The 282038-nt window shown below is 40.7% G+C and overlaps 1 protein-coding gene across 1 annotated transcript; it reads right to left on the bottom strand.

Annotated features, from left to right (window-relative positions):
* Positions 1-82138: 82138 nt before the first annotated feature.
* Positions 82139-259511, bottom strand: LOC128643048 (extracellular matrix protein 2-like). Its single transcript, XM_053695976.1, has 10 exons — positions 258852-259511; positions 197947-198138; positions 193872-194258; positions 180762-181049; positions 155636-155751; positions 151703-151835; positions 147240-147397; positions 88134-88273; positions 84625-84951; positions 82139-83466 (listed from the first exon to the last, which is right to left on the bottom strand). Exons 1-10 carry the CDS (start codon positions 259138-259140, stop codon positions 83286-83288), a joined length of 2211 nt encoding a protein of 736 aa, XP_053551951.1. The 5' UTR covers positions 259141-259511; the 3' UTR covers positions 82139-83285.
* Between the last annotated feature and the right edge of the window lie 22527 nt (positions 259512-282038).

Raw genomic sequence — 282038 nt, 5'->3', positions numbered from 1 at the left:
TACTGCGCCCTTAGATCATCACAAAATACTGTACATTGTACCACACCTGCAGAATACTGCGCCCTTAGATCATCACAGAATACTGTACATTGTACCACACCTGCAGAATACTGCGCCCTTAGATCATCACAGAATACTGTACATTGTACCACACCTGCAGAATACTGCGACTTAGATCATCACAAAATACTGTACATTGTACCACACCTGCAGAATACTGCGCCCTTAGATCATCACAAAATACTGTACATTGTACCACACCTACAGAATACTGCGCCCTTAGATCATCACAAAATACTGTACATTGTACCACACCTGCAGAATACTGCGCCCTTAGATCATCACAAAATACTGTACATTGTACCACACCTAGCAGAATACTGCGCCCTTAGATCATCACAGAATACTGTACATTGTACCACACCTACAGAATACTGCGCCCTTAGATCATCACAAAATACTGTACATTGTACCACACCTGCAGAATACTGCGCCCTTAGATCATCACAGAATACTGTACATTGTACCACACCTGCAGAATACTGCGCCCTTAGATCATCACAGAAAACTGTACATTGTACCACACCTGCAGAATACTGCGCCCTTAGATCATCACAAAATACTGTACATTGTACCACACCTACAGAATACTGCGCCCTTAGATCATCACAGAATACTGTACATTGTACCACACCTGCAGAATACTGCGCCCTTAGATCATCACAGAATACTGTACATTGTACCACACCTGCAGAATACTGCGCCCTTAGATCATCACAAAATACTGTACATTGTACCACACCTGCAGAATACTATCGCCCTTAGATCATCACAGAATACTGTACATTGTACCACACCTGCAGAATACTGCGCCCTTAGATCTTCACAGAATACTGTACATTGTACCACACCTGCAGAATACTGCGCCCTTAGATCATCACAGAATACTGTACATTGTACCACACCTGCAGAATACTGCGCCCTTAGATCATCACAGAATACTGTACATTGTACCACACCTGCAGAATACTGCGCCCTTAAATCATCACAGAATACTGTACATTGTACCACACCTGCAGAATACTGCGCCCTTAGATAATCACAAAATACTGTACATTGTACCACACCTACAGAATACTGCTCCCTTATATCATCACAGAATACTGTACATTGTACCACACCTGCAGAATACTGCGCCCTTAGATCATCACAAAATACTGTACATTGTACCACACCTGCAGAATACTGCGCCCTTAGATCATCACAGAATACTGTACATTGTACCACACCTGCAGAATACTGCGCCCCTTAGATCATCATAGAATACTGTACATTGTACCACACCTGCAGAATACTGCGCCCTTAGATCATCACAGAATACTGTACATTGTACCACACCTACAGAATACTGCGCCCTTAGATAATCACAGAATACTGTACATTGTACCACACCTGCAGAATACTGCGCCCTTAGATCATCACAGAATACTGTACATTGTACCACACCTGCAGAATACTGCGCCCTTAGATCATCACAGAATACTGTACATTGTACCACACCTGCAGAATACTGCGCCCTTAGATCATCACAAAATACTGTACATTGTACCACACCTACAGAATACTGCACCCTTAGATCATCACAGAATACTGTACATTGTACCACACCTGCAGAATACTGCGCCCTTAGATCATCACAAAATACTGTACATTGTACCACACCTGCAGAATACTGCGCCCTTAGAGCATCACAAAATACTGTACATTGTACCACACCTACAGAATACTGCACCCTTAGATCATCACAGAATACTGTACATTGTACCACACCTGCAGAATACTGCGCCCTTAGATCATCACAAAATACTGTACATTGTACCACACCTGCAGAATACTGCGCCCTTAGATCATCACAAAATACTGTACATTGTACCACACCTGCAGAATACTGCGCCCTTAGATCATCACAGAATACTGTACATTGTACCACACCTGCAGAATACTGCGCCCTTAGATCATCACAAAATACTGTACATTGTACCACACCTGCAGAATACTGCGCCCTTAGATCATCACAGAATACTGTACATTGTACCACACCTACAGAATACTGCTCCCTTAGATCATCACAAAATACTGTACATTGTACCACACCTGCAGAATACTGCGCCCTTAGATCATCACAGAATACTGTACATTGTACCACACCTGCAGAATACTGCGCCCTTAGATCATCACAGAATACTGTACATTGTACCACACCTGCAGAATACTGCGCCCTTAGATCATCACAGAATACTGTACATTGTACCACACCTGCAGAATACTGCGCCCTTAGATCATCACAAAATACTGTACATTGTACCACACCTACAGAATACTGCGCCCTTAGATCATCACAGAATACTGTACATTGTACCACACCTGCAGAATACTGCGCCCTTAGATCATCACAGAATACTGTACATTGTACCACACCTGCAGAATACTGCGCCCTTAGATCATCACAGAATACTGTACATTGTACCACACCTGCAGAATACTGCGCCCTTAGATCATCACAGAATACTGTACATTGTACCACACCTGCAGAATACTGCGCCCTTAGATCATCACAGAATACTGTACATTGTACCACACCTGCAGAATACTGCGCCCTTAGATCATCACAGAATACTGTACATTGTACCACACCTGCAGAATACTGCGCCCTTAGATCATCACAGAATACTGTACATTGTACCACACCTGCAGAATACTGCGCCCTTAGATCATCACAGAATACTGTACATTGTACCCACACCTGCAGAATACTGCGCCCTTAGATCATCACAAAATACTGTACATTGTACCACACCTGCAGAATACTGCGCCCTTAGATCATCACAGAATACTGTACATTGTACCACACCTGCAGAATACTGCGCCCTTAGATCATCACAAAATACTGTACATTGTACCACACCTACAGAATACTGCGCCCTTAGATCATCACAGAATACTGTACATTGTACCACACCTAGCAGAATACTGCGCCCTTAGATCATCACAGAAATACTGTACATTGTACCACACCTGCAGAATACTGCGCCCTTAGATCATCACAGAATACTGTACATTGTACCACACCTGCAGAATACTGCGCCCTTAGATCATCACAGAATACTGTACATTGTACCACACCTGCAGAATACTGCGCCCTTAGATCATCACAAAATACTGTACATTGTACCACACCTGCAGAATACTGCGCCCTTAGATCATCACAGAAATACTGTACATTGTACCACACCTGCAGAATACTGCGCCCTTAGATCATCACAAAATACTGTACATTGTACCACACCTGCAGAATACTGCGCCCTTAGATCATCACAGAATACTGTACATTGTACCACACCTGCAGAATACTGCGCCCTTAGATCATCACAAATACTGTACATTGTACCACACCTGCAGAATACTGCGCCCTTAGATCATCACAAGAATACTGTACATTGTACCACACCTTCAGAATACTGCGCCCTTAGATCATCACAGAATACTGTACATTGTACCACACCTGTCAGAATACTGCGCCCTTAGATCATCACAGAATACTGTACATTGTACCACACCTGCAGAATACTGCGCCCTTAGATCATCACAGAATACTGTACATTGTACCACACCTACAGAATACTGCGCCCTTAGATCATCACAGAATACTGTACATTGTACCACATCTGCAGAATACTGCGCCCTTAGATCATCACAGAATACTGTACATTGTACCACACCTGCAGAATACTGCGCCCTTAGATCATCACAGAATACTGTACATTGTACCACACCTGCAGAATACTGCGCCCTTAGATCATCACAGAATACTGTACATTGTACCACACCTGCAGAATACTGCGCCCTTAGATCATCACAGAATACTGTACATTGTACCACACCTGCAGAATACTGCGCCCTTAGATCATCACAGAATACTGTACATTGTACCACACCTGCAGAATACTGCGCCCTTAGATCATCACAGAGTACTGTACATTGTACCACACCTACAGAATACTGCGCCCTTAGATCATCACAAAATACTGTACATTGTACCACACCTGCAGAATACTGCGCCCTTAGATCATCACAAAATACTGTACATTGTACCACACCTGCAGAATACTGCGCCCTTAGATCATCACAGAATACTGTACATTGTACCACACCCTGCAGAATACTGTAGCCCTTAGATCATCACAGAATACTGTACATTGTACCACACCTGCAGAATACTGCACCCTTAGATCATCACAAAATACTGTACATTGTACCACACCTGCAGAATACTGCGCCCTTAGATCATCACAGAATACTGTACATTGTACCACACCTGCAGAATACTGCGCCCTTAGATCATCACAGAATACTGTACATTGTACCACACCTGCAGAATACTGCGCCCTTAGATCATCACAGAATACTGTACATTGTACCACACCTGCAGAATACTGCGCCCTTAGATCATCACAGAATACTGTACATTGTACCACACCTGCAGAATACTGCGCCCTTAGATCATCACAGAATACTGTACATTGTACCACACCTGCAGAATACTGCGCCCTTAGATAATCACAAAATACTGTACATTGTACCACACCTACAGAATACTGCTCCCTTATATCATCACAGAATACTGTACATTGTACCACACCTGCAGAATACTGCACCCTTAGAGCATCACAAAATACTGTACATTGTACCACACCTGCAGAATACTGCGCCCTTAGATCATCACAGAATACTGTACATTGTACCACACCTGCAGAATACTGCGCCCCTTAGATCATCATAGAATACTGTACATTGTACCACACCTGCAGAATACTGCGCCCTTAGATCATCACAGAATACTGTACATTGTACCACACCTACAGAATACTGCGCCCTTAGATAATCACAGAATACTGTACATTGTACCACACCTGCAGAATACTGCGCCCTTAGATCATCACAGAATACTGTACATTGTACCACACCTGCAGAATACTGCGCCCTTAGATCATCACAGAATACTGTACATTGTACCACACCTGCAGAATACTGCGCCCTTAGATCATCACAAAATACTGTACATTGTACCACACCTGCAGAATACTGCGCCCTTAGATCATCACAAAATACTGTACATTGTACCACACCTGCAGAATACTGCGCCCTTAGATCATCACAGAATACTGTACATTGTACCACACCTGCAGAATACTGCGCCCTTAGATCATCATAAATACTGTACATTGTACCACACCTGCAGAATACTGCGCCCTTAGATCATCACAGAATACTGTACATTGTACCACACCTACAGAATACTGCGCCCTTAGATCATCATATAATACTGTACATTGTACACACCTGCAGAATACTGCGCCCTTAGATCATCACAGAATACTGTACATTGTACCACACCTACAGAATACTGCGCCCTTAGATCATCACAAAATACTGTACATTGTACCACACCTGCAGAATACTGCGCCCTTAGATCATCACAGAATACTGTACATTGTACCACACCTGCAGAATACTGCGCCCTTAGATCATCACAAAATACTGTACATTGTACCACACCTACAGAATACTGCGCCCTTAGATCATCACAAAATACTGTACATTGTACCACACCTGCAGAATACTGCGCCCTTAGAGCATCACAAAATACTGTACATTGTACCACACCTACAGAATACTGCACCCTTAGATCATCACAGAATACTGTACATTGTACCACACCTGCAGAATACTGCGCCCTTAGATCATCACAAAATACTGTACATTGTACCACACCTGCAGAATACTGCGCCCCTTAGATCATCACAAAATACTGTACATTGTACCACACCTGCAGAATACTGCGCCCTTAGATCATCACAAAATACTGTACATTGTACCACACCTGCAGAATACTGCGCCCTTAGATCATCACAAAATACTGTACATTGTACCACACCTGCAGAATACTGCGCCCTTAGATCATCACAGAATACTGTACATTGTACCACACCTGCAGAATACTGCGCCCTTAGATCATCACAGAATACTGTACATTGTACCACACCTGCAAAATACTGCGCCCTTAGATCATCACAGAATACTGTACATTGTACCACACCTACAGAATACTGCGCCCTTAGATCATCACAAAATACTGTACATTGTACCACACCTGCAGAATACTGCGCCCTTAGATCATCACAGAATACTGTACATTGTACCACACCTGCAGAATACTGCGCCCTTAGATCATCACAAAATACTGTACATTGTACCACACCTGCAGAATACTGCGCCCTTAGATCATCACAGAATACTGTACATTGTACCACACCTACAGAATACTGCACCCTTAGATCATCACAAAATACTGTACATTGTACCACACCTGCAGAATACTGCGCCCTTAGATCATCACAGAATACTGTACATTGTACCACACCTACAGAATACTGCACCCTTAGATCATCACAAAATACTGTATATTGTACCACACCTGCAGAATACTGCGCCCTTAGATCATCACAGAATACTGTACATTGTACCACACCTGCAGAATACTGCGCCCTTAGATCATCACAAAATACTGTACATTGTACCACACCTACAGAATACTGCGCCCTTAGATCATCACAGAATACTGTACATTGTACCACACCTGCAGAATACTGCGCCCTTAGATCATCACAGAATACTGTACATTGTACCACACCTGCAGAATACTGCGCCCTTAGATCATCACAAAATACTGTACATTATACCACACCTGCAGAATACTGCGCCCTTAGATCATCACAAAATACTGTACATTGTACCACACCTGCAGAATACTGCGCCCTTAAATCATCACAGAATACTGTACATTGTACCACACCTGCAGAATACTGCGCCCTTAGATCATCATAGAATACTGTACATTGTACCACACCTGCAGAATACTACACCCTTAGATCATCACAAAATACTGTACATTGTACCACACCTGCAGAATACTGCGCCCTTAGATCATCACAAAATACTGTACATTGTACCACACCTGCAGAATACTGCGCCCTTAGATCATCATAGAATACTGTACATTGTACCACACCTGCAGAATACTGCACCCTTAGATCATCACAGAATACTTTACATTGTACCACACCTGCAGAATACTGCGCCCTTAGATCATCATAGAATACTGTACATTGTACCACACCTACAGAATACTGCGCCCTTAGATCATCATAGAATACTGTACATTGTACCACACCTGCAGAATACTGCGCCCTTAGAGCATCACAGAATACTGTACATTGTACCACACCTGCAGAATACTGCTCCCTTAGATCATCACAAAATACTGTACATTGTACCACACCTGCAGAATACTGCGCCCTTAGATCATCACAGAATACTGTACATTGTACCACATCTGCAGAATACTGCGCCCTTAGATCATCACAAAATACTGTACATTGTACCACACCTGCAGAATACTGCGCCCTTAGATCATCACAAAATACTGTACCACACCTACAGAATATTGCGCCGTTAGATCATCACAAAATACTGTACATTGTACCACACCTACAGAATACTGCGCCCTTAAATCATCATAGAATACTGTACATTGTACCACACCTGCAGAATACTGCGCCCTTAGAGCATCACAGAATACTGTACATTGTACCACACCTGCAGAATACTGCGCCCTTAGATCATCACAAAATACTGTACATTGTACCACACCTGCAGAATACTGCGCCCTTAGATCATCACAGAATACTGTACATTGTACCACACCTGCAGAATACTGCGCCCTTAGACCATCATAGAATACTGTACATTGTACCACATCTGCAGAATACTGCGCCCTTAGATCATCACAGAATACTGTACATTGTACCACACCTGCAGAATACTGCGCCCTTAGATCATCACAGAATACTGTACATTGTACCACACCTGCAGAATACTGCGCCCTTAGATCATCACAGAATACTGTACATTGTACCACACCTACAGAATACTGCGCCCTTAGATCATCATAGAATACTGTACATTGTACCACACCTGCAGAATACTGCTCCCTTAGATCATCACAAAATACTGTACATTGTACCACACCTGCAGAATACTGCGCCCTTAGATCATCACAAAATACTGTACATTGTACCACACCTACAGAATACTGCGCCCTTAGATCATCACAAAATACTGTACATTGTACCACACCTGCAGAATACTGCGCCCTTAGATCATCACAAAATACTGTACATTGTACCACACCTACAGAATTCTGCGCCCTTAGATCATCACAGAATACTGTACATTGTACCACACCTACAGAATACTGCGCCCTTAGATCATCACAAAATACTGTACATTGTACCACACCTGCAGAATACTGCGCCCTTAGATCATCACAGAATACTGTACATTGTACCACACCTGCAGAATACTGCGCCCTTAGATCATCACAGAATACTGTACATTGTACCACACCTACAGAATACTGCCCCCTTAGATCATCACAAAATACTGTACATTGTACCACATCTGCAGAATACTGCGCCCTTAGATCATCACAAAATACTGTACATTGTACCACACCTACAGAATACTGCGCCCTTAGATCATCACAGAATACTGTACATTGTACCACACCTGCAGAATACTGTGCCCTTAGATCATCACAGAATACTGTACATTGTACCACACCTTCAGAATACTGCGCCCTTAGATCATCACAGAATACTGTACATTGTACCACACCTACAGAATACTGCGCCCTTAGATCATCACAAAATACTGTACATTGTACCACACCTGCAGAATACTGCGCCCTTAGATCATCACAGAATACTGTACATTGTACCACACCTACAGAATACTGCGCCCTTAGATCATCACAGAATACTGTACATTGTACCACACCTGCAGAATACTGCGCCCTTAGATCATCACAAAATACTGTACATTGTACCACACCTACAGAATACTGCGCCCTTAGATCATCACAGAATACTGTACATTGTACCACACCTGCAGAATACTGCACCCTTAGATCATCACAGAATACTGTACATTGTACCACACCTGCAGAATACTGCACCCTTAGATCATCACAAAATACTGTACATTGTACCACACCTGCAGAATACTGTGCCCTTAGATCATCACAGAATACTGTACATTGTACCACACCTGCAGAATACTACGCCCTTAGATCTTCACAGAATACTGTACATTGTACCACACCTGCAGAATACTACGCCCTTAGATCATCACAGAATACTGTACATTGTACCACACCTGCAGAATACTGCGCCCTTAGATCATCACAGAATACTGTACATTTGTACCACACCTGCAGAATACTGCGCCCTTAAATCATCACAGAATACTGTACATTGTACCACACCTGCAGAATACTGCGCCCTTAGATAATCACAAAATACTGTACATTGTACCACACCTACAGAATACTGCTCCCTTATATCATCACAGAATACTGTACATTGTACCACACCTGCAGAATACTGCACCCTTAGAGCATCACAAAATACTGTACATTGTACCACACCTGCAGAATACTGCGCCCTTAGATCATCACAGAATACTGTACATTGTACCACACCTGCAGAATACTGCGCCCTTAGATCATCATAGAATACTGTACATTGTACCACACCTGCAGAATACTGCGCCCTTAGATCATCACAGAATACTGTACATTGTACCACACCTACAGAATACTGCGCCCTTAGATAATCACAGAATACTGTACATTGTACCACACCTGCAGAATACTGCGCCCCTTAGATCATCACAGAATACTGTACATTGTACCACACCTGCAGAATACTGCGCCCTTAGATCATCACAGAATACTGTACATTGTACCACACCTGCAGAATACTGCGCCCTTAGATCATCACAAAATACTGTACATTGTACCACACCTACAGAATACTGCACCCTTAGATCATCACAGAATACTGTACATTGTACCACACCTGCAGAATACTGCGCCCTTAGATCATCACAAAATACTGTACATTGTACCACACCTGCAGAATACTGCGCCCTTAGAGCATCACAAAATACTGTACATTGTACCACACCTACAGAATACTGCACCCTTAGATCATCACAGAATACTGTACATTGTACCACACCTGCAGAATACTGCGCCCTTAGATCATCACAAAATACTGTACATTGTACCACACCTGCAGAATACTGCGCCCTTAGATCATCACAAAATACTGTACATTGTACCACACCTGCAGAATACTGCGCCCTTAGATCATCACAGAATACTGTACATTGTACCACACCTGCAGAATACTGCGCCCTTAGATCATCACAAAATACTGTACATTGTACCACACCTGCAGAATACTGCGCCCTTAGATCATCACAGAATACTGTACATTGTACCACACCTACAGATTACTGCTCCCTTAGATCATCACAAAATACTGTACATTGTACCACACCTACAGAATACTGCGCCCTTAGATCATCACAGAATACTGTACATTGTACCACACCTACAGAATACTGCGCCCTTAGATCATCACAGAATACTGTACATTGTACCACACCTGCAGAATACTGCGCCCTTAGATCATCACAGAATACTGTACATTGTACCACACCTGCAGAATACTGCGCCCTTAGATCATCACAAAATACTGTACATTGTACCACACCTACAGAATACTGCGCCCTTAGATCATCACAGAATACTGTACATTGTACCACACCTGCAGAATACTGCGCCCTTAGATCATCACAGAATACTGTACATTGTACCACACCTGCAGAATACTGCGCCCTTAGATCATCACAGAATACTGTACATTGTACCACACCTGCAGAATACTGCGCCCTTAGATCATCACAGAATACTGTACATTGTACCACACCTGCAGAATACTGCGCCCTTAGATCATCACAGAATACTGTACATTGTACCACACCTGCAGAATACTGCGCCCTTAGATCATCACAGAATACTGTACATTGTACCACACCTGCAGAATACTGCGCCCTTAGATCATCACAGAATACTGTACATTGTACCACACCTGCAGAATACTGCGCCCTTAGATCATCACAGAATACTGTACATTGTACCACACCTGCAGAATACTGCGCCCTTAGATCATCACAAAATACTGTACATTGTACCACACCTGCAGAATACTGCGCCCTTAGATCATCACAGAATACTGTACATTGTACCACACCTGCAGAATACTGCGCCCTTAGATCATCACAGAATACTGTACATTGTACCACACCTACAGAATACTGCGCCCTTAGATCATCACAGAATACTGTACATTGTACCACACCTGCAGAATACTGCGCCCTTAGATCATCACAAAATACTGTACATTGTACCACACCTGCAGAATACTGCGCCCTTAGATCATCACAGAATACTGTACATTGTACCACACCTGCAGAATACTGCGCCCTTAGATCATCACAGAATACTGTACATTGTACCACACCTGCAGAATACTGCGCCCTTAGATCATCACAAAATACTGTACATTGTACCACACCTGCAGAATACTGCGCCCTTAGATCATCACAGAATACTGTACATTGTACCACACCTGCAGAATACTGCGCCCTTAGATCATCACAGAATACTGTACATTGTACCACACCTACAGAATACTGCGCCCTTAGATCATCACAGAATACTGTACATTGTACCACACCTGCAGAATACTGCGCCCTTAGATCATCACAAAATACTGTACATTGTACCACACCTGCAGAATACTGCGCCCTTAGATCATCACAGAATACTGTACATTGTACCACACCTGCAGAATACTGCGCCCTTAGATCATCACAGAATACTGTACATTGTACCACACCTACAGAATACTGCGCCCTTAGATCATCACAGAATACTGTACATTGTACCACACCTGCAGAATACTGCGCCCTTAGATCATCACAGAATACTGTACATTGTACCACACCTACAGAATACTGCGCCCTTAAATCATCACAGAATACTGTACATTGTACCACATCTGCAGAATACTGCGCCCTTAGATCATCACAGAATACTGTACATTGTACCACACCTGCAGAATACTGCGCCCTTAGATCATCACAGAATACTGTACATTGTACCACACCTGCAGAATACTGCGCCCTTAGATCATCACAGAATACTGTACATTGTACCACACCTGCAGAATACTGCGCCCTTAGATCATCACAGAATACTGTACATTGTACCACACCTGCAGAATACTGCGCCCTTAGATCATCACAGAATACTGTACATTGTACCACACCTACAGAATACTGCGCCCTTAGATCATCACAGAGTACTGTACATTGTACCACACCTACAGAATACTGCGCCCTTAGATCATCACAAAATACTGTACATTATACCACACCTGCAGAATACTGCGCCCTTAGATCATCACAAAATACTTTACATTGTACCACACCTACAGAATACTGCGCCCTTAGATCATCACAGAATACTGTACATTGTACCACACCTGCAGAATACTGCACCCTTAGATCATCACAGAATACTGTACATTGTACCACACCTGCAGAATACTGCACCCTTAGATCATCACAAAATACTGTACATTGTACCACACCTGCAGAATACTGTGCCCTTAGTTCATCACAGAATACTGTACATTGTACCACACCTGCAGAATACTACGCCCTTAGATCATCACAGAATACTGTACATTGTACCACACCTGCAGAATACTACGCCCTTAGATCATCACAGAATACTGTACATTGTACCACACCTGCAGAATACTGCGCCCTTAGATCATCACAGAATACTGTACATTGTACCACACCTGCAGAATACTGCGCCCTTAAATCATCACAGAATACTGTACATTGTACCACACCTGCAGAATACTGCGCCCTTAGATAATCACAAAATACTGTACATTGTACCACACCTACAGAATACTGCTCCCTTATATCATCACAGAATACTGTACATTGTACCACACCTGCAGAATACTGCACCCTTAGAGCATCACAAAATACTGTACATTGTACCACACCTGCAGAATACTGCGCCCTTAGATCATCACAGAATACTGTACATTGTACCACACCTGCAGAATACTGCGCCCTTAGATCATCATAGAATACTGTACATTGTACCACACCTGCAGAATACTGCGCCCTTAGATCATCACAGAATACTGTACATTGTACCACACCTACAGAATACTGCGCCCTTAGATAATCACAGAATACTGTACATTGTACCACACCTGCAGAATACTGCGCCCTTAGATCATCACAGAATACTGTACATTGTACCACACCTGCAGAATACTGCGCCCTTAGATCATCACAGAATACTGTACATTGTACCACACCTGCAGAATACTGCGCCCTTAGATCATCACAAAATACTGTACATTGTACCACACCTGCAGAATACTGCGCCCTTAGATCATCACAAAATACTGTACATTGTACCACACCTGCAGAATACTGCGCCCTTAGATCATCACAGAATACTGTACATTGTACCACACCTGCAGAATACTGCGCCCTTAGATCATCATAGAATACTGTACATTGTACCACACCTGCAGAATACTGCGCCCTTAGATCATCACAGAATACTGTACATTGTACCACACCTACAGAATACTGCGCCCTTAGATCATCATATAATACTGTACATTGTACCACACCTGCAGAATACTGCGCCCTTAGATCATCACAGAATACTGTACATTGTACCACACCTACAGAATACTGCGCCCTTAGATCATCACAGAATACTGTACATTGTACCACACCTACAGAATACTGCTCCCTTATATCATCACAGAATACTGTACATTGTACCACACCTGCAGAATACTGCGCCCTTAGATCATCACAGAATACTGTACATTGTACCACACCTACAGAATACTGCGCCCTTAGATCATCACAAAATACTGTACATTGTACCACACCCTGCAGAATACTGCGCCCTTAGATCATCACAGAATACTGTACATTGTACCACACCTACAGAATACTGCGCCCTTAGATCATCACAGAATACTGTACATTGTACCACACCTGCAGAATACTGCGCCCTTAGATCATCACAAAATACTGTACATTGTACCACACCTGCAGAATACTGCGCCCTTAGATCATCACAGAATACTGTACATTGTACCACACCTGCAGAATACTGCGCCCTTAGATCATCACAGAATACTGTACATTGTACCACACCTACAGAATACTGCGCCCTTAGATCATCACAAAATACTGTACATTGTACCACACCTGCAGAATACTGCACCCTTAGATCATCACAGAATACTGTACATTGTACCACACCTACAGAATACTGCGCCCTTAAATCATCACAGAATACTGTACATTGTACCACACCTGCAGAATACTGCGCCCTTAGATCATCACAAAATACTGTGCATTGTACCACACCTGCAGAATACTACGCCCTTAGATCATCATAGAATACTGTACATTGTACCACACCTGCAGAATACTGCGCCCTTAGATCATCACAGAATACTGTACATTGTACCACACCTGCAGAATACTGCGCCCTTAGATCATCACAGAATACTGTACATTGTACCACACCTACAGAATACTGCGCCCTTAGAGCATCACAAAATACTGTACATTGTACCACACCTACAGAATACTGCGCCCTTAAATCATCACAAAATACTGTACATTGTACCACACCTACAGAATACTGCGCCCTTAAATCATCACAAAATACTGTACATTGTACCACACCTGCAGAATACACTGCCCTTAGATCATCACAAAATACTGTACCACACCTACAGAATATTGCGCCCTTAGATCATCACAGAATACTGTACATTGTACCACACCTACAGAATACTGCGCCCTTAAATCATCACAGAATACTGTACATTGTACCACACCTGCAGAATACTGCGCCCTTAGATCATCACAGAATACTGTACATTGTACCACACCTACAGAATACTGCACCCTTAGATCATCACAAAATACTGTACATTGTACCACACCTGCAGAATACTGCGCCCTTAGATCATCACAGAATACTGTACATTGTACCACACCTACAGAATACTGCGCCCTTAGATCATCACAGAATACTGTACATTGTACCACACCTGCAGAATACTGCGCCCTTAGATCATCATAGAATACTGTACATTGTACCACACCTGCAGAATACTGCGCCCTTAGATCATCACAGAATACTGTACATTGTACCACACCTGCAGAATACTGCGCCCTTAGATCATCACAAAATACTGTACATTGTACCACACCTGCAGAATACTGCGCCCTTAGATCATCACAAAATACTGTACATTGTACCACATCTGCAGAATACTGCGCCCTTAGATCATCACAGAATACTGTACATTGTACCACACCTGCAGAATACTGCGCCCTTAGATCATCACAAAATACTGTACATTGTACCACACCTGCAGAATACTGCGCCCTTAGATCATCACAAAATACTGTACATTGTACCACACCTGCAGAATACTGCGCCCTTAGATCATCACAAAATACTGTGCATTGTACCACACCTGCAGAATACTACGCCCTTAGATCATCATAGAATACTGTACATTGTACCACACCTGCAGAATACTGCGCCCTTAGATCATCACAGAATACTGTACATTGTACCACACCTGCAGAATACTGCGCCCTTAGATCATCACAGAATACTGTACATTGTACCACACCTACAGAATACTGCGCCCTTAGAGCATCACAAAATACTGTACATTGTACCACACCTACAGAATACTGCGCCCTTAAATCATCACAAAATACTGTACATTGTACCACACCTACAGAATACTGCGCCCTTAAATCATCACAAAATACTGTACATTGTACCACACCTGCAGAATACACTGCCCTTAGATCATCACAAAATACTGTACCACACCTACAGAATATTGCGCCCTTAGATCATCACAGAATACTGTACATTGTACCACACCTACAGAATACTGCGCCCTTAAATCATCACAGAATACTGTACATTGTACCACACCTGCAGAATACTGCGCCCTTAGAGCATCACAGAATACTGTACATTGTACCACACCTACAGAATACTGCACCCTTAGATCATCACAAAATACTGTACATTGTACCACACCTGCAGAATACTGCGCCCTTAGATCATCACAGAATACTGTACATTGTACCACACCTACAGAATACTGCGCCCTTAGATCATCACAGAATACTGTACATTGTACCACACCTGCAGAATACTGCGCCCTTAGATCATCATAGAATACTGTACATTGTACCACACCTGCAGAATACTGCGCCCTTAGATCATCACAGAATACTGTACATTGTACCACACCTGCAGAATACTGCGCCCTTAGATCATCACAGAATACTGTACATTGTACCACACCTACAGAATACTGCACCCTTAGATCATCACAAAATACTGTACATTGTACCACACCTGCAGAATACTGCGCCCTTAGATCATCACAGAATACTGTACATTGTACCACACCTACAGAATACTGCGCCCTTAGATCATCACAGAATACTGTACATTGTACCACACCTGCAGAATACTGCGCCCTTAGATCATCATAGAATACTGTACATTGTACCACACCTGCAGAATACTGCGCCCTTAGATCATCACAGAATACTGTACATTGTACCACACCTGCAGAATACTGCGCCCTTAGATCATCACAAAATACTGTACATTGTACCACACCTGCAGAATACTGCGCCCTTAGATCATCACAAAATACTGTACATTGTACCACATCTGCAGAATACTGCGCCCTTAGATCATCACAGAATACTGTACATTGTACCACACCTGCAGAATACTGCGCCCTTAGATCATCACAAAATACTGTACATTGTACCACACCTGCAGAATACTGCGCCCTTAGATCATCATAAAATACTGTACATTGTACCACACCTACAGAATACTGCGCCCTTAGATCATCACAGAATACTGTACATTGTACCACACCTACAGAATACTGCGCCCTTAGATCATCACAAAATACTGTACATTGTACCACACCTACAGAATACTGCGCCCTTAGATCATCACAAAATACTGTACATTGTACCACACCTGCAGAATACTGCGCCCTTAGATCATCATAGAATACTGTACATTGTACCACACCTGCAGAATACTGCGCCCTTAGATCATCATAGAATACTGTACATTGTACCACACCTGCAGAATACTGCGCCCTTAGATCATCATAGAATACTGTACATTGTACCACACCTGCAGAATACTGCGCCCTTACATCATCATAGAATACTGTACATTGTACCACACCTACCGAATACTGCGCCCTTAGATCATCACAAAATACTGTACATTGTACCACACCTGCAGAATACTGCGCCCTTAGATCATCACAGAATACTGTACATTGTACCACACCTACAGAATACTGCGCCCTTAGATCATCACAAAATACTGTACATTGTACCACACCTACAGAATACTGCGCCCTTAGATCATCACAGAATACTGTACATTGTACCACACCTACAGAATACTGCGCCCTTAGATCATCACAAAATACTGTACATTGTACCACACCTACAGAATACTGCGCCCTTAGATCATCACAGAATACTGTACATTGTACTACACCTACAGAATACTGCGCCCTTAGATCATCACAGAATACTGTACATTGTACCACACCTGCAGAATACTGCACCCTTAGATCATCACAAAATACTGTACATTGTACCACACCTGCAGAATACTGCGCCCTTAGATCATCACAGAATACTGTACATTGTACCACACCTGCAGAATACTGCGCCCTTAGATCATCACAGAATACTGTACATTGTACCACACCTACAGAATACTGCGTCCTTAGATCATCACAGAATACTGTACATTGTACCACACCTACAGAATACTGCGCCCTTAGATAATCACAGAATACTGTACATTGTACCACACCTGCAGAATACTGCGCCCTTAGATCATCAGAAAATACTGTACCACACCTGCAGAATACTGCGCCCTTAGATCATCACAGAATACTGTACATTGTACCACATCTGCAGAATACTGCGCCCTTAGATCATCACAAAATACTGTACATTGTACCACACCTGCAGAATACTGCGCCCTTAGATCATCACAGAATACTGTACATTGTACCACACCTACAGAATACTGCGCCCTTAGATCATCACAGAATACTGTACATTGTACCACACCTGCAGAATACTGCGCCCTTAGATCATCACAGAATACTGTACATTGTACCACACCTGCAGAATACTGCGCCCTTAGATCATCACAGAATACTGTACATTGTACCAAACCTGCAGAATACTGCGCCCTTAGATCATCACAGAATACTGTACATTGTACCACACCTGCAGAATACTGCGCCCTTAGATCATCACAAAATACTGTACATTGTACCACACCTGCAGAATACTGCGCCCTTAGATCATCACAAAATACTGTACATTGTACCACACCTGCAGAATACTGCGCCCTTAGATCATCACAAAATACTGTACATTGTACCACACCTGCAGAATACTGCGCCCTTAGATCATCACAGAATACTGTACATTGTACCACACCTGCAGAATACTGCGCCCTTAGATCATCACAGAATACTGTACATTGTACCACACCTACAGAATACTGCGCCCTTAGATCATCACAGAATACTGTACATTGTACCACACCTGCAGAATACTGCGCCCTTAGATCATCACAAAATACTGTACATTGTACCACACCTACAGAATACTGCGCCCTTAGATCATCACAAAATACTGTACATTGTACCACACCTGCAGAATACTGCGCCCTTAGATCATCACAAAATACTGTACATTGTACCACACCTGCAGAATACTGCGCCCTTAGATCATCACAAAATACTGTACATTGTACCACACCTGCAGAATACTGCGCCCTTAGATCATCACAAAATACTGTACATTGTACCACACCTGCAGAATACTGCGCCCTTAGATCATCACAAAATACTGTACATTGTACCACACCTGCAGAATACTGCGCCCTTAGATCATCACAGAATACTGTACATTGTACCACACCTGCAGAATACTGCGCCCTTAGATCATCACAGAAATACTGTACATTGTACCACACCTGCAGAATACTGCGCCCTTAGATCATCATAGAATACTGTACATTGTACCACACCTGCAGAATACTGCGCCCTTAGATCATCACAGAATACTGTACATTGTACCACACCTGCAGAATACTGCGCCCTTAGATCATCACAAAATACTGTACATTGTACCACACCTGCAGAATACTGCGCCCTTAGATCATCACAGAATACTGTACATTGTACCACACCTGCAGAATACTGCGCCCTTAGATCATCACAAAATACTGTACATTGTACCACACCTGCAGAATACTGCGCCCTTAGATCATCACAAAATACTGTACATTGTACCACACCTGCAGAATACTGCGCCCTTAGATCATCACAGAATACTGTACATTGTACCACACCTGCAGAATACTGCGCCCTTAGATCATCACAAAATACTGTACATTGTACCACACCTGCAGAATACTGCGCCCTTAGATCATCACAAAATACTGTACATTGTACCACACCTGCAGAATACTGCGCCCTTAGATCATCACAAAATACTGTACATTGTACCACACCTGCAGAATACTGCGCCCTTAGATCATCACAAAATACTGTACATTGTACCACACCTGCAGAATACTGCGCCCTTAGATCATCACAGAATACTGTACATTGTACCACACCTGCAGAATACTGCGCCCTTAGATCATCACAGAATACTGTACATTGTACCACACCTGCAGAATACTGCGCCCTTAGATCATCACAGAATACTGTACATTGTACCACACCTGCAGAATACTGCGCCCTTAGATCATCACAGAATACTGTACATTGTACCACACCTGCAGAATACTGCGCCCTTAGATCATCACAGAATACTGTACATTGTACCACACCTGCAGAATACTGCGCCCTTAGATCATCACAAAATACTGTACATTGTACCACACCTACAGAATACTGCGCCCTTAGATCATCACAGAATACTGTACATTGTACCACACCTGCAGAATACTGCGCCCTTAGATCATCACAGAATACTGTACATTGTACCACACCTGCAGAATACTGCGCCCTTAGATCATCACAGAATACTGTACATTGTACCACACCTGCAGAATACTTCGCCCTTAGATCATCACAAAATACTGTACATTGTACCACACCTGCAGAATACTGCGCCCTTAGATCATCACAAAATACTGTACATTGTACCACACCTGCAGAATACTGCGCCCTTAGATCATCACAAAATACTGTACATTGTACCACACCTGCAGAATACTGCGCCCTTAGATCATCACAGAATACTGTACATTGTACCACACCTGCAGAATACTGCGCCCTTAGATCATCACAGAGTACTGTACATTGTACCACACCTGCAGAATACTGCGCCCTTAGATCATCACAGAATACTGTACATTGTACCACACCTGCAGAATACTGCGCCCTTAGATCATCACAAAATACTGTACATTGTACCACACCTACAGAATACTGCACCCTTAGATCATCACAGAATACTGTACATTGTACCACACCTGCAGAATACTGCGCCCTTAGATCATCACAGAATACTGTACATTGTACCACACCTGCAGAATACTGCGCCCTTAGATCATCACAAAATACTGTACATTGTACCACACCTGCAGAATACTGCGCCCTTAGAGCATCACAAAATACTGTACATTGTACCACACCTGCAGAATACTGCGCCCTTAGAGCATCACAAAATACTGTACATTGTACCACACCTGCAGAATACTGCACCGTTAGATCATCACAGAATACTGTACATTGTACCACACCTGCAGAATACTGCGCCCTTAGATCATCATAGAATACTGTACATTGTACCACACCTGCAGAATACTGCGCCCTTAGATCATCACAGAATACTGTACATTGTACCACACCTGCAGAATACTGCGCCCTTAGATCATCACAGAATACTGTACATTGTACCACACCTGCAGAATACTGCGCCCTTAGATCATCACAAAATACTGTACATTGTACCACACCTGCAGAATACTGCGCCCTTAGATCATCACAGAATACTGTACATTGTACCACACCTGCAGAATACTGCGCCCTTAGATCATCACAGAATACTGTACATTGTACCACACCTGCAGAATACTGCGCCCTTAGATCATCACAAAATACTGTACATTGTACCACACCTGCAGAATACTGCGCCCTTAGATCATCACAAAATACTGTACATTGTACCACACCTACAGAATACTGCGCCCTTAGATCATCACAAAATACTGTACATTGTACCACACCTGCAGAATACTGCGCCCTTAGATCATCACAGAATACTGTACATTGTACCACACCTGCAGAATACTGCGCCCTTAGATCATCACAGAATACTGTACATTGTACCACACCTGCAGAATACTGCGCCCTTAGATCATCACAGAATACTGTACATTGTACCACACCTGCAGAATACTGCGCCCTTAGATCATCACAGAGTACTGTACATTGTACCACACCTGCAGAATACTGCGCCCTTAGATCATCACAGAATACTGTACATTGTACCACACCTGCAGAATACTGCGCCCTTAGATCATCACAGAATACTGTACATTGTACCACACCTGCAGAATACTGCTCCCTTAGATCATCACAGAGTACTGTACATTGTACCACACCTGCAGAATACTGCGCCCTTAGATCATCACAGAATACTGTACATTGTACCACACCTGCAGAATACTGCGCCCTTAGATCATCACAGAATACTGTACATTGTACCACACCTACAGAATACTGCGCCCTTAGATCATCACAGAATACTGTACATTGTACCACACCTGCAGAATACTTATGTTTGTAAATATTTTTTTATTTTCTGTAACTTAGTTCTTTTTTATTTTTTGTACTTTAGTTAGTTTATGTAATTGTATTTATTTGTAGGAATTGTATTTAATTTATTTATTGATAGTGTAGTGTTAGGTTTTATTGTAGGTAATTGTAGGTATTGTATTTAATTAATTTATTGATAGGGTAGTGTTAGGTTTAATTATAACTTAGGTTAGGATTTATTTTACAGGTAATTTTGTTATTATTTTAACTAGGTAACTATTAAATAGTTCTTAACTATTTAATAGCTATTGTACCTGGTTAAAATAATTACAAAGTTGCCTGTAAAATAAATATTAATCCTAAAATAGCTACAATGTAATTATAATTTATATTGTAGCTATATTAGGATTTATTTAACAGGTAAGTATTTAGCTTTAAATAGGAATAATTTATTTAATAAGAGTTAATTAATTTCGTTAGATGTAAATTATATTTAAGTTAGGGGGGTGTTAGTGTTAGGGTTAGACTTAGCTTTAGGGGTTAATCCATTTATTATAGTAGCGGTGAGCTCCGGTCGTCAGATTAGGGGTTAATAATTGAAGTTAGGTGTCGGCGATGTTAGGGAGGGCAGATTAGGGGTTAATACTATTTATGATAGGGTTAGTGAGGCGGATTAGGGGTTAATAAGTGTAGGCAGGTGTCGGCGACGTTGAGGGGGGCAGATTATGGGTTAATAAATATAATATAGGGGTCGGCGGTGTTAGGGGCAGCAGATTAGGGGTACATAAGGATAACGTAGGTGGCGGCGCTTTGCGGTCGGCAGATTAGGGGTTAATTATTGTAAGTAGCTGGCGGCGACGTTGTGGGGGGCAGGTTAGGGGTTAATAAATATAATATAGGGGTCGGCGGTGTTAGGGGCAGCAGATTAGGGGTACATAGGGATAATGTAGGTGGCGGGGGTGTACAGAGCGGCAGATTAGGGGTTAAAAATAATATGCAGGGGTCAGCGATAGCGGGGGCGGCAGATTAGGGGTTAATAATATAATGCAGGGGTCAGCGATAGCGGGGTCGGCAGATTAGGGGTTAATAAGTGTAAGGTTAGGGGTGTTTAGACTCGGGGTACATGTTAGAGTGTTAGGTGCAGACGTAGGAAGTGTTTCCCCATAGGAAACAATGGGGCTGCGTTAGGAGCTGAACGCTGCTTTTTTGCAGGTGTTAGGTTTTTTTTCAGCTCAAACAGCCCCATTGTTTCCTATGGGAGAATCGTGCACGAGCACGTTTTTGAGGCTGGCCGCGTCCGTAAGCAACTCTGGTATCGAGAGTTGCATTTGCGGTAAAAATGCTCTACGCTCCTTTTTTGGAGCCTAACGCAGCATTTTTTTGGACTCTCAATACCAGAGTTAATTTTATGGTGCGGCCAGAAAAAAGCCTGCGTAGCGTTAACAACCCATCTTCCGCCAAACTCCAAATCTAGGCCTAAGTTTCTATAATTCCGATAGCGTATGTAAATTTAAGACACTTTTACATTCACATCTATAATCAAATTGACCTTGTTCTCTACTTCTTTATTCTGCTGAAAAGCATATGTACATACAGGGCCACTCTTAGTCATTTTGGGGCCCTGGACAAGACAAATAATTTAAGGTCTCCCAGCCTAGCCATCTTTTTTCTCACCCCCTGTATGTCCCGATCCGGTATAGCCCACCCCTATATTAAAGGGACAGGAAAGTCAAATTTAAACTTGCATGATTCAGATTGAGCATGGAATTTTAAGACACTTTTAAATTAACTTCTATTTTCAAATGTGCTTTGTTCTCTTGGTAACCCTTGTTAAAAAAGAATATGCACATACCCTACGCTAGTGGGAGCTAGTTGCTGATTGGTGCCTGCACACATTTTTCTCTTGTGATTGGCTGACTAGATGTGTTCTGCTCGCTGCCAGTTGTGCAATGTTGTTTCTTCAGCAAAAGATATCAAGAGAATGAAGCAAATTTGATAATATAAGTAAATTGGAAAGTTATTTCAAATTGTATGTTCTATCCAAATCATGAAAGAAAATTTGGGGGTTTCCTATCCCTTTAACATTCAGTGTGTTCTATACAAAGAATAACACTTTATATTATACCTACTGTACTGACGACACTTCTCTTAAAGGGACATTGTACTCTAGATTTTTCTTTGTATAAATGTTTTGTAGATGAGCCATATTGCCCATCTGGGTGTGTTTTTGTAAAAATCTATAGTTTTGCTTATTTTTTAAGAACACTGTGCTGATTTTCAGACTCCTAACCAAGCCCCATAGTTTTAGATTTATACTGATGTCTACAGATTCCTGTGGCCCCTGTTTGTGTAATCTGTCTTTTCATATACAGGGAAGGGTGGAGCGGAGGAGTGTCTGCACTTTTTGTTTACCCAGCCCCTTTCAGTGGTTATCCCAGCCTAACCTCATCAACAGAGCTAAACTGTGAGCTTTTAAGTAAGCTTTTAAAAGGTTTTATACTGGATTTTTAGATCAATATCTGTGCATATTCTTCTTTATTGTAGTGTCTATTACAGGCAGTTATATGAAAATTGGTGTGTACTGTCCATTTAAATAAAATACAGCGATGACCACAAGTTTGAATTATAATCTTCTTCTTATTTATTTGTTTGTTCAAGTTTAAAAAAAAAAGAGAAAAATGTTAAAAGTATACTTTAGAATGTTGTGGACTGTGATGGAACTTTTTGACCCAGGAGATGGACTTTTTTGATATTATTAACTAGGGATATTCTCAAGAACTGTCCAACTGGACTTCATTCTACTCACGGAAAGATATGTTTTTCCTATGCTAATCATACAAGCGTTATGTAAGACTTTCTGAATATGTACGTTATGTGAATATTTGTTCTGTTACAGTCATGACAATATGATGTTAATAATAAGGGGTCAATTTATTAATGTGCGAGCAGACATGATATGATGTAGCGTATCATGTCCGCTGCACATCGATAAATGCGGACAGCATACGCTGTCGGCATTTATCATTGCACCAGCAGTTCTTTTGAACTGCTGGTTCAATGTCGCCCCCTGCAGATTCGCAGACAATCGGCCGCTAGCAGGGGGTGTCAATCAACCCGATCGTATTCGATCGGGTTGATTTCTGTCCGCCTCCTCAGAGCAGGCGGACAGGTTATGGAGCAGCGGCCTTTAGACCGCTGCTTCATAACTTCTGTTTCTGCAAACACAGGGCTCGCCGGAGACATGAGGCTGAAGGCTCGCCGGAAATACAGGGCATCAAGCTCCGTACGGAGCTTGATAAATTGACCCCTATAAATCATTTCAACTAAATAAAATACAGGATGTACATTACACCTTCTAATAACCTAGATATAGAGTGATCTTGTAGTACCTCCTTATACCCTATATATAAGAGTCTCCTATCTATCATACCCCTTTTACAGTGTGACTCCCTCTCCCTGCCCAAAGAGCGATCCTGTGTACCTATGCTTAGCACAAGCAATGCACTACTGTGAGCTAGCAGGTGAATAGTGGCTACACACATATGCCTCTCGTCTGTTTTCTGCCTCACAATGCTCATGTTTCAACATTGGAACAATCACAATGCAAACAATAAGACCATTATTATATTTGAAAAACATTGGATTGGTTATTGCAGACATCCTCAAACTTGGCCCTCCAGAGGTTTTGGAACTACATTTCCCATGATGCACAGCCAGTTGATATGCTGGCTGAGCATAATGGGAAATATAGTTCCAAAACCTCTGGAGGGTCAAGTTTGAGGATGTCTGGGTTATTGGAATAGTCACACCCGGATAGCATTGACCTCAGCTATCACTAGCTATTTGACCACAAGGTATTATCTGAATATGGACAACAAAATAGAGACATCGAATTTAATAGAGAAAGACACTTGACAAATGCTCCACAACCCTAGATTGAACAATAACTCACATTGGATAAGCAATAAGAATATCAGTATCCTATCTGTGCACTGCCCATGCCAACAATGGCTCTTTTTGATGATGGTGAACTTGTGCCAAATAACAAACGATACAGAAAATATCATCACCATCAGTTAAATGTAAAACACTTCTATGTGAAATCTATCTGAAAATGGAGGAGTTGCAGCACTGTTTTATAGTGTGCAACAATGTTTTGGGTCATAATGTTGATGTTTACAAAAACATAACATCCAATAACTTATTAAAGTATTTTCCTTTTGCAGTTTTCTCCTATTTTCTATTTACATTAAAAACGTAACCGTGGGCTGAATAAGACAGACCTAAAAAAATGGCACTAGAGCAAAAGATTGCATTAGTGAGTCATTGGTATGGGTATATTGTGGGCACTGCAGTGTTAGGGATAATTATCCTGTGCTGTATTTAGTTGTAAGCATATTATATTCTTTCCAATATCGTGCTGCTTTATTATGCAGTTGGTCTTATACAGTGGTGTCTCTAGACATAACATAAGGGGGGGGGGGGGGGCACATACATACCTCCCAACAGTTCCCAGTGGCACACTGAAGGATCAATGGTGTTTTGTTGGCGAGCCGCGATGAGATGAGCAGAACCAAGTGTGTCATGGGTGAGATTGGAGTGTGTCATGAGTGGATATGGGAAAGCGGTGGGCAAGGTTGGGTGGTCATGGGCAGGGTTAAATGGAGTCAAGGCATGTACTAGGTATGGGAAAAGTGTAAACATCGAGAAAAGAACAACGAAGCCACCCGACACTTTAAAAGCGGTAATCCTTTATTTGAGTTAAAAAGTCACACATCTTGCACAATAGTAGGCTGTGGCTGTGAGATATGCTGACGCGTTTCGGCTGTTAGGCCAAAGTCATAGCTGGGAAAACTGTAGTAGGAAAAATTATCACAGTTTGAGGACCACATGCAGCCATTTTGCTGGGAGAGCAAGTGACCCCTGTGCCTCCCCCCCTTGGTGAGGCCACTGGCCTTACATCATTTGTGGTTTTCGTCTGTTATCTATCCAAAACAAAAGAAAATGGAATACAGGTTTACTAGTGCACACTAACTTAAGACAGAAAACTTGTTTCCCTTAACTAAATAGGTGTAAAAATTCTAAACTGAAAAATACCAGCTGTCTGGAGTGGGTGCTCAGTCTGCAGAAATCAAGGCAACTGACCAAAAAAGAAAAGAAAAGCAATGCAATTCAGCCTATAAACTGGAAATGCTCAAACTAAAATATGTATTATTCAGTTTAATGTTCCTCACATTATTCTCTTACATGGAAACACAAATTATGACCGCAGGTAAGAACCACAAGGTCCATTGAGTCTGCCCATGTTCCATTCTAAAGTGTAAGTTTAATTAGATCTTGGACATCCTAATGCATATCCCAGGATTCTTGTATTATCTTATATTATTTTTTCTTACCTCATCTACTGGAAGTCTGTTCCTTGTCAAAAATAACCTTCCTATTTATGCAAATTACCTCTGACCCTACTACCCTCCAGTTTGAGTTGATGACCCCTTCTTCTAGTGTTGCTTTCTTGTTGCAAAAGCTTCATCCTTAGCTTTATTAAATTGCTTAATATATATGAAGATTTGTATCATATCCCATCTCTCCCTTCTCTCCTCTAAGCTATACATGTTAAGGTCATGATGGCTTTCTTTCTATTTTATATGGTGTAGCCATTCATCAGAGTTTAGTAGCCACCTGTGTATAGTGTCTGGTTTAATTATATGTTTGAGGAGATACGGTTAGGTCAGGGTTAGGGTTTTCTGCTAGTAACGTCTCTCCCTATACAACCAGAATTCTACAACTGTCCTGAAACATCAATTTGTTTACAATTATTAATATCATCTGCAAAAAAGACACAGCTTCACCTGGAGCCCACTACCAATATCATTGATGAATATGTTAAACAAAACAGGCCCTTGCAATGAGCCATAAGGCACACCACTAGCAACTGCCTTACTTTAGCACCATTCCACCCACTTAACAATTATAGAATCTAGTCCTAGGTAACATAGTTCATGAATTAGTTTGTTGTGTGGGACAGTGGCAAATGCTTTGCTAAACTCTACATAACCTACATCTACTGCTCCACCCTGGTCTATCACTTTACTTACATAGGGGTCGATTCCAATCTTTCTGATCTTGTTCATTCAGAGTTCAGCTTCTGATCTAAGTATTAACACCATTTCCATATTAGGAAATGTTTGGATTGGATCAGAGCATATAACAGGAAAATCACTCATGCGATGCATGGACAACAATGGCTTCAGTGATCACAATCCCCTCGTCCATGTTCTTTATTTTGCAAATTAAATGGACACATTGAATTTAACACACAAAGGGGTAGATTTATTAAGTGTCGGGCAGAAATGATCCGCTGTCGGCATTTATCATTGCACAAGCATTTCTGGTGAAATGCTTGTGCAATGCCGCCCCCCTGCACATTCGCGGCCAATCGCCCGCTAGCAAGGGGTGTCAATCATCTTGATCGTATCCGATCGGGATGATTGCAGTCCGCCACCTCAGAGGTGGCAGATGAGTTAAGGAGCAGCGGTCGGGTGTAGATTGCAGCACCCACTGCTTGATAAATCTACCCCAAAGGGTAGTATTTCAAGACAATATGGAATGATTCTATGATCATACGCATTTTGTAATACATTGTGAAACTGCCCCATATGCCATTTTAGATGTATATATCAATATATGGTCTAGATTCCTTAAACCTACATTCAGCACTATTGTATAATCTTTTGGTAGTGGGCAGGACAGACATTTACCTATGTATATGTACTTAATAGCCATATACGTGATATCCTGTACAGCTAACGAGATCTGCAGGAAACATGAGGAAACGGAAATTACATCTGCGACATCTAGTAATGGCATTTAGCAATCATGCTCTTAAAATCTTTGTTTTAATTAATACTTGCATTTTCATGATTCTAAGTTACAGTAATTTTATCTTCATAAGTGGGATTTCTATCAGTAATCACGTATTCGTGGTTAAAATGAAGGTCAATTTTGACAAATTAGTGCCCGGTTTTTAATAATCCTATTAAAAACAAGGGCACTTTAATTAATCAAAATTGACATTTCAAGCGTTTTCTTCAAAAACTTACCTTTTAATCCTCAGAGCCGATGCAGCGCTTCCTCCGCCCGTTGCAAGTCCTCTTTGCGGGTCCAAAATGACGAATCTGGCTTCATCCAATCACGGCGTTCCCTCAGGCCATGATCCCCCCGGGGAGAACGCTGTGATTTGAGGAAGCCGGTTTCGTCATTTCTGACATAAGTAGAGGCTTCCGACGGCCGGGGGAATCGACGGAGCAGCTTACAGGATTAAAAGGTACGTTTTTGAAGAAAACGCTTGAAATGTCAATTTTGATGAATTAAAGTGCCCTTGTTTTTAGTATTATTATTAAAAACCGGGCACTTATTTGTCAAAATTGACCTTCACTTTAAGATTTAACAAATTGCAGTTCTGTCCTGTTTATGGAAAACCAAGATCAGGTGCACAGGTTTTTGCATTAAACAAAAGCCCCAAGTATTGTGGGTTGAAAAATCACGATTAATCGTTTCTAGAACCTCTCGTAGCCATCTTTTTACAGTAATGAATATTTGGCAAAGGCAAGCCTTGTTCTGTACAGTGTGGCTTAGGACTTTTGGTGATATTTTAAACCTTGTCATAGTTTTACGATTTACAGCGTTAAACTGGGAGCTAGCTGCTGATTGGTGGCTGCATATATACAGGGAGTGCAGAATTATTAGGCAAATGAGTATTTTGACCACATCATCCTCTTTATGCATGTTGTCTTACTCCAAGCTGTATAGGCTCGAAAGCCTACTACCAATTAAGCATATTAGGTGATGTGCATCTCTGTAATGAGAAGGGGTGTGGTCTAATGACATCAACACCCTATATCAGTTGTGCATAATTATTAGGCAACTTCCTTTCCTTTGGCAAAATGGGTCAAAAGAAGGACTTGACAGGCTCAGAAAAGTTAAAAATAGTGAGATATGGGGGGGGGGGGGCGGAGCTAACAGCCGAAGCAGCCAGACGTGCCTTAACTGAGCTCCTAATGTTTGATCACTAATATATATATTTCAGGCACGTTTGGCATTAATTTATTCCTTTATCTTGCTCCTAATATACAATAGAATAAGAGGCTACATGTGCTGAGACATTGATACAGGTCAACCCCTGCAATAACTGTCCAAAGGCCTACTAATTACTGAGACCGCACCACGAAGTAGGCCAACATCCCTGGGGATATCCACGCACTCTCTCTCCTGTCAGAGATACAACTCCTTCACTACTACTATCACCTTAATCTCTAAATGGAGGAACAAGTAATCTCAGCGCTGCAAACACTTATGCGCTCTCTAGACTCGCATCAGCAAGGGCTGGTCGCAGAATTGAGGGCTGCTATGAGCCCACTTCAACCTGCAGTGCTGTCAGAGGAGGTAGCCGGCTTGGGGGAACCGGACTCGTCGCAGCATACAGAAGATCCACCCCGAGCCTCAGAAGAGAATCGTCAGACAGGCCTGATAGATACAGGAAGCCCCAGCTTGGAAATGGCAGAGCAGACAGGCATTGGTAAACGGAATAATGCCTCACAACCTTTCTACACATTCTCAGGATCAGAGCGGCACCCGGCAAGACACCTAGAGGGGTCGCAGATACAGCACTGCGGCTCACAGAAAGTATATAGCTTACGGCTGATGGCCAGCGATCCCCTCTACAGTGTGTCTGTTGGAGCTCTATGCATTACGGCAGTGGAACCTGGCGATAAGTGGAGCGCAACATATTTGGGACATATCACAGTTCACAAGGCTACGTACAGCAAGTTCTTTGGAGAAAGCACCTCAGCGCAAATCACCCCTCACTGTGTTAAGAACTGGTGCGACATACCTCAGCAGCCCGCCAAAGTTACCATCTGGTACGGGAGACTTCACCAGGCACATAGTTTTCATCCCAAGGCCCTGCCTGCAAAAAAGTCGATCCTTTCTCCCCTATCTGTGCCAATGATCTGGGACCCAGGGAGTAATATGGAAGCTGATCACTGAACTGGCCTTGCCTAGGCGGGAGATGGAATACAGGTCAGCAGACCATTTTAATCAGGACTCTGCCACCTACCCAGAGACACAGACATAGGCTCTAGCTGTATTATAGAACCATATTATCACTCTGACACTATTCTCAATTGCTTGTTCAATACCTAGAATGGGTTAAACGCCATCATCTATACTTATAAAACTCTAGGCCTTAGTTAGTTCGTTAATGACTGTTTCCTGTTTATATGTTTCATCCTCGTAGGCTGTGGGCTCAGCAACTTGAGAATGTATGCATAGTTGTGATTCTTTGCTAGGCTTTGTATTATCTTGTATACAGTAACATTGTTGGGATACACTATTACTGCACTATTAGCTTACTCCTAGTTCATATGGGATAGAGATGTCTTAGTTTTATAGATAGGATTTTTATGCCCATCTCATATTAACTGCAACGTATTGTTAAACTGAAATATTGTACTTTAATTGAAAAGCAACTTGAATTTTGGATGTAAAAACAGTGTTAAATGGAACCTATACTATGTTTATAGACACTATATTATGATGACTATGACTTTACCCTGGTCATTGAAGCTATGGTACTTAAACAAATTAACATGAGGAAACTAACTATTATTCTGCAGACTAGGATTTGCTTTAGAATTCCTCTCATGTTCACTACATAAGCTTTCTCCTTAGTTGTTCCCTACTTCTGAGCTAATCATAAAAAAAAAAAAAAAAAAAAGTATATCTTAATAAAAAAGCTCCACCACTCACCCTATATTAGAGAGCCCCCTGACACTGACTATAGCCCCCATATTAGATATTAGACATCCCCCAGAGTTGCTTGTAGCATAGATTAACAAGATGCTAATTCGTGCTCTAGTATTATTTAATAACTAATAATTACACTTAGCTAACCCCCACTCAGATAATACAGATATCCTTAGCCCCAGACCCAGCACAAACCATTTGTCTTCATAATATCTCTCCTGGCTGAGTTTCACTAACCCCTTACTTCTCTATAAGTTCCCTTAGCCACAGATAACATGTATTTCTAAATAGGAGCCCAACCTCCCCCCCCCCCCCCCATTCCTCCTGTTCTTTCCTTTTTCTCATCTTCTCTTCTCCCCTTCCTTCTCATCTCTTTAAAGCAGCGCTGGCCTGCTGACTTTTCCCACCTCACTTTCCTAAGTACTAGGTCCAAAAGTGACCACTCTTCATACTAATTTCCTCTACCAGTGTTTATCAGCTCCGTTGGGTTCAAAAGTAACCCTTTGTTTTCATGGAGGAATTCATTCCAGAATTTAAACTAATATAAAATAGAGGTTCAAGACGTCTAACCATTTATATTCAATGTATTGCTCTTGATGTGATAATTTTATATCTGTTTGTTGTACAAGAAGATATCTATATCTCATGGTATCTCGCTTCTGTTGTATCACCTTCAAAACCTCAATAAAAAAAAATTATTTAAAAAAAAAAAAATAGTGAGATATCTTGCAGAGGGATGCAGCACTCTTAAAATTGCAAAGCTTCTGAAGCGTGATCATCGGACAATCAAGCGTTTCATTCAAAATAGTCAACAGGGTCGCAAGAAGCGTGTGGAAAAACCAAGGCGCAAAATAACTGCCCATGAACTGAGAAAAGTCAAGCGTGCAGCTGCCAAGATGCCACTTGCCACCAGTTTGGCCATATTTCAGAGCTGCAACATCACTGGAGTGCCCAAAAGCACAAGGTGTGCAATACTCAGAGACATGGCCAAGGTAAGAAAGGCTGAAAGACGACCACCACTGAACAAGACACACAAGCTGAAACGTCAAGACTGGGCCAAGAAATATCTCAAGACTGATTTTTCTAAGGTTTTATGGACTGATGAAATGAGAGTGAGTCTTGATGGGCCAGATGGATGGGCCCGTGGCTGGATTGGTAAAGGGCAGAGAGCTCCAGTCCGACTCAGACGCCAGCAAGGTGGAGGTGGAGTACTGGTTTGGGCTGGTATCATCAAAGATGAGCTTGTGGGGCCTTTTCGGGTTGAGGATGGAGTCAAGCTCAACTCCCAGTCCTACTGCCAGTTTCTGGAAGACACCTTCTTCAAGCAGTGGTACAGGAAGAAGTCTGCATCCTTCAAGAAAAACATGATTTTCATGCAGGACAATGCTTCATCACACGCGTCCAAGTACTCCACAGCATGGCTGGCAAGAAAGGGTATAAAAGAAGAAAATCTAATGACATGGCCTCCTTGTTCACCTGATCTGAACCCCATTGAGAACCTGTGGTCCATCATCAAATGTGAGATTTACAAGGAGGGAAAACAGTACACCTCTCTGAACAGTGTCTGGGAGGCTGTGGTTGCTGCTGCATGCAATGTTGATGGTGAACAGATCAAAACACTGACAGAATCCATGGATGGCAGGCTTTTGAGTGTCCTTGCAAAGAAAGGTGGCTATATTGGTCACTGATTTGTTTTTGTTTTGTTTTTGAATGTCAGAAATGTATATTTGTGAATGTTGAGATGTTATATTGGTTTCACTGGTAAAAATAAATAATTGAAATGGGTATATATTTGTTTTTTGTTAAGTTGCCTAATAATTATGCACAGTAATAGTCACCTGCACACACAGATATCCCCCTAAAATAGCTATAACTAAAAACAAACTAAAAACTACTTCCAAAACTATTCAGCTTTGATATTAATGAGTTTTTTGGGTTCATTGAGAACATGGTTGTTGTTCAATAATAAAATTAATCCTCAAAAATACAACTTGCCTAATAATTCTGCACTCCCTGTATATATATATATATATATATATATATATATATATATATATATATATATATATATATATATATATATATATATATATATATATATATATATACAGGGAGTGCAGAATTATTAGGCAAGTTGTATTTTTGAGGATTAATTTTATTATTGAACAACAACCATGTTCTCAATGAACCCAAAAAACTAATTAATATCAAAGCTGAATAGTTTTGGAAGTAGTTTTTAGTTTGTTTTTAGTTATAGCTATTTTAGGGGGATATTTGTGTGTGCAGGTGACTATTACTGTGCATAATTATTAGGCAACTTAACAAAAAACAAATATATACCCATTTCAATTATTTATTTTTACCAGTGAAACTAATATAACATCTCAACATTCACAAATATACATTTCTGACATTCAAAAACAAAACAAAAACAAATCAGTGACCAATATAGCCACCTTTCTTTGCAAGGACACTCAAAAGCCTGCCATCCATGGATTCTGTCAGTGTTTTGATCTGTTCACCATCAACATTGCGTGCAGCAGCAACCACAGCCTCCCAGACACTGTTCAGAGAGGTGTACTGTTTTCCCTCCTTGTAAATCTCACATTTGATGATGGACCACAGGTTCTCAATGGGGTTCAGATCAGGTGAACAAGGAGGCCATGTCATTAGATTTTCTTCTTTTATACCCTTTCTTGCCAGCCATGCTGTGGAGTACTTGGACGTGTGTGATGGAGCATTGTCCTGCATGAAAATCATGTTTTTCTTGAAGGATGCAGACTTCTTCCTGTACCACTGCTTGAAGAAGGTGTCTTCCAGAAACTGGCAGTAGGACTGGGAGTTAAGCTTGACTCCATCCTCAACCCGAAAAGGCCCCACAAGCTCATCTTTGATGATACCAGCCCAAACCAGTACTCCACCTCCACCTTGCTGGCGTCTGAGTCGGACTGGAGCTCTCTGCCCTTTACCAATCCAGCCACGGGCCCATCCATCTGGCCCATCAAGACTCACTCTCATTTCATCAGTCCATAAAACCTTAGAAAAATCAGTCTTGAGATATTTCTTGGCCCAGTCTTGACGTTTCAGCTTGTGTGTCTTGTTCAGTGGTGGTCGTCTTTCAGCCTTTCTTACCTTGGCCATGTCTCTGAGTATTGCACACCTTGTGCTTTGGGGCACTCCAGTGATGTTGCAGCTCTGAAATATGGCCAAACTGGTGGCAAGTGGCATCTTGGCAGCTGCACGCTTGACTTTTCTCAGTTCATGGGCAGTTATTTTGCGCCTTGGTTTTTCCACACGCTTCTTGCGACCCTGTTGACTATTTTGAATGAAACGCTTGATTGTTCGATGATCACGCTTCAGAAGCTTTGCAATTTTAAGAGTGCTGCATCCCTCTGCAAGATATCTCACTATTTTTTACTTTTCTGAGCCTGTCAAGTCCTTCTTTTGACACATTTTGCCAAAGGAAAGGAAGTTGCCTAATAATTATGCACACCTGATATAGGGTGTTGATGTCATTAGACCACACCCCTTCTCATTACAGAGATGCACATCACCTAATATGCTTAATTGGTAGTAGGCTTTCGAGTCTATACAGCTTGGAGTAAGACAACATGCATAAAGAGGATGATGTGGTCAAAATACTCATTTGCATAATAATTATGCACTCCCTGTATACCTCTTGTCATTGGCTTACCAATGTGTTCATCTAGTTCCCAGTAGCACACTGCTCCTTCATTCAAGGATACCAAGAGAATGAAGCAAAATGGATAACCAAAGTATATTGGAAAGTTGTTTAAAAATGCATGTTCTATCTGAATCATGAAATAACATTTCTTCTACAAGATACGACGAGTCCACAGATTCATCCTTTACTTGTGGGACATTATCCTCCTGCTAACAGGAAGTGGCAAAGAGCACCACAGCAGAGCTGTCTATATAGCTATTATAGTTATTTGCACATCGAGGATGATGGACGGGGCCTAATTTTGCGCTTCAGTGCGCAGTTAGAGCTTGGAGAGAACAGCAGCCATTAGCTCCGGTTGGGACCAGACTGTGAGGCTGTTTTTCTGAGTGAGACCGGACCGTTTTCCCAGTCCTTTGGGGCAGGTAGGCGCCACAGTGCAGGGGCGATTATAACAATATTTTTCTGCATAACGCTTTTTGTGGGCTAAACACTCGAATTGAAAGATTAACTCTCCTGTTTACTTGTGGTGCAATATCCGATTGCACATTAGGTTCACACATATTCAAAATGAATCATTTTGCATAACGTTTTAGCAATTTAAAAAAAAAAAGCAAAAAACAAACAAACAGTGTACTCTTTTTATTCTTAAAGGCGCAGTACTCGTTTTTTGTTTTTTTTGCTGAATATTTTTCCTATGTAATCAAGGTTGTTAACGACTTGTGCTGTTATTACTAGTCTGTTCAACATGTCTGACGTTGAAGAAAGTCAGTGTTCTATGTGTTTAGAAGACATTGTGGAACCCCCACTTCAAATGTGTCCCTCATGTACTGAAAGGGCCTTACATTGCAAAGAACATATTTTAGCAGATAATTCTCAGATGATTCTCAGTCAGAATTCTCAGATGATTCTCAGTCAGAAGAGAATCAGGTTATGCCATCTGCTTCTCCCCAAGTGTCACAACCTTTAACGCCCGCCCAAGCGACGCCTAGTACTTCTAGCGCGTCTAAATCTTTCACCCTGCAAGATATGGCTGCAGTGATGTCTACTACCCTTACAGAGGTATTATCTAAACTGCCAGGTTTACAGGGTAAGCGCAGCAGGTCCGGTATTAGAGTAAATGCTGAGCCCTCTGATGCTTTATTGGCCATCTCCGATGTACCCTCACAGTGTTCTGAATTGGGGGTGGGGGAATTGCTGTCTGAGGGAGAGCTTTCAGATTCAGGAAAGATGTTCTCTCAAACAGACTCAGATGTGACGGCCTTCAAGTTTAAGCTTGAACACCTCCGCTTGTTACTCAGGGAGGTTTTAGCGACTCTGAATGATTGTGACCCTATTCTCATCCCACCAGAGAAATTGTGTAAAATGGATAAATATCTAGAGGTCCCTACTTACACTAATGTTTTTCCAGTCCCTAGAAGAATTTTGGACATTGTTACTAAGGAATGGGATAGACCAGGCATTCCGTTCTCTCCCCCTCCTACTTTTAAGAAAATGTTTCCCATATCTGACACCATTCGGGATTCGTGGCAGACGGTCCCTAAGGTGGAGGGAGCTATTTCTACCCTGGCTAAACGTACAACTATACCTATTGAGGACAGTTGTGCTTTCAAAGATCCTATGGATAAAAAATTAGAGGGTCTTCTAAAGAAATTGTTTATTCATCAGGGTTTTCTTCTACAACCTATAGCGTGCATTGTTCCAGTAACTACTGCAACAGCTTTTTGGTTTGAGGCTCTAGAGGAGTCTCTAAAGGTTGAGACCCCATTAGATGATATTTTGGATAGAATTAAGGCTCTCAAGCTAGCTAATTCTTTTATTACAGATGCCGCTTTCCAAATGGCTAAATTAGCGGCTAAGAATGCAGGCTTTGCCACTTTAGCGCGTAGAGCGTTATGGCTTATGTCTTGGTCTGCTGATGTGTCATCAAAATCTAAGCTTTTAGCTATTCCTTTTAAGGGTAAGACCTTATTCGGGCCTGAACTAAAGGAGATCATTTCCGACATTACTGGAGGTAAAGGGCATGCCCTTCCTCAGGACAAGAAGCTTACAATGAGGACCAAACAGAATAATTTTCGTTCCTTTCGAAACTTTAAGGGTGGTCCCTCTTCTTCCTCCTCTGCCACCAAGCAGGAGGGAAATTTTGCACAATCCAAGTCAGTCTGGAGACCTAACCAGACCTGGAATAAAGGTAAACAGGCCAAGAAGCCTGCTGCTGCTACCAAGACAGCATGAAGGGGCAGCCCCCGATCCGGGATCGGATCTAGTAGGGGGCAGATTTTCTCTCTTTGCTCAGGCTTGGGCAAGAGACGTTCAGGATTCCTGGGCATTAGAAATTGTGACCCAGGGGTATTGTCTAGAATTCAAGGATTATCTCCCAAGAGGGAGATTTCATCTTTCACGTTTGTCTGTAAACCAGACAAAAAGAGAGGCGTTCTTACGCTGTGTAAAAGACCTATATACTATGGGTGTAATCTGCCCAGTTCCAAAACTAGAACAGGCAGGGGTTTTACTCCAATCTGTTCGTGGTTCCCAAAAAAGAGGGAACCTTCAGACCGATTTTAGATTTCAAAAGTCTAAACAAATTTCCCATCGTTCAAGATGGAGACCATACAAACAATTTTACCAATGATCCAGGAGGGTCAATATATGACCACCGTGGATTTGAAGGATGCGTATCTTCACATTCCTATCCACAAAGATCATCACCAGTTCCTCAGATTCACCTTCCTGGACAGACATTACCAGTTTGTGGCTCTTCCTTTCAGGTTGGCCACAGCTCCCAGAATTTTCACAAAGGTGCTAGGGTCCCTTTTGGCGGTTCTAAGGCCGCGGGGCATAGCAGTGGCGCCCTATCTGGACGATATTTTGATTCAGGCATCAACTTATCATCTAGCCAAATCTCACACGGACATCGTGTTGGCTTTTCTAAGAACTCACGGGTGGAAGGTGAACATAAAAAAGAGTTCACTAGTTCCTCTGACAAGAGTTCCATTCCTAGGAACTCTGATAGACTCGGTAGACATGAAGATTTTTCTGACGAAGGTCAGAAAATCAAAGATCTTAACTACTTTCCGAGCACTTCAGTCCATTCCTCGGCCATCAGTGGCGTAGTGTATGGAGGTCATTGGGTTAATGGTAGCGGCAATGGACATAGTTCCGTTTGCTCGCTTACATCTCAGACCACTGCCACCGTGGAAACTGCCACTGAGAAAGGACCTTCTCATTCAGGGTCCGTTCCAACATCAAAATCTAATTTCTCTGCAACTGACTGCCTGGAGATTGAACGCTTGATTTTATCTAAGTCGGTCATTGATACCTTGATTCAGGCTCGAAAGCCTGTAACTAGGAAAATTTACCATAAGATATGGCGTAAATATCTTTATTGGTGCGAATCCAAAGGCTACTCATGGAGTAAGATCAGGATTCCTAGGATTTTGTCCTTTCTCCAAGAAGGATTGGAGAAGGGGTTATCAGCTAGTTCCTTAAAGGGACAGATTTCTGCTTTGTCAATCTTACTACACAAGCGTCTGGCAGATGTCCCAGACATTCAGTCATTTTGTCAGGCTTTGGTCAGAATTAAGCCTGTGTTTAAACCTGTTGCTCCGCCATTGAGTTTGAATTTAGTTCTTAAGGTTCTTCAAGGGGTTCCGTTTGAACCCATGCATTCCATAGATATTAAACTTCTATCTTGGAAAGTTCTGTTTTTAGTTGCTATCTCTTCGTCTCGAAGAGGTTCTGAGCTATCTGCGTTACAATGTGACTCGCCTTATCTTATATTCCATTTTGATAAGGTGGTTTTGCGTACCAAACCTGGATTTCTTCCTAAGGTTGTTTCAAATAAGAATATTAATCAGGAAATTGTTGTTCCTTCTCTGTGTCCTAATCCTTCTTCTAAGAAGGAGCGTCTGTTACATAACTTGGACGTGGTTCGTGCCTTGAAGTTTTACTTGCAAGCGGCCAGAGATTTCCGTCAAACATCTTCTCTATTTGTTGTCTATTCTGGAAAGCGTAGGGGTCAAAAAGCTACGGCTACCTCTCTTTCTTTTTGGCTGAAAAGCATCATCCGTTTGGCATACGAGACTGCTGGACAGCAGCCTCCTGAAAAAAATTACAGCTCATTCTACTAGAGCGGTGGCTTCCACATGGGCTTTTAAAAACGATGCTTCTGTTGAACAGATTTGTAAGGCTGCGACATGGTCTTCCCTTCATACCTTTTCCAAATTTTACAAATTTTATACTTTTGCTTCTTCTGAGGCTGTTTTTGGGAGAAAAGTTCTTCAAGCAGTGGTGCCTTCTGTTTAGGTATCTGTCTTGTCCCTCCCGTTCATCCGTGTCCTGTAGCTTTGGTATTGTATCCCACAAGTAAAGGATGAATCCGTGGACTCGTCGTATCTTGTAGAAGAAAAGAAAATGTATGCTTACCTGATAAATTGATTTATTATAAGATACAACGAGTCCACGGCCCTCCCTGTCAATTTTGGACAGATTATATTTTTTTTGTTTAAAACTTCAGTCACCTCTGCACCTTTTAGTTTTTCCTTTTTCTTCCTATACCTTCGGGCGAATGACTGGGGGGTGGAGTCAAGGGAGGAGCTATAGAGACAGCTCTGCTGTGGTGCTCTTTGCCACTTCCTGCTAGCAGGAGGATAATATCCCACAAGTAAAGGATGAATCTGTGGACTCGTCGTATCGTAGAAGAAATCAATTTATCAGGTAAGCATAAATTTTCTTTTTTGGGTTTCATGTCCCTTTAACTGGCTCACTTGGTGGCCCATTTGATGAAAATCTACAGGTAATGGAAGGCGTTTTAATTACCAGCCCAATGCAACCCAGTAATGGGTTGCGAAACTTGCGACCCGTAGTTTGAAGAACCCTGCAGTACACTGTCCCTTTAAAGTGTTTATCTTGTCTGTATAGAAACCTCACATGAACAATAAGATCTGTCCCTACTTGCACATGCAGAAACACAAATAGTTCATGCTTGCTGAGTAAATAGGGGGTATTTTGCAGATGGGGAGATGTAGGTGAGTAGTGTGTGATAGTAAACTAAATACTAGATTAAAACAAGAGAGACTACAGAATCAGGGCGGGGGGGGGGGGTCTGATGTTCATCCTTATTGTTGTATTTATTATTATCATTATTAAAGGGTCATTAAACCCAGGCTTTTTCCTTTATGATGCAGATAGAGCATAATTTAATAAACGTTCTTCATTCTCATTGTACTCTATGTTGAGAAGCATACCTAGGTAGGTAGCATGTACTTGCCTGGTGAACTGTATGTCAGCAGCTCTGCGCAATTTATAACATTGATAAAATCATTCTTGAAAAACTGCTGCCATAAAGTGATCCAGAGTCTACCTAGGTATGCTTTTCAACAAAGGATACGGAAAGAACAAAGTACATTTGCTAATAGACGTTAATTAAAAGTCTCTTAAAACTGCATGCTGTGCCTGAATTATGGAAGTTTAATTGTTATTTTCTTGTCTCTTTATTTATACCAGAACCAACAGCTGCTGTTTACACTCAAAGAACAGACGCAACGAACCCAACAAATAATCACACTAACTTTTTTATTTTATTTAGCAGAATCATTTTGTTACTTCTCATCAGCTTGGGATATTAAAGGGACAGTCTACACCAGAATGTTTATTGTTTATAAGATAGATAATCCCTTTATTACCCATTCCCCAGTTTTGCAGAACCAACACAGTTATATTAATAAACTTTTTTCCTCTATGATTATCTTGTATCTAAGCCTCTGCAGACTGCCCCCTTATTTCAGTTCATTTGGCAGACTTGCATTTTAGCCAATCAGTGCTCACTCCTAGGTAACTCCACGTGCATGAGCCCAATGTTATCCATATAGCACACATGAACTAACACCTCTAGTTGTGAAAAACTGTCAAAATGCATTCAGATTAGAGGTGGCCTTCAAGGTCTAAGAAATTACTATATGAGCCTACCTTTGTTTAGCTTTCAACTAAGAATACCAAGAGAACAAAGCAAATTTGATGATAAAAGTAAATTGGAAGGTTGTTTAAAATGACATGCCCTATCTGAATCATGAAAGTTTATTTTTGACTAGACTGTCCCTTTAAGTAATAATAGGATGGCTATATCACTACCAGTTGAGCTGTCTGCACCACATGGTCACTTTAATAGCTTTGTGGGATAGATTAAGGCTTCTGTTTGCTGGGCCTGGCCGTAGGAAAAGGTTTAAACTGTGCCTCTGGGTTTGTTGGTCTGGAAGAAAATTCACCATCAGGAAACCATCATAGCAAGAACAGCTAATACCGTGCTTGGCTTGGGTGCTGCGCCCCATAATCTCTTCTGCTCTGGGATCATAACAAAAGCACTTCCTGTTATGGTAAGTCAAAGGGCAGCAGCATGTGCTAAACTTGGCAGCAGCCATGTGGGACTCTTCAAGTCATTCTGCTTGTTTATTTAATTTTTTTAAAATTTGCATCCAAATGAAAACCATCTTGGGCCACAGTAGCTTCATAATCAGGCGGAGGGGGGGGGGGGGTATTCAAGAAAATGGCATTTTTAACATTTACAAACTAGTAAAGCTTTAAGGAACGATCGGCCACCGCAGGGCCGTCTTTAATATTGACAGGACCATGGGCAAATATTTTCTTGGGCACCCCCGCACATGCAATTTTGCTCTCCACCCCAACATCCCAATAAAAAACTAAATCAATTTATTTTCTAAAAATGTTTAAACGATTAGCCCAGCAGTGGATCATCCACTGTTGGGCTAATCATTTTTACAAAAAATATGAAATATTTACTAATTAATTAATTAATTAATTAATTAAATGTTGGTTTTTAATTTATTTATATATTTTTTTAAGTACATAAATATTTAATGCAATGCACGGCATCACATAGTTAAAATCAGTGGTGGACCTAATGTCTACTGGGCCCGGTGCAATAATTTATTTTGGGGCCCCCTAAAAGCATCTCACCAGTTTTGGGATATTCACTACATATTTATTGTTTACACAGCCACTGTACGGCAACATTACCACTTTCATGAATACCAAGGGAAGGCCTAACATAACAAACTCCCCTAACCCATATACACTCACACGCTCCAGAGCATACACATACACATGTACACACTAACACACACTCTCCAGAGCATACACATACACATGTACACACAAACACACACTCTCCAGAGCATACACATACACATGTACACACAAACACACACTCTCCAGAGCATACACATGTACACACAAGCACACACTACAGTGCATACACATATACATGTACACACAAACACACTCTCCAGAGCATACACATACACAAGTACACACAAACACACACTACAGAGCATACACATATACATGTACACACAAACACACACTACAGAGCATACACATATACATGTACACACAAACACACACTCTCCAGAGCATACACATGTACACACAAACACACACTCTCCAGAGCATATACATACACATGTACACACAAACACACACTACAGTGCATACACATATACATGTACACAAAAACACACACTACAGTGCATACACATATACATGTACACACAATCACACTCTCCAGAGCATACACATATACATGTACACACAAACACACACTCTCCAGAGCATACACATACACATGTACACACAAACACACACTCTCCAGAGCATACACATATACATGTACACACAAACACACACTCTCCAGAGCATACACATGTACACACAAACACACACTCTCCAGAGCATATACATACACATGTACACACAAACACACACTACAGTGCATACACATATACATGTACACAAAAACACACACTACAGTGCATACACATATACATGTACACACAAACACACTCTCCAGAGCATACACATATACATGTACACACAAACACACACTCTCCAGAGCATACACATACACATGTACACACAAACACACACTCTCCAGAGCATACACATACACATGTACACACAAACACACACTCTCCAGAGCATACACATACACATGTACACACAAACACACACTCTCCAGAGCATACACATACACATGTACACACAAACACACACTCTCCAGAGCATATACATACACAAGTACACACAAACACACACTCTCCAGAGCATACACATGTACATGTACACACAAACACACACTCTCCAGAGCATACACATGTACGCACAAACACACACTTTCCAGAGCATACACATACACATGTACACATAAACAAACACTCTCCAGAGCATACACATACACATGTACACACAAACACACAAACACACACTCTCCAGAGCATACACATGTACACACAAACACACACTTTCCAGAGCATACACATACACATGTACACACAAACACACACTTTCCAGAGCATACACATACACATGTACACACAAACACACACTCTCCAGAGCATACACATGTACACACAAACACACACTCTCCAGAGCATACACATGTACACACAAACACACACTCTCCAGAGCATACACATACACAAGTACACACACACACTCTCCAGAGCATACACATGTACACACAAACACACACTCTCCAGAGCATAGATATACACAAGTACACACACTATCCAGAGCATACACATGTACACACAAACACACACTCTCCAGAGCATACACATACACATAAACACACACTCTCCAGAGCATACACATACACATGTACACACAAACACACCCTCTCCAGAGCATACACATATACATGTACACACAAACACACACTCTCCAGAGCATACACATGTACACACAAACACACACTTTCCAGAGCATACACATACACATGTACACACAAACACACACTCTCCAGAGCATACACATACACAAGTACACAGAAACACACACTCTCCAGAGCATACACATGTACATGTACATGTACACACAAACACACACTCTCCAGAGCATACACATACACATGTACACACAAACACACACTCTCCAGAGCATACACATACACATGTACACACAAACACACACTCTCCAGAGCATACACATGTACACACAAACACACACTACAGTGCATACACATATACATGTACACAAAAACACACACTACAGTGCATACACATATACATGTACACACAAACACACTCTTCAGAGCATACACATACACAAGTACACACAAACACACACTACAGAGCATACACATATACATGTACACACAAACACACACTCTCCAGAGCATACACATACACAAGTACACAGAAACACACACTCTCCAGAGCATACACATGTACACACAAACACACACTCTCCAGAGCATACACATACACATGTACACACAAACACACACTCTCCAGAGCATACACATACACATGTACACACAAACACGCACTCTCCAGAGCATACACATACACATGTACACACAAACACGCACTCTCCAGAGCATACACATATACATGTACACACAAACACACTCTCCAGAGCATACACATACACAAGTACACACAAACACACACTACAGAGCATACACATATACATGTACACACAAACACACACTCTCCAGAGCATACACATACACATGTACACACAAACACACACTCTCCAGAGCATACACATGTACACACAAACACACACTCTCCAGAGCATATACATACACATGTACACACAAACACACACTACAGTGCATACACATATACATGTACACAAAAACACACACTACAGTGCATACACATATACATGTACACACAAACACACTCTCCAGAGCATACACATATACATGTACACACAAACACACACTCTCCAGAGCATACACATACACATGTACACACAAACACACACTCTCCAGAGCATACACATACACATGTACACACAAACACACACTCTCCAGAGCATATACATACACATGTACACACAAACACACACTCTCCAGAGCATACACATACACATGTACACACAAACACACACTTTCCAGAGCATATACATACACATGTACACACAAACACACACTCTCCAGAGCATACACATACACATGTACACACAAACACACACTCTCCAGAGCATACACAAGTACACACAAACACACACTCTCCAGAGCATACACATGTACATGTACATGTACACACAAACACACACTCTCCAGAGCATACACATACACATGTAAGCACAAACACACACTCTCCAGAGCATACACATATGCATGTACACACAAACACACACTCTCCAGAGCATACACATACGCATGTACGCACAAACACACACTTTCCAGAGCATACACATGTTCACACAAACACACACTACAGTGCATACACATATACATGTACACACAAATACACACTCTCCAGAGCATACACATACACATGTACACACAAACACACACTACAGTGCATACACATATACATGTACACAAAAACACACACTACAGTGCATACACATATACATGTACACACAAACATACACTCTCCAGAGCATACACATACACAAGTACACACAAACACACAGTCTCCAGAGCATACGCATGTACACACAAACACACACTCTCCAGAGCATACACATACACATGTACACACAAACACACACTCTCCAGAGCATACACATACACATGTACACACAAACACACACTCTCCAGAGCATATACATACACATGTACACACAAACACACACTACAGTGCATACACATATACATGTACACAAAAACACACACTACAGTGCATACACATATACATGTACACACAAACACACTCTCCAGAGCATACACATATACATGTACACACAAACACACACTCTCCAGAGCATACACATATACATGTACACACAAACACACACTCTCCAGAGCATACACATACACATGTACACACAAACACACACTTTCCAGAGCATACACATATACATGTACACACAAACACACACTCTCCAGAGCATACACATACACATGTACACACAAACACACACTCTCCAGAGCATACACATATACATGTACACACAAACACACACTCTCCAGAGCATACACATATACATGTACACACAAACACACACTCTCCAGAGCATACACATACGCATGTACACACAAACACACACTCTCCAGAGCTTACACATGTACGCACAAACACACACTTTCCAGAGCATACACATACACATGTACACACAAACACACACTCTCCAGAGCATACACATATACATGTACACACAAACACACACTCTCCAGAGCATACACATGTACACACAAACACACACTCTCCAGAGCTTACACATGTACGCACAAACACACACTTTCCAGAGCATACACATACACATGTACACACAAACACACACTCTCCAGAGCATACACATATACATGTACACACAAACACACACTTTCCAGAGCATACACATGTTCACACAAACACACACTACAGTGCATACACATATACATGTACACACAAATACACACTCTCCAGAGCATACACATACACATGTACACACAAACACACACTACAGTGCATACACATATACATGTACACAAAAACACACACTACAGTGCATACACATATACATGTACACACAAACATACACTCTCCAGAGCATACACATACACAAGTACGCACAAACACACAGTCTCCAGAGCATACGCATGTACACACAAACACACACTCTCCAGAGCATACACATACACATGTACACACAAACACACACTCTCCAGAGCATACACATACACATGTACACACAAACACACACTCTCCAGAGCATATACATACACATGTACACACAAACACACACTACAGTGCATACACATATACATGTACACAAAAACACACACTACAGTGCATACACATATACATGTACACACAAACACACTCTCCAGAGCATACACATATACATGTACACACAAACACACACTCTCCAGAGCATACACATATACATGTACACACAAACACACACTCTCCAGAGCATACACATGTACACACAAACACACACTCTCCAGAGCTTACACATGTACGCACAAACACACACTTTCCAGAGCATACACATACACATGTACACACAAACACACACTCTCCAGAGCATACACATACACATGTACACACAAACACACACTTTCCAGAGCATACACATATACATGTACACACAAACACACACTCTCCAGAGCATACACATACACATGTACACACAAACACACACTCTCCAGAGCATACACATATACATGTACACACAAACACACACTCTCCAGAGCATACACATACGCATGTACACACAAACACACACTCTCCAGAGCTTACACATGTACGCACAAACACACACTTTCCAGAGCATACACATACGCATGTACACACAAACACACACTCTCCAGAGCTTACACATGTACACACAAACACACACTCTCCAGAGCATATACATACACATGTACACACAAACACACACTCTCCAGAGCTTACACATGTACGCACAAACACACACTTTCCAGAGCATACACATACGCATGTACACACAAACACACACTCTCCAGAGCTTACACATGTACACACAAACACACACTCTCCAGAGCATATACATACACAAGTACACACAAACACACACTCTCCAGAGCATATACATACACATGTACGCACAAACACACACTTTCCAGAGCATACACATATACATGTACACACAAACACACACTCTCCAGAGCTTACACATGTACACACAAACACACACTCTCCAGAGCATACACATGTTCACACAAACACACACTACAGAGCACACACACATTTATGTACACACTCTCTATAATCCAATATTAAAAATACAACGTATGCGTACACTGTGCAGTATACTGATGTGTGTCTGACCTGTAAGGGGGAATCCTAACATTTGGGGAGTACAAGATCATGCTATGGATCAAGTAATCAATCGAGCTGATGTTTTTCCATGGTATTTCTTGTGTGAGATTAGCTGGTTATATAGATTTAGGGTTGGTTAAAGAGATTTAGGGCAGCCAACAGGTGCAAAGCAAGGTTAAAGACTGAGGAGGAAGCATGGAGGTGCAGACAAATATAAGTTTACTGACTGGGACAGCAGAACTACTATGGGAAGCTGTAAAATCTGAGACAGAGAGAAAAAAATCTGAACCTTACCTTAAAGTGATGGTAAACTCTCCCCTTTTTAAAATCAGATCTGGAATGTAAGCGCTATTTTAGATGGAGTTTAATTCATTAGCTGTAATGAAGATGCAGTATAACTTAGTTATTAATATAGATATCCAAATACCCCACGTTACACCACCCACTTCAAAAGTTTTCCTGTCAGCTAAATGATTGAATTACTCTCCAATCAATGCTCTAGCTACAACAAAAGTGCCATATGGGGAGAGCGCTGATTGGACAAAAATTCAATCTGTTAGCTCACAGAAAACTTTACTTTTGAAGTGGGCGGAGGAGCATGCAGTATTTGAATTTCATATCTATATTAAAAAGCATGTTATACTGCATCTTCATTACAGCTAATGAATTAAACTCCATCTAAAATAGCGCTTACATTCCAGATCTGATTTTATAAAGGGGAGAGTTTACCATCACTTTAAGGTAAGGTTCAGATTTTTTTCATTAGAAGTCTCTGGCATCTTAAGGGTGTTTTGTCGATATTGTAGGAGTTGATTAGAGGGACTAGCGGTTTATGGTCAGTCTCAAGACTAAATTTCTCTAAACCCACTAGCTAACGCTGAAAGCGCTCACAGGCCCAAACTGCAGCCAGGCACTCTTTCTCAATTTGAGCGTATTTTGACTCAGCAGCCATCAGTGTGCGGGAACAGTAGGCGATGGGCTGTAGTTTATTTTCATTTAACTGCAGGAGGGCTGCCCCTAACCCATAACTGCTCGCATCAGCACTAACCACAGTCTTTTTGGAAGGGTCGTAGAACCCCAGCACTGGGGCAGACCCCAGCAGGTACTTGGCCTGCATAAAAGATTCTTCCTGTGAAGGTCCCCAGACCCAGGCAACATCTTTCTTTAGCAACTCTGTGATAGGGTGTAGTACTGTGAATAAATCTGGAAGGAACCTGCCCACATAATTTACAAGGCCCAATATTTGTCTCAGCTCATGTACGTCGGAAGGACTTTTCATCTGTTTAATAGCACAAATTTTCTCGGGGTCTGGCTTGATGCCATCCCCATTGATGTTATGCCCAAAGTAACATAATTCAGCTTTTCTAAAATGGCATTTTTCTTAATTTAGCTTCAGCCCAGACTCTCTTATAGTCTGCAACACACAGCTCAATCTCTGATCGTGTTCCTCCAAAGTAGACCCATACACTAAGATGTCGTCCAGTGTCGGCAGCACAAATCTCTCTCTCTTCACTGCCTCATTCAACCTTTTCAAGTCTACACAGATGCGCACCTTCCTGTTTTTCTTTGCAACAGGTACAATGGGGGCACACCAGTCAGTTGCTTCATCAACCTCTTCAATAACCCCCATATTCTTCATGCGCATAAGCTCCTTCTCCACTTGAGGCATGAGCGGGAACGGAATTCTACGGGGAGTAGAAATACTGTATGGGACTGCGTCACCTTTCAGTGCTATACGGACTGGCTTGCAATTCAGTAGGCCCAATTCACCAAACATATCTTCAGAAATCTCATTCACTCTGGCTACTAGGCCTAAACCACAGGCTGCTTTTCTGCTCAATAAATTGTTAACACACTGACCTCGGATCACATGCACCCACATGGTGAATTTCCTTTGCTTGTACTCGCAGCTGGCAAGAAATTTCCCTGCACAATCAATGCGGCCACCAGGACTATGGACATTTGTAGTAACCTTTGCCAGCTGGGGCTGTCGAGGCAGTTTTATGAATGCTGCAAGGGACATTACAGTGATGTCTGCTCCTGTGTCAATCTTAAAGGCAACTTTGGCTCACATTACAGTAAAAGTAACCTTCCAATCTTCTTCTGAACCCGGCCGTTCAACAACAGACCCTACAAAGGACACTTCTTGACCCTCCTGGTCGCTATCCACCTGCATCTCCTTAATATATTCAGTTTTACACACCACTTCAAAATGGCCCATCCTGTTACATTTTCTGCATCTTTTGTCTTTAACAGGGCATATGACACTCTGATTATGGGCACAATAGCACCGTGTGCATCGGGCATGCTGCGCTCTCCTGAACTGCTGCACTTCATCCACAATACTCTCAGACCTCAGATCAGCACTCTGCTTTTTCACCAGTTCACTCTGGCGGGCCATCCTAATAGCCCCATCTAATGTTAAATCAGGCTCTAACTGCAGCTTCAGTGAGACTTCAGCATCTGCAATTCCAATAACTATTCTGTCTCTGATTTGCGCTTCTTTAGCAACATCAAACTCACAGAATTTAGCTAGTTCATACAGGCTGCGCACAAATGACTCCACAGATTCTCCCACACGCTGATTACGTTTGTGAAAACAAGCTCTCTCATGAATCACATTTCTTTTGGGCACAAAGTGGGCACTGAGTTTATCCATAACTATATCAAAGTTAACTTCTTCCCCTTCTTGGAAAGTAAAAGCATTGAACACTGGCTCCACATCTTTCCCCATAGAGTATAAAAGAGAATTAACTTGTACATCACCACTCTCCTTGTTCAGTTTGGAAGCAATTCTGAAGCGCTGAAACCGCTGACGCCATGTGGGCCAAGCTGCAGGCTGAGAGAAGTCAAAAGGCTCAGGTGGGGAAAACTTTGACATCGTCATCGATCAGGAACAGAAGCGCAGGCCAGAACTTCTGACACCATGTCATGAGATGCAGGACATAGCAAGGATGGTACAACTCTATTTTATTTCAGAGCTTGGAAATATACATCTGGTATGGTTGATCTCACTAACTAACTGCGACACAGACAAACGGACCTAAGACCCACCCCCAATTTAGTGATGTCACTTCCTGCTCTCATCACATGAGCGTTGAATGAATCTTAACACCTTTAAACCCACAGAATACTGTGAGCTCAGGTAGGACTATGTGATTGTGGTGCTAATGTACACACATGGTCCTAGGGAAGCCCTGTGCCAGAACCCACATCTGTATGTGTGAGGACTACACTAAAACACCCAGAAGTCCGACAGACCCCAGCACAACTAAGCCCCACCCTAATACAGGATGATCTCCCTTAAGGGATTAAATGCCATACACTCCTCTGTGGGAAACTTAACCAGTAACTTTAACTATATACATAATTCAATGTTTAATGTAAACCTTATAATTTCTAATGTAGAAATAAATAGACTACAACTTCTTGTGGTTATAAAACCCACAGGTCATGTTTATTGTGGCAACACAAGAAACTCACTGAAACAGCACAAATAACATGGACCCGGGGGCGGCAATCAGGTACTAGATAATACGTAGTAACCCCTGCTAGCAAGCTGGACAGTACCAGGGAAGCAGGAAAATAAGCAGAGCGTAGCTCAATACTAAGATGGCTTAGAGAGTTTTCGACTTTGGATCGCACAAACAGGGGACCCCCCAGACACATATCTGAGGACTTCACTCCTGCCTTGAATAACCGTCACTCTACCTCGATCACATCCTGCAACCCTGTCACGGCCCAACTGCCACGAGATTACCCAAATATATAGGGCATCTCTCGCCGCCACCAACAACTCACACAAATAGGAGTAATGCCTGCCTCAAATCCTCTATGAACAGGTCCATGGCATGGTCAGTCAAGTGTACCCCGTTGCCGCTGTAGAGGCTTTGGTCAGCTGCTGTGATGTTCTTGTGCTCCACAACAAACCCTCCTAGCTCGAACATCAACCTCCTTATGTCCCTTTTCAGTTTTTTTCTGTCCTGGAAAGCTGCTCTGTCGTTGGTCATATGCCTCCACGTTAATCTCAGGATAATATTGACCACCCGATTCTCACACCAGGCAACTAAGCCTTAAACGATCTGAGATCATTTCCCCCCAAATGGAGGATTAAGACGAGGGTTTTCTCCCAGCGCCTCATAGCATCCTGCAATAATCCAGGCAGACCAGCCCAGCAAAGGCCTCTCCTCCCTAACCACCTAATCACCACCCTTGAGGAAGAAAAGCCAATCTGCTGTCCTCCTGGTCTTGTTGACAGCAAGATGGCTGCCCAGTGCACGAACGAGTGGCCAACTATCCAAACTCGCAGCGGACCTCTGGTAGGCCCTGTAAAAGAAACAACTGTTAAAAACCACACAAAAAACAGTGAAACATCCCAACTATTAATACAAAACTAAATTAGCAGTGGGATAAAAGGGGTTTCACATAGATTTGGTATCTTTTTGACTTCCACCTCCCCATTGCTTTTATTCAATAAGTGGACCAGCCTAAGAATACCGTTGTCGTAGCTACTCCTACCCTAAAAGAATGGGGTGAAGTGGTATTGGGATTCAAACCGGCCTTCTCCACAGCCCATCCCAAGACCCTGTGGAATTTAAATCTCGTAAGAGGGTACCATCCTGGTGAATAATAAATATGTGAAAACTCACTGGACGCACATCCAATAAAGTCTTCAGCAAAGTATAAGGGCAACTAGGATCCCTTATGGGTGGGCAGTGACAACCACGCTCTCGTACCTTCTTGATCCACTTTGGACAGAGGACTAAACAGCAAAACACCCTCCTCAGCAAATCTAACATGATCGTACAGTACATCCCCAACCTTGGTATTTTTTAATTGGGGCACAAGCCCGCCTACTCTAAAGGCACAGTGAAAGGCCATAGCAAAAAGAAAGCAGCAGAAAACAGGCAAACTTCAAATTCCAAGGAGCAAACTTCGGGCAGAACTCTGAGTAGTGCTACTAACCTAACTGCGGTTATCGGTTCACGTACATCTTGCCATTGCACCTCCGACCTCCCCCAGCACTGTAGAATTTGGAGAACCAAAAACGTCTTGGAGGAGTCTGTCAGGGTAAACAACTTGCAGAAAAACTAAACCCCTGCTAGCCTCGCCGTAACAGCCTCTCTCTTTGCCTGCCTGCCTGCCTGCCCGTAGCTCAGTGAGCCAGCTCAACAGCCAGTCTTGCTCACCTGCACAGGATGGGAAACCTTGCACTTCACAGAAGAAAACCCATTCCTCCCAGTACCTTACATAGGACTTGCAGGTGATGCCTTCAGCAATGCTGTCAGTGACTGTCATTAGCGCTACCTGCCAAAGAGAAGGAGGACATGGAACACCATGAGTTGCAGCGCTTGGTGCAGCAGCCCTGAAAGTGTGTCATTGAAAGCATGAGAGTGCTTCGGCTATGATATTATTAACACCAGGGACATGCCTTTCCTGAAACTCCATGTTCAGTTGAAGACATCTCAAGACCAGAAGCCTAAGTACCTTACCACCGCTAGGGGCGATGAAGATAGCCTATTGACGGCGAAAACAACACTCATGCTTTCCATCCAGAAGACCACTGATCTGTTCCTCAGCCTGTCTCCCTATATCTCTAAAGCAACCAATATGGGGAAGAAATCCAGGAGGCAAAGGTTCCTAGTGAGCCCTCTTTCTTTCAAGGTTCTGTGCTCCAACTCCCATTAAGGTAAGCCCCGTACCTGAAAGAACCCGCAGCGTCCGTGAATAAGTGGATGGACTGATTAGAAGTTGGTGATTTTCCCCAAATGCAAATGCCATTAAATTCCCTAAGAAAATGGTCCCAAACCTAGAGATCTTCCCTTATCTTGATATTGACAGGAATCCTAGCCTTCGGGGAGGATACCCCGGTAACAAACGTTCCATCCTCTTGAGGAAAATTCTCCCCATTGGGCTAACTCACCCTGCGAAATTCAGTAGGCCCAGTAGAGATTGCAACTCTTTGAGAGAGCAGTAAGCAAAGGAAGCAAGTCTTCTAACCTCTGCAAGCATCTTTTGAATTTTATCTGTTGGGAGTCTACATTCTTCCGCCACAGAGTCAATTTCATTCCCAAGGAACGTAAGGCAGGTGCATGGACCCTCATTTTCTTCTTCGGCCAGTGGAACCCCAAATTTTTTCATCAATAGCCTCATGGAATTTAATAGCAGCTTGCATTCCCTGGAACTCAGTCTACCTGCTAGTAAGAAATTGTCAAGGTAATAGGCAATCCGGTCCTCCCCCGCCACTTCGGCCAAAGCTCAATGTAAGAATGTGCTAAAGGCCTCAAAATAAGTGCAATATATCGAACAACCCATCGGGAGACAACGAGTAGGAACCGTTGAGAAAATATGAGGTAAAAGGAAGTTGGGTGAATCGGCAATAGTCAGAATGCTGATTCCACGTCCATCCAGCTTTGCTAGTAGAGCACCCCATGAGTGCTTCATAAAAGGATTGGTAATGCACTGTGTTCAGCTCTGCCGGAATGGTATCATTAACCAACTTACCCTTGGGGGATGGAGAGGTGATGTACCATCTGAAATTTCCCCAGATCCTTTTTGGGCACCACTCCCAATGGGAAATAACTAACCCTGGAATTGGCTTCTCCCTAAAGGGAGCTGCCATGCGACCCAGCAAAATTTCCTTACCCAACTTTTCCTTGCGCGTTCTGCAGCCTGTAACCTTACCTTTGACAGGAATGATAAAGCCCCTATGAAGACCTTCCCGCAGAAAGACAGCCGCCTCCCTGTCTGGGTACAAGGCGAGCCATGATTTAATTGCGGCCACCTTCAGTGGTGTGTCAGCCCTTACCTGGACCAGTGCCTCTTGGTCCTATCCTGTCTTTCGGTCTTCTTAATGCAGTCAGCGGCTGGGTGAGGCCCCCTGCAGCTGCGGCATGCGTGCTAAAAGGAACAAGACGCTCCCAAGGCGCATTCCCTGTCATGGAATTTCCAGTATACTCCAGTTGCGCCCCTCTGAAACCTGGGCAGTGGACGCACCTGTGTAGTGTCAACGGGAGGTGCCCAGAGCTGCATCTCCACGCAGACAAAATCTAACAGCGGGTTACCTACCATTTTCCTCTGAAAGACCATGTCGTAGTTGCGCCACGCTCCTTCGTGATAATTCTCCTCTATGATCTCCATATTATCCATATATTTTATTATGGCTAAAGCCTGGTCGGGTCTCTTTTGCAGATAGCAAGATGAGAATACCCGAAAGCATTTCCTCCACTCACGGAACAAATCCAGGCATTGGAATTTCTTGGGCCCTGTCCCATCTTCCGCCATCTCTGTTGGCTTCAACAGAGAGCTCAAAAATATTTACATATTTCCTCCTCTAAATACGTCTCACGGTTTTAGATTTTAAGCGTTCGTGTAGATCATAGGCGGCCATGAGTGAGTATCCCCATGCAGTGCAACCTTGCTCAAGGATGAGTAAGGCTGGCCCAAGGTTGAGGTGCCCTCGTTGACACTTCTGAGTTAACAGGCTCAGATAACCTTTGTAACCCTGTACCCAACGCTCCCTTATCTTTCACTAACCATCTAAGCATCCTGTACATTTGTTTCGGCCGTTTAGCCTCTAAACACAGATATTTGTCATTTTCGGACCCCGAGTCATCAGATGATGATGTGAAACCCCTAAGCCCCACTGAAACTAAGGACTCACCAGCCTGGGTTGCCGTCCTCGTTGGCAAAGATGTACCAGCAGATGTCGATGAACGCTCATCTTCCGACATCATGGAATCAGCACCACTATCGGTCCTCCTCTCCTGGCCACTTCCTGAATCACTATATATATATATATACAGGGAGTGCAAAATTATTAGGCAAGTTGTATTTTTGAGGATTAATTTTATTATTGAACAACAACCATGTTCTCAATGAACCCAAAAAACTCATTAATATCAAAGCTGAATAGTTTTGGAAGTAGTTTTTAGTTTGTTTTTAGTTATAGCTATTTTAGGGGGATATCTGTGTGTGCAGGTGACTATTACTGTGCATAATTATTAGGCAACTTAACAAAAAACAAATATATACCCATTTCAATTATTTATTTTTACCAGTGAAACCAATATAACATCTCAACATTCACAAATATACATTTCTGACATTCAAAAACAAAACAAAAACAAATCAGTGACAATATAGCCACCTTTCTTTGCAAGGACACTCAAAAGCCTGCCATCCATGGATTCTGTCAGTGTTTTGATCTGTTCACCATCAACATTGCGTGCATCAGCAACCACAGCCTCCCAGACACTGTTCAGAGAGGTGTACTGTTTTCCCTCCTTGTAAATCTCACATTTGATGATGGACCACAGGTTCTCAATGGGGTTCAGATCAGGTGAACAAGGAGGCCATGTCATTAGATTTTCTTCTTTTATACCCTTTCTTGCCAGCCATGCTGTGGAGTACTTGGACGCGTGTGATGGAGCATTGTCCTGCATGAAAATCATGTTTTTCTTGAAGGATGCAGACTTCTTCCTGTACCACTGCTTGAAGAAGGTGTCTTCCAGAAACTGGCAGTAGGACTGGGAGTTGAGCTTGACTCCATCCTCAACCCGAAAAGGCCCCACAAGCTCATCTTTGATGATACCAGCCCAAACCAGTACTCCACCTCCACCTTGCTGGCGTCTGAGTCGGACTGGAGCTCTCTGCCCTTTACCAATCCAGCCACGGGCCCATCCATCTGGCCCATCAAGACTCACTCTCATTTCATCAGTCCATAAAACCTTAGAAAAATCAGTCTTGAGATATTTCTTGGCCCAGTCTTGACGTTTCAGCTTGTGTGTCTTGTTCAGTGGTGGTCGTCTTTCAGCCTTTCTTACCTTGGCCATGTCTCTGAGTATTGCACACCTTGTGCTTTTGGGCACTCCAGTGATGTTGCAGCTCTGAAATATGGCCAAACTGGTGGCAAGTGGCATCTTGGCAGCTGCACGCTTGACTTTTCTCAGTTCATGGGCAGTTATTTTGTGCCTTGGTTTTTCCACACGCTTCTTGCGACCCTGTTGACTATTTTGAATGAAACGCTTGATTGTTCGATGATCCCGCTTCAGAAGCTTTGCAATTTTAAGAGTGCTGCATCCCTCTGCAAGATATCTCACTATTTTTGACTTTTCTGAGCCTGTCAAGTCCTTCTTTTGACCCATTTTGCCAAAGGAAAGGAAGTTGCCTAATAATTATGCACACCTGATAAAGGGTGTTGATGTCATTAGACCACACCCCTTCTCATTACAGAGATGCACATCACCTAATATGCTTAATTGGTAGCAGGCTTTCGAGCCTATACAGCTTGGAGTAAGACAACATGCATAAAGAGGATGATGTGGTCAAAATACTCATTTGCCTAATAATTCTGCACACAGTGTATATATAAGAGAGAGAGAGAGAGATACATATTTTACTTGAACAATATCACATATTTATAGAAATATATATTTAATTTTAAAAAGTACATTAACTTATAGGGACATTATACACTCATTTTGTTCTTTGCATAAATGTTTTGTAGATTATATATTTATATAGCCCATACAGTTTTTTTTTGTTTGTTTTTTAATGTATAGTTTTGCTTATTTTTTAATAACATTGCTCTGATTTTCTGACTCCTAACCAAGCCCCACAGTTTTATGTGAATACCGTCAGCTACCTTCTCCAGCTTGCTTCTGTTTGTGTAAAGGGTCTTTTCATATGCAAAAGAAGGGGGGGGTGTCTTATTTCCCACTTGCAGTGGGCTTTTCAGCAACCTTTTCAACAGAGCTTCTAAGTAAGTTTTTAAACAGTTTTATACTGGATTTTTATATCAGTATCTGTGCATCTTATTCTTTATAGTAGTGCCTATTACATGCAGTTATATGAAAATGAGTGTATACTGTCACTTTAAGTTTCTGGCGAGCCGGAAACTTCGGGGTTAGATTGCAGCATCCTCTGCTTAGTAAATCTACCCCTATATATATATATAAAGCATTGTGGAATGCTTCGCAGTTACACTCCATACACACAGCTTAGGCAAATAAATGTTCACCTTGACATTGGTTCTATAACTTAAATATGCATTACATTTCATATAGTGTTATGCAACTTTTCTTTAGAACTATAAATGTCTATAGTTCTATATAGTTTATTGAATATTTACATATTTATTTAGAACAGGCAGATGTGGATATAATTTGATATTTCAATTAAACAGATTGCATAGTGTCTAATCGTATATGACAGGAAGTCCTGCCATAAATCAAGGGTGGACTAAGAAATCAGCCTGACCCTGAAAATTTTTGAAGACCGGCCAGCCAACTCACCCACTGGTCCAGCTTCAACCACCCCTTGGCCCCCACCCCAACCCCCCATTACGTTTTTGCTTCCAGAAACAGAGCAACCTTGAATAGATGCCCTATGATGAGCACAAGGCTTGTTCCGTGTCCTGGCTGGGAGGCTCCCTCTGCACTTATGTCCAGGATGTGCCCCTGGTGGAAAATTCCCGGCATCCTGGTTAGCCAATCCAATTTACTTCTGTTATCAAATATGTTTAATTTGCATGTTTTTTTTTGTTGATGAAGAGATACCTAGGTACGTGTCTAGTGTAAAAGGATAACATTCTTTCAAAACTGCTGCCATATATTTGATAATAGAAGTAAATTAGAAAGTTGTTTAAATTTGCATGTTCTATCTAAAATTTTTGTTTTTATGTTTCTTTAAATTCAAGGAATATATTAATTCTGCTATCTCTGAGTTGATGGCTGCTATGCCTCCCTTAGCTAAATGTAGACACTTGCATGTAGCAGAAGATGAACCTTCACAGCCCCTTAGGGCTAGATTTATCAATGCTGAGGCGTATACGTGCCCCTGTAAGCCTCGGCTCGTCTGTGGCGGGGTGAAATTACCCGCAGGTAATTAACATTGCACACGAGCGCAGTTTGCACTCGTGTGCAATCCCGCCCCTTGCCCGCGCACAGTCAATCACGCGCGGGCAGGAGCTGTCAATCTCCTCGGTCGGACTCGACCGAGGAGATTGAATTTCGCCACAATAGAGGTGGCGAAGATGTTAGGGAAGCAGCGGTCTAGTGACCGCTGCTTGATAAATCACGGCGAGCAAGTTCTTGAGAGAACTTGCAGCCGTAGAGGCTTGATAAATCGAGCCCTTAGCTTTCCAGGGTCTTCTCTAGAGAGTGACCTGTCTAGCTCACCTGTAGTTAAAAGTGATACATTTGAGTCAAATGATTTCTCTTCTGAGGATGGGGACTCCCCCCTTCCTGGATGCTGTGGGGATGGTGTGTCCTTTAATTTCACGTGCAAAATGCTTAGTGAATGTAAATTGTGATGCTAAAGTGCCCGTTTTTTAAAAATTCGATTAAAAACAGGGGCACCTTAATTCATAAAAATTTACATTTCACTCCTGTTGGGGGAAAAAACAACTTACCTTTTAATCTTCATAGCAGCTCCAGCTTCCTCCACCAGTTGCAAAGCCTCTTCCTGGGTCTAAAATGAGGAATCCGGCTTTCTCCAATCACAGCGTTGAATCAGACACTGACTCCCCCGGGGGGGGGAAGCCGTGATTGGAGGATGACCTATCCATCTTTTCTGACATCAGAAATGGCTTGTGACGACTGGAGGAAGCTGGAGCTGCTGTCAAGATTAAAAGGTAAGTATTTCTTCACAACGAGTGAAATGTAAATTTAGTTGAATTAAAGTGCCCCTGTTTTTAATCAAATTTTTAAAAACCGGGCACTTTAGCATCAAAATTTACATTCACTTTAATAAGGACAGTGCCACGTTTACTGGTCTCCGTGTTTCCTTTTTGTTATGTACTATCTACAAAGCTTTGAATAAATATTTTACTTCTTGCATGATAGTCAGGCTGTGTGGTCCAGTGCTCTGGCTTGCTTACTTGTTTGTCTAGTCTCCTTTAAAGGGACAGGAAACCCCAAAATTTGGATAGAACATAAAATTTTAAACAACTTTCCAATTGACTTCTATTACCAAATTTGCTTCATTCTCTTGTTATCCTTTGCTAAAGGAACATCATTACACTAATGGTAGTTAGATAAACACATCAAATTAGCCAATCACAAGAGAAAAATGTGTACAGGCACCAATCAGCAGCTAGCTCCGACTCCAGTGGGATATGTGCGTATTATTTTTCAACAAAGGATACCAAGACAACAAAGCACATTTGAAAATAGAAGTGAATTTAAAAGTGTCTTAAAATGGCATGTTCTATTTGATTCTTGCAAGTTAAATTTTGACTTTCCTATCAAGTTAGAGCATAAGGGGAGTGTTACATGCTTTGGAAATGGATGAGTCTCCTACTCCTGATAAGTCAGCCACTACGAGGATTGATAAATTATTTGTCTGATTCCAATCAGCCCCCTGCCTAAGTCTCTGAACTTTTGTCCAAAGCATGGGAAAAGCCTATATTGCCTTTAGGTAAGGGTATCATTAAACCTGGAAACCAAACTCTCTCTCAAAGTTGCTTAAATCAGTAACCATCAATGCAAAAAAAAAAATAATGATTATTATGAGACAAACTAAGAGGTAGTGTATATAACAAATTACATGAAAGGACCTCTATATACAATATAATTGAATAATTGTCAAATGCACATTGAATTAAGTAGTAAAAGGTTTTCTGTCAAATTTCAAAGTTGCCCTTCCCCTGTATCATGTGACAACCATCAGCCAATCACAAAATGCATATACGTATGTACTGTACCCTTCTGTTCATGCTCAGTAGGAGCTGGGGCGTCAGAAATTGTGCTTATAAAAAACAAAATTGCCATGTTTTGATAACGGAAGTATATTGGAAAGTTGTTTTTGATTTTGTCTTTAATTGCTGCTTTTTCTAAAACATGAAACTTAAATTTTGACTTTAGTGTCCCTTTAAAGTAAGTTTGGTTACATAATCCAGACAAATGCAATACTGCTCAAAGTAATCTATTGCAGGTAACATAAGAGGAACACTGGAACTTAAAGGGACATTAAACACTTTGAGATGGTAATATAAAATGATAAATTGTATATAATAAAACAACTCTGCAATATACTTTCATTATTTATTTTGTCCTCTTTACCTGTAATTCCATTCTGAAATTGTGAGCTTTTCAGTTCCTGTTAGAAATGGAAGTGCAGAACACTGTTAAATCCAGCACAACCATTGGCTGCACACTCTAGTGACCTATTTATAACTGACCCTAATTGGCCACAGCAGAGAAGGTAGCACAAGTTACAACATGGCAGCTCCCAGTGTTTTATAGACACTAAAACTTTACACTTATTTTGTCACTTTTTAAACAACTAATGAAACTTTAAAAAATACATCTACATGTTAGTCATGGACTAATCTTTTCATTGAATGCATCATTCTATCTAGCATGTATTTAGTGTTTAATGTCCCTTAAATGCAGCAAGCTGGAGTAATATAACAGGGATGTAATTGGCAGGGACGTACAGGCAGGGAAGTAGATGATACATTGTCAAACAGTCAAGGTCATAACAGCTCAGACAAATACAATATAAATCCAAATTTTCAGAGTAATGTCTCAAGGAAAACCTAGTTAAAGGCATATGAAACCCAAATGTTTTCTTTTGTGATTCAGATAGAGCATGCAATTTTAAGCAACTTTCTAATTTACTCCTATTATCAATTTTTCTTCGTTTTCTTGGTATCTTTATTTAAAAAATTCAGGAATGTAAGCTTAGGTGCTGGCCCATTATTATTTTTTGTTCAGCACCCTAGGTAGCGCTTGCTGATTGGTGGCTACTGAGTCTTGATTGGTAAATTAGGATGGCTGTACTCAGTCTTGTAAGGCTCCTTTTTTTTTTTTAATCAAGATAAGGCAGTTAATACTTTCTTCCTATGGTGGTATCCTGAAATGCTTCTAACTAGAAAATTGTGGTCACTTTTTTGTGTCCGGCTTCTAAGTATTCTAAGGAGCGTCTTCTTCACAACCTTGATGTCACAGCTTTCACATTTTATGTGAAAGCCATTAGTTTTCAGGCTTTCCTCATCCTTGTTTGTCCACCTCTTCAGCCATTGCAATGCTATTGCAGTCTCTTTGGTTGCTTGACTAAAGGCCTTGATTAGAAGAGTTTTTGATTACAGAGAAGACTACCCCTGAGTGCATTACTGCTCATTCCACTAGAGCAGTATCTACTACTTGGATCTTCTTGAATGAGGCCTTTATGTATCAGATCTGTAATGCGGCTACTTGGTGCTTTTTACATACCTATGCTTAATTTTACCATTTTGATGTGTATGCCTCTGCTAAGACTGCCTTTTTCAGGTAACTATTGCCGGCTGTTGTGATCTGTAACCCACCTGCTGTACCTGTATTGTCCCCTACTATTTCATGGTGGTCACAAAGACTTCACTGCTTGAGTATATGATCCCACATGTGATGAGCTTGTGGACCCTCAACTTATTATGAAAAAAGCAAAATTCCTTTCATGATTCTGAGAGTCCACAATCCATTGTTATTCACTGGTGGCAGGACTTGATTTTACATGTTATTTGTCTGCTTTCTTAGTTTTCCTTCTCTACTCAGCCGTATGTATGACTGACATATTACTGGAAGAGTAGGTAGGACAGTAGCTCTGGGATGTAGGGGTGTTTTTGGCTCATTCTAATGGACTTGATTGTAATCCCACATGTGATGATCTTGTGGAATCTCACCATCATGAAAGAAATTCATTTATCAGGTAAGCATCCTTTTTTTTTTTTACCAGAATATTAACTCTTTGCCTGCCATAAGGGCTGTAGTGTGTTGTATAACTGGCACTATTGGCAGCACAGGGTTATGTGTATTAATCTTATTATATAGTTGTGTTAAGGCACATTGAAGTTATTGATCAAAAGGAGTTAAACAAACCTTGTTAAATTTACAGAGAGGCGCTCAGGGCATTGATGGAGAGAGACAGACAGTCATGGTAAACAAGAGAATGTCATGGTTGCAGCTAATGCAAGGAAGGACCAGCTGGAGAAGATGTTCTGAATTACTGCTAAGTCAACGGAAAGGGAACAGAGAGATGACCGTGACAATGTGCCGTTATATAAACAGTACCGAAATCTTACCAAATCTTTGTGAAGACAATGATTATTTGCTTCTATTGCTATAAACACATGTGCTGTCACCCAGTGGTATTTAAAGGGAGGCCAGAGACATCACTTGATTACTGTAGTACTAAACCTCAGTGATATCAGTTCCCTGAATGGACTAGCTAGTGCTGTATATAGATGCCCAGTGTCCCATGCAGGACAAAGAGTGAGGGATGCCAAGCATACCATTATGGTCCTACAAGATGCAGCCACGTGGTCACCAGTACAAAGGATGTGACTGTAACTACACATGAAAAACACATTATGGCCGTGGCACACATAGAGAATCACAGGAGCAGAAAATATAACATGAGAACACACAATGTGCTTTAAAAGTGAAGACGCTACAAGCTTTGGGACAGCTGTGAACGTTCTGCTCTGAGATTGTGAGATTCACAACTCCAGGACTGTGTAGACAATGGAACGGTAACAGATGTATTTATTGCAGCAAGAACAAATAAATCCCTATCTGGGTAATCACGTTACAGGGCACGAAGAGTCGGACAGCGTGTCTCTCTGGAAAACAAACATACAGAGACTGTGTCCTTTGGGTGTGGGAAATAAAGTCCATATGCTATTTTACTGTGTGCAGTTTGACTAATGAGCCTGATTTTGGGGCCAGGCAGGGTTCAGTCTTACATGCAGCAATTACCTCCTGAAAGCAAATGTGTTTGGGGGGGTTGAACTTTACCACAAAAAGAGTTTTGCTTAGTTAACTGTTGTCATTCCAGGGGAAGGGCCTAGCTCCCAGCACATCTGGCATTGACAGCAAACACAATATTTGGAAACAAGTAGAAAATTTTGCCCTGTATATTTCATAAATAATATTTACCAACTGTCCTGATTTTCATGGGACAGCCCCAGATTTTAGACCACTGCTTTGTGGTATTTATGGTATTTGGTCTAAGAGTCTGTCCCCATTGTAAAACATTTGTTCTGAGTTGTAGGGTTTGCATGGATGTCCGTAGCTGTGGGAATCAGGCATAATGTATATAATTGTTTGCATATTGTGGGATCTGAGTTTGACCTGTCATCTATGATTCTCCTGCAGTTGTCTCTGTTATGAAATGATGGATTTCTTAAATCACTGATCTTTGTTTTTAAAACTTTTTTTTTTCTTGACCCATGTGTTTTTACCTTTTATTTTTTATAGTGTTGTAGATAGAGAAGGTCATTTGGTAATGGACCTGCTATATTGAAGGCGCAGGGGTAACTACCAAGGGTGTAAGTAGTGTGGGCACGAACAGCCTCAGATCTCTGGGGGCTATAAGGGTATCCCAATTAAATTTCCAAAACTAGAGTCTTGGATGGGTTCATTACATTCCCTGCTGCTCAACAGAAATGGTCAGTTCAGACTTTTGAGTGGACTTAACAGCTATGCAGCTTTTTTTATAGAACAGACAAATACCAACAGTACTGCCAATGAGTCCTTTATTAATGTATATATAGGGCTAGATTACAAGTGGAGCGCTATTTAGTGCTGACGCTCATGAGTTAATATAACTAGACAGAGAATTTTTGCGTGCATCGGGTTTTGCTTGTATTACGAGATAAAAGTAAACATTTTGTGCACGAGCAAAAGCCAACCTGCACAAAAAGATAGACTTTGTGAAGTCACCGATATTCGCACGTTAACCCAATCGTGTTTATTCAAGTGTGCTAAACCTGACGTGAATTATTAATATTTTACATTCCAACGTACAGAACAATGTACTTTTTATTGTAAATACATATTTCTAAATATACCTGTATCTATTCATATATAAATATAGGTATAGCTATGTATTTTACATGAACATTATCATATATATATATATATATATTTATTTAAAATGTGTCCTAAATTGCAAACCCTGATGCGCATTACACATAATTTATATTCCTTTGTACTTCACATTAAAAATAATGTACTTTATTATTACGGTAAATATATATTTCTATATATACTGTATATATCTGATACTGTTAATGTAAAGTCAAGAAATTGGAATGTGAAGTATGTACAGTACATATACAGTAAACTCATACATATTGAAATACATATGTACACACATATATACATATATGCATACATACACATATTTGACACGTGTATAAATGCATATATATATATACAGTATATATATATATATATATATATATATATATATATTTAAAGCCCGTTGCAGCCATTTTTTTTGTCAAACACCTTATATCATAAAATTCTTAAGAAATTTGTGCATGCGTAGTTCCCAAACAATGGAAACTTTGCATGTGGCTGCCATGATTGTTCTACCCAAGTAGAACAACCTTAAAGGGACAGTCAACCCCAGAATTTTTGTTGTTTAAAAAGATAGATAATCCCTTTATTACCCATTCCCCAGTTTTGCATAACCAACACAGTTATAATAATACACTTTTTACCTCTGTGATTACCTTGTACCTAAGCCTCTGCAAATTGTCCCCTTATTTCAGTTCTTTTGACAGATTTGCATTTAAGCCAATCAGTGCTCACTCTTAGGTAACTTCACGTGCGTGAGCTCAATGTTATCTATCTGAAACACATTACCTAACGCCCTCTAGTGGTAAAAAACTTTTAGATTAGAGGCAGCCTTCAAGGTCTAAGAAATGAACATACGAACCTCCTAGGTTTAGTTTTCAACTAAGAATACCAAGAGAACAAAGCAAAATTGGAATTAAAAGTAAATTGGAAAGTTGTTTAAAATTACATGCCCTTTCTGAATCATGAAATTTTATTTTGGACTTGACTGTCCCTTTAAAGGCCGTGCATAATGAGGTAACTGAAGGGTTTGGCAGCAATAAGAATTTTATCAATAAAATACAGGTTAAAAAAAAATGCATATTATAAGTGTTATACAATGTTTTTAAAGGTGGCTTTTTTGGGGGGAGGGTAGGTTCCTATCCCTTTAATATAAGTATAAATAATATATTATATTTAACATTATCCCAAACTGTTACTGTGAAAAATTAGTCTTTTTAGGAGTGTAACCTTAATCAAAGAATTATGGTTTATAGATGTGGAATTTGGTTCCTACAGAACAAAAAAAAAGAACATTAAATGACTGGATACGTTAATTTTTCACAAACCCACCCTATCCATTTACAAACTTACATTTATTTCACAAGATTTAGGTCATGGAAAATACTGTCTTGACTTTAAGTCATTCAGTCATACAGGAAAGGGAGGAGGGCTCTGTCTGCCTGGGCATCCCTCATCTTCTCCCTCAAAGGGACACGTTTTTAGTGTTTGCTTACACTTGGGATCATGCCTAATTGGCCAAGGAATCAAAGGTTTCATAGATTTTATGGTCACTACAGTCACCTGCTACAAACATTGCTAAAATGTTCCGTAAACAATGAGATGCTCTGCCAGGTAGAGAAACAAGCACCAGATGTGTCCCAGGTGCTTTGGCTGGTGACTTCTTCTGGTTTACAGTGAGATGTATTGGAGAGGAATTTGTGAGCATTGTTCTGTGATGTTGACTCATCTGCTTGCTTGGATAACACAACTATGGACCCAAATATGAGATAATAAAGGTCCTTTTAAAATGTGGAGGCTGGTGTTGATGTTGTTTGGAATTATTGGATAACAGACCCGCCATGTGAAATCTTTACCAAGCTTTGGGAGGCCCTGCACTGTCAGGGGTCGGGGTATGAGAAAATGCAATGACAATCTTGTATTTAGTTTACAAATAAGTGTTTATGGTATCAGGAGGTGTAATATTTAGGGGCCGAATTATCAAGCTTGATGCCCCTGTTTCTGCGCAAGCCTTCAGGCTCCCCGGAAACAGCAGTTATGAAGCAGCGGTCTAAAGACCGCTGTTCCATAACTGATCCGCCTGCTCTGAGGCTGCGGACATCAATCCGCCAGATCCTATACGATCGGGCTGATTGACACCCCCTGCTAGCAGCCGATTGGCCGCGAATCTGGCGGCATTGCACATGCAGTTCACCAGAACTGCTTGTGCAATGATAAATGCCGACAGCGTATGCTGTCGGCATTTATTGATGTGCGGCGGACATGATACGCTACATTGTATCATGTCCGCTCGCACATTAATAAATCGGCCCCATAGTCTTGTTCTTTATATAGGACACACTGAATGTTAGGACAGGGACGGGCCATAAGGGGGCATGACATACAGGGGAAGGGAATAAGCGTGCTGGGCTAAGGGACCGCACAAATTTGCCTTGTCCAAGGTCCAACAGATGCTAAGGGTGGCCCTGTACTCATGTATAGAGCTACAAAATAATATCGGGCTTTATAAAGAAATGTTACATTTGTGTTGTATCTGTTGCTTGTTATTGTAGTTGTAACTTCTTCCCACATACTTTAATGATCATTTTGTTAAATGGTTTTCACCTAAAATTGATTTCAGCAGGAAATAAATGACAGTAGAACTGCATAATTGACAATGACATAATAAAAAGACAATTCCATTGCACTTACTTTGAATTTCAATTGAGTATTAGATTTTTATGGCCAATTCAAAAGTAAATTCCATTTCCTCTCTCCCTGTATCATGTGACAGCCATCAACCTATCACAAAATGCAGATATATATTTACTGTACGCTCTTGGATATGCTCAATAGGAGAACATTAGAAAGCTTTTTAAGCTGTATTCTATTTAAATCATGAATGTTTAATATTGACTTTAGTATCCTTTTAATCTTGCCCACTGTTCATGCTTAGCTGAAAGCAGAAATCTCTAGCAGTTAATGCTGGAATCAGCTCAAAGCACATATTGCAGGATGTGGGCACTAGGTACCCTAGTTGTCATGATCTATCTTATCTTGGATCTTCCGTTTCAATTTTTAAACATTTCCTTTACATGGTTTGAAAACTCTGTCCGTAGCAATGCTGACAGCCCATCACTCAATTAACCTTTAGTCTTATGATAACATTATAGTCTGTAGGTAAAATTAACATCAATATCACAGTTATACTGCATATCTTTACATTTGGCCCTAGAACCAGTAACTGCCTTGTGGTCCTCTTATCCTACATGACCACGTATCAATCTTTTACCTATGTGTTTTTCCAAACTACTTTTTATTATCTTGTATAGACCTAGACTCTCCCTTCTAATATATTTCTTGAAAGATGTATTTTTCTAGCAACTGTGTATTTTTACAGTATCATTCAAACCTTACTTTCAATAAAGAAAATGTGCAGCACATATACGGGATAGAGCTATCTGGAATGCCTGTAATACTTATTTGACTTGGATTGTATGTATCTGCTGCACCTCTCTGTGAGACTCTTCACTGACTCTCCATTCACAACAGAATTAAATTCAAAATTCTCACCCTCACCTAGGCCTTACCCACACTGCTCCCCACTACCTGCCCTCACTCATCAACAAATATACTCCAGCCCGCCCCCTAAGATCCAACAAAGACCAATCCCATACCTAACCCTAGTCAAAAACCTCTTTTATATCACCCTGCCTCTCCGTGATCAGTAAGTATAGACCAAACCCTCTTGCAGATCATCCACCATCTCCCTGATCAATAATCATAGACAAAAGCAGACTATCCTTTTATTCACTGATCAGTAAGCATTGACCAGGACCTATTACAGACCATCCACCCTTTCCATGATTATTATCCATAGATCAGGACCTCTTACAGACCACCCACCCTCTCCATGATCAGTAACCATAGACCAGGACCTCTTACAGACCATGCACCCTCTCCATGATCAATAACCATAGACCAGGACCTCTTACAGACCATCCACCCTTTCCATGATCAGTAACCATAGACCAGGACCTCTTACAGACCATCCACCCTTTCCATGATCAGTAACCATAGACCAGGACCTCTTACAGACCATCCACCCTCTCCATGATTAGTAACCATAGACCAGGACCTCTTACAGACCATCCACCCTCTCCATGATTAGTAACCATAGACCAGGACCTCTTACAGACCATCCACCCTTTCCATGATCAGTAACCATAGACCAGGACCTCTTACAGACCATCCACCCTTTTCCTGATCAGTAACCATAGACCAGGACCTCTTACAGACCATCCACCCTCTCCATGATTAGTAACCATAGACCAGGACCTCTTACAGACCATCCACCCTTTCCATGATCAGTAACCATAGACCAGGACCTCTTACAGACCATCCACCCTTTCCATGATCAGTAACCGTAGACTAGTACCTCTTTTAGACCATCCACCCTCTCTATGACTAGTAAACATAGACCAGGACCTCTTACAGACCATCCACCCTTTCCATGATCAGTAATCATAGACTAGGACCTCCTACAGACCATACACCCTCTCCATGATTAGTAACCATAGATCAGGACCTCTTACAGACCATCCACCCTTTCCTTGATCAGTAACTATAGACCAGGACCTCTTACAGACCACCCATTCTCTCCAACCAGACCAGAATCTCTTGAAGATCATCTTCTCTCTCAATAATAGCCATTATAGGCTTCATACTCATGTAGTGTCTACATTCAGATCAACATTCATAGTTCCTATGCCCTCATAAATTATTAATTTATACCCAATCATATTGTCTCATTGATCAGTCTCTACATGGACCATCAGCTCTTGCAGATCATTCACAGTTTACCCGATCACTCTTCCAAAACAATATTTTGTCCTCTATTCCATATCCCCCCTCTCTTTTTCTCTCTAATCATCATTATGAAAAATGTTATTTTACATGACACAGGGCCAGATTACAAGTGGTGCGCTAATTAACACTACAGCTTGAGCGTTATCTGCGCTAGAAGTAAGCTTTTTGCGATACTCGGGTTGCGCTCGAATATGAGTTGAAAGTAAACTGTTTTCAATTGTGCACTAACACGAAGAGTGCAAAAAGCCGAAGTTAGAATATCGCATGCGTGTTCATGTATTCCCCATAGAAGTCAACAGAGAAAAAAAAGCTTTTACTTTCAACTCGTAATACGAGTGGTAAGCCCGAATAGCGCAAACGTTTGCACTCCACTGTGGCCCACAGTGTTTGAGAAATTTTGCTACAAACTGCAACTGTAAATGGTCATTTTAATAAAAGCTTTATATTTTCAGCTGAATAATATAATATTAAGTAAAGAGTAAAGCCTTTGTGCTTAGTCTTTATCCTAGTAAATTATAAAAAATAAAGCAACACAGACTTCTTGTAAACTTCAAGTTGATTATTGGGAGAAATAGCAACGGTTTACAGTTCCCAGTGCTTATGCTGTTGTAAGTTTGCATTACAGAACATTGCACAAATCTGGGGAGAGTTTAAACATTTGGAATGACAGGAAATACCTCACTATTAGCTTTCTCTATGTATCTGTCAGTTCTCATTTTTATTGTCTGTGGCAAAGTCCAGCTTACTGGCAAATTATTCAGCCATTATTATACTTAAATTGCACATAAATAGAACAGATCCCTAATTATGTACAAACTTGTTTTTATGTTTCTATTCATCCAGAGTCTTGTAAATTGCATTCTATGTGTGTCATTTTCCTGTAGCGCTAGACAATAAGTTATAACAGTCTTTCCCTTTATTGACTTGTATGTTTTTCAGACTCATCTGGGGTTAATCGTTTCTATTCCTTTCTAGGTTTTTATAACTTATTAATTTCATTTTAATATAGAAAATGTAACACCAAGAAACACCTTTTTGAATCCATGATTCAGGGGCATCTGTTGACTTGGAACATCACATTGGACATAAAAGAGCAAAAAGAAAATGCTTTAATATGTTAACTGCTCTTACCTAAGTGCCACAATAGCTATGTGACTGATTCTTACCTAAGTGCCACAAGAGCTATGTGACTGATTCTTACCTAAGTGCCACAAGAGCTTTGTGACTGATTCTTACCTAAGTGCCACAATAGCTATGTGACTGATTCTTACCTAAGTGCCACAATAGCTATGCGACTGATTCTTACCTAAGTGCCACAAGAGCTTTGTGACTGATTCTTACCTAAGTGCCACAAGAGCTTTGTGACTGATTCTTACCTAAGTGCCACAAGAGCTATGTGACTGATTCTTACCTAAGTGCCACAAGAGCTATTTGACTGATTCTTACCTAAGTGCCACAAGAGCTATTTGACTGATTCTTATCTAAGTGACACAAGAGCTATGTGACTGATTGTTACCTAAGTGCCACAAGAGCTATGTGACTGATTCTTACCTAAGTGCCGCAAGAGCTATGTGACTGATTCTTATCTAAGTGCCACAAGAGCTATGTGACTGATTTTTACCTAATTGCCACAGGAGCTATGTGACTGATTGTTACCTAAGTGCCACAAGAGCTATGTGACTGATTCTTACCTAAGTGCCACAAGTGCTATGTGACTGGTTCTTACCTAAGTGCCACAAGAGCTATGTGACTGATTCTTACCTAAGTGCCACAAGAGCTATGTGACTGATTCTTACCTAAGTGCCACAAGAGCTATGTGACTGATTCTTATCTAAGTGCCACAAGAGCTATGTGACTGATTGTTAACTAAGTGCCACAGGAGCTATGTGACTGATTGTTACCTAAGTGCCACAAGAGCTATGTGACTGATTCTTACCTAAGTGCCACAAGTGCTATGTGACTGGTTCTTACCTAAGTGCCACAAGAGCTATGTGACTGATTCTTACCTAAGTGCCACAAGAGCTATGTGACTGATTCTTACCTAAGTGCCACAAGAACTATGTGACTGACTCTTACCTAAGTGCCACAAGAGCTATGTGACTGATTGTTACCTAAGTGCCACAAGAGATTTGAGACTGGTTATTGTCTAACTCTTACAAGAACTAAGTGAATATTTTATATTTAATGCCACAAGAGATATGTGACTGCCTCTTACCCATTTACCACAAGAGCTATGTGACTTCCTCTTGCTTAAGTGCGACACAAGCAACGTGACTGCTTCTTGCCTTAGTACCACAGGAACTATATGACTGCCACTTGCTGCATAAATGCCACAAGACCATTGCTTCTTGCCTAAGTGCCACAATTGCTTTGTGAATGCCTCTTGCTTAACTACCACAAGAGCTATCTTACTGCTAGTTACACTAGAGCCACAAGATATATGTGACTGGCTCTTACCTATGTGCCACAAGAGCTATGTGACTGCTTCTTATTTAACCACTCTAGGAGGTAGAAGAGAAGTACCAGTCACGTAACTCTTGTGGGACATAGGCAAGAGGCAGTCAGATATATCTTGTGGCTCTTTGGTAAGTGGCAGTAGGATTGCTCTTGTAGTACTACGATAAGAAGTATTTACATAGCTCTTGTGGCACTTGAGTAATTAGCAGTCATATAGCTCTTGTAGCACTAAGATAAGAAATATTCACATAGCTCTTGTGGCACTTAGGCTGAATACATGTCAGGTAAATATACCACCACTGTGATAAGCCTCCCCCACTTGTAATTACTCTGCACATTCAGAGCAGTGGATTCAAATTGGTTGTGCTTTGTTTGTCATTATTTGAGGTTACTGTCACATAACATTCTATACACATGTACTACAGTATATAAACAACGATACATACGTGTTATTGTTATTATTATTATCGGTTATTTGTAGAGCGCCAACAGAGTCCGGTAACATTTATAGGGATCAAACGGGTAGAGGGCCCTGCTGAGAGTCGCACTGTTGTAGTCATCCCTAAAGAAGGTGAAGGTCTCTACTCTCATTCTATCACTGTTTTCCTGTCTCTACTCTCTCATTCTAACACTCTCTTTCTGTCTCTACTCTCTCATTCTAACACTCTCTTCACTGTCTCTACCCTCTCATTCTAACACTCTCTTCCTGTCTCTACTCTCTCATTCTAACACTCTCTCCCTGTCTTTACTTTCATTCTATCACTATTTTTTTCTGTCTTTACTCTCATTCTAACACCCTCTTCCTGTCTTCTCTCATTCTAACATTGTTTTACTGTCTCTACTCTCTCGTTCTAACACTGTTTTCCTGTCTCCACTCTCACTTTAACACCCTCTCTCTGTCTCTACTCTCATTCTAACACACTCTCTGTGTCTCTACTCTCATTCTAACGCTCTCTTTGTGTCTCTACTCTCTCATTCTAACGCTCTCTTTGTGTCTCTACTCTCTCATTTTAACACTTTCTCTCTGTCAGGGTTTTTTCCCTGTTTTGTTTGCCATGTGCTGCTGGCAGCCATTTTACTCACCTCTCTTCCTGACTATGGTGCATTGTGGGGGATGCTGCTCATTTCCTGCACTTCCTTTTATGGCCAGACTGGTGTGCATCATCTGTGTGAGACAGGATGCAGTCTCAGAATTGTGGTGTCATCACTTATTATTTAAAGGGCCTCTGTTCAGTATGCTTTGCCTTTGCGTTGTCTCAGACCTGTTTGTGAGAGTTCCTGTGTATTACCTGGCTGCCTGGCTTCCTTCCTGGTTCCTGATCCCTGGCTTGTTCCTGACTCTGCTGTTTTCTTTGGCTCCTGACTCGGCTCGTCTGACTACCAGCTCTGGCTTTGACTCCTGGCTTGTTATTTGACTTGTGGACTTTTTATTATTTTTTTGTTAATAAAAGTGTGATTATTTTTGCACTTCTTGTCTCAGTCTGATTCCTGGCACCCTGACACTCTCTGTCTCCACTCTAATTCTAACACTCGCTGTCTCTCCTCTCACACTCTCTCCATGCCTTTCATTCTAACACTCACTCTCTGCCTCTACTGTCTCATTCTAAGACTCTCTCTGTCTCTACTCTCATTCTAACACTCCCACTCCTCTCATACGCTATCCTTATTTCACATTCTCAAACTTCTGCCTGCCTCTCATTGCAACACTCTCTTCCTGTCTCTCCTCTAACATATTCTCTCTGTCTCTAATTATAACACTCTCCACCTGTCTCCCATTCTCACACTCTCTCACTGTCTCTCTTACTAACACTCTCTTATTGTCTGTCCCCTCACACATTCTCTCTGTCTCTAATTATAACACTCTCTCCCTGTCTCTCTTCTCTCACTCTCTCCCTCATTATAGCACTCTCCCCCGTCTCTCCTTCTCACACTCTCTTTCTGTCTCTCCTCATGCATTCTCCCTGTCTCTCTTTCTCATTCTCTTCCTCTGTCTCAGTGTAACACTCTTTCCCTGACTCTCCTCTCACTGGGGTCAATTTATAAAGCTCCGTACGGAGCTTGATGCCCGTGTTTTCGGCGAGCCTTCAGGTTCGCCAGAAACAGAAGTTATGAAGCAGCGGTCTAAAGACCGATGCTTCATAACCTGTCCGCCTGCTCTGAGACCGTGGACAGAAGTCAACCCGATCGGATACGGGTTGATTGACACCCCCTGCTAGAGGCCGATTGGTCGCAAATCTGCAGGGGGCGGTATTGCACCAGCAGTTCACAAGAACTGCTGGTGCAATGATAAATGCTGACAGTGTATGCTGTCTGCATTTATCGATGTGCAGCGGACATGATACGCTACATCATATCATGTCCGCTCGCACATTAGTAAATTGACCCCACTTGTCACACTCTCTCCCTATCTTTCCTCTCACTGTCTCTTGTCACACTCTATCCCTGACTTTCCTCTTACCCTCTCACTATCTCTTGTCACACTCTCTCCCTAACTCTCCTCTCACTGTCTCTTGTCACACTCTCTCCCTATCTTTCCTCTCACTGTCTCTTGTCACACTCTCTCCCTATCTTTCCTCTCACTGTCTCTTGTCACACTCTATCCCTGACTTTCCTCTCACTGTCTCTTGTCACACTCTCTCCCTATCTTTCCTCTCACTGTCTCTTGTCACACTCTATCCCTGACTTTCCTCTCACTGTCTCTTGTCACACTCTCTCCCTATCTTTCCTCTCACTGTCTCTTGTCACACTCTCTCCCTATCTTTCCTCTCACTGTCTCTTGTCACACTCTCTCCCTATCTTTCCTCTCACTGTCTCTTGTCACACTCTATCCCTGACTTTCCTCTTACCCTCTCACTATCTCTTGTCACACTCTCTCCCTAACTCTCCTCTCACTGTCTCTTGTCACACTCTCTCCCTATCTTTCCTCTCACTGTCTCTTGTCACACTCTCTCCCTATCTTTCCTCTCACTGTCTCTTGTCACACTCTATCCCTGACTTTCCTCTTACCCTCTCACTATCTCTTGTCACACTCTCTCCCTGACTCTCCTCTCACTGTCTCTTGTCACACTCTTTCCCTAACTCTTCTCTCACTCTCACTATCTCTTGTCACACTCTCTCCCTGACTCTCCTCTCACTGTTTCTTGTCACATTATCTCCCTATATTTCCTCTCACTCTCTCACTATCTCTTGTCACACTCTCTCCCCAACTCTTCTCTTCCTGACTCTCCTCTCAATGTCTCTTGTCACACTCTCTCCCTGACTCTCCTCTCACTGTCTCTTGTCACACTCTCTCCCTGACTCTCCTCTCACTGTCTCTTGTCACACTCTCTCCCTGACTCTCCTCTCACTGTCTCTTGTCACACTCTCTCCCTGACTCTCCTCTCACTCTCTTGTCACACTTGCACCCTGACTCTCCTCTCACTGTTTCTTGTCACATTATCTCCCTATATTTCCTCTCACTCTCTCACTATCTCTTGTCACACTCTCTCCCCAACTCTTCTCTTCCTGACTCTCCTCTCAATGTCTCTTGTCACACTCTCTCCCTGACTCTCCTCTCACTGTCTCTTGTCACACTCTCTCCCTGACTCTCCTCTCACTGTCTCTTGTCACACTCTCTCCCTGACTCTCCTCTCACTCTCTTGTCACACTTGCACCCTGACTCTCCTCTCACTGTCTCTTGTTACACTCTCACCCTGACTCTCCTCTCACGCTCTCACTGTCTCTTGTCACACTCTCCCCCTGACTTTCCTTTCACTGTCTCTTGTCACACTCTCATCCTGACTCTCCTCTCACTATCTCTTGTCACACTCTCTCCCTGACTCTCCTCTCACTGAGGCCTATTTATTAAAGGTCTGTCGGACCTGATCCGTACTCGATCGGGTTGAATTCCGGCGATTCCTGTCCACCTCATCAGAGCAGGCGGACAGGGTTATGGAGTAGTGGTCTTTAGACCGCTGCTTCATAACTGGTGTTTCTGGCGAGCCTGCAGGCTCGCCAGAAACACGGGGCCTCAAGCTCCATTCAGAGCTTGATAGATATGCCCATAGTCTCTTGTCACACTCTCTCCCTGACTCTCCTCTCACTCTCTTGTCACACTCTCACCCTAACTACTCTCATCCTGACTCTCCTCTCACTCACTCACAGTCTCTTGTCACACTCTCACTGTCTCATGTTACACTCTAAAGACCATTACTCTATAACGCTGTCCGCCTGCTCTGAGCAGGGGGACAGAGATCGCCAGAATTCAACCCGATCGAATACGATCGGCTTGATTGACACCCCCTGCTGGCAGCTGACAGAACTTTGATAACTATCCCCCACTGTCTCTTGTCACCTTCTCTCCCTGACTTTCCTCTTACTGTCTCTTTTCACACTCTCCCTGACTCTCCTCTGACTGTCTCTTGTCACACTCTCTCCCTGACTCTCCTCTGACTGTCTCTTGTCACACTCTCTCCCTGACTCTCCTCTCACTGTCTCTTGTCACACTCTCTCCCTGACTCTCATCTCACTGTCTCACTATCTCTTGTCACACTCTCTCCCTGAATCTCCTCTCACTGTCTCTTGTCACACTCTCTCCCTGACTCTCCTCTCACTCTCTCACTATCTCTTGTCACACTCTCTCCCTGACTTTCCTCTCACTCTATCAATGTCTCTTGTCACACTCTCTCCCTGACTCTCTTCTCACTATCTCTTGTCGCACTCTCTCCCTGACTCTCCTCTCCCTGTCTCTTGTCACACTCTCTCCCTGACTCTCCTCTCATTGTCTCTTGTCACACTCTCTCCCTGACTCTCTTCTCACTATCTCTTGTCACACTCTCTCCCTGACTCTCCTCTCCCTGTCTCTTGTCACACTCTCTCCCTGACTCTCCTCTTACTGTCTCTTGTCACATTCTCTCCCTGACTCTCCTCTCACTTTCTCTTGTCACACTCTCCCTGACTCTCCTCTTACTGTCTCTTTTCAGACTCTCTCCCTGACTCTCCTCTCACTGTCTCTTGTCACACTATCTCCCTGACTCTCTTCTCACTATCTCTTGTCACACTCTCTCCCTGTCTCTTGTCACGCTCTCTCCCTGACTCTCCTCTCACTGTCTCTTGTCACGCTCTCATACTGACTCTCCTCTCACTGTCTCTTGTCACACTCTCCCTGACTCTTCTCTCACTGTCTCTTGTTAGACTCTCTCCCTGACTCACCTTTCACTGTTTCTTGTCAGACTCTCTCCCTGACTCTCCTCTCACTGTCTCTTGTCACACTCTCACCCTGACTCTTCTCTCACTGTCTCTTGTCACACTCTCTCCTTGACTCTCCTCTCACTGTCTCTTTTCAGACTCTCTCCCTTACTCTCCTCTCCCTGTCTCTTGTCACACACTCCCTGACTCTCTTCTCACTGTCTCCTGTCACACTCTCTCCTTGACTCTCCTCTCACTATCTCTTGTCACACTCTCTCCCTGATTCACCTTTCACTGTTTCTTGTCAGACTCTCTCCCTGACTCTCCTCTCACTGTCTCTTGTCGCATTCTCTCCCTGACTCTCCTCTCACTGTCTCTTGTCACACTCTCCCTGACTCTCCTCTCACTGTCTCTTTTCAGACTCTCTCCCTGACTCTCCTCTCACTGTCTCTTGTCATATTCTCTCACTGACTCTCCTCTCACTGTCTCTTGTCACACTCTCCCTGACTCTCCTCTCACTGTCTCTTTTCAGACTCTCTCCCTGACTCTCCTCTCACTATCTCTTGTCACACACTCTCCCTGACTCTCCTCTCACTGTCTCGTCACACACTCTCTCCCTGACTCTCCTATCACTGTCTCCTGTCACACTCTCTCCTTGACTCTCCTCTCACTGTCTCTTTTCAGACTCTCTCCCTGACTCTCCTCTCACTGTCTCTTTTCAGACTCTCTCCCTGACTCTCCTCTCACTGTCTCTTTTCAGACTCTCACCCGGACTCTCCTCTCACTCTCTCACTATCTCTTGTCACACTCTCTCCTCTAACTCAGGCCCATTTATCAAGCTCCGGACGGAGCTTGAGGGCCCGTGTTTCTGGCGAGTCTTCAGGCTCGCCATAAACAGCAGTTATGAAGCAGCGGTCTAAAGACCGTTGCTCTATAACGCTGTCTGCCTGCTCTGAGCAGGCGGACAGAGATTGCCAGAATTCAACCTGATTGAATATGATCGGGTTGATTGACCCCCCTGCTGGCAGCCGACAGAACTTTGATAAATATCCCCCCACTGTCTCTTGTCACACTCTCTCCCTGACTCTCCTCTGACTGTCTCTTGTCACACTCTCTCCCTGACTCTCCTCTCACTGTCTCACTATCTTTTGTCACACTCTCTCCCTGACTCTCCTCTCACTGTCTCTTGTCACACTCTCTCCCTGACTCTCCTCTCTCTGTCTCTTGTCACGCTCTCTCCCTGACTCTCCTCTCACTCTCTCACTATCTCTTGTTACACTCTCTCCCTGACTTTCCTCTCACTCTATCACTGTCTCTTGTCACACTCTCTCCCTGACTCTCTTCTCACTATCTCTTGTCACGCTCTCTCCCTTACTCTCCTCTCACTGTCTCTCGTCACACTCTCTCCCTTACTCTCCTCTCACTGTCTCTTGTCACACTCTCCCTGACTCTACTCTCACTATCTCTTGTTATACTCTCTCCCTGACTCTCCTCTCGCTGTCTCGTCACACTCTCTCCTTGACTATCCTCTCACTGTCTCTTTTCAGACTATCTCCCTGACTCTCCTCTCACTGTCTCTTGTCAGACTCTCTCCCTGACTCTCTTCTCACTGTCTCTTGTCACACTCTCCCTGACTTTCATCTCACTATCTCTTGTCACACTCTCTCCCTGATTCACCTTTCACTGTCTCTTGTTAGACTCTCTCCCTGACTCTCCTCTCACTCTCTCTTGTCACATTCTCTCCCTGACTCTCCTCTCACTGTCTCTTGTCACACTCTCCCTGACTCTCCTCTCACTGTCTCTTTTCAGACTCTCTCCCTGACTCTCCTCTCACTGTCTCTTGTCACACTCTCCCTGACTCTCCTCTCACTGTCTCTTTTCAGACTCTCTCCCTGACTCTCCTCTCACTGTCTCTTCTCAGAGTCTCTCCCTGACTCTCCTCTCACTGTCTCTTGTCACACTCTCCCTGAATCTCCTCTCACTGTCTCTTTTCAGACTCTCTCCCTGACTCTCCTCTCACTGTCTCTTGTCAGACTCTCTCCCTGACTCTCCTCTCACTGTCTCTTGTCACACTCTCTCCCTGACTTTCCTCTCACTATCTCTTGTCACACTCTCTCCCTGATTCATCTTTCACTGTCTCTTGTCAGACTCCCTTACTCTCCTCTCACTCTCTCTTGTCACACTCTCTCCCTGACTCTCCTCTCACTGTCTCTTGTCACACTCTCTCACTGACTCTCCTCTCACTGTCTCTTGTCACACTCTCTCCCTGACTCTCCTCTCACTATCTCTTGTCACACACTCTTCCTGACTCTCCTTTCACTGTCTCTTGTCAGACTCTCTCCCTGACTCTCCTCTCACTGTCTCTTGTCACACACTCTCTCCCCGACTCTCCTCTCACTGTCTCTTGTCACACTCTCCCTGACTCTCCTCTCTCCTTTCACTGTCTCTTTTCACACTCTCTTCCTGACTCTCCTCTCACTGTCTCTTGTCAGACTCTCTCCCTAACTCTCCTCTCAGTGTCTCTTGTCACACTCTCTCACTGACTTTCCTCTCACTATCTCTTGTCACACTCTCTCCCTGACTCTCCTCTCACTCTCTCACTCTCTCTTGTCACACTCTCTCCCTGACTTTCCTCTCACTCTACAACTATCTCTTGTCACACACTCTTCCTGACTTTCCTCTCACTCTATCAATGTCTCTTGTCACACTCTCTCCCTGACTCTCTTCTCACTATCTATTGTCACACTCTCTCCCTGACTCTCCTCTCCCTGTCTCTTGTCACACTCTCTCCCTGACTCTCCTCTCATTGTCTCTTGTCACACTCTCTCCCTGACTCTCCTCTCACTGTCTCTTGCCACACTCTCACGCTGACTCTCCTCTCACTGTCTCTTGTCACACTCTCTCCCTGGCTCTCCTCTCACTGTCTCTTTTCAGATTTTCTCCCTGACTCTCCTCTCACTGTCTCTTGTCACACTCTCTCCCTGACTCTCCTCTCACTGTCTCTTTTCAGACTTTCTCCCTGACTCTCCTCTCACTGTCTCTTGTCACTCTCTCTCCCTGACTTTCCTCTCACTATCTCTTGTCACACTCTCTCCCTGACTTTCCTCTCACTATCTCTTGTCACATTCTCTCCCTGACTCTCCTCTCACTGTCTCTTGTCAGACTCTCTCCCTGACTCTCCTCTCACTATCTCTTGTCACACTCTCTCCCTGACTCTCCTTTCACTGTATCTTGTCACACTCTCTCCCTGACTCTCCTCTCACTGTCTTTTGTCACACTCTCCTTGACTCTCTTCTCACTGTCTCTTGTCAGTCTCTCTCCCTGACTCTCCTCTCACTGTCTCAATAAGAATTTCTGTAGCTCTCATCCTATTAGCTGATTTGAACAGCCAATGATCCGCACCAGAGGTCTTCAAGGATGGACCAGCAGAGCAGAGGAGCCGCGTGACAGCGGCAGAATAAGGGTCAATAACTTTATTATAGTGTGGGCGATATCTGGGAGTCGGCAGAATAGGGTTTAATAACTTTATTTAGGTGGTGGCGATGTTGGGAACGGCAGATTAGAGGTTAATAGCTTTATTTAGGTGGCAGCGATGTCGGGGGCGGGAGATTAGGGATGTTTAGACTTGGGGTTTATGTTAGGGTGTTTTTTTTCCTCCATAGACATCAATTGGGTTGCGTTACGGCGATCGTCATTCCACACTTCAGGTGTTAGGTTTTTTTCTAACACCATCTCCCCATTGATATCTTTGGAGGAAAGCGTGCACGAGCACATCAAAGCAGCCCTTGGATTTTGTGCGGTATGGAGCTTATCGCCACCATATCGCACGCACAAGGAGGCTTTTTAAAAACTTGTAATGGCAGTGCTATATAGGGTGAAATAACGCAACTTTTGTTGCGTTCGTTTCGCACCCTCTATAGAGCAAAATTTGTAATCTAGGTGATAATGAGTCTTATTTACTAAACAGATAATCTAATCCCCTCTAATGAGTCTGTATAGGGCACACAAAGGGATAGATTGCATTTCATTGTGCTGTGTGCTAAAGTTAGGTCTCTTAAGTAATTTTGCTGTTCTAAAGCGCCACAATCTGATTGTTAGGGGCCGAATTATCAAGCTCCGAATGGAGCTTGCGGAAACAGCAGTTATGAAGCAGGGGTCTTAATACCGCTGCTCCGTAACTTGTCCGCTGCCTCTGAGGCTGCGGTCTGCAATCCGCCCGATCCTATACGATCAGGCTGATTGACACCCCCTGCTAGCGGCCAATCTACTAGCAAATCTGCAGGTGGCGGCATTGCATAAGCAGTTCACCAGAACTGCTTGTGCAATGATACGCTGTCTGCATTCATTGATGTCTGTTGGGCCATGTTAACTCACTAGTTACTTAGCACCAAGTTGTCTCTCAACCCCCTTACAGCTTTCTCTCAGAAAAACCTAATGTGCACAGGTTTCCTGCACAGTTTTCTAACGTTTGAAGTTGTTGGCAACACCTTTTTCACATTGTATAACTCTGGAATGATTAAAGGGACATAAAAGTGCAAAAAACAAGAATATTTTATTATTGCAAAGGGGTTAAACACATATTTAAAGTCAGCTATAGAGCACAAATGTATTACTGGGAGCTAGCTGAACATATGTGTGTAGCTACCAATCAGCAGCTAGCTCACAGCAGTGCATTGCTGCTCTTGAGCCTATGGTGTTAAGTTTTTTTCATGCTCCATTGACTTCTATGGAGAAATACATTAACGCGGTCGCAATATTCTTCTGCTCTTTGTGCACGTTGGGTTAGCGTTCGTGTGAAAACTTTTTAATTTTAACTTGTAATACGCATGCTACCTTATGTGCGCAGAAAGCTTACTTCAAGGGACATGATATTCAAATGTTAAATCACTAAAGTGATAGCTATAAAAAGCTGACTAGAAAATATCACCTGAACATCTCTATGTAAAAAGGAAGATATTTTACATTAAAATTTCCTCAGTAGCCACATCCCATTGTAAAGGGATTTTCTGCAGCCAATCAAGATGCTAGTCCTGGGACTTGCAAGGGAGCATACATCTGACATCTGCAGGCACAGTCATGTTATTTACCTATTCAGTTAAAGGAAGTTTACTATGAAATCTAGTAAAATCTCATGAGATGACATTAAAGCAAAGCATGACCTCAGCACTGCAGATGCTGATTGGCTATTGTTTGTTTTTTTCAGCCTGCAGCTGGGCAGTAGCTGAAGTATAACTTCACAGAGCACTTACTATTGTGAGATGAAGAGATTTTGAGGTAAAATATCTCTTTTACATAGAGATGTTCAGGTGATATTTTCTTTTCAGCTTTTTACAGTTATACTGAAACGCTTTCAAGTGATTTAGCATATAAGTAGCATGTCCCTCTAAAATCAAAGTTCTTACAGTGAGCACAAAAAGAGGATATTTCCCATGGTGCTCTCTGATACACAGTAACAGCCAGCAGTTACTTCTTTCCTGTCACAGTGTCACCTTAATTTTTACATGGACATATACAGGTGACATTTACACACAGGCATTAGAAACACATGGTGGCTTCAATAATGTGTCTTTTCTTCAAGATAAAAACACTTATATGTCACACAAAGATGAGTTCTGTAATGAGACTTTCTTTCTTGTCACTGTGTGATTAAGTCATATGGGTTCCGTTAGTGTTCAGTAAATTAATAGTCATCATAATCTCCGTTCTGGGGGCGCAGGATGACACTGTGGTAGGATTTTATGCAGGAGAACGCAGTGGGTGGGATCAGACGCCTGTTAATGAAGTTGCTCTCCAGGTGTATGGATACAAGGTTGGAGTCGACAGATATTCTGGTGTCACAGATTGAGTTCAGGGGCACATACCTGTAGAGGAATACACGGGAGGTCACTGGTACATATCTAATAATAATATGGAGTAAGACTTAAAAGGACAGTAAAGTCAAAATAAAACTTAAAGGGACATAATACTCATATGCTAAATCACTTGAAAGTGATGCAGTATAACTGTAAAAAACTGACAAGGAAATATCACATGAACATCTCTATGTAAAGAAGGAAGATATTTTACCTAACAATTTGTTCAGCTCACCAGAGTAAGTGCTGTGTAAACAGTTATACTTCAGCTGCTTTCCAGCTGCAAGTTGGAAAACAAACAAACAATAGCCAATCAGCATCAGCTGTGCTGAGGTAATGCTTTGCCTGCTGTGATCTCATGAGATTTCACTGAAATCTCATGACATTTCATAGAACTTACTTAAACTGTAAAGGAAAATAACATGACCGTGCCTGCACATAACAGATGCGCACTCCCTGGCAAGTCCTGGGACAAGCATCCTGACTGGCTGCTTAAAGTCTCTTTACAGTGGGATGTGAATACTTAGGACATTTTAGGTAAAATATCTTCCTTTTTTACATAGAGATGTTCAGGTGATATTTTCTAGTCAGCTTTTTACAGCTATGCTGCATCAATTTCAAGTTCTTCAACATTTGGGTATCATGTCCCTTTAAATGTATCACATAGAGCATGGAATTTGAAACAACTTTGTCAGCTTTGCTTAGTTCTCTTGGTATCCTTTGTTAACGAGTTATACTAGGAGAATTTAGGAGTGTGCACGTGTCTTTAGCCTTCCAGCAGTGGTGTTTGCAACAATGTTTATAGCAATAATAATTGGATACTGGTATAGCGCACCACCTCAAACTTAATCGACTTGCGGCACTGATAACAGGTATTATTATATTATGTATATTATTGTTATACATCATTGCAAACGCTGCTTCCATAGAATACTAAAAACATGTGGATGCTCCTGAGCTCCTATCAGCCTACCTAGGTTTACGTTTCAACAAACGAAAGCAAAAGAACTAAGCAAAATTGATAATAGAAGAACAGTATGTTCTATCTGAATCTCAGTTCTCAAACATCTGCAATTAGTTCCTTTTCTTTCTCCATTTTACTGTTCAGCCTTATGCTTCACTTCCCTGAACACTTAAGTTGCACTAAAGTAGAACTTATTAACCCACCTAATTTTATTGAAACTGAGACGAAGGACCTGCAATGATCTCAAATTCAAGATACCACGAGGGATGGATTGAAAGAGGTTATTGTCCAGCAAAAGCTCATTGAGAGACTTGTAGAGACCAAAAAACGACACGGCGTGGATCCCATCATCTCTCAGATGGTTGTGCGAAAGATGGAGGAACTCTAATCCCGGCTTCAGATGTGCGAATACGTAACCCGGGATCCGTTCTATCTGGTTGTGGTGCAGAATTAGCTGCTTTAGCCCCCGAGGTAAAAAAGATGGAACATGCACCATGCGGTTATATGACAAATCCAAGGATTCCACGTGCCTGCAGAAAGACAAAATACAAGGTTGTGGGACAGTAAACTCCTTAAGATTTTTAGATTACAAGTGGAGCTCTAAATTATCGAGCACCCGCAAACGGGCAGCATCTTTATTTTTTAATAAAATAACTGCACTAGGCAGTATTTTGGGCTTAAAGTTGGCAAAAGTGGGGTGTTGGGAAAAGAAAACGCACTGAAAAGTACCTTTACATCGTGGTCTAGGGGAACTGTGTGTACCCAGTAAATATATATGTATATGCTATGTGTACACATATTAACACATAAATATAAATGTATATAATCATATATTTATATTGGCTGCCATCGCTGTGCTACTTACCCCCTTCGCTGCGCTTAGGTTCTGCTGCCCTCTCGTGAACGCAATTCTTCCCAGCAATGCGTACATGAACTCGCGTTCGCATTGCTGACAACTTGTAATACCAGCCCACATTAGCGTGAGCTGGTATTACACAGTGGAGTGCAAATATCGCTTTCATGAAAGCAATATTTAGCGTTTCACGTGTAATCTGGACTAAAATGTTTAATTATGCATAATAAAACAACTTTTCAATATATTTTCTTTACATATTTCATCCCTTTTTCATGTTATATAGCACTGAGAATTCGACATTTTCTAATTCTCAGAACATGAAATGCACCCTGCTGACTTCTCAAGGCTAAACATGCTACATGTGTCCCTATGTTGCTTTATTAGATAAAAACTGCAAAACAATTAGTTTTACACTAACTTTATGACAGTAGCTTGTCTAGTTGTCTGTGGACTAAAGCCCCAATTGGCTCCTCTAGTTAAGGCAAACAGTGGGTGAAGTATGTCTAGTTATAACTAATGTAAGTAAAAAGGATATTAATTTGTTTTAAAAACGTTAAAACTTGGCTAAGTTATTCTATAGCAACGCAACAGAAATATGCTGTAAAATCACAAGATGTTTACCGTCCCTTTAAGATGGTAAGCAGTGATGTGTTTTTTGTTGGAGCTGAAGACGTTCACATTATGGGCTTAATGATCTAACACCATCTGCCAATACTACAAGGTCCACTACAGGATGATCTAAAGTCACATTTTACACTCTGAACTGTGTTTTTGGATAAGGGCGTAACCTACATTTCTGTATGTGATGGAAAGATACGTCCATATAGGATAGTGCTCAATAAATGTACCGTACATTGTTAACAAAACAAAAATCAGAATTATATTACACATACAAACTGGCATAAACAGGACGCATCCAAATCGGTTTTAAAAACTTGCTGCAAAATGCAAATTTATATTATGCTATACAGACTGTCCTTAAAGGGACACTAAACCCAATTTTTTTTTCAGGATTCATATAGAGCATGCAATTTTAAGCAACTTTCTAATTTACTCCTATTATAAATTTTTCTTGGTATCTTTATTTGAAAAAGCAGGAATGTAAGCTTAGGGGCCGGCCCATTTTAGGTTCAACAAGCTGGATAGCACTTGCTTATTGGTGGCTACATTTAGCTACCCAGGTGCTGAACCAAAAATGGTCCAGCTCCTAAGCTCACATTCAAATAAAGATACCAAGAGAACAAAGAAAATTTGGTAATAGAAGTAAATTAGAAAGTTGCTTAAAATTGCATGCTTTATCTGAATCACAAAAGTTTAATTTTGACTAGACTATCCCTTTAAGGTACATGGTATTTCATGAAAATAAAGTTGAAATTGTAAACAAGATGTAAAAACTGAGTAGGTTCCATATATTTCAGTGCATGTTTATAGGTACCAGTCACTGTGTGCCCTGACCTATTACACATCCCCTGCCCCTCACTGTGGGCCAGTGAAAACATCTACGTGTCCTGTAGAAACAGAAAAGCAATATTATGTTCCGTCTTCGTTGTTTGCTTTTGGCAAATGCATTGCTGTGAAAAATCAATGGCACATACAGATTTGACAACCCTACAAACCTCATGCAAATGCTTCTCACTGTTTTTTTAATAGCTGGAAATTTTCTATATTGTCATGTGTGAAGACTTATGCGCTTATGGGCTCCGGGACCGGGGTATGTGTATATCTATTTTCTATGATGGTGCGTCTACACTTTGTGTGCTACAGACCTTATAAATATGCTGAGTGCAACATAATTAATAGAGTAGACTGCTCTATAGCCGAAACGCGTAGGACCTGTCTGTTACCCTGTTACCTGTCGATTTGACTCCTTTTGTGCGTTTGCTCGTTATAATCATTTTGCATTCAAAATAATAATAATTAATATAGGCTCTCGCAGTGCATAGTGAATGTTTAGAAATATATTTTAATCATTGTTCTTTGGCTATGAATCTGACAAAGTGTATTAAATACATTGGTCTAATGACTGAGGGGGTGAAAGGCCGCAGCCCAAATTTATTAGAAATATTTGAATACAATATATAACAAATTTACATAACCATAAAACCCAGGGTACCTGCCCACCTAAAACAACGTGCCGGCAAGCTCTGCCAAGCAAGCCCACAAACCACACCTCTCCCACTCTTCCCAGCAGGAGGTACCAGCAACAACTTTACAGCCCCCCAATATTATGCAAACACGCGCCACCCCAAATCTGCGACATGAACTTCCAAAAAACACATGGGAGGGAGATTCCTGCTCCTCCAGGTTCTTTTCCAAAACTGCTGCCACTTCCTGCTCTCACCCCTTTATCACACCACCTAGTCTCCACCCTCGTCACCTACACTTGACCCCTTATTTTTGCAGGCCTAGATGTGGGGTCGCCCACCCCTCCTTCCCTTTTGTCATGCAGGGTGCCTTTATGTGATCAGCCTAATACCCACCACTTACCTAATCAGCCCTGTAGACCCTGTCCCATACCTCCCAACATGTGACCTAGGAATAAGGGAATCAGGAGATTGATGAAGCTGTCGCCATTTTGTGGGTGGGGCTATACTAGTAGGTGATGGGTGTTTAGTGGGTGTGTCTGGGCTGTCTATGGGAGGGGTTAAGGGAAATTCTGAAAATTAAGACATATGTCTGTCTCAGAGGGACAGCAGGACAGATCTCAGAATTAGGGACTATCCCTCTCAAATAGGGACAGTTGGGAGCCATCAGTTAAGTGGTGTCCAGTCTTTTACATATATTTTACTTGACAGCCATCTGAAATACTGGACTTTTCAGTTAAAAACAGGACACCTGGTAACCTTAAGCACTTACATCAGATGGATCCATGCCCGCGGGGCAATACGGTCTTCTTGAAGTCTGTTGTTGTTTAGCGCAATGACACTCAGATTCAGCGTCTTGTTCAGAATTCCTTCAGGCACAACCTCAATGTGATTGTTATCCAAATGCAGCTCCTATACAAGAAGAAGTGACATTTGTAAGTAATGGGCCCTGGGACGTGATCAGACGTGGTTCTGAGATAGAGGACCTGCCCATTATAAAGACACAATATGCTGTGATTATCAGCTGCCTATACTGTGTATCTCAGACAGTATAGGACAAATAAGATGTCATCGCACAATCTACTTGATTTATATGGTATCTGTAAGACCCACTTTACTGTAGATAAATATGTAGCAATTAAATATGACAAAATTATTGTTCTACTAAATAAAGAGGAGCTTGTCTGTGCACTAGATGTTCTGCAGTATAAATGCTCAAAGGCTCACAGTGATGATAAACACAGATATATTGGTGGCAGGGACAAGCCTAAATAAAGTATATATAGCAGATACCTAATTTAGGGTTAACACATAAGTACAGTGTCCCTTAAACCTCCTTTGACAAAATTGCTCCGAGGCCAGACATTAAAGGGACAGTCAACACCAGAATTTTTGTTGTTTAAAAAGAAAGATAATCCCTTTATTACCCATTCCCTAGTTTTGCATAACCAACAATGTTATAGAAATACACTTTTTACTTCTGTGATTACCTTGTATCTAAGCCTCTGCAAACTGACCCCTTATTTCTGTTCTTTTGACAGACTGGCATTTTAGCCAATCAGTGCTATCTCCAGTTTAACTTCACGTGCATGAGCTCAAAGTTATCTATATGAAACACATGAACTAATGCCCTCTAGTGGTCAAAATGCATTCAGATTAGAGGCAGTCTTCAAGGTATAAGAAATGAGCATATGAACCTCCTAGGTTTAGCCTTCAACTAAGAATACCAAGAGAACAAAGCAAAATTGGTGATAAAAGTAAATTGGAAAGTTGTTTAAAATTACATTCCCTATTTAAATCATGAACTTTTTTTTGGACTTGACGATTCATTTAAAGGGACAGGAAAGTCATAATTAGGCATTCATGATTTAGACAGAGCATGCAATTTTAAACAACTTTCCAATTTACTTCTATTATTTAATTTGCTTCCTTCTCTTTTTATCCTTTGCTGAAAGGCTTATCAAAGAAAGCTCAGGAGCAGCACATAACCTAGGTTCTAGCTGCTGATTGGTGGCTACATTGTCATTGGCTCACCCATGTGTTCAGTTAGAAACCAGTAGTGCATTGCTGCTCCTTCAACAAATGATACCAAGAGAATGAAGCAAATTAGATGATAGAAGTAAACTGGAAAGTTGTTTAAAATCACATGCTCCATCTAAATAAAATAAATAGAGTTTCATATCCCTTTAGTTCGGTGGGGTGTGAAGCTGCCCCCTGCAGCGGCTCAGATCTCACCTTCGCAGAGCTTCCCTGCCAAGAAGCAATTTTGTGATCCGCTACCCTTATAGTTCCCCATAATCCATTAATCTGGTGAAGTGGTCTCATCTGATACCCATTAGCCGAGCTATGCATTCAGGCACTTGTCCAACTAGGTGGAATTTATGGTTTGAGTTTGTCAATGGAGCTGCTATATAATTATCTAATAGACAGGAACATCACTGTCTGCAGATTCAATTCAGATATTGGTGGGGGACAGAGAAGTGGGCAGAAAAATGCATCTTTATTCTTAGTTCTGCGGAAGTTGCTTCTCATGTGCTGGATCTTTTATTCCCCTTTTATTTAGTTATTGCACAATTTTTATTGCACTCAACAGATTCTCTTTATTCCCAAGCCAAATTGTACATTTGATTGTGAAATATATCTAGAACATCCCACAATCGCATCTGGTTTTACTCTTAAATGAGCACTGACAGCTACCAGTGTACGCTCATCTGCAGAAAGTCATTTATAAAATCTACACAGTATGTTATTTCCTTCAGCTATGTCTCTGCGCTTCAGCTTGTAATCGTTGCCTAACATCTAACCAATCAGATGACCCACGTGCAGTGTGCCACACTCCTTTAATGGCGCAGTAACAACCCTGTACAATATCACAGCACTATTACAATCCATCATAAAACACTTAGGGGCGGATTTAATAGGCAGCGGATGTCGCTATCTTCGCCCGTAGCTTCCGGCTTGCTCATAAGACCGCTGCTCCTTAAAGGGACACTGAACCCAAATTTTTTTCTTTTGTGATTCAGATAGAACATGCAATTTTAAGCAACTTTCTAATTTACTCCTATTATCATTTTTTCTTCGTTCTCTTGCTATCTTTAATTGAAAAAGAAGACGTCTAAGCTTTTTTCTTAGTTCAGCACTCTGGACAGCACTTTTTTATTGGTGGATGAATTTATCCACCAATCAGCAAGGACAACACAGGTTGTTCACCAAAAATGGGCCGGCATCTAAACTTACATTCTTGCATTTCAAATAAAGATACCAAGAGAATGAAGAAAATTTGATAATAGGAGTAAATTAGAAAGTTGCTTAAAATGTCATACTCTATCTGAATCATGAAAGAAAAAATTTGGGTTCAGTGTCCCTTTAACTTGTCCGCCACCTCTGAGGCGGCGGGCAGCAATCAGTCCAATCGGATACGATCGGGTGGATTGACACCCCCTGCTAGCAGCCGATTGGCCGCAAATGTGCAGGGGGCGGCATTGCACAAGCATTTCACTAGAAATGCTTGTGCAATGATAAATCCTGACAGCGTATACTGTCGGCATTTATTAATGTCCGCCCGCACATTGAAAAATCTACCCCTTAGGGTTAGATTGCAAGTGACTAGCTAATGATAGCGTGGGTCACGATAAGCAGTATCACTGGACGCGCTAACATTAGTGAGCAACTTAATAATACAAGTTCATGGTAAATCCCATTTACTAGAGAAGAGTTAGCGCAGCCTGACATGGCTCTATCGCACCCTGTACTTTCAATGGATATCGCAACCGCTCTAAATAGCTCTCATATTCACCTAGATTACGAGTTTTGCGCTATACCAGGTAAAGAACGCAAAAAAATAAGCGGTATCGCACTTTCCATAGCGCTGCCATTAAGAGTTACTGAAAAACCTCCTTGTGCTGTGCGTTATTGTGCATTAAGCTCCATACAGCACAAAAAGCCAAGGGCTGAGTTTATGTGATCGTGCACGCTTTCCCCCATAGACATCAATGGGGAGAAAGTGTTAGAACAAAACTAACACCTGCGATCGCGGAATGGCAAATCGATGTAACGCAACCCCATTGATGTCTATGGGGAAAAGAAAGTTACGTTTAAACCTAACACCCTAACATAAACCAATAGTCTAGAGTCTAGACACCCATAATCCGCTGCTCCCCGACATCCCTGACACTAAATAAAGTTATTAACCCCTAATCCGACTGACGCTAAATAAACCTATTAACCCCTAAACCGCCGCCCCCCCACATCGCAACTAATAAATAAACCTATTAACCACTAATCTGCCGCCCACCCACATAGATACTTCTATAATAAACCTATTAACCCCTAAACCGCCGCCCCCCCCCATTGCCAACACTATAATAAAGTATTAACCCCTAAACCGCCAGCCCCCCACATCGCAACTATTAAACTTAACCTATTAACCCCTAAACCGCCAGCCCCCCACATCGCAAAACACTAAATTAAACTATTAACCCCTAAACCTAACACACCCTGACTTTAAATTAAAAGTTACAATATAACTATCTTAAATAAAATAAAAACTTACCTGTGAAATAAAAAAAACCTAAGATTAAACTATAAATTAACCTAACATAACTATTCTAATAAAATAAACTACCAATTAAAAAATCCTAAATTACAAATTTAAATAAACCTAATACTACAAAAAATTAAAAAATCTAACATTACAAAAAAAAACTAAAATTAGGAAAAATAAAAAAACACTAAGATTACAAAAAATTAAAAATTAAATTATCCAAAATAATAAAAATTACACCTAATCTAATAGCCCTATAAAAACAAAAATGACCCCCAAAATAAAAACACCCCCTAACTAACAATAAACTAGCAATAGCCCTTAAAAGGGCCTTTTGTAAGGCATTGTCATAAGTTAAATAGCTCTTTTACATTAAAAAATTACAAAGATCCCCCTAAAAGTAACCCCCCCCCACCCAATCAACCCCCAAAATAAAAAACCTAAATCTAAAAAATTCCTAAGCTACCCATTGCCCATAAAGGGGCATTTGTATGGGCATTGCCCTTAAAAGGGCATTCAGCTCTTTTACTGCCCATCCCTAATCTAATATAAAAACCCATACAAATCTTTAAAAAAAACCTAACACTAACCCCAGAAAATCTACTCACGTTCCGGACATCCATCTTCATCTAGGCGGTGAGAAGTCTTCATCCAGGTGGCATCCTCTATTTTCATCCCGGTGTCGCGGAGCTGTGGAGGCACGGAGCATCGTCGCCGGCAGCGCGGACATCCAGCGTGGAGGTTCCTCTTCTTACGGTCACCGCCGTAGACTGAAGCTTGAATGTAAGGTACTCATTTAAAAGGACAGTCTAGGCCAAAATAAACTTTCATGATTCAGATAGAGCATGTAATTTTAAACAATTTTCCAATTTACTTTTATCACCAATTTTGCTTTGTTCTCTTGGTATTCTTAGTTGAAAGCTTAACCTAGGAGGTTCATATGCAAATTTCTTAGACCTTGAAGGCCACCTCTTTTCAGAAAGCGTTTTAACAATTTTTCACCTAGACGGTGTTAGTTCACGTATTTCATATAAATAACACTGTTCACGTATTTCATATAGATAACACTGTGCTCGTGCACGTGAAGTTATCTGGGAGCAGGCACTGATTGGCTAGACTGCAAGTCTGTCAAAAGAACTGAAATAAAGGGGCAGTTTGCAGAGGCTTAGATACAAGATAATCAGAGGTTAAAAGTATATTAATATAAATGTGTTTGTTATGCAAAACTGGGGAATGGGTAATAAAGGGATTATCTATCTTTTAAAAAAATAAAAATTCTGGTGTAGACTGTCCCTTTAAATATGGGGTACCTTGTATTCCTATTGACTGACATTTTCAAATCAGCCAATAGGATGAGAGATACTGAAATCCTATTGGCTGATTTGAACAGTGCAGAATGGAGGGTTGCTTTAAGGCTAAAATACTTGCGGTATAGCTATACCGCAGCGACTTGTAATATGCGTTACCTGCCATTCCACGCGCAAAGGCCAATTTTTCATTGGTATAGTCGTACCGCACTAAAACGCAAAACTTGTAATCTAGCTGATTACTAGTTAAACGTTATAGGTTGCTCTTGAGTGAAAGACAAAACCGTGCTAGAATATTTAGCGCGACTTGAGACCTGAAGTAAAGAGTAAGGGTTAAAAAACATCTGCAAAACATATAAAAAAAACCATATTGAAATAAACTACTACACTCAAATATACCATTTTATTTATAAAATATTGTAATATTGAAGGAAAAAAAAGATTTTTAAAGGGATATGATATGTAGCAAGCAGTTTGACTGGAAAGGGCTTTAATGTATTTACATATACTGTATATCTAAATAGGTGTGTTTATGTTCAGTATACATGTTTGTGTATCCCTAATCTAAACACATATATACACATATAAACACACACACAAAAATTATATTGCATGTTTTAAGGTATATGACTGAAAAGGGCTCAAAAGTGTATATATATATATACTTTTGAGCCCTTTTTCAGTCAAATACCTTAAAACATGCAATATAATTTTTAATAAATTTTAATGTGTTTTGAATGTAAATACTTGAAATCCCTATGTTCTTCACTTAGAAAAAAATGTTCTTTTTATTTTAAAATAGATATTTCTATTTCTGTTTGTATATACAATAAAGGTACAAAGCCTCAGCAACAGTAACACATGATGGTTAAGTAATTCACATATAAGAATGCATGACATGTGCAATGAATAATCTAATATCATTTTGTGTAATGTTATAATTGACTTATTTAAATGTACAAATACTTCACTTAAAGGGACACTAAACCCAAAATTTTTCTTTCATGTTTTAGGTAGAGAATACAATTTTAAACAACTTTCTAATTTTCTAATTTTGAGCTCATTTACTTCATTATTTAGATATCCTTTGCTGAAGAAATAGCAATGCACATGAGTGAGCCAATCACACGAGGCATCTATGTGCAGCCACCAATCAGCAGCTACCAAGCCTATCTAGATATGCTTTTCAGCAAAGGATATCAAGAGAATAAAGCAAAATAGATAATTGAAGTAAATTATAAAGTTGTTTAAAATTGCATGCTCTTTCTCAATCATGAAAGAAAAATGTTGGGTTTTATGTCCCTTTAAATGATCAGTGAACATTCTGATAACGACTTCATTTGTCTACACGTGTGATTTGAGCTTTATTTATAACTTTTTATTTGAGGAAAACAATCTGGTTTAATAAAGACATAAAAGTGCAGATAGAAAACGCTGTATTGTCTTAAAGCGTTTTATTGTTGCACTATTGCCGGAGTAGCAATACAGTACTGGGAGCTAGCTGAACACACTGGGTAAGCCAGTGACAAGAGGCATAAATAAATGTGCAGCCACTAAACAGCAGCTTCTGAGCCAACGCTGCCAACCTGTGTGTGCTTTTCAATAAGGGATACCATGAGAGCGAAGAAAACTTGATAACAGAAGTATAAAAATGCTCTATCTAATCCATGAAAGTTTCAGTTTGGCTTTCCCGTCCATTTAATATGAGAGCGTGTGCAAGAACTTTAACAATAAAAATGAAATGTGTGTAAAGCTAGGATATGCTGCATAAAACAGGCAAAAATAGTTTTTCAATCGCTAAAATATATCTAAAAAGCGGCTGTAAAGTGGCCAGATTACAAAATGGCACAATAACTGCACTCAAGTTAAAAAATAACCAGGCTAGTGTGCGTATTACAACATGAAAGTAAAAAGGAGCGTGAACGAAAGACAGAACACTGCGCTAGATCAACTGCACGTAAGCCACAGGTGCGTTAGGAATATGTTAAATTCCATTCACCTAGATTAAGAGTTTTGCGCTAAACAGGGTGTGAAAATAATGCCAAAATATTTGCGTTATTGCACTCTCCATAGCGCCGCCATTACAAGTTACCGAAAAGTCTCCTTGTGCTGCGTTACGCTCCATACCGCACAAAAGCCAAGAGCTGAGTTTACATGCTCGTGCAGGCTTTCCTGCATAGACGTCAATGGGAAGAGAGTGTTAGAAAAAAAAATATGAACACCTGCGATCGCGGAATGGAGATCGCCGTAACGCAACCCCATTGATGTCTATAGGCAAAAGAAAGTTACGTTTAAACCTAACACCCTAACATAAACCCCAAGTCTAAACACCCCTAATCCGCCACCCCCAACATCGCCAACACTAATAAAAGTTATTAATCCCTATTCCACCGCTCTCCGACATTGCCGACACTAATACAAGTTATTAACCCCTATTCCGCCACTCCCCTACATCGCTGACCCTAATAAAAGTTAACCCCTAATCTGCCACCCCCGACATCGCCAACACCTAAATAAACCTATTAACCCCTAAACTGCCGGCCCCCCACATCACCAACACTATAATAAAGTATTAACCCCTAAACCTCCAGCCATCCACATCGTAACTACTAAACTAAACCTATTAACCCATAAACTGCCTGCCCCCCCACATCACAAAACACTAAAATGAACTATTTACACCTAACACCCCCCTAACTTTAAATTAAAATAACAATATAACTATCTTTAAAAAAATAAAAACTTACCTGTGAAATAAAAAAACAAAGTTTAAACTATAAATTAACCTAGCATAACTATTCTAATAAAATAAAAAAAAATACCAATTAAAAACCTAAATTTAAAATTTAAAAAACCTAACACTATGGAAAAAAAAAAAATACTAAATTCTGAAAAGTAAAAAACTCTAAGATTACAGAAAATAATAAATGAAATTATCAAAAATAAAAACAATTACACCTAATCTAATAGCCCTATAAAAATAAAAAGCCCCCCAAAATAAAAACACCCCCTAACCTACAATAAACTCCCAATAGCCTTTAAAAGGGCCTTTTGTAGGGCATTGCCCTAAGTTAAACAGCTCTTTTACCTTAAAAATTACTAAGCCCCCCTAAAAGTAAACCCCCACCTAATCAACCCCCCCAAAAAAACATAAACTAAAAAATCCTAAACTACCCATTGCCCCTAAAGGGGCATTTGTATTGGCATTGCCCTTAAAAGGGCATTCAGCTCTTTTACAAGTGCCCATCCCTAATCTAAAAAAAAACCCACCCAAAAAAAAAACAACCCACTAACACTAACCCCAAAAAAACTACTCATGGTGTCACGTTGCGCCGCTCTGGCTGTTGCCAGGCATGCAGCGGGTTCCTGTGAGCATGCGGTGATGACGTCATTGCCGCAGTCTCTCCTCTTCTGAAGCCGGTCCGGATCTCCAGACTCCTGTGGTGCGAATCCTGCGCCTATGTAAGTTTGTCACTTACTTTTTTCACTGCCCAAGTATAGGTGTTGCTTAGTGTGCTCCTGGGTGTTGTATTGCTTTATGCTGTATTGCTATACTGTTGCTGAACTCTGCTTGTCTGACCACTCTGCCTGCTTAACCCCTGAACTGCTGTATTGCTATACTGTTGCTGAACTCTGCTTGTCTGACCACTCTGCCTGCTTAACCCCTGAACTGCTGGATTGCTATACTGTTGCTGAACTCTGCTTGTCTGACCACTCTGCCTGCTTAACCCCTGAACTGCTGGATTGCTATACTGTTGCTGAACTCTGCTTGTCTGACCACTCTGCCTGCTTAACCCCTGATCTGCTGGATTGCTATACTGTTGCTGAACTCTGCTTGTCTGACCACTCTGCCTGCTTAACCCCTGAACTGCTGGATTGCTATACTGTTGCTGAACTCTGCTTGTCTGACCACTCTGCCTGCTTAACCCCTGAACTGCTGGATTGCTATACTGTTGCTGAACTCTGCTTGTCTGACCACTCTGCCTGCTTAACCCCTGAACTGCTGGATTGTTATACTGTTGCTGAACTCTGCTTGTCTGACCACTCTGCCTGCTTAACCCCTGATCTGCTGGATTGCTATACTGTTGCTGAACTCTGCTTGTCTGACCACTCTGCCTGCTTAACCCCTTAACTGCTGGATTGCTATACTGTTGCTGAACTCTGCTTGTCTGACCACTCTGTCTGCTTAACGCCTGAACTGCTGAATTGCTATACTGTTGCTGACCACTCTGCTTGTCTGACCACTCTGCCTGCTTAACCCCTGATCTGCTGGATTGCTATACTGTTGCTGACCACTCTGCCTGCTTAACCCCTGAACTGCTGTATTGCTATACTGTTGCTGACCACTCTGCCTGCTTAACCCCTGATCTGCTGGATTGCTATACTGTTGCTGAACTCTGCTTGTCTGACCACTATGCTTGCTTAACCCCTTAACTGCTGGATTGCTATACTGTTGCTGAACTCTGCTTGTCTGACCACTCTGCCTGCTTAACCCCTGAACTGCTGGATTGCTATACTGTTGCTGAACTCTGCTTGTCTGACCACTCTGTCTGCCTAACTCCTGAACTTCTGGATTGCTATACTGTTGCTGAACTCTGCTTGTCTGACCACTCTGCACGCTTAACCCCTGAACTGTTGGATTGCTATACTGTTACTTAACTCTGCCTGTCTGGTCCTTCCATTGGTTTACCCCTGAACTGTTATACTGCTGGATTTCCTTTTGTTGCTGACTCCTGCCTGTTCCTGGTCCTTTTATTGGTTTACCCCTGAACTGCTATACTGCTGGATTCTCTTCCTGTTGCCGCCAAGGACTACCCTGCCTATTGTGAGTACTGCTTACCTCATTTTACAAACTCTCTCTGCTCTGAAATATTTCCTATTATTCCACTTCACGCTGGGATAAGAAGACTACTGGCCAAGTTTGGTCTGATAGAGAAATATCTCACGAGCATTACATTAAACTAGGGCCATGGACCCAAATGAGGTAGCAAGGACAGTCTCTCTTCAGGGACAGATGCTGGGAACCCATACCATGCACTTGCTATGCTTTCCTCACTGGTTGCAGAGAAGAACGCTGCTCCTATTGTTAGACAGCCGGTCCCTGCTGCTAGTGCTGCAGCTTCTTCCCCTGCTTCTGGAAGTATATCCCGGATACCATTACCTTACAAGTATGATGGTATTACCGACTGTAGGGGTTTTCTCAACCAGTGCAGGCTGCACTTTCACAATGATCCTCACACCTTCCAGTATCATCATTTAAAGCTCACTTTTATCAATTCCTTATTAAAAGACAAGGCCCTAGCCTGGGTCTCTCCCCTTTTGGAACAGAGCGCTCAACTCCTGAACGATGCTGATGCCATGCTTCTGCTGCAGAGTACTCTCTCTTGGTTCTCCGCCAGAGCAATAGAACTGTGGCACACTACGCCATTGAGTTTCGCACCTTGGCACTTGAAACCAGTAGGGATAGCAGTACTCTCAAGGCGGCCTTTAGGAGAGGTTTGCATAAGCGCATCAAGGATGAGCTTACTTATTGTGATGTTCTTTCTTCCCTAGATGAATTCATAACATTTTGTATCAGTCTAGATTCTCGCTTTCAGGAGAGATAAGCTGAGAGAGACAGAACTCGTAGAACCCTTCCCTCTTGTCCTCCTACTCGTCCGGTCTCTAGACTATCCGCTTTCCCTTCAGCACCTCCAGTTACCTCTGTAGAGGAACCCATGCATCTCTCCTCCCTCAAGCCCACATAATCTGAAAGACAGAGAAGAAGAAGATTGAGGCTGTGTTTCTACTGTGGTTCTAACTCACACCAACTAAAGAACTGTGATATTCTGCCGGGAAAAGCCAATGCTTAGAGGATAACATTGGGGTACTTCTAAGCGTGGTCTCTACTAAATCTCCTCACTTCTCTCGGATCCTGGTACCTGTTACCCTTACCTTTCTTCAGAATTCTGTCCACGCTTAAGCCTTCATTGATTCAGGGGCAGCTGGAAATTTTCTTGATCACCGTTTTATGATTCAGGCAGGGTTGCCTCTTCTGCTTCAACTATTCTGGGTGGCACTCCCCTTGGATCGGGGTTAATCCATTTTGAATCTGAACCCCTAACCCTGACTGTGGGAGTCCTTCATACCGAACAGTTGCAGTTCAATGTCATTCATTCCCCAGCACAGCCTGTCATCCTTGGCTTTGTATACACAACCAGCAATTCGACTGAATTGAGGGACAGTTGGCCTCCTGGGGTACATCCTGCTTCCACTCCTGCCTGGCTAAGGTTACTCCTCTGCACCACATCCCCATAGCCAGTCTACAGATCAAGCCTCCCCTCAGTATACGCCAATATTACAGATGTGTTTGAAAAGAAAGCAGCTGATGTGCTGCCACCCCACCGTCCTTACGACTGCAAAATTAACCTCTTTCCTGGAGCCCCACTTCCTAAAGGGAGGACTTATCCACTCTCCAAAGCTGAAACCAAGTCCATGGAGGGCTATATTCAAGAGAATCTAGCTAAAGGTTTTATTCGCCCTTCCTCTTCTCCTGCTGGCTGCTTTATCATCAGTAAGAAGGATGGTGGGCTCAGACCCTGTATCGACTACAGAGCCCTAAACAACATCACTATCAAGAATCGCTATCCCATTCCTTTAATCACTGAACTTTATGATTTGCTCCAGAATGCTCGCTACTTCACTAAGTTGGATCTACGTGGGGCGTACAATCGTATTCGTATATTCCCAGGGCATGAATGGAAGACTGCCTTCAAAACGAGATCAGGGCATTCCGAATACCTCAAAAATAGGGGTTAGGGGGATTAAAGGATTTGAGGCATTTAAGCCAAGTGCTAAATTAGACACTATAATGTATTGTAAATAATTTAAACACCTAATTAAACATGTATACAGACGAACAATGTTATCAAAAATTGGATATATGTAGAGGTGGGTATATCACTGCCACTTCTAATTAGTCATAATTGAATATAACCCAATATTAATTAAAAACAAGGCTAAGTGGTCTGAATCGGGGCTGTCAGGAGTGTAGGGGTTAATAGGTATAAGGGTGTAAGCAGTCATTCATACATAACAGACTAAGCGCTCAAAGGCGTCCTGTCTGCGTACTGCTGGGATTAAAACCAGTCAGCCGATTTCTAGCTGAATCCCTGTAGTTCAACACACCATTTTATTCAAATATACATTGTCTCAAAATCACTAATGTCTTTATAAATCAATCTATTGAAAGATCACAACAATGTAGCATTATCTCCCTATCTATTAACCACACATTCAGGCGTGCATAATCATCAAGTCAATATGGCAACGTGATATATGTTTAAACTACAAACCCCACATATCTTTAAAAAACAAAGGCGTAGTGGGTAAAAAATCAAAACCCTCTTCGCATGTGAGGGTGCAGTATATAACACTAAGTGCCTGTGTATCAATTTTAAAAAGATCACAACAAAATGTTATTTGAGTTTAAAGCAAGCCACTATTGACTCCAAAAACAACCCCCCTCAGGCCACGCCCACCAACGCGTTTCGTCACTCGTACGTGACTTTGTCAGGGCTAGGGCCGGCCTAGCCATTCCATCCGCCTGATATACTTTCAGGTTTCCATGGTGATGGCTTGTTTATGCAGAAGTGTTAACCGCATACATCATGCTTTTGTAACGTACTTGTCCAATATTAGGCGTTATCATATGTATTACCCACAGGTCTATTTGTAGATGTTCAAAAACTTGGGGGCACCAATGGCACTACTTGGAGTAATAAATGACCCCAGTATTCCCTATATATATCCCCAAAATACAAATCAACCATATACAGGTACATTTTAAGGGGTTCAGGTGCTATGTAGTAAGTTCAATTGACGAAGATTATCAAGAAAGGTAGAGAAACCAACTTTTGAAAAAGACTACATGTTCAGCACTTAGTGCTGAGTGCTGAACAAGTAGTCTTTTTCAAAAGTTGGTTTCTCTACCTCTCTTGATAATCTTTGCTATTTGTAGATTATGTATCTATAGGCATCATATTTATTTGAATGTTTCTGTTTGGGGATTATGTTTTTTAACAATAACTCCTCCAAAAAACAGCATCCCTTGCGGGATTAATTGTGATAATGCTAACATTCAAGTTAAGATCGTCTTTGATATCAATAAATTACTTTGGCAAATAAAAAATTAATGATTTAGCAATGAGATTGTTTAGCATAACCAATAGGTTGGGAATATCGAATTGAGCAACGCTAAAGTATAGGCACCAATCATAAACTAAGAATGAAACTTTTTGGTGTGTGTATATATATATATATATATATATATATATATATATATATATATATATATATATATATATATACTGTATATATATAGTGTATATACACCTCTCTTTTCTGACAAATGTAAAATTCATAACCACTCATATGTCAGTATATATACCATTAGGCATAATATATTTCTTCATAATGGTAACAGTACTTATTGATGAGATATGTAGTGTCTGTTGATCCATTATTTATTCTATATATCTATTAATAGGTCCTTATTAACGGATTTAATATATTTAATACTTATATCATTCTATTCATATCGTTTTGGGAATGTATCCAAAACCTAAGTATTAGTGTATACAGCCTTTATTAGTAATATTTATTGGACCTATAAATCAAAGCCTAATAGTTATTTTTTGGCCCCTAATTTCTCATGATTATATTGCAAAAGGAGGTATGTCCAATTCATGGATACTAGAGTTTCTAGAATAGACTATTTATAGGATGTTATATTTAATTATAACCCAAAAGTTACTTAATATAGTGATTATATGGAGGTATAGCATCCTCGAACGGCGTATAAATGTTATATGTAGGAGGCTACGACAGTTGTAGTTCTCACTTCTATGTACATGATTTAGAGGAAACTCTTATAGAAGATACCTTCATTCAGACCTTTTGGAGATGCAGACTGTAATTAATGTATCCATTTGCATTCTTTTTGTAGAAGCAATTTGTCACACATTAGATTTGCATAATCAACAAATGCAAGATAACAAGACAATGCAATAGCACTTAGTCTGAACTTCAAATGAGTAGTAGATTTTTTTATAACAAATTTCAAGTTATGTATATTTCCACTCCCCTTGTACCATGTGATGGCAATTAGCCAATCACAAATGCATATACGTATAGTCTGTGAATTCTTGCACATGCTCAGTAGGATCTGGTGACTCAAAAATTGTAAATATATAAAGACTGTGCACATTTTTTTTAATGGAAGTAAATTGGAAAGTTGTTTAAAATTACATGCTGTATCTGAATCATGAAAATTTAATTTAACCTGAGTGTCCCTTTAATGTTACCCCTTCTACCTTTAAATTTCAGTTGTTCAATCGCAAAAAAATGCACATCATATTTATTATGTTTATGTACTGTGTTCATATGTTGTGCCACGGCACATTGAGGTTCCATTTTATATATCCCATGTGTTCAAGCACTATTGTGCCTAGTTCTCTAGATGTTTCACCCACATAGATCAGGGGAAATTTCCACATGGCGACATAAATAGCTCTATTTGATCTGCAATTCATAAAACCAGTTATTTGATATTGTTTCTTTGTTTTTGGATGCTCAAAGAATTTCTTGGGGGACATATTCTTACAGGCCTGACAGCATTCACATTTAAAGAAACCTTTTGTTTCTTTTAACCAAGTCCTTGGTTTAGTTTGGGAGAAATGACTGTTGGTCAGAATATCTTTCAAATTTTGAGATCTCCTATTTGTGATCACAGGCTTGTCTGTAATTACTTCTGTGAGATCAGAATCTTCTTGTAACATGCCAGTGTCTTTGAAAAATGTTGCAAATTACATTGTTTTTCTCATCAAAAGTACCTATGGTTCTGATTGTGTTAGGGTTAGTTTGTTTGTTGTTATCCTGTCTGTCTGACAGTAATGTGGATCTCTCTAATGCTTTTGCTCGCTAATAGGCCTTTTTAAGACATCTATTCGGGTAACCCCTCTCCTTGAATCTCCTACATAATTCCTTTGCTTCAAATTCAAAATCTTCTTCAGAGCTGCAATTACGTCAAGCTCTCAGGTATTGTCCGAAGGGAATACCCATCCTTTGGCTTTTTGGATGGTAACTGTCCCATTGTAAGAGGCTGTTTGTCAATGTCTCTTTTCTAAACAATTTGGTATTTAATGATCCATCTTCCTCTTTCCTGATTTCAAAATCTAGAAAGGAAATGCAAGTATCTTCAATCGTAGATGTATAATGCATCCCATGGGTATTATCATTAGCCCCATTTTTAGCCTTGTTGTTTTTAATTAATGTTGGATTATATACAATTACGACTAATTAGAAGTGGCAGTGATATACCCATCTCTCTCTCTCTCTCTCTCTCTCTCTCTCTCTCTCTCTCTCTCTCTCTCTCTATATATATATATATATATATATATATATAAAAGTAGACAAGGGGAAGGCACTCTGTCTACTTTTCTACATTATTGATTTGAAGTGCACCCCGGCTGTTGTTAAAGGACAAAAGTGTGCTGGAACCCTCCCTACATTGTATACATATATATATATATATATATATATATATATATATATATATATATATATATATATATATACCATTTTTGATAATATTGTTCGGCTGTATATATGTTTAATAAAGTGTTAATTCTTTTTAAATTATTTTTCATTACGAATACCTCGTTATGCCTTTTGGGCTGTGCAATGCCCCTGCAGTCTTTCAAGCATTTGTCAACAATGACTTCTGTCACCTCCTCAATCCTACTGTCGTCGTCTGCCTGGATGATATCCTTATTTTCTCCTCCACCCTTGAGGAGCATCATGAACACGTGAGACAGGTACTTCTTCGCCCTCAAACTGGAGAAATGTGAGTTTGAACAAGTTCAGATCCAGTTCCTTGGCTATGTCATCTCGAAGGAGGGTTTTGCCATGGATCCTTCTAAGCGCACCGCAGTTCTGGAATGGCCTCAATCCACTTCATTAAAGGAACTACAGAGGTTCTTGGGGTTCTCCAATGATTACTGCAAGTTTATAAAGAACTTTTCCCAGATAGTTGCTCCACTCACTGAGTTGGAACAAGGACTGCAAAAATTGGCCTCCTGAAGCCATGGATGCCTTCTCTCATCTGAAAAAAGACCTTTTGTTCTGCTCCTGTGCTCCGCCATCCTGATCTTGACCTGCAGTTCACTTTAGAGGTTGATGCCTCTGAGATTGGAGCTGGAGCAGTCTTAACCCAAAGGGATCCTTCAACCTCCAAGTCACACCCTGTAGCCTTTTTCTCCTAACGCTTTAATCCAGCAGAGAGGAATTACAATGTGGGTAATCGTGAACTCTTAGCCATTAAGATGGCCTTGGCTGAATGGCGTCATTGGCTAGTGGGTACTGCCAACCCCATTCAAATTCTCACTGACCACAATAATCTGACATACCTAGAGACAGCTCATCGACTAGACAGGCCAGATAGGTTGTTCTTTTCCTGTTTTAACTTTGTGGTCTCTTATCTTCCTGGGACCAAAAATAAAAAGGCTGATGCCCTTTCCCGTCAGGGAAGCTCCTATTGAACACATCATACCCCCCTCCTGTGTGGTTGCTCAACTTAACACCTATCTTCTTCAAAGACTGCAACGTGCCCAGTTTAGAAAGCCTTCTGTAGCCCCCGCGGCTCCTGATATGTTCTTTGTACCTCTGAACCTACACACCCCTGTGCTATCCTGGGCTCATGATAGTAAACTTTCAGGACATCCTGGTTTGACAAGAACTTTTAAACTTCTTTCCCAACATGTATGGTGGCCTACCATGAAGTCTGACGCTTAGGACTATGTGAAAGCCTGCACGACTTGTGCTGCCAATAAGACTCCCCGATCCTTGCCTCCTGGCTTACTCCAACCGTTGTCCATTCCCAAACATCCTTGGACACACATAACAATGGATTTCATTGTGGACCTCCCTCCTTCTGACCATCATACGGTTATCTGGGTTGTGGTGGATCGATTTTCCAGATTGGCTCATTTTGTACCCCTAAAGAAACTGCCATCTGCCAAAGAATTATCATCCCTTTTTCTGTTACATGTGGTACGGCTACATGACATTCCCGTGAATATTGTTTCCGACAGAGGTCCACAATTCATCTCTACTTTTTGGAAAGCCTTTTGCAAATTGATTGGAACCACTGTTTCCTTGTCTTCTTGCTACCATCCTCAGACTAATGGGCTGACTGAGAGAGTGAATAAAGATCTCAAAGCCTATCTCAGAATGTTTGTTAATACTCTCCATACCAACTGGTCTGAATTGTTACCCTAGCTGAGCTGGCAAAGAACACTCATTGGCACTCTTCTCTATGATGTTCTCCATTTCAAGCCACAGCAGATTACCAACCTCGGGTCTTTCCTCTTTCTGCTCAGTCCACAGGGATTCCTGCTGCAGACCGACAGGTTACTAACCTCACTACTCATTGGCAACATATTCGCTCTCAGTTAAGTTCAGCTGCCTCCAGATACAAGAGGTTTGCTGATCATCATAGAGCTTCTGTTCGTGCCTTTTCGGTAGGTTAACGTGTTTGGGTCTCTACTTGACATATTCGTCTACGTCAACCCAGTCACAAATTAGGGCCTAGGTTTATCGGCCCTTACAAGGTCTTTAAAAGACTGTCTCCTGTCGCCTACAGAGTGGCCTTGCCAAGAACCCTGCGCATACACCCAGTCTTCCACATCTCACTACTCAAGCCCTACATCAGTAACAGATATACTCAGCTTCGACCTCCTCCGCTCCTGATCCATGGTGACCCTGAGTATGAGGTTGCTAAGATCCTGGACTCCAGATACAGGTGCAGGCAACTACAGTACCTTGTGCATTGGAAGGGTTACGCTATTACCAGGGTTGCGGCGACTGTTGCTCTGGCTGTTGCCAGGGATGCAGCGGTTCCTGTGAGCGTGCGGTGATGACGTCATCGCCGCACGTCTCTCCCCTTCTGAAGCCAGTTTGGATCTCCTGTGGCGCGAATCCTGGGTCTATGTAAGTTTGACACTTTCTTCACTGCCTAAGTGTTGCTTAGTGTGCTCCTGGGTGTTGTATTGCTTTATGCTGGATTGCTATACTGTTGCTAAACTCTGCTTGTCTGACCACTCTGCCTGCTTAACCCCTGAACTGCTGGATTGCTATACTGTTGCTGAACTCTGCTTGTCTGACCACTCTGCCTGCTTAACCCCTGAACTGCTGGATTGCTATACTGTTGCTGAACTCTGCTTGTCTGACCACTCTGCCTGCTTAACCCCTGAACTGCTGGATTGCTATACTGTTGCTGAACTCTGCTTGTCTGATTACTATACTGTTGCTGAACTCTGCTTGTCTGACCACTCTGCCTGCTTAACCCCTGAACTGCTGGATTGCTATACTGTTGCTGAACTCTGCTTGTCTGATTACTATACTGTTGCTGAACTCTGCTTGTCTGACCACTCTGCCTGCTTAACCCCTGAACTGCTGGATTGCTATACTGTTGCTGAACTCTGCTTGTCTGACCACTCTGCCTGCTTAACCCCTGAACTGCTGGATTGCTATACTGTTGCTGAACTCTGCCTGCCTGACCACTCTGTCTGCTTAACCCCTGAACTGTTGGATTGTTATACTGTTACTGAACTCTGCCTGTCTGGTCCTTCTATTGGTTCACCCCTGTTATACTGCTGAATTTCCTTTTGTTGCTGACTCCTGCCTGTTCCTGGTCCTTCTATTGGTTTACCCCTGAATTGCTATACTGCTGGATTGTCTTCCTGTTGCCGCCAAGGACTACCCTGACTATTGTGAGTACTGCTTACCTCATTTTACAAACCCTCTCTGCTCTGCGATATTTCCTATCATTCCACTTGACGCTGGGATTGAAGACTACTGGCCAAGTTTGGTCTGATAGAGGAATATCCCACGAGCATTACACACGGTTCCTGAAGTCCGGACATCTATCTTCATCCAGGTGGTGAGAAATCTTCATTTAGGCGGCGACACCTTCATCAATCTCTGGGACGTCTTCTATCTTTATCCCGGCGGCGCGGAGCTATCTTGGACAGCGAAGACATCCTGCGCGGAGTGTCCTCTTCCTACAGTCACCGCCGTACACTGAAGTTGAATGCAAGGTAGCTGTTTCAAAATGGCGTACCTTGCATTCCTATTGGCTGATTTGATTCTTCAAATTAAAATCAGCCAATAAGATGAGAGCTTCTGAAATCCTATTGGCTGTTCAAAGCCGCTACTAGGATGAGAGTTACTGAAATCCTATTGTGTGTTCAAATCATTAATTTTGAACATTGTGGACCTTACTCATGCATTCAGTGAGATGTCATTGTGGACCTTACTCATGCATTCAGTGAGATGTCATTGTGGACCTTACTCATGCATTCAGTGAGATGTCATTGTGGACCTTACTCATGCATTCAGTTACATGTCATTGTGGACCTTACTCATGCATCCTGCACTACTGACTTTGTCAGCGTTTTACAAACAAATTATATCAATAATAACAACACATAAAAGCTTTCTTTCTTGTCCCATAAAATATATTGTTTTCACCAAAGACAAACCAAACAAGTTGCTCCTTGACCTGCTTTACAGTAGGCTGAACTGTTCTTGTTTTATTTCATTCTTCCCTTGCCCAGATTAGAGGTTATCATGGCACAAACAAAAGACTTGTCACTGGTCAGTGGCCCATTTGAGCAGTCAGTTTTTCAGTAGATGGCAGGGGCCATCAGTAGCTTTAGCATCTGCTAGAAATGTTACACTACACCTGTGTGTTTAGTCAGAGGAGCAGGATGAACACAGATGGAAGTAAAGACATGGGCCTCTATTTATCAACCTGTCAACTTACCTGCATTCAACGGCACCAATACGCTCACCTAACATCGCTGCCGCGGACCTGAATACGTTCTCCAAAGTTACCAAAAAAGCTATCAAAAAGCTGCGCACCAAGTACGGTGCGATGAGCAGCGGACTGTTGTTAACTAACAGTCATCGATCTCGCTGCTCTTCAGCTTTTTCACAGCTTTCTTGGTATACTGTCACTAAACACCCACACTATACTATACTGTTTACCCCCTAAACCGCCGCTCCTGGACCCCGCCGCAACTAAATAAAGTTATTAACCCCTAAAACGCCGCTCCCGGAGCCCACCGCAACACTAATAAATGTATTAACCCCTAAACCGCCGCTCCCGGAGCCCACCGCCACCTACATTATACATATTAACCCCTAATCTTCATAAACCTACATAACCTACATAAAGTTATTAACCCCTATCCTGCCGCTCCCGGACCCGCCGCAACTAAATAAAGTGTTTAAACCCTAAACCGCCGCTCCCGGAGCCCACCGCCACCTACATTATATTTATTAACCCCTAATCTGCCCCCCCTACACCGCCGCCACCTACATTATATTTATTAACCCCTAATCTGCCCCCCCATACACCGCCGCCACCTACATTATATTTATTAACCCCTAATCTGCCCCCCTACACTGCCGCCACTATATTAAATGTATTAACCCCTAAACCTAAGTCTAACACTAACCCAAACACCCCCTAACTTAAATATAATTTAAATAAATATAAATAAATTATTCCTATTTAAAACTAAATACTTACTATAAAATAAACCCTAAGCTAGCTACAATGTAACTATTAGTTATATTGTAGCTATCTTAGGGTTTATTTTATAGGTAAGTATTTAGTTTTAAATAGGAATTATTTATTTAATGATAGGAATATTTATTTCGATTTATTTAAATTATATTTAAGTTAGGGGGTGTTAGGGTTAGACTTAGGTTTAGGGGTTAATAAATTTCATATAGTGGCAGCGACATTGGGGGCGGCAGATTAGGGGTTAATAAGTATAATGTAGGTGGCGGTGGTCTCTGGGAGCGGCGGTTTAGAAGTTAATACGTTTTATTTAGTTGCAGCGGGGTCCGGGAGTGGTGGGATAGGGGTTAATAAGTTTTATTTAGGTGGCGGCGGTGGCAGGGCGGCAGATTAGGGGTTAATAAGTATAATGTAGGTGGCGGCGGTGTAGGGGGCAGATTAGGGGTTAATAAGTATAATGTAGGTGGCGGCGGTGTAGGGGGGTGCAGATTAGGGGTGTTTAGACTCGGGGTACATGTTAGGGTGTTAGGTGTAGACATTCCCATAGGAATCAATGGGATATCGGGCAGCAGCAAACATAAGCTCTCGCTGCTTTCCGACTCCAATTGATTCCTATGGCATCCGCCGCCTCCGGGGCGGCGGATTGAAAACCAGGAACGCTGGGCCGGAATAGTGCCTAGCGTACCTGGTAGGAATTTGATAAATTCCAAAAGTAGTCAGATTGTGCCGAACTTGCGTTCGGAACATCTGTAGTGACGTAACCATCGATCTGTGTCGGACTGAGTCCGGCGGATCGTATGTTACGTCACTAAATTCTACTTTTGCCGGTCTGTAGGGTTTGATAACTAAGGCAAATCAGGCTCGCCACAAATACGCTGCGGAATTCCAGCGTATTTGCGGTTGACGGCTTGATAAATAGAGGCCAATGACTTATCATAAAAGCCTAACTAGAGGCAGCTTCACAAGACATAGTGACACCAAAACTACAATAGACACAAAATGAAATGGTGCAGTGAGTTCATTTGCGCTGTGGGTTTATGCTGACAGCTGACAAGTTACAGTATGATGAAGTGCAGCTTTTAGACAGACATTTGCTGCTTTTGGTTACAGAGCTGGAGCACAACGAGACCTCTTTTCTTTTGGCGCTGAGAGCTCTCTGCTGAGAAATGGAAGGAGACACTGCTACTATAATTATCACTAAAAAAACACTCTCATTGTGTCTCCTTCCAAAGAAAATAGCAAAGAGCATTCTGTTACAAAAATAATGATTGAGCACACAATACTTGTGGTTTCTTGTAAGCCTATGAGACAGACAGACAGACACACACACACACACACACATATATATATATACAGTATATCACTAAAACTAACACACAAAGTGACACCAACACACACATGCACACAGAGTCACATTAACATGAAAACATACAAATAGTTAGGCTTACCAGAAGTCCCACTTTTACTGGGATTGTCCCAGTTTGGAGGCGCTGTCCCAGTGTCCCACCCAGTTGTTCATTCTGTCCCAGTAGGGTTGCCACCTCCAGGTTTCAAATCATGTGTCCGGGTTTCAGACCGCCTGAAACCCAGACATATTATTCAAAATGACTGGACTGTGGCTCTCCAGTATAGTTGGATGCTGGTACTTTGTTACATACAGCTCAGCTTAGCTTAACGTTCGTGTCCTTCAAAGTTTACATTTAGTAATACAGGCTAAGTGAGCAGCATAGGTTTTTTTAATTTTGTAGTACTACTTGGTTTATTTTTCTAAGAATTTAACACCCCCCCCGACCCCTGGTGACATCACCGATGATACACCTTTAGGGGAATCATATGGGTATGACTAGGAAGTACAGACAGGCAGGATTTTTGGCCTGGATCTTGCTTTACTTCATGCAGAATAGCATTTTGGCTATAATCTTCCTGCATTATGGTATAGAGTAGCCTCTTAAACAGCTTTAGCAGGTACGTGTTTCTTTTTTACTTATTTCATTCAATGTTGTATTTATGTCATCAGTATTTGTCTCTGTTCCTTAATTAGACACATAAAACACATATTACACTGCAGATATTAAATTGTGAAATTGATAATTATGAAAGTGATAATTATGCTTGATGTTTGGCATTATTTAGCATCTGAGATCTAGATTAATGATTTATTTGCCATGACAATGTAATGGTGCCTTTTTCACTAGGGGGTGGTGTTATGGTCTATTTAAACTGTGTGATTCACTTGTTTGACTGAGGAAGGGTAGAGTATCCACGAAACATTACACACATAAAAGCTACTACTTTAAAAGGACGGGTAATTGCCACGCCCCTTGACCACGCTCCTGACCACACCCCCACTGGCACCGCAGCAGGTGGTCCCAGTTTCACTTTTAAAAATTATGGTAAGCCTACAAATAGTGTCACTAACACACACAGTAACACTTATAGAGACAGTGACACATGCAGTCACTCTAATCCATACACATGCAGTCACTCAGTGACACACATATATACAGTATATACAGTGAAACTAACACACATAGGTTAGGTACACTCAGTGACACACATATATTTACAGTGAAACTAACACACATACTGTAGGTACACTCAGTGACACACACACATAGGTACACTCAGTGACACACATACAGTGAAACTAACACACATAGGTACACTCAGTGACACACATACAGTGAAACTAACACACATAGGTACACTCAGTGACACACATACATACAGTGAAACTAACACACATAGGTACACTCAGTGACACACATACATACAGTGAAACTAACACACATAGGTACACTCAGTGACACACATACATACAGTGAAACTAACACACATAGGTACACTCAGTGACACACATACATACAGTGAAACTAACACACATACAGGTAGGTACACTGAGTGACACACATACATACAGTGAAACTAACACACATAGGTACACTCAGTGACACACATACATACAGTGAAACTAACACACATAGGTACACTCAGTGACACACATACATACAGTGAAACTAACACACATAGGTACACTAAGTGACACACATACAGTGAAACTAACACACATAGGTACACTCAGTGACACACATACATACAGTGAAACTAACACACATAGGTACACTCAGTGACACACATACATACAGTGAAACTAACACACATAGGTACACTCAGTGACACACATACATACAGTGAAACTAACACACATAGGTACACTCAGTGACACACATACATACAGTGAAACTAACACACATACTGTAGGTACACTCAGTGACACACATACAGTGAAACTAACACACATAGGTACACTCAGTGACACACATACATACAGTGAAACTAACACACATAGGTACACTCAGTGACACACATACATACAGTGAAACTAACACACATAGGTACACTCAGTGACATACATACAGTGAAACTAACACACATAGGTACACTCAGTGACACACATACATACAGTGAAACTAACACACATAGGTACACTCAGTGACACACATACATACAGTGAAACTAACACACATACTGTAGGTACACTCAGTGACACACACACATAGGTACACTCAGTGACACACATACAGTGAAACTAACACACATAGGTACACTCAGTGACACACATACATACAGTGAAACTAACACACATAGGTACACTCAGTGACACACATACATACAGTGAAACTAACACACATAGGTACACTCAGTGACACACATACATACAGTGAAACTAACACACATACAGGTAGGTACACTCAGTGACACACATACATACAGTGAAACTAACACACATAGGTACACTCAGTGACACACATACATACAGTAAAACTAACACACATACAGGTAGGTACACTCAGTGACACACATACATACAGTGAAACTAACACACATAGGTACACTCAGTGACACACATACATACAGTGAAACTAACACACATAGGTACACTCAGTGACACACATACATACAGTGAAACTAACACACATAGGTACACTCAGTGACACACATACATACAGTGAAACTAACACACATACTGTAGGTACACTCAGTGACACACATACATACAGTAAAACTAACACACATAGGTACACTCAGTGACACACATACATACAGTGAAACTAACACACATACTGTAGGTACACTCAGTGACACACATACATACAGTAAAACTAACACACATAGGTACACTCAGTGACACACATACATACAGTAAAACTAACACACATAGGTACACTCAGTGACACACATACATACAGTAAAACTAACACACATAGGTACATTCAGTGACACACATACATACAGTAAAACTAACACACATAGGTACACGCAGTGACACACATACATACAGTGAAACTAACACACATAGGTACACTCAGTGACACACACACATAGGTACACTCAGTGACACACATACATACAGTGAAACTAACACACATAGGTACACTCAGTGACACACATACATACAGTGAAACTAACACACATACAGGTAGGTACACTCAGTGACACACATACATACAGTGAAACTAACACACATAGGTACACTCAGTGACACACATACATACAGTGAAACTAACACACATAGGTACACTCAGTGACACACATACATACAGTGAAACTAACACACATAGGTACACTCAGTGACACACATACATACAGTAAAACTAACACACATACAGGTAGGTACACTGAGTGACACACATACATACAGTTAAACTAACACACATAGGTACACTCAGTGACACTCACACATAGGTACACTCAGTGGCACACATACATACAGTGAAACTAACACACATAGGTACACTCAGTGACACACATACATATAGTGAAACTAACACACATAGGTACACTCAGTGAAACACATACATACAGTGAAACTAACACACATAGGTACACTCAGTGACACACATACATATAGTGAAACTAACACACATACTGTAGGTACACTCAGTGACACACATACATACAGTGAAACTAAGACACATAGGTACACTCAGTGACACACACACATAGGTACACTCAGTGACACACATACATAGGTACACTCAGTGACACACACACATAGGTACACTCAGTGACACACATACATACAGTGAAACTAACACACATAGGTACACTCAGTGACACACATACATACAGTGAAACTAACACACATAGGTACACTCAGTGACACACATACATACAGTGAAACTAACACACATAGGTACACTCAGTGACACACATACATACAGTGAAACTAACACACATAGGTACATTCAGTGACACACATACATACAGTAAAACTAACACACATAGGTACACTCAGTGACACACATACATACAGTGAAACTAACACACATAGGTACACTCAGTGACACACATACATACAGTGAAACTAACACACATACAGGTAGGTACACTGAGTGACACACATACATACAGTTAAACTAACACACATAGGTACACTCAGTGACACTCACACATAGGTACACTCAGTGGCACACATACATACAGTGAAACTAACACACATAGGTACACTCAGTGACACACATACATATAGTGAAACTAACACACATAGGTACACTCAGTGAAACACATACATACAGTGAAACTAACACACATAGGTACACTCAGTGACACACATACATATAGTGAAACTAACACACATACTGTAGGTACACTCAGTGACACACATACATACAGTGAAACTAAGACACATAGGTACACTCAGTGACACACACACATAGGTACACTCAGTGACACACATACATAGGTACACTCAGTGACACACACACATAGGTACACTCAGTGACACACATACATACAGTGAAACTAACACACATAGGTACACTCAGTGACACACATACATACAGTGAAACTAACACACATAGGTACACTCAGTGACACACATACATACAGTGAAACTAACACACATAGGTACACTCAGTGACACACATACATACAGTGAAACTAACACACATAGGTACATTCAGTGACACACATACATACAGTAAAACTAACACACATAGGTACACTCAGTGACACACATACATACAGTGAAACTAACACACATAGGTACACTCAGTGACACACATACATACAGTAAAACTAACACACATAGGTACACTCAGTGACACACATACATACAGTAAAACTAACACACATAGGTACACTCAGTGACACACATACATACAGTAAAACTAACACACATAGGTACATTCAGTGACACACATACATACAGTAAAACTAACACACATAGGTACACTCAGTGACACACATACATACAGTAAAACTAACACACATAGGTACACTCAGTGACACACATACATACAGTAAAACTAACACACATAGGTACACTCAGTGACACACATACATACAGTAAAACTAACACACATAGGTACACTCAGTGACACACATACATACAGTAAAACTAACACACATAGGTACACTCAGTGACACACATACATACAGTAAAACTAACACACATAGGTACACTCAGTGACACACATACATACAGTGAAACTAACACACATAGGTACACTCAGTGACACACATACATACAGTGAAACTAACACACATAGGTACACTCAGTGACACACATACATACAGTAAAACTAACACACATACAGGTAGGTACACTCAGTGACACACATACATACAGTGAAACTAACACACATACAGGTAGGTACACTCAGTGACACACATACATACAGTGAAACTAACACACATACAGGTAGGTACACTCAGTGACACACATACATACAGTGAAACTAACACACATAGGTACACTCAGTGACACACATACATACAGTGAAACTAACACACATAGGTACACTCAGTGACACACATACATACAGTAAAACTAACACACATAGGTACATTCAGTGACACACATACATACAGTAAAACTAACACACATAGGTACACTCAGTGACACACATACATACAGTGAAACTAACACACATAGGTACACTCAGTGACACACACACATAGGTACACTCAGTGACACACATACATACAGTGAAACTAACACACATAGGTACACTCAGTGACACACATACATACAGTGAAACTAACACACATAGGTACACTCAGTGACACACATACATACAGTGAAACTAACACACATAGGTACACTCAGTGACACACATACATACAGTGAAACTAACACACATACAGGTAGGTACACTCAGTGACACACATACATACAGTGAAACTAACACACATAGGTACACTCAGTGACACACATACATACAGTGAAACTAACACACATAGGTACACTCAGTGACACACATACATACAGTGAAACTAACACACATAGGTACACTCAGTGACACACATACATACAGTGAAACTAACACACATACAGGTAGGTACACTGAGTGACACACATACATACAGTTAAACTAACACACATAGGTACACTCAGTGACACTCACACATAGGTACACTCAGTGGCACACATACATACAGTGAAACTAACACACATAGGTACACTCAGTGACACACATACATATAGTGAAACTAACACACATAGGTACACTCAGTGAAACACATACATACAGTGAAACTAACACACATAGGTACACTCAGTGACACACATACATATAGTGAAACTAACACACATACTGTAGGTACACTCAGTGACACACACACATAGGTACACTCAGTGACACACATACATAGGTACACTCAGTGACACACATACATAGGTACACTCAGTGACACACATACATACAGTGAAACTAACACACATAGGTACACTCAGTGACACACATACATACAGTAAAACTAACACACATAGGTACATTCAGTGACACACATACATACAGTAAAACTAACACACATAGGTACACTCAGTGACACACATACATACAGTGAAACTAACACACATAGGTACACTCAGTGACACACATACATACAGTGAAACTAACACACATAGGTACACTCAGTGACACACATACATACAGTAAAACTAACACACATACAGGTAGGTACACTCAGTGACACACATACATACAGTGAAACTAACACACATAGGTACACTCAGTGACACACATACATACAGTGAAACTAACACACATAGGTACACTCAGTGACACACATACATACAGTTAAACTAACACACATAGGTACACTCAGTGACACACATACATACAGTGAAACTAACACACATACAGGTAGGTACACTGAGTGACACACATACATACAGTGAAACTAACACACATAGGTACACTCAGTGACACACACACATAGGTACACTCAGTGGCACACATACATACAGTGAAACTAACACACATACAGGTAGGTACACTCAATGACACACATACATACAGTGAAACTAACACACATAGGTACACTCAGTGACACACATACATATAGTGAAACTAACACACATAGGTACACTCAGTGACACACATACATACAGTGAAACTAACACACATAGGTGCACTCAGTGACACACATACATACAGTGAAACTAACACACATAGGTACACTCAGTGACACACATACATATAGTGAAACTAACACACATAGGTACACTCAGTGACATACATACAGTGAAACTAACACACATACAGGTAGGTACACTCAGTGACACACATACATACAGTGAAACTAACACACATAGGTACACTCAGTGACACACATACATACAGTGAAACTAACACACATAGGTACACTCAGTGACACACATACATACAGTGAAACTAACACACATAGGTACACTCAGTGACACACATACATACAGTGAAACTAACACACATACAGGTAGGTACACTGAGTGACACACATACATACAGTTAAACTAACACACATAGGTACACTCAGTGACACTCACACATAGGTACACTCAGTGGCACACATACATACAGTGAAACTAACACACATAGGTACACTCAGTGACACACATACATATAGTGAAACTAACACACATAGGTACACTCAGTGAAACACATACATACAGTGAAACTAACACACATAGGTACACTCAGTGACACACATACATATAGTGAAACTAACACACATACTGTAGGTACACTCAGTGACACACACACATAGGTACACTCAGTGACACACATACATAGGTACACTCAGTGACACACATACATACAGTGAAACTAACACACATAGGTACACTCAGTGACACACATACATACAGTAAAACTAACACACATAGGTACATTCAGTGACACACATACATACAGTAAAACTAACACACATAGGTACACTCAGTGACACACATACATACAGTGAAACTAACACACATAGGTACACTCAGTGACACACATACATACAGTGAAACTAACACACATAGGTACACTCAGTGACACACATACATACAGTAAAACTAACACACATACAGGTAGGTACACTCAGTGACACACATACATACAGTAAAACTAACACACATACAGGTAGGTACACTCAGTGACACACATACATACAGTGAAACTAACACACATAGGTACACTCAGTGACACACATACATACAGTGAAACTAACACACATAGGTACACTCAGTGACACACATAAATACAGTTAAACTAACACACATAGGTACACTCAGTGACACACATACATACAGTGAAACTAACACACATACAGGTAGGTACACTGAGTGACACACATACATACAGTGAAACTAACACACATAGGTACACTCAGTGACACACACACATAGGTACACTCAGTGGCACACATACATACAGTGAAACTAACACACATACAGGTAGGTACACTCAATGACACACATACATACAGTGAAACTAACACACATAGGTACACTCAGTGACACACATACATATAGTGAAACTAACACACATAGGTACACTCAGTGACACACATACATACAGTGAAACTAACACACATAGGTACACTCAGTGACATACATACAGTGAAACTAACACACATAGGTACACTCAGTGACACACATACATACAGTGAAACTAACACACATAGGTACACTCAGTGACACACATACATATAGTGAAACTAACACACATACTGTAGATACACTCAGTGACACACATACATACAGTGAAACTAACACACATAGGTACACTCAGTGACACACACACATAGGTACACTCAGTGACACACATACATAGGTACACTCAGTGACACACATACATAAAGTAAAACTAACACACATAGGTACACTCAGTGACACACATACATACAGTAAAACTAACACACATAGGTACACTCAGTGACACACATACATATAGTGAAACTAACACACACACATAGGTACACTCAGTGACACACATACATACAGTGAAACTAACACACATAGCTACACTAAGTGACACACATACAGTAAAAGTAACACACATAGGTACACTCAGTGACACACATACATATAGTGAAACTAACACACATAGGTACACTCAGTGACACACATACATATAGTGAAACTAACACACATAGGTACACTCAGTGACACACACACACATAGGTACACTCAGTGACACACATACATACAGTAAAACTAACACACATAGGTACACTAAGTGACACACATACATACAGTAAAACTAACACACATAGGTACACTAAGTGACACACATACATACAGTAAAACTAACACACATAGGTACACTAAGTGACACACATACAGTAAAAGTAACACACATAGGTACACTCAGTGACACACATACATATAGTGAAACTAACACACATAGGTACACTCAGTGACACACATACATATAGTGAAACTAACACACATAGGTACACTCAGTGACACACATACATATAGTGAAACTAACACACATAGGTACACTCAGTGACACACACACATAGGTACACTCAGTGACACACATACATACAGTAAAACTAACACACATAGGTACACTAAGTGACACACATACATACAGTAAAACTAACACACATAGGTACACTAAGTGACACACATACAGTAAAAGTAACACACATAGGTACACTCAGTGACACACATACATATAGTGAAACTAACACACATAGGTACACTCAGTGACACACATACATATAGTGAAACTAACACACATAGGTACACTCAGTGACACACACACATAGGTACACTCAGTGACACACATACATACAGTAAAACTAACACACATAGGTACACTAAGTGACACACATACATACAGTAAAACTAACACACATAGGTACACTAAGTGACACACATACATACAGTGAAACTAACACACATACAGGTAGGTACACTCAGTGACACACATACATACAGTAAAACTAACACACATAGGTACACTAAGTGACACACATACAGTAAAAGTAACACATACAAACATCAAAGGGATACTAAACCCAAATTTTGTTCTTTCATGATTCAGATAGAGCAGCAATTTTAAGGAACTTTCTTATTTACTCCTATAATCAATTTTCTTCTTTCTCTTTGTATCTTTATTTAAAAAGCAGGAATGTTAAGCTTAGGAGCCGGACCATTTTAGGTCCAGCACCATGGATAGCACTTGCTGATTGGTGGCTACATTTAGCAAACCAATAAGCAAGCATAACCCAGGTTCTGTACCAAAAATGGGCCGGCTATTAAGCTTTACATTCCTGCTTTTTAAATAAAGATAGCAAGAGAAAGAAGAAAAATTGATAATAGGAGTAAATTGGAAAGTTGCTTAAAATTGCATGCTCTGTCTGAATCATGAAAGAAAAAAAAATTGGGGTTAGTGTCCCTTTAACACTACTACAGATAATGAAACTAACACACACAGACACATGCAGGGACACCAACACACACACATTTGTGAAACAAACACACACAGTTCCTTACAGACTGATGTTTGCTGTACAAGACAGGCACTTGTGATGTTCTCTACCTTATAGTCAAACAAACCATATGGCACCCAGTAGCTTCTGGGTTCATCTAATGAGATGGTCCAATGCACCTGACTCTGGCTCTTCAAGGGACATGAAACCCCCAGATTTTCTTTCATTATTCAGATAAAACATACAATTTGAATCAACTTTCCAATGTACTTCAATTAACTTATTTACTTTGTTCACTTGCTGCACAAATATACCTCTTGTCCTTGGCTTACTGGTGTGTACAGCTAGCTCCCAGTAGTGTATTGCTACTCCTTTAACAAAGGATACCAAAAGAATGAAGCAACATTGATAAAAGAAAACGTAACGGTTGTTTCAAATTGTATGCTCTATCTGAATATTGAAAGAAAACAATTAGGTTTCATGTTCCTTAACCATACATGTGGATAGTATCCTCTAAACTAGGCGTCCGGACCGCAACCTTGGGTACCCAGATGTTTTGGAACTACATTTCCCATGATGCTGAGACACTCTTTAGGCTGTCTGAGCATCATGGGAAATGTAGTTACAAAACATCTGCTGACCTTTGCTCTAAACCACTGAAGATTCTACTCCAGAAAGATACAATTACAAGGAATCTTCACTATCTATGAGGCCTGCTTTATTCAAATCCTGTTTTCATAATTGTTAATGCTTCATTTTGGGTACGTTTATTTCTAGACAGTCACAGGTTCAGTTGCTTCTAATGAATCTAATTATTGGGGCATCTGATGTATCTGTTAATAGCAGACATCCTCAAACTTGGTCCTCCAGAGGTTTTGGAACTACATTTGCCATGATGCTCAGCCAGCTGATTTGCTGCCTGAGCATCATGGGAAATGTAGTTCCAAAGCCTCGGGAGGGCCAAGTTTGAGTAAGGTTTTGGAACTACATATCCCATGATGCTCAGCCAGCTGATTTGCTGGCTGAGCATCATGGGAAATGTAGTTCCAAAGCCTCGGGAGGGCCAAGTTTGAGAATGTCAGTGTTAATAAGTAAAAGCTTACATTGTGTCAGTGAGGCAGCAATCTCTCCAAAATGTGCCAACCTCCTAGGAGCATTTAAACCTAATTAAAGCAAGCACTCATGGGACTCCTAAAAAGTCAGCACTATATGAAACCCAAAACATTTCTCTTGTGATTCAGATTACCAAAATTTGCTTTATTCCTGTAATATTCTTTGTTGAAGAGATAGGTAGGTGTCTGGAGCACTGTATGACAGGAAATAGTGCTGCCATCTAGTGCTCTTGTAAATAGATAGCATTCTTGCAAAACTGCTGTCATATAAGTGCTCCAGACACGTGCACGCTCCTGAGCTTTATGTCCCTGCTTATCAACAAAAGATACCAAAAAACAAAGGAAATGGATAATAGAAGTAAATTAGAAAGTTGTTTAAAATTGCATGCTCTGTCTGAATCATGAAAGAAAAAATGTGGGTTTCATATACCTTTAACCCCTTGGGTATTCTTGGGTATATTAGCGCGGGTTCCACCACAAGACCGTGCTATTAAACCCTCCCTCCTTCCCGCTGGCGGCGAGACTGCACTATTAAAAATTCAATCCCCATAGAAAGACCAACGACGTACACTGTCGCTGGTCCTTAAAGGGACATTATACACTCGTTTTTTCTTTGCATAAATGTTTTGTAGATGATCTATTTATATAGCCCATAAAGTTTTTTTTTTACAAAATCGATAGTTTTGCTTATTTTTAAATAACATTCCTAACCAAGCCCCAAAGTTTTAGGAGAATACCGACGTATACCTACTCCAGCTTGCTTCTGTTTGTGTAAAGGGTCTTTTCATATGCAAAGGAACGGGGGGGGGGGTGTCTGATATTTCCCACTTGCAGTGGGTGTTCCAGTAACCTTTAAAACAGAGCTAAACTGGAAGCTTCTGGGTAAGTTTTTTTTATGTCAGTATCTGTGCATCTTATTCTTTATAGTAGTGTCTATTACATGCAGTTATATGAAAATTGGTGTATACTGTCCCTTTAAGGGATTCATAATTCACATTACAAATAGCATAATATTTCAGTGCACTTTCTTTACTAGTATAATAGCAAACAGCCATTTATAGCAACACATCAGTTCAGCTTCAAATAATTGAAACACCTTCCACTGTGGAATTTCTGGGTAAATTTAAATTTAGCAGGCTTCCAAGTCAGGCTGTAAGTACAGCAAGTAAGAACAATATGGATGCATCAAACAAGACAAACCCAACCACTGCCATCCTGCATCGTAAAGAGGTAGTGAGCTGCTCTACATGCCTGACTAAGGAATAGAAAAACAAGGCCTATCATAGGCAAACACAGATCATCCTCAGCCTGTCTAACCTTAATATTCTACCACTGATGTCTACACAACTCATCCTCAGCCTGTGTAACCTTAATATTCTACCTGTGACACCTACACAACTCTTACTCAGCCTGTGTAACCATAATATTTTACCACTGACACCTACACAACTCATACTCAGCCTGTGTAACCTTAATATTCTACCACTGACTCCTACACAGATCATCCTCAACCTGTGTAACCTTAATATTCTACCACTGATGTCTACACAACTCATCCTCAGCCTGTCTAACCTTACTATTCTACCACTGACGTCTACACAACTCATACTCAGCCTGTGTAACCTTAATATTCTACCACTGACACCTACACAACTCATACTCAGCCTGTGTAACCTTAATATTCTACCACTGACACCTACACAACTCATACTCAGCCTGTGTAACCTTAATATTCTACCACTGACAACTACACAACTCATAATCAGCCTGTGTAACCTTAATATTCTACCACTGACACCTACACAACTCATACTCAGCTTGTGTAACCTTAATATTCTACCACTGACTCCTACACAACTCATCCTCAGCCTGTGTAACCTTAATATTCTACCACTGACACCTACACAACTCATAATCAGCCTGTCTAACCTTAATATTCTACCAATGACACCTACACAACTCATCCTCAGCATGTCTAACCTTAATATTCTACCACTGACACCTACACAACTCATACTCAGCCTGTGTAACCTAAATATTCTACCACTGACACCTACACAACTCATACTCAGCTTGTGTAACCTTAATATTCTACCACTGACTCCTACACAACTCATACTCAGCCTGTGTAACCTAAATATTCTACCACTGACACCTACACAACTCATACTCAGCCTGTGTAACCTTAATATTCTACCACTGACAACTACACAACTCATAATCAGCCTGTGTAACCTTAATATTCTACCACTGACACCTACACAACTCATACTCAGCTTGTGTAACCTTAATATTCTACCACTGACTCCTACACAACTCATCCTCAGCCTGTGTAACCTTAATATTCTACCACTGACACCTACACAACTCATAATCAGCCTGTCTAACCTTAATATTCTACCAATGACACCTACACAACTCATCCTCAGCATGTCTAACCTTAATATTCTACCACTGACACCTACACAACTCATACTCAGCCTGTGTAACCTAAATATTCTACCACTGACACCTACACAACTCATACTCAGCTTGTGTAACCTTAATATTTTACCACTGACTCCTACACAACTCATACTCAGCCTGTGTAACCTTAATATTCTACCACTGACTCCAACACAGATCATCCTAAGCCTGTGTAACCTTAATATTCTACCACTGACTCCTGCACAACTCATACTCAGCCTGTCTAACTAGAATATTCTACCACTCAAGCCTATACAACTCATACTCAGTCTGTGTAACCTTAATATTTTACCACTGGCGTCTATACAACTCATACTCAGCCTGTGTAACCTTAATATTCTACCACTGACACCTACACAACTCATACTCAGCCTGTCTAACTAGAATATTCTACCACTCAAGCCTATACAACTCATACTCAGTCTGTGTAACCTTAATATTTTACCACTGGCGTCTACACAACTCATACTCAGCCTATGTAATCTTAATATTCTACCACTGACTCTTACACAACTCATACTCAGCCTGTCTAACTAGAATGTTCTACCACTCAAGCCTATACAACTCATCCTCAGCCTGTGTAACCGTAATATTTTACCACTGACACCTACACAACTCATACTCAGCCTGTGTAACCTTAATATTCTACCACTGACTCCTACACAACTCATACTCAGCCTGTGTAACCTTAATATTCTACCACTGACTCCTATACAAATTATACTCAGCCTGTGTAACCTTAATATTCTACCACTGACTCCTACACAGATCATCCTCAGCCTGTCTAACCTTAATATTCTACCACTGACTCCTACACAACTCATACTCAGCCTGTCTAACCTTAATATTCTACCACTGACTCCTACACAACTCATACTCAGCCTGTCTAACTAGAATGTTCTACCTACCAAAACTTTCCAATTTTAGCAGTAGCACTTCACTAATGCGGATAGATGCACTCGGGGAGATTCAAATTTAAAAATCCTTTTATTGTTGAATACAAAACATAAAACACTAAGGGTACAGCACACAGGCACTAACAGCTGACGCGTTTCATGCCCGCAGGCATTTCATCAGAGCTAAATGACCTACTTACACACATCTCTATTTGAATACTAAAACCTGAACTTAATCGCCAGTCATATCACTTGAAAAACTATTACGTCATATCCTTGTGTATATCCAGCAAACACTTATAGTCTAACCTTGTCTTAAAATTACAACATGAAGTTTAACCAACTGTACTCGATACTTATATTTACCATTAATTAGAATCTGTTTCAAAGCCGTCAACAAATCTGATACACTTGTGGTACGTTTAATGAAATCAAACTTAACGACGGTTCATAACAGATTCCCGTATCAACATATTTAAATACATTTTGATACTATAATATTCAATATTGTTGCCATCAAGTTAAATTAAATTGAAACACTCCACTAAGAATAAACAGTAACACTGGGTATATTTAACCAGAAATACCTATGTTTGAATACATATATTATACAACAGAATGAAGAAATTCTAAAAGAGGTATTAACTCACAAATAGGATGTTTAAATATCACTGTGTAACTCCTCAGCAATTTAAAATTCAGTGTTTAGCTAAAGGAGTTTTTGGAACTTCTGCTTCTAAAGACAAAATGTGTTCCCTAATTCTGTCCTTTAACATCCTAGAAGTTAACCCTATATACTGAAAATAACAAATATTGCTTGTAATAAGATAGACTACATACGTTGAACTGCAATCTATATAATCATACATTTTGTAACTTTCTCCTGTTTTTGTGGACTTAAAAACATCACCTGTTTTTACAAAATCACAACTTTTGCACGGTCTCCTTCCACATTTGTAAAAACCTGGGCCCAGATTACGAGTTTTGCGTTAGAGACTGTGCGGTGCTAACGAGCAGTTTTCACTCACCGAACACTTACCTACAGTGCTGGTATTACAGGTTTTTACAAACCCGGCTTTAAAAGGCAAGAAGTGAGCGTTGAGCAAAATTTTGCTCATTACTGCACTCCAATACCAGCGCTGCTTACGTTAGCGGTGAGCTGGTGTAACGTGCTCGTGCACGATTTCCCCATAGGAATCAACAGGGAGAGCCGGCTGAAAAAAAGTCTAACACCTGCAAAAAAGCAGCGTAAAACTCCTTAACGCAGCCCCATTGATTCCTATGGGGAAATGCATTTTATGTCTACACCTAACACCCTAACATGAACCCCGAGTCTAAACATCCCTAATCTTACACTTATTAACCCCTAATCTGCTGCCCCCGACATCACCGACACCTACATTATAATTATTAACCCCTAATCTGCCGCTCCGGACATCGCCGCCACATACATTATACTTATGAACCCCTAATCTGCTGCCCTTAACATCGCAGAACCCTACATTATATTTATTAACCCCTACTCTGCCGCCCCCAATGTCGCCGGCACCTACCTACACTTATTAACCCCTAATCTGCCGCCCCCAACGTCGCCGCCACTATAATAAACATATTAACCCCTAAACCGCCACACTCCCGCCTTGCAAACATTTAGTTAAATATTATTAACCCCTAATCTGCCGGCCCTAACATCGCCGCCACCTACCTACATTTATTAACCCCTAATCTGCCGCCCCCAACGTCGCCGCCACTATACTAAAGTTATTAACCCCTAAATCTAAGTCTAACCCTAAGCCTAACACCCCCTAACTTAAATATAATTAAAAGAAATTGAAATAAATATTCCTATCATTAACTAAATTATTCCTATTTAAAACTAAATACTTACCTGTAATAGTTACATTGTAGCTAGCTTAGGGTTTATTTTTATTTTACAGGCAAGCTTGTATTTATTTTAACTAGGTAGAATAGTTAGTAAATAGTTATTAACTATTTACTAGCTACCTAGCTAAAATAAATACAAAAGTACCTGTAAAATAAAACCTAACCTAAGTTACAATTACACCTAACACTACACTATAATTAAATTAATTCCCTAAATTAAATACAATTAAATGCAATTAAATAAAATTAGCTAAAATACCAAAAAAACAAAACTAAATTACAGAAAATAATAAACAAATTGCAAGATTTTTAAAATAATTACACCTAATCTAATCCCCCTAACAAAATAAAAAAGCCCCCCCCAAATAAAAAAAAGCCCTACCCTACACTAAATTACAAATAGCTCTTAAAAGTGCCTTTTGCGGGGCATTGCCCCAAAGTAATCAGCCCTTTTACCTGTAAAAAAATTACAAATCCCCCCCAACATTAAAACCCACCACCCACACAACCAACCCCACTCTAAAACCCACCCAATACCCCCTTAAAAAAACCTAACACTAACCCCTTGAAGATCACCTTACCGGGAGAAGTCTTCATCCAACTGGGCCGAAGTCCTCAACGAAGCCGGGAGAAGTCTTCATCCAAGCCGGGCGAAGTGGTCCTCCAGACGGGCAGAAGTCTTCATCCAGATGGCATCTTCTATCTTCATCCATCCAGCGCGGAGCGGGTCCATCTTCAAGACATCCGATGCGGAGCATCCTCTTCATCCGACGGCTAACACTGAATGAAGGTTCCTTTAAATGACGTCATCCAAGATGGTAGAAAAAATCCTATTGGCTGATGCAATCAGCCAATAGGATTGAAGTTCAATCCTATTGGCTGATCCAATCAGCCAATAGGATGGAGCTGGCATCCTATTGGCTGATTGGTTTTAATGTTGGAGGGGATTTGTAATTTTTTTTACAGGTAAAAGAGCTGATTACTTTGGGGCAACGCCCCGCAAAAGGCTATTTGTAATTTAGTGTAGGGTAGGGTATTGTGGCCCTGTAACCCACAATAGAGGCAGAGCCCCTTTTGAATGCTCACACCTAAGGTCCTGTCGGGGGCAGACCTTGGGTGGTTTATCCTCGTCCCCGGAACTGCTAAAGGAGAAACCTTTGGTCACGGTTGTCCTTTCCTGGGTGGACTCCTCAATAGTCACCCAGGCTCTTGTTGACTCCGGTGCTGCGGGCTATTTCATTGACAGTGCTTTTGTATCAAAGCACTCCCTTCCTGTTTTGCCTCGGTCCGTTCCGCTTGCTATTGAGGCCATTGATGGCAGGCCCCTTCAGCCCGCACTCGTTACTCACGAAACTGCTCCGTTAATCATGGCTGTTCGGGCTCTCCATTTTGAAACCCTCCAGTTCCAGGTGATAAACTCTCTGCATTTTCCGGTAATTCTGGGTTATCCCTGGCTCCAAAAGTACAATCCCAGTCTCGACTGGCGCAGGTCCGCAATTTTGTCATGGTCTCTGCAATGTATTTCCACTTGTCTTCGGAAACCAGTTAAAGTCTTGTGCACGTCTTTGGTATCTCAATTGCCAGAGGAGTCCAGAGAGTTCCTAGACATTTTTGACAAGGTGCGTGCCGGTACGTTGCCTCCTCACCGGTCTTACGATTGTGCCATAGACCTGCAACCCGGATCCATTCCTCCTCTGGGCCGGATTTACCCTCTGTCTGTTGCAGAGAATTGTGCTATGGAGGAGTATGTTGCCGATACTCTGTCGCTGGGGAACATCCGCAAATCCTGCTCTCCTGCAGGGGCTGGCTTCTTCTTTGTGAAGAAAAAGGGTGACGAGTTAAGACCATGCATCGATTATAGGGGTCTTAATCGTCTTACCATTAAGAATGCTTGCCCTTGCATAATGTCAGGGTGCCAGGAGTCAAACTGAGACAAGAAGTGCAAAAATAATCACACCTTTATTAATAGCAAAAAATAATAAAAAGTCCACAAGTCAAATAACAAGCCAGGAATCAAAACCAGAACTGGTAGTCAGAAGAGCCGAGTCAGGAGCCAAAGCGAATAGTCAGATGAGCCGGAATCAGGAACAAGGAGAACAGCAGAGTAAGTAACAAGCCAGAGATCAGGAACCAGCAGGGACGTCAGACAGCCAGGTATTACCCAGGAGCTCTCACAAACAGGTCTGAGACAACGCAAGGGCAAAGCATACTGAACAGAGGCCCTTTAAATAATAAGTGATGACATCACAATTCTGAGACTGCATCCTGTCTCACACGGATGATGTACACCAGTCTGGCCATAAAAGGAAGTGCAGGAAATGAGCAGTATCACACAGTATGCACCAGAGTCAGGAAGAGAGGTGAGTAAAATGGCTGCCAGCAACACATGGCAAACAGATCAGGGAAAAAACCCTGACACATACCCACTATCTAGTAGGCGATTTGTTAACTCATTGGCATGTTGCCAGTAACTAGACAAATTACGTCTGAGGCGTATATACTGGCCCTTTGGAATGCCTTTCTTTACATGATATGGATGCGATGAATCCGCCCTCAGGATAGTATTTCCAATGATCTCCTGTCTATAAACCTCAGTTAAAATACCTTCATCATTATGGCTTAACTTAACAACCAAATATGGAATATAATCTTTAGAATAATTGAATGTAAATTTAAAATTTCTATCATTGGTATTTAGATTTTCTATAAAGCCATTCAATTCTTCAATCTTGCTATCCCGAATTAACAGCATATCATCAATAAATCTAGTATAAAATTTTATCTGATGTTTATATACATTACAATTGCCAAACAAAAGCTCCTCTTCAAAATCTGCCACATAAGCCTCTACAACTCATCCTCAGCCTGTGTAACTTTAATATTCTTCCACTGACACCTACACAACTCATACTCAGCCTGTGTAACCTTAATTTTCTACCACTGACTCCTACACAGATCATCCTCAGCCTATGTAACCTTAATATTCTACCACTGACACCTACACAACTCATACTCAGCCTGTGTAACCTTAATATTCTACCACTGACACCTATACAAATTATACTCAGCCTGTGTAACCTTAATTTTCTACCACTGACGTCTACACAACTCAAACTCAGACTGTGTAACCTTAATATTCTACCACCGATGCCTACACAACTCATACTTAGCCTGTGTAACCTTAATATTCTACCTCTGATGCCTACACAACTCATACTCATCCTGTGTAACCTTAATATTCTACCTCTGATGCCTACACAACTCATACTCATCCTGTGTAACCTTAAAATTCTACCACTGATGCCTACACAACTCATACTCATCCTGTGTAACCTTAATATTCTACCACCGATGCCTACAGAACTCATACTTAGCCTGTGTAACCTTAATATTCTACCTCTGATGCCTACACAAATGACAAATAAAACATTTCCTTCTGGGTGTAATCTAGTGACTACATTTGCTGTTAGAACTGATGATAAAGACAGAGATGACATTTCTTTAGTCAATGTCCTCACTTTGTCTGTTGTGCATATGTGGAATATGTCAGTAGTTGTATCAGTTATATGACAGTTGACTTAGATTTGTAATGGGCTTTAACATGCAGGACACTTCTTGTGTTTTCATATATATTATGCAAATACAAAAGACACAGCTCAAATGATATAGCCTTTAATTTGTTTAATGGCTTCAGAGATACAGTTTCTTATTGTCTGAATGGGTCAGAGCAAAAAGCTTCTGATTTTCTGAACATTTCAAGTAACTGTTACAATTTCTGATTGTCTGAATGGCTTGAGCACTATAGCCTCTGAATCGCTCAAGCAATATAGCCTCTAAATAGCTGAATGGTTCAAGCTATAGTGTTCTGATTGGCTAAATGGCTGCACAATATGATCTCTGATTTGCTATATTGCACTTATCCACAAATAAAAAAAAGACAAACTGAGGTTGTATGCAATTTGGAGATAAGGTAACGTTATTTTAAAAAGTCCAGAAATATATGTTATGCTCTTTAATATTTTTTATTCAAGCAATTTTTGCTGTATAGTTATAAGGCAATTAGTAGGTTACCTTGGTTGCAGGCAGAAGTCAGGAACAGGCCAAGGTCTTCACCAGGAAAGCAGAACCAAATGTCAGCAAACAGAAAATGTCCAGAAAAATGGTCAGAAAACAAGCCAGGATATCAGATAACAACCAGTTGTCCCAGAAAAGGGGGCAAGCAAAAGAGTAGTACATACCATTGCAGAAGTCAGCAACAAGCTTCTCAGTACACAATTCAAGATACAGGCAGTTTGAAGCAAGAATGCCAGAACGTGTATACAGAATAACCAAGCAGCAATTGATGTAAACACTTCCTCTGTGACAATTCTGCCGCGGGGTCACTTCTGACACAAAGGGCACAAATAGCGCTACTCTTAGCACAGGTTGTACAGTCTGTATAGTTATCAAAGGAGGCCAGAAGACCCTGTGTGACTCCATAGCCAGCTCTGACATCAGAAGGTACACAGTGCACCCAACCGCTTCTTATTTGCAGCCCCAGAATAGAGTTGCGCTCACAGCTTTCTTAGCACAGCCCCAGCGCTCAGGTAATACTCTAGGGGCCTGGCAATAGGCAGCTATAGAAATGCTACAGTAAAGGGATACTAACCCCACATTTTTTCTTTCATGATTCAGAGAGAGCATGCAATTTTAAGCAACTTTCTAATTTACTCCTATTATCAATTTTTCTTTGTTCTCATGTTATCTTGATTTGAAAAAGCAGTAATAAAAGGTTGGATGCCGGCCCATTTTTTAGTTCAGCACCTTGGTAGAGCTGCTGATTGGTTTGCTACATTTAGCCACAAATCAGCAAGTGCTACCCATGTGCTGAACAAAAAATGGTCTGGCTCTAAAGTTTACAGTACTGCTTTTTCAAATCAAGATAGCATGAGAACAAAGAAAAATTGATAATAGGAGTAAATTAGAAAGGTGCTTAAAATCTCATGCTCTATCTGAATCATGAAAGAAAAAAAATGGGTTTAGTGTCTCTTTAAGCTCTGCACATCATGTCCGTATCTACTTAACATAGACAATCACCAACTTATGTGGGTGTTTTATACAAAACTACAACACGAATCTGCATTTTATACACTCTTACATACGATCATTCAGCTGAGAGAGACACTGGGTCCAGAAGGAGGTCTTTTAAAGGCAAATATAAATCTAGAATATACTTATGGCAATATTTATGATCGGTTGCAGACTTGCTCATTTGAGCCTGCAACTGATATTTATGAAGCAGCGGTTTAAACCACTGTTTCTTAAACTATCTCTGCCAAACTAGAGTTGGCACTTGAAAATCACCCTGGATTTATTCGACTGGGGTGATTGACAAGCCCTGCTCTCACACAATTGGTTGCATGAGGGTAGGGGGCAGCATTGCATGAGTGTTCCGTCCTGCAATGATAAATATGGTGAACATATCCTCACCACAATTTGCAGTCAAGTGTGGGCAGGTTCACAACTTGTAAATCCTGTTGGCTCACAAATTAATAAATCCTGGCCATAGTGCTGTAAGACAGTTTATAGATATTTAGCATACCTCCCAACATTTCAAAATTCAAAAGAGGGACAGAACCCCCCCCCCCCCCCCCCCCGCAAAAAAAATGAAATGTGGTAGACGGGGCTTAAAAAATCATAAGACCAAAGTAATAAAAATAAAATTCTAAATAAAGTCATATATTTTAATACACTTAGGCAGCAAAGCAAACACAAGCTCAAACCACTGGTATGGCTATGTGAGCGCTGTATTTAATTAGCCTTTGCAAAGACATTGCTAAATATTTTATATTAATTGCACATTTAATAATAAATTCTTTAAAACTACTCTCTGCATTCCCCATTAATATTCTAGATTCTGGCCTTTAAAGTCAGCAAAAATGCACAGTAGCACGCTACATAGCATACACTTACACATGCAGATACACACACACACTGCATAGCATACACTTATACATGCAGATACACACACACTACATAGTATACACTTACACATGCAGATACACACACACTACATAGCATACACTTATACAGGCAGATACACAGACACTACATAGTATACACTTATACATGCAGATACACACATACACTTATACATGCAGCATACACTTATACATGCAGATACACAGACACTACATAGTATACACTTATACATGCAGACACACACACACACACTACATAGCATACACTTATACATGCAGATACACACACACTACATAGTATACACTTACACATGCAGATACACACACACTACATAGCATACACTTATACAGGCAGATACACAGACACTACATAGTATACACTTATACATGCAGATACACACATACACTTATACATGCAGCATACACTTATACATGCAGATACACAGACACTACATAGCATACACTTATACATGCAGATACACACACACTACATAGCATACACTTACACATGCAGATACACACACACTACATAGCATACACTTATACAGGCAGATACACAGACACTACATAGTATACACTTATACATGCAGATACACAGACACTACATAGCATACACTTATACATGCAGACACACACACACTACATAGCATACACTTATACATGAAGATACACACGCTACATAGCATACACTTATACATGCAGATACACAGACACTACATAGTATACACTTATACATGCAGATACACACTTATACATGCAGATACACATACACACACTACATAGCTTACATTTATACATGCAGACACACACACACTACATAGCATAAACTTATACATACAGATACACACACACAGTTATGGATACAGATAGACACACACACTACATCATATATGGGTATCTGTAATTCATTGTATGGGGTCCTGGGGTTGGCAAGCACATTAGCTGGCAGTCTGCGGCTGCCACTGTTCGTTACACTGTTCGTTACCCTGGTATTAGCACTGCTCATTGTATAAAACTGAAAGCATGCTAGTATTATCACCAGGGGTTAGACATCATCACTACCAGAGGTAGGTTAGAGAGGTCACCATTACCCGTGGTCAGAGTGTATACAGCCTTCTTACTCCTGCTTAACCCACACACCATTTCTTTTCACAGGGAATATAACAGGTATCTAACCCTGTGAGAGCAAAGCCAGCTGCTTCTGAGTATGGGCCCAATAGAATTTAAAAAAAAAAAAAAAAAATTTTTTTTTAAATGCCTGGGGCAAATCGGGACAGATGGCTAGAAACTCGGGACAGAGGGACAGACCCCTAAAATCGGGACTGTCCCGCGAAAATCGGGACAGTTGGGGGGTATGATTTAGCACTTTTGTTTTCAACGTTTAACAGATGTTATGAGTACACGTATGTGCATACGTATGCTGTAAGCCCCTGACATCAGCTCATAGGGAGCAATACAAAAAGTGTTCAGCTTAAAGGGATAGTAAACACAATTTTTCTTTCATGATTCAGATAGACCATGCGATTATAAGGAACTTTCTAATTGACTCCTATTATCAATTTTTCTTCTTTCTCTTGGTATCTTTATTAGAAAAAGCAGACATGTAAGCTTAAGAGCCAGCCCATTTTTGGTTCAGCACCCTGGGTATCGCTTGCTGATTGGTGCCTACATTTACCCACCAATCAGCAATAACTACCCAGGTGCTAAACCAAAAATGGGTCGGCTCCTAAGCTTAGCATTCCTGCTTTTCAAATAAAGATACCAAGAGAAAAATTGATAATTGGAGTAAATTAGAAAGTTGCTTAAAATTGCATGTTCTGTCTGAATCATGAAAGAAAACATTTGGGTTTACTATACCTTTAAGCCTCGCCCATTGCCCTGGTATCCATATCAAGTTGAGGGCTGTAAGAATTGACTGACCTTATCTTAACCCTTTCATAATTGTTCTAAAATGACCTTTTTACTGTAATTCCCATGCATTTATAACTAAAGCAGGCGTATGAAATGATTAATTAACCTAGACCATTTATGTTGCAGAAGATGGATACGTTTCTGTGCTCCTGTAATGCCAATGGCTGGCGCTTACATTCAACCACAAATGTTTCAGTCCACACATAGGATATAGCTGCGTTCCCAGAGAGGAGACCAGCGCAGAAAGCTATTTCTCCTGGCCCTATCCTTCTGCAAACAGAGGGAAACCAGGTGGCCGGTTACCAGAAACTGATTTTAAGAGGTGTAATGAGGATACACGTTTACATTTCCATGGAGCAAATTCTCCACAAACACCAGCACTCTGAAAGGGTCTCCTGTTATCCAGGATGAGAGCAAGAAAAACTGAGGCATTAAAAATCTACAATAAATCTGTGTGCTTTGCGCAGACATCTGTACTAGACAATTAATGTTATTAGTTTTATTTGATAGGATGCAGACGGTTTTCACCGATTCCTGTCTGGAACCAGAGATCTAAAGCAGCTCAGACGTCCTTTGTTGTTTAGGGGCAAATAGCTAATGCAGATAAATATAAATAACGTCACTGAATGGGAAACAGCTGATTTACTGACATGTAAGACATCCTCATCCACAGCTGCCAAAGCTACAGCCCGTGAGCCATATCCCCAAAGGGGTTTTGTGTTGCTCTAAACGCCACTGAGCACTGCAGCAACACATATCAGTAATTTGTTAACCAATAAGCAGCTCCGCATTTCTCATTTGAGTAGTCGATAATTAAAGTAAACTTTATGAAAAAGTGCGCAGGATTACAATATTATGAGTGGCGCGCTAACAGTTGATCACAAGCGATATCGGGTTTATTGCGGATGTTACAAGTTGAAAGTAAAGACGTTTGGGAGACCCTCAAAGCTCTGGTTAACTGTTATGCTCGAATAAAAAGTTGCACAAAAAACATTATAAATACATTAAAAAGTACATTTACATTTATAATAACTCTGATAAAAAATATTTGAAAAAATATTGCACAAAAAAGTTATAAGGGCTCAAAGATATGAGGTCTTAGGTGTAAGGAAAAATATAGGTTTTTAAAGTAATATTTTACTATAACATTTTACATTTCACTACTACGTTTTCATATATATATGTGTATAAATGTATGTGTTTATACGTGTAAGATTGCTGTTTCTTAACCTCTCCTAAAAGGTGGTGGATTGAAATCCTCCTGATCTGATACAATTATGAGGATTCAAAGAATACATACAACACAGTCCAGCACTCAGGTCACTGCACGCCACACAGGGATTACCACCTATATCCCTAGGTACATCTCAATGAATCCAAACAGGTGGCAGAAAAATGTGGAAAAATTAGCTTTATTTAGCACATAAGACAAGCGACGTTTCAGGAACACCTTCCCTTAGTCATGACTAAGGGAAGGTGTCCCCGAAACGTTGCTTGTCTTATGTGCTAAATAAAGCTCCTTTCTCTTGTTAAGTGTATCCAGTCCACGGATCATCCATTACTTATGGGATATTAACTCCTCCCCAACAGGAAGTGCAAGAGGATTCACCCAGCAGAGCTGCTATATAGCTCCTCCCCTAACTGCCATTACCAGTCATTCTCTTGCACCCAACGAATAGATAGGATGTGTGAGAGGACTGTGGTGATTATACTTAGTTTCATACCTTCAATCAAAAGTTTGTTATTTTATAATAGCACCGGAGTGTGTTATTCCTTCTCTGGTAGAATTTGAAGAAGAATCTACCTGAGTTTTTCTATGATTTTAGCCGGAGTAGTTAAGATCATATTGCTGTTTCTCGGCCATCTGAGGAGAGGTAAACTTCAGATCAGGGGACAGCGGGCAGATTAATCTGCAAAGAGGTATGTAGCAGCTTATTATTTTCTGACAATGGAATTGATGAGAAAATTCTGCCATACCGATATAATGTAAACTCAGCCTTAAATGCAGTAGCAGCAACTGGTATCAGGCTGTCATGTATGTATATTTTACACTTCAGTATTCTGGGGAATGGCACTTCACTGGAATTATACTGTATGCATAAAACTTTAGCCTAATTTGCAGGGACTAGCAACAGGCTTTTTAATAACACTCAATTTATTAATGTTAAACGTTTTTTGCTGGCATGTAAAATCGTTTAATTTTCTGAGGTACTGGGTGAAAAAATGTTTTGGGCACTATTTTTTTCCACTTGGCAGTCGTTTTATTTAATTTATGACAGTTTACTGATCTCTCTCACTGTTATGTGTGAGGGGGAGGGGCCTTTTTTGGCGCTTTTAGGGTTAGTTATCCTTTGCTAATGGGAGCAATCCTTTGCTAAAATTGTGTTTTTTACAAAGATTTGATGCTATAACTTTTCAGTTTATTAATTTTCAACTGTCATAACTTTTTCTGTGCTTCTTATAGGCACAGTACGTTTTCATATTATAGTAAATTACTTGAAAAGTATTTCCAAGTTGCTAGTTTATTTGCTAGTGTGTTAAACATGTCTGATTCAGAGGAAGATATCTGTGCTATATGTGCTAAAGCCAAAGTGGAGCCCAATAGAAATTTATGTACTAACTGTATTGATGCTACTTTAAATAAAAGTCAATCTGTACAAATTGAACATATTTCACCAAACAACGAGGGGAGAGTTATGCCGACTAACTCGCCTCACGTGTCAGTACCTGCATCTCCCGCTCGGGAGGTGCGTGATATTGTAGCGCCGAGTACATCTGGGCGGCCATTACAAATCACATTACAGGATATGGCTACTGTTATGACTGAAGTTTTGGCTAAATTACCAGAACTAAGAGGTAAGCGTGATCACTCTGGGGTGAGAACAGAGTGCGCTGATAATATTAGGGCCATGTCAGACACTGCGTCACAATTTGCAGAACATGAGGACGGAGAGCTTCATTCTGCGGGTGACGGTTCTGATCCAAACAAACTGGATTCAGATATTTCAAATTTTAAATTTAAGCTGGAAAACCTCCGTGTATTACTAGGGGAGGTGTTAGCGGCTCTGAATGATTGTAACACAGTTGCAATACCAGAGAAAATGTGTAGGTTGGATAAATATTTTGCGGTACCGGCGAGTACTGACGTTTTTCCTATACCTAAGAGACTTACTGAAATTGTTACTAAGGAGTGGGATAGACCCGGTGTGCCGTTCTCACCCCCTCTGATATTTAGAAAGATGTTTCCAATAGATGCCACCACACGGGACTTATGGCAAACGGTCCCTAAGGTGGAGGGAGCAGTTTCTACTTTAGCTAAGCGTACCACTATCCCGGTGGAGGATAGCTGTGCCTTTTCAGATCCAATGGATAAAAAGTTAGAGGGTTACCTTAAGAAAATGTTTGTTCAACAAGGTTTTATATTGCAACCTCTTGCATGCATTGCGCCTGTCACGGCTGCAGCAGCATTTTGGTTTGAGTCTCTGGAAGAGACACTTGAATCAGCTCCATTAGATGAGATTACACACAAGCTTAAAGCCCTTAAGTTAGCTAACTCATTTATTTCAGATGCCGTAGTTCATTTAACTAAACTTACGGCTAAGAATTCCGGATTCGCCATTCAGGCACGCAGAGCACTGTGGCTAAAATCCTGGTCAGCTGACGTTACTTCTAAATCTAAATTGCTTAATATACCTTTCAAAGGGCAGACCTTATTCGGGCCCGGGTTGAAAGAAATTATCGCTGACATTACAGGAGGTAAAGGCCATGCCCTGCCTCAAGACAGAGCCAAACCTAAGGCTAGACAGTCTAATTTTCGTTCCTTTCGTAATTTCAAAGCAGGAGCAGCATCAACTTCCTCTGCACCAAAACAGGAAGGAGCTGTTGCTCGCTACAGACAAGGCTGGAGACCTAACCAGTCCTGGAACAAGGGCAAGCAGGCCAGGAAACCTGCTGCTGCCCCTAAGACAGCATGAATCGAGGGCCCCCGATCCGGGAACGGATCTAGTGGGGGGCAGACTTTCTCTCTTCGCCCAGGCTTGGGCAAGAGATGTCCAGGATCCCTGGGCGTTAGAGATCATATCTCAGGGATACCTTCTAGACTTCAAATTCTCTCCCCCAAGAGGGAGATTTCATCTGTCAAGGTTGTCAACAAACCAAATAAAGAAAGAGGCGTTTCTACGCTGCGTACAAGATCTTTTATTAATGGGAGTGATCCATCCGGTTCCGCGGTCGGAACAAGGACAAGGGTTTTACTCAAATCTGTTTGTGGTTCCCAAAAAAGAGGGAACTTTCAGGCCAATCTTGGATTTAAAGATCCTAAACAAATTCCTAAGAGTTCCATCGTTCAAAATGGAAACTATTCGGACAATTTTACCCATGATCCAAAAGGGTCAGTACATGACCACAGTGGATTTAAAGGATGCTTACCTTCACATACCGATTCACAAAGATCATTACCGGTATCTAAGGTTTACCTTTCTAGACAGGCATTACCAGTTTGTAGCTCTTCCATTCGGATTGGCTACGGCTCCGAGAATCTTCACAAAGGTTCTGGGTGCTCTTCTGGCGGTACTAAGACCATGAGGAATTGCGGTAGCTCCGTACCTAGACGACATTCTGATACAAGCTTCAAGCTTTCAAACTGCCAAGTCTCATACAGAGTTAGTACTGGCATTTCTAAGGTCGCATGGATGGAAGGTGAACGAAAAGAAGAGTTCTCTCTTTCCACTCACAAGAGTTCCCTTCTTGGGGACTCTTATAGATTCTGTAGAAATGAAGATTTACCTGACAGAAGACAGGTTAACAAAGCTTCAAAATGCATGCCGTGTCCTTCATTCCATTCAACACCCGTCAGTAGCTCAATGCATGGAGGTGATCGGCTTAATGGTAGCAGCAATGGACATAGTACCCTTTGCACGCCTACATCTCAGACCGCTGCAATTGTGCATGCTAAGTCAGTGGAATGGGGATTACTCAGACTTGTCCCCTACTCTGAATCTGGATCAAGAGACCAGAAATTCTCTTCTATGGTGGCTTTCTCGGCCACATCTGTCCAGGGGGATGCCATTCAGCAGGCCGGACTGGACAATTGTAACAACAGACGCCAGCCTACTAGGTTGGGGCGCTGTCTGGAATTCTCTGAAGGCTCAGGGACAATGGAATCAGGAGGAGAGTCTCCTACCAATAAACATTCTGGAATTGAGAGCAGTTCTCAATGCCCTTCTGGCTTGGCCCCAGTTAACAACTCAGGGGTTCATCAGGTTTCAGTCGGACAACATCACGACTGTAGCTTACATCAACCATCAGGGAGGGACAAGAAGCTCCCTAGCAATGATGGAAGTATCAAAGATAATTCGCTGGGCAGAGTCTCACTCTTGCCACCTGTCAGCAATCCACATCCCGGGAGTGGAGAACTGGGAGGCGGATTTCTTAAGTCGTCAGACTTTTCATCCGGGGGAGTGGGAACTTCATCCGGAGGTCTTTGCCCAAATACTTTGACGTTGGGGCAAACCAGAGATAGATCTCATGGCGTCTCGACAGAACGCCAAGCTTCCTCGTTACGGGTCCAGATCCAGGGATCCGGGAGCGGTTCTGATAGATGCTTTGATAGCACCTTGGACCTTCGGGATGGCTTATGTGTTTCCACCCTTCCCGATGCTTCCTCGATTGATTGCCAGAATCAAACAGGAGAGAGCATCAGTGATTCTAATAGCGCCTGCATGGCCACGCAGGACTTGGTATGCAGATCTAGTGGACATGTCATCCTGTCCACCTTGGTCGCTACCTCTGAAACAGGACCTTCTGATCCAGGGTCCCTTCAAACATCAAAATCTAATTTCTCTGAAGCTGACTGCTTGGAAATTGAACGCTTGATTTTATCAAAACGTGGTTTTTCTGAGTCAGTTATTGATACCTTAATACAGGCTAGGAAGCCTGTTACCAGAAAGATTTACCATAAGATATGGCGCAAATACTTATATTGGTGCGAATCCAAGAGTTACTCATGGAGTAAGGTTAGGATTCCGAGGATATTGTCTTTTCTACAAGAAGGTTTAGAAAAGGGTTTATCCGCTAGTTCCTTAAAGGGACAGATTTCAGCTCTGTCCATTCTTTTACACAAACGTCTGTCAGAAGTTCCGGACGTTCAAGCTTTTTGTCAGGCTTTAGCTAGGATCAAGCCTGTGTTTAAAACTGTTGCTCCACCATGGAGTTTGAACTTAGTTCTTAATGTTTTACAGGGGGTTCCGTTTGAACCCCTTCATTCCATTGATATCAAGTTGTTATCTTGGAAAGTTCTGTTTTTAATGGCGATTTCCTCGGCTCAAAGAGTCTCTGAGTTATCTGCCTTACATTGTGATTCTCCTTATCTGATTTTTCATTCAGACAAGGTAGTTCTGCGTACTAAACCTGGGTTCCTACCTAAGGTGGTCACTAACAGGAATATCAATCAAGAGATTGTGGTTCCATCTTTGTGTCCTAATCCTTCTTCGAAAAAGGAACGTCTGCTACACAATCTAGATGTAGTCCGTGCCCTAAAATTTTATCTACAGGCAACTAAGGATTTTCGACAAACGTCTTCCCTGTTTGTCATTTATTCTGGTCAGAGGAGAGGTCAAAAAGCTTCGGCTACCTCTCTCTCCTTTTGGCTTCGTAGCATAATACGGTTAGCCTATGAGACTGCTGGACAGCAGCCTCCTGAAAGAATTACAGCACATTCTACTAGAGCTGTGGCTTCCACTTGGGCCTTTAAGAATGAGGCTTCTGTTGAACAGATTTGCAAGGCTGCAACTTGGTCTTCTCTTCATACTTTTTCCAAATTTTACAAATTTGACACTTTTGCTTCTTCGGAGGCTGTTTTTGGGAGAAAGGTTCTTCAGGCAGTGGTTCCTTCCGTATAAAGAGCCTGCCTGTCCCTCCCGTCATCCGTGTACTTTAGCTTTGGTATTGGTATCCCATAAGTAATGGATGATCCGTGGACTGGATACACTTAACAAGAGAAAACATAATTTATGCTTACCTGATAAATGTATTTCTCTTGTAGTGTATCCAGTCCACGGCCCGCCCTGTCACTTTAAGGCAGGTAATTTTTCCATTAAACTACAGTCACCACTGCACCCTATGGTTTTCCTTTCTCTGCATGTTTTCGGTCGAATGACTGGTAATGGCAGTTAGGGGAGGAGCTATATAGCAGCTCTGCTGGGTGAATCCTCTTGCACTTCCTGTTGGGGAGGAGTTAATATCCCATAAGTAATGGATGATCCGTGGACTGGATACACTACAAGAGAAATAAATTTATCAGGTAAGCATAAATTATGTTTTTTCCACATTTTGCTGCCACCTGTTTGGATACAATTGGGGTGATTAACAGCCCCTGCTAGCGGCCGACCACCAATGAGCAGGGGGCGGCATGATTGCACACACATTTCTGGTGAAATGCTTTTGCAGTATTAAATCCGGACAGAGTATGCTGTCTTACAAAAAGGGTAGAGGAAAGGGGTGACATAATCTTCTGGGAGATAATATAGAGCTAATTATCCCAAAATCTTCCCTGGCAGGGTGTAAGCACAAGTAACGACAATTACAAGGTAATTGTAATTAGACATACAAAGAAGAGTGCTGAGCCCCATATTTTCAATTTAAATGCCACCACCTTGTTAAAGAAAAAAAGTAGGAAAAAATATTTTTTATAAGCAAACTCTCATATCCACATACATATCTATATTTATTGTGTATAATGAGTTAACAGTCATACGGTCACATACACACACAAGAGTGAGATTAAAAACACTCAACCTAAGCTAAGTTTCAAATACCATCATATGTGCCAATATAATTATCAATAGAAGGGAAGATATGGGGGTTAATTATAGTAGCGATTTGCAAAAATATAAAGTATGCTAGGCTCCTTCAATCCGGGAGCATATATTATTGTTAACATTAACTGTGTAAATTAAGGAATCAACCACTGCTTCCCATTTCAATTGCCTCACAGAGTAGTAATTAGATTTAAGGCACAGACAAAATAACAGCTCGGTTGGCAGATTAAAACGAGACAACGCTCTCGTGCTTATTCCCTCACACGCGTTTCACTTTATGCTTCTTTCAGAGAGTATGCTGTCTTCCTGCAGCGATGTCCAGCGGACATGATTCGCTCAAGCGAATTATGTCCACTCGACAATTGATAAATGGAACCCTTACACTTTATTTCATGTGCTAAATATTATAGTGGAGTTTAGGCTTTCGCTCGAGCATAACCGATAACTTTCAACTTGAAATATGAGCGATATTTAGCGAGGTCACGATATTCATTGAAAGTATAGGTTGCGCTAGCGAGATGTCGGACGCACTAACCCTTCTCTGGTAAATGGGCTTTAACATGGACTTGTAATATCAAGTTGCTTGCTAATTTTAAATATTCTAGCACAGTTTCGTCTTTTACTCAAGCACAACCTATAACTTTCAACTTGTAAAATGAGCGATCTTTAGCGTGCTTGCAATATACATTGAAAGTATAGGTAAGCGTTACAGAGATGTTGTCCGTATTAACCCTTCTCTGGTAAATGGGATTTACCATGGACTTGTAATATTAAGTTGCGCGCTAATGTTAGTACGGTCCAGCGATATATTGCTTATTGCATCATTAGCGCGCCACTAGTAATCTGGGCAATTATTGTTATTCCATTTTTGTCTCATTACTCTGGACTGTTATACACGTGACATCCCTGATCCATTTTTTTAATCAAGTGACACCTCAAACCTATAGAGTTGTAACTTGTTAGTATTAGAGTAAATCAAATAGGAAGTATGATTATATTTAGGGGCCCATTTATCAAGCTCCGAACGGAGCTTGTGGGCCCGTGTTTCTGGCGAGTCTGAAGACTCGCCAGAAACGCCAGTTATGAAGCAGCGGTCCAAAGACCGCTGCTCCATAACCCTGTCCGCCTGCTCTAATGAGGCGGACAGGAATCGCCGGAAATCAACCCGATCGGGTTGATTGACACCTCCCTGCTGGCGGCCGATTGGCCGCGAGTCAGCAGGGGGCGGCGTTGCACCAGCAGCTCTTGTGAGCTGCTGGTGCAATGCTGAATACGGAGAGCGTATTGCTCTCCGCATTCAGCGAGGTCTTGCGGGCCTGATCCGCACTGTCGGATCAGGTCCGCAAGACCTTTAATAAATAGGCCCCTTAGTATTTAGCAAAATATGCTACATTGCCCATTTGTTATATCGGGGCCTAGGACTTGGTTATCTAACATTCACCAAAGCAGACATGAGAAAAAAGCGCTGACACTCACAGAGGCTGCCCTCAGGGAATTATCTAAAACATGGCTGTTCGTGCAAATTGCTAGATGCCTCCCATAGAAAGTGAAACTTTACTGGGGAGAGTATAGTTAGCAGGGAGTAGGGGGGTGCACTTTAAAAAGTAAATCTAGTAGCCAATACAAATCAGGTTACTCTGTTTTCAGTGTATCTTACATTTGCCTCTATTTTCATATACATGTGTTTTTCTTTTAGGATAATAAGTATTTTGCGTATTTTGATACAATCTCGACGATCTTCAGTTTGCAAGATAAAACAATGAGATGTGCAGGGGGAAAATGTTTAGAGAATTTATCCATGGAACGCCCCTTTTCAGCCCACTAGCAGAGGCAGGGAAACTCATTTTACAATAGGAAAACAATACCATTTGAAATTTGTATTTTTTAATTTACTTTATATTTAAGTTTATAAGGATTTTGTACTTTGAGCATACATTTTTTTCCTGCATAATTTAAATATGAATTTTAGTTTTTCTAAAAAACTGATTTTTGCCAAACTTTTTCTGTGTGACGTGAGTTAAAGGACCATTAAATGTTGAACTGCAAAGTCATCAAATGCATAATAAAAAGACAATTCAAGAGTGCTTACTCTAAATCTTAAATGAGCAGTAGATTTTTTTTCTGATTCAGACAGAGAATACAATGTTAAACAACTTTCTAATTTACTTCTATTATCTAATTTGCTTCATTCTTTAGATATCCTATGTTGAATAAATAGCAATGCACATGGGTGAACCAATCAGAAAAGGCATCATGTGCAGTCACCAATCAGCAGCTACTGATATGATATGATATGCTTTTCAACAAATGATATCAAGAGAATAAAGCAAATTAGATAATAGAAGTAAATTGAAAAGTTGTTTAAAATTGCATGCTCTTTCTAAATCACAAAATAAAAAGTTTTGGTTTCATGTCCCTTTAAATTTGCCGGTCCCCTATATCATGTGACAGCCATCAGCCAATCACATACTAGAATACTAATACACTTCGGACTTTTGCACATGCTCAGTAGTAGCTGGTGCCTCAGAAAGTGTGCATATAAAAATAATGTGCACAATTTGATAACAAAAGTAAATTGGAAACTTTCTCAAAATTGCATGCTCTATCTGAATCATGAAAGTTTAATTTTGACTTAAAATAATGACCAATGACAGAATTATTCCATCATGGAACCATTGAGCAAACTGAAGCTGTGTCATGAAGGGGTTAATGGTACATTTTTGTACTGCATGTTTTTATTTCATTTCTTCATATATTATATTTATCTCCTTCACATGCTTAAAGGGACATTGTAGACTAGAATTTTCTTTGCATAAATGTTTTGTAGATGATCCATTTATATAGCCCATCTGGTAGTGTTTTTTTATAAAAATATATAGTTTTGCTTATTTTTTAAGATCATTGTGCTGATTTTCAGTCTCCTAACCAAACCCTACAGTGCCAGTTGTATACATGCGTTTACAGACTCCTGTTTATGTTATCTGTCTTTTCATATGCAGGGAAGGGGGAAGGTGACTGCTCTTTTTATTTTCCCACCCCCTTTCACTGGGTGTCCCAGACTACCTCATCAACAGTGCAGTTAAGTACGTTTTTAAAAGGTTTTATACTGGATTTTTAGATCAGTATCTGTGCATATTATTCTTTATAGTAGTGTCTATTTCATGCTGTTATATGGAAATTGGTACTGTCCCTTAAAATGCAGGAACACCCATTTGGGAGACATAGAGTTTTCAAGGTAAAAACTGACTTTAGAGAATTCCACCAGGAATTTCATAGGATTAGCGAGATTTTTTAAATAGAATATTGCAAGCCCAGAGACCTTTTCATAATCAGGCCCCTAGTCACAGCCTTGTTAGTATGCACTAACTGCAAACTGACTTGTGACAAATAGGCTGAAACAACCAAACTGGAGAAACCTCTCCATATCATCTGTTCTTAATTTGAAACTTGGTTGTAACTTTACCCTATAAATGACTTGTAGGCAGCCCAAATCTGTTTGTCTCAAATCAGCTGACTTTCTAGTAGATGTATACCGACTGCTGCCCACAGAGCTTGACTTGCAGCTGACCTGTGCCTGACTTGTCAAATCTCTGGGATATCAGGCCATGTATCCTTCACCACCAGCTTGATATAGTTAGGACTTAAGGTGGTGTGTCAATCATTTTTGGGTACACATTTGTATTTAGCCGTCTTGGCTGCAAAGTTGGTTAATGAGTTTGTTTCAAAGGGTCATAAAACCCCTTTTTTTTCTTTCATGATTCAGATAGAGTATATAAGTTTAAACTAATTTAAAATTTTTATTATATAATTTGCTTTGCTCTCTTGTTATCCTTTGTTGAAAAACATACCTTGGTTGACTCAGGAGCAGCAATGTACTACTGGGAGCTAGCTGATGATCAGTGGTCACATATACAGTATATGCCTCTTGTCATTGTCTCACCTGATGTCTTCAGCTAGTTCCCGGTAGTGCATTTTGGTTCTAATGTGCCTTTAAAGTCATGTGAAAAAGCGAGTCAGAATACAGTTAATCAGGTTGCATGAGAAATAGGTTAAACTCAGTTACTTTAAAAGCTTGATAAAGTTGATTTGATTTTCTCACAGCTCAAATTTATATGGAAAACCGAATTCCTGGCCAACTGTATATATAGATGTTTAAAGGGACATTACGGTGCAAAAATTATTTAGAGCATTTTAGTTATGTGTTTAACCCCTGCAAAGGGGTTAACACATAGTTAAAGTTTGATCCAGAGCAGCAATTCACTACTGGGAGCTAGCTGAACACATCTGGTGAGCCAAAAACAAGAGGCATATGTGTGTAGCCTCTAATAAGCAGCTAGTCTCTCTAAGTATGCTTTTCAACAAAGTAAATCAAGAAAACAAAGTACATTTCATAATAGAAGTTTATTGAAAAGGCTCTTATAATGTCATACTCTTTCTGATCCATGTAAAGTTAATCTTGACTTTTATGTACTTTCTACCAACTTCACCCAAATGTTTCAATCACATAAGTCAGTTGGCAGGTTGCAGCTTTGCGGCTAGACCTCATAATCTATGATGCATCTTATAGATCTGCCACCACCAGCTGAGACCAGCTGACTTGTCCCAACCAATCAAACTGCTGCTTATAACTAACATCTGACGAGCACATATTTACCTGCAGGGATGCTGGGAGTCCTGATGGTAATGCGCGGAACTGATTGCGACCCAGGCGTAAGTAAATCAGATTCTTAAGGGGCTTGAATGTCAAAGGGTAGACGTTGCCATCATGAAAATTATTACCTTCCAGTTCAAGATTGAGCAAATTATCAAGGCCTGTGGCAACAAGGAAAACGTAATCAGTTTCTGTTGTTAATAGGTCTGACAGAGAAGTATTTTGTGTGTTACACAAAGCAAGTACTGTAGCTAGACGTGACGGCCCTACTTTTTGCTAAAATGTGCAGCAAATACACGAATCGGAATCAGAATTTGATTACGCTTGCTATTCATTTATGTGTAAGGCATGCTGTAGATTTAAAGGGACAGTAAACTTAAAAAATGTTATTATGTGTAGAATAATGTAACATTATCCTAGCGACAGCTTTAAAAATGAAAAGAATTTAGAGATTTTAGCCCCCAAAGCTTTGGTCTGGTAGCGGGAGCGAGCTACATTTAGTTCAATAGGGCGATCGTGCGTGCTGAGAATAGACAGCGCAACCTCGAACTGCTAAGACCTGGTCAGAAGAGCCTGGAGAGGAAAGGAGGTAAGTTTAACTTTGGGGGCTAAAATCTCTAAAATCTTTTCATTTTTAAAGCTATCGCTACAATAATGTTCTATTTGCAGAATTATGTAACATTATTTTTTAAGTTTACTGTCCCTTTAAGGAAGCCTAGACGATCTATTAGGCATTAATTGTAGTAGTCTTTATTAGCTCTCTGTTTGCACCACGAGGCTGCTTGTGTGTTTATCACCTGTTACTCTGGCAGTTTCTTGTTTGGATATACTGGTTTGACGTTTGATTCATCTGACTACCCTTCTGGCCTGACTTGGTATTTGACTTTAGCTTGTTTTTTGTTAAAGGGATATGAAACCCAAATTTTTCTTTCGTGATTCAGATAGAGCAACAATTTTAAGCAACTTTCTAATTTTTGCCTATTATCAATTTGTCTTCATTCTTTTGGTATCTTTATTTGAAAAGTAGAAATGTAAGCTTAGGAGCCGGCCCATTTTTGGTTCAGCACCTGAGTAAAACTGCATGCTCTATCTGAATCATGAAAGAAAGAAAAAATGGGTTTCATATACATTTAAAGGGACAGTCAAGTCCAAAAAAACCTGTCATGATTTAAATAGGGCATGCAATTTTAAACAACTTCCTAATTTACTTTTATCACCAATTTTGCTTTGTTCTCTTGGTATTCTTAGTTTAAAGCTAAACTTAGGAGGTTCATATGCTAATTTCTTAGACCTTAAAGACTGCCTCTAATCTGAATACATTTTGACCACTAGAGGGCATTAGTTCACATGTTTCATATAGATAACATTGAGCTCATGCACGTAAAGTGACCTAGGAGTGAGCACTGATTGGCTAAACTGCATGTCTGTCAAAAGAACTGAAATAAGGGGGCAGTCAGCAGAGGCTTAGATAAAAGATAATTACAGAGGTAAAACGTGTATTATTATAACAGTGTTGGTTATGCAAAACTGGGGAATGGGTAATAAAGGGATTATCTTTATTTTTAAACAACAAAAATTCTGGTGTTGACTGTCCCTTTAAATGTTTTTGTGCTGCTTTTCCCTGTGAGGTTTTGACCCTGACTGTCTGAGCATAGTGACTTTCAGATACTATAACTATGTTCTTATACTATTGCTGCTGTTAACATAGGGCTCGGTTCCATTGAGTCGTTAAAAATGGAGCCGTAAGCTACCGAAGTGGCCGAAAAGCTAAAAGTAATTTACGGCTCCATTTTAGTACCAGGTTTCAATTGAAATATTTTGCACATTGCGTGCAGTCGCTCTTTTCGTGTAGCTGTAAGTTAACGTTGTGTTAACGCTTCCATCTGACGTCGTATTTCTTGAAAATCAATTAGTTGCTAAGGTAACCCGACCTTACGCTATAGAATTTACGTTTAACGTCCGTGCTCCTTACCTGTGATCACCTCTCAAGAAAAATAATTTACCGATTAACGGCTTCTATTACTTTCTATGGAATGCAAAGATTTTTTTGGCAGCCGGAGTTCGGCTGCCGAAGTTGAGGTATGACGCGCCATTGGAAACAGTTGATAAACGAAATTGCTTCCGACAGCATATTTATCGGTTTGCGAGCGTACGCAAACCGAATTACGGCTCAATGGAAACGAGCCCTTAGTCTCCAGTGCCTCTTCAGCTTGGATGTCTCTGCTCTCGAGGGTTCTGTATTTAAGTTACCTATGTGAGTTTGTCTTCATTCAGATAGTGAGACTAAACTAAGGGCCGATTTATTAAGGGGCGAATAATAAGACCGCTGCTCCTGAACTGGTCTGCCTGCTCTGAGCAGCGGACAGCAATCAACCTGATCATATACGATTGGGTTCATTGACACCCCTGAATCTGTAGGGGGCGGCATTGCGCAAGCAGTTAACCAGCGATGTCTGTCGGACATGATACGCTAAGACGTATCATGTCAGACAGACATTGTTAAATCAGCCCCTAAATCTATTAAGCTATCAGATTCACAAATACTAACAAGGTGAATGCCTGATGCACGTTTCGCCTCAGCTTTCTCAAAGGCATGAGCCGCCCTGGTCACATGCATAATTGTTTCCAAAATCTTAGTCAAATTGGTCATTTTACAAAGTAGGCAACTGCCTATGGACACTTTTACACATAAGCCTTATCTGATTGTCTTTAGAATATTTCACAATGGTTTTCAATAGACCCTGGTGACATTTAGTGTAATGGTTGTGGTTAGAAGAGCAACAGTGGATATGCTGGTATATTACCCTGGCATGAGCATCCCTTCCTGTTGTGCCCATCAGGTCCTATCACATCTGCCACTCCATGGGAAGAACTTTCTAATCTGACTGCAATAAGTTGGGTGAGTTTGCTGGTATATTACCCTGGCATGCCTTTCTGGTGTGCCCATCAGGTAGCAGCACATTTCCTGTGCCAGGGGGAACACTTTCTGAATTTCCTGGTATATCACCCTGGCGTGATCCTCAGGACCCAGATCATCTGTTGGACTGGGTGGAACATTTTGTGATCTGACGGTGAGTTTGCTGGTATATTACCCTGGTGCGCCTTCCCTGTGTGCCCTTCATGACCCAGCACATATACGATGTTGGGAGGAACATTTTGGAGTACAAGTGGAGCGCAAACATTTGCGCCCAAGTGATAAGGAGTAGTTCCCGAGGGTTTGCGCTCATTGGGCTTACCGCTCGTATTACAAATTGAGCATAAACGCGATCGCATGAGTGCAATTGCAATTTACGCTAGAATCATTACCGTGACTTCTGAGCTCTGGTTAACGGTTTTGCAAAACTACAAAGTCACATAAAAAAAAACATTACAAAGTACAGTTAGACTCATAATAACACTGTCTAATAAAAAAATTGCACACAAAAGTTACAAGGGCTCAAATATATGTTCTATGTGTTTATAAAATTATATTCTTATATATATATATATATATATATATATATATATATATATATATATATATATATCTATACCTATAAATAATAATTTATATATATAGAGATAAATATATATATTGTACCAATATACCATTAGATATATGTAGAAATATTTATTTATGAATAATTAGAACATATTTTGTGTGCAGAGCAATAGAATGTGAAATATTCATATTTTCATTTCGGATTAGCGCACATTAGAATATGCAATCAGGTAGGCGTATATATGAATATGTGATCGGGTATGCGCAAGAGTGGGGTGTTAGTTTTTCCCCCCCCCACTTTTTTCCTCCAGTGACTTCTGTGAGGGAATACGTGAACACGCACGCAGTATTCTAACTTTGGATTTTTGCACTAGTCAGATTACCAGTAGAGCGAAAACAGTTAACTTTCAACTCGTAATAGGAGCGCAACCCGACGAGTGCAAAAATCTTACTTCTGGAGCAATTAACTCTAATTTGCGCTCCACTTGTAATCTGGCGCTTTATCTGATTGTAACAATTTGTTTGAGGGCACTAACAAAGACCAAGACAGTGTTTTAGTTTAAAGTAGCAGTTCTTTTATCCCTTACGTTGTAACCTTTTTAGATAACCTCATACAGAGACTTTAGTTTTTCATGCCTGCACCTTTAATTGCACAGAATGTCATTCTTATCATTTTTGCGCAATAAAATATTATTTTATATTTAAAAATCATGTAGTTTTAAGCCAATTATAATTTCACTTCTATTAACAAAATGACTTTGTTCTCTTGGTATGCTTTGTTGAAAAGCATGTGTACATATGATCAACAGCAGCAGACTTGGGAGGTATCTGGTGGCTATTCACATGTGCCTCTTGTCATGGTCTCATCAGATGAGTTCAGATGAAGCTGGCAGTGCCCGTAAAGCTACAGACTATGGCAGCACACAAAAGTCTACACAATGGCAGCGTTTGGTAAACATACAGAGCTACACACAGGACAACTCACCGCTGAAGCTGTGCCTGTTCAGCTCATGCAATTTGTTGTCGTTGATCTTCAGTTCTTGCAGAGATGGAGGAAGCAGCGGGAGTTCAGTGAGTCGGTTTCCGTCCAGGTTAAGCCGCTTGAGTTTGGTTAGATTCTAAGGAATAAGACAAAATTATTTAATATTTCAGTTAAAAGGTGGCTAGAGGTCACTATACTCAATTGTGCATCAGTTACACCATACACATAGACCATGATGGGCATAATGTCCAGTTGGTCTGATCCTGGCTAAGCTGACCCTAATCAGGCTCACAATAGGAGTGGTTGCATATTTATTACTTTAGTGAGACTCACAGGCTCCTGCTTACCTGCACTAGTCACCCAGCACTTTAGGCACTGCCCTATATTCACTAACAGGGACAATCTCCCCAGTCTCACCAATTCTTATGTTATGCTACTGAGCCATCCGCTAGTCAGATGTGGAAAAAAGAGAGAGTAGCAAAGAATAACATATGTTATATAGAAAGCTATGTATAGTTATATTCAGAATCCTGTTTAAATGTAAACATATTTTATAGATGCACAGTAGTATATATATATATATATATATATATATATATATATATATATATATATATATATATATATATATACCCCCATGTGCAGCTATAGTTTATTTACCAGACTGTTCAGTGTTAAACCATGTTTTTAGCTACTTGTAACATTGAATTGGGTCAGCGTACAGGGAGTGCAGAATTATTAGGCAAATGAGTATTTTGACCACATCATCCTCTTTATGCATGTTGTCTTACTCCAAGCTGTATAGGCTCGAAAGCCTACTACCAATTAAGCATATTAGGTGATGTGCATCTCTGTAATGAGAAGGGGTGTGGTCTAATGACATCAACACCCTATATCAGGTGTGCATAATTATTAGGCAACTTCCTTTCCTTTGGCAAAATGGGTCAAAAGAAGGACTTGACAGGCTCAGAAAAGTCAAAAATAGTGAGATATCTTGCAGAGGGATGCAGCACTCTTAAAATTGCAAAGCTTCTGAAGCGTGATCATCGAACAATCAAGTGTTTCATTCAAAATAGTCAACAGGGTCGCAAGAAGCGTGTGGAAAAACCAAGGAGCAAAATAACTGCCCATGAACTGAGAAAAGTAAAGCGTGCAGCTGCCAAGATGCCACTTGCCACCAGTTTGGCCATATTTCAGAGCTGCAACATCACTGGAGTGCCCAAAAGCACAACGTGTGCAATACTCAGAGACATGGCCAAGGTAAGAAAGGCTGAAAGACGACCACCACTGAACAAGACACACAAGCTGAAACGTCAAGACTGGGCCAAGAAATATCTCAAGACTGATTTTTCTAAGGTTTTATGGACTGATAAAATGAGAGTGAGTCTTGATGGGCCAGATGGATGGGCCCGTGGCTGGATTGGTAAAGGGCAGAGAGCTCCAGTCCGACTCAGACGCCAGCAAGGTGGAGGTGGAGTACTGGTTTGGGCTGGTATCATCAAAGATGAGCTTGTGGGGCCTTTTCGGGTTGAGGATGGAGTCAAGCTCAACTCCCAGTCCTACTGCCAGTTTCTGGAAGACACCTTCTTCAAGCAGTGGTACAGGAAGAAGTCTGCATCCTTCAAGAAAAACATAATTTTCATGCAGGACAATGCTCCATCACACGAGTCCAAGTACTCCACAGCGTGGCTGGCAAGAAAGGGTATAAAAGAAGAAAATCTAATGACATGGCCTCCTTGTTCACCTGATCTGAACCCCATTGAGAACCTGTGGTCCATCATCAAATGTGAGATTTACAAGGAGGGAAAACAGTACACCTCTCTGAACAGTGTCTGGGAGGCTGTGGTTGCTGCTGCACGCAATGTTGATGGTGAACAGATCAGAACACTGACAGAATCCATGGATGGCAGGCTTTTGAGTGTCCTTGCAAAGAAAGGTGGCTATATTGGTCATTGATTTGTTTCTGTTTTGTTTTTGAATGTCAGAAATGTATATTTGTGAATGTTGAGATGTTATATTGGTTTCACTGGTAAAAATAAATAATTGAAATGGGTATATATTTGTTTTTTTTTTAAGTTGCCTAATAATTATGCACAGTAATAGTCACCTGCACACACAGATATCCCCCTAAAATAGCTATAACTAAAAACAAACTAAAAACTACTTCCAAAACTATTCAGCTTTGATATTGAGTTTTTTGGGTTCATTGAGAACATGGTTGTTGTTCAATAATAAAATTAATCCTCAAAAATACAACTTGCCTAATAATTCTGCACTCCCTGTATTTCTTGAAAATGTTGCAGTTTTGAAGAGACCCTCAGTGACAGGAAAAGCAGAAAATTGTAAGGAAATGGGTTGAGTATTTTTAGGAGTTATTAAGTGTTGGAAAACAGTACTTTCCTTATATCTTAACATTGAAACAAATTACCTTAAAGGGACATTAAACACTAAATACATTTTATGCACCTCCCTCTAATCATGGGGGCTGCCATTTTGGAACCTACACTGCAGGAACCTGAAGCAAAATTGCTGCACATGTGCAAACACATTTCAGCACTAGAAAGCAGTGAGAGCTAGATTTCAACATGGCGCGCCGTCACCCATGAATAGAGGGAGACGGGGAATAACCTAAATACTTTGCTTATAAAGGGCTAGATTACAAGTGTAGCACTAATTTATTGCGTGCCCGTAAAAGGGAAAATTCACCAGTTTACGTGCTTGCGATAAATAACCAGCCATTACTAGTGGCTGGTTATTGCTACCACGAGCTTGCAGTAGCAATTAGCGCTACGAAAATTAACCAGAGATCAGATCTCTGGTTAATTTTCAAAATATCCCCCAATTGACCCCAGAATAAAGTAAGTTTTTAGGGATGAAAAGTTGGTGGGTGTGGGGTGTTAGAAAAAACGCACTCAAAAACACATACAAAAACACACACCACACAGTCACTACAAACTCACCACACAAACACACTCGCCACACACACAAACGCTTTCACCACACGAACACTATACACTCACAGCACACACCAAACACTTACAAAATGAACACTACACACTCACCATACACACAAACATACTCACCACGCAATCACACACAACAAAAATATGACCTCACAAACACACTCACTATATACACAAACACACTCACCACAAAAACACACACAACAAAAACACTACATACTCACCACACAAACACACTCACTATATACACAAACACACACAAACAATCTCTCCTCACTAACACTACACACTCACGGCACAAACCACACACTTACTAAATGAACACTACACACTCACCATACACACAAATACACTCACCATGCAAACACACACAACAAAAACACTACATACTTACCTCACAAACTCACTCATTATATACACAAACTCACTCACTATATAGACAAACACACTCACCACACACACAAACGCTCTCCCCTCACAAATACTACACACTTATGGCACAAACCACAGCCTTACTAAATGTACACTACTCACTCACCACATACACAAACACACTCACCATTTTAACTTCATACTCAGCCCACAAACACACACCACAAAAGCTCATTAACACATCCCACTATCAGGACTAATTCCTCTGCCTCTCCTAGCCTCACAAATTTCAGTCTTGCAAAGTCCTGATAACAAATCTGCCTGGTTTACAGTATATGTTGTTTCTTCTTACTCCATGAGAAATGCACGTGTTAGTGAGAACATACTGTATATATAGTTACTATAGTTACTATATATCACTAGGGGCAGTGGATGTGCCAAATATTACCGCTGATTCCAAGGGTATGTGACACTTTTTGGCTAATTAAAATGTTGACATGTAAATGAATTATAACATTAATCTAGTTTTTTGCATTATTCACATAAACTCTTTTTTATTTATTGCTAACCAACTTCACGTGCAAATTATGCAACTTCTTACTTTGAAGACGTCAAATGACAGGCCAGAGTCGTCCAGCTTGTTTTTGCTTAGGTCCAGCCACTCCAAGTTAGGCAATCCTGCAAAAGCTCTGGCAGAGAGCTTAGAAATCTCATTTTCTATGAAAAGCCGAAATAAAACACAAGCATTTGTATCATGTAATAAATAATATACAGATGTCATGGTACACACGTGTCTCTGGGTGTGTGTAACATAACTTTGTGCTGTCACCATACTGTGTGTACATATGTCAGCTGTCACTATGATGTGTGTGTGGGTCAGCTGTCACCATAGTATGCGCATGTATCTGCTGTCACTATGCTGTTTATGTATGTGATGTGTATCTGTTGTGTGTGTGTGTGTGTGTGGTGTGTCTCTATGTATGTGTATGCTGTCAGCATGCTGTGTCTGTATCTGTGTGTCTGCTGTCAGCATGCTGTGTCTGTATCTGTGTGTCTGCTGTCAGCATGCTGTGTCTGTATATTTAGTGTGTCTGCAATCAGCATGATATGTATGTATGTTTGGTGCGTCTGTATGTGTGTGTGCTGTCAGTAAACTGTGTGTCTGTATTTGTCAACGTTTAGCATCCTGTGTGTATATGTGTGATGTGTGTTTCAGCTGTCAGCGTGCTTTCTGTAAGAGTGATGTTTATGTATGTGTGTTAGCATGATGGGCGTGTATGAGTGTTGTGTCTGTATGTGCGGATCAGTTGTTAGCATGCTGTGTATGTATGTGTGTGATGTTTGTGTGTCAGCTGTTGGCATGCTGTGTGTGTGGTGTGCCTGTATGTGTGTAACTGTCAGCATGCTGCATGTGTGTGCTGTGTCTGTATGTGTGTTTGTATCAGCTGTTGGCATGCTGTGGGTGTGGTGTGCCTGTATGTGTGTAACTGTCAGCATTCTGTATGTGTGTTTGTATCAGCTGTTGGCATGCTGTGTGTGTGGTGTGCCTGTATGTGTGTAACTGTCAGCATGCTGCATGTGTGTGCTGTGTCTGTATGTGTGTTTGTATCAGCTGTTGGCATGCTGTGTGTGTGGTGTGCCTGTATGTGCATGATGGGTGTGTATGAGTGTTGTGTCTGTATGTGCGGATCAGTTGTTAGCATGCTGTGTATGTATGTGTGTGATGTTTGTGTGTCAGCTGTTGGCATGCTCTGTGTGTGTGGTGTGCCTGTATGTGTGTAACTGTCAGCATGCTGCATGTGTGTGCTGTGTCTGTATGTGTGTTTGTATCAGCTGTTGGCATGCTGTGTGTGTGGTGTGCCTGTATGTGTGTAACTGTCAGCATTCTGTATGTGTGTTTGTATCAGCTGTTGGCATGCTGTCTGTGTGGTGTGCCTGTATGTGTGTAACTGTCAGCATGCTGCATGTGTGTGCTGTGTCTGTATGTGTGTTTGTATCAGCTGTTGGCATGCTGTGGGTGTGGTGTGCCTGTATGTGTGTAACTGTCAGCATGCTGCATGTGTGTACTGTGTCTGTATGTGTGTTTGTATCAGCTGTTGGCATGCTGTATAAGTGGTGTGCCTGTATGTGTGTAACTGTCAGCATGCTGCATGTGTGTGCTGTGTCTGTATGTGTGTTTGTATCAGCTGTTGGCATGCTGTGTGTGTGGTGTGCCTGTATGTGTGTAACTGTCAGCATTCTGTATGTGTGTTTGTATCAGCTGTTGGCATGCTGTGTGTGTGGTGTGCCTGTATGTGTGTAACTGTCAGCATGCTGCATGTGTGTGCTGTGTCTGTATGTGTGTTTGTATCAGCTGTTGGCATGCTGTGTGTGTGGTGTGCCTGTATGTGTGTAACTGTCAGCATTCTGTATGTGTGTGTATCAGCTGTTGGCATGCTGTGTGTGTGGTGTGCCTGTATGTGTGTAACTGTCAGCATGCTGCATGTGTGTGCTGTGTCTGTATGTGTGTTTGTATCAGCTGTTGGCATGCTGTGGGTGTGGTGTGCCTGTATGTGTGTAACTGTCAGCATGCTGCATGTGTGTGCTGTGTCTGTATGTGTGTTTGTATCAGCTGTTGGCATGCTGTGTGTGTGGTGTGCCTGTATGTGTGTAACTGTCAGCATTCTGTATGTGTGTTTGTATCAGCTGTTGGCATGCTTTATGAGTATTGCGTCTGTATGAGATGTTGAAATTTAACATCCCTATAAAGAGATATTAATTGGATAGAAAGGTCACAATTTAAATGCGCACAGGTGCATTTCAATTTGAAATAGAAGCATTTATTTTATACTTCCATTGGCAAAAATGCTTTTAGTAAAACTATTACTGTGTTTTCAGCGGCATACGCACATATCCTGTGAGTGCCCCATGCACCAGCATAAAAACACCACACCTTCTTAGAGAGTCAGCAGTGGCCTGTATGACGCAACGTAAGTCTTCAATGATGCAATACATACCAACTCTCTGAGCTGACATGGTGTTTGTATCCTTATCCTCTAGTCACGGGGAAGTATATTGCACCCAGGCACATTTCAATTTTGACCTTTTAATCCCTTTAATCTGCTGGGTACAAATACAGTAGCATGGTAGCTACCCACCACACCACCGTTTCCCCCCCCTGTGCCAGCAGGTCTCTTCAAAGCCGTTCTCTTATTTTAACCCTTCAAAAGTGCCGGTTAGTGACGTTCTGCATCTTCACACTGGGCGCCGCCATCTTGGAATTTCAGTCTTCTTGTACCATGTGACAGGAGTGATGCACACCCCAGATCAGTGACATTGTTATCTTCTTGACAAGCCAAATCATGCACTTTAGTTTAGCTGCACAATACAGAGCGGGAGCTATGCATTTTCGTGTGTTATTCCGGAGGGCTTTTTTTTAAAATATTTGTTATGTAACGTTAAACTGTGCAAAAAATGACAAAAATATAACTCTTCTCTATTGTGAGAATCCAAAAAACAAGGTTAAAAAAAACAGTAACTACACTGATCTGTGTAAGTGCACTGCTTCTGTCACAGAATGCAATAAAACGTGCGTATCAAAATGGCGGCACCCAGTACATAGATGCAGAGCTTTACCAACTGGCTTCTGTAATGAGTTAAAATAAGAGAAAGGCTTCACAGAGAGTTACAGGAGAAAAAAACAACATTAATGTGAGTAGTAGCCTGCTAGTGCAGATGTACTCAGCGTCCCCTTAAGACTACTTTGTATGACCAATATAACGATCTCATATAATAGACCACAATATATGCCTTAAAGGGACAATCTACACCAGAATGTTTATTGTTTTAAAAGATAGATATTCCCTTTATTACACATTCCCTAGTTTTGCATAACCAACACTGTTATATTAATATACTTTTTACCTCTGTAATTACCTTGTATCTAAGCCTCTGCAAACTGACCCTTATTTCAGTTCTTTTAACAGATTTGCATTTTAGCCAATCAGTGCTGGCTCCTAGGAACTCCAGGTGCGTGAGCACAGTGTTATCTATATGAAACACATGAACTAACACCCTCTAGTGGTGAAAAACTGTCAAAATGCCCTGAGATAAGAGGCGGCCTTCAAGGGCTTAGAAATTAGCATATAAAACTCCTAGGTTTAGCTTTCAACTAAGAATACCCAGAGAACAAAGCAAAATTGGTGAAGTAAATTGGAAAATTGCTTGAAATGACATGCCCTATCTGAATAATGAACGTTTGTTTTGGACTAGACTGTCCCTTTAATTTACTTGACGCACTGTTAACCAAACAGTTTCCTTAGTAACAGTGTGTAGATTCATCGTACGCTGATGAATAATCTCCCAGATTAACTCATTGTACCCCCATACATAGCTCACTGACTAAATAAAGTTCTCCAGATGTAATTACTCCAGAAACCAATTCTTTATAAACTGTGCAGTAGAATTGGCCTAAATTCATAACATTTAGTTGTCCAACTAAAGTCTTTAAAATCAAGTAGACAAAACAAACAAGGTTTCGCCCACAACAAACTGCACACTCAAATTAAAGTGTATATATATTGTAAAAAAGATTTTCCAACGTCTTTGTCTTAAAGGGATACTAAACCCAAATGTTTTATTTTATAATTCAGATAGAGAATGCAATTTTAATCAACTTTCTAATTTACTCCTATTATCAATTTTTTTTTGTTCACTTTGTATCTTTATTTGAAAGCTGGAATGTAAGCTTATGAGCCGTTCCATTTTTGGTTGAGCACCTTGGTAGCGCTTGCTGATTAGTGGGTAAATGCAGCCGCCAATCAGCAAGCGCTATCCAGGGTGCTGAACCAAAAATGGGCCGGCTTGTAAGCTTACATTCCTGCTTTTTTTAAATAAAGGATTCAAGAGAATGAAGAAAATTTGATAATAGGAGTAAATTAGAAAGTTGCTTAAAATTGCATGCTCTGTCTGAATCACACAAGAAAAAATTTGGGTTCAGTGTCCCTTTAAAGGACCAGTCAACACTGTAGATTTGCATAATCAGCAAATGCAAGATAACAAGACAATGCAATAGCACTTAGTCTGAACTTCAAGGGAAACAGAAGTTATGAAGCAGCGGTCTAAAGACCGCTGCTTCATAACTTGTCCGCCTGCTCTGAGGCAGCGGACAGAAATCAACCCGATCGTATTGGCACCCCCTGCTAGCTACCGATTGGCCGCAAATCTGCAGGGGGCGGCATTGCTGCTGGTGCAATGATAAATGCTGACAGCGTATGCTGTCGGCATTTATTGATGTGCAGCAGACATGATACGCTACTTCGTATCATGTCCGCTCAGACTATAATAAATATACCCCCAAATGAGTAGTATATTTTTTTCTGACAATTTTAAAAGTTATGTCTATTTCCACTCCCCCTGTACCATGTGACAGCCATCAGCCAATCACAAATGCATACACGTACCACGTGACAGCCATCAGCCAATCACAAATGCATATACGTTTATTCTGTGAATTCTTGCACATGCTCAGTAGGAGCTGGTGACTCAAAAAGTTTAAATATAAAAAGACTGTGCACTTTTTTTAATGGAAGTAAATTGGAAAGTTGTTTAAAATTGCATGCTCTATCTGAATAATGAAAGTTTAATTTTGACTTGAGTGTCCATTTAACCCCTTAACGACTGAGGACGTGCAGGGTACGTCCTCAGAAAAAAGGCAGTTAATGCCTGAGAACGTACCCTGCACGTCCTCAGTGTGGAAAGCAGCTGGAAGCGATCCTGCTCGCTTCCAGCTGCTTTCCGGTTATTGCAGTGATGCCTCGATATGGAGGCATCCTGCAATAACCTTTTTAAGTCATCCGGTGCAGAGAGAGCCACTCTGTGGCCCTCTCTGCACCGGAGATCGGTGGCTACCTGCGTTGGTGGGTGGGAGCCGGACCGGGAGGCGGGGTGGCGGCCATCGATGGCCATGTGGATGTGAAGGGGGGCGGGATCGTGGGCGGGGGTGGCTGGGGGCGCGCACGGGCGCGCGCGCGTGCACGGGAGGGTGGGGGCGGGCGCGTGCACGGGGAGGGAGCGGGTGGGAACCGCTACACTGCAGAAAATGGGAAATAAAAAATATATCAAAAAATAAAATTTTAAACAATCAGCAAGGTGGTGGGGGTTTGTCTGTGGGGGGTGGGGGGGGGGAAGCTACACTACAGAAAAAAACAAAAAAAACAAAAAAAAAAGCATTTTTTATTGTAAACTGGGTACTGGCAGACAGCTGCCAGTACCCAAGATGGCCCCCAATAAGGCAGAGGGGAGGGTTAGAGAGCGGTTTTGGGGGGGATCAGGGAGGTTGGGGGCTAAGGGGGGGATCCTACACAGTAGCATATGTAAATATGCTAAAAAAAAATTCATTTTTTTTTAAAAACCCTTTTATTTTAGTACTGGCAGACTTTCTGCCAGTACTTAAGATGGCGGGGACAATTGTGGGGTGGGGGAGGGAAGGGAGCTGTTTGGGATGGATCAGGGGGTGGGATGTGTCAGATGGGAGGCTGATCTCTACACTAAAGCTAAAATTAACCCTGCAAGCTCACTACAAACTCCCTAATTAACCCTTTCACTGCTAGCCATAATACACGTGTGAGGCGCAACAGGATTTAGTGGCCTTCTAATTACCAGAAAGCAACGCCAAAGTCATATATGTCTGCTATTTCTGAACAAAGGGGATCCCAGACAAGCATTTACAACCATTTGTGCCATAATTGCACAAGCTGTTTGTAAATGATTTCAGTGAGAAACCTAAAATTGTGAAAAATTTTACGTTTTTTTTAATTTGATCGCATTTGGCGGTGAAATGGTGGCATGAAATATACCAAAATGTGCCTAGATCAATACTTGGGGTTGTCTACTACACTACACTAAAGCTAAAATTAACCCTACAAGCTCCCTAAAAGCTCCCTAATTAACCCCTTAACTGCTGGGCATGATACACTTGTGGTGCGCAGTGGCATTTAGCGGCCTTCTAATTACCAAAAAGCAACGCCAAAGCCATATATGTGTGCTATTTCTGAACAAAGGGGATCCCAGAGAAGAATTTACAACCATTTATGCCATAATTGCACAAGCTGTTTGTAAATGATTTCAGTGAGAAACCTAAAGTTTGTGAAAAAATTTGTGAAAAAGTGAACAATTTTTTGTATTTGATCGCATTTGGCGGTGAAATGGTGGTATGAAATATACCAAAATTGGCCTAGATCAATACTTTGGGATGTCTACAAAAAAAAAATATATACATGTCAAGGGATATTCAGGGATTCCTGAAAGATATCAGTGTTCTAATGTAACTAGCGCTAATTTTGGAAAAAAATGGTTTGGAAATAGCAAAGTGCTACTTGTATTTATGGCCCTATAACTTGCAAAAAAAGCAAAGAACATGTAAACATTGGGTATTTCTAAACTCAGGACAAAATTTAGAAACTATTTAGCATGGGTGTTTTTTGGTGGTTTTAGATATGTAACAGATTTTGGGGGTCAAAGTTAGAAAAAGTGTGTTTTTTTCCATTTTTCCTCATATTTTATCATTTTTTTTATAGTAAATTATAAGATATGATGAAAATAATGGTATCTTTAGAAAGTCCATTTAATGGCGAGAAAAACGGTATATAATATGTGTGGGTACAGTAAATGAGTAAGAAGAAAATTACAGCTAAACACAAACACCGCAAAAATGTAAAAATAGCCTTGGTCCCAAACGGACAGAAAATGGAAAAGTGCTCTGGTCACTAAGGGGTTAAGGCACAAAAGCATATGTATTATTATGATAATTATTTGTAGCCCAAGGAGGCAAGTATAGATTGCTAAAAAATGATGTTTATGTAACAGAAGGCAGTTACATGTTTGCAATTTTTTTATACAGTTTAAATACAGTTTAAAATTTATATAACAAATAGAAAAAGCCCTCATGATTTAAATAGAGAAATGCAGCCACTGCAAAAATGCAATGCTCTGACTCTGTATTGTGCAGCTAAACTGAAGCACATGATACAGTAATGTCACTGATCTGTAAATGTGCACCACTTAAAGGGACAGTCTAATCAAAATTAAACTTTCATGATTCAGATAGGGCATGCCATTTTAAACAACTTTCCAATTTACTTCTATTATCTAATTTGCTCAATTCTTTAGATATCCTTTGTTGAAGAAATAGCGATGCACATGTGTGAGCCAATCAAACAAGGCCTTTATGTGCAGCAATCAATCAGCAGCTACTGAGCATATCTAGATATGCTTTTCAGCAAGTGATATCAAAAGAATGAAGCAAATTAGATAATAGAAGTGAATTAGAAAGTTGTTTAAAATGACATGCTCTTTCTAAATCACGAAAGAAAAAAATTGGGTTTCATGTCCCTTTAAGTCTATGGGGTAGATTTTAAAAGCAGCGAATGCTGCTATCTCCGCCCGTAGTTTCCGGCTCCCCGGTAACAGAAGTTAAGACCGCTGCTCCTTAACCTCTCCACCACCTTTTAGGTGGCGGACAGCAATCATCAATCATGCGATCGGGAGCATTGACACCCCCTGCTAGTGGCCGATTGGCCGCGAATGTGCAGGGGGCGGCATTGCACAAGTATTTCACAAGAAATGCTTGTGCAATGTTAAATGCCGACAGCGTATGCTGTCGTCATTTAGCGATGCCGGGCGGACATGATTCGATACAGCGAATCATGTCTGCCGGGCATTTAATATATTAACCCCAAAGGGTACAAGAAGACTTTAATTCCAAGATGGCCACACCCAGTGTAAAGATGCAAAGCTTCAATACCCAGCATTTTTGAAGAGTTAAAATCTGAGAATGGCTTTAAAGAGCTCTGCAGGCACAGAAGTAAAAACAATAGGATGATGAGTAGTAACCCTGCTATTAAAGTTGTACCCAGCAGTTTTATGTCCCTTTAAGACAAAAAAAACATTGTCTATAAAACAGTCCACTCTAACATATGCACAAAAGAAAGTTTAAAACATTCCAGAGAAATAAAAAATAAACAATACAACGTCATCATTTTTTAAACAGCAAGACATGACTGTGAGATGGGACACGTCACAGGGACTATATAGTGTTTGTGACTTCCGAGGTGCAGGTAGAAATCTTGCGTGCAGCTCTAGAACCCCATGTGACGCCCACAGCAGGCCCTGGAGACATCATTTGTTATTTCCAGTGGGAATATTTTACAACTACACACATTTACATAACCCATTGCAAGCGTATGTTATTGTTACTAGCGGTTCATGATTAATGTGCCAGATGTCAGATGTATTGGGCACTTGGTTCAGTTATAGATGTTAATGGCAGGAGCACCCACTAATAATTAAACAAAGGGAAAGATAGCAACTCTTAAAGGGATATGAAACCCCCCAAAAAATATTTTGTGATTCATTTCAATTTTTCACCTTTTATGAATCTAACCAATTACTGTAACTACATGTGACCCGAAGCCTTACTGCCAATGATTATGGTAACGCACATATGTTGGTTACAATTATTTTTATATGAATAATATGTAAGCACATAATAATAATGAAGCATATTTCACAACTGACCAGTTATTAGCTTCTTCCTGACACATACAGAGCAGGGATTAAACCCTTCCTGACAGACACAGAGTCATGATTAACACCTTCCTGACAAAGAGAATGAATTAAGCCTTTTTTGTCATGCATATAGAGTTGTGGTGAATAGTTAGTTATATGTCTGTCTATGGGTCTTGCAGAAAGAGGTTAAAGGGATAGTCTAGTCAAAATTAAACTTTCATGATTCAGATAGCAGCAATTTTAAGCAACTTTCTAATTTACTCCTATTATACTTTTTTCTTCAATCTCTTGGTATCTTTATTTGAAAAAGCAAGAATGTAAGCTTAGGAGCCAGCCCATTTTTGGTTCAGAACCTGGGTAGCACTTTCTGATTGGTGTCTAAATGTAGCCACCAATCAGCAAGCGCTACCCAGGTGCTGATCCAAAAATGGTCCGGCTCCAAAGCTTATTTTCCAATAAAGATACTAAGGGATCAATTTATTAAAGTCCGGCGGACATGATACGCTGTAGCCTATTATGTCCACCAGACATCGCTGAATGCGGACAGCGTACGCTGTCCGTATTCAGCATTGCACAAGCAGTTCTAGTGAACTGCTTGTGCAATACCGCCCCCTGCAGATTCACATGCCAATCGGCCGCTAGCAGGGGGTGTCAATCAGCCTGATCGTATAGGATCGGGTGGATTGCTGTACGCAGCCTCAGAGGTGGCGTATGAGTTAAGAAGCAGCGGTCTATAGACCGCTGCTTTGTTACTCCTGTTTCCAGTGAGCCTAAAGGCTCGCGCGGAAACAGGGCGAATTGGCCCAATTCGGCCAATAATAAATTGACCCCTAAGAGAACGAAGAAAAATTGATAATAGGAGTAAATTAGAAAGTTGCTTAAAATTACCTGCGCTATCTAAATCATGAAAGTTTAATTTTGACTATACTATTAATTTAATCACTTTGCTCTGTGTCATCAGAAAGTGATTAATAGTTATCCCCATTTCTGCCAGACAAAGAGAGCAGCAAATGGCTTTTTACTAGACATGTGCATGGCAAAAAAATTCGGTTCGGATCGATTGAGATTTTTTTGAATTTCGGTTTGGATCGATTCGAATTCGGAAAAATTTGAATCAATTTGTTTCGGATTCGTTTCGGATTCAAATAAATTCGTCTGGATTCGGTTCGATTTGGTTCGGAAATTCAGAATTTCGGTATATGTTAGGTGGGATATGCTGTGTATTAGACTAGTATTATGTACTGTATATTAGGTGTAACCCATAGCAGAGTGATATAACCTAATATACTGTACAATACTAGTGTAATCCATGGCCATCCGAATCTACCGAATAAATCCGAATAAATCCGAACTAATTCGGATTTATTCGTTAGATTCGGCACTATTTTAATTCGGAAATTCGAATCGATCCGAATCCCGAATTTTACGAATTCGGCCGTATTTCCAAATCGATCCAAACCGAATCGCACATGTCTACTTTTTACATTAGACAACCAGTGGAGAAAGTAAATGCCGCAGGAAGACTGCCCACCAAACGCTGTCTCCTACAAATACAAGTAAACAAGTGATTTGGATAGAACATAAGATTTTTAAACAACTTTAAAATTGACTTCTATTATCAAATTTGCTTCATTCTCTTGTTATCTTTTGCTGAAGGAACAGCATTGCACTACTGGCAGCTAGCGGAACACATCTAGTTAGCCAATCACAAGAGACAAATGTGTGCAGGCACCAATCAGCAGCTAGCTCCCACTAGTGTAGGATATGTGCGTATTATTTTGCAACAAAGGATACCAAGACAAAGCACATTTGAAAATAGAAGTGAATTTAAAAATGTCTTAAAATGAAACGCTCTATCTGAATCATGCAAGTTTAATTTTGACTTTACTGTCCCTTTAAGGCTATGTCTGCCCTGGAGTTCTAAGTGAATTAACAAATAAGGCTTTGCGTATTTAGCCTCACAGACGGCGGTCTGCTATGTTGCACTTATACTAGAGCATAATGAATGTGCAGATAGTTTGTCTGACTCATGTACACAAATCATTTGTTTTTACCCACGTGAGCAGCAGCTGGTGTCCAGATGGGATTTGCTAAGTGATCTCACATGCAGCAAACACTTAAAGGGACAGTAAATACCGTTTATTTGCATAATCAACACATGCATGATACAAAGACAATGCAATAGCACTTAAGTCTGAACTTCAAATGAGTAGTAGATTTTTTTTTATGACAAATTTCAGTTGTCTATTTCCACCACTCCTGTATCATGTGACAGCCATCAGCCAATCACAAATTCATATACATATATTCTGTAAATTCTTGCACATGCTCAGTAGGAGCTGGTGACTCAGTGTAAATATAAAAAGACTGTGCACATTTTTGTTAATGGAAGTAAATTGGAAAGTTGTTTAAAATTGCTGCTCTATCTGAATCATGAAAGTTTAATTTTGACTTGAGTGTCCCTTTAAAGGGACAGTCAAGTCCCAAAAAAACTTTCATGATTCAAATAGGGCATATCATTTTAAACAATTTTCCAATTTACTTTAATCACCACTTTTGCTTTGTTCTCTTGGTATTCTTAGTTGAAAGCTAAACCTAGGAGGTTCATATGCTACTTTCTTAGACCTTGAAGGTCGCCTCTAATCTAAATGCAGTTTGACAGTTTTTCACCACTAGAGGGTGTTAGTTCATGTGTTTCATATAGATAACATTGAGCTCATGCACGTGAATTTACCGAGGAGTGAGCACTGATTGGCTAAAATGCAAACCTGTCAAAAGAACTGAAATAAGGGGGCAGTCTGCTGAGGCTTAGATACAAGGTAATTGCAGAGGTAAAACGTGTATAATTATAACTGTGTTGGTTACGCAAAACTGGGGAATGGGTAATTAAGGGATTGTCTATCTTTTAAAACAACAAAAATTCTGGTGTTGACTGTCCCTTTAACCTTTTAAAGCCGTTATGCCGTTCTATTCCGTCATAATTAGACTGGGCTTTAAAGCCGTTATGACGGAATAGAACGTCATAACCAACGGCTGTCCTGAAGCCCTCTATGCTTCAAGGATTTAATCGCGGTCTGGAGGGCGTTCCTAGGATTGTAGGGACGCCCCCCAGATGCGATCCCATAATTGAAATCTCGCGATCGTATGCACGATCGCGTAGTTTCAATTTGTCTACATCGGAACAGTTGTTCCGATGTAGGCACTTTAACCCTGTCACGAAAGGGTTAAGAAATCCCTTGCTTCTTCTGAGATAGCATCAAACTGCAAATAAGAAACATTGTAATTTTTTGTTTTTAAGAAAACATTTGCAATGCCACTTATGGAATATTTCCCAACATATTTTTTGAGCCCAGCTTATGAAAGTCATATGTTTTAAAGGGATGTAAGGATACCAAGAGAACAAAGCAAATTAGACAATGGAAGTAAATTGGAAAGTTGTTTAGAATTGTATCATCTGTTTCATGCCTTTAGAGACCTATTGGTTTGGATTTGTACATTTATTTACTCCTCAGTCATATGTTGTCAGGTTGGCTCATTTGCAGGTTTGCAATTCTTCACTTCCTTATGATGATGACAAATAGAAAATAAAATATCCCCTAGCATCGCATTGCATTGAGTTGAGAAAAGGAACCTGATGTTACTTACAGGTAATTGAGCTGCCCAGGAAGGTCTGAAGGCACCATCAAAGCCGTCTCTGTTTCTTACCATTGGTTTAGAAAGAGCTTGTATATATGTTTGAATATTATTGTTTGCAATAGATCTAAACATTATTATTATTTTCCATCCTTCTTTGTGAACTACTTCCTACCCTGAGCTGGATTTGTCATTAGGTGAAGAAGGCAGAATCATTTTTCAGAGGGGTTGCTGCCTGGCTGATCCAGAAATACCTATTTGTCGTGTTACCTTAGCTGTGCTGTATAGCCATTCATAGGCTGTACTGTGTTGTTCATAACTTGTTGCTAAGCACAGATATGTTTGTGTAGAGGTCACAAGTGAATGATAGTGTCACGAGGTACATCTGGAAGATCTGGATAACTAACCCATGCTTAGGGGCACCAGAGATGTAAAGCACAGAAACATAAAAACTTAAATTTGATAGAAGATAGCAACTAAAAGGGCCATCAAATATACTCAGCACCCTACTGACCTTACCTGCTGCTATTACGTCTTCCTATACACCCAGCACCCTACTGACCTTACCTGCTGCTATTACGTCTTCCTATACACCCAACACCCTACTGACCTTACCTGCTGTTAATACTTATTCCTATACATCCAGCACCCTACTGACCTTAACTGCTGCTATTAAATCTTCCTATACACCCAGCACCCTACTGACCTTACCTGCTGCTATTACGTCTTTCTATACACCCAGCACCCTACTGACCTTACCTGCTGCTATTACGTCTTTCTATACACCCAGCACCCTACTGACCTTACCTGCTGCTAATACCTCTTCCTATACACTCAGCATCCTACTGACCTTACCTGCTGCCAATACCTCTTCCTATACACCCAGCATCCTACTGACCTTACCTGCTGCTATTACATCTTCCTATACACCCAGCACCCTACTGACCTTACCTGCTGCTATTACGTCTTCCTAAACACCCAGCACCCTACTGACCTTACCTGCTGCTATTACGTCTTTCTATACACCCAACACCCTACTGACCTTACCTGCTGTTAATACTTATTCCTATACATCCAGCACCCTACTGACCTTAACTGCTGCTATTAAATCTTCCTATACACCCAGCACCCTACTGACCTTACCTGCTGCTATTACGTCTTTCTATACACCCAGCACCCTACTGACCTTACCTGCTGCTAATACCTCTTCCTATACACCCAGCATCCTACTGACCTTACCTACTACAAATACCTCTTCCTATTCACCCAACACCCTACTGAGCTTATCTGCTGCTAATACATCTTCCTATACACCCAGTACCCTACTAAACTTACCTGTTGCTAATAACTCTTCCTGTACACCCAGCACACTACTGACCTTACCTGCTGCTAATACCTCTTCCTATACACCCATCATCCTAATGACCTTACCTGCTGCTAATACCTCTTCCTATACCCCAATCATCCTACTGACCTTACCTGCTGCTACTAACTCTTCCTATACACCCAGCATCCTACTGACCTTACCTGCTGCTAATACCTCTTCCTATACACCCATCATCCTACTGACCTTACCTGCTGCTAATACCTCTTCCTATACCCCAATCATCCTACTGACCTTACCTGCTGCTAATACCTCATCTTCCTATAAAGCCAGCATCCTACTGACCTTACCTGCTGCTATTAACTCTTCCTATACACCCAGCATCCTACTGAACTTACCTGCCACTAATACCTCTTCCTATACAGCCAGAATCCTACTGACCTTACCTGCTGCTAATACCTTCTCTTCCTGTACACCCAGCATCCTACTGATCTTACCATCTGCTAATACCTCCTCCTATACACCCAGCACCCTACTGACCTTACCTGCTGCTAATACCTCTTCCTATACACCCAGCATCCTACCGACCTTACCTGCTGCTAATACCTCTTCTTATACACCCAGCACCCTACTGACCTTACCTGCTGCTAATACCTCTTCCTATACACCCAGCATCCTACTGACCTTACCTGCTGCTGATACCTCTTCCTATACACCCAGCACCTACTGACCCTACCTGCTACTAATACCTCTTCCTATACACTCAGCATCCTACTGACCTTACCTGCTGCTAATACCTCTTCCTATACATCCAGCATCCTGCTGACCTTACCTGCTGCTAATAACTCTTCCTATACATCCAGCACCCTACTGACCTTACCTGCTGCTAATACCTCTTCCTATACACCCAGCATCCTACTGACCTTACCTGCTGCTAATAACTCTTCCTATACACCCAGCATCCTACTGATCTTACCTGCTGCTAATACCTCTTACTATACACCCAGCATCCTACTGACCTTACCTGCTGCTAATACCTCTTCCTATACACCCAGCATCCTGCTGACCTTACCTGCTGCTAATAACTCTTCCTATACACCCAGCACCCTACTGACCTTACCTGCTACTAATACCTCTTCCTATATACCCATCATCCTTCTGACCTTACCTGCTGCTAATACCTCTTCCTATACACCCAGCACCCTACTGACCTTACCTGCTGCTAATACCTCTTCCTATACACCCAGCACCATACTGACCTTACCTGTAGCTAATACCTCTTCCTATACACCCAGCACCCTACTGACCTTACCTGCTGCTAATACCTCTTCCTATACACCCAGCACCCTACTGACCTTACCTGCTGCTAATACCTCTTCCTATACACCCAGCATCCTACCGACCTTACCTGCTGCTAATACCTCTTCTTATACACCCAGCATCCTACTGACCTTACCTGCTGCTAATACCTCTTCCTATACACCCAGCATCCTACCGACCTTACCTGCTGCTAATACCTCTTCTTATACACCCAGCACCTACTGACCTTACCTGCTGCTAAAACCTCTTCCTATACACCCAGCATCCTACTGACCTTACCTGCTGCTAATACCTCTTCTTATACACCCAGCACCTACTGACCTTACCTGCTGCTAATACCTCTTCCTATACACCCAGCACCCTACTGACCTTAACTACTACTAATACCTCTTCCTATACACCCAGCACACTACTGACCTTACCTGCTGCTAATACCTCTTCCTATACACACACCACCATACTGACCTTACCTGTTGCTAATACCTCTTCCTATACACCCAGCACCCTACTGACCTTACCTGCTGCTAATAACTCTTCCTATACACCCAGCATCCTACTGACCTTACCTGCTGCTAATACCTCTTCCTATACACCCAGCATCCCACTGACCTTACCTGCTGCTAATACCTCTTCCTATACACCCAGCACCTACTGACCTTACCTGCTGCTAATACCTCTTCCTATACACCCAGCACCCAATGGCCTTACCTGCTGCTAATACCTCTTCCTATACACCCAGCACCTACTGACCTTACCTGCTGCTAATACCTCTTCCTATACACTCAGCACCTACTGACCTTACCTGCTGCTAATACCTTTTCCTATACACCCAGCACCTACTAACCTTACCTGCTGCTAATACATCCTCTTCCTATACACCCAGCATCCTACTGACCTTACCTGCTGCTATTGCCTCTTCCTATACACCCAACTTCCTACTTACCTTACCAGATACTAATTCTTCTTTGTATAAACTCAGCACCCTACTGACCTTACCTGCTGCTAATACCTCTTCCTATACACCCAGCTTCCTACTAACTTTACCAAATACTAATACTTCCTCGTATGTACCCAGAACCCTACTGACCTTACTTGCTGCTATTTCCTCTTCCTATACACCCAGCTTTCTATTTACCTTACCAGATAATAATACTCCCTCGTATGTACCCAGCACCCTACTGACCTTACCTGCTACTAATACCTCTTTGTATATACACAGCATTTTACTGACCTTACCTGCTGCTGATACCTCTTCCTATACACCGAGCACCCTACTGACCTTACCTGCTGCTTATTACTCCTTTTATAAACCCAGCACCCTCTGACGTTACCTGCTGCTAATACCTCTTCCTACACACCCAGCATCCTATTGACCTTAACTGCTACAAATACCTCTTCCTATACACCCAACCCAATACTGACCTTACCTGCTGCTAATACCTCTTCCTATACACCCAGCATCCTACTGACCTTACCTGCTGCTAATACCTCTTCCTATACACCCAGCATCCTATTGACCTTACCTACTGCCAATACCTCTTTCTATACACCCAGAATCCTACTGGCCTTACTTGCTGCAAAAATCTCTTCCTATACACCCATCACCTACTGACCTTACCTTCTGCTAATACCTCTTCCTATACACCCAGCATCCTACTGACCTTACCTGCTGCTATTACCTCTTCATATACTCCCAGCACCCTACTGACCTTACCTGCTGCTATTACCTCTTCCTATACACCCAGCTTCCTTCTAACCTTACCAGATACTAATACTTCCTCGTATGTACCCAGCACCCTACTGACCTTCCCTGCTACTAATACCTCTTTGTATATACACAGCATCCTACTGACCTTACTTGCTGCTAATACATCTTCTTATATACCCAGCACCCTGCTGACTTTACCTGCAGCTGATACCTCTTCCTATACACCCAGCACCTTCTGACCTTACCTGCTGCTACTACCTCTTTCTATACACCCAGCATCCTACTGACCTTACCTGCTGCTAATACCTCTTCCTATACACCCAGCATCCTACTGACCTTACCTACTGCTAATACCTCTTCCTATACACCCAGCACCCTACTGACCTTACCTGCTGCTTATTAATCCTTTTATAAACCCAGCACCCTACTGACCTTACCTGCTGCTGATACCTATTCCTATACACCTAGCATCCTACTGACCTTACTTGCTACTATTATCTCTTCCTATACACCCAGCACCCTACTGACCTTACCTGCTGCTGATACCTCTTCCTATACACCCAGCATCCTACTGACCTTACCTGCTGCTAATACCTCTTCCTATACACCACTCATCCTACTGACCTTACCTGCTGCTAATACCTCTTCCTATACACCCAGAATCCTACTGACCTTACTTGCTACTATTATCTCTTCCTACACACCCAGCACCTTACTGACCTTACCTGCTGCTAATACCTCTTCGTATACACCCAGCATCTACTTACCTTACCTGCTGCTAATACCTCTTCCTATACACCCAGCACACTACTGACCTTACCTGTTGCTAATACCTCTTCCTATGACCCAGCACCCTACTGACCTTACCTGTTGCTTTTAACTCTTCCTATACACCCAGAATCCTACTGACCTTACAAGCTGCTGATACCTCTTCCTATACACCCAGCACCCTATTGACCTTACCTACTACTAATACCTCTTCTTATACACCCAGCACACTACTGACCTTACCTGCTGCTAATACCTCTTCCTATACACCCAGCACCTACTGACCTTACCTGCTGCTAATACCTCTTCCTATACACCCAGCACCCTACTGACCTTAACTACTACTAATACCTCTTCCTATACACCCAGCACACTACTGACCTTACCTGTTGCTAATACCTCTTCCTATGACCCAGCACCCTACTGACCTTACCTGCTGCTAATAACTCTTCCTATACACCCAGCATCCTACTGACCTTACCTGCTGCTAATACCTCTTCCTATACACCCAGCATCCTACTGACCTTACCTGCTGCTAATACCTCTTCCTAGCACCTACTGAACTTACCTGCTACTAATACCTCTTCCTAAACACCCAGCATCCTACTGACCTTACCTGCTGCTAATACCTCTTCCTATACACCCAGCACCCTACTGACCTTACCTGCTGCTAATATCTCTTCCTATACACCCAACACCTACTGACCTTACCTACTGCGAATACCTCTTCCTATACACCCAGCACGTTACTGACCTTACCTGCTACTACTGCCTCTTCCTATACACCCAGCACCTACTGACCTTACCTGCTGCTAATACCTCTTCCTATATACCTAGCACCTACTGAACTTACCTGCTGCTAATACCTCTTCCTATACACCCAACACCTACTGACCTTACCTACTGCGAATACCTCTTCCTATACACCCAGCACCCTACTAACCTTACCTGCTGCTAATACCTCTTCCTATATACCTAGCACCTACTGACCTTACCTGCTGCTAATACCTCTTCCCATATACCTAGCACCTACTGACCTTACCTGTTACTAATACCTCTTCCTATACACCCAGCATCCTACTGACCTTACCTGCTGCTGATACCTCTTCCTATACACCCAGCATCCTACTGACCTTACCTGCTGCTGATACCTCTTCCTATACACCCAGAATCCTACTGACCTTACTTGCTACTATTATCTCTTCCTACACACCCAGCACCTTACTGACCTTACCTGCTGCTAATACCTCTTCGTATACACCCAGCACCTACTTACCTTACCTGCTGCTGATACCTCTTCCTATACACCCAGCACCCTATTGACCTTACCTACTACTAATACCTCTTCTTATACACCCAGCACACTACTGACCTTACCTGCTGCTAATACCTCTTCCTATACACCCAGCACCTACTGACCTTACCTGCTGCTAATACCTCTTCCTATACACCCAGCACCCTACTGACCTTAACTACTACTAATACCTCTTCCTATACACCCAGCACACTACTGACCTTACCTGCTGCTAATACCTCTTCCTATACACCCACCACCATACTGACCTTACCTGTTGCTAATACCTCTTCCTATGACCCAACACCCTACTGACCTTACCTGCTGCTAATAACTCTTCCTATACACCCAGCATCCTACTGACCTTACCTGCTGCTAATACCTCTTCCTATACACCCAGCATCCTACTGACCTTACCTGCTGCTAATACCTCTTCCTAGCACCTACTGAACTTACCTGCTACTAATACCTATTCCTAAACACCCAGCATCCTACTGACCTTACCTGCTGCTAATACCTTTTCCTATACACCCAGCACCCTACTGAACTTACCTGCTGCTAATACCTCTTCCTATACACCCAACACCTACTGACCTTACCTACTGCGAATACCTCTTCCTATACACCCAGCACGCTACTGACCTTACCTGCTACTAATGCCTCTTCCTATACACCCAGCACCTACTGACCTTACCTGCTGCTAATACCTCTTCCTATATACCTAGCACCTACTGACCTTACCTGCTGCTAATACCACTTCCTATATACCTAGCACCTACTGACCTTACCTGTTACTAATACCTCTTCCTATACACCCAGCATCCTACTGACCTTACCTGCTGCTAATACCTCTTCCTATACACCCAACACCCTACTGACCTTACCTGCTGCTAATACCTCTTCCTATACACCCAGCATCTTACTGACCTTACCTGCTGCTAATACCTCTTCCTATACACCCAGCATCCTACTGACCTTACCTGCTGCTAATACCTCTTCCTATACACCACTCATCCTACTGACCTTACCTGCTGCTAATACCTCTTCCTATACACCCAGCATCCTACTGACCTTACCTGCTGCTAATACCTCTTCCTATACACCCAGCACCCTACTGACCTTACCTGCTGCTAATACCTCTTCCTATACACCCAACACCTACTGACCTTACCTACTGCGAATACCTCTTCCTATACACCCAGCACCCTACTGACCTTACCTGCTACTAATGCCTATTCTTATACACCCAGCACCTACTGACCTTACCTGCTGCTAATACCTCTTCCTATATACCTAGCACCTACTGACCTTACCTGCTGCTAATACCTCTTCCTATACACCCAACAACTACTGACCTTACCTACTGCGAATACCTCTTCCTATACACCCAGCACCCTACTGACCTTACCTGCTGCTAATACCTCTTCCTATATACCTAGCACCTACTGACCTTACCTGCTGCTAATACCTCTTCCTATACACCCAGCATCCTACTGACCTTACCTGCTGCTAATACCTCTCCCTATACACCCAGCATCCTACTGACCTTACCTGCTGCTAATACCTCTTCCTATACACCACTCATCCTACTGACCTTACCTGCTGCTAATACCTCTTCCTATACACCCAGCATACTACTGACCTTACCTGCTGCTAATACCTCTTTCTATACATCCATCATTCTACTGACCTTAACTGATGCTAATACCTCTTCCTATACACCCAGCATCCTACTGACCTTACCTGCTGCTATTAACTCTTCCTATACACCCAGCATCCTACTGATCTTACCTGCTGCTAATACCTCTTCCTATGCACCCAGCATCCTACTGACCTTAACTGCTGCTAATACCTCTTCCTATACATCCATCATCCTACTGACCTTAACTGATGCTAATACCTCTTCCTATACACCCAGCATCCTACTGACCTTACCTGCTGCTAATACCTCTTCCTATACACCCAGCATCCTACTGACCTTACGTGCTGCTAATACCTCTTCCTATACACTTAGCATCCTACTGACCTTACCTGCTACTAATACCTCTTCCTATACACCCAGCATCCTACTGACCTTACCTGCTGCTATTAACTCTTCCTATACACCCAGCATCCTACTGACCTTACCTGCTGCTAATACCTCTTCCTATACACCCAGCACCCTACTGACCTTACCTGCTGCTAATACCTCTTCCTATACACCCAGCACCTACTGACCTTACCTGCTGCTAATACCTCTTCCTATATACCTAGCACCTACTGACCTTACCTGCTGCTAATATATCTTCCTATACACCCAACACCCTACTGACCTTACCTGCTGCTAATACCTCTTCCTATATACCCAGCACCCTACTGACCTTACCTGCTGCTAATATATCTTCCTATACACCTAACACCCTACTGACCTGACCTGCTGCTAATACCTCTTCCTATATACCCAGCACCCTACTGACCTTACCTGCTACTAATGCTTCTTCCTATACACCCAGCACCTACTGACCTTACCTGCTACTAATACCTCTTCCTATACACCCAACACCCTACTGACCTTACCTGCTACTAATGCCTCTTCCTATACACCCAGCACCTACTGACCTTACCTGCTACTAATACCTCTTCCTATATACCTAGCACCTACTGACCTTACCTGCTACTAATATCTCTTCCTATACACCAAGCATCCTACTGACCTTACCTGCTGCTAATAACTCTTCCTATACACCCAGCACCCTACTGACCTTACCTGCTACTAATACCTCTTCCTATACAACCAGCATCCTACTGACCTTACCTGCTGCTAATACCTCTTCCTATACACCCAGCATCCTACTGACCTTACCTGCTGCTAATACCTATTCCTATACACCCAGCATCCTACTGACCTTACCTGCTGCTAATACCTCTTCCTATACACCCAGCATCCTACTGACCTTACCTGCTGCTAATACCTCTTCCTATACCCCCAGCACCCTACTGACCTTACCTGCTACTAATACCTCTTCCTATACACCCAGCATCCTACTGACCTTACCTGCTGCTAATACCTCTTCCTATACCCCCAGCACCCTACTGACCTTACCTGCTACTAATACCTCTTCCTATACACCCAGCACCCTACTGACCTTACCTGCTACTAATACCTCTTCCTATACACCCAGCATCCTACTGACCTTACCTGCTGCTAATACCTCTTCCTATACATCCATCATTCTACTGACCTTAACTGATGCTAATACCTCTTCCTATACACCCAGCATCCTACTGACCTTACCTGCTGCTATTAACTCTTCCTATACACCCAGCATCCTACTGACCTTACCTGCTGCTAATACCTCTTCCTATACACCCAGCACCCTACTGACCTTACCTGCTGCTAATACCTCTTCCTATACACCCAGCACCCTACTGACCTTACCTGCTGCTAATACCTCTTCCTATACACCCAGCATCCTACTGACCTTACCTGCTGCTAATACCTCTTCCTATACACCCAGCATCCTACTGACCTTACCTGCTGCTAATACCTCTTCCTATACACCACTCATCCTACTGACCTTACCTGTTGCTAATACCTCTTCCTATACACCCAGCATCCTACTGACCTTACCTGCTGCTAATACCTCTTTCTATTCACCCAGCACCTACTGACCTTACCTGCTGCTAATACCTCTTCCTATTCACCCAGCACCTACTGACCTTACCTGCTGCTAATACCTCTTCCTATTCACCCAGCATCCTACTGACCTTACCTGCTGCTAATACCTCTTCCTATTCACCCAGCATCCTACTGACCTTACCTGCTGCTAATACCTCTTCTTTTACATCCATCATCCTATTGACCTTAACTGATGCTAATACCTCTTCCTATCCACCCAGCATCCTACTGACCTTACCTGCTGCTAATACATCATCTTCCTATACACCCAGCATCCTATTGACCTTACCTGCTGCTAATACCTCTTCTTATACACCCAGCATCCTACTGACCTTACCTGCTGCTAATACCTCTTCCTATACACCCAGCATCCTACTGACCTTACCTGCTGCTAATACCTCTTCCTATACACCCAGCATCCTACTGACCTTACCTGCTGCTATTAACTCTTCCTATACACCCAGCATCCTACTGACCTTACCTTCTGCTAATACCTCTTCCTATACACCCAGCACCCTACTGACCTTACCTGCTGCTAATACCTCTTCCTATGCACCCAGCACCTACTGACCTTACCTATTGCTAATACCTCTTCCTATACACCCAGCATCCTACTGACCTTACCTGCTGCTAATACCTCTTCGTATACACCCAGCACCCTACTGACCTTACCTGCTGCTAATACCTCTTCCTATACACCCAGCACCCTACTGACCTTACCTGCTGCTAATACCTCTTCTTATACACCCAGCACCCTACTGAACTTACCTGCTGCTAATACCTCTTCCTTTACACCCAGCACCCTACTGACCTTACCTGCGGCTAATACCTCTTCCTATACACCCAGCACCCTAGTGACCTTACCTGCTGCTAATACCTCTTACTATACACCCAGCATCCTACTGACCTTACCTGCTGCTAATACCTCTTCTTATACACCTAGCACCCTACTGACCTTACCTACTGCTAATACCTCTTCCTATACACCCAGCACCCTACTGACCTTACCTGCTGCTAATACCTCTTCCTATACACCCAGCACCTACTGACCTTACCTGCTGCTATTACCTCTTCCTATACAACCAGCACCCTACTGACCTTACCTGCTGCTAATAACTCTTCCTATACACCCAGCACCCTGCTGACCTTACCTGCTGCTAATACCTCTTCTTATACACCCAGCACCCTACTGACCTTACCTGCTGCTAATACCTCTTCCTATACACCCAGCATCCTACTGACCTTACCTGCTGCTATTAACTCTTCCTATACACCCAGCATTCTACTGACCTTACCTGCTGCTAATACCTCTTCCTATATACCCAGCACACTACTGACCTTACCTGCTGCTAATACCTCTTCCTATACACCCAGCACCTACTGACCTTACCTGTTGCTAATACCTCTTCCTATACACCCAGCACCTACTGAACTTACCTGCTACTAATACCTCTTCCTATACACCCAGCACCCTACTGACCTTACCTACTGCTAATACCTCTTCCTATACACCCAGCACCCTACTGACCTTACCTGCTGCTAATACCTCTTACTATACACCCAGCATCCTACTGACCTTACCTGCTGCTAATACCTCTTCTTATACACCCAGCACCCTACTGACCTTACCTGCTGCTAATACCTCTTCTTATACACCCAGCACCCTACTGACCTTACCTGCTGCTAATACCTCTTCCTAAACACCCAGCACCCTACTGACCTTACCTGCTGCTAATACCTCTTCTTATACACCCAGCACCCTACTGACCTTACCTGCTGCTAATACCTCTTCCTAAACACCCAGCATCCTACTAACCTTACCTGCTGCTAATACCTCTTACTATACACCCAGCACCCTACTGACCTTACCTGCTGCTAATACCTCTTCCTATACACACAGCACCCTACTGAACTTACCTGCTGCTAATACCTCTTCCTATACACCCAGCACCCTACTGAACTTACCTGCTGCTAATACCTCTCCCTATACACCCAGCACCCTACTGAACTTACCTGCTGCTAATACCTCTTCCTATACACCCAGCACCCTACTGACCTTACCTGCTGCTAATACCTCTTCCTATACACCCAGCATCCTACTAACCTTGCCTGTTGCTAATACCTCTTCCTATACACCCAGCATCCTACTAACCTTACCTGTTGCTAATACCTCTTCCTATATACCCTCATCTTATTGGGATTTTTTTTTTTTTAACATATTCATCAATGATATGAGTAGTGGGCCCCAGATTAAGCTGTATCTTTTTACAGATGATAAAAAATTCTGTAGGTATATTTAGTAGTTACTGTGTGTCTTCACCGGCTACTGTAGGTGTGATTAGCAGTTGGTGTATGTGCATGATCAATAGTTAGCGTAGGCACGTGGTTAATTTGTTTCTGGGATCTGTGTTTATTACTGTGTGGGTGAGATGAGTGTGCACATTAGGGTCATGTAGTAACTTTATTATTTCCCTACCAGCTAAGTACAATGACTTCAGTCCAGGGTCTGTCATTAGAGGGAGGTACTTCATCCCTGTATTTCCACATGCGATGGTGGATTCTGTGAGGATGCATCCGCTGGGGAGCGATGGGATGTGGGTTTCTATTGGGTGAACTGGTGGTCCTATACTGAGTACAGTTGGAGCAGGGAGCGAGCTAACAGACACATTGGATTTCATGTGTTTTTCGTTGGTGTCTTTTAACAGCTTCTTTGTACTTTGCTCTTGCTCTGACTTCCGATCCACTTCCTGCTGTTTTGTTTTTTCTGGAAAAAAAGAAAATTTTAAACAAAATGGAATATTTTCTTCCTCTACATTTTGTTTTTATTTTTACTAATCTGATAATTTTTTGTTGTTGTTGTTTTTTTATTTATATAGTTGCTTTTCTAATCGATAGGAATGGCTTAGAAAACCAAGCAAAAAGGTTTGATGTGCTGCTGTACAGTGGTCCAGATTGTGCTTCACATGAATTTCGGTGGGTTATTGTGGAGTTTTCAAATTCAAATGCAATTCAATCCATTTGTCACCTCCATAATAGCCCCTTTAGCTGATGGTTGTCAAATGTTTTCACACCTAGATCATGCGTGGGGATATTTTAACAATACTATTCTGATCCATTTCTTACCCACATGAGTTACCCTTTATCTTATGGTTGTCTAGTGCTTTCAACTTACATATAAACCCCTATAGCCTGTGTGGGGACAATTCAACAACTCTATTCCAATCTATTTGTCACCCTCCTGATAGCCCCTTTATCTGAATGTTGTTAAATGCTTTCAGACCACATAATCACCCTTATAACTAGCATGGGGATATTTTAAAGTGCTATTCCAATCCATTTGTCACTGGTAACCCCTTTATCTGATGGTTCTAATCACCTGTATACCATCCATGTGTAGCTGGGGGTGTCAATCAATCTGATCGTATTCGATCAGGTTGATTTCTGTCCGCGGCCTCAGAGCAGGTGGACAAGTTATGGAGCAGTGGTCTTTAGACCGCTGCTTCATAACTTCTGTTTCCGGCGAGCCTTCCCTGATAATTTCTTAGTGTCATCTTGTCTTGTTTAACAAAAGGGACACATATTACTCAGGTGTAATTTCAGGACACAAAATTGTCTTGAACAAATAACTGTTAAAAATCTTAAATTCAGACTTTTTCCCGCACCATCAACTCCAGTAATGTTGTAGCGCCACAAGCTTGTTTTTGTTAGTCCAATGGGACAAACCAGGTACAGCGATGACTTCATCACTAATGAGGTAATGTTACTATATAATGCGCTCTAGCTGTTGCTAGGGACGTGGCGCCTGCTGTCTGCTCGTTGCCTAGGGTGCAGTCGGCTTGTCTCTGCGTGCGGCGGTCACGTCATCGCTGCACGCTTCCTCCTGCAGATGCCGGTCGGGGTCTCCTAGTGTGCGAATCCTGCGCCTATTTAAGTAACTTCAGTCCTACCTATCACTGCCCAAGTATAGGTGCTACTTACTGGGTGTTATTGATTTGTATGCTGGATTGTTATTTTGTTGCTGAACTTTGCTTGTCTGACCACTCTGCCTCTTTAACCCTTTACTGCTTGATTGATATTGTTGCTGAACTCTGGCAGTCTGACCACTCTACCTGTTATCCCCTATCTGCCCTGGATTTCCTCACTGTTGCCAAACCCCGCCTGCCTTACTATCCTAGTGGTTTACCCTTGGACTACCTTACTGTTGCCGAACCCTGCCTGCCTGACCATCCTAGTGGTTTACCCCTAGACTGCCTTACTGTTGCCGAACCCTGCCTGCCTGACCACCCTAGTGGTTTGTCTCTGGTTTCCTGCTTGTTGCCGCCAAGGACTGTCCTACCTGTGGTGAGTGCCTTTTATCTCATCTTGCAAATCTACTCTGCTCTGGGATATTCCCTATCATTCCGGCTCGACGCCGGGATAACAAGACTATTGGCCGATTTCAGTCTGATAGAGGAGTATCCCACTAGCATTACATTATACTTGGGCCATGGAGCCAGATCAGGTTGCACGAGCAGTTTATCTTCAGGGACAGATGTTGGGAACCCACACCACACAGTTGCAGAATATGGATTCCAAGCTAGAGGCTATAACCGCTCAACTCCTTACTAGTTACAGCGAGGAATACTGCCCCTGTTGTTGTACCGCCAGTCTCTGCTCCTGGTACTGCGGCTTCTTCCTCTGCTTCTGGAAGTATACCCCGGATACCATTGCCTGACAAGTATGAAGGTACTACTGATTGCAGGGGTTTTCTTAATCAATGCAGGCTGCACTTCCGCAATGATCCTCACACCTTTCAGTCTCACCAGTCAAGGGTCACCTTTATAATTTTCTTACTTAAAGACAAGGCCCTAGCCTGGGTCTCTCCCCTTTGGTAACAGAACACTCCACTCCTGCATGATGCTGATACTTTTATTTCTGCATTATTTTCTGTCTTTCGGACTTCTGGCCATACCTCTGCTGCAGAATGTTCTCTCTTAGACTTCCGCCAGGGCAATAGAACTGTGGCACAATTCGCCATTGAGTTTCGCACCTTTGCACTTGAAACCACTTGGGATGGCAGTGCTCTCAAGGCAGCCATTAGGAGGGGTCTGCATGAACGCATCAAAGATGAACTCACTTATCGTGATGTTCCTTCTTCTTTGGATGACTTTATAACGCTTTGTATCAGTCTGGACTCTCGCTTCCAGGAGAGACAAGCCGAAAGAGACAGAACTAGGAGGGTGCATCCCTCCCGTCCTCCTATTCGTCCGAGTTCAGCAGTATCCTCTACCCCTTCAACAGCTCCAGTTACCCCAGTGGATGAACCCATGGATCTCTACTCCTTCAAACCTTCAGAATTTGAAAGACAGAGAAGGAGATTGAGACTATGCTTTTATAGTGGGTCTAACACCCACCAACTTAAGGACTGTAATCTTCGGCCGGGAAAAGCCAATGCTTAGGGGATAACACTGGGGTACCTCTAAACATGATGTAATGTTAAAGATACTATGTTGTAGTATGAAAAATATATGAATGAATCACAACTGCTGAGTAAAAAGGATTTGTAGCAAGGTTTAAACTAGATAATAACATGGATTACTAAAAGAAGTAATGTCAGAATCCGAGTATAAACTTTGCAAGTTTGTTATATGGTTAAATAGGATTAGATATTTCTATAGCTGTATCAAGTAATTGATTATTGGAGGAACAACAGAAAAACCATGACTATAACCAAAGAGGAAAAATGAAACAGTGTTAACACAAAAATTAGCTACAATGAAAGTAAAAAGCTTAACCACAATATATCAGGAATTATGGCAAGTATGCGTAGCAGTTATTACAGAAAATAGATAATAGCATGAAAAATAAGTAAGCGGTTACAGACTGTACCTTGAGGGTAAACAAGTATTGAGAAAGTTAAAGGAAAAATCTCACGGCTTGAATAGGTGAAGCGGTTGCAGCGCTGATGCCGAAAATGTTGGCGTGTGACGTCACAGCTCCACGATGCAGGGCGGAGGATTAGGCTGAATGAAGCAAGCTGACAGCAACGGCTTGAGAGAAAATGACAATCCGGTAACATAAGATGTAGGCTGGTTTCAGCAAGAAAAGATTAGTGAATCCACAAAAGAATAATTTAGGTTGAAATCCAAAGAGGTAAATTAGAGCTCAGTTTGAATCACACTATGGTCAGTGGAAAACAATAACAAGCAAAGTGGAGAGGGGGGAGGAGGCTTAAATAGCATAGCAGGTAAATTGATCAGAGAATTAAAGGGATATACACAGTACAAGTAACTGGTTATTATTAAACAATATGTAAACGTGACAGGATGCTCCCCTAAATGATCCACTCTGTGGATCAGGGATGAGGGCGATCCGGATTCTGTTGATGGAATTGCGAGATGAGTCTGGGGGCAGATATATTGACAGCTGGCTCCCAAGAGTCATGTTCTGAAGTGTAGCCTTTCCATCTTATCAGATACTGTAAGTTACCCCTATACATTCTAGAGTCAAGTATGGATTTAACCTCATATTCAATGTTGGGATCAATGGAGATAGGAGGGATACTTTGGAGTGAAGTGGCATCACGTACAGAACGGTAGGGTTTTAGTAGGGAAACATGGAAGGTTGGGTGTATTTTCAAAGTGCTAGGTAATTGTAACCGAACTGCATTCTCATTTATGATTTTGATTATCTGAAAAGGTCCAATGAATAAAGGTGAAAGTTTTTTACTAGGAGTATTAAGATGTAAGTTTTTGGTTGAGAGCCAAACTAAATCTCCAAGGGAATACCGTGGTGGAGCCATCCTTCTTAAATCGTAATAAAGTTTCTGTTTGGTTTTAGCTTGTTCAATAGCGTTCTTGACTTTTGTAAAATTAGAAGTGATGGAAGTTGTTAAATCAGAGATATATGGTAATGAACTTATTTGGGGTAGTAGTTGAAATGTTGGATGGAATCCATAGTTAATGAAGAATGGAGTCTGGTTGGTTGTGGAATGTACTGTGTTGTTGAATGTAAATTCGGCGTAGGGCAGATGTTGAGACCAAGAGTGTTGGTCGACATGACAATAAGACCTTAGGAATTGTTCAATGCTTTGGTTAGACCTTTCAGTCTGTCCATTAGTCTGAGGATGATAAGAGGTTGAAAGTCTTTTGTCAATATTGAAAATCTTGCAAAATTCAGTCCAGAGAGAACTAGTAAACTGGGAACCACGGTCTGTTAAAATGCGTCGAGGGAGACCGTGAAGTCTGAAGACGTGTAGTAGGAGCAGTTGTATAGTTTCGGCAGCGGTAGGTAGCTTGTGGTACGGTATAAGATGTATCATCTTACTGAATAAGTCCACCACGACAAGGATAGTGGTATAATTGGAGGATCTGGGGAGATCAACGACATAATCCAAGGCTATGTCAGCCCAAGGTCGTGATGGAGTAGGTAAAGGCATGAGTAAGCCATAGGGTCTATGTTTTGATCTTTTAGTGATGGCACAAACTGAACAGGAGTTAATGTATTTCATTATGTCGGTATTCATATCAGGCCACCAGTAACTCCTTTTGATAAGCTCTTGTGTCTTGTGGATTCCGGTATGTCCCGCAAATAAAGATTCATGAGCTGAATGTAATATCAAATCTCTGATGGAAGGGGGTACATATAACTTCTCATCAAAATAATAGAGGGAATCCTGTTTCATTTGTAACTGTTGAAGAGGCTTAGTTTGGTCTTTATGTTGTTCTTCTCTTAGGAATGGAATAGAATCAATGAGAAACAACAGGTATTTATTCTCTGGGATTACAGATTCTTTTGGAAGACAGAGATCAGAGGAAGTAGGCAGTCGTGAGAGAGCATCTGCCTTCTTGTTCTTACTAGCCGGTCTGTAAGTGATAAGGAAATCAAATCTGGAGAAATACAAATTCCAACGAACATGTCTTGCAGTGAGGGTTTTCGTACTTTTGAGGTACTGTAAATTCCTGTGATCAGTATACACTATGGTGGGGTATGTGACACCTTCAAGGAGATGACGCCACTGTTCAAAAGCAACCTTGATAGCCAGTAATTCTTTGTCACCCACGGGGTAATGCAACTCAGGAGCCGTCAAACATCTTGAATAAAAAGCTACGGGATGTAGAGGTTTCTTTAGATGTTCTCTTTGTGAAAGAACGGCTCCAATAGCATAATCGGAGGCATCGACCTCTAATACATATTGGAGTTGGTTGTTAGGGTAACGTAATATAGGTGCAGAAGTAAATTTTTGTTTTAGGAGATCAAAAGCCTTTTGGGATTCAGCAGTCCAGATGAACTTAATATTTGATTTTGTGAGGTTGGTAAGTGGTTTGGCAATTGCTGCAAAATTTTTTATAAATTTTCGATAAAAATTTGCAAAGCCAAGGAAGCTTTGTACCTGTTTCTTATTATTTGGCTCTGGCCACTGTCTTATGGTAGTGATTTTTGAGTCATCCATCTGTATGCCAAATTCCGAAATCTGATAACCAAGAAAGGTGATCTGGTTTGTATGAAATATACATTTCTCGGCTTTAGCATATAAAGAGTGTGAGCGTAGGCGTGATAATACCTGTCTGACGTGTTTTATGTGATCTTCTAATGTTTTTGAATAGATCAAAATATCATCAAGATAGATTACAATATAAGTGTCAAGGATATCTTTGAAAATATCGTTAATAAAGTGTTGGAAGGTTGCCGGGGCGTTGCAGAGACCGAATGGCATGACGGTATATTCATACAAGCCATAACGAGTACGAAATGCCGTCAGCCATTCGTCTCCAGCCCTCATCCGAACGAGATTATATGCACCTCGAAGGTCAAGTTTAGTGAAGACCTTGGCACCTTCCAAACGCTCAATTAGCTCTGAAATAAGGGGCAAAGGATACCGGTTTTTAACGGTAACCTTGTTAAGCTGCCGGTAGTCCACTATGGGTCTTAAACTGCCATCTTTATTTTTTACAAAAAACATACCGGCCGCAGCGGGAGAAGTAGATGGTCTGATGAACCCCTTCTGTAGATTTTCTTCAATATATGATTTTAAGTGTTCCAGTTCAGGTTTGGACAACGGGAACACATGACCGCAAGGTATGACTGCACCTGGTAATAAATCAATAGGGCAGTCATAAATACGATGCGGCGGTAGATTTTGAGATTCTTTTTTACTGAAAACATCAATAAAATCAGCATAAACATCAGGTATCTCTATATCAGTGGAGATTTGAGGTGGTTGTAGAAGCAGGGTAGGGTAGCAAGTGGATAAGCAATACTCAGAATTAAGCTTTACACTTAGATCTGACCATGAAATCAGAGGGTTATGTAATTTTAACCATTGTAGGCCTAAAATGAGAGGGAAGACGGGGGATGTAATGACATCAAAAGAAATGTACTCCCTATGGTGGTCTGGTGTGGATAGGAGCAATGGTATTGTTTCATACATTACCGGTCCAGAGGACAAAACCTCCCCATCAATACCCCTTAAAGGTACAGGAGCCTTTTTTTTTATAAGTGGAATTTTATTTTTTGTGGCAAAAGACACATCAATGTAAGAAGCAGAAGCACCAGAGTCAATTATCCCTGAAACGTTCACTCGAAGTTGATCCCACTGCAAGAGAAGGCATAGGTTACAGTAGCTTGCAGAGTGTGACACAGCATTTAAGGAATAAAAAGGATGGGAATTCTTACCCTTATTCTGTTTCTGGAGAATGGGACAGGCCTTGACAGTATGCTCTTCTGATGCACAGTACATGCATAGATTCTGAGAACGCCTTCTTAACTTTTCTTGATTGCTTAATGGGCCTTTAAGAAACCCAATTTCCATAGGTTCAGTGGTGTTTTTAACATGAGAATATGTTGGTAAAGTAGGGTTTTGTTTTTTATGTGTTGGTTCATGATATCCTTTCTCGTTTTGTCTCTCCCTAAGTCTTCTGTCAATACTGATACTAAGATTAATTAGTTCCTCCAAAGTGTGAGGAATTTCAATGCGAGAAAGTTCGTCTTTAATAGATTCTGACAAACCCAGTCTGAACTGATTTTTTAGAGACAAATTATTCCATTGAGTGTCAGTAGCTAGCCTCTTAAAATCTGCAATATAATCTTCTACATCTCTTCTTCTCTGTTTAAGAGAGCGCATTGCAGTTTCAGCGGTTAATTGTTTGTAAGGGTCGTCATAAAGCTGACCAAGGGTAGAAAAGAAAGAATCTAGAGAGTTAAGTATCTCATCGTTTGTTTCCAGGAAGGAATTAGCCCAACTTCTGGGTTCTGCTCTTAAGTAGGAAATGGTAGTCATCACCTTAACTCTGTCAGTGGGATATGTGTATGGTTTTAGTGCAAACAACAGAAGACAAGCGTTTTTAAAATCTCTAAATTGTTTTCTATCCCCTGAGAATACATCTGGGAGACTAACTTGTGGTTCCTGGAACCGGGTTCTACTATCTACAAAGTCTTTAATATAAGTTTTCAGTCCCTGGTTTTCTTGTTTGAGGGTATTGAGGCCATCAGTTAAGGCATCCACTTTTTGAGAGAGAGTTTGTATCTGATTAGACATCTCAGCTGGATCCATACGTTATGGCTTGTTATTCTGTAATGTTAAAGATACTATGTTGTAGTATGAAAAATATATGAATGAATCACAACTGCTGAGTAAAAAGGATTTGTAGCAAGGTTTAAACTAGATAATAACATGGATTACTAAAAGAAGTAATGTCAGAATCCGAGTATAAACTTTGCAAGTTTGTTATATGGTTAAATAGGATTAGATATTTCTATAGCTGTATCAAGTAATTGATTATTGGAGGAACAACAGAAAAACCATGACTATAACCAAAGAGGAAAAATGAAACAGTGTTAACACAAAAATTAGCTACAATGAAAGTAAAAAGCTTAACCACAATATATCAGGAATTATGGCAAGTATGCGTAGCAGTTATTACAGAAAATAGATAATAGCATGAAAAATAAGTAAGCGGTTACAGACTGTACCTTGAGGGTAAACAAGTATTGAGAAAGTTAAAGGAAAAATCTCACGGCTTGAATAGGTGAAGCGGTTGCAGCGCTGATGCCGAAAATGTTGGCGTGTGACGTCACAGCTCCACGATGCAGGGCGGAGGATTAGGCTGAATGAAGCAAGCTGACAGCAACGGCTTGAGAGAAAATGACAATCCGGTAACAAAAGATGTAGGCTGGTTTCAGCAAGAAAAGATTAGTGAATCCACAAAAGAATAATTTAGGTTGAAATCCAAAGAGGTAAATTAGAGCTCAGTTTGAATCACACTATGGTCAGTGGAAAACAATAACAAGCAAAGTGGAGAGGGGGGAGGAGGCTTAAATAGCATAGCAGGTAAATTGATCAGAGAATTAAAGGGATATACACAGTACAAGTAACTGGTTATTATTAAACAATATGTAAACGTGACACATGATCACTACTAAATCCCCTAACTTCACTCAGATTCTGGTACCTGTAACCCTTACCTTTCTCCAGAACACTGTCCACACTTAAGCCTTCATTGATTCAGGGGCAGCTGGAAACTTTCTGGATCACCGTTTTATGATTCAAACTGGCTTACCTCTTCTGCAGAAAATACATTGTCTCAAAATAACTACTCTGGATGGCACCCCCCTTGGTTCAGGGTTGATCCATTTTGAGTCAGCACCCCTGACCCTGACTGTGGGAGTCCTTCATACCGAACAGCTGCAGTTCGAGGTCATTCATTCTCCAGGACAGCCTGTCATCCTTGGTCTTCCTTGGCTTTGTATACGCAATCCACAGTTCGACTGGGCTGAAGGACAACTGGCCTCCTTTGGTGCCTCCTGTTTCTATTCCTGCCTTGCTAAAGTCACTCCTCTACTCCGTATCCCCATAGCCAGTATACAGACTCCTCCAAACCTTCCCTCAGTATATACGGACTTTGCAGATGTGTTTGAGAAAAAGGCAGCCGACATGTTACCACCCCACCGTCCTTATGACTGCAAAATGTACCTCTTTCCCGGAGCCCCACTTCCTAAAGGGAGGACTTATCCACTCTCCAAAGCTGAAACCAAATCTATGGAGGAATATATCCAAGAGAATCTAGCCAAAGGCTTCATTCGCCCCTCCTCCTTTCCTGCTGGGGCAGGCTTCTTTTTCGTCAGTAAGAAGGATGGTAGGCTCAGACCTTGCATCAACTACAGGGCCTTGAAGAATATAACTATCAAGAATCGCTGTCCCATTCCTTTGATCACCAAGCTCTATGACTCGCTCCATGATGCTTGCTTCTTCACCAAGTTAGACTTACGTGGAGCATATAATCTGATCCGTATGTTCCCAGGCCACGAACGGAAGACCGCCTTGAGCACAAAATCAGGGCATTACGAATACCTCGTAATGCCCTTTTGGTTATGTAATGCCCCTGCAGTCTTCCAGGCATTTGTCAACGATGTCTTCCGTGACCTCCTCAATCTTACTGTCATCGTCTACCTGGATGACATCCTTATCTTCTCTTTCACTCAGGAAGAGCATCATAAGCATGTGAGACAAGTACTTCAACGTCTCAGGGACAATTTTAATGTAGCCAAACAAGAAAAATATGAGTTTGACCAAGTACAGATCCAGTTCCTTGGCTATATCATCTCAAAAGAAAGTTTTGCCATGGATCCTGCTAAACTCACCACGGTTCTAGAGTGGCCCCAACCTACTTCATTAAAGGAATTGCAGAGATTCTTGGGGTTTTCTAATTACTACCGCAAGTTTATAAAGAACTTTTCCCAAACAGTCGCTCCACTTACTGAACTGACAAAACGGAACAAAGACAGTAAACATTGGCCTCCTGAAGCCATAAATGCCTTGTCTCGTCTGAAAAAAGCCTTTTGTTCTGCTCCTGTGCTCCGCCATCCTGATCCTGACCTACAGTTCAATTTAGAGGTTGATGCATCCGAGATAGGGGCTGGAGCAGTTCTAACCCAAACAGATCCTTTAACCTCCAAGTTGCACCCTGTAGCATTTTTCTCTAAACATTTTACTCCTGTAGAGAGGAATTATGATGTGGGTAATTGTGAACTCTTAGTCATTAAGATGGCCTTGATGGAATGGTGTCATTGGTTGGAAGGCACTGATAATCCCATTCAGATTCTCACTGACCACAAGAATCTGACTTGCCTAGAGACAGCTCATCGACTCAATCCTCGACAGGCCAGGTGGGCCTTGTTCTTTTCCCGCTTTAACTTTATGGTCTCTTATCTTCCTGGGACCAAAAACAAGAAGGCGGATGTCCTTTCCCGTCAGTTTCCTCACTCAAGTGATTCCTCTGAAGCTCCTATTGAACAAATCATACCCCCTCCTGTGTGGTTGCTCAATTGAATACCACCCTTCTTCAAAGACTGCAACGTGCCCAGTCCAATAAACCTCCTGAAGCCCCTGTGGCTTCCGATATCTTTTTTGTATCTCTGAACCTACGCACTCCCGTACTGTCCTGGGCTCATGACAGTACACTCTCAGGACATCCTGGTTTGACAAGGACTTTTAAGCGTCTTTCCCAACACGTATGGTGGCCTACTATGAAGGCTGACGCTCAGGATTATGTAAAAGCCTGTATAACTTGTGCTGCCAACAAAACTCCCCGATCCTTGCCTCCCGGTTTGCTCCAACCATTGTCCATTCCCAAACAACCATGGACATACATAACAATGAACTTCATTGTGGACCTTCCTCCTTCTGACCACCATACAGTTATCTGGGTTATGGTGTTTCGCTTTTCCAGACTGGCTCATTTTGTACCCCTAACAAAACTGCCTTCTGCCCAAGAATTATCATCTCTTTTCCTTCTGCATGTGGTAAAACTTTATGACATTCCTAATAATATTGTTTCTGACAAAGGTCCACAATTCATTTCTACCTTTTCGAGAGCCTTTTGTAAGTTGATTGGAACCACGGTTTCCTTGTCTTCTGGCTACCATCCTCAGACCAATCGTCTAACTGAGAGAGTAAACCAGGATTTTGAGGCTTATCTTAGCCTTTGTCAACGCTCTCCATACCAACTGGTCTAAGTTGTTACCCCTAGCGGAGCTGGCAAGAAACACTCATTGGCACTCTTCTCTTCAATGTTCTCCATTTCAAGCCGCAGCAAGGTATCAACCTTGTGTCTTCCCTCTTTCTGCTCAATCCACTGGGGTTCCTGCTGCAGAACGACACGTTGCTGAACTCACCACTCATTGGCAACGTATTCGCTCTCAGCTACATTCAGCTGTCTCTAAATATAAGAAGTTTGCTGATCGTCATAGAGCTCCTGTACGTGCCTTCTCAGAGGTGGAACGTGTTTGGGTCTCTACTCGACACATTCGTCTACGTCAACCCTGTCACAAATTGGGGCCTAGGTTTATTGGTCCTTAAAAAGTCCTGAAAAGACTGTCTCCTGTTGCCTACAAAGTGGCCTTGCCCAAAACTCTGCGCATACACCCAGTCTTCCATATCTCACTACTCAAGCCTTACATCAGGAACAGATATACCCAGCTCCGAGCTCCTCCTCCTCCGCTCCTGGTCCGTGGTGACCCTGAATATGAGGTTGCTAAGATCCTGGACTCCAGATACAGGCGCAGACAACTGCAGTACATTGGAAGGATTACTCTGTGGCGGATTGTTCCTGGGTTCCTGCCCTTGATGTGCATGCTCCATCCTTGGTCTCTAGATTCCATGCTGCTCAACCTTTAAGGCCGACTCAGGTTCCCGGAGGGAACCCTTGAGAGAGGGGCTATGCTGCCCCGCTCTAGCTGTTGCTAGGGATGCGGCGCCTGCTGTCTGCTCATTGCCTAGGGGGCAGTCGGCTCCTCTCTGCTTGTGGCAGTGACGTCATCGTTGCACGCTTCCTCCTGTAGATGCCGGTCTAGGTCTCCTGTGGCGCGAATCCTGCACCTATGTAAGTAACCAGTCCTACCTATCACTGCCCAAGTATAGGTGTTACTTACTGTTCTCCTTGGTGTTATTGATTCGTATGCTGGATTGTTATTTTGTTGCTGAACTTTGCTTGTCTGACACTCTGCCTCTTTAACCCTTTATTGCTTGATTGATATTGTTGCTGAACTCTGCCAGTCTGACCACTCTACCTGTTAACCCCTATCTGCCCTGGATTGCCTCACTTGCCAAACCCTGCCTGCCTGACCATCCTAGGGGTTTACCTCTGGACTGCCTTACTGTTGCCGAACCCTGCCTGCCTGACCACCCTAGTGGTTTATCTCTGGTTTCCTGCCTGTTGCCACCAAGGACTGTCCTGCCTGTGGTGAGTGACTTTTATCTCATCTTGCAAACTTACTCTATCTAGAGTGAGCACAGGTTGGCATCATAGGACCCAGAAAGTTTACACACAAAGCAGTGGCACTACTGTTGCATACTCTATAGGGTTACTGCTGATTGGCCACATAAGGCCCACAAAGTTAAACATTCAGCAGCGGCACCAAATTTACATACTATCTAAGGTAAGCACCAGTTGGCTTCATAGGGTCTAGAGAGTTTACACATGAGTTGTGGGACCATATTTACTTACTCTCTAGGACAAGTGCAGGTTGCTATCATAGGGTCTAAAGAGTTTACACACTGGCAATACATTTTGTGTGTGAGAGATTTTAATACAAAGAACTTTATTGTTACCTTTTCTCAGCTTTTCCTGGTCTGTTCTCTTTGACCATTTGCCTCCATTAGTTAGTACATTTGCCTTACTGAGGTCCACATCCTTTTCCCCAGTGACTGTCTCTTGTTTCCCAGGAGACACAGCTTTTGCCTTTGGAAGTGGTTTCTTTGGGGCATTTTCCACCTGTTTATGACCACCAGTCTCTTTTCTTTTCCTTTGGTGTTTTGCAGATGCTGTGCCATTTTGTGTATTTTTCAGTTGACTGCCCACTGGCTTGAGTGGTCTCCTGGCTAACACGTCTTTTGTCTTCCGTATTGTTACTTGCTTTAGTTTCTCCTTGTTCTCAAGTTTACTTAATTGGCTGATTTTTGTTGTTGATGCAGCTACCTCTTTTATTTTTGGTGATTCTGAAAAAAATAATAATTCTGTTAACATTTCTGTTAAAAATCATCACGTTTAAGTCCATCCCTACTTTACACATATGTATGTATGTATATTTGAATACACGCAGGAGTGTATGTGTGCATATAGAAGTGTGTGTATAACTGTGTATGTATATAGGTTTGTGTTAGGGCTGACTTTCTTCTCCAATAATACTGGACAGCCAGAAGATAACCAAAAAGGCAAGATTAGATAGAGATCTCCCAAAAATACCAAACTGCCAACTGGTTGTTGGTAACACACAGAGGTTTGAGCCCACTTGGCTGCCATCTTGGAAAGACTGCTGCCATATTTGTAAAGGACTGAAGCCTTTAAAAATGTATCTGCTACTTGGGGGAGTCCTGTTGTTTGTTGTTTTTGGGGTTTTTTTTTGCATCAATTTTACTGGATAGCCTCTTGAAATAGTGGACATTCTGGTTAAATACTGGACACATGCAAATGTATGTGTGAAAGAGTGCAACGAATAGTGATGGATAAACTCGGAAAATGACCATGTTAATATAATGTATACATAATGTATTCAACACCAGAGATTTGAGCAGGTCTGGCCAGTACCCCACTACAGATTTTAAGAGAGGCTGAGTGGTGGAATTGTAAAGAACTAACCCAGGTTTCCACTCACTCCGTGCCCTTTCTGCTCCCAGGGGGAGGGAACTAGCTTTTAACAGCAACTTGTGCAGAAGGTACAGAGGCCTGCTGGGTAATATTGCTACTTTTGTTTCATACTTTTGTTGCAGGGAAGCATAACAACTACCCAGATCTAGGCTGCTGCGATATGTATTATTTAGAAAATGAAACAGGCCAACAGCTTCAGACTGCATCTAGTGCTAGAGGTATGTCTGTTCATTCATATAAGGAAAAGGGGATAAAGGAAAGAAAAGGGGTTTAGTGCGCTCCCTCTAATAACTAGTGTATCCCTTAAACTTAAGTTTTAGTACAAAAATATTAAGAATTATATTAACCCAGTAGTAACTACCTGCTTGGCTTGATGTTCAGACAGAGCAGTTCTATTGACCTGGCAAATAGGCACACTGCTTGTCTTTGTCAATGAGGGAAATAAAAGTCACTTTTAAGGACTGAAACGCATTTGCTTTTTTGTTTTTCAACTGTCAAAGTCACCCCCTAACTATTGCTGAGGTTCCTGTTATCGGCTAAGGATTACCAGGAAGGTAAAAGATACATAACTTTCTTTCTTTGCCTTTAGTTTAACTTGCACCCTTGTGTGTTTGCAAGTAGTGTGCCTATTTGCCAGGTCTACAAAACTGTTCTGTCTGTACATCTATCCAAATAGGTATTTACTACTGGGATAATATTATTGTTAACGTTTTTGTAATAAAGGTTAAAGGGACAGTCTACACCTTAATCATCTTAAAGTCTTTAGATTAACCTGTAAATAGCCTCCTACACCTTTTTCTATATCATGCAGCAGAAATTGGCACTTTGAAATAGCTGCAAAGCTCCGCCCACTGATGACATCATGATCTGGGCTGCATATGGCGTCCAATCACAAAAGACTCGCAAGTTGGATTCAACAGACTGTCAATGCTATTCAGCAGAGTGCCTAGATGCAGCCCAGATCGTAATGTCATCAGTGGGCCAGAAACAATATTCATAACTTTTACCATTCCTGCTGCATGATATAGAAAGGGTGCAGAAGGCTAATTTGCAGCTTAATCTAAGGTAAGACTTTAAGATGACTAAGGTGTAGACTTTTTTCTTCCTTTTTCCATGTTTCCTTATGTGAATTACCATTGGGATGTTAGCACCAGGACAGTATTTATTATTTCAGGGTATAAAGCACATTTCCCCATAAACAAAGGAATGCATTTGCACATCAATGTTTGTATTCAGGGTTCTGATTGTGGTACCTAAAGGAATGAATAAGTCAATTTATATCTGTTTTTCTCCCTGCAAATTCTAGGGTGCAATACAAACTCTATATTGTGTGTATATATATATATATATATATATATATATATATATATATATATATATATATATATATATAAATGGACTTATAAAGACCGCTGATCCATAACTTGTCCGCCTACTCTGAGGCTGCGGACATACAACCACCCGATCCTATACGATCGGACTGATTTATACCCCCTGCTAGTGGCCAATCTGCAGGGGGCGGCATTGTACAAGCAGTTCACTAGAACTGCTTGTGCAATGATAAATGCTGATAGCGTATGCTGTCTACATTTATTGATGTGCGGCAGACATGATACGCTACATTGTATCATGTCCGCTCGCACTTTGGTAAATTGCCCCATTGTCATGTTCTTTGGTTAATTGGCCCCATTGTCATGCCAATTTAAGATGATTTGAGCTTTGTGACATGGTGTATTATCCTGCTGGAAGTAGCCATTAGAAGATTGGTACAATGTAGTCATAAAGGGATGGACATGGTCATGGGCATGGTCAGGCCGTGGCGTTTAAACAATGCTCAATTGGTACTAAGGGGCCCAAAGTGTGCCAAGAAAATATCCGCCACACCATTACACCACCACCACCAGCCTGAACCGTTGATACAAGGCAGGATGGATCCATGCTTTCATGTTGTTTATGCCAAATTCTGACCCTGCCATCTGAATGTTGCAGATGAAATTGAGACTCATCAGACCAGGCATCGTTTTTCCTATCTTCTATTATTTAAGTTTGGTCAGCCGGTGCGAATTGTAGCCTCAGTTTCCTGTTATTAACTGACAGGAGTGGCACCAGGTGTGGTCTTCTGCTGTTGTAGCCCCTCAGCTTCAATGTTCTATGTGTTGTGCATTCACAGATGGTATTCTGCATACCTTGGTTGTAATGAGTGGTTATTTGAGTTAATGTTGTCTTTTTATCATCTCGAACCAGTCTGCTATTCTCCTCTAAACTCCGACATCAACAAAGCATTTTCTTCCACACAACTGCCACTCACTGGATATTTTCTCTTTTTTGGACCATTCTCTGTAAACCCTAGAGATGGTTGTGCATAAAAATCCCAGTAGATCAGCAGTTTTTGAAATACTCAGACCAACCTGTCTGACACCAACAACCATGCCACGTTCAAAGTCACTTAAATCCCCTTTCTTCCCCATTCTGATGCTCGGTTTGAACTTCAGCAAGTCGTCTTCACCAAGTCTAGATGCCTAAATGCATTGAGTTGCTGCCATGTGATTGGCTGATTGTACCTAATAAAATGGCCCCTAGTGGAATATTGTTATTATTATTGAATGGGTTCACATATTTGTCTGCCTAATTTTGATGCTGTGTTGTAAGAATAACCATATGCCCAGAATGTGTTCCAGAGACTGGTATTGTTAATGTTATGGGGTAGGTGTAAGAGCTTTGGGCTTTAATCTGTAAAAAAAAACTATGGGTAAGTCTAAATGATACTATTAATATCAAATGGGTGTGTTTTGATCGCAGATCTGAGTGGGTAGAGCAGTTGAATAGTAGGTCATCAATACTCCGGTATCCTGCTTGCTTGCTCTGCTTCAAAGTATCCCTGGAATTTTTTTAAAATGTTGGCATTTATGCTGTAATGTGCTAGTCAGTATGATTACATTGTGGGCATATTGTGACCCTTCCATATACTTGTACCATATATACAAAGGCTGTGGGCTCACCCTATCATATTCTCATATTAAACCTAACTAATGTACATACCTGTTTTTACACAGACTGGGCAGCAACTGTCTGGGCGTTTTTGCAATGTGCCCCCAGAGCATGAGACCTCTTCACAGTCAACGGGCTCACACACCTGCTTCCCCCTGTCACATATACACATGGTACATGGGCGTGGGGACCACGCCGCACCGTCGTACATCACCATCCCGTTTACTAAGCACTGATCTCTCCCTAGAAGGTAAAGAGAAAATGTAATATAGATTGTGCTCCACACAGGAACATTCATGTTAGAACCTTTACTAATAATGACAATAATAAATGTTATACCTGTAATACTTTATTTATATAGCTACAACGTTTACCATAGCACTATACAAAGTTATAGTAAATAACCATGAACGCATGCATTAAAGGGACAGTCTACTCCCAGAATTTGTATTGTTTAAAAAGATAGATAATCCCTTTATTACCCATTCCCCCGTTTTGCACAACCAACACAATTATAATAACACACTTTTTACCTCTGTTATTACCTTATACCTAAGCCTCTGCAGACTGCCCCCTTATTTCAGTTCTTTTGACAGACTTGCATTTAAGCCAACCGGTGCTGACTCCTAGGTAACTCCACGGGCTTGAGCACAATGTTATCTATATGGCACACATGAACGAATGCCCTCTAGTTGTGAAAAACTGTCAAATGCTTTCAGATAAGAGGCAGCCTTCAAGGGCTTAGAAATTAGCATATGAGCCTACCTAGGTTTAGTTTTCAACTTAAAAATACCAAGAGAACAAAGCAAACTTGATGATAAAAGTAAATTGAAAAGTTGTTTAAAATTACAGATCGTATCTGAATCATGAAAGTTTCATTTTGACTAAACTGTCCTTTTAATGTGTGGATATAGAACCCAAAGCTTTCCTATACACACATACATTTGTATTTGTGTACTTTTGGTTTTCCTTATACTGTTTATTATAATTTATTTGTAGATTGTGTAGGGCTGGGTACATGAGTACACTATACACTTACTCAGATTCATGGTAAAATAGGTACAGATACATAAAACAGAATTAGTTCCAGAGAACAGGGACCTGATCCGAAGTGCATAACATATACAGCTAAGCATATTATGTGAGCTTTTATTATTTATTTTACCTTCTCTCTGCCCCGAGAGAGAGTGGGTGCATTCCATATAAGCAGACAATGCAACAAGCTACACAGTGATTGTTTACTGATATATACTGTGCATGTACAGAACATCAATAGTACATGCACACCTCTTCAGCAGAGCACTTAATTGCAGATATATATTGTCCATATATAAAACATTTATTGAGTATGCAGAACGTTTGCAGTGCTGCAATTAATTGCTGTTTTATACATACAGGTATATATATATATTGCTTAAAGGGAACCCTATTTTTTTATTCAGATAGAGCATTACAGTTTACACATTTTTTCATTTACTTCTATTATCAATTTTCTTCATTCTCTTGGTATCTTTTGTTGAAAAGCAGGGGCATATGCTTAAGAGACAGACCCTTTTCGGAGCACAATATGTCAGCAGTTTTGCAAGAATGTTAATTCATTTACAAGAGCACTAGATGGCAGCACTATTTCCTGTCATGTAGTGTTTCAGGTGCCTACATAGGTATCTCTTCAACAAAGAATATAATGGGAACAAAGCACATTTTTTAATAGAAGTAAATTGGAATCTTTTTTTAGAATGGTATGTTCTGTTTTTTCGGTTTCATATCCCTTTAATTGCTAATAAATACCATGCATACATAATAGAAGGGCATGAGAAAGGATCAGTGAGACCTTTGTATGTACTTCACACCCATTCACTTTTAATATACATAATAACAATCTGCTAGATTACAAGTCTTGCGTTAGCCTTAAAAAGCAGCTTTGAGAGGTCCCAACGCTGCTTTTTAACGCCCGCTGGTATTACGAGTCTGGCAGGTACAGGTGTACTGCTCACTTTTCTTCCGCGACTCGAGCTCACCGCAAATCCCCTTACGTAAATTGCGTATCCTGTCTTTTTAATGGGATTTTCCAAACGCTGGTATTACTTGGACTGAGCTCACATTCTATTGGCTGTTCCAATCAGCCAATAGAATGCAAGCTCAATTCTATTGGCTGATTGCATCAGCCAATAGGATTTTTTCTACCTTAATTCCAATTGGCTGATAGAATCCTATCAGCCAATTGGAATTCAAGGGATGCCATCTTGGATGACGTCATTTAAAGGAACCTTCATTCGTCGGGAGTCATCGGAGTATGCTCCGCGTCGGCTGCCTTCAAGATGGACCCGCTCTGGATGGATGAAGATAGAAGATGCCACCTGGATGAAGACTTCTGCTCGTCTGGAGGTCCTCTTCTGCCCGGATTGGATGAAGACTTCTGCCCCTCTGGAGGACCACTTGTGCCCTGCTCGGTGAAGGCAGCTCAAAGTAGGGTGATCTTCAAGGGGTTAGTGTTAGGTTTTATTAAGGGGGGATTGGGTGGGTTTTAGAGTAGGGTTGGTTGTGTGGGTGGCGGGTTTTAATGTTTGGGGGGTATCGTATTTTTTTTTACAGGTAAAAGAGCTGATTACTTTGGGGCAATGCCCCACAAAAAGCCCTTTTAAGGGCTATTTGTAATTTAGTATAGGGGGATTAGATTAGGTGTAATTAGTTTAAAATTCTTGTAATTATTTTTTTATTTTCTGTAATTTAGTGTTTGTTTTTTTTTGTACTTTAGTTTATTTTATTTAATTGTAGTTAGTTTAGCTAATTAATTTAATGATAGTGTAGTGTTAGGTGTAATCGTAATTTAGGTTAGGATTTATTTTACAGGTATATTTGTATTTATTTTAACTAGGAAACTATTAAATAGTTAATAACTATTTAATAACTATTGTACCTAGTTAAAATAAATACAAAGTTGCCTGTAAAATAAATATAAACCCTAAGATAGATACAAATGTAACTATTAGTTATATTGTAGCTATCTTATTGTTTATTTTACAGGTAAGTATTTAGTTTTAAATAGGCTTAATTTATTTAATTGTAGTTATTTTCTTTAGATTTATTTAAATTATATTTAAATTAGGGGGTGTTAGGGTTAGGGTTAGACTTAGGTTTAGGGGTTAATAAATTTAACATAGTAGCGGCGACAATGGGGGTGGCAGATTAGGGGTTAATAATTGTAGGTAGGTTGTGTGCGTCATTGGGGAGGCAGATTAGGGGTTAATAAATATAATGTAGGGTTCGGCGATGTTGGGGGCATCAGATTAGGGGTTCATAAGTATAATGTAGGTGGCGTCGGTGTCCGGAGCGGCAGATTAGGGGTTAATAATATAATGCAGGTGGCGATGATGTCGGGGGCGGCAGGTTAGGGGTTAATAAGTGTAAGATTAGGGGTGTTTAGACTTGGGGTTCATGTTAGGGTGTTAGGTGTAGACATAACTTTTGTTTCCCCATAGGAATCAATGAACGCTGCATTTTTGCAGGTGTTAGGTTTTTTTTCAGCCCGATCTGCCCCATTGATTCCTATGGGGAAATCATGCACGAGCACGTTTTGCAAGCTCACCGCTACCGTAAGCAACGCTGGTATTGAGGTGAGATGTGGAGCTAAATTTTGCTCTATGCTCACCTTTTTGCGGCTAACGCCGGGTTTAAAAAAACCTATAATACCAGCGTTGTCTTAAGGGAGCATTGAAAAAAAAAATGCTTGTTAGCAACACACCCCTGTTACCGTAAAACTCGTAATCTCGGTGAATGATTTTTACTTTAGTTTAATGACACATCTGCTTATTGTCATATAGGGGCATATTTATCAATGTGCGAGTGGACATGATACGAAGTAGGGTGTCATGTCCGCCGCACATCGATAAATGCTGACAGCATTCGCTGTCGGCATTTATCATTGCACCAGCAGTTCTTGTGAACTGCTTGTGCAATGCTGGCCGCTAGCAGGGGGTGTCAATCAACCCAATCTTATTTGATTGGGTTGATTTCTGTCCGCGGCCTTAGAACAGGCGGACAAGTTATGGAGCAGCGGTCTTTAGACCCCTGCTTCATAACTTCTGTTTCCAACGAGCCTGAAGGCTGGCCGGAAACAAGGGCCATCAAGCACCATACAGAGCTTGATAAATATTCCCCACAGTGACTTGCTGAAATTTTGGATTGGTTATTTTTGGAGTTTCACTATTGTCTCTATTTTTAGTTTGGTTTAATGTCGGATTTTTTTGACCACCATCTGTGTATAGTGATGTAAGAACTGGAGATATCTTATTGGAGAATCTATAAATTCTTACTTGGACACTGTCTCCTGATATCATTATTTGGCGCAAAGCCCCTGACGCTGTGTTTATGCAGAGGCCTCACTAGGATAGTGTAGAGCCCTTTATGGGGTTGGAGGAGACTTAAAGGTTAAAGTGAATGTAAAGTTGAATGAATGAATGAGTGCCTGGTTTTTAAAAATACTATTAAAAACAGGGGCACTTTCATTCATTAAAATTTACATTAAAGCATTTTTTTAATACTTACCTTTTTCTTTAGGAAAACCAGACCGGCGATCCTCCGCCCGCTTCTCATGCTGTACTTAACATATCGATGACGAAACCGGCTTCCTCCAATCGTTGCATGGTCTCACGAGCTGGACGCCTTTGGGTGCTCACAATAATTGTAGGAAGCCAGTTTCGTCATTGCATTGCTGTGCTAAGTACAGATGAGCTGCGGGCGGAGGATCGCCGGTCTGGGCTTCCTAAAGAAAAGGATAAGTATTTAAAAATGTAAATTTGAATTAATAAAAGTGCCCCAGTTTTAATAGTATTTTTAAAAGCTGGGCACTTATTCATTCAAATTCATATTCACTTTAAGGACCAGTGGCATGGGAGGTATAGTTTTGTGTGTTTGCAACAGTGTTGCAGTTTGTATGGAGACCTTCTGGTTTACCTTTATAAGGTCCTGACAGGAAGTCCCTGGCCTCTTTTCCATATGTTTTGGTTGAAGATTCCTGCTTGTCCCGCCCTCCCTCCCTTTTTATTGGATGGCAGATTTGGATCTTACGGCTTCTGTATGGGTTGTATATAGGTAACACAACAGGAGTAGGGTTACATGAGCTAGCCTTGAGTAAGACATTGTTTTGTAATTTTATTCTCTCCATAGTGATGGCTGGTTTGTGCGGCCAGTGGATCTAGGTCCCCTTAAGCGTGAGAGATTGTTACACTCTTGTAGAAGGAGGTCTTGGTTGTTTTTCCATCTTTGGCAAATTAAATGGGGTGGAGTGATGGCCAGGCTGACGGCAAAGTCCTAAAACCCTAAGTCGGTGCTTAGGGTGTCCTTCCCAGGTAGGCAGGACCCAAGAACTCCCTGCAAACCTTTTTTCTTGCTGCGGATGAAGCATTGGGGGCTTCACTGCACATTCCATTATGGGGCCTTGACCTCTTGTTTAACTTGAGTATACTAGTGACTCAATTCACCGCCATGTCTAGTTGAGTTGGTTTTGTTTTTAATATCTATGCTATAATTGTGTTTGTAACGTGTCCGTCGGTGTCGCCAGTTGCGCACGCATCCTCAAAGGAATGTTGGCAGCGCGAGGCAGCCAAAAGAATGTTGGCTGCACGCGCAGCCAAAAGAATGTTGGCTGCACGCGCAGCCAAAAGAATTCACCTGGATGCAGTGAAGCTGCATCCAGATGGATTCCGAAATTGGCAGGGTGGTGATAGAATCCACCACCCTGCCATTTTCGGAATCCACCGGGATGCAGCAAAGGCAAACGGAGCATTACAAAAAAAAAACCTAACCGCCCTCAATAAGTATTTAAAAAAAACGTTCGCAATAAGTATAAAAAAAAAAACCTAACCGACCGCAATAAGTATTTAAAAAATAAATAAATAACTTCCCGCAATAATTATTTAAAAAAAAAAACGAACCACCCGCAATAAGTATTTAAAAAAACTAACCGACCGCTCGAATGAATAAAGAAAAGAAAAAACTACCTAATAAAATTATTAACCCCTAAATACGCAAAACCCAACATTGCAAACTACCTAATACATCTATTAACCCCTAATCCGCAACTCCCCACAACGCATTAAACCTAATTTACCTATTAACTCCTAAACCGCCAACCCCCACAATGCAAAAAAATAATTTAATGACTAAGCCCCCTAACCTAACACCACCTAAATTAACCCATTAATTAAATAAAAAATAAAATACTACATTACAAATAAAATAAAATATCCTAACAGTACTTAAGAAAAAATACATTAAATTATTCTAAAATTACAGAAAATAAAAAAGGCTAACATTACAAAAATAATAAATCACATTATCCAAAATAAAAAAATTAAACCTAATCCCTATGAAAATAAAAAAGCCCCCACAAAATAAAAACACCCCCTAATCTAAGAATAAACTACCAATAGCCCTTAAAAGGCTATCCAACACTAATAAACCTAAACTACCCATTGCCCCTAAAGGGGCATTTGTATGGGCATTGCCCTTAAAAGGGCATTCAGCTCTTTTTCACATTGCCCAAAAAACCCTAGTTAATTTTTTTTTTTAAAAACCTAACACTAAAGCCCCAAATAGGTACTCACGGTTCCTGAAGTCTGGCGTAGAAGGTCTTTTTCCAGGCGGGTCCATCATCTTCAGCCACAGCGCAGGCGGCGTGGAGCGGAGATGCGGAGCAGTGTTCCCAGATGTGGCGATCCTTGGTGGTGGCGGTCCTCGGTGGCGATCCTCAGCAGCAGCGCTCCTCGGTGGCGTGGAGGCTCCTCTTCATTCGATCGTCCACCGCACACTGAAGAATAAATGCAAGGTACCCCATATTTATTGGGGTATCTTGCATTCCTATTGGCTGACATTTTCACATCAGCCAATTGGATGACAACAACATAAATCTTATTGGCTGGTGAACAGCCAATAGGATGAGAGCAACTGAATTCTTATTGGCTGTTCACTGTTCAGTTGCTCTTATCCTATTGGCTGTTTACCAGCCAATAAGATTTCACTTGCTCTTGGTTTCAGTGTGCGGCGGACGATCGCATGAATAGGAGCCTTCAAGCCGCAGAGGAGCACTGCCGCCAGGGACTGCCGTTGAAGATTGCCGCCGCCGAGGGTCGCCACATCTGGCAACACCGCTCCGCATCTCTGCTCCGTGCCACCTTTGCTGTGGATGAAGATGATGGACCCGCCTGGAAGAAGACCTTCTCCGCCGTAATTCAGGAACCGTGAGTACCTATTTGGGGCTTTAGAGTTAGGGGTTTTTTTTCATTTATTTGTTATTTTTTTTTTGAATTAGAGTTTTTTGGGCAATTTGAAAAAAGAGCTGAATGCCCTTTTAAGGGCAAGGCCCATACAAATGGAGCAATGGTAGTTTAGGTTTATTAGTGTTAGTTTTTTGGGGGGGGTTTGGTGGGTGGGGGGTTTTAATGTTAGAGGGGGGATTAGTATTTTTTTAGGTAAAAGAGCTGTTTAACTTAGGGCAATGCCCTACAAAAGGCCCTTTTAAAGGCTATTGGTAGTTAAGATTAGATTAGGGTTTTATTTTGGGGTGGCTTTTTATTTTTTAAAAAGGGGTTATTAGATTAGGAATATTTATTTTTTACTTTGGATAATGAAGTTTGTTTCAGTAATCTTAGCTTTTTTTATTTTTTGTAAACATTTTTTTTTTATTTTTTGTAATTTTAGTTATTGGAAAGGGGGATAGGGGGAAAGTGGGATAGGGACAGGAGTATAGGGACAGGGGGATAGGGACTGGGATAGGGACAGGGACAGAGGAATAGGGGGATAGATGAATAGAGGGATAGGGATGGATATGTATATTTCTTTCATTAAACAGTTTGGCCCGTGTACACAGGCTTTACCACTAGTATTGAATAAATGTGACCTTTTCATGGTCTTTCCTTCCATACATTGTCCCTTGTGTTTATTTCAGATTAAAGGGTTACCTTTAGGTAAATACACTGTTCACTTCCAACTTGAGTCTTTAATCCTTTATGTGCATAAGGCCAGCAGAACCTGATCTTGTATCCAGAGAATTGTTTTTTTTCCAGTAATGGAGACATTTTAGAATTCTGTTCTTCCTTCCCCTCTCAATTTTCATACAAATATATTTATATATGTAAAATATGTATTCACTTGATTATAGATTTAAAAATACCACATGACCTGTGAAGTAACAATGCAGTAACAATATGCACTGAATTTAGCCAGCAGGTTTTTATTAAATACGTTTCTTTAGCGCAAGTTCCTCCCACTGCAGTCACAGTAACACATGGCAGTCTCTAATCACATATAATATAGGTTTCATTTCCCTTATGCATTTTACCCATTCCTATCACTGTCATGTAATCAGTATATCCTCTATACTGTGCTCATCCTATAATTACTGTACCCTTGTGCTTATACACAGTATATTATGTACTTATGTCACCATTCCTATCACTGTCATGTAATCAGTATATCCATATACAGGTAGCCCTCAGTATAGGTTCCAGAAGGAATGGTTGTAAATCGCAACCGTTGTAAATTGAAACCCAGTTTATAATGTAAGTCAATGGGAAGTGAGGTAGATAGGTTCCAGGCCCCTCTCAAAATTATCTTAAGTAACACCTAATACATTATTTTTAAAGCTTTGAAATGAAGACTTTAAATGCTAAACAGTATTATAAACAGTATCAAATAATCACACAACACAGAATATATAATTAAGCTAAGTTAAATGATCAAAAACATTTGCTAAACTGCATTATAAACCTTATGAAATAATCACACAACACAGACTTTACTTGCATTTTTCTGCAAACAGTTCTTTCTATGCATTCCAATCTGGTCTGATTTATAGACAGGAAAATCTTGTTCCTATGAAAGCTGCTCGATAGCTCAGGTCTAGCTAGACTAATTAATTCCAGCCTGTTTCTGTGATTGGCTTTGCATATCTTTGCTGCAACACAAGCGGACAGCTCCACCTACTGGATATTTTAATCAATGCAATGCTTCTCAATGCTTTTCAATAGCAATCACATGATTGAAAAAAAGGTTGTTATTCTGAAACGGCGCAAATTTAACCCGGCGTAAATCAAGGGCCACCTGTACTGTGCTCCTCCTATAATTACTGTACCTATGTGCTTATACACAGTATATTATGTACTTATGTTACAATTCTCATCACTGTCATGTAATCAGTATATCCTCTCTGAGCTCCTCCTATAATCACTTTACCTTTGTGCTTATACACAGAATATAATATCTACACGTCACCTTCTCTGCTACACTCTCACCATTGTCACTGAGCATTATAAAGTTATCTAGTTGTGCAATAAGAAAATATATTTTAAGCATAGAAAGACAGACAGTAGATAAGAACCAGAATCCCTTTAATATGCCAAAAAAGAATTAAAATCAGACTGCACATCACATATAAACAGCCAGCGATCACAAATGAAACAGATTATTTACCAGTAAAACATTACATTAACTTTGCCGGCTGCCCACTTGCTCTGTGAAATGTTATTTTATATAATTTTCTGCTCTGGGAAGTTTGATCTATAAATGTTTAGCTGTCACTTGTATATCACTTTCTCTAATCTAACACCCACCAGGCTGTTTCCATTGTATTTAATCTGACAAATATTCGTCAACCCTTGTGTGACAAACTGTTACGCTGACACAGATGCATTACCAACTACTCACAAGCATATGAACGTCAATTGCAGAATAATTATTGTCTGCTGCCGCGCTGTACCTCTGCGCTAGGGCTGCAATTAACCTTTTCTTGGCAGATAGCTCTGGCACATAGAGAGTTCTTTAACAATGTGTCCTTTTATCTGATTAATAAAAGTCACATTGCACTGACCAGTCTAATATGCCAATGCAATGAAAGATACTGTGATATAAGGTGCCTTATTAAAGTTTTTTTTACCCAGTTTGGCTCCAAAATGTGTTTATTTTACAATTTGCTCATGCCCTTGCCTGTCAGAAAGGTTGAGGTGTATAACGGTTAATATTCAGTTTAGCATTTTCCCTATGCAAGTCAATTTATTCATGTGGTGATAATATAAACCAAATTGTCCGCAAAAGTCCACTTAGGACATTCAATTATTTTTTATAAACATACTAAAGTTTGCTAGCTAGGAGAAAAAAGTTACTAGTCCCCTCCGTGTTTAAAGATATATAAAGAAAATGTCTGCTTTTATAGTTACATATATGATTACATGGTTGCATATACAGATATGTGCAATTAAGCACCACATTGCAAAAGGTTTGCACACATAATACATGTTTTAAATATATACAGTACAGTATAATTGCAAAATGTCTACATACATAACCAATGGTTAATGTATACACTAAAGATCTGCGCACAACACCCTTACTTGCATGCTGCAAACCCAATCACGTTTACTCAACTGCGCTAACCCGACATGAAATATTAATATTTGACAATCCAATGTTCTTCACATAGAAGAATATATTTTTTTATTAATGAATATGTATATCTGTCTCTCTATAACTTTTGTTTGTAAATCTCTCTCTCTCTCTCTCTCTCTCTCTCTCTATATATATATATATATATATATATATATATGTATATATATATATATGAATAAAACATAGGAATATCAATTAAAAAATACTGACAGCTAGAAACGTTATAAAATATGAATATTGCATAAATATGATGTTTCATGTTTTCAGCTACTTGACTGCAAAGGGCTCCAATGCACTTATATATATGTCTATCTATATATGTATATGTTACAGTTAAAGTGCAGAAATCAGTTAATGTGCACATTACCTAGCTAATCTGCAGATTAACTAGGGTGATCAGTTAAAGTGCAGAAAAATTGTTTCATTTCTCAAATTACCTAGGTAATCTGCAAATTACCCAGATAATCTGCACATTACCTACTAGGCACTAGTTAAAGTGCAAAAAATGCACTTTAGCGGTAACATATATATGTAAACTAAAGGGAGTCCCATGGTTTTTCCTATGATAATCAGTTCATATCACTTTTTTTTTAGAGAGCCTGGGGCACTTTCTTCTGAAAATGGAGGTATAAACAAAATGTTAAAGGGCAGTGCGGCGCACTTTATGCATCATTCATTGCCCAGACACACTTCAACTTCTTAACAAGTTTATAGTAGTTTTCCCAAGGGTATAACAACTGCTCTCATTCTGTTTTTGCATTTATTAGCATCTTGGCCTCTACACTTCTAAGCATTGTATATTTCCCATTCTGCATTCTGAATTGTTACAGAATCGACTTCCCTGCAACCCATTGTGGAATTATGCAATGAGCACAAATAAATGTAAGAACATCGTACTGAGAATGTGAAATATCTGCCATTCTAGCTGTAATGTATCTGTGATAATACAGTTGAAAAACAAAAATAATACACTTTCAAGCACTTTAGATTTTTAGAAAAATTTGTTTCTCTCATTTAAACTGTTTATTGAAAAAGAAGCCTAAGAATGTTCCGATTTCGGCCGAGGGCAGATACGCTCCAGAGTGCTCTGTTCTAATCTAAACTACCGCTGGGAACCTTACCATGGGTCACAGCCCGCACGTCTTGAAATTCTCTGTCTGGGAAATTATCTATCTATCTATCTATCTATCTATCTATCAAATCTATAATAAATAGATTCGATAGATAATTTCCCAGACAGAGAATTTCAAGACGTGCGGGCTGCGTCCCATGGTAAGGTTCCCAGAGGCAGTTGCGGTGCCTGAGGCTCTGATTAGAACAGACAGAGCACTCTGGAGCGTATCTGCCCTCGGCCAAAATCGGAACATTCTTCGGCTTCTTTTTCAATAAACAGTTTACATGAGAGAAACAAACTTTTCCAACTTTAACTACACGGAAGCAGTTAATGTGCACATTACCTAGGTAAAGTACAGATTCTGCACTTTAACTGAGCAAATCAGTTAATCTGCAGATTAGCTAGGTAATGTGCACATTAACTGTTTCTGCACTTTAACTGTAACATATTGTAAGGAAAGTGGTTGCAGTAATTGCTCATATAACACTTGCTTAAACTTGTGTGACTTTGCCTTTAAGAGAGTGAAAGCATTGCACTAACTTGGGTGACTTTGCCTTTAAGAGAGTGTGCCTTTAACAGAGTAAAAGACATTAAGTAACTTCAAGTAGATGACACTGAATTTTGCTAAGTCATGCTACAAGTGGTAAACAACCGATGGATGCTGATGATAAGAAGTCAAAGCCCAGACAGAACAAGGGTGTAACCTTGGCAGGGGTCACTTACTGACATTAAGGAACACATTGGTATAGGGGCTAATGCCATGGTAATATTGTTAATTATTATTAAGTGCAATAGGCTAAGTAATATTAATTGCAATAGGCTAAGTGATAAAGCCATTATTGATGTTTAGCTATTTATTATATCTATGGAAAGATTGTTAAAACTATTATTGATGTATTTGACAAAAGTAACTGCATAAGACCACATAATTAATGTTAGGCAGAAAAACATGTTTGTTTGAAACTAAAGATGACGGCATTGCAGTTTACGAATACGTCAGAGATAGTACCTGGGTATGCCCTGATAAGCTTGGCTGAGGCTAAAGACAGACTGGCCAGATGTCTTGGGCCAGGGCCAACCTCAGAGGGTGCGATCTCAGGATCTGTGGAGTTGCGCCAAAACTGTTACACAAGTGAACAGTATAAAGAGGGGTACATCTAGGCAATCTGGTCAGTTGTCTGATTGTATTGATTGTCATGTCTGATGTCTGATGTCTGAGTCAGTCTGAGAGTCTGAGTATTTGTGGTGTGTGTATTTGAGTGTATTTTTGGGACCCATGGATGGACGCATCCTCGGTGTTGTTTCCCGCTGATCGCCTGCTTTTCTCCTGGTCCAAAGATTGCCCAGATGTCCCCTCCCATTGCGCCCCAGAAGCGGCAGGATAGGATGATGCAGACAGAGATCACGGTGATGTATTAATTTGTTTGTTTAAAACTAGCTAGACTTGTTTTAGTGGTAATACAACATAAGATTGTTATCAGTCGTTGCGCAGGCAACTAAATGTAACTGAAAACTGTATAGATAGTTGTATCTAGAATTGTTTATGTAAGCATTGCAATTGCATAGAGTGTTATAAGTATGAATAGTGGTTTGTGGTATTTTGTTTCCATGATTATGTTGCAGAATAAACCATCATTGTTATTATAAGATTGTGAAAACCTGTGTAATGTGTCAGTCATTTCCTTGCTGAAAAGTGATATCTATGATAACATCATATCCTGACAAAAAGAATCACATAACATTATTGGCGTAGTCGGCAGGATGCATAATTGTTTATCACTTGAGCAAAGAAACTGACAGTTTTCTTACTGAATGTGCAGAGCTGATAGACGCAGCTCCGATCGAAAGTGAAACCTCTTTGTAAGATAAAATAAATAAGCCAGAAAAATATATAGCTGTATCTTGCACGGTCAGGAGTATAAATATATATGTTTCTGGATTAGTTAGAATTGAATTGTTAATTCCTCAAATGAGCCATGAAAGCTGTGTAAATAAACAGATATTTCATGGACATAGTCACAATTGTCACCTTGGAATGAAATTAATTGATATTGCACAGGTATATACATATTAACGTATATTGTTACTGTTACTGTGAATTTATTGATTGATGTCAGCAATAATTGAAGGTATTATGAAAATGTTTAGGAAGAAAGCACAAACGGTTCCCCCTTCACGGCCTCAAAATATTGCGGCTTGGGAGGGGACCCCATATCAGGAATTAGCAGGGGAAGTCTTGTCTGGGACTGACCTCCCAGATAACGCTGAATTTTTTGACAAAGCAGAACCTTGTGAAGTGTTGAATAAATTACAGAATGTAAAAGTTAAGACAAATTCAGACACAGAAAGGTTACATAAGAAATTATGGGTGTTATTACAGGCATACAGAAAGACACACGAGCAGTAAGAGGAAGCTGTAGAGCAGACGGTGTGCCTGCAGAGTCAGAATAAATTGCTATTAAAAAAGAGCCAGTGTTATGAAGATGTAGCTCAACAGGCTGTGGTTAAGGTAGCCAGGGCCAAAGTAAAGCGGAAGGGTGGTAGGTTGAGCAAAAGTAAGTTACAATCAGTATTACAGAGCAGGGCCAGATGGGACCCTGGGGGGTGGGATGAAACTTTGCAGAAATGGAAGGTCCATTTGGGAAAAGCAGTAAATGTACTGAATGACAGATCTATCACTGACAGTGAAATCTCACTGTCCAGAATGATAGGCACACAGGAGTACATTGAGCATCATGCTCAACATGCTGTGGTAACGTGTTGGGAAACTAGCCCTGAGGGGAAAATGTCCCTAGTTGATTCCCAAACGAAGTCCACTGGAAAAGGATACCAATACCTGGATGGGACAAAAAGGGCCAGTGCCCCTGAAGCCCCAGGGCCAGGGTTGGACTTGCTTTCGTTGGAGGACCTGGAGTAATATTTCCAGGGCCCATACGAAACAGGCCAAGCTCCCAGTATCAGTATGGTCTATTTTAAGCAGGCTTTGATTGATACTGGAGTGGAGGCAACTTAGATTTATTAGGGGGGGGGGGGACTATAGAAGTAAAACAAGCAGGGGTGGCATTGAAAGCAGGAAGTCTCCTTAAGCAGTGATGTTTTGTTTTAATTGTACCCATCCCAGAGTATTTAATTAGCATAGATGTATTAAAAGGGAAGTTACAATGTAGTGAATATAGTCAAGGATAGGGAGCGATGATTGGCTGCATGTGCCTGCGGGCAAGTGCTATTTACGGAATTAATTTGAAGTATGTTTCCTTCCTAGATTCTTGTTGGCATGGCTGTTATTGTAACCGGTGCTCTGTTGGGACTCCTTTTGGCCGCATGCGTAAGCCAAGCACTGATGAGCCAGAGGATGAAACGTGAGGTGTCCGGTGCCAGCTATCACACCTTCTATGAGGGAAGCATGACCGTTCCGTATTGCACAACATTGGCATCCTGCTCCATCCCATTTACCTTTGATGACGACGTAACCTGTTTGACCAAAAATGAATATGGAAGTTGGATGTTCCTTACCAAGCGGGAAAGGGTGGTATTTGAACTATCAGAAGAAGAGACAATTACCTGTGACATCCCTTCCTCCACTGTACATTGTGTAACTAAAGATTTTTGTTCTGCTGCAGTGACCAGGGAAGACTGTAAGGAGTCTAAGGAGGATGAGAGCTGGACAATTGTTTTACAGGATGAGAACTTAATATTTGAATTGCAAGAAGGGGTTGGGTTGATTTGTGAAAATCCCAGTATGCCTTCCACTTCCCCAAAACTAACAGTGGGGATTCAGGAACGCATTTTAGGTTGTAAAACATCCACTGATACACAGGTTCGTGCTGTAATGTTAAACATATCATACACTGATGGGGAACCAGAGGGACTGACATATGTGTGTAAATATACAGGAAAAGAGTCATTTGAACCTCTTTTAATGTATATCAGGAGACCTGTAATGGATGGGAAATTATTAAACAACCGACACAAGGGAAAGAGGGACCATGCACGGCGCCGTCTAGGCTCCCTGCATGCCTCCTCATGGGAACTTGATAATACCTTTGTAAAAACTGCCAAAGATGTGTTTAATGTGACAAATTTTCAGGGACCATGTTGGGCATGTGGGTTTGTGCCTCACGGGCAGACTAGGGGTTACCCTTATCTAGGAGTACCTTTAACCATGAGTATGCTTGCCGATATGATTGGGAATAAGACTGTGTGGAATTTTACAGGTCTTAACACACCAGGTAGGGATGACTTGCTGGATAAGTTGCATTTAGCTAACAATGTGACTACAGGTGCTATTATGTTTCAAAATCTAGATGGGGAGATATATAGTACTAATAACCTAACCCAGCTACCTGACATGATAATGTTAATGTATAACATAGGATGGCTAGTTAAAAATAGGACAGGGGTATTCAACATTAAACTGAAATTCTATGACTTCTCATATTTGACTTATGCCCATGAGAAATGGAAGACTAAGTTTGGTGAGCCCAGAGACCTTATTAAAGACTGGTACCAGCTTAATAGGGAAACACTAGCAGGTAACACACGGACTAAGGATGGGAGGAAGCGACTGAATAGGATATGTCCTCCTTTTGTTAAACTGCCAGTGGGATATTATTGGTTGTGTGGGAGGTGGGCAGTAAAGGTAATACCTTGCACCCATTATGGCCCATGCTTTTTAGGATATATATTCCCTGCTTTTAACATAACCACCACGCTTCCACCACCTATATTGCATAGAACACGAAGATACCTTGACCTGGACAAAATACACAATGGAGTTAAAATTAGTGAAGGTATGCGCCTGCTTGCAACATTTGTCCCTCATTATGGGGCTGCTACAGCCCTCACTAGATTAAATACGCTAGCTGATTTAGTGGATGAAGCTTTTAATGTAACTAGAGATGCAATAGAGCTCTTAGCATTAGAACAGGAACAAATTAGGATGGTGGCATTGCAGAATAGAATGGCTCTAGACTATCTCCTAGCTGCAGAAGGAGGAGTTTGCCAGAGAATCCACCAGCAATGCTGTGTGTACATAGAAGACAATACAGGTAAAATCAAACATGACCTACACAGACTAGAAGAAGTGCAAAAGCACATACGTGAGGTACATGATGATTCATTTAGCAAATGGCTTAAAGACTTTGACTGGACTTTTGGACTGGGGGGATGGCTTGGAAGCTTAGGCAAAACTATAGTTAAATGGCTATTAATAAGTCTGGCTTGCTTGTGTGGGATATTCATTATAGTAAAAATGTTTGGATGTTTCTGTAATACATTAGGTAGGATGTGTTTTAAACCAAAAGACAATATTACTTGAGTGGATAAGTCTTAATTATTAAGGTATGTGTTTAGAAACAAGCAAGGTGTCACATGACCAAGGGGTGGAATGTAAGGAAAGTGGTTGCAGTAATTGCTCATATAACACTTGCTTAAACTTGTGTGACTTTGCCTTTAAGAGAGTGAAAGCATTGCACTAACTTGGGTGACTTTGCCTTTAAGAGAGTGTGCCTTTAACAGAGTAAAAGACATTAATTAACTTCAAGTAGATGACACTGAATTTTGCTAAGTCATGCTACAAGTGGTAAACAACCGATGGATGCTGATGATAAGAAGTCAAAGCCCAGACAGAACAAGGGTGTAACCTTGGCAGGGGTCACTTACTGACATTAAGGAACACATTGGTATAGGGGCTAATGCCATGGTAATATTGTTAATTATTATTAAGTGCAATAGGCTAAGTAATATTAATTGCAATAGGCTAAGTGATAAAGCCATTATTGATGTTTAGCTATTAATTATATCTATGGAAAGATTGTTAAAACTATTATTGATGTATTTGACAAAAGTAACTGCATAAGACCACATAATTAATGTTAGGCAGAAAAACATGTTTGTTTGAAACTAAAGATGACGGCATTGCAGTTTACGAATACGTCAGAGATAGTACCTGGGTATGCCCTGATAAGCTTGGTTGAGGCTAAAGACAGACTGGCCAGATGTCTTGGGCCAGGGCCAACCTCAGAGGGTGCGGTCTCAGGATCTGTGGAGTTGCGCCAAAACTGTTACACAAGTGAACAGTATAAAGAGGGGTACATCTAGGCAATCTGGTCAGTTGTCTGATTGTATTGATTGTCATGTCTGATGTCTGAGTCAGTCTGAGAGTCTGAGTATTTGTGGTGTGTGTATTTGAGTGTATTTTTGGGACCCATGGATGGACGCATCCTCTGTGTTGTTTCCCGCTGATCGCCTGCTTTTCTCCTGGTCCAAAGATTGCCCAGATGTCCCCTCCCATTGCGCCCCAGAAGCGGCAGGATAGGATGATGCAAACAGAGATCACGGTGATGTATTAATTTGTTTGTTTAAAACTAGCTAGACTTGTTTTAGTGGTAATACAACATAAGATTGTTATCAGTCGTTGCGCAGGCAACTAAATGTAACTGAAAACTGTATAGATAGTTGTATCTAGAATTGTTTATGTAAGCATTGCAATTGCATAGAGTGTTATAAGTATGAATAGTGGTTTGTGGTATTTTGTTTCCATGATTATGTTGCAGAATAAACCATCATTGTTATTATAAGACTGTGAAAACCTGTGTAATGTGTCAGTCATTTCCTTGCTGAAAAGTGATATATATGATAACATCATATCCTGACAAAAAGAATCACATAACACATATACATATTTATTTATGTCTATATATGTCTATATACACATTTAAAACATAATACATATGTACACACACACACACATATATATATATATATATATATATATATATATATATATATACATACAATCAGGTTGATTGACACCCCCTGCTAGCGGACGATTGGCCACGAATCTGCAGGGGCGGCATTGCACCAGCAGTTCACAAGAACTGCTGGTGCAATGATAAATGCCGACAGCATATGCTGTCGGCATTTATCGATGTGCAGCGGACATGATCGCTACATTGTATCATGTCCGCGCGCACTATGATAAAACTACCCCAAAGAATGCAAGCCTACAGTACAAGTGGTTGTAATTAATAATAGTGAGAGAAAGTGTAAGATGCTGATAAACCTGATTATTTATAAAGAAAAAGTATTGATGAAGCCATGGCAAAGAGTAGTAAAACTTAAAATACAAAGCAAGAGTGTTGTTTTGCTTTGTGCACATAGGATAAAGCACACATTACGATAATTTTGCTTGGAAGGGCCCAATAGCATCCTCTTCCACTACATCCCTACTATTGCCGCCTATAGTAATCCCAGTGTCCCCTGCCACCACTTATGCCTATTAGTACCACCCTCAGTAATCCCACCATGCCTCGGGGCAGTTCCGCCCCCTTTGGTAACCACTGTTTTAGTATCTTTCAGTAATTAAGCTCTGCATTGCAAAATGTCTACACAATCCATGTTTTATGTATTCACAGTAAAAATCAACAGTTCAGCACAACATTAAAAACGGTCTGCACACATAGGGCCAGATTACCAGTGGAGCACTAACCATTACACGTGAGCGATAAGGGGATTACCACGGTTGTTTGCGCACATTAGAAGTAGCATACATATTAAAAGTTTAAAGTAAACTTGTTCGCTTAAGCGCAATTGAATTTAATGCGCGTTGGGTTATCACAAACCTCAGAGCTCAAGGTTAACTGTTACACTCGAATAAAAAGTGTCACAAAAACATCAAAAATACATTTCACAGTACAGTTACACTCATAATAACACTGTCTGTTTTAAAATATTTCAAAATATATAAATAAGAGCTCAAAGATAAGAGGTCTCAGGATTCTCAATTTAGAGCATAACGTGGTTGGGTTAGCGAACAACTTGAGATTCTTAAGGCGCGTTATTGAAATATTACATATAAAATATTAATACAAATATAACATAATTTATGTAAGAACTTACCTGATAAATTAATTTCTTTCATATTGACAAGAGTCCATGAGCTAGTGACGTATGGGATATACAATCCTACCAGGAGGGGCAAAGTTTCCCAAACCTCAAAATGCCTATAAATACACCCCTCACCACACCCACAATTCAGTTTAACGAATAGCCAAGTAGTGGGGTGAAAAAGAAAGGAGTAAAAAGCATCAACAAAGGAATCTGGAAATAATTGTGCTTAATACAAAAAATCATAACCACCATAAAAAGGGTGGGTCTCATGGACTCTTGCTAATATGAAAGAAATTAATTTATCAGGTAAGTTCTTACATATATTATGTTTTCTTTCATGTAATTGGCAAGAGTCCATAAGCTAGTGACGTATGGGATAGTAATACCCAAGATGTGGAACTCCACAGAAGAGTCACTAGAGAGGAAGGGATAAAATAATAACAGCCATTTTCTGCTGAAAAAATACATCCACAACCCAAAATATAAGTTTATTCTTATAATGAAAAGAAAAAACCCAAACATAAGCAGAAGAATCAAACTGAAACAGCTGCCTGAAAAACTCTTCTACCAAAAACTGCTTCCGAAGAGGCAAATACATCAAAACGGTATACAGATACTCGTCGACTTACAACCTATGCGACTTATGACCATCCATACTTACGACCATGTGTCATACTGCAGACAGCAGTGCTTGTGTGCAGGCCATACGAGAGTGACTGTCGTAAGCAGCAGCAGCAGCCTTCGCATGTGTCGCAGCCTCTCACCATGTTGCAGTCCAAAATACCTGTGATGTGTAGCAGCAGACCTATCTGCCTAAACCCTACATTAGACCATTTTATTTACATGCCGTAGATATATCGTCCGACTTAGGTCCAAATCGTCTTACGACCGGACGGTCAGAACGTAATGCGGTCGTAAGTCGACGACTACCTGTAATTTAGTAAATGTATGCAAAGAAGACCAAGTTGCTGCTTTACATATCTGATCAACTGAAGCTTCATTCTTAAAAGCCCACGAAGTGGAGACTGATCTAGTAGAATGAGCTGTAATTCTCTGAGGCGGGGCCTGACCCGACTCCAAATAAGCCTGATGAATCAAAAGCTTTAACCAAGATGCCAAGGAAATGGCAGAAGGCTTCCTACCTTTCCTAGAACCATAAAAGATAACGAATGGACTAGACGTCTTCCTGAAATCTTTAGTAGCTTCAACATAATATTTCAAAGCTCTTACCACATCCAAATAATGTAAGGATCTCTCCAAAGAATTCTTAGAATTTGGACACAAAGAAGAGACAACAATTTCTCTATTAATGTTGTTAGAATTCACAACCTTAGGAAGAAATTTAAATGAAGTCCGCAAAACTGCCTTATCCTGATGAAAAATCAGAAAAGGAGATTCACAAGAAAGAGCAGATAACTCGGAAACTCTTCTAGCAGAAGAGATGGCCAAAAGGAACAACACTTTCCAAGAAAGTAGTTGAATGTCCAAAGAATGCATAGGGGGGTAGTTATCAAGCCATGTACTTTACCTGCCTTCACCGGTCCAATACGCCCGCCTAAGCTCGCCTACCATCGCCGCCGCGGACCTTCAAAATTTCGCCTAAGTTATCAAAAAAGCTGTCAAAAAGCCGCGCACCAAGTACGGGGCGATGAGCAGCGGACTGTGATAGTTTTTTTTTCAAACTTTTATTTATCAAACAAGGGTTACCATGTGGAGATATCACTCCCATAGGTCACAGAACATGGAAAATCAAAAACATGTTACAATTGAGTGTTTACATTGTAATACTGGGTCTACTTTGCTGCTAGTGGTGCTCTTACATACAGTCTCTGTGCAGGTACGCCCAGAGTCTCTTCTCTCAAAGCAGAAGGAAAGTTTCAATCTGTGTCCTATGGGTTGGTCTTTTTGCTGCAATAGTCCATGGTAGATCCCTCTTTTCCTTTTTTCCTCTCTCTTTCTCCTCCCGTACCTCCCTCCTCCCCTACCCAACCCTTTCAAATAATACAACGTTTAATAGTAGTTAAATTAGGATAATAGTAATCAAAACAGTAATAATCAGGGCCGAGCTTAATCTCATCTCTTCACTAATCACGTTAAGAACCTTGCAGTTTTTTTATTGTTAGGTCATTTTCTCTCTCCTGGGCAGCGGCGCAAAGACAGACTTTATAATGTGTGGGCAGATGTTCACTACCCTATCTCTTATGTTTCTCTTCATATAAAAAACCCCATTTGCCTCTCAGGTGTTGTTCTAGTAAGACTTCAGTGTTTCTGAGGGGGGATAAAAGCTGTGTTTGCACAGCAATCTGTAAAGTGTGTATGTAGGGTTCCCATTTTTTCATGAAGGGTCTAGTTCTCAACTGTACATCTCTCAGGGCGTCTGCCGCTTCGTATGTAACCTGTTTGTGCATGCTTGCTTTAAGTTGTGATAGTGTGGGGGTCTTTGGGCTCAACCAATTTTTGAATATGAGTTTCCTGGCTTGTAGGATAATGTTCGTAATCACTTTTTTTAGGGAGTTAGGTGTTGAGGCTGGGATCTCTAGGAATACTATCAGTCTGGGGGAGACCATCACTTCAATGTGGAAGGTGGATTTTATCCAGTATGTTATCATGCCCCAAAATTTCCGTATCATAGGGCAGTTCCACAGCAAGTGCGGCAAGTCCGCATCTGCTGCTTTGCATTTTTTGCAGTGACTTTCTGCTTCTGGTCTCCATTTTTTGAAGATTTTGGGTGGTATGTATGCTGCTTGTAACAGTCTGGTGTGTGATTCTCTAGCAATCGCTGATAGAGTTGCTCCTCTTGCATACTGTATGCTGCGTTGTATCACGTCTGGTGTAATTTCAGTGTCTAGGGTACGTGTCCATGTGTCACTGATGTGTGTGATCGTGGCTACGTTTGTCGGTTTCATGTGTAGTCTGTAAGTTGGGGAGATAGATGTACTACCTTGCATTGTCATATGTAGCAGTCTATTTACGTCTGAGTTTTGGTCTGTGAGTTCTGTATGTCTTAGTAAGTCTTGGGTGTAGTGTCTCGCTTGTAGATATGCAAAGTGGTGTGTGCGGGGCAGGTCAAATTGGGTTTGTAGTTCTTGAAAGGGTCTAACCTTCATGTCTAGCCCATTTATCAATTGGGACACAGAGGTCAACCCCCTAGTCTCCCATGTGGCGAACACTGGGGAATCAATTCCTGCGGGGAATCCTGGGTTACCTCTCAAAGAGAGGTATTTCGTGTATGTAGGGTTGAAACGTGATCTCTTGCATAGTTTCCACCAAGCAGAGAGGGGTTGGGATATAAGTGGGTAATTTTTAACTATCTTGAGTGTGTGTGTCGGTGTCATATGTGGGAGTGCCTGCAAGGACCATGGAGCCATGACTTGTTTTTCAAGTTCTGGCAATGTGAAGTGTGCTTTCTCTGTCAACCAGTCCAGTACATATTTAACTTGGGCTGCCTCACAGTATGCATCAAGGTTGGGGACAGCTAAGCCTCCTGAGGCGATCTCTGCCATTAGTCTAGAAGAATTTATTTTGTGTTTTTTTCCTGCCCATATGAAGGAGAGCATTGCTTTGTTTAGTAATTGTATGTCTGCTTTATGAATGTGGTAAGGTATCATCTGAAACAAGTATAGGAGTTTCGGGAATATGATCATTTTGACGAGCGCAATCCTACCCGGTAGTGCTACCGGTAGTTTGCCCCATCTGAGCAATGTCTCCTGGAGTTCTTTTACTAGGGGGCGATAGTTTAGATGGTACCATTCCCCAGGATTTCGGGATAGCTTGATTCCTAAGTATTTGAAGGAATGGGTGACTTGTTTAAAGCTGTATGGTAGAGCATCGCAGGGTGATCCCGGGAGCAGCCAAACAAGCTCCGACTTGTCGGTGTTTATTTTGTAGCCAGAAACCTGGCTGAACTGGTGTATGATGCGCATGACGTGGGGGATGTTTGTCTTTGGATTTTGTAGGTATAGGATCATGTCATCTGCAAAGAGAGACAAATGGCACTGGACCTTGCCCACCCACAGTCCCTCTGACTCCGCCCTAATCTTGATTGCTAGGGGTTCGATGGCAATGTCGAAAAGGAGGGGCGACAGTGGACAACCCTGTCTTGTTCCCCTACCTAATTGGAAGGGGGGCGAGGGAATTCCGTTAATCAAGATTGAGGCATGGGGGTTCGCGTATAGGGATTTAATCGTAGTTGCAAAAAGGCCCTTGATACCAAATTTATCTAGAGTGTTAAAAAGATGGTCCCAGAGGACCATGTCAAAGGCCTTCTCCGCGTCTATAAGCAAAGCGCAGGCTTCCATGTCTTTGTCTCCACTCTCTCTGGTATGGTTCGAGAAGTGGGTCAATATAAATTGGAGTTTTCGAATGTTTAACACCGAGGATCTACCCTTCACAAACCCCGTCTGGTCCCGGTGTATCAGTGAGGGTAGGGCCACTGCAAGTCTATCCGCCAGGATTTTGGTTAGTAGTTTATAATCCTGATTTAGCAGGGATATTGGGCGGTAGGATTGAGTAAGTAAATTATCTCTGCCTTCTTTGGGAATCACACAAATGTTAGCCTCTGTGAAACGGGTAGAGATCTCTTCTTCACCCTTCATGATTTTATTGTAGAGAGTGGTGAGTGTTGTCACTACTTCCTCCTTCACTAGTTTGTAAAATTCCCCTGGTAGTCCATCAGGACCTGGGGTCTTGTCAAGGGGCAGGGTGTTTATGGCCTTCATTATTTCTGTCTCTGAAATGGGTGCATTAAGGAGAGTTAGATGTTCTTCTGAGATGGTGGGGTTACGTATGGTTTCCCAGAAGGATGTTTTTTGTGTTCTGTCTATTGCTTCCTCTTTGTACAGGGATTGGTAGTAATTCAAGAAGGCAGCTTGTATCTGCGGTGTGGTAGTGTGAATAGCATTTCCCACCTTGATGGCACCTATATACTTGTTAGGTTTGGCGAACTTAGTGAGTCTAGCTAGGAGCTTACCTGTCTTATCTCCATGTCTGTAAAAGTTTGCTTGTATTGCTGTCATCTCCCTGACAGTGTTCTGATGTAATGACAGGTCTCTAAGTGTTTTTGCGTCAATGTAATGTCGTTTTGTCGTTGGGTTTGGATTTCTCAAATATTTATTCCTAGCGCTAATCACCCTTCTGAGTTGATTTTCACTCTTTTGTTTCAAACGTTTTGACCTACTAATTGTGTAGGAGGATATAAGACCCCTCATTACCGCTTTTCCGGCCTCCCAGAGTAATAGGGTGTCATGTCGGTGTGTGGAATTAAGAGTCATATAAGTTTTCCATTCTCCCTCTAGAAATCTCTTGAAATTTATGTCTCCGTACAGGTAAGTCGGGAAGAACCACCTACGGGGTCCCTCTCTAGTTGGCATAAGATTAATTTTAAGGCTAATGGGGGCATGATCTGATATGGTCGCAACATCTATGGTAGTGTTTGTGATCTGTTGTCCCAAGGAGTGTGTTGTTAGGAATAGATCTATTCTGGATAGGGTGTCCTTGGCTGGGGTGGTGCAAGTGTAGTTTCTTTCTTCTGGGTGCTTATCTCGCCATATGTCTGTCAGTGCTAAAGAGTGTTTAAATTTAGACAAGATCAGGGAATCTCTCCTTGCATTTTTATAGGTCGTGTTATGTCTTGCTGCTGAGTTAGGGTCCCTGTATCTGTCTGCTGGGGTTTGAGGGGCTATATTATAGTCTCCCCCTAGAATCATCGGAGAGTCAGCAAACTTTGTTACGATAGTACTGAAAGTTCTCCAGAAGTCCTTTTTATCAGTGTGTGGGCCATAAACTCCTCCTATGATAATGTGTTTATGTTTGAGTTTGATTTTTGTTAACACATATCTACCCTCGGGATCTATCAGTTGTTTTACTATAGTGTAGTCTAGATTTTTTCTAAAGAGGATAGCTACCCCTCTAGCTCTTTTCCCTTCATACGTGGTATGGATAACTTCTCCCACCCATCCTTGTCTTAGCTTCTGATGTTCTGCGTTAGTCAAATGAGTTTCTTCCAAGATTGCTATGTCTGTGTGTTGGTTTCTCAAATATTTTAGTATGGTTTTTCTTTTGATGGGGGACGTAATGCCCCCAACGTTCCAAGAAACCAGTTTCATGAGGAAGCTTGAAGGGGTGTGTGCTATGGTTATGTAAGAGTGTGGTAGGGGAAAATAGAGTGGTTCTGTCTTTCTCACTTACCGCCCGCTGCCCAGGGGAGAGCACCTGTAGCTATCGAGGTGTTTTGTAGTAGTATTATTACTGATCAGGTCTCTGCAAGGTTAAACAATAAATTAGTACAGTAGATGTAAACAAATATATATATTATTTTACTTCTGTCTACAGTTGTTAATTTATATCAGCTGATTCTGGTTCATTTAAATTTTAACAGTAACTAAACTTGTAAACTTTCCAACGTTCAAAACTTCACAAAATCCCAAAAGCCTTCCCCCCCTCCCCATTCTTGAAAAGGATATGTATGCAGCGTTTAGCACCAATTTCTGTGCATTATGTCCCTCCAGTCAGCCTTGGTAGGTTAAATAGTCCTGAGTAAAAGATTCCAAATCCTGTTTGGTTTTGTCCTCTTTCATGCATCATCTTCTTCTTCTTGTTGGACCTGCCGTGGTCGATCTGTACGCCTCTTGGCTTGATCTAGAAATAGTTGAAGGTGTTTCGGAGATTCAAATATCTTTGGACCTTGTGGCGTTTGAAGTCGCAATCTGGCTGGATACAGGAGTGCTATAGATTCACCTTGAGCTATAAGGTCTCTGCAGTAAGGCGTGAATTCTCTCCTTTTCTTTGAGACATCTGCAGAATAGTCCTGGAAGATGAAGATTTTCCTCCCTTCAAAGTCAATAGGTGTCTTTTGTCTGTACGCTCTGAGAATTAGCGTTTTATCTCTGAAATTTAAGTAGCGCACCATTATCTGTCTAGGTACACCTTCCTGCTGGGGGGCTCCTACTCTGTGTGCTCTTTCTGCAGTGCAAGGTATGCTCGTGGATGGGAGTTTGAGTATGCCTGGGAGAATAGTTTCTACAAAGTTCATTAAGGCCCCCGAGGGGATAGACTCTGGCACTCCAACGATTCTGAGGTTGTTTCGTCTTGAGCGGTTCTCCAAGTCATCTACCTTGGCTTGCAGCAATTTGTTTTGTCTTTGGAGAGTGGTGATAGAGGAGGTTGTGTCCCTGTATCTTTCTTCTCCCTCCGCTGCTTTCTGTTCCACAGCAGTTAGGCGTGTTGAGAAGGCCCTGAGGTCTGCGGACAAGCTATCCATTCCTGTCTGCAATTGTTCAATTTTAGGCAAGAAGAGCGCAGACAACTGTGATACAATAGGATGTGTGTCTTGCGTTGTGATAATAGATGTTTCTGGCAGTGACTGAGCCTGTTCTTGGTTCTCTGTTTGGGTTCTCTGGCGTCTCTCTGTTTGCTTTTGCCTTCCTGCCATGTTGTCAGTCTTTTTATTGTATGGAGTATAGTATTTTTGCATACAGGCTGCTCACAGCAAAGGTTCTGCTGTAATTATAGTTTAGTAAGAGAATTAAACTTCTTTTCCAGGACTAGGAGGGTTTGTTTCTATTCTGCTTCTGGAGGTTTGTGCATGGGGAGGGGGGTACAACTGGCTCCGGTCTAGTGTGCCATGTCTATTGTTGTCCCCTGAGTAGAATCTACACTTGGGATGTTGGTAGTCAGTCTCAGGTTAAGGTGTTTAACTCCTTAGATATCTGCTTCTTCAGCAGGTCGGACACTATTGTACTGCAGGTTTATCTCCCTCCCACGTGTGTTCTATCTGTGCAGGACTGATAGCATTATTGGCTCTGTGTTAACAGCTACTCTGTGTTGAGCAGGCTCCCCTGCAAAATGATCGATCTCTCTCTGTGCCAGGCGTGTGGTAGAAAGTTATAAACCTGGGAGGAGGGGGGGTTAATAAGGCCACTGAGTCCCCAAAAGGAATAGCAGTTCAGTATGTTTGTTATGTTTCTAGTGTCTCTTAACGGTTTTTGAATAGGGCCGATATCCAAGATGGCCGCCGTCAGTTTGTTGCGCAGTTCTTAGGCTGTTAGGGCAAGTTGCCTTGTCAGTGTCTGACTTTTAAGAGCTCGGTTTTGGCTCTCATCTGTGTTCCCCAGCCTATTCGGCTTCTCACCTCCTCTTATTTTGATGGTGCGGGAGGTCCGGTTTCTCTGATCGCCACCGCGATCTTACTCCGACTACTTGTTTATGTGGCTGCCGGCGGGGGAGCGGATCTAGGCGCTCCTCACTAAGTCTTGTCCGGGCAGGTGTCGCTTAGTTGTCCTGCCAAGGATTACAGTTTTCTGGGCACTTTAGGCGTTAAAAAGCACAGGTTTGTGAGCATAGACACACGGAGCTCAGCAAACCTGCGTCCTCTCGCCGTGCCCGCCCACCGGAAGTCGCGGACTGTGATAGTTATCACTCATCCAATCTCGCTGCTCTTCGGCTTTTTGACAGCTTTATTGATACCCCTGTCACTAAGCACCCACACTAACTACATTGTTCTACCCCCTATACCGGCACGCCCGGAGCCCCCCCGCAACTCAATAAAGTTATTAACCCCTAAACCGCCGCTCCTAGACCCCGCCGCAACTCTTATAAATGTATTAACCCCTAAACCGCCGCTCCTAGACCCCGCCACAACTCTTATAAATGTATTAACCCCTAAACCGCCGCTCCCAGACACCGCCGCCACCTACATTATACCTAGTTACCCCTATCCTGCCCCCCCTATACCGCCGCCACCTATAATAAAGTTATTAACCCCTATCCTGCGGATCCCGGACCTCGCAGCAACTAAATAAATAGTTGAACCCCTAAACCGCCGCTCCCGGACCCCGCCGCAACCTATATTAAACTTATTAACCCCTAATCTGCCCCCCCTACACCGTCGCCACCTATAATAAGTTTATTAACCCCTATCCTGTCCCCCCTACACCATTGCCACCTATAATACATTTATTAACCCCTATCCTGCCCCCCCTACACCGCCGCCGCTGTAATAAAATTATTAACCCCTAAACCTAAGTCTAACACTAACCCTAACACCCCCCTAACTTAAATATTAATTAAATAAATCTAAATAATATTTCTCTTATTAACTAAATTAATCCTATTTAAAACTAAATACTTCCCTTTAAAATAAACCCTAATGTAGCTACAATATAAATAATAATTATATTGTAGCTATTTTAGGATTTATTTTTATTTTAAAGGCAACTTTCATTTTTATTTTAACTAGGTACAATAGCTATTAAATAGTTATTAACTATTTAATAGCTACCTAGCTAAAATAAAGAGAAATGTACCTGTAAAATAAAACTAACCTAAGTTACAATTACACCTAACACTACACTATAATTTAATAAATTATTCCTATTTAAAACTAAATACTTACCTGTAAAATAAACCCTAAGATAGCTACAATATAATTAATGATTACATTTATTTTACAGGTAACTTTGTATTTATTTTAGCTAGTTAGAATAGTTATTAAATAGTTATTAACTATTTAATAACTATCTAGCTAAAATAAATACAAAATTACCTGTAAAATAAATCCTAACCTAAGTTACAATTAAACCTAACACTACACTATCATTAAATTAATTAAATAAATTACCTACAAATAACTACAATTAAATTAAATGAAATAAACTTACTAAAGTACAAAAAATAAAAAAAGCTAAGTTACAAAAAATAAAAAAAATAAGTATTACAACAATTTTAAGCTACTTACACCTAATCTAAGCCCCCTAATAAAATAACAAAGCCCCCCAAAATAAAAAAATGCCCTACCCTATTCTAAATTAAAAAGTTACCAGCTCTTTTACCTTACCAGCCCTTAAAAGGGCCTTTTGCGGGGCATACCCCAAAGAATTCTGCTCTTTTGCCTGTAAAATAAAAATACAACCCCCCCAACATTAAAACCCACCACCCACATACCCCTAATCTAACCCAAACCCCCCCTAAATAAACCTAACACTACCCCCTGAAGATCATCCTACCTTGAGTCGTCTTCAGCCAGCCGACCACCGATGGAACCGAAGAGGAGATCCGGAGCGGCAGAAGTCATCATCCAAGGGGCGCTGAAGAAGTCTTCCATCCGATGAAGTCATCATCCAGGCGGCGCTGAAGAAGTCTTCCATCCGATAGAAGTCTTCATCCAGACGGCGTCTGATCGGAACAGCCAATAGAATGCGAGCTCAATCTGATTGGCTGATTGGATCAGTCAATCGGATTCAACTTCAATCTGATTGACTGATTCAATCAGCCAATCAGATTTTTCCTACCTTAATTCCGATTGGCTGATAGAATCCTATCTGCCAATCGGAATTGAAGGGATGCCATCTTGGATGACGTCCCTTAAAGGAATATCCATTCGTCGTTAGTCATCGGGAAGAAGAGGATGGCTCCGCGTCGGCTCGTCTGAAGATGGCTCCGCTTCGCTCTGGATGGATGAAGATTGAAGACGCCGCCTGGATGAAGACTTCTATCGGATGGAAGACTTCTTCAGCGCCGCCTGGATGATGACTTCATCGGATGGAAGACTTCTTCAGCTCCCCTTGGATGATGACTTCTGCCGCTCCGGATAAAAGAGCTGATAACTTTTTAATTTAGAATAGGGTAGGGCATTTTTTTATTTTGGGGGGCTTTGTTATTTTATTAGGGGGCTTAGATTAGGTGTAAGTAGCTTAAAATTGTTGTAATATTTTTTAAATGTTTGTAACTTATTTTTTTATTTTTTGTAACTTAGCTTTTTTTATTTTTTTTACTTTAGTTAATTTATTTAATTTAATTTAATTGTAGTTATTTGTAGGTAATTTATTTAATTAATTTAATGATAGTGTAGTGTTAGGTTTAATTGTAACTTAGGTTAGGATTTATTTTACAGGTAATTTTGTATTTGTTTTAGCTAGGTAGTTATTAAATAGTTAATAACTATTTAATAACTATTCTAACTAGCTAAAATAAATACAAAGTTACCTGTAAAAAAAATATAAATCCTAAAATAGCTACAATATAATTATTATTTATATTGTAGCTATCTTAGGGTTTATTTTACAGGTAAGTATTTATTTAGTTTTAAATAGGAATAATTTATCAAAGTATAGTGTAGTGTTAGGTGTAATTGTAACTTAGGTTAGTTTTTATTTTACTGGTAAAATTCTCTTTATTTTAGCTAGGTAGCTATTAAATAGTTAATAACTATTTAATAGCTATTGTACCTAGTTAAAATAAATTGAAAGTTGCCTGTAAAATAAAAATAAATCCTAAAATAACTACAATATAATTATTATTTATATTGTAGCTATATTAGGGTTTATTTTAAAGGTAAGTATTTAGTTTTAAATAGGATTAATTTATTTAATAAGAGAAATATTATTTAGATTTATTTAATAAATATTTAAGTTAGGGGGGGTGTTAGGGTTAGTGTTAGACTTAGGTTTAGGGGTTAATAATTTTATTACAGTGGCGGCGGTGTAGGGGGGGCAGGATAGGGTTTAATAACTTTATTATAGGTGGCGACGGTATAGGGGGGCAGGATAGGGGTTAATAGGTATAATGTAGGTGGAGGCGGGGTCCGGAAGCGGTGGTTTAGGGGTTAAAATATTTATTATAGTTCCAACAGCAAGTTACTGTTCAGCACTCTGTGAGGGTTTTTTATCCATGCAGGCTGCCTGGGTCCATACCAAAAACCCAATAATATATAGAAAGTTCAAGTTGCAGCAGCACTGTGTAAAAAGATTTTTATTATAGCCAAAAAATTAATACAACGTTTCTGACCAACTGTCCTTAATCATGTATAAAATCACACTGACACATACAGGCTTAAAATACCCTTAACCCCTCCCACTTAATTGCAACACACACCTGTGTTCATCTATCTACATCAGTTAATTTGCCTACTCCCCCAAATGTGCACAAACCTCTTTTTTATTGACATATTCTTTAAACAGAGTAGAGATTCTCATGTAAATTCATGGTTATTTTATCATTGTGTGTACACATTATAGACATTCTAAACCAAAGATGTCTATTCATTTATTAGCCCCAAGAGTTTTTATTATTTGACCTTTTTATTGTCTATCTCTCATAAATTAAAGGGACGGTCTTCAAAAAACAGTCCAGTCCATCTCTCTATTCATACCTCCTGGCCACATAGTACCTAATGTGTAGATCCAGAACAATTCTTTTTGTTGAAGTTTTTTCTCTCTATTGCCCCCCCTCCTGAGTTTCTCAACATGATCTATAATCTGAAATCTTATTTGACTCAGGCTATGCTCAGCTGCCAAAAAATGGTGGGCCACAGGTGCATCTACATCCCCCGTTCTTATGCTACTCTTGTGCTGATTCAGCCTTTCTCGCACCTTACGGGTGGTCTCTCCTACATAGCCCCACCCACATGGGCATTTGATTAGATACACATCATAGTCTGTGTTACAGGTAAAATAACCCCTAATCAAAATTTCTTGCCTGTACGTGGGTGGGAAAATGTAGAGCCCCGCACCATATTGTTACAGTTAGTACAATTTAGGCAGGGAAAGCAACCATTGATCTTTTTGTCAATATACCTCTGCACTTTTGTTTTACCTGATCCTATATCTGCCCTAACCAGGGTATCTTTAAGATTTTTACCCCTCCTGTATGCTGGCATTGGCGGTACTTGGAATTCTTTCACTTTAGGATTACAGTCACTTAGTACACTCCAGTGCTTTCTTATGATCCCCTGTATTTTATCACTAAGAGGAGAGAAATTACTCACAAACACCATCCTATCTGTTTGATCTTTTACTCTATTCTTTTGTTCTTGCAACTTATCTCTAGGAGTTTCCAGAGCACTATTTATGCCCTCCTGTATTAGTTTAGATGGATAGCCTCTCTTTGTGAATGCATTCCCTATATCACTAAGCCTCTCCAGTGCCAGACTCTCATCTGATACTATGCGTCTTACACGCAGAAACTGGCTCTTTGGTAGAGATCTAGTGAGAGTGGGAGGATGTGCACTATTATAGTGTAATAGGTTATTACAATCTGTTTCCTTTCTATACAGATCTACTGTCAATGAAGTATCAGACTTATACACTTTGGTATCCAAAAAGTTAATGCTCTCTTCACTATGGACGAGTTTAAATTTAATATTCAGGGTGGCACTATTCAAATCCTTAAAAAACTGTTCCAGGGTTCCAATGTCGCCCAACCACACACCGAACACATCATCTATATAGCGCCACCATGTGGCGCCATATAGAATAAATAATGGGTGACTATATACCACATGCTCTTCAAACACATTCATAAAAATGTTCGCGTATGTGGGGGCGACATTGGAACCCATGGCTGTGCCCTGAAGTTGTAGAAAGTAATCATCCTGGAATAGGAAGTAGTGACATCTCAGTACAATACCAAGCAGTTCAATAATAAAATTTCTCTGTATCTCACTTATCTCTGTGCTATTACTAAGCATTCTATTGACTGCTCCAATTCCTGCTTCATGCGTAATGGATGTATACAAACTTACTACATCCATACTGTACAAGATACCTTTACCGTCACTTAATTCCAGACTCTGTACTTTATTCAAAAAATCACCTGTATCCCTTATGTAGGAATTAGATCCTACAAAAGGTCTTAGATATTTATCTAGGAAGATGGAGGCATTATTTTACCTGTAACACGGACTATGCTGTGTATCTAATCAAATGCCCATGTGGGTGGGGCTATGTAGGAGAAGACCACCCGTAAGGTGCGAGAAAGGCTGAATCAGCACAAGAGTAGCATAAGAACGGGAGATGTAGATGCACCTGTGGCCCACCATTTTTTGACAGCTGGGCATAGCCTGAGTCAAATAAGATTTCAGATTATAGATCATGTTGAGAAACTCAGGAGGGGGGGCAATAGAGAGAAAAAACTTCAACAAAAAGAATTGTTCTGGATCTACACATTAGGTACTATGTGGCCAGGAGGTATGAATAGAGAGATGGACTGGACTGTTTTTTGAAGACCGTCCCTTTAATTTATGAGAGATAGACAATAAAAAGGTCAAATAATAAAAACTCTTGGGGCTAATAAATAAATAGACATCTTTGGTTTAGAATGTCTATAATGTGTACACACAATGATAAAATAACCATGAATTTACATGAGAATCTCTACTCTGTTTAAAGAACATGTCAATAAAAAAGAGGTTTGTGCACATTTGGGGGAGTAGGCAAATTAACTGATGTAGATAGATGAACACAGGTGTGTGTTGCAATTAAATGGGAGGGGTTAAGGGTATTTTAAGCCTGTATGTGTCGATGTGATTTTATACATGATTAAGGACAGTTGGTCCGAAACGTTGTATTAATTTTTTGGCTATAATAAAAATCTTTTTACACAGTGCTGCTGCAACTTGAACTTTCTATATATTTATTATAGTGGCGGTGGGCTCCGGGAGCGGCGGTTTAGGGGGTAATAACTTTATTTAGTTGCGGCGGTGTAGGGGGGACAGATTAGGGTGTTTAGACTCGGGGTACATGTTAGGGTGTTAGGTGTAGACATCTCCCATAGGAATCAATGGGATGTCTGGCAGCAGCGAACATGAACTTTCGCTATGGTCAGACTCCCATTGATTCCTATGGGATCCGCCTCCTCCAGGGCTGCGGTTTGAAAACCAGGTATGCTGGGCCGGAAAAGTGCAGAGCGTACCTGCTAGTTTTTTGATAACTAGCAAAAGTAGTCAGATTGTGCCGAACTTGTGTGCGGAACATCTGTAGTGATGTAAGCATCGATCTGTGTCAGACTGAGTCCGGCGGATCGAAGCTTACGTCACTAAATTCTACTTTTGCTGGTATCTAGGGCTTGATAACTAAGGCGAATCAGCCTCGCCACAAATACGCTGCGGAATTCCAGCGTATTTGAGGTTGACGGCTTGATAACAAGGGGCCATAGGCTCAAACGGAGGAGCCTGTAAAGCCTTCAAAACGAAATTAAGATTCCAAGGAGGAGAGATTGATTTAATGACAGGCTTGATACGGACCAAAGCCTGTACAAAACAGTGAATATCAGGAAGTTTAGCAATCTTTCTGTGAAATAAAACAGAAAGAGCAGAAATGTGTCCCTTCAAGAAACTTGCAGACAAACCCTTATCCAAACCATTGTGAAGAAACTGTAAAATTCTAGGAATTCTGAAAGAATGCCAGGAGAATTTATGAGAAGAACACCATGAAATATAAGTCTTCCAAACTCAATAATAAATCTTCCTAGAAACAGATTTACGAGCCTGTAACATAGTATTAATCACAGAGTCAGAGAAACCTCTATGACTAAGCACTAGGCGTTCAATTTACATACCTTCAAATTTAATGATTTGAGATCCTGATGGAAAAACGAACCTTGAGACAGAAGGTATGGCTTTAATGGAAGTGGCCAAGGCTGGCAACTGGACATTCGAACAAGATCCGCATACCAAAACTTGTGAGGCCATGCTGGAGCTACCAGCAACACAATGATTGTTCCATGGTGATTTTGGAGATCACTCTTGGAAGAAGAACTAGAGGCGGGAAAATATAAGCAGGTTGGTAACACCAAGGAACTGCTAACGCATCCACCACTTCCGCCTGAGGATCCCTGGACCTGGTCAGGTACCTGGGTAGTTTCTTGTTTAGATAGGAAGCCATCAGATCTATTTCTGAACAATCTGAGAAAACACATCTGGATGGAGCAACCACTCCCCCGGATGTATAGTCTGATGGCTGAGATAATCCTCTTCCCAATTGTCTATACCTGGGATATGAACAGCAGAAATTACAGGTGCTGGATTCCGCCCAAGCAAGTATCCGAGATACTTCTTTCATAGCTTGGGGACTCTGAGTCCCACCCTGATAATTGACATATGCCACAGTTGTGATATTGTCTGTCTAAAAACAAATGAACGGTTCTCTCTTCAACAGAGGCCAAACTTGAAGAGCCCTGAAAATAGCACAGAGTTCTAAAATATTGATTGGTAACCTCACCTCTTGAGATTTCCAAACCCCTTGTGCTGTCAGAGATCCCCAGACAGCTCCCCAACCTGTAAGACTTGCATCTGTTGTGATCACAGTCCAGGTTGGATGAACAAAAGAGGCCCCTTGAACTATACAATGGTGATCTAACCACCAAGTCAGAAAGAGTCGAACATTGGGATTTAAGGATATTAATTGTGATATATTTGCATAATCTCTGCACCCTTGGTTCAGCATACAAAGCTGGAGAGGTCTCATATGAAAACGAGCAAAGGGGATCGCGTCCGATGGTGCAGTCATGAGACCTAAAACTTCCAGGCACATAGCTACTGAAGGGAATGATAGAGACTGAAGGTTCCGACAAGCTGAAACCTTTTTTAATCATCTCTTGGCTGTTAGAGACAGAGTCATGGACACTGAATCTATCTGGAAACCTATTAAGGTGACCCTTGTCTGAGGAATCAAATAACTTTTTTGGTAAATTGATCCTCCAACCATGTCTTTGAAGAAACAACACTAGTTGATTTGTGTGAGATTCTGCAGAATGTAAAGACCAAGCTAGTACCAAGATTTTGTCCAAATAAGGAAACCCCGCAATACCCCGTTCTCTGTTTACAGAGAGTAGGGCACCGACAACCTTTGAAAAGATTCTTGGAGCTGTTGCTAGGCCAAATGGAAGAGCAACAAATTGGCAATGCTTGTCTAGAAAAGAGAATCTCAGAAACTGAAAGTGATCTGGATGAATCAGAATATGAAGATAGGCATCCTGTAAGTCTATGGTGGACATATAATGCCCTTGCTGAACAAAAGGCAGAATAGTCCTTATAGTTACCATTTTGAAAGTTGGCACTCTTACATAACGATTCAAAATTTTCAGATCCAGAACTGGCCTGAATGAATTTTCTTTCTTTGGGACAATGAATAGATTTGAATAAAACCCCAGACCCTGTTCCTGAAACGGAACTGGTATGATTACCCCTGAAAGCTCCAGGTCTGAAACACACTTCAGAAAAGCCTGAGCCTTTACTGGATTTGATGGGATGCGTGAGAGAAAAAATCTTCTCACAGGAGGTCTTACTCTGAATCCTATTCGGTACCCTTGAGAGACAATACTCTAAATCCACTGATTTTGGACAGAATCTGCCCATATGTTTTGGAAGAATCTCAATCTGCCCCCTACCAGCTGAGCTGGAATGAGGGCCGCACCTTCATGCAGACTTGGGGGCTGGCTTTGGTTTCTTAAACGGCTTGAATTAATTCCAACTTGAAGAAGGTTTCCAATTGAAACCAAATTCTTTGGGGGGAAGGATTAGGTTTCTGTTCCTTATTTTGTCGAAAGGAACGAAAACGGTAAGAAGCTTTAGATTTACCCTTAGGTTTTTTATCCTGAGGCAAAAAAAACTCCCTTCCCCCCAGCGACAGTTGAAATAATCAAATCCAACTGAGAACCAAATAACTCATTACCTTGAAAAGAAAGAGATAGTAATCTAGACTTAGATACCATGTCACCTTTTCAATATTTGAGCCACAAAGCTCTTCTAGCTAAAATAGCTAAAGACATAAATTTAACATCAATTTTGATGATATCAAAAATGGCATCACAGATAAAATGATTAGCATGTTGAAACAAGCGAACAATGCTAGACAAATCAGGATCCATTTCCTGTTGCGCTAAACTTTCCAACCAAAAAGTTGATGCAGCTGCAACATCAGCCATAGAAATGGCAGGCCTGAGAAGATAGCCAGAATATAAATAAGCTTTCCTTAGATAAGATTCAAGTTTTCTATCTAAAATGTCTTTAAAAGAAATACTATCTTCCATAGGAATAGTAGTACGTTTAGCAAGAGTAGAAATAGCCCCATCAATTTTAGAGATTTTTTTCCCAAAAATCCAATCTAACTGCTGGCAAATTATACGATTTTTTAAACCTTGAAGAAGGAATAAAAGAAGAACCAGGCCTATTACATTCCTTAGAAATCATACCAGAAATAGCATCAGGAACTGGAAAAACCTCTGGAGTAACCACAGGAGGTTTATAAACAGAATTTAAACGTTTACTAGTTTTAATATCAAGAGTACTAGTTTCCTCAATATCCAATGTAATCAACACTTCTTTTAACAAGGAACGAATACACTCCATTTTAAATAAATAAGTAGATTTGTCATTGTCAACATCTGAGGAAGGATCTTCTGAATCAGATACATCCTCATCAGAGGAGGATAATTCAGTATGTTGTCGGTCATTTGAAATTTCATAAACTTTATGAGTTTTAAAAGATCTTTTACGTTTAATAGAAGTATACACTTTGGTATCCAAAAAGTTAATGCTCTATTCACTATGGACGAGTTTAAATTTAATATTCAGGGTGGCACTATTCAAATCCTTAAACTGTTCCAGGGTTCCAATGTCGCCCAACCACACACCGAACACATCATCTATATAGCGCCACCATGTGGCGCCATATAGAATAAATAATGGGTGACTATATACCACATGCTCTTCAAACACATTCATAAAAATGTTCGCGTATCTGGGGGCGACATTGGAACCCATGGCTGTGCCCCGAAGTTGTAGAAAGTAATCATCCTGGAATAGGAAGTAGTTACATCTCAGTACAATACCAAGCAGTTCAATAATAAAATTTCTCTGTATCTCACTTATCTCTGTGCTATTACTAAGCATTCTATTGACTGCTTCAATTCCTGCTTCATGCGTAATGGATGTGTACAAACTTACTACATCCATACTGTACAAATATCTAATTCCTACATAAGGGATATAGGTGATTTTTTGAATAAAGTACAGAGTCTGGAATTAAGTGAAGGTAAAGGTATCTTGTACAGTATGGATGTAGTAAGTTTGTACACATCCATTACGCATGAAGCAGGAATTGGAGCAGTCAATAGAATGCTTAGTAATAGCACAGAGATAAGTGAGATACAGAGAAATTTTATTATTGAACTGCTTGGTATTGTACTGAGATGTAAATACTTCCTATTCCAGGATGATTACTTTCTACAACTTCAGGGCACAGCCATGGGTTCCAATGTCACCCCCACATACGCGAACATTTTTATGAATGTGTTTGAAGAGCATGTGGTATATAGTCACCCATTATTTATTCTATATGGCGCCACATGGTGGCGCTATATAGATGATGTGTTCGGTGTGTGGTTGGGCGACATTGGAACCCTGGAACAGTTTTTTAAGGATTTGAATAGTGCCACCCTGAATATTAAATTTAAACTCGTCCATAGTGAAGAGAGCATTAACTTTTTGGATACCAAAGTGTATAAGTCTGGTACTTCATTGTCAGTAGATCTGTATAGAAAGGAAACAGATTGTAATAACCTATTACACTATAATAGTGCACATCCTCCCACTCTCACTAGATCTCTACCAAAGAGCCAGTTTCTGCGTGTAAGACGCATAGTATCAGATGAGAGTCTGGCACTGGAGAGGCTTAGTGAGATAGAGAATGCATTCACAAAGAGAGGCTATCCATCTAAACTAATACAGGAGGGCATAAATAGTGCTCTGGAAACTCCTAGAGATAAGTTGCTAGAACAAAAGAATAGAGTAAAAGATCAAACAGATAGAATGGTGTTTGTGAGTAATTTCTCTCCTCTTAGTGATAAAATACAGGGGATCATAAGAAAGCACTGGAGTGTACTAAGTGACTGTAATCCTAAAGTGAAAGAATTCCAAGTACCGCCAATGCCAGCATACAGGAGGGGTAAAAATCTTAAAGATACCCTGGTTAGGGCGGATATAGGATCAGGTAAAACAAAAGTGCAGAGGTATATTGACAAAAAGAACAATGGTTGCTTTCCCTGCCTAAATTGTACTAACTGTAACAATATGGTGTGGGGCTCTACATTTTCCCACCCACGTACAGGCAAGAAATTTTGATTAGGGGTTATTTTACCTGTAACACGGACTATGCTGTGTATCTAATCAAATGCCCATGTGGGTGGGGCTATGTAGGAGAGACCACCCGTAAGGTGCGAGAAAGGCTGAATCAGCACAAGAGTAGCATAAGAACGGGGGATGTAGATGCACCTGTGGCCCACCATTTTTTGACAGCTGGGCATAGCCTGAGTCAAATAAGATTTCAGATTATAGATCATGTTGAGAAACTCAGGAGGGGGGGGTAATAGAGAGAAAAAACTTCAACAAAAAGAATTGTTCTGGATCTACACATTAGGTACTATGTGGCCAGGAGGTATGAATAGAGAGATGGACTGGAGTGTTTTTTAAAGACCGTCCCTTTAATTTATGAGAGATAGACAATAAAAAGGTCAAATAATAAAAACTCTTGGGGCTAATAAATGAATAGACATCTTTGGTTTAGAATGTCTATAATGTGTACACACAATGATAAAATAACCATGAATTTACATGAGAATCTCTACTCTGTTTAAAGAATATGTCAATAAAAAAGAGGTTTGTGCACATTTGGGGGAGTAGGCAAATTAACTGATGTAGATAGATGAACACAGGTGTGTGTTACAATTAAGTGGGAGGGGTTAAGGGTATTTTAAGCCTGTATGTGTCGATGTGATTTTATACATGATTAAGGACAGTTGGTCCGAAACGTTGTATTAATTTTTTGGCTATAATAAAAATCTTTTTACACAGTGCTGCTGCAACTTGAACTTTCTATATATTTATTATAGTGGCGGTGGGCTCCGGGAGCGGCGGTTTAGGGGGTAATATCTTTATTTAGTTGCGGCGGTGTAGGGGGGACAGATTAGGGTGTTTAGACTCGGGGTACATGTTAGGGTGTTAGGTGTAGACATCTCCCATAGGAATCAATGGGATGTCTGGCAGCAGCGAACATGAACTTTCGCTATGGTCAGACTCCCATTGATTCCTATGGGATCCGCCTCCTCCAGGGCTGTGGTTTGAAAACCAGGTATGCTGGGCCGGAAAAGTGCAGAGCGTACCTGCTTTTTTTTTGATAACTAGCAAAAGTAGTCAGATTGTGCCGAACTTGTGTGCGGAACATCTGTAGTGACGTAAGCATCGATCTGTGTCAGATTGAGTCCGGCGGATCGAAGCTTACGTCACTAAATTCTACTTTTGCCGGTATCTAGGGCTTGATAACTAAGGCGAATCAGCCTCGCCACAAATACGCTGCGGAATTCCAGCGTATTTGAGGTTGACGGCTTGATAACAAGGGGCCATAGGCTCAAACGGAGGAGCCTGTAAAGCCTTCAAAACGAAATTAAGATTCCAAGGAGGAGAGATTGATTTAATGACAGGCTTGATACGGACCAAAGCCTGCACAAAACAGTGAATATCAGGAAGTTTAGCAATCTTTCTGTGAAATAAAACAGAAAGAGCAGAAATGTGTCCCTTCAAGAAACTTGCAGACAAACCCTTATCCAAACCATTGTGAAGAAACTGTAAAATTCTAGGAATTCTGAAAGAATGCCAGGAGAATTTATGAGAAGAACACCATGAAATATAAGTCTTCCAAACTCAATAATAAATCTTCCTAGAAACAGATTTACGAGCCTGTAACATAGTATTAATCACAGAGTCAGAGAAACCTCTATGACTAAGCACTAGGCGTTCAATTTACATACCTTCAAATTTAATGATTTGAGATCCTGATGGAAAAACGAACCTTGAGACAGAAGGTATGGCCTTAATGGAAGTGGCCAAGGCTGGCAACTGGGCATTCGAACAAGATCCGCATACCAAAACTTGTGAGGCCATGCTGGAGCTACCAGCAACACAATGATTGTTCCATGATGATTTTGGAGATCACTCTTGGAAGAAGAACTAGAGGCGGGAAAATATAAGCAGGTTGGTAACACCAAGGAACTGCTAACGCATCCACCACTTCCCCCTGAGGATCCCTGGACCTGGACAGGTACCTGGGTAGTTTCTTGTTTAGATAGGAAGCCATCAGATCTATTTCTGAACAATCTGAGAAAACACATCTGGATGGAGCAACCACTCTCCCGGATATATAGTCTGATGGCTGAGATAATCCTCTTCCCAATTGTCTATACCTGGGATATGAACAGCAGAAATTACAGGTGCTGGATTCCGCCCAAGCAAGTATCCGAGATACTTCTTTCATAGCTTGGGGACTCTGAGTCCCACCCTGATAATTGACATATGCCACAGTTGTGATATTGTCTGTCTAAAAACAAATGAACGGTTCTCTCTTCAACAGAGGCCAAACCTGAAGAGCCCTGAAAATAGCACAGAGTTCTAAAATATTGATTGGTAACCTCACCTCTTGAGATTTCCAAACCCCTTGTGCTGTCAGAGATCCCCAGACAGCTCCCCAACCTGTAAGACTTGCATCTGTTGTGATCACAGTCCAGGTTGGATGAACAAAAGAGGCCCCTTGAACTATACAATGGTGATCTAACCACCAAGTCAGAAAGAGTCGAACATTGGGATTTAAGGATATTAATTGTGATATATTTGCATAATCTCTGCACCCTTGGTTCAGCATACAAAGCTGGAGAGGTCTCATATGAAAACGAGCAAAGGGGATCGCGTCCGATGGTGCAGTCATGAGACCTAAAACTTCCAGGCACATAGCTACTGAAGGGAATGATAGAGACTGAAGGTTCCGACAAGCTGAAACCTTTTTTAATCGTCTCTTGGCTGTTAGAGACAGAGTCATGGACACTGAATCTATCTGGAAACCTATTAAGGTGACCCTTGTCTGAGGAATCAAATAACTTTTTGGTAAATTGATCCTCCAACCATGTCTTTGAAGAAACAACACTAGTTGATTTGTGTGAGATTCTGCAGAATGTAAAGACCGAGCTAGTACCAAGATATTGTCCAAATAAGGAAACACCGCAATACCCCGTTCTCTGTTTACAGAGAGTAGGGCACCGAGAACCTTTGAAAAGATTCTTGGAGCTGTTGCTAGGCCAAATGGAAGAGCAACAAATTGGCAATGCTTGTCTAGAAAAGAGAATCTCAGAAACTGAAAGTGATCTGGATGAATCAGAATATGAAGATAGGCATCCTGTAAGTCTATGGTGGACATATAATGCCCTTGCTGAACAAAAAGCAGAATAGTCCTTATAGTTACCATTTTGAAAGTTGGCACTCTTACATAACGATTCAAAATTTTCAGATCCAGAACTGGCCTGAATGAATTTTCTTTCTTTGGGACAATGAATAGATTTGAATAAAACCCCAGACCCTGTTCCTGAAACGGAACTGGTATGATTACCCCTGAAAGCTCCAGGTCTGAAACACACTTCAGAAAAGCCTGAGCCTTTACTGGATTTGATGGGATGCGTGAGAGAAAAAATCTTCTCACAGGAGGTCTTACTCTGAATCCTATTCGGTACCCTTGAGAGATAATACTCTAAATCCACTGATTTTGGACAGAATCTGCCCATATGTTTTGGAAGAATCTCAATCTGCCCCCTACCAGCTGAGCTGGAATGAGGGCCGCACCTTCATGCAGACTTGGGGGCTGGCTTTGGTTTCTTAAACGGCTTGAATTAATTCCAACTTGAAGAAGGTTTCCAATTGAAACCAAATTCTTTGGGGGGAAGGATTAGGTTTCTGTTCCTTATTTTGTCGAAAGGAACGAAAACGGTAAGAAGCTTTAGATTTACCCTTAGGTTTTTTATCCTGAGGCAAAAAAACTCCCTTCCCCCCAGTGACAGTTGAAATAATCAAATCCAACTGAGAACCAAATAACTCTTGAAAAGAAAGAGATAGTAATCTAGACTTAGATACCATGTCACCATTTCAATATTTGAGCCACAAAGCTCTTCTAGCTAAAATAGCTAAAGACATAAATTTAACATCAATTTTGATGATATAAAAAATGGCATCACAGATAAAATGATTAGCATGTTGAAACAAGCGAACAATGCTAGACAAATCAGGATCCATTTCCTGTTGCGCTAAACTTTCCAACCAAAAAGTTGATGCAGCTGCAACATCAGCCATAGAAATGGCAGGCCTGAGAAGATAGCCAGAATATAAATAAGCTTTCCTTAGATAAGATTCAAGTTTTCTATCTAAAATGTCTTTAAAAGAAATACTATATTCCATAGGAATAGTAGTACGTTTAGCAAGAGTAGAAATAGCCCCATCAATTTTAGAGATTTTTTTCCCAAAAATCCAATCTAACTGCTGGCAAAGTATACGATTTTTTAAACATTGAAGAAGGAATAAAAGAAGTACCAGGCCTATTCCATTCCTTAGAAATCATACCAGAAATAGCATCAGGAACTGGAAAAACCTCTGGAGTAACCACAGGAGGTTTATAAACAGAATTTAAACGTTTACTAGTTTTAATATCAAGAGTACTAGTTTCCTCAATATCCAATGTAATCAACACCTCTTTTAACAAGGAACGAATACACTCCATTTTAAATAAATAAGTAGATTTGTCAGTGTCAACATCTGAGGAAGGATCTTCTGAATCAGATACATCCTCATCAGAGGAGGATAATTCAGTATGTTGTCGGTCATTTGAAATTTCATAAACTTTATGAGAAGTTTTAAAAGACCTTTTACATTTAATAGAAGGCGGGATGGCAGACAAAGCCTTCTGAATCACATCAGCAATAAAATCTTTTATATTCATAGGTATATCATGTACATTAGATGTTGAAGGAGTAACAGGTATTGTACTATTACTGATGGACACATTCTCTGCATGCAAAAGCTTATCATGACAACTATTACATACCACAGCTGGAGATATAATCTCCACAAATTTACAACAAATGCACTTAGCTTTGGTAGAACTGTTATCAGGCTCAGGGTTCCAACAGTGGTTTCTGAGACCGGATCAGATTGAGACATCTTGCAAATGTAAGAGAAAGAACAACATATAAAGCAAAATTATCAATTTCCTTATATGGCAGTTTCAGGAATGGGAAAAAATGCAAACAGCATAGCCCTCTGATAAATAAAAGGCAAGAGGCATATAGGAATGGGGTTTAAAATAATAAAATTATTTGGCGCCAAGTATGACACACAACGCAAACTGAAATTTTTTTGGCGGTAACAACATCCGGAAATGACACACTTGCGTCATTGAAGACGCAACCTTGTGCCAAAAAAATTCTCGCACCAAGAATGACGCAATAAACTTTGGCATTTTGCACCCTCGCGAGCCTAATTTTGCTAGCAAAATTTAATGAAGAAGCAGCCAATTGAAAAAAGTCTGTACCCCAGGTAAGACAAATATTTCCCTAAATATGTTTTTTTCCCAAATATGATACTGATAGTCTGCAAAAGGAAATATACATAAACCTGACTCATGGCAAATATAAGTACAATACATATATTTAGAACTTTATATTAATGCATAAAGTGCCAAACCATAGCTGAGAGTGTCTTAAGTAATGAAAACATACTTACCGAAAGACACCCATCCACATATAGCAGATAGCCAAACCAGTACTGAAACAGTTATCAGTAGAGGTAATGGAATATAAGAGTATATCGTCGATCTGAATAAGGGAGGTAGGAGATGAATCTCTACTACCAATAACAGAGAACCTATGAAATAGATCTCCTGTGAGGAAAACCACTGCATTCAATAGGTGACACTCCCTTCACATCCCTCTGACATTCACTGCACTCTGAGAGGAATCGGGCTTCAAAATGCTGAGAAGCGCATATCAACGTATAAATCTTAGCACAAATTTACTTCACCACCTCCATAGGAGGCAAAGTTTGTAAAACTGAATTGTGGGTGTGGTGAGGGGTGTATTTATAGGCATTTTGAGGTTTGGGAAACTTTGCCCCTCCTGGTAGGATTGTATATCCCATACGTCACTAGCTCATGGACTCTTGCCAATTACATGAAATAAATATAAATTCTTAAAAATTATTAAACATACTGTAATTTTTTTTTTTCTCCCCTTAGGACTAATGTCTTCCTCTATGTGAAAGACAAACACCATCTCACAGAGGTTTGTTCTGTGAATCTGTAATGCAGCAGTGTTGCTGTCTCTGCCACAGCTGTCTGCATTCTAACTTTCTCTAGATAACTGGTTCCTGCATAACAGTCAATAACTCGTCTGGTGCATCCTGTGATTAGCTCACCAGGTGCACCCATTTCTGATTCCATGTGAGGTTTTGCAATTTTCTAAAGATGTTTTCACCCATAGGTTAAATAGGAGTTAATTTAGTCTTTACAACATTGTTTTTCTTGGAAAAAAATAAACATATATATATATATATATATATATATATATATATATATATATATATATATATATATATATATATATATATATATATATATATATATATATATATACACACAGAGAGAAATGCACTCACAGGAACGAACAGCCAGCTCAATACCATTGTTAGCTTGTTCCATGGCAATTTACCACCTGGTTACAACTTCTTTTAGCTCAGTAATGCTTTTCACAGAGTAGTATATCAGTCTGATCCCGCCTATTACGGTCATTCCAGCACCAAAATACCAGGCAATTCCTCTGAACAAGGAACACAGCAACCCCAGACGATGGTTTTGGCCTTCATTGGGCCTCGTCAGTGAGGTGTAGCCATATTCCTCTAAACACAGTCACTGAGCAAGGAGTCCACATCTGGTTGCCCCTTTTTCTCATAGGGAAACTAAATACATACTCACAGGAACGAACAACCAGCTCAATACCATTGTTAGCCTGTTCCATGGCGATTTACCACCTTGGTGCAACTTCTAGGCTGAAACGTACGTCTGGGGTTTTGCTGTTTCTCTCGTTATACAACAATCAAAGTAAGTCCAGCACCTTAACTTACACTTCCAAGTGCAAAGACAAGTATTTTCAAAGTAACAGAGTGCACGTACGCTGGAGAGGTCTGCCAACCTCTCAAGATATAGATCCACACAACTTCAAAGATTGCTGTTTCATTAAAAAATCCTTATTTTATTGAAGCAACATAGGGATAAAACAGCAATGTTTTGAGTCACGTGGACCAGACAATAGTCATGTTCCAGACAATAGCTATCCACCTCCTTTTATATCACCTGTATGTAAATTACCTTTAATTACTTTTAATTAACCCTTTGGGTATTCATACCTGAATTTGGAACAACAATACCCCCTACCGGTTAGATTTTATAAAGGTTGTTAAATTCTTCTTTTTTCTTTTAACTATCATGATCTTCCTATGATCTATTGGAGGATGGATAACAATTAGATTACAATTACATATAATACAATACAATCATAAAACCATTTTATAAAAACAAATGAAGGTCATAATCTTTGTTTAACCCCTTAACGACCAAGGACGTGCAGGGTATGTCCTCAAAAGAAAGTCAGTTAACGACCAAGATCGTACCCTGCACGTCCTCGGTCTGGAAAGCAGCTGGAAGCAATCCTGATCACTTCCAGCTGCTTTCCGGTTATTGCAGGATGCCTCGATATCGAGGCATCCTGCAATAGCATTTTTTAGCCATCCGGTGCAGAGAGAGCCACTCTGTGGCCCTCTCTGCACCGGAGATCGGTGGCTATTTTCGTAGGTGGGTGGGAGACGGTATGGGAGGCGGGTGGCGGCCATCAATGGCCCTGCTGATCTGGAGGGGGCGGGATCGTGGGCGGGGATGGCCAGGGGCATGCACGGACGCGCGCACTTGCACGGGGGGCGGGCGCGTGCATGGGGAGGGAGCGGGTGGGAACCGCTACACTACAGGAAAAAAGTGTACAAAAATGAAAAAAAATGGGGGGAAAAATATATAAAAAAAACCCATCAGTTAGGTGGTGGGGGTTGGTCTGTGGGGGGCGGGGGAGCTACACTACAGAAAAAAAGGCAAAAAAAATAAAAAAAACATTTTTTTTTTGCAAACTGGGTACTGGCAGACAGCTGCCAGTACCCAAGATGGCCCCCAATGAGGCTGTGGTCATTAAGGGGTTAAACCTATCGGATATGGGGTTTTTAAGTGTTGTATCCACCATACTTCCCTTTTCTTGTGGAGTAATTCTCTATTACCTCCTCTTCTCTGTTTGGGAATGTGGTCTATCACCTGGAATCTCAGTTGGCTAACTGTATGACTTGCTAATAGAAAATGTGTTGAGACTGGAAGGGACATATCCTTGCATCTTATAGAAGATTTATGGGCACTTATTCTGTCTTTTATAGGGTTAATTGTTTCTCCTACATAGCCCCGCCCACATGGGCATTTTAGAATATATGGGCTTTCTATCATTAATCTGTGCAATATACTTGCCTTTAATCATTGAATTACATTGTGCACAGTTTAGGCCAGGATATGACCCTTTATTAGCAGTCGTCAAATAGTTTATTGTTTTACTTTTGTTAGTACCAACATCAGCCTTATCCACCATATCTCTGATATGTTTTACTCTTTTATAAGAGTTAATAGGTGGTTTACTAAATTCTTCTATATGGGGGTTTGACTTGTTCAATAGGTACCAATGTTTCTTTAAGATGTTTGAAATACTATCACTTTGTTGGTTATATACAGATGAAAAAATAAGTTGTTTCTTATCTTTATGTTTTTTGTCCTGATGTTTTTTATCCCTAAGTTTCTCCAAGGGAGTTGTGGCTGATTCAGTTTTAACTATCTGTTCACAGTTAGAGATGAGAGTTTGAGGATAACCTCTATCTTTAAATTTCTTTGCCATTTGTTTAATCCTAATCTGTTGCAAGTTTTTATCTTGCATGTTTCTCACAGTTCTACAGAACTGACTTTTGGGAATAGAAGAAAACACTCTATCAGGATGATAACTTGTGAAATGTAATAACGTGTTGCGGTCAGTGGGTTTACAGTAGAGGTCTGTTGTTAAGTATACCTCATGCTTATATACCAGTGTATCTAAATAGCTCACATTCTCTTTCGAAAAATTAAGGGTAAACTTTAAACTATAAGTGTTACTATTGAGTTCCTCTACAAAATCATGTAATGTCTCCAATGGGCCCCTCCATACGCCAAAAATATCATCTATATACTGTGTCAGCCGCTCTGGAATCAATCCGGGATGTAACCCAACTGCTAGCGTGAATTGAAAGCACACGCTAGCACACTGAGAAATATCCAGGACGTGACCCACTCAGGAAGCAGATTAGAAGATAACAAAAATGAATATTGTTCCAGAATGCAGGAAAGCCACAAAGGATAAAACGTCCCTTTAAGTAGTACAAAGAACAAAAAGGAAATGCTCTTACTTGAAGCTTCTGAAAAAGGTCCTCTTTAGCAGGCTTGTAAAACAAAGGAAAAGTTCTCTTTTGCAGCTTGTAAAAGTAAAAGTTCCTTTTAAGCAGGTGTATAACAAACAGAAAGGTAAAGTTCTCTTTTGCAGCTTGTAAAAGTAAATGTCCCTTTTAAACAGGTGTATAACAAACAGAAAGGCAAAGTTCTCTTTTGCAGCTTGTAAAAGTAAATGTCCCCTTTTTAACAGGTTTAGAACAAACAGAATAGCACAGTTTCTTGTACAGCTTGTAAAAGTATAATGTCCCTTTAAGCAGGTTTATAACAAACAGAAAGGCAAAGTTCTCTTTTGCAGCTTGTAAAAGTAAATGTCCCTTTTAAGCAGGTGTATAACAAACAGAAAGGCAAAGTTCTCTTTTGCAGCTTGTAAAAGTAAAATGTCCCTTTAAGCAGGTTTTGTTTATCAAAGAAAAGGTTTAAAGGTAAAGGCAAAAGCAAGGTCAGGCAGGCAGAAGTCGGCATCCAAATATCAGCAAAAGGTATAGGCAAAAGACAAGGTCAGGCAAGCAGAAGTCGGCATCCAAGTATCAGCAAAAGGGTAAAAGCTACAGGCAAGGTCAGGCAGGCAGAAGTCAATATCCAAAATCAGCAAGTAGGGATTAGGCAAGAGGCTTGGTCAGGCAGGCAGAAGTCGGTACACAAAAGAACAAAATTGATATGGTACTCACAATCCAGAGAAACAAACAAACGGGCCCAGATTCAGATCTCCCGCCATGATTTAAAGGGCAGGAGCGTAACCGTCATCAGAGGGGTGTGAGAGAAAGCGTCATGTTGCTAAGCAACATGACGTCAGACACACAGAGAAGTTCCGGGAGCCGCGGCGACACGGCGATGAACGGAAGCAATCATGACAGCACCCCCTCCTCAAGGACCCCTCCGGGGGACAGGACCAGGTCTATCAGGATGAGTCTTGTGGAAGGTCTTGACCAAAATAGGAGCATTTACTTGATGAGCAGGTTCCCAAGAACGTTCCGTGACTGGATAACCCTTCCAATGAATGAGATAATACAATTTCTTGCCCCGCCACTTGGAATCTAGAATATGGCTGATCTCAAACTCAGGATGTCCATGCACCAATAACGGTGGAGGTTTAGAAAAAGGCTTAGAATACCTGTTAATCATCACAGGTTTTAAAAGAGAAACATGGAATACCGGATGGACTTTGAGAGACTTGGGTAAAGCTACCCGATAAGCAGTGGAACATACCTGACCCAGTATTCGGAAAGGACCCACATATCGTGGTTCCAATTTGTTAGAAGGTTGTTTCAGGCGAAGAAATCGAGAGGAAATCCAAACTTTATCACCAGGGCGATATTTGGGAGCCTTCTTCCGTCGAAGATCCGAAAAGAACTTGTAACGTCTAGAAGTTACAGAAAGAATACGATGTATCTTCTGCCAATGTCGAGTTAATCTTCGGGCTGTAAGATCAGAAGCAGGATTCACTGTGGAGGAAGTATGCAAAGGGAATGTCCTAGGCTGATATCCGTAAGCTGCATGAAAAGGAGAAGTCTGAAGGGAGGAATTGTACCGGGCATTATGAGCCAATTCAGCCAAAGGAAGGTAAGAAGTCCAGTTAGAGTGATAATGATCCACATAATGTCTAAGATAAGTTTCAAGACACTGGTTTACTCTTTCAGTCTGACCATTCGATTGTGGGTGGTGAGAAGTAGAGAGAGATATAGTAGTACCAAAATGTTTACAAAGTGACCTCCAAAATCGAGAAACGAATTGTACCCCTCTATCTGAAACAATATCTAGAGGAAATCCATGGATTCTTACAATATGTAGAATAAAAAGTTCAGAGAGTCTTTTGGCAGATGGTAATCCTGGCAAGGGTACAAAATGAGCCGTCTTAGTGAACCTGTCGACCACCACCCAGATAGTATTGTTCCCAGTGGACAAGGGAAGATCGGTAATAAAGTCCATGGATACATGAGTCCAAGGCTGGTGAGGTATAGGCAATGGTTGGAGTAATCCTGAAGGAAGTTGGCGTGGAGTTTTGTTCATGGCACATTGTGTGCATACTGAGACGTAATCCTTCACATCTTGAGAGAGTGTAGGCCACCAGACATGTTGTTTGAGGTTTCGAGTGGTAATACTGATGCCAGGATGTCCAGAAAGGGGACTATCATGAGCCCAAAATAAAATCTTGGAACGAAGGCGTTCAGGAACAAAGAGTAAACCATCGGGAGGTTTACAGGACAAAGGAAGATGCTCTTGAGCGGACTGTAATTCTTGTAACCAAGAAGTTGTTAACTGGGCAATGACTTCATGAGGTTGGAGAATGGTACCAGACTCAGGAACTGGGGTATCTTGAAATTGTCTGGAAAGTGCGTCTGCTTTAATATTTTTTGAACCAGGTATGTAAGACAAATTATAGTGAAACCGAGAGAAGAATAATGACCAGCGTGCTTGCCTGGAATTTAATCGTTTGGCTGTTTGAAGATACAGAAGGTTCTTATGATCAGTAAGTATAGTAAATAGCAAAGAAGTACCTTCCAGCCAATGTCTCCATTCATCCAATGCCATTTTGATGGCAAGCAACTCTTTATTCCCTACGTCATAGTTAAATTCGGAAGGAGTGAATTTTTTAGAGAAAAAAGCAACAGGATGAATCCTTCCAGTCTCTGGTATTCGTTGAGACAGAACAGCTCCAGCAGCAACAGAGGAAGCATCCACCTCCAGAATAAATTGAAACTCAGGATTTGGATGACGAAGGATAGGAGCTGAGGAAAAAGCTTCTTTGAGAGATTCAAAAGCTTCTATAGCCTCAGACGGCCATACCTTACAGTTTTGTCCTTTTCTTGTGAGAGAAGTAAGAGGAGAAGTAATAGTAGCAAAATTCTTGATGAACTTTCTGTAATAATTGGCGAAGCCTAGGAAACGTTGTAAAGCCTTCAAAGAATCAGGTCTAGGCCAATCCAAAATGGCAGAAAGTTTAGTAGGGTCCATTTCGAATCCAGATGCCGATATTACATAACCCAGAAAGTGTATGGATTTTTGATGGAAGGAACATTTCTCCAGTTTAGCAAACAGATGGAATTCTCTTAGACGTTGAAGTACCTTCTTGACGTGGTGCACATGATCTTGGTGGTTCTGAGAAAAAATTAAGATGTCGTCCAGGTATATGATAACAAAAATATTCAAAAAATCATGAAAGATCTCGTTTACAAAATGCTGGAAAACCGCCGGAGCATTGCATAGCCCGAAGGGCATGACCAAATATTCATAATGCCCAAATCGAGTGTTAAAGGCAGTCTTCCACTCATCTCCTTTGCGTATACGGATCAAGTTGTATGCACCACGTAGGTCGAGTTTGGTGAAAATGGTGGCTCCCTGAAGATAAGTAAAAAGTTCAGGAATAAGGGGCAGAGGATAACTGTTCTTGATGGTAATCTGATTCAATCCACGATAATCAATACAGGGTCTTAATCCGCCATCCTTTTTTCCCACAAAAAAGAAACCAGCCCCTACAGGGGAAGAGGAGGGTCGAATAAATCCTCTAGCCAGATTGTCTTTTATATATTCTTCCAGAGCCATGTTTTCTGGTTTAGAAAGTGGATATGTCTTGCCTCGAGGATAGGCAGCCCCAGGAAGGAGATCAATGGGACAATCAAAAGGGCGATGAGGAGGAAGACGTTCAGCTTCTTTTTTGGAGAAGACATCCACAAAGTCATGGTAATGCATAGGTAAGGATTCCGGAGTTTCAACTGTGAGAGCAATAGTGAGTGGTAACTTAGTAATCTTTTGAAGACATTTAGTCTGGCATGTAGATCCCCAGGAAGTGAGTTCACCGAAAGTCCAAGAAAAAATGGGATTGTGAATCTGGAGCCAGGGTAATCCCAAGATAATGGGAAATTGCGGAGTGGGAATGACATCGAAACAAATTGTCTCAGAATGAAGTATTCCTACGGTGAGGAGTAAGGGTTGAGTAGAAAACTGAATGTATCCAGAACCCAAAGGATCTCCACTGACCGTAGAGACTGAAATGGAATACTCCTTCTTTAGTAAGGGTATAGAATGAGTAGAAACAAATGTAGAGTCAATGAACACACCTCCAGCACCAGAATCAATTAGAGCTTGGGTATAGATCTTCTTATGTCCAATTAGAAGAGTTACTGGAACAAAGAGTTTCTTGTATAGGGAATGACCACTATTTTGGCTTAACTCAGTTCCCTGGACTAGAGTTAAGCCCTGGCTTTTACTGGCCTAGTAGGACAATCCCTTAATAAATGCCCTTTAAGGCCACAGTACAGACATAAGCCAAGAGTCCGTCTTCTCAAGCGTTCAGTCTCAGTTAATTTTATACTTCCTACTTCCATGGGTTCAGCCTGATCAGTAGTAGGAGAGACTGGAGTGACTGGATTAGAAAAACGAGGAGCTAAACGAAAAGGAGTTCGAGTTGAAGTCCTCTGTGTTCTATCCTTTTCTTGTTGGCGTTCACGAAACCTGGCGTCGAGACTGATACAGAGATTTATTAAGGCTTCTAAGGACTCTGGAAGTTCACGATACACCAATTCATCCTTGAGACGCTCAGAAAGTCCTTTACGGAAAGCGGCTCTGAGTGCTCCCTGATTCCAAGTGGTTTCAGAGGCAAGGGTGCGGAACTCAATTGCATATTGAGAGACTGGTTGATTTCCTTGACGTAAATCCAGGAGAGTAGCTTCAGCAGCGGATGACCTTCCAGGTTTATCGAATACGTTTGAGAATGTAGATAGAAATGTATCAACATCCAACAGTATAGGATCATTCTTTTCTAGCAAAGGTGACACCCAAGCCAAGGCTTTTCCTTTCATTAAGGAAATAAGAAACGTGATTCTAGAAGAGGCAGTAGCAAAGAGAGTAGGGCTATTTCGGAAATGAAGACGGCATTGATTCAGAAAGCCTCTACATTCTTCAGGATTCCCATCATATTTATCCGGAAGAGGTATCCTGGGACTTAGTTGTACCTGAGACTGATTGTTAGGAATCGGAGGAGGTAATGCCTCAATCGGATTTGGATTGGGATTAGGATTGGGAGGTGCGGTAGCAACCAAATTTTGTAATAGAGCAGTAATTTGATCAAGTTTAGTGTCCAGAGACTGCAAGTGAGTGGCATGAGAACCCAAGAGCTGTCCCTGGTGAGCCACGGCCATAGATAATTCAGTGGGGTCCATTTTTATGGCCCGTTTGTAATGTCAGCCGCTCTGGAATCAATCCGGGATGTAACCCAACTGCTAGCGTGAATTGAAAGCACACGCTAGCACACTGAGAAATATCCAGGACGTGACCCACTCAGGAAGCAGATTAGAAGATAACAAAAATGAATATTGTTCCAGAATGCAGGAAAGCCACAAAGGATAAAACGTCCCTTTAAGTAGTACAAAGAACAAAAAGGAAATGCTCTTACTTGAAGCTTCTGAAAAAGGTCCTCTTTAGCAGGCTTGTAAAACAAAGGAAAAGTTCTCTTTTGCAGCTTGTAAAAGTAAAAGTTCCTTTTAAGCAGGTGTATAACAAACAGAAAGGTAAAGTTCTCTTTTGCAGCTTGTAAAAGTAAATGTCCCTTTTAAACAGGTGTATAACAAACAGAAAGGCAAAGTTCTCTTTTGCAGCTTGTAAAAGTAAATGTCCCCTTTTTAACAGGTTTAGAACAAACAGAATAGCACAGTTTCTTGTACAGCTTGTAAAAGTATAATGTCCCTTTAAGCAGGTTTATAACAAACAGAAAGGCAAAGTTCTCTTTTGCAGCTTGTAAAAGTAAATGTCCCTTTTAAGCAGGTGTATAACAAACAGAAAGGCAAAGTTCTCTTTTGCAGCTTGTAAAAGTAAAATGTCCCTTTAAGCAGGTTTTGTTTATCAAAGAAAAGGTTTAAAGGTAAAGGCAAAAGCAAGGTCAGGCAGGCAGAAGTCGGCATCCAAATATCAGCAAAAGGTATAGGCAAAAGACAAGGTCAGGCAAGCAGAAGTCGGCATCCAAGTATCAGCAAAAGGGTAAAAGCTACAGGCAAGGTCAGGCAGGCAGAAGTCAATATCCAAAATCAGCAAGTAGGGATTAGGCAAGAGGCTTGGTCAGGCAGGCAGAAGTCGGTACACAAAAGAACAAAATTGATATGGTACTCACAATCCAGAGAAACAAACAAACGGGCCCAGATTCAGATCTCCCGCCGTGATTTAAAGGGCAGGAGCGTAACCGTCATCAGAGGGGTGTGAGAGAAAGCGTCATGTTGCTAAGCAACATGACGTCAGACACACAGAGAAGTTCCGGGAGCCGCGGCGACACGGCGATGAACGGAAGCAATCATGACATACTGTAGCCAAATTTTACAGTGTCTAGAATATGCACCATTAGTATAAACAAATCTATTTTCAAATTGGCTGACAAAAATATTGGCGTATAAATGGGGCCACATTGGAGCCATTTGCCGTACCCTTTTTCTGCAAGTAAAAAGTGTCTTGAAACAAAAAATAATTTAAGCAAAGTATAACGTTCAACATGGCTTCCACAAATACACATTTTGGTGCAGAAAATTTAGCATTGTTTTTCATAAGATCCAAAACAGACTGTACTCCTGCCTCATGGGGAATAGACATATATAAACTGACTACGTCTAGAGAAAAAAGAATATCTGATTCTTCAACTTGAAAATTTCTGATTTTCCCCAAAAAGTTACCTGTATCTTTAAGAAATGCTTGTTGAACTGCAGCTATGGGATTGAGTATTCTATCTAGGAAAATGGCAATGTTGGAAAAAACAAATCTGTGCTTGCCACAATGGGTCTCCCTGGGGGTTCTGTTAAACTTTTGTGTATCTTTAGGATTGTATAAAAGACTGGTGTAATTGGGTCTTTTTTATAAGGAATATGGCTAGATCTTTAGTAATGACTTTATTTAATAAAGCTTTATTAATTACTTGTGCAATTTCTTTTTGAATATCCAATAATGGATCACAATCCAACATCAAATACACCCCACTGTCTGATAGCTGAGCCAATATCTCTTTTATATAATATTCTCTATCTAAAATTACTACAGCCCCGCCCATATCCGCATTTTTAATTATAATGGATTTATTATTAGACAAATCCTTAAGTGCTTTTGTTCAGCTATAGTAATATATATTATCTACAATCTTAGATTTTTCTTTAGACCAGATTTTCTTAATATCTGCTTGTACAAATTTAATATAGGTCTCAACTCCTGAGTTTAAGGTGCTTGGTACAGATTTAGACTTGTTTTTTTAACCCTAAGGGTCGTACATCAAAAATAGTATAGTCAACATTATCTGTATCATTATGAGCAACATTTGCAACATTAACAATATTAGCTACATTGTCTTGCTGTGTACAAAAAAATTGCTTTTAGCCTGAGGTTCTGGAAAAACCGATACAAATCTTTTTCCAAATTAAATTTATTGGCATAAGACATAGGGCAAAAAGATAGCCCCTTATTTAGTATACTCAGTTCATCTTTAGAAAGTTGATGCTTAGAGATATTAATTACCAATGTCTATTGTGTACTATTAGTTGTATCATTCATAGTCTCTGTAGGGAGATATTAAGCAGAACCATCGGAATCATTAAAATTATCAGCATTATAAGTACTAATTACTTTACCAACTGTATCAGCATCGGACTGGAAGAAATCAAGAAAGAAATTGCCAGAGTGGTACTATGTAGCTCATACGATAGTAGAGTATTTCAGAGTGAGGCGAATACCGTGAGGATTAAACTCAGACCAACAATTATCACCAATAACGAGAAGTACAAAAAGAGATTTGAATGCATCTTAAATTACTGTTCATTCGATGATACAACTAACCAATGTCTCTTGTGTACTATTAGTTGTATCATTCTTGATTTCTCCCAGTCCTTGGTGATATTAATATTGGAGGAACCTTTCAAGAAATCCCTTGAACCTTTAGCTAGGGCTGTTATCCTGGAAGCATCTATATCCGAATAGAAAAACACATCCAAATCCTCATTTGTTGCTTCCATTCTGTGAAGCGCTGGAGGCACTTATCCCAGGCAGTCAAGTCGGCTACGGAACAAGCCGTTTCAACGAGACCGCAAGAAATATAGGGACTGGCTGATCCGGAGCCCTATATTAGGGACGATGCTGATACAGTTGGTAAAGTAATTAGTACTTATAATGCTGATAATTTTGATGATTCCGATGGTTCTGCTTAATATCTCTCTACAGAGAATATGAATGATACAACTAATTGTACACAAGAGACATTGGTAATTAATATCTCTAAGCATCAACTTTCTAAAGATGAATTGAGTATACTAAATAAGGGGCTATCTTTTTGCCCTATGTCTTATGCCAATGAATTTAATTTGGAAAAAGATTTGTACCATTTTTTCCAGACTAAAAGCATTTTTTTGTACACAGCAAGACAATGTTGCTAATATTGTTAATGTTGCAAATGTTGCTCATAATGATACAGATAATGTTGACTATACTATTTTTGATGTACGACCCTTAGGGTTAAAATACAAGTCTAAATTTGTACCAAGCACCTTAAACTCAGGAGTTGAGACCTATATTAAATTTGTAAAGAAAAATCTGTAGATAATATTACTATAGCTGAACGAAAAGCACTTAAGCATTTGTCTAATAATAAATCCATTATAATTAAAAATGCAGATAATGTAGTAATTTTAGATAGAGAATATTATATAAAAGAGATATTGGCTCAGCTATCAGACAGTGGGGTGTATTTGATGTTGGATTGTGATCCATTAGTGGATATTCAAAACGAAATTGCACAAGTAATTAATAAAGCTTTATTAAATAAAGTAATTACTAAAGATCTAGCCATATTCCTTATAAAAAAAGACCAAATTACACCAGTCTTTTATACAATCCCGAAGATACACAAAAGTTTAACAGAACCCCCAGGGAGATCCATTGTGGCAAGCACAGATTTGTTTTTTTCCCAACATTGCCATTTTCCTAGATAGAATACTCAATCCCATAGCTGCAGTTCAACAAACATTTCTTAAAGATACAGGTGACTTTTTGGGGAAAAACAGAAATTTTCAAGTTGAAGAATCAGTTATTCTTTTTTCTCTAGACGTAGTCAGTTTATATACGCTTATTCCCCATGAGGCAGGAGTACAGTCTGTTTTGGATCTTATAAAAAACGATGCTAAATTTTCTGCACCACAATGTGTATTTGTGGAAGCCATGTTGAATGCTATACTTTATTTAAATTATTTTTTGTTTCAAGACACTTTTTACTTGCAGAAAAAGGGTACGGCAATGGGCTCCAATGTGGCCCCTTCATACGCCAATATTTTTGTCAACCAATTTGAAAATAGATTTGTTTATACTAATGGTGCATATTCTAGACACTGTAAAATTTGGCTACAGTATATAGATGATATTTTTGGCGTATGGAGGGGCCCATAGGAAACATTATATGATTTTGTAGAGGAACTCAATAGTAACACTGATAGTTTAAAGTTTACCCTTAATTTTTCGAAAGAGAATGTGAGCTATTTAGATACACTGGTATATAAGCATGAGGTATACTTAACTACAGACCTCTACCGCAAACCCCCTGACCACAACACGTTATTACATTTCACAAGTTAGCATCCTGATAGAGAGTTTTCTTCTATTCCCAAAAGTCAGATCTATAGAACTGTGAGAAACGTGCAAGATAAAAACGTGCAAGAGATTAGGATTAAACAAATGGCAAATAAATTTAAAGATAGAGGTTATCCTCAAACTATCATCTCTAACTGTGAACATATAGTTAAAACTGAATCAGCCACCACTCCTTTGGAGAAACTTAGGGATAAAAAACATCAGGACAAAAAACATAAAGATAAGAAACAACTTATTTTTTCATTTGAATATAAACAACATAGTGATAGTATTTCAAACATCTTAAAGAAACAATGGTACCTATTGAACAAGTCAAACCCCCATATAGAAGAATTTAGTAAACCACCTATTAACTCTTATAAAAGAGTAAAACATATCAGAGATATGGTGGTTAAGGCTGATGTTGGTACTAACAAAAGTAAAACAATAAACTACTTGACGACTGCTAATAAAGGGTCATATCCTTGCCTAAACTGTGCACAATGTAATTCAATGATTAAAGGCAAGTATATTGCACAGATTAATGATAGAAAGCAGCAAGAGATTTAAGGCTTTTATACCTGTGACACAGACTATGTTGTGTATATTCTAAAATGCCCATGTGGGCGGGGCTATGTAGGAGAAACAATTAACCCTATAAAAGACAGAATAAGTGCCCATAAATCTTCTATTAGATGCAAGGATATGTCCCTTCCAGTCTCAACACATTTTCTATTAGCAGGTAATACAGTTAGCCAACTGAGTTTTCAAGTGATAGACCACATTCCCAAACAGAGAAGAGGAGGTAATAGAGAATTACTCCTCAAGAAAAGGGAAGTATGGTGGATACAACACTTAAAAACCCTATATCCGATAGGTTTAAACAAAGATTACGATCTTTATTTGTTTTTATAAAATGGTTTTCTGATTGTATTATATGTAATTGTAATCTAATTGTTATCCATCCTCCAATAAATCATAGGAAGATCATGATAGCTAAAAGAAAAAGAAAAAAATAAGTATTTAACAACCTTTATAAATCCTGACTGGTAGGGTATATTGTTACTCCAAATTCAGGTATGAATACCCAGAGGGTTAATTAAAAGTAATTAAAGGTAATTTAAATACAGGTGATATAAAAGGAGGTGGATAGCTATTGTCTGTAGCATGACTAAGGGTCTATGTGACCCATGTTGCTTCAATAAAATAAGGATTTTTTACTGAAACAGTGCTGTCACAATCTTTGAAGTTGTGTGGATCTATATATATATATATATATATATATATATATATATATATATATATATACACACACATACATTTTGTGATGGGGCTAGATAATTCAAGCATCCCATGCGGTAGATTTACCAAGCAGCGGATGCTGCTATCTACCCCCCGTACACCTAAGACCGCTGCTTCTTAGCTCGTCCGCCACCTCTGAGGTGGCGGGCAGCAATCAGCCCAATTGGATACGATCGAGATGATTGACACCCTCTGCTAGCTGGCGATCGTCCGCAAATGTGCAGGGGGCGACATTGCACAAGCATTTCACAAGAACTGCTTGTGCAATAATAAATGTTGACAGCGTACGCCCGCACATTGATAAATCTACTCCCATGTCTCTTAAACCTTCACCCTTTAGAACAGGATCCCAAAATGTATTTATTAATAATGAAATAATAGAGAATTTCTATGTTACTATAAAATCACTTTACGTTATTGGTGTTAGAGATCAATATAATAACAAATATATGAGCGTTTAGGGCACTGATAAACCTCTCATATGTTTGCCTAGAGCCCAACATGAAGTTCATTCTCCTGCCATACAGACCAAGGGCCATTATTAAAGGGACATGAAACCCCAAAATATTTATTACATGATTCATATAGAGCTTGTAATTTTATACACCTTTCCATTTTACTCCTATTATAAAATGTGCTTCATTCTCTTGCTATGCTTTGTTGAAAAGAATACCTAGGTAGGCTCAGGAGCTGCAAAGCACTACTGGGAGCTAGCTGCTAATTGGTGGCTGCACATATATGCCTCTTGTCATTGGCTAACACGATGAGCTCAGCTAGATTCCAGTAGTGCATTGCTGCTTCTTCAACAAAACATACCAAGAGAACAAAGCAAATTTGATAATAGAATTAAATTGGAAAGTTGTTTAAAATGATACACTCTATCTGAATCATGAACGAAAAAATGTGGGTTTTATGTCCCTTTAATGGTTGTCGCATAGAAAAGACCTATTGTGTACGGCTTTAAAGGGACATTAAATCGTATATATAAAAAAAACCTCTGCAATACAATTTCATAGTTTGTTTTTTCAAATTTTCCTGTAATTCCATTCTGAAATTGTGAGCTTTTCAGTTGCTGTTAGAAACGGAAGTGCAGAACACTGTTATATTCTACACAGCCATTGGCTGCACACTCTAGTAGCCTATTTATAACTGTCTCTAATTGGTCACAGCAGAGAAGGTAACCTAAGTTACAACATGGTAGCTTTCATTGTTTTATAGACACTAACATTTTTATGTATTTTGTCACTATTTAAACAAATAATGAAACTTTAGAAAATACATCTACTTGTTATTCTCAGACTAATCTTATCTTTGAATGCATCATTCTACTGAGCATGTATTTAGTGTTTAATATCCTTTTAATTATTAGATATTCCAATATAAGAACCATTATCACTTCCATATAAAAGCATACTGGCTGATCTACATCCAAAAACAAACAGTACCTGCTTTCAAGGCGTTGACAGATTCTGAAGGATTTTGACCAACCACAGCCATCTTCTTCACTAGGGTGGGACTTTGTCTTGCAGCAGTAAGTAGCCGCTCAGTATTCAGGGCTGTTAGTGAAGTTGGTTTGCTGTTACCTTCTGGCTGGACCACCTTCTGCAGAAGAAGGGGGCTGTTATGTTTCTCTGGTACCTTCTTGACTGCTCCAATAAGCCCCAACAAACTTACAGATACAACAATAAAAAACAATTTCATGGTGTGACCCATTTTCTTTACAAATATGTCCATGTCCTTAGTTTATAAGTTCAGTCTGACTGAAGCTCGGTCTCCACCTCTCTGCCCTTTGACGGAACTGGAAGGATTTCTTAAAACTAAACTTAAGTCTTTTCCAACTTGAAATCCCCAGAGAGTTTCCTTTAAACACTGAGGGATTTGTGTATTCTTCCCCCGTCTGTAGTGAGACTTCCCTTCAGAACAAATGCCCCGTAAGCTGTGACTTCTGTCCAGTTGTGGGGTCACTAGACAAGACTTACCTTCACACTTTTTAGGAATTTCTGGCTTCTCATTTTATCAGGTATGAGTTAACGAGATATTGGAATCAGCAGTGCCCTGCGTATAAGCTTACAGGCAGCATCTTTGCTAGGTCTGCGGCCTTATACCATGAATAGGGTCTCTGTTTGCTCACAAAAGTAACAGGGATACAGTACACAGCAAGCTTTCTCTTCTCTTCCTGGGCAGGTCTGTGGTATGTAGTGACTGGTGACCTCCATAGGCATTAGAGGGAAATGTCTGGTATATATGTAGGTAGGTTATGCGTCTATATTATCACCTCACATGACATGAACATATATGTCTTACACGTGTCATATCTGTGTAAATATACACATCCAGCATGGGTAGCCTCAGCCTGACAGCTAATGGCTGATTATATTTTTGAATTCAGTTGCATTCTCTTTTATTAAATGGCTACATGTTCTAGATATCTCAGAGGAAACACACAGTGATTTGGAATAGGAACTAAAAATGTAAATTATAAACTAAAATACACAAATGCATACACACACCTATACACACACAAATATACATTTACACACATATATACCCCAATACACTCACACATATACACACATACCTATACACTGACACACATACATATACACTCCTATACATACACATTGCTGTAAAGTCACACATACAGACATACATTCACATACACACATCCCTATACATTCACACACACATATATCTACAGTATATAAACATCCATCCCTATACACTTGCACATACACACACATTCCTATATATTCACACACACACAAATCCCTTTACAATCACACATACACACCCATTCATACATACACGCAAATACACATACAGTATACACACATCCCTATACACCCACACATACATATACACATACAGTATACACACTTCCTTATACACCCATACATACATATACACATACAGTATACACACATCCTTATACAACCACACATACATATACACATACAGTATACACACATCCCTATACACCCACACATACATATACACACACACATACATATACACATACAGTGTACACACATCCTTATACACCCACACATACATACACACACACACACACATACATATATATACACACACACACACATATACACATACAGTATACACACATCCCTATACACCCACACATACATATACACACATATACATATACACATACAGTATACACACATCCTTATACACCCACACATACATATACACATACAGTATACACACATCCCTATGCACACATATATATATACACATACTGTATACACACATCCTTATACACCCACACATACATATATATATATACATACACACATACACACACACACACACATACATATACACACATACATATACACACACACATACATATACACACACACACATACATACACATCCCTATACACACACATACATACAAGCACACACACATATATTAACACACTCATCCCTATACACTCACACACACATTATTTCACAAACATATAGGCACACACACACATACACTCATCTGTATAAACTCATACACATACATACTGTACATACACTCATCTGTATAAACTCTTACACATACATACTGTATACACACACACACATACACTCATCTGTATAAACTCATATACATACATATTGTATACACACACACATACTTATCTGTATAAACGCATACACATACATACTGTATACACACACACACATACACTCATCTGTAAAAACTCATACACATACATACTGTATACACACACACACATACTTATCTGTATAAACTCATACACATACATACTGTATACACACACACACATACACTCATCTGTAAAAACTCATACACATACATACTGTATACACACATACACTTATCTGTATAAACTCATACACATACATACTGTATACACACACACACACATACACTCATCTGTATAAACTTATACACATACATAATGTATACATACACTCATCTGTATAAACTCATACACATACATACTGTATACACACACACACACATACACTTATCTGTATAAACTCATACACATACATACTGTATACACACACATACACTCATCTGTATAAACTCATGCACATACATACTGTATAAACACACACACATACACTCATCTGTATAAACTCATACACATACATACTGTATACACACACACACACACATACACTTATCTGTATAAACTCATACACATACATACTGTATAAACACACACACATACACTCATCTGTATAAACTCATACACATACATACTGTATACACACACACATACTTATCTGTATAAACTCATACACATACATACTGTATACACACACATACACTCATCTGTATAAACTCATACACATACATACTGTATACACGCACATACACTCATCTGTATAAACTCATGCACATACATACTGTATAAACACACACACATACACTCATCTGTATAAACTCATACACATACATACTGTATACACACACATACACTCATCTGTATAAACTCATGCACATACATACTGTATAAACACACACACATACACTCATCTGTATAAACTCATACACATACATACTGTATACACACACACACACACATACACTTATCTGTATAAACTCATACACATACATACTGTATAAACACACACACATACACTCATCTGTATAAACTCATACACATACATACTGTATAAACACACACACATACACTCATCTGTATAAAATCATACACATACATACTGTATAAACACACACACATACACTCATCTGTATTAACTCATACACATACATACTGTATAAACACACACACATACACTCATCTGTATAAACTCATACACATACATATTGTATAAACACACACACATACACTCATCTGTATAAACTCATACACATACATACTGTATACACACACACATACACTCATCTGTATAAACTCATACACATACATACTGTATAAACACACACACATACACTCATCTGTATAAACTCATACACATACATACTGTATAAACACACACACATACACTCATCTATATAAACTCATACACATACATACTGTATACACATACACTCATCTGTATAAACTCATACAGATACATACTGTATACACATACACTCATCTGTATAAACTCATACAGATACATACTGTATATACACACACACATACACTCATCTGTATAAACTCATACAGATACATACTGTATATACACACACACATACTCTCATCTATATAAACTCATACAGATACATACTGTATACACATACACTTATCTGTATAAACTCATACAGATACATACTGTATAAACACACACATACACTCATCTGTATAAACTCATACACATAGATATTGTATAAACACACACATACACTCATCTGTATAAACTCATACACATACATACTGTATACACACACACATACACTCATCTGTATAAACTCATACAGATACATACTGTATACACACACACATACACTCATCTGTATAAACTCATACGGCTAGATTTAGAGTTCTGCGGCTAAAGGGGTGCGTTAGCTACGCATGCTTTTTTTCTCCCGCACCTTTTAAATACCGCTGGTATTTAGAGTTCACAGAAGGGCTGCGTTAGGCTCCAAAAAGGGAGCGTATAGCATATTTACCGCCACTGCAACTCTCAATACCAGTGGTGCTTACGGACGCGGCCAGCTTCAAAAACGTGCTCGTGCACGATTCCCCCATAGAAAACAATGGGGCATTTTGAGCTGAAAAAAAACCTAACACCTGCAAAAAAGCAACGTTCAGCTCCTAACGCAGCCCTATTGTTTCCTATGGGGAATGTATTTTGTATTTTTTTTTTACAGGCAAAAGAGCAGTTTTCTTTGGGGCATGCCCCGCTAAAGGCCCTTTTAAGGGCTGGTAAGGTAAAAGAGCTTTGAACTTTAGTAATTTAGAATAGGGTAGGGCATTTTTTTATTTTGGGGGTCTTTGTTATTTTATTAGGGGGCTTAGAGTAGGTGTAATTAGTTTAAAATTGTTGTAATATTTTTCTAATGTCTGTAAATATATTTTTATTTTTTGTAACTTAGTTCTTTTTTATTTTTTGTACTTTAGTTAGTTTATTTAATTGTAGTTATTTGTAGGTATTGTATTTAATTAATTTGTTGATAGTGTAGTGTTAGGTTTAATTGTAGATAATTGTAGGTATTTTATTTAATTAATTTATTGATAGTGTAGTGTTAGGTTTAATTGTAACTTAGGTTAGGATTTATTTTACAGGTAATTTTGTAATTATTTTAACTAGGTAGCTATTAAATAGTTAATAACTATTTAATAGCTATTGTACCTGGTTAAAATAATTACAAAGTTGCCTGTAAAATAAATATTAATCCTAAAATAGCTACAATATAATTATTTGTTATATTCTAGCTATATTAGGGTTTATTTTACAGGTAAGTATTTAGCTTTAAATAGGAATAATTTATTTAATAAGAGTTAATTTATTTCGTTAGATTTAAATTATATTTAACTTAGGGGGGTGTTAGGGTTAAGGTTAGACTTAGCTTTAGGGGTTAATAAATTTATTAGAGTAGCGGTGAGGTCTGGTCGGCAGATTAGGGGTTAATACTTGAAGTTAGGTGTCGGCGATGTTAGGGAGGGCAGATTAGGGGTTAATACTATTTATTATAGGGTTATTGAGGCGGGAGTGAGGCGGATTAGGGGTTAATAACTTTATTATAGTAGCGGTGAGGTCCGGTCGGCAGATTAGGGGTTAATAATTGTAGGTAGGTGTCGGCGATGTTAGGGAGGGCAGATTAGGGGTTAATACTATTTATTATAGGGTTAGTGAGGCGGGAGTGAGGTGGATTAGGGGTTAATACATTTATTATAGTGGCGGTGAGGTCCGGTCGGCAGATTAGGGGTTAATAATTGTAGGTAGGTGGAGGCGACGTTGGGGGCGGCAGATTAGGGGTTAATAAATATAATATAGGGGTCGGCGGTGTTAGGGGCAGCAGATTAGGGGTTCATAGGGATAACATAGGTGGCGGCGGTGTGCGGTCGACAGATTAGGGGTTACAAAATTTTAATAGAGTGGCGGCGATGTGGGGGGACCTCGGTTTAGGGGTACATAGGTAGTTTATGGGTGTTAGTGTACTTTAGAGCACAGGAGTTAAGAGCTTTATAAACTGGCGTTAGCCCAGAAAGCTCTTAACTACTGACTTTTTTCTGCGGCTGGAGTTTTGTCGTTGGATTTCTAACGCTCACTTCAGCCAAGACTCTAAATACCGGCGTTAGAAAGATCCCATTGAAAAGATAGGATACGCAAATGGCGTAGGGGGATCTGTGGTATGGAAAAGTCGCGGCTGGAAAGTGAGCGTTAGACCCTTTCCTGACTGACTCTAAATACCAGCGGTAGCCCAAAACCAGCGTTAGGAGCCTCTAACGCTGGTTTTGACGGCTAACGCAAAACTCCAAATCTAGGCGATAGTCTCATACACATACATACTGTATACACACGCCCACACACATAATCAAACATTCCCATGCGCTTGCACACAAACATACACACATTTCTATACACACACACATACATGTATACACGTATACAAACACACACTTATCTTTATACACTCACAGAGCAGCAGTGCACTATGCACAATAGGAACAATGGGAGCTAGCTAAACACATCTGGTAAGCCAATAACAAAAGGCTTATATGTGCAGCCACTAATAAGCAGCTAGCTGCCTGTAGTGCATTGCTGAGTCTACCTAGGTATGCTTTTCAACAAAAGGATACAAAAAGAATCTGATAACAGAAGTACACTGGTACTTAGAGAGCCTGAACTTTATGTGTACAAATAAATACTCCTTACTTTGACCTAGTGAGGAAGAAATGTTATAGTTTGTGACACAAAGCCGGTTGCCTCCTTTAGAGCCCAGCCAGTCAGCGGTTAAAAAGACAGTTTTTAGACACAAATCCCTTTATTTCTTTTTCTCTCTGCCCTTTTAAACTCTGTACCCCATACCTTCACAAAAGCACCCTTTCAGGACATTATTCTTGCCACCAGGATGTATTTTATTGTACCCACGATACCACTTACCAATCCTGACTATGCCACCTTGTGACCGCCCTGTAAACACAAAAAGGCTTGTCACTCCCACACCATGTGACCAAACCTTCCCAGAATGTGCACCTGAATGAGAGCTTTAAAATGATACCAAACGTTTGGGGGTGCCTTAAAGTTACCAGACATAAAAGGGGGCATGGCTAATGTTATTATTGGGAGACTGCATCTGATCTGCAGGGACCCAGTGCATGAAGCAGATCTACAGCGAGCTGAAGAAGGCAACCCTGAAGGATCTGCTAGAAGCCAGAGGAAAGGCTGCTGGCAACAAGCTTAAGCCTATTGGTGACCTGATGGAGGGTGACCAAGAGAGTAGCAGCTTCTGGGGAGAGTGACTTCTCCAGGGAGGTGAGAGACCGCCTGGCCTTATACGGTTACTGATCTGACAAGTGTCTGTGGAAGTCTCTGTAGAACGAGAAAGAGAGCAGGAAGAACGGGGAAAAGAAAGAGAAAGAGAGCAAAAAGAGCGGACTCATCAGCTACGACTAGCGGAGTTTCAGTTTAAGCAAGGGGGAGCAGGACCCTCACAGCGCAATAATGGCAATGGGAGGAAGAAACTACTATTCCAGGCATTCCAATCTTTCAGAGCTAAGGAGGAAGACATTGAGGGGTTTTACAAGACTTTGAAAGGCAATTTATGCTTCAAAACATTGACCAGGAGGATTGGGTCACAATACTGGTCAGTAAGCTGAGAAAAGCTGCTGAGGCATACTGAGCTGTCTAAGCCATGATTATGGTGCAGTTGAGTAGAGGCCCACAGACAGAAGATCCGTGAACTAAGGAAGACAGAGCAGGATTCTTATGCTCTGAGCTTATAAAATGTATAGAGCTGGGTCCAACTGGGGACAGGGGTGCCAAGTCTCCACAGTAGAGGAGGGACTGCAGCTTATGCTACTGGAACAATTCTTCCTGCACACAGCTCCAGAAATACAGGATTGGATAAGAGATAGTAGACCTCTTACCATTGAGGCAGCAGCCAGGTTGGCGGAAGAGTATGTTGACACTCGTTGCTGCACAAAGCCACTCCCAGGAGGACTACAATTCCAAACATGGACTCAACCCCAAGGATTCACCCTGCTCTAAACTGCAAAACAGGCTCCTTTAGTGCAGACTCCACAAGCATCGGTCACAAGTCATCAAAACCAAGTGATATGTTGCTTCCTCTTCCCAGATTGTGCGCCTGAACAAAAGCTTTAAACTTATACTAAACAATTGGGGGTGCTCTCTCTAGAAGCCAGGCACTTTACGTTAAAGTTTACGGACATTAAAGGGGCGGGGCTAAATGTCATGCCCGGGAAACCTTATCTACCGACGGGATCTGGACACAAAGGGGGAAAGCAGAGGGCAGTATGTGATTGGCTTTTGCATGTTTACATTTTACACCTTGTACTGTATAAAAACCCTGTGTGTTGACTATTAAAGTGTGTTACTCTCTACCGCACTAAGGGGTCGATTTATCATGTGACATCGATAAATGCCGACAGCGTTTATCATTCCACAAGCGTTTTGTGTGAAATGCTTGTGCAATACCACCCCCTGCACATTCGCGGGGCATCAATCATCCTGATCGTATCTGATCGGGATGATTGCTGTCCGCCATCTCAGAGGTGGCGGACGAGTTAATGAGCATCGGTCTTACGACTGCTGCTTCTTAACTTTTGTTTCAGGGGAACCTAAAACTACTGGGGTAGATCGCAGCATCCGCTGCTTGATAAATCTACCCCTAAGCCTTGTCTGGTGTTTGTATTGGAGGGAAAGAGCTTCTTCCCTACAGGGCTTAATCACTGCAAACAGGAATATTTGAGTAGCCTGGTCCCTGTAGCTCTCTGGTGGTACTTGTAGAGGGTAGAACAGCACAGCAGGAAGGATCTGACCCTCAGCTCGGGGTGCAGTTCACTAGGTCCCGTTACACAATTTTTTTGTATCTCAGTTAAACATTATCAGATACCTACTCAAGCAATTAGCTGAGCCATAAAAGCAGAAATACTACTCAAGCAATTAGCTGAGCCATAAAAGCAGAAATACTATTTTGATAACAGACTGGAAATGATACATGATCTGAAAGGGTTGAAAGCTAGTTGTATAGCGTAATGGCACATTAATCAAAACACGTTCTCAAAACTAATATCTTGCTGAAAAAAACCTCATTGCACAATCACAAATCAAAAAAATGTGGTTATTTAAAAAGATTTCTACATGACCCATGTTGCAGCCGCTTGTATTGAGTTATGCTCTGTTTTGCATTGTTATTGCCTCCACAGTTGTGTCTAGAAGAAAAACTAGCTGCTGCTTCACACACGCATGTGCACACACAAAAACATACACATGCCCACACATATACTTTACATACACATATATACATGCATTCACAACTACACACACTGACATACATGCGTATATATAGATAGATTTAAATATAGATGTACACACATATACATACATTCACATGTGACAACACTGAAGAAATTACACTTTGCTACAATGTAAAGTAGTGAGTGTACAGCCTGTACAACAGTGTAAATTTGCTGTCCCACCAAAATAACTCAGCACACAGCCATTAATGTCTAAACCGTTGACAACAAAAGTGAGTACACCCCTAAGTGGAAATGTCCAAATTGGGCCCAATTAACAATTTTCCCTCCCTGATGTCATGTGACTCGTTAGTGTTACAAGGTCTCAGGTGTGAATGGGGAGCAGGTGTGTTAAATTTGGTGTTATTGCTCTCACACTCTCTCATACTGGTCACTGGAAGTTCAACATGGCACCTCATGGCAAAGAACTCTAAAAAAAATTTTGTTGCTCTACATAAAGATGGCCTAGGCTATAAGAAGATTGCCAAGACCCTGAAACTGAACTGCAGCACGGTGGGCAAGACCATACAGCGGTTTCACAGGACAGGTTCCACTCAGAACAGGCCTCGCCATGGTCGACCAAAGAAGTTGCGTGCATGTGCTCAGCATCATATCCAGAGGTTGTCTTTGGGAAATAGACGTATGAGTGCTGCCAGCATTGCTGCAGAGGTTGAAGGGGTGGGGGGTCAGCCTGTCAGTGCTCAGACCATACGACGCACACTGCATCAAATTGGTCTGCATGGCTGTCATCCCAGAAGGAAGCCTCTTGTAAAGATGATGCACAAGAAAGCCCGCAAACAGTTTGCTGAAGACAAGGACATGGATTACTGGAACCATGTCCCGTTTTCCGATGAGACGAAGATAAACGTATTTGGTTCAGATAGTGTCAAGCGTGTGTGGCGGCAACCTGGTGAAGAGTACAAAGACAAGTGTGTCTTACCTACAGTCAAGCATGGTGGTGGGAGTGTCATGGTCTGGGCCTGCATGAGTGCTGCCGCACTGGGCAGCTACAGTTAATTGAGGAAACCATGAATGCCAACATGTACTGTGACATACTGAAGTAGAGCATGATCCCCTCCCTTCGGTATTCCAACATGATAACGACCCCAAACACACCTCTAAGATGACCACTGCCTTGCTTAAGAAGCTGAGGGTAAAGGTGATGGACTGGCCAAACATGTCTCCAGACCTAAACCCTATTAAGCAACAGTGGGGCATCCTCAAATGGAAGGTGGGGGAGCGCAAGGTCTCTAACATCCACCAGCTCCATGATGTCATTATGAAGGAGTGGAAGAGGACTCCAGTGGCAACCTGTGAAACTCTGGTGAACTCCATGACCAAGAGGGTTAAGGCAGTGCTGGAAAATAATGGTGGCCACACAAAATATTGACACTTTGGGTCCAATTTGGACATTTCCACTTAGGGCTGTACTCACTTTTGTTGCCAACAGTTTAGACATTAATGGCTGTGTGCTGAGTTATTTTGAGGGGACTGCAAATTTACACTGTTATACAGGCTGTACACTCACTACTTTACATTGTAGCAAAGTGTGATTTCTTCAGTGTTATCACATGAAAAGATATAATAAAATATTTTCAAAAATGTGAGGGGTGTACTCACTTTTGTGGGATACTATATATACAGTATAAATATATATATATATATATATATATATATATATATATATATATATATATATATATATATATATATATATATATATATTGTAACAATTTTCTGGGCGAAGTGGTGGATTATCTGACAGAAATGCAGGGTTGCCAATATTTTTGGCCATGACTGTATATATACAGGCATACCGCAGAGATATTGTGGGTTTGTTTCCAGATCACTGCAGTAAAAGAATTTCGCATTTAAAAGAGACACACAAATGTTTTGGTTTTCCAGTGCATATAAAAGTTATTTTTACACTAAACTGTAGTCTATTAAAGGGACAGTCAACACCAGAATTGTTGTTGTTTAAAAAGAAAGATAATCCCTTTTTTATCCATTCCCTAGTTTTGCATAACCAACAGTTATATAAATACACTTTTTACCTCTGTGATTATTTTGTATCTAAGCCTCTGCAAACTGCCCCCTTATTTCAGTCCTTTTCACAGACTTGCTTTTTAGCCAATCAGTGCTCACTCCAGGGTAACTTCACGTGCATGAGCTCAATGTTATCTATATGAAACACATGAACTAATGCCCTCTAGTGGTCAACATGCATTCAGATTAGAGGCAGTCTTCAAGGTCTAAGAAATTAGCATATGAACCTCCAAGAATTAGCTTTCAACTAAGAATACCAAGAGAACAAAGCAAAATTGGTGATAAAAGTAAATTGGAAAGTTGTTTAACATTACATTCCCTATTTAAATCATGAAAGGTTTTTTTTGGACTTGACTGTCCCTTTAAGTGTGCAATAGCATTATGTCTCAGAAAAACATACATACCTTAATTTTAAAAAAATTCTTGCTGAAAAAAATGCTAACCATCATCTAAGTCTTCAGTGAGTCATAATGTTTTTGCTGATGGTGTGTGTGTATATGTATATATTGTTAGTTCTTTTATTATTAGAATATCACCTTAAATATATCTCAGTGGTGTATTCCAATTGTGTTATATGTGTTGATTATGAATATTAATAATTAATAATAATAATTAATAATAATAATAATAATAATAAAATTATCGTCAATTATCAATATTGAAATTCAATCACAATTTAAAATATTTCCTAAGTTCTGACCAGTTAATTTTTATGAACACAGCGATTATATTTATGCAGTAAACTAAATATCACTTATGACCAGATATATATTGCAATTGATTATTACAATATTAAAATAATATAACGAGCTATAAAAATCTTTGGATCAATTAATATTCAATTAAATTGTCTGTTACACTGGATATGGACACAATATTATTTATACATTAACCTTAACTCAAAATGATTTACTTATCAAATGTCACCTTTGAATTTCACTAGAACAATTTACAATTAGCCAGAAATATTAACAAATTCAATATATAGCTTATTTAATAACGTTTGGGCAGTGCATTTATCCAAATCTCACAATAAATTCTTAGTTTAACTCCCACAAATCTAATGGAATTTCCAGGAAAATATAATTCAACTGTCTAGCCCACAATAATTTTATATAATTTCAATTAAACAACCAGAGAGATCTAAACACTATAGACAAGCTAATATATTAACCAATACAGCAATAATAAACATTATATAGTCAACTTTACATACAGTTTCTAATATATATTATACCAACTTAATTTTTATAAGTATAAAATACAATGGTCAAATTTTATTTAATGCTAAATATGATTATTATTATTATCTAGAATACCCTGCTCTATGCAATGTTAATTTATAAATACAAAATACACTTTTAAATCACAGCTACAATTAAACTATTACTATAGAGATAATCTTTGCTAAAGTCTATTAAAAATATTTAACAATCGCTATACGTTACCAGTTAACCAATTTGAGAGATCAGTCCCCAGGGTTCTTCACTGTCATACAAAGGAAGATTTGCACATTGTTGGAAGTGAATGAATTGAGCCCAATAATCTATTATCCAGAAAGAGGGTTCCAACAGGGTTTGTCTTACAAGACTGTGTTACACACTTGTGTCAGGTAAGCAAAAAGGCAGCTCTGGCAAACAGGGCTTTTTTTTTTGCTGACTTACTGGCTTGACTGACCTTGCTTGCCAGAGCTGCCTTTTCTCTAGGTCACATATACACATATACAGGTAAACCTTGTTTTATTGCGCTTCACTTTATTGCGCTTCGCAGATATTGATAATTTTTTACAAATTGAAGGTTTGTGGCAACTCTGTGTCGAGCAAGTCTATCAGTGTCATTTTTCCAATATATATACAACTATAAACACATTTTTTAGAATATGATTTTATTTTTAAAAGTAAAATAGCTATAATCACTTTAGGGTAATGCCCTACCAAATGCCATTATCAGGGCAATTTTTAGTTTAGGTTTCTTGTAAGATAAGCTTTTTATTTGGGGAGTGGGGGTTACTTTAGTTTTAGAATAGGGATTTTTTTCCAAAGTAAAAGAGCTATAACCACTTTAGGGAAATGCTTTACAAAATACCCTTTCAGGGCAATTGTTAGAATAGGTTTTAGTGTTAGTATAAAGTTTTTTATTTTGAGATGTGCTTTTTTAAGGGGACTTTAGTTTTAGGACAGGCATAACTTTTTTTTTTTTTATTTTGGTAGGTTTTTTTTTTGTATTTTCTGTAACTTTGGGGGTGTTAGGTTAGGGGTGGGTGGTTAGCTGCTAGGGAGTTAAATAGTGTAGGGGTTGTTTTTTTATGAGTGGTTGTCCCGGTTTAGGGGCTAATCGGTTAGGGTTTTTTGCGGTGGGGTTAGTGGTGTTTAGGGGTTAGTAGATTAGGAGGTGTTTACAGTGAGTGGGGGGTTATGGCGGTTTATGAGCTAATAGGTTAGGAGGTGTTTATGGTGAGGGGTTATGGTGGTTTAGGGGTTAATAGGTTAGGGGGTGTTTGCGGTGAGAGGTAGTGGCAGTTTAGGCGTTAATAGGCTAGACACATGGTGGACGAATGTGTTTGCAGTTGTGGCAGTTTAGGGGTTAATAGGTTAGGGGCTGTTTGCATTGGGGTATTGGTGGTATAGGGGTTAAGTAGTGTAGGGATAGTTTGTGATGGTGGGTTATGACAGTATAGGGGTTATTGCTATAGCGGTTATAACAGTATATGGGTTAAGTAGTGTAGGGGCTATTGCGGTGGGGGTATATGGCGGTATAGGGGTTAAGTAGTGTAGGGGCTATTGCTGTGGGGGTATATTGCTGCATAGGGGTTAAGTAGTGTACGGGTTATTGCGGTTGGGGTATATGGCGGCATAGGGATTATTGTGGTTGGGGTTTGTAGCAGTTTGGGGGTTATTAGTGTAGACTTTGGTGCGTTTATTTTTGTGTGCAATATATTTAAAGGGGATCCTTTCCTTTACATTGCCAATATACTGTAGGTGCCAATGCTGCTTGGAATATTTCCCCAGCACCGCTATATATTGAGATGTATAGTAAAACACCTCTCTGCGATGCTGCCTTTAAACAGTAATGTCAGCACTTTTTAATATTTTGCCGGCTTTTTAACATCACGTTGTTTTCCTTTTCAATAAATCGCCACATTGCAGGGCCCATGTGAGCTGTTGTGCCGTTAGTTAGGGAAGTGAACCTTACAACTGATCTCGCAGTGCACTTGTATGTGTCCATAGAACATGAAAATCGCTGCTTACAGATAACCCATGGCGTCTTTGTCATTGTAGCTATTTATTAACATGGGTTGTGCTGCACATTTTAACCAAAAGTCTTTTCTTGTTGTTTTTATTTTGTTTATAGCAACCCCATAGTCTGAAGTATTGGAACAAGCATGTAGTCTGTGTGCGGATGCCGCCCTCCCTGCTTAAACAGACAAAGGACGTCTGTAAGATCCCCAGCTGTGCAAATGGAAGTGTTATTGGCTGTTGCTATGCGCAGACACCTGTATGACCCTCACTGTCACTTCTCAGGACCACCAGGAACAGCAAGAAAAGCCAGTGGTTCTCCATGAAATAAAAAGCACCTGGTTTTGTTCATGTGCTCTGGGATTATGTAACAAGGAAACCACAGAGGGCTGGGGCGCTGGCCAGCTCAGCTGACTGTGCTGCTCTCATGCACCTTCCAGATGTTGGCTCCTAAATCCCTAAAGCTTCTCTTAATGGCCATTCTGAGTCACATTCAGCTGACAGTGATACTGTGGGCATAGCAACCTGGCCTGATTGCATACAGTTGTAACTATTTATGTATGCTTGATCCCCTGTCTATAGTAACATGAGTACCTGTGTATAACCATGAGATGCCTATAGTAACATAAGTACCTGTGTATAACCATGAGATGCCTATAGTAACATAAGTACCTGTGTATAACCATGAGATATCTATAGTAACATAAGTACCTGTGTATAACCATGAGATGTCTATAGTAACATGAGTACCTGTGTATAACCATGAGATGCCTATAGTAACATAAGTACCTGTGTATAACCATGAGATGCCTATAGTAACATGAGTACCAGTGTATAACTATCAGATGCCTATAGTAACATGAGTACCTGTGTATAACCATGAGATGCCTATAGTAACATGGGTACCTGTGTATAACCATTAGATGCCTATAGTAACATGGGTACCTGTGTATAACCATGAGATGCCTATAGTAACATGAGTACCAGTGTATAACTATGAGATGCCTATAGTAACATGAGTACCTGTGTATAACCATGAGATGCCTATAGTAACATAAGTACCTGTGTATAACCATGAGATGCCTATAGTAACATGAGTACCTGTGTATAACCATGAGATGCCTATAGTAACATGAGTACCTGTGTATAACCATGAGATGCCTATAGTAACATAAGTACCTGTGTATAACCATGATATGCCTATAGTAACATGGGTACCTGTGTATAACCATGAGATGACTATAGTAACATAAGTACCTGTGTATAACCATGAGATGCCTATAGTAACATGGGTACCTGTGTATAACCATGAGATGCCTATAGTAACATGAGTACCTGTGTATAACCATGAGATGTCTATAGTAATATGGGTACCTGTGTATAACCATGAGATGCCTATAGTAACATAAGTACCTGTGTATAACCATGAGATGCCTATAGTAACATAGGTACCTGTGTATAACCATGAGATGCCAATAGTAACATAGCTACCTGTGTATAACAATGAGATGCCTATAGTAACATGGGTACCTGTGTATAACCATGAGATGCCTATAGTTACATGGGTACCTGTGTATAACCATGAGATGACTATAGTAACATGAGTACCTGTTTATAACCATGAGATGCCTATAGTAACATAAGTACCTGTGTATAACCATGAGATGACTATAGTAACATAGGTACCTGTGTATAACCATGAGATGCCTATAGTAACATAGGTACCTGTGTATAACCATGAGATACCTATAGTAACATAGGTACCTGTGTATAACAATGAGATGCCTATAGTAACATGGGTACCTGTGTATAACAATGAGATGCCTATAGTAACATGGGTACCTGTGTATAACCATGAGATGCCTATAGTAATATGGGTACCTGTGTATAACCATTAGATGACTATAGTAACATGAGTACCTGTGTATAACCATGAGATGACTATAGTAACATGGGTACCTGTGTATAACCATGAGATGACTATAGTAACATAGGTACCTGTGTATAACCATGAGATGCCTATAGTAACGTAGGTACCTGTGTATAACAATGAGATGCCTATAGTAACATGGGTACCTGTGTAAAACCATTAGATGACTATAGTAACATTGGTACCTGTGTATAACCATGAGATGCCTATAGTAACATGGGTACCTGTGTATAACCATGAGATGCCTATAGTAACATGGGTACCTGTGTATAACCATTAGATGACTATAGTAACATGGGTACCTGTGTATAACCATGAGATGCCTATAGTAACATGGGTACCTGTGTATAACCATAAGATGCCTATAGTAACTTGGGTACCTGTGTATCACCATGCGATGCCTATAGTAACATGGGTACCTGAGTATAACCATAAGATGCCTATAGTAACTTGGGTACCTGTGTATAACCATGAGATGCCTATAGTAACTTGGGTACCTGTGTATAACTATGAGATGCCTATAGTAACATAGGTACCTGAGTATAACCATAAGATGCCTATAGTAACATGGGTACCTGAGTATAACCATTAGATGCCTATAGTAACATAGGTACCTGAGTATAACCATAAGATGCCTATAGTAACATGGGTACTTGTGTATAACCAATAGATAACTATAGTAACATGGGTACCTGTGTATAACCATGAGATGCCTATAGTAACATGGGTAACTATGAGATGCCTATAGTAACATGGGTACCTGTGTATAACCATGAGATGCCTATAGTAACATGGGTAACTATGAGATGCCTATAGTAACATGGGTACCTGTGTATAACCATAAGATGCCTATAGTAACATGGGTACCTGTGTATAACCATGAGATGACTATAGTAACATGGGTACCTGTGTATAACCATGAGATGCCTATAGTAACATGGGTACCTGTGTATAACCATGAGATGCCTATAGTAACATGGGTACCTGTGTATAACCATGAGATGCCTATAGTAACATGGGTACCTGTGTATAACCATTAGATGACTATAGTAACATGGGTACCTGTGTATAACCATTAGATGACTATAGTAACATGGGTACCTGTGTATAACCATGAGCTGACTATAGTAACATGGCTACCTGTGTATAAACATTAGATGCCTATAGTAACATGGGTACCTGTGTATAACCATGAGATGCCTATAGTAACTCGGGTACCTGTGTATAACTGTGAGATGCCTATAGTAACATAGGTACCTGAGTATAACCATAAGATGCCTATAGTAACATGGGTTCCTGAGTATAACCATTAGATGCCTATAGTAACATAGGTACCTGAGTATAACCATTAGATGCCTATAGTAACATGGGTACTTGTGTATAACCAATAGATGACTATAGTAACATGGGTACCTGTGTATAACCATGAGATGCCTATAGTAACGTGGGTACCTGTGTATAACCATGAGATGCCTATAGTAACATGGGTAACGATGAGATGCCTATAGTAACATGGGTACCTGTGTATAAAGATTAGATGCCTATAGTAACATGAGTACCTGTGTATAACCATTTGATGCCTATAGTAACATGGGTACTTGTGTATAACCAATAGATGACTATAGTAACATGGGTACCTGTGTATAACCATGAGATGCCTATAGTAACGTGGGTACCTGTGTATAACCATGAGATGCCTATAGTAACAGGGGTAACTATGAGATGCCTATAGTAACATGGGTACCTGTGTATAACCATGAGATGACTATAGTAACATGGGTACCTGTGTATCACCATAAGATGCCTATAGTAACATGGGTACCTGTGTATAACCATTAGATGACTATAGTAACATGAGTACCTGTGTATAAACATGAGATGACTATAGTAACATGGGTACCTGTGTATAACCATGAGATGCCTATAGTAACATGGGTACCTGTGTATAACCATGAGATGCCTATAATAACATGGGTAACTATGAGATGCCTATAGTAACATGGGTACCTGTGTATAACCATGAGATGTCTATAGTAACATGGGTACCTGTGTATAACCATGATATGACTATAGTAACATGAGTACCTGTGTATAACCATGAGATGCCTATAGTAACATGGGTACCTGTTTATAACTATGAGATGCCTATACTAACATGGGTACCTGTGTATAACCATGAGATGCCTATAGTAACATAGGTACCTGTGTATAACCATAAGATGCCTATAGTAACATGGGTACCTGTGTATAACCATAAGATGCCTATAGTAACTTGGGTACCTATATATAATCATGAGATGTCTATAGTAACATGAGTACCTGTGTATAACCATGAGATGACTATAGTAACATGAGTACCTGTGTATAACCATGAGATGACTATAGTAACATGGGTACCTGTGTATAACCATGAGATGACTATAGTAACATGGGTACCTGTGTATAACCATGAGATGCCTATAGTAACATAGGTACCTGTGTATAACAATGAGATGATTATAGTAACATGGGTATGTGTGTGTAACCATGAGATTACTATAGTAATATAGGTACCTGTGTATAACCATGAGATGACTATAGTAACATGGGTACCTATGTATAATCATGAGATGCCTATAGTAACATAGGTACCTGTGTATAACCATGAGATGCCTATAGTAACATGGGTACCTGTGTATAACCATGCGATGCCTATAGTAATATGGGTACCTGTGTATAACCATGAGATGCCTATAGTAACATGGGTATCTGTGTATAACCATGAGATGCCTATAGTTACATGTGTACCTGTGTATAACCATGAGATGCCTATAGTAACATGGGTACCTGTGTATAACCATGAGATGCCTATAGTAACATGGGTATCTGTGTATAACCATGAAATACCTATAGTTACATGGGTACCTGTGTATAACCATGAGATGCCTATAGTAACATGGGTACCTGTGTATAACCATGAGATGCCTATAGTAAAATGGGTTCCTGTGTATAAACATCAGATGCCTATAGTAACACGGGTACCTGTGTATAACCATGAGATGCATATAGTAACATGAGTACCTTTGTATAACCATCAGATGCCTATAGTAACATGAGTACCTGTGTATAACCATGAGATGCCTATAGTAACATAGGTACCTGAGTATAACCATAAGATGCCTCTAGTAACATGGGTACCTGAGTATAACCATTAGATGCCTATAGTAACATAGGTACCTGAGTATAACCATAAGATGCCTATAGTAACATGGGTACTTGTGTATAACCAATAGATAACTATAGTAACATGGGTACCTGTGTATAACCATGAGATGCCTATAGTAACATGGGTACTATGAGATGCCTATAGTAACATGGGTACCTGTGTATAACCATGAGATGCCTATAGTAACATGGGTAACTATGAGATGCCTATAGTAACATGGGTACCTGTGTATAACCATAAGATGCCTATAGTAACATGGGTACCTGTGTATAACCATGAGATGACTATAGTAACATGGGTACCTGTGTATAACCATGAGATGCCTATAGTAACATGGGTACCTGTGTATAACCATGAGATGCCTATAGTAACATGGGTACCTGTGTATAACCATGAGATGCCTATAGTAACATGGGTACCTGTGTATAACCATTAGATGTCTATAGTAACACAGCTACCTGTGTATAACCATTAGATGTCTATAGTAACATGGGTACCTGTGTATAATCATTAGATGTCTATAGTAACATGGCTACCTGTGTATAAACATTAGATGCCTATAGTAACATGGGTACCTGTGTATAACCATGAGATGCCTATAGTAACTCGGGTACCTGTGTATAACTGTGAGATGCCTATAGTAACATAGGTACCTGAGTATAACCATAAGATGCCTATAGTAACATAGGTACCTGAGTATAACCATTAGATGCCTATAGTAACATGGGTACTTGTGTATAACCAATAGATGTCTATAGTAACATGGCTACCTGTGTATAAACATTAGATGCCTATAGTAACATGGGTACCTGTGTATAACCATGAGATGCCTATAGTAACTCGGGTACCTGTGTATAACTGTGAGATGCCTATAGTAACATGGGTACCTGAGTATAACCATTAGATGCCTATAGTAACATAGGTACCTGAGTATAACCATTAGATGCCTATAGTAACATGGGTACTTGTGTATAACCAATAGATGTCTATAGTAACATGGGTACCTGTGTATAACCATGAGATGCCTATAGTAACGTGGGTACCTGTGTATAACCATGAGATGCCTATAGTAACATGGGTAACGATGAGATGCCTATAGTAACATGGGTACCTGTGTATAAAGATTAGATGCCTATAGTAACATGGGTACCTGTGTATAACCATTAGATGCCTATAGTAACATGGGTACTTGTGTATAACCAATAGATGACTATAGTAACATGGGTACCTGTGTATAACCATGAGATGCCTATAGTAACGTGGGTACCTGTGTATAACCATGAGATGCCTATAGTAACAGGGGTAACTATGAGATGCCTATAGTAACATGGGTACCTGTGTATAACCATGAGATGACTATAGTAACATGGGTACCTGTGTATCACCATAAGATGCCTATAGTAACATGGGTACCTGTGTATAACCATTAGATGACTATAGTAACATGGGTACCTGTGTATAAACATTAGATGACTATAGTAACATGGGTACCTGTGTATAACCATGAGATGCCTATAGTAACATGGGTACCTGTGTATAACCATGAGATGCCTATAATAACAAGGGTAACTATGAGATGCCTATAGTAACATGGGTACCTGTGTATAACCATGAGATGTCTATAGTAACATGGGTACCTGTGTATAACCATGATATGACTATAGTAACATGAGTACCTGTGTATAACCATGAGATGCCTATAGTAACATGGGTACCTGTTTATAACTATGAGATGCCTATACTAACATGGGTACCTGTGTATAACCATGAGATGCCTATAGTAACATAGGTACCTGTGTATAACCATAAGATGCCTATAGTAACATGGGTACCTTCTGTATAACCATAAGATGCCTATAGTAACTTGGGTACCTATATATAATCATGAGATGCCTATAGTAACATGAGTACCTGTGTATAACCATGAGATGACTATAGAAACATGAGTACCTGTGTATAACCATGAGATGACTATAGTAACATGGGTACCTGTGTATAACCATGAGATGACTATAGTAACATGGGTACCTGTGTATAACCATGAGATGCCTATAATAACATAGGTACCTGTGTATAACCATGAGATGATTATAGTAACATGGGTATGTGTGTGTAACCATGAGATTACTATAGTAATATTGGTACCTGTGTATAACCATGAGATGACTATAGTAACATGGGTACCTATGTATAATCATGAGATGCCTATAGTAACATAGGTACCTGTGTATAACCATGAGATGCCTATAGTAACATGGGTACCTGTGTATAACCATGCGATGCCTATAGTAACATGGGTACCTGTGTATAACCATGAGATGCCTATAGTAACATGGGTATCTGTGTATAACCATGAGATGCCTATAGTTACATGGGTACCTGTGTATAACCATGAGATGCCTATAGTAACATGGGTACCTGTGTATAACCATGAGATGCCTATAGTAACATGGGTATCTGTGTATAACCATGAGATACCTATAGTTACATGGGTACCTGTGTATAACCATGAGATGCCTATAGTAACATGGGTACCTGTGTATAACCATGAGATGCCTATAGTAAAATGGGTTCCTGTGTATAAACATCAGATGCCTATAGTAACACGGGTACCTGTGTATAACCATGAGATGCATATAGTAACATGAGTACCTTTGCATAACCATCAGATGCCTATAGTAACATGAGTACCTGTGTATAACCATGAGATGCCTATAGTAACATGAGTACCTGTGTAAAACCATGAGATGCCTATAGTAGCATCGGTACCTGTGTATAACCATGAGATGTCTATAGTAACATGAGTACCTGTGTATAACCATGAGATGCCTATAGTAACATAGGTACCTGTGTATAACCATGAGATGCCTATACTAACATGGGTACCTGTGTATAACCATGAGATGCCTATAGTAACATGGGTACCTGTGTATAACCATGAGATGCCTATAGTAACATGAGTACCTGTGTATAACCATGAGATGCCTATACTAACATGGGTACCTGTGTATAACCATGAGATGCCTATAGTAACATGAGTACCTGTGTATAACCATGAGATGCCTATAGTAACATAAGTACCTGTGTATAACCATGAGATGCCTATAGTAACATGGGTACCTGTGTATAACCATGAGATGCCTATAGTAACATGAGTACCTGTGTATAACCATGAGATGCCTATAGTAACATGGGTACCTGTGTAAAACCATTAGATGACTATAGAAAGTGCAGGGCAAATAGCCCAGAGCGTAGCTAAGGGTTAAGGCCTGTAGGAGTGAGTGCTGCTGTGTGTGTGTGTTTTAGTTACAATGTTGCACTATGTTGGGAGGGGTCTACTAACCTTATAAGAAGGATGTACAGGAATTCCACTTCCTCTTTGTTCCTGTGGACTCCCAGAAGAATTTTCAGCTTAGCAGTTTGCAGCATTTTCCAATGGAAGGCGAATCTGGAGAATGGGAAGAAATGGAGTTAGAGGACGTGGAGTGGGTTGCACCATCCCCATCCGGAACTGTCACGGTGGGTCTGGGCCATGGGTCTGGGCTGTGTCTGCCTGTTTCTCCCTCAGGGGGGGGGGTAGCCCACTGTTGTTCTCTTCTCCTGCATGGGAGAATTTAGGGGGGGGTGGTGGCCCCGGTATAGCCTATCCGTCGTGTGAGTCAGACTGTAGGCCCTCAGGGGAGATGGGGCCTGAGGGGAGAGTAGGAGCGCCCGGCGGGTCGGTTTTAGGGCCTAGGGGGTCCCAGGGGAGCTCCGGGTTCGGCTCCGGGGGTCCCGGCTTTGTAGCCGGGGGCTCC

This window comes from Bombina bombina, chromosome 12 (genome assembly GCF_027579735.1).
Source record: "Bombina bombina isolate aBomBom1 chromosome 12, aBomBom1.pri, whole genome shotgun sequence".
Classification (NCBI taxonomy): Eukaryota; Metazoa; Chordata; class Amphibia; order Anura; family Bombinatoridae; genus Bombina; species Bombina bombina.
Note: the sequence above shows the minus strand (reverse complement) of the source record. Positions and strands in the feature narration are given on the sequence as shown.

Bases quoted from the DNA above. Each gene is read 5' to 3' on its own strand.
- LOC128643048 (XM_053695976.1), bottom strand. From the start codon at position 259,140: ATGGACATATTTGTAAAGAAAATGGGTCACACCATGAAATTGTTTTTT. The intron at 155,752-180,761 runs GTAGGGAAATAA...GGCTTTTCATAG, and splicing joins GAAGTCATTGTACTTAGCTG to AAAATGAGATTTCTAAGCTC. The intron at 151,836-155,635 runs GTAAGAAGTTGC...CTTATTCCTTAG, and splicing joins TGTCATTTGACGTCTTCAAA to AATCTAACCAAACTCAAGCG.